The sequence below is a fragment of the Vipera berus genome (assembly GCF_964194415.1).
Source record: "Vipera berus genome assembly, chromosome: 2".
In the NCBI taxonomy this organism is placed as follows: domain Eukaryota; kingdom Metazoa; phylum Chordata; class Lepidosauria; order Squamata; family Viperidae; genus Vipera; species Vipera berus.
The window spans coordinates 252,647,858-252,936,215 of NC_138203.1; the positions used below are offsets into that span (position 1 = coordinate 252,647,858).

General features: G+C 40.6%; 1 protein-coding gene across 1 annotated transcript; it reads left to right on the forward strand.

Moving 5' to 3' along the window:
- Positions 1 to 88,856: 88,856 nt before the first annotated feature.
- Positions 88,857 to 220,575, forward strand: TAFA4 (TAFA chemokine like family member 4; the record flags this gene model as incomplete). The annotated part of the gene is made up of 5 exons (XM_081318340.1): positions 88,857 to 88,936; positions 94,272 to 94,387; positions 171,949 to 172,104; positions 206,388 to 206,512; positions 220,060 to 220,575. 5 exons carry the CDS (start codon positions 88,857 to 88,859, stop codon positions 220,069 to 220,071), a joined length of 489 nt encoding a protein of 162 aa, XP_081174466.1. The 3' UTR covers positions 220,072 to 220,575.
- Positions 220,576 to 288,358: the final 67,783 nt, after the last annotated feature.

Genomic DNA, 288,358 nt, shown 5'->3' on the forward strand with positions numbered 1-288,358 from the left:
GTAGTTTAACGAAGAGAAGGGTGAGGGGTGACATGATAGCAGTGATCCAATATCTCAGGGGCTGCCACAAAGAAGAGGGAGCCAAGCTATTCTCCAAAGCACCTGAAAGCAGGACAAGAAGCAATGGATGGAAACTAGTCAAGGAGAGAAGCAACCTAGAACTAAGGAGAAACTTCCTGACAGTTAGAACAATTAACCAGTGGAACAACCTGCCTCCAGAAGTGGTGAATGCTCCAACACTGGAAGTTTTTAAGAAGAGACTGGACAGCCATTTGTCTGAAATGGTATAGGGTTTCCTGCCTTAGCAGGGGGTTGGACTAGATGACCTCCAAGGTCCCCTCCAACTACTTCTTCTTCTTCTTCTTCTTCTTCTTCTTCTTCTTCTTCTTCTTCTTCTTCTTCTTCTTCTTCTTCTTATTATTATTATTATTATTATTATTATTATTATTATTATTATTATTATTGTTTAATCCACTTGCACTGTTTTATGTTTACATGTTTGATGACAAACAGCCTTATGTTTATAAGTGACAGTTTTCCTACTAAGCACCTCCATGTTATAAGCATTTGAATTAAAATTACCATATTAAAATCAAATCTGATGTTTTTTAATTTTTATTTGGTGTGCGTTGGAAGAGGGGTAGTCTTATACGGTGAGTATAGCCCAAACCCTATAATTTAACAGGAAATGTAGGGGGTCGTCTTATACGCCCAGTCGTCTTATACGCCGGAAAATACGGTATTATCTATCTGTCAATCTCCACCCATCATCTGTCTGTCTATCTATCATCTATCTTCATCATCATCAGCCATCCATTCATCCATCCACCCAATCAGATCACTATATCCATTTTGCCAATGCAAGATCAAATCTCATCTCATCTCATAAAGCACTGACCCTCACCCCTGCAAAAAAACACACCTTCCTTTCCCACCAAGATTTAGCACCTGGGCATTTTAAGAGTTTAGATAAAAATTAGAATTTTAAATTTATCAGTCCAAAGCATTCTTTGTATCTGCTTATGATGCATTTGTGATCCATCCTTTGACTGGGTTTTAAATATTATTCCAGAAAAACAGCCCTGCACAAAAGCCTTTGAAATCTCATTACAGTTTTGGAATCACTGTGTCTGTGCAAACTCAGTAAAAGCAGAATTATCCTCTTTGTAGTGGAGACCTGACTGCCAATACAATATTCAGTAATCCTTGAAGAATTCAGGTAGAAGAAATTGTTGTACCAGGAAATGCTTTTGTTGAATATAGAAATCTATACCTGGCATATAATGGGCATAATGGCTTGTAGAGCTTGTTCTGTAAAGGGATAAACAGATGATACTTTCTTCTGCTGAAAATAAAATGCAATTAGATTATTTAAAAATGCTGCATGATCGTCTTATTACAAAACTTTCTTGAAAATCATGATAGATTATTATATTATGTCCGGGGCATAAATAAGTGGAATGGAAGGAATTTAGATGCAATGGGATAATGATGGATTTGGGAAAGATCAAGTTTCTAGAGCCTATGAAGAATGCTTTATTTCTTTCCATCATTTGGAATTGTAGCCATTACCAAAGCTGTTTTCAAAACAGTCTAATCTAATCAATAAGAGTTTTACATCAAATGACTGTAACAATATTTTCCCCTTTTTCCCCCCTTTTTGTTTCAAAACACTTCTCTCTCTCCTGGATTCCCTGCTTCAAAGAAAATCATTAAGGTTATTAAGTGTAGTAATGATTGATTTATTACATAACATTCCAAAGTGTAGGCTTTGAACACTGAATTAAAAGGTCTCATATTCTCACTTTTTTTTTTCCTTAAGGGCGGAATACTAAAAATGCTGAGCAGATATTATCAAAGGCAGCCTTGTAACCAAGGACATTGGAAGGTGGTTTTGCAGCATCTGAACTCTCCTCCACGTTTACTTAGCTGTATTTTAATGACATGTTTAATATTCTGCCTGGGATTTGGGTGATAGTTCTTTTTTATTTTCTGAGTAGAAAAAAAAATAATTGAGGAGGTGGGGAAGGTGAGTTTAAAGATATTGCTCCATACATGCCATACGGAGTTATTTACTTAATTACTAAATAAATAAATAAATAAATAAATAAATAAATAAATAAATAAATAAATAAATAAATAAATAAATACATTTTTATGCCACACATCTCTCCTGTAAGGTGACTCTGGGTGGCTTACAAATTATAAAAAGACAAATCGAAAAATGGTCAAAATATTTAAAAGCTATGCAAATTAAAATTTTTAAAGCTGTACAAAAAAAGTAGGACTAACAGACAGGTAGCATGGGATGAAGCCTTTGTATCCTGTCAAACATCTCCAGTGGTGAGCGCCCCCCTTGGGCTCCCTCAGCCAGTTAGAATGCAACGCGCTAAGGAAAAACCAAATCCATTCCACTGAGGCCCCACATTCAAGTCCAAGATGCGTGGGAGAAGTTGGTTCTCCCTTGCATTCCATCGACAGCATAATGCAGTGACGGCGAAAATTTTGGGCTCAGCATCTGAGCCCCAAATTTTCCAGGATCTGGTAAATGCCTAATTTGACTCTGCTGATGTATCAACCCCCAGAAATGGCCCTCACTGACTTCAGACTCTCTTTAGCACAGTAGAAGATTATAATATTACAGCTCAACTGTTTACTTTTAGACAGTAATAGAGACTGCCATTTCTTTAATAACAAACCTATCTAATCAGCAACACCAAAATCAAATTTTCATTTTTTTTTCCACCACAAGCACAAAATCCAGAAGTGGTTTCCAAATAGAAACCCCACACTTTCTCCTTGTCTCTTTTTCCTCCCGTTTCTCATTATTTTCTTTGTATTTTATATTCTAATAAACTAATAAAAATATTTGTGATAAAAGAGAGAAATGGCTCTTTAGCATGATATGAAGGATGTGTGAGAAAATCCCCTGCCCTATTCTCATGCCACTTTGGCAGCCTGGGAAAAATGCACAAAAGCACACCCTGTTCTCACACAATTTTCAGAGATTCCAGTGGCCAAGCAAAAATATGGCCCTCTCATGCAGTTTCTGGAAGATCCAGATGCTGCACAAGAGCATATCCCATTCTCACGTGGCCTCCACAACCTATGAAAATCACGCAAGAATGAGGCATGCTTTCGAAAGTAGTTGGGTGAAAGCTGGCGTGCCACCCAAAATGCCATGGCCTGTCGCCTTTGACATGAGTGCCACAGGTTAGCCATCACTGCATTGCTCTCAGACTTCACAACATACGTATTTATTTGCATTCCTCACCACCACCACCACCTTTTGATGCTAACTATGTTACATCAATCAGAGTGAAACAATGATGTTCTAGCTTAGCAATGATGCTTCATGGTCTCTTTCAAGAATCTTCATGGAATTAAAAATAGGGGGAAAATAGAAGGACCATGAAGATTCGTTTCTAAAACCTGCACTGGATTCCAGTTTGCTCCTAGGCAAAAATCTCAATGTGTTGGGATATTCTGTATAGCCCTGAATAGTTTAGGAGCAGCATTTCCTGTAGAAACCTACCTGTCTTATTTAAATGAATTTTGGAGGGTATGCTGTGCATCTCCCAAACTTTTGAGATCTGTCTAGCTATGACAAAAGAGGATGTTTGGCTGCCCCTAGGCTCTACAATGTCCAAAGTGCATCCATTTCGTATTTTCAATAATAATCTTCCAGAAAATGAAGATTTTCTCTTTTTAGAAACATCATTATTGTACAAACATTTCCTGCTTTCATTGATTGCCATGCTTACCAATTTAAATCAAGCTATGTTAATAAAGGGTGTATTCCCTTTCATGGTCATCTCAGTTATGAAGGATTTTTCCTGAAAGACCGATCACCTGAACCTGCACAGCCACATAGTTACTTGGGCACTGCATTTTTCTGAAAGAAAAAAAAATAGAAGAAACTACAACACGTGTACAGTTGTGGCTGAGGGAAGAATATTATTTATTTATTTATTATATTTTTATACCGCCCTTCTCCCGAAGGACTCAGGGCGGTGTACAGGGCAATAAATATAAAAAACAGAATACAAAAGTTAAAAAACCATTAAATATAATGCCCAAATTTAAAATTTAAAACAATAATTAGAGACATATTAAAACCCCAACCCTAACCCATCAGACCAGGCCAGATTGCTCAAATAAATAGGTTTTTAGATCGCGCCAGAAGGAGCGAAGGTCGGGGGCTATCCGGAGCTCAACCGGCAAGCGGTTCCACAGGTCTGGCGCGCCCACAGAGAACGCCCTCCCCCTGGGGGCCACCAATCGGCATTCTTTGATCGGAGGCACCCTGAGGAGGCCCTCTCTGTGGGAGCGCACTGGACAGAGGGAGGTTGACGCCGGCCGCAGGTGTTATTAACAACCAGCTACCCTAAAAAGATGAAATAACTTTCTCTTCTCACTCCTTTCTCTTTGTAAAGAGAGGTGTGGAACTTCATAAATTCAAAAGGTAGGATTTTAAAATTCTTTTAAAAGAGTTGTGGTTTTGTTTTAATGCTCACACTGGGTTCTCTAATTGCATTTTAAGGTCCTATTTTAACTCTTATGAAATAGAAATCAGCTGGAATATAAAAGAGGATCAGAGTAGAACATAGAATAATAGGGTTGTAAGGGACCTTTGAGGTCTTCTAATCTAACCCCCTGCTCAAGCAGAACCTAGAGCAGGCATGTCAAACTGCTGGCCTGCGGGCCGAATGCGTCACAACGAAACCGCGCCCACCCCATTGCCAGCAATGGGGGGGAAAAAGTCACGATATGTCACGCGACATCATGTGACGTCGCAAGTTTGACTTGCCTGACCTAGAGCATTCCAGAAAAATGGCTATCCAGTCTTTTCTTGAAAACCTCCAATGCTGGAGCACCCACAATTCTGAAGGGCAAACTCTTCCTTCTTACTATCAGGAAATTCCTCCCTTATTTACAGGTTGGATGGCTCCTGGGTAAGTTTCCAACCATTACTTCTTGTCCTGCCCTCGGATGCTTTGGAGAATAGGTTGACCTCTTCTCTCTGACAGCCCTCAACAGTAATGGAGATATAATAAATATTATATATATAAAGAGTGATATAAATTCTTTCAGTAAATAAATATATAACTAAATAAGAAAGAAAAAGTTGTGCTGATTCAGGCCAAGGGCCATTTTTGTCCAGTATTTGCTTCTCTAAATGACCAATCAGATAAGTATAAGGAGATCATTGGCAGGACACCAAGAGCAATATCTGAAGACATTCCCTAGCTACTGGGATTATATACTGCTTCTGATTCTGGAGATAATGTATAGCCATCGTGATTAGTGTCCATTAAGAGCTTTCTCCTCTATAAATCTGTCTCATTCCTTTTAACCCATCCAAGTCATCACAATATCTTGTGGTAGCAACTCTTTCTGGTTAATTATGGGTTTTTGCAAAAGTGCTTCCTTTCATCTGCTCTGAATTATTTGCCGTACAGCTACATTGGATTGCTCCAAATGTGGAAAAAGGATGGGAAAGGGGAACAAAAGAGGAAAAAATAATTTTACTTGACTTTTTTTTTCCACAGCAAGTATAATTTTGTATTACTTTATCATGTCACAATTGACTATTTTCCTCCCTCCTTTCATTGCTGTTACCCTCTGTTGTTTGGCTTTTATTTTTTTTTATTTTAATTCACAGTTGCTAATTAATTTATTTTATATTTTACATTTAATTTAATTTAATTTAATTTAATTTAATTTATTGAGATTTCTATACCGCCCTTCTCCCTAGGGGACTCAGGGCGGTTCACAGGGCATATATAAATAACAATACAAAAATTAAAAAACAATTAAATCAATGCCCAAGTTAAAACAAGAATGATAAAACAAGCCTATAAAAACCCATATACCCCCATCAGGCCACACCCGCTAGTTCAAATAAATGGGTCTTCAACCCGCGACGGAAGGATCAGAGGTCTGATGCCGTCCGGAGCTCAACCGGCAGTTGGTTCCATAATGCCGGAGCACCCACAGAGAAGGCCCTCCCCCTGGGGGCCACCAGTCGACATTCCTTGACCGGAGGCACCCTGAGGAGGCCCTCTCTGTGGGCACGCACAGGGCGGAGGGGAGTCGACGCCGGCAGCAGGTGGTCCTCGAGGTATCGCGGACCCATGCCATGTAGGGACTTAAAGATAATAACCAAAACCTTGAACCTTACCCGGAAGACAACTGGTAACCAATGCAGCTCACGGAGCAAAGGTGTAACATGGGAGTACCGGGAAACTCCCAAGACAACTCTCGCGGCCGCATTCTGTACCAGTTGGAGCCTCCGAGTAGTCTTCAAGGGAAGCCCCATGTAGAGAGCATTACAGTAGTCTAGGCGAGAGGTCACGAGCGCATGAGTGACCGTACATAAGGCCTCCCGGTCCAGATAGGGCCGCAACTGGCGCACCAGGCGAACCTGGGCAAAAGCCCCCCTAGTCACGGCCACTATATGATCCTCCAAAGTGAGTCGTGAATCTAGGAGGACTCCCAAGTTGCGAGCCCTATCCACAGGGGGTAAAAGCTCACCCCCCATAGAAAGAGATGGAACATCCCAGGTGTCCCGGGAAGCCGGAATGTACAGCCACTCAGTCTTGTCAGGGTTGAGTTGAAGTCTATTCCTCCCCATCCAGACCCGAACCGCCTCCAGGCAACGGGACATCACAGCGAGGGCATCACTGGGGTGGTTTGGGGTCGAAATAAAAAGTTGGGTATCATCAGCATATTGATGATACCCAACTCCAAAACCACGAATGATCTCACCCAGCGGTTTCATATAGATGTTGAACAGGAGAGGCGAGAGGACCGACCCCTGAGGAACTCCACAAGCGAGAGTCCTAGGGGTCGACCTCTGCCCCCCTGCCAACACCGACTGCGAGCGTCCCAGGAGATAGGAGGAGAACCACTGAAAAACCGTGCCTCCCACTCCCAATCCCCTGAGACGCCGCAGCAGGATACCATGGTCGATGGTATCGAAAGCCGCCGAGAGGTCTAATAGGACTAGGACAGAGGAATATCCCCTATCCCGAGCCCTCCAGAGATCATTCACCAGAGCGACCAATGCCGTCTCTGTGCTGTGCCCGGGCCTGAAACCCGATTGGTAAGGGTCCAGATAATCCGCTTCATCCAGGACCAGAGGGAGCTGATGCGCCACCACACTCTCAACAACCTTCGCAAGAAAGCGAAGGTTGGAGACTGGACGAAAGTTGTTCAATACAGCTGGGTCCAAGGCAGGCTTCTTGAGGAGAGGTCTCAAGATGGTGGGGAAATAACCCTCGCTCAAAGAAGCAGATATAACCGCCTGGAGCCAGCCTCGTGTCCTCTCCCTAGCTGCATAAACCAGCCAAGAAGGGCACGGATCCAATAAACATGTGGTGGAACTCAGCTTCCCCATAATCCTGTCCTGTCCACTTCATCAGGGGTCACAGAATCAAACTCCTCCCAGATAACATTGACAGGACCGCCCATGTCCTGATCGCCAGACTCTGCCCAGCTGGAGTCCAAACCGGTCCGAATCCGAGCGATTTTATCCGACAGATGTTGACCAAACTCCTCGGCACGACCCTGCAAGGGATCCTCCCTCACCTCCTGAGTAAGAAGGGAGCGAGTCACCCTAAACAAGGTGCCGGGCGATTATCTGCGGACGCGATGAGGGTGGAGAAGTAATTACACCTCGCCTCCCTCATCGCAGCGAGATAAGACCTAATGTAGGTTCTTAACCGCAATCGGTCGGGTTCAGATCGGCTGGACCTCCAGCAGCTCTCTAGGCCCCGTTTCCGACGCTTCATCTCCCGGAGCTCCTCAGTGGCTGCCCTTTCCCAGGCTTCCACTAAGGCATCCGCCGAGTTGTGAGCAATGGAGGCAGGTGGGGACCCCAGCGCCGCTTGGAATCTATCAGGATCCATTAGGCGTCTGGGGCGGTACCATCTAATTGGCTCCGTACCCCCACGGCGGGGGGTGGCAAAATGGAAGACCAGCCGCAGGAGGTGATGATCGGTCCATGACAGGGGCATAATAAATGGAAAGCCCCCACCAAGATCATCCAACCACCGTCCAGATAAGAAAATCAGGTCAAGGGTGTGGCCTCCCTCATGAGTTGGTTCAGAAATTACCTGCGTCAGGTCCATGGCCGTCATGGAAGCCATGAACTCCTGAGCGAGCTCAGATGAGCCTCCCAGGGATGGTAGATTGAAGTCTCCCAAAACTATAAGTTTGGGGAACTCAACCACCAACCCCGAGAGGATATCGAGCAGCTCGGGCAGGGCTGCCGCTGCGCGACTAGGCGAAATGTACACGAGCAGCAAGCCCAACTGCGCCCCAGAACCAAATCTCACAAAGAGAGACTCACACCCGACTATCTGAGGAACGGTGGTCTCCCGCGGACATAAGGTCTCCCTAATGATCACCGCTACACCCCCACCCCTACCTTGAGCTCGAGGCTGGTGTAGCACCCGGAAGCCTGGTGGGCAAAGGTCAACCAAAGGGACCCCACCCTCTGGGCCCAACCAAGTCTCCGTGATGCAAGCCAGGTCCGCATGCTCACCCTCAACTAAATCCCTAACAAGGGGAGCTTTGTTAACCACGGACCTGGCATTCAGGTACAACAGCCGGAGCTCAGGAGGCTGCACATCCTCGCTCCCGGAACCTCGGGAAAGAAGCAGAGGGTCGGAGCGCCTCACCGCTTGCAGATAGCGGAGACGGCCCTCCCGGTAACGATATGGCCCCCTGTCTATCCGCCTGCTGCCATTCCCCGTCGTGGGAATTGGTAATCCCACGACCCGCTCATGAGCCCCGGAGACAACGACCCCCCGTTCTCCCCCCGCGCGGTCAGACCCAAGTCTGGCCTGAACTATGGTTGATTGGCCGCCCCCCATAGCCAGACAACCCCCATCTCCCACCCCTCTCCCCAACCCCGTAAAAATTTTTGATAAAAACATAATCAGGGGCCTCTTATTAAATTTATGTTGACGGCCCCTGCCCCTGCCCAGCCATCTCTCAGAGACCCAAAACTCGGGCCCTTCATCGAGGTTAGGATTTAAAGAGGTGGGTCGCACCCAGGCGAGGGGGGCACCCCTGAGGGCGAGCAAGTCCGTGCTAGTATATTGTCGCATGTTAGTCCAGCAAGTCCAGAATAGGCAGTCCCGGAGGTGATCATGTCCATAGGAGGGTCGAAGGCCGGAAAAGAAAATATCTGGATCCACACCCAACTGCACTGCCACTCAGTTGGGTGCCCCGGTAAACAGGCCACCCCCGCCCTCTCACGGCAGGTTGCAACTCTGTACCTGGGGGTGGTCAAAGATATACTCTGGGTAGGCATGCCCCATAGAGCTCCCACCTCTATGGGGCTGCAGATGTAAAAGTCAGCCACTCTCCCACCGTGGCTGGTACCCAGGACCGACCAAATCCAAAGGGGAGAGGGGGAGGTAGGCAAAGTTAATAGATGTATATATTCAGGCAGAAGGGTAGACGGGCCAAGATAGAAGAAATGGTCTGAAAGAGTCATCACCGCCGCTAAAACGGTCCAAAAGCGGTATAAGGACCACCTGTCGCCGTTGCTCCATTAAAGCGGTCCGAAGATGCCGTTGCCAACACAAGCGGTCCGAGGCAGCACAGAAAACATCATCGCCGCTGGGATAACTCTCAGTCGCCCTCTCCGCCGCCAAAACGGCCCGAGGACGACAGCGCCACCAAAAGCAGCCTGATGCGGTCTGGGGTAAGATGGAAACACCACCGCCAGCGAGAGGGGCCAAAAGCCCGAGAAACGCCGCAGCCAATCACCGGCCTCCACAAACGGCCCGAATAGGCCAGAAAACGCTGATGCCGCCGAAGTGGCCCGAAAACAGGTCAAATGTTGCCACTCGGGCCAGAAGGCCCCAGGAATGCCACCGCTTAGTGCTGGTCGCTGAGAACGGCCAAAGCCCACTGCTGCCGTCGTCGTCGTCGCCGGATGCAGGCCATCTCCGCCGTTGAATGCGGCCCAAAGGGCCGCCGCCACCAGCGCCAACGCCCACGCCGTCGCCGCCATCATCACCGCCGCCAAGCCGGACCCACAGGCATCTCTCTCGGCGACCAAAGGCAGCCCAAGGGTGTCAAAGGCGGCCTGAAACAGCCCGGGGAAGCAGGAAACGCTGCCACCGAGCGCGGCCCGAGAAACTGCCGCCGCCAGCGCCGAGGCCGCCGCCCACGCCGCCGCCGCCATCACCGCCGCCCGAACGAACCCGCAAGCGTCCTCCTCGCCGACCGGGAACAGCCTGAGAACACCGAGCAGCCCAAACCGGTCCGGAACAGCAGGGAACAATAGGGAACGCCGGAGGCGGCCACGAACAGCTGAAGGCGGTCCGGAGAAGGCAGCCACGAACAGCTGAGGGCGGTCCGGAGAAGGCAAGCGGCAAGCGGCAAGCGGCAGAAGGCAAACAAAAGGCAAGCGGCAAGCGGCAGAAGGCAAACAAAAGGCAAACAGCTGCCCCTGTGCCTGTAACTATAAACCCCCCGTCCCCCAATCCACATCCCAGACAGCCCGAAGGCTCCTGAGGGGCTCCAAAGGGACGCCTAGTAACTGGAGCTCACGGAGCTCAATCAAGCACGTCCGCCATCTTGGGCATGCGTTCAATCCTTTATTACATTTGTGCTATTACAAATACTATTTCACAAACAACAAATGAAGTCCTAAGAACCTTGGCCAATAGGTATTGTAGAAATGCAGAAAGTAAAATAAGTAAGCAAAATTACCAGTAATTTCCTTCAGTTACATTTGGGAGGAAAGGATTTTTAAAATACCTATAAATACCTATATTAATATTTTATATAACATATAAAATATCTATAAAATATTTTCCTAAGGAGATCAGAAACTAGAGAATTCTGAATTCAATATATTTAACGATTTTTAATTCACATAAACTAAATCAAAACTGCAATTTTTGCTTGCTTGATACTTTGCATCAAAATCGTTCTTAACCACACTTTTAAGTGAAACATTTTTAAATTTAATATACCAATATCATGATATTATTAACAAAATAAATTATATGTGTATCCTTTAATATACCTAAAGGTGTAATATGTCTTTAGATTTGTAAAGAAGACTGAAACTCCCCCTCACCCCCAAATTTGATATTTTTGTTTTAGCTTCGGGGTGTATATGCACGCATTAAAAAACTGGGAAGATATTGGTTGATGGGATTTTCCTTCCTTTTATATTTCTAAAAAATGGATATTATTGAATACTTGCATAAATTTGAATCCCAAACTAGAGACTCATTAACAACTGTTAAGAGGCTTTTATTTCCAGTTGGTCTTCTTCTCTGAAGCCACTACATAATCATTCTCTCTTCCCATCCATCATAATGGATTGGGCAAGCAAGAATGCTGTATAAAAATGAAAAGACCGTATGGCTACCAGCTGACCCTCTGACTTACCTATTGGTAGAAATAACTGGTGTAGCTTCAAGCTTCCATGGTCCTTTTCCCATAGTTTAGTGCAAACATCTCAAAACTTGAAACAGTCCAGAAGTAGCTATAGGTCAGATGAAAACAATAACAGGACAACCACATTTGATATGATGGCATTGTAAGTCCCTGAGTTCCTAATCATCAATATGGCCATATGGATACATAACACAAAATTGAGGCATTTAAAATTCATATAAAGGGATTTTCTCTCCATGCCAGCCATCATGTTTTTAAATTGTTTTCAAAGTTGTCTGACTGTGTTTCATTCTAAACCAGAGTGGAACAAGAGACAACTACAAAAAGAAATATCTTTTGACTAACAAATACATTATCACATAAGCTGGTGAACCTTTAAAAGATCATAATAATCTTTTGCTGAATCTAAATGGTTATCTCTATGGAAGCTATCACTAACCAGTTTGAGTTGAGAAATTGAAAAGATATTTTTTGATAAGATGATGTAAAATCTTCATGTCAGCATTAGACTACAAGGTGTGAAGCGAAGGAAGCTTTAAAAAGTCAGTAGGATCTAGGCTTCTTCAATAATGAATAATGATGCATCAAAGGAAGATGTCAGAGGGCTGAAAGGGCAGATGTGATATTTTAAAGTAATTTAGCACCATGGTAAATAAATTATAAGGAAGATTTGTACAATCCTGAAAATAAATGAAGTAAGTGGAATGGGAACTTTGGCTATGTGACAATGTAACTTCAATATCCAAAGTGTTGTTTGCAAAGTGATGTTGTCTATCTCCTTCTGTATATAAAATAACATGGGAATAGGATCAAGATTCTGGCCTTTTATCCAGACCAGGCCTTCCATCCTTTAAACTTTCATCCTCTCCTGCTTCAGAGCTATGAGCTGATTCTGGTATCAGAAACAAGGAAGCTCTGGACTCTGATAGATGATATACCATTAGCCCTTTAGCCCTTTATAATGGCAACTGTTACCTTCATTTATTGAATATCTACAATACCAGGAGGTTTCAGTGTACTGCCACTGCATACTTGTTCATTCAGATCCTGATGGCCTTGTGCCTGAACTACTTCAACCATCTCTGGATGTTCTTTTGCCTTCTTTCCAAGAACAACATGAATACCGGGAAGTTTAAAATTGATGATTTAATGTATGCTTCTTCCCTTTTCAGGACAATAGTCGCACCTAGCCATATGAACAAGCATCAGAAAGCACTTTCTCACAGCGTTTTCCAAGGCACAGTCAAAATTTTGAAATTTTCTTGATGCCATCTGAGATAGTCCAGTATCTTTATGATGCTTGCAAGTAATGGTCAACCTCAGGTTTATATGGTTGCTCTCAAAACCTTTCAGTAACCATTGAATTAGGGGACCATAAAACAGAGCAAGTGGACTATAGTATATTGGTCAAAAGTCCTTTCAATGGAATACTTGTTCTCTGTACCATGTTGTATTGCAAATTGTCATATTATAGTCTGTTACGCTGATAATTGGACTACATCTAATAGTATGTCTATAGAGTACTAGACAGTGTATGGAAATGGCATTTGCTAAATCCTGAATGATAAGTTGGGGGAAGAGCTGAGTGTCGATGATTACTACACTGTTGTCTCCAATATGACTAAATGGATTGATGGGTATACGGGGCATTATAGCATTTACGATCTATAAGCACTTGCCCTTCCTAGTCAATAGCTAAGAAAAGAAATGTCTCAGCCAATCATTGTTAATCTGTTGGTCAGCCAGGGAAGAATACCTCAATTTGCACACACACACCCCATTTCATGTGTATATTTATCTATGTATGTTATGTACTGTGTGTGTTGTGTGTATAAAATTTCAAAACCACCCACCTCACTCAGAGAGCAATTCCCTCTGTGATGGAATATAATACAGTGATAGAATCCTGCCAAGCTGTTATATGCCTAGGCCTCTTTGCTGTAAAGCCTTGTCAGAATTAACAGGAGCTGAGAGAAGTGGAACCAGACATCCATTGGAATACCTGCACAAACAGTTTAACCAGTGGTGGGATTCAGCTGATTCGCACCACTTCGGCAGAACCGGTAGCTAATTTTTTGTTGCCCAGGCCCAGAATGGACTTCCAGAAGCAGCATCCACACAGAGAACTGGTTGTTCACATATTTGAATCCCACCACTGAGTTTAACCCAACCAAATGAAACACTACCCTTTCTTTAGTGCCTGTGGCTACTTGAAATGGAAATGTAATGGTGAACTTAACATGATGGTGACTATTAGCCATAATATCATCTCATTAGCTAAGGCAGGGGTGTCAAACCACCAGCCCGGGGGCAAAACCGTCCCAAAACGTTGCGCGACATCATGTAATGTAATGCGAGTTTGACATGTCTCAGCTAAGGGATCAAGCACCTACTAACTGGAAGTGGCATATTTAAAATACATTTACAACATAGTTTGTATGGGAGTTTGGCCTCAGAATAGTAGGAAACTATGCCAATGATTTTTAGCAAAGGTGGAGAATTTGGACAGCCCTGATGAGGCCTGTCCTAATCCATTAGACCAGTGTTTTTTGTTTAATCCCATTTATATCCCACCCTTCTCCGAAGACTCAGGGCGGCTTACAATCTAAAGCACAATGTGCTTACCCATAGCCTTCATTCTATGTATATACCTGCTTATTAGGGCTTTCGCCCCCCCCCCCAGTGGCATTTTTACAAATTCAGCTTATTGCCCCCAACAATCTGGATCCTCATTTTACCTACCTCAGAAGGATGGAAGCCTGAGTCAACCTTGAGCCTGGTGGGATGCGAACCTGCACTAATTGCAGGCAGCTGGTGTTACTTAAGGAGGCATTAGCCCACTGCTCCACCAAGGCTGTTTCTCAACCTTGGCAAATTTGAGATGCATGGACTTCAACTCCCAGAATTCTCAACCTAGCCATGGTTGGGTGGGGATTCTGGGAGTTGAAATCCATGCATCTTAAAGTTGTCATGCTTGAGAAACACTGCATTAGACTATAGGACTCCATCTCTTCTCCAACATTGCAAACTACTCTTTTAATTGAAGGTAATTTCAAAGCACCTTCATATACTTCATGGAGGCGGGCTGTTCAAAAAATAAAAAAATAAAAAAATTCTTGGGTGTACCCAAGACCATTTTTTTTAGATTGCCAGCACCTCTATAAGCATTCTGTAGTTTTAAAAGCTTGTTTGAATGGTATATACATCTAAAATAACCACTTACTGAAAAAAAAATCTGTAGATAGTTCGTAATACTATAAGCATTAATTTCCCCGGGTTAATTAAAAGATAATGTTATTGAACTTGAAGATTGGAACTTGGTTAAAGGCTGTAGCATGAAGATTAATGCAGTAGGAATAAGCAACGGATTTGCAGAAAATTAAAGCAGGGGAAAAACAGCTTGTTCCACAAAGCACTAGGTTTCCACACAGTAGTGAGATAAGAAAGATCAGTACACATACCTGCTCACCTAAAGAGAACAGCCTCCTCCAATCTGTGCATTGTGAATGGATTGGACTTCAACTCCTCTATATCTCAGCTGGTACAGTTAATATTAAGATATCTAGCAATTAGGAGGATGCTGGAGTAGAAGTTTGCTTTAGAGTATAATTAACAGATCAGTTTCCAATCAGTCATACAATCATTTTGATTGCTCTATGGATGAAAGCTACCAAAGGGAGAAGATTGCTTATGGTTCAGGCCCCCTTCACCCCAATTGGTTATCTGCAGAGGGACTTGGTCTTACGGTTTCATCTCTCTCCTTCCCTGTTCCATTACAGGTAGTCCTCAATTTACAACAACAATTGGAGCCAGAATTTCTGTTGCTAAGCAAGGCAGTTTTTAAATGAGTCGCGATCAATTTTACAATTTTTTTTGCCACATTTGTGAAGTTAATCACTGCAGTAAATCACACGGTTAAACGAAATGTTGTTAAACGAAACTGGTTTTCCTCACTGACCTCGCTGGAAAGGAAGGTGGCTGAGAAGATCTCAAATCTCGATAACACGGCCTGGGATACTGCAATGATCAAAGATGCCATTTGTCAAGTGCCTGAATTTTGACACACGTGTCTGTGGGAATGATATAGTGGTCATTATTATGGTCATACATACGAGGACCCGTCATAAGTCACTTTTTCAGTCCCACTGAAACTTCGAATGATCACTAAACAAATGGCTGTAAGTTGAGAACTACTTGTACTACGGTAATACTAAATGAATGCAATCCAGAGCTCCTCTGGGTTTTTTAGATGACTTGATCAGGTTGCTAATCCCAGCTAATCCCTTGCCAGCTTTCTCTTTAAAGGCTGAGCTTTTGATCAGCTCAAGTAAAATTGCCAAATTCAGGTGGTGTCATGAATGGAGAGTGCAGGGATGGGCATTATTGAAGTTTAGGCTTTGGTGGAGAGGGGCATAGGGGTTTTCTCCAGGCAGCAAAGTATCCTGGCATACTATCATAAGCGGTCGTTTTTGTGTCTGTAGTCTCGCAGAGCTCTTGTCCTCATCATTAGCTCATCAGTGGGATCCTCACATTCACCTGGGAACTGGAACTCCACAGTCCATGACCACGCACATACCGTTTCCCTGAAAGTAAGGCCTACCCTGAAAATAAGCCCTAGCTTGATTTGGGGGGGTTGGGCCTAATATCGGCCTTACCCCCAAAATAAGCCCTAGTTTTGGATTGAGGCACACACTTAAAAATCAAGCTAGGGCGGGGGTGGGGTGTGTGGATCTGCCCTATGCGCCCCGCACCCACTTACCTTGCAGCCAGGCCTCTCCTCGCCCGGCCTGCATTTCTCAGTCACAGGCCTTTCCTGAAGGCCTGTGCAGCTGAGAACCGAGTTATGGATTCAATCCATAGCTCAGTTCTGTAAGACATCTGCAGCCGAGGACCGAGCTATGGATTGAATCAGTACTCGGCTGCATAGGCCTTCCGGAAAGGCCTGATTGCAAAATGCAGGCCTGAATGCAGCTGCAGAACGAAGCTGCTCCTTTGGCCCGAGAAGAAGTGGACCTGCTGGGTGGGGCTGTCAGTGCCGGAGGTAAGACATCCCCCAAAAGTAAGACCTGGTGCCTCTTTTGGAGGCAAAAAAAAAGACCCGGTCTTATTTTGGGGGAAATAGGGTAGCAATCTCTTCCCATTATGTATCTCCACAATGTCTTGGAGCACAAGTAGTCCTCAACTTACAACAGTTCATTTAATGTCCATTTGAAGTTACAATGACACTGGAAAAAGTGACTTACCACTGTTTCTCACATTTGCGACCGTTGCAGCATCCCCATAGTCACATGATCAAAATTCAGAAGCTTGGCAACTGACTCATATTTATGACGGTTGCAGGGCCTGGGGTCATGTGATTAGCAAAAAATCACATGAGGAAGCCAGATTCACTTAGCAGTTTCAGTGACTTACCTAAAAATTATGGCAAGGATGGTTGTAAGATGTAAAAGATGGTTGCAAAACACACTTAACCGTCTTGCTTAGCAATAGAAATTTTGGGCTCAACTGCGGTTGTGAGTCGAGGACTACCTGTACAATTTCCAAAATGCTTTTTAGATACACTCGATTTGGAATTTTGAGATTGGGATTTAACACATCTAGAGGACATGCAGATGGGCAGGGCTAATTATATTTTACTGCCATCTCTGAGCTGTCTTTTAAAAAATATCATCAGACATCACCAGCAGCAGTGGCCACCTAGCTGCAGTAGCTCCAATCCTTTGGGCAATCTGTTGCTAAAAAAAGCAATGCTAAGAAACACTGGTAACACCCCCAACAGCTTCTGTCAGAAGAGCAATACCATCTTCTAATTTAATTATTTCATATCAACCATTATGGCCAGAAAATAACAAGGCAATATTTTCAAATTAAACGTGCACATGGAAGATCTAAAAATTAATTCCTCCGCCAGATGGAACTAACAATTCTAGAGAAGAGAAAGTATCTTATAAGAACAGATCTTGGTTGTTTTCATGCCTGAACTGGGACTTCTTAAAAGCTCTGCTCAATGTAATAACAACCATATCCATGCTTACTAATAAATCCATTGCACATTTACTAGCTGCTCTGAAACCAGATAAAGTGAGTCAAGTACAGTATCTCTAAGGAAACTTGCACAGAGGAGGACAATAGTCAATAATCAGAAAAGCTGAAATGTAGAACTAAGAGGTGACCAAGAAGTGACCATTAGAAGGCCAGGTGACCATGATTTGGGAGTCTCCAAGTCCAGTGCCGATGGGTGCCAATGTATCTGCATATACATTCTTGTTCTTCGCCAAATCTTTAATCCCACCTACCACTGAAAAAAAATGAAATGAGGTTGGCTTACTACAGCATTAACTTTGTTCCCAAGGCTATCTCTGGAACAAAATTCTCTTATAGGTATTTTTAGAAAATAACTGCAGATTAGTAGTTTGAATGGAGGAAAGTTTACCCATTCATAAAATGTAAATTGGGTATGTTATATAGAACATTTGAAAGACAGAGTCTTTGATGGCTTAGTGAGCAGCATCCTCACTGGTTATTCTTTGGTAAATGAGTATGTTGTGATTCATGTTGCAGCTGTTTTGTGAATGAGCAATAAGGTTTTACAATGACTGATATTTTTGACAGCATGCATTCTTAAAGTTTCAGATATACTGAGCAAAAGAGACTGGGGGTGGGTGTTCTCAGTCACTGTATTCAGTGATGGCCCATTGTTTTCAATACCAGCAATTATAAGTTCTCATGCATGGAAATTATGTCCAGGTAGTCCTCGACTCATGTAGACAATTGAGCCCCAAATTTCTGTTGTTAAGTGAGACGGTTGCTAAATGAGTTTTGCCCCAATTTACAACTTTTCTTGCCACACGTGTATAAGTGAATCACTGCAGTTGTTAGTAACAAGGTTGTTAAATGAATCTGGCTTCCTCATTGACTTTACCCATCATAAATATGAACCAGTTGTCAAGTGTCCAAATTTTGATCATGTACCATGGGGCTGCTGCAATGATGGTAAGTGTGAAAAAGGGTCATGTCACTTTTTTCAGTGCCATTGTAACTTTGAATGGTCACTAAATGATTGGCTGTAAGTCGTGGACTACCTGTACTAACTTAAGAACCATAAACATGGACAGTAATGGATTTTGTCAGTTGCATATGGGGGTCAAAGTAAGTCTCTGGAATAAGTACTGAAATTGTTTCTTCTAATTATATGAGCTAAAAACTTCGTCTGATTAAGCAAAAACAGAAGAAAATGTGATTCTGTTTGCTAGTAACAGTAATGCTTAATAAAGCATTAAAACTAACAAAATTCCCACAAGAATTAGCATCAGATTGTTTTATTTTTAGTTCTTAACCTAAGAACTCTAGAATTCCCTCATTTTGTAGCTCAGAGAAAATAAATGTCTGCCTTGAGTGACTTCACAAGTGCTCATTCTCAAAATATGATTCATGTTATCTTTACTTCCTTTTCTGTTTTCCCATACGCAAAATAATGTTTATATATAAAGGCATTTTTGTAGACATTAATCCCTTAAAGGCTATATTAGAAAAAAATCAGTTGGCATTAAGGTTTGGACTGTGTGATGAATATTTTAATAGTTAAACATCTTGTGTGAGAGAAGAGATGGGGTTAATGTAGAAAATAAATCTCAGTGTGGCTTTTAATGTGCAAAAATGGACAGTGGTGGTTTTAAAGTTTCTACAAGGGCTTAGAACTGTACTTAGTCCCTCTACATCCGTAGCCAGTAATGTTTTATTGTAACTTTCAAGTAATGTGCAAACTCTTTTCTAGTTTCAATGAACTCTAAACTAAGATAAATAGTTTGGGCATTTTCAGAAAATGACACCAGCCAGTTGAATTAAGTTGATTCTAGTCCTGTCAACTGAAAATTCAAAATCACACTGAAATAAAATTAGCGTAAAACTCAGCAGCTCATATTGAATTGTGAGGTCCTTGGTCCTTTCTGAGCTTGGTTGTTTGCTTGCAGACATTTCATTAACAGACTAGGTAGCACTGATGATGTTACCTAGTTGGGTAATGAAACATTTGCAAGAAAACAACCAAGCTCAGAGAGCACCAAGAACCCCAAATATTTATATGGAAATGTGATGCCATAAGTCTTCTATAGGGTGTTGAAGCATAGGGCTTCATGGGACAGCTTTATTTGTCTCTTCAGCTGTTCCCTCTGGACAAACAGATATTGATATTGCCTTGATTTTTATTATCTGACCTATAAGTTTTAAAAATGCTTTCATTTCTAAAATGAAAAAAGGTAGGCAAAGCATGCAGAACATGGCTCCTAGAATTCTTTCCAATATATTACCAGTGGTGCAAACATTTCTGTAGACATGGGCACTGAATACGTACAGAAGGCTGCAGAGGTACTTACTATGGGTTGCTCAACTGGGAAGAGGCAGCCAATCTGAATGTGCTGGGGGTTTTTTTCCTGGATCACCCCCCACCCCACCCTATGGTTCCCAGCTGGATTGGGACTATTTTCAAAGTTGATCTTTCTTTTCTGCAGGTTCACCTCCATATCAATGTTGGTCTCATTCTGATTAGATTTTGGAGTGTTGTTGTATTTTCTATACATTATTGGGTTGCAAAGAGTAAGTGATTCTTTAGAAAATAAAAAAAGGAAGCAATAACCCTCCCATGAACACCCCTGCTGATCCAGCAAGACCCTGCGTATGTTCTTATCTTCTTAATCCATTTTTGCAAGAATTCTTGCAATTTGTTTGGTTAATTACAGTGAAATTACCAGCTGCAGTTGGTAAATTTAAATGCTGGCTTTCTAACCTATGATCTGACAGAGAGAACTGAGGACTTTTTCATTCCCAAACTTACCATTCTTCAAGTTGAAAAAAAAGAGAGATAAGAATTAAAAACATCATTGCTTTGATTATGACACCCAAATTCATTCTTCCACATAAAATTCATTTTAAAAATGAAAAACATTTGCACTTTGCTCTTTATGTGGAGAATCTAAAATTTACCCAGATAATGCACATTTTAAAATAACTCTTTCCTTAGTGATGGTTCACACAGACTGAATATCATGTACTCAGATAACTCTTTCCTAGATGTGGGTTTTCATCATACATTTGAAGAAAATTAAGTATTATGGAGGATACTCAGATTTAAAAATCATTCGCCAATTTCTTATCTCATCTATCCTACAAGGAGCTCTGTTGGACACACAGATCATTCTATTTTATCTTTAATGAAACCTGTAAAACAGACTAAACTAAAGGTCAAATCCTCTTAATCAGCTTCACGGCTGAATAGGGGTTTGATTTTCATGATCTCCCTGGCCCTTTTATCATTACATCCGGATGTCTGACCTACTTAGTTCCCAATATTTACTGTTACTGGTCATATTGTTTTAAGCATATTGGAGATGAAGTCGAAAACACTTCCACTTGTCTGTTTTGTGTGTGTATATCCATCTCCCGTAACACTGTTTGTATTAATGTCTTGGGCAGCACCGATACAGGAAGCTCTGTCTTCATTCTGATGTCTTCATTCTTCATTCAAGATACGAAAAAAGATGGTGGCCAACCCACTGGGCTTGATACTTATTGGGGTTATGAATCCTGATCACCCAGTTTCTGTTTTGCTTTCAGGGAAAAAGGATCAGTGTTATGCTTTTTGCAGCCAGATCACTTGGCATTCACTGGCTTTTATAAATTAATGATAGGCTGTTCCTTTCCATTAGCTTTAGAAAAGAAAACACTGAGCAGTATTTTTGGCTAATTGTTCACCTAGGTCTAATGATGACGCAGAAGGACTCCAGGTTTTTGTTACACTCTCAATAATTTGAAGGTGCGAATTTAGACCAGCCCTCCCCAGCTGTTAGGAACTTCCACATGGGTTGGATAAGTTCTCACAATTCCCTAACTGACAAGGGGAAGTGATTAGAGTTACCCTGAGGTAAAAGAGACGGCCAATAAATTGTCTAAATAAATAAAGTCCAATCCATCTAATAGGCCTCAATTGGCAATCCCCTAACTGACAAGAGGAAGGGGATTATTAGAATTAATCTGAGGTAAAATAGGCCAATAAATTTAATAAGCAAGCAAGCAAACAAACAAACAAATGTTGTGGAAGTCCAATCCATCTAATAGGCCTCAAGTTAGCAAAATTGCCCTAGAGAATTGGATGGCCTGCAAACAGATGTTTAAGAATGAATACAGGATTAATAGCAAGATAGTGGTCTGGGTCAGGGAGGTGGTTGGAAAAGGATGGTAACAAGTTTGATGTATGACTGATGTCATAGAAAAGAACAATTTGATGCTCATGAAACTTCAAAATCAATAACGGTCAATAAGGGAGGAAAGAGAGAAATATTAAATTATGACAAACTATCTTCTGGAGACATTTGCCAGTATCCAACTGCAGGCTCCAACATATTTTTCTTCTTTTTTTTAAAGCCAAGCAAATCATAATTTCAAAAGAGACCATTTGGTTACTTTAAATGGAGTTGCAGTATTTTAGTACACCGGGTAACTGAGAATGGCTTTTGTTTCCTAGCTGCTCTCATTATGCTTCTCCCTTCAGAAAGGAAGATTGGAAATAATCTTACTTAAACCGAGCGGCAAGTGACTTTAATCGCCCAGCACGGAGAGCACCAGAACTACACAGAGGGGAGTAAAAAAAATAATCTAAAAAAGGTACTAGAATCCTCTAATCTTTGGTTTAGTTGTAATGAAATTGTACAGGATAAAGAAGAAACAGATGGATCCTGATTAATTTTTCACTGAGAATGGGGGGGGGGGAGAAGTGGGAGGGGAAAGTGTGTGTGTGGGGGGGGGGAGAGAGAGAGAAGAAAAAAACAAAACAAAGCTGATCTTGATACCCGGCATCAACAAACAAACATTGATTGAGAACACCTCATACATGTAAAGCAAAAACAACAGTGCTACAATCTGACCACATGATTCATATCTACATTGGCTACATAGCTCATGGAGAACAACAGTATTTATCCTTCCTATTCAGCCAATCATTAAACAATGCAGATATGACTAACTTCGTTTTTGTGGTCTTTCCTCAATACTTTTGAACTGTAATAAATGGAAAGCAAGCATCTGCATGCTGCTGCTTTTTCTTCTTGTTAGGGCTCACTATTTATTGCAGTTCAAGGTTAACTAAAAAGAGTAGTTGCCGTTGCTTCCCCATCAGAATAAGAGACTTTGATTGACTAATTTGTTCTTGCATAAATGATGGCAAGGTATTGGATACAGGGAGAGAGAATGTGGGACCCAACACAACCCAGATATTAAAGGTATAGATCAGTTTCTTCTAGTGTGATTCTTCCCAGATCTCTTAGACTACAACTCCCATTAATGTCGGACAGCATGGCCAATGAAAAAGCCAATGATAAAGCTTGATTGGACCAAAGGGCACCAGACTGCAAAATCCTAACAGGTTATTCTCTATACGGTGCCTCTATCATATGTGGGAAAATATGCCATTCCCCCAAATGATATTGCATTTTACAGTCTTATTCTTGGACTTGTCTCATTGAATGATTAAACCAATATTAGAGTCTCAGTATGCAACAGCATCACTGGGCCTTTCCTGCAATTTTGGCTATTTCAGTCATTGGCAATTTGTTGTTTTTTCGACAATGCTTTTATCCCTAGGGTTCTCAATGAGGACATCAGACAAAAAGCAGAGGGAAAAAAGAAACAGCAAAAAACAACAACAACCCTCTCTACACATAGAGAATAATATCAAACAGTAAAATTCACAAAGAGCAGCTAGAATCATTATTAGCTCCACTGGAAATGCTTGGCTGAAGAGGAAGGACTTCATTCCTTTCCCAAAGAGGAGGAATTAGGTGTTGCTACAGAAGAAATATATTCCTTGATGTGGGGGTGGGATGCAGGCCAGCATATCCAAGAAATTGTGGCCTTTTAAAAACATCTGGTTTGTTTCACAACTTATGACATCTTCATACAGTACCAGAAAGTTCCTCATACTGTTGTATTTTTCAGCTAGAGTTGTCATTTTAGGCACAAAGGACCAGTCTCAAATTATCCTACTTTGGGTACATTATGCAAAGACTCAGTTCTCTAGAGAAATCTCTAATACTAGGAAAGATGGAAGAGAAGAAGAGGATGGCCAGCTGCAAGGTGGATAGATGGCTAGCTGCAAGGTGGATAGTTACAATAGCCACGAATGAAAGAGCTTGAAAAATCAGCTGTTACAAAAACTACACACAACTGTATCTGGTTAGGACTTTGACTGGAGGATCAAGAGGAAATTCCAGACATGAAAAATGGATTGCCACTCAAAACAGAGACATCCCAGACATTTCTGCATTGGGCCGAATAAACAAAATGGAAACACCCATATAGTGATCAGGAGTGGTGCTTTCTTGTTTGCCGAATGAATATAAATGACATTGAAAAGTTTCTGTCCTGAATATAATGGCAGAAAACTATTTCTCTTCTATCAAATTGATGGAGAAAGGCAGGAGCGTTTTCAGCACAGCAGTGGTGTAAAGCGCTCTGAGCTACTCATTTTGAATTAAGTCACTTTTTTCAGTGCTAGTGTAACTTTGAACAGTCACTAAATAAATGGTTGTAAGTTGAAGACTATGTGTATCCTGAAGAGCTAATCTGCAATACTGTAGAAATAGTATATTGAAGAGTCAGGGTACAATCTAAACAGGCAACATATCTGTTTCTGAGCACTGCAATGGGACACAGTTGTTCTGCTGTGCTACAGAATGCTGTAGTTAAAGAGTGCTAGTAGCAAAAGAGGGCATGATATACAGAAGAGTATGTCTTTTGATTATACTCAGTTTACAATGTGTAATTGAATTAGATTTTTTTTGAAGTATGTTTTAAGCCTTTTGCATTCAGCCTCTCTGTTCTTAATTAATCAGACCCTGCTAGCTCTTGTAGATTATAAGGCTTTCCATTAGCATTCAATTAGGTTACAGGATTTAGGCTTCTAAATAATATGCCACACAAAGAGAAGAGGATGCTTTTTATTTCCTCTCTTGAACCATGGATTAATGAGCAATTGTTTAATATTTTCCATTTGCTGACAATTTGTACCATTTCATGTAGCAAATATAGGAAAGGAAGAAAATTGAAGGACTGCTCTGTAACTTTTCAGATACATTCTTGTAACAGCAACAATAACAATATAAATGTCAGGTTTATTAAGCATACAGTGTACTCCTTTTGAGTGGGAGCAACCTCAGTAGAAAACAAACAAGGGAGCAAAAATAATTTGTGTAGCTAACACTGAAGTCCCATCAGTGACCCTCCACTTTCTAATTTGAAACAAGAAATAAATGAGGTTTATTATAGATGAGATTTTCTGAGATCTCAGGATCGTTCTATAGATCATTTGATGGCATTCACACATCATAGAATGCTGGAAAAGATCATATGGCAATGGGGCAGCCATTTCTTACAGCCCTAATACTAGCATAGTGAAGGATGAGTTCCTTCTGCTCCAAATGGCAGCATAACGGGGAGAGATGGCATCGGCTGAATGTGAACTGGCAAGGTAAAAATGCACTATGCCACTGAAACTTGATGGCAATTCACCACTCCCCCATAGGAACAACTTTAATCTGTGAGCTATATGTGATTGCAGCTCCTGGTTGTTGAAATCTGCTAGCGAACCCCTTGGGATGGAAGTGCAGTTTCCTATCACTTTTGGAAAGGGAGAAAAATGCCATGTATTTCCTGACTCCCGTGTCTCTACTCAGCAAATACTGCAATTGCACCACAAGGCCAGAGGGTAGGGTGAGAAGGAGCGAAACTGCATTTTAATCAGAACTAAGAGCTAGAAAGGATGTGACAGATCCAAAGAATCAGGATCACAGGTTAAGTTGCAGTTAAAAAGATGTACTGCTCAAGCCTATTCACAAGAATCTAGTCAATTAACCTTCAGTACTAAATTGGCGCTAGATGTCAATGGAATTCAAGAGAGGTTGTATTTAGACCTTTTGTAGGAATGTAATGACTCTAGGCTGATGACTTGCTTAACTCCAACCCCCAGCTCTGCATGCTCTTCTCATACAGGATGTCTGGTTCTAAAATGAGTGAATAATACGATATTTTCTTGATGGCATTAAAATAATCCAATTTACTAAAAAAAACAAACAAAAACAAAATTCAGTGGTGATACTTAAAGAAAACCGAGTAGAAGCCTCACCTTTAGACAGTCTTTATAAGCTGAACTTTATTTATAAAAAAAATCAGTCTACTGTTTTCTGCTTTTGAGAGACATTTTTTTTCTATCAGTGTTTAGGTTCCCTAAATAATGTTTATGGAAAAGTCAACAACAAAACATCTTCATTCACTGCTGGGCTCAGACCAGCCCTCTTGGGAATTTGGAATGTCTTTGTTCTGTTACCCAGGTACCATCAAGTAGGAAGCAATACACAGGGGAGTTCTTATAACAAAGATATTTAAAAACAGTGCATCTCAGGATTGGTGATCACACCAATAGCAGTCACTGGGAAAACAGTATTTAAGCAGTACTGAGACAACAGCAAGAGACTGCTAGTAATCAAACAGCAGTTTTGGAGGTGAAAGCAAGCCATGCTCAGTTCAAGCCAATTCCTCTGCTTTTGAGAGTTTTGGATAACCTGGGATAGAGGAGACTGGCACATGTACCTTAGTTCTGGGAGTCAAGAGTTCAGCAGAACAAGGAGGGAAAGGGAAAGGAGATCTGAAGAGCCAGGGTGACCTGGACTAGCTAACCAGGGGAAAGTGGCTGATTCCTCCAAGGTGCAATCACCAACTCAGGGCAGCTTGTGCTTCTGAGGTTTAAGGGGGTAACATACCAGGAGGGCTGATTCAGCACCTTCTTGGGGACATGACTAGAAATTCAACTAGGTCGAGGATCTTGACAGGCCCCTTCCATCTTGTGGTCACATTGATTAGGCCAAGATCCTGTTCATTAAGAAGACTTGGAAAAAATAACCACTTGCAAAGACCCAGAGTGACTTCAACTCTCAATTAGAGAAGCAGAGAAGAGCTCATCCCTTCACCCAGATGAAAGTTCTGACTATCTTACAAATATCCTGTCTTTTTACATCTACTTTCAAAGTGTTCAGCTTTGATGTGATTTGTAATTCAATCAACTTTTCAGCAGGTTGTCTTTTTTTGTTCTCTCTCTCTCTCTACAATGGCATTTTTATTCTTACTGACGCCATTAAATCTGAGCAACAGCTCCACTTCACTGATGAGAGTGGAAGAGGGGATTCCAAATACATTCCATGTTATGAAGGCATTTCTTTCTGTAAAACCATTATTGGGCTTTCAGAAGGGAGACTTCCAATCAGATGGGGGATCCATTACAACTCTCTTTGAAAAAGGCCACACTTCTATTCTCTTTTGCAGAGATCCAACTTTTACAGGAAACGCAACAAAGATTACCTTACCTTGGAGGTGGTGGTGGCAGTGTTGGGGGACCTTCTTTTTTATATTAAAAAGACTCTTGTACATTCCTTTGTAATATCAGTATGGGAGCTCTCTTCTATTATGCAGCTACTTCTGAAAATCATCATCTCTGCACAACTATATGTGGCCCCTTAATCAATGTTGCAAGGTCAGGTGAACATTTTCAGAAGGAGTTGCAAAACTGAGGATTACCTGGACCACAATAAGAATGTATTTATGAGGGCTTTTTAAAGTTGATGGACAAAAAGACCTTCTACCATAATCACCTCCTACAAAGAAAAGCCATCTGCTCCTCCTCTAAATTCCATTAAGTATTTTGAACAGAATTCTCACCTCTTTATTTTTGTTTGTTCCTGTTAAAATTCATTTGACTTCACAGTGGAGCATATTACAAGACAGCAAACAGATTGGCACGGTGCTATTTTTGAAATTTTAAATTAGGTTTGGAACTTTTGGACAAAAGCATGTTGAGCAGGTTCAGGGTGCCCTGTCTTCAGTACAGAATAATCATGGCCCACTCTCATATGACTAAAATTAGTAGTAAAGTTAGAGTGGAGGTTTCTCAGAGAGGTCTAAGCTCTTTCGCTTTTACTACAAGTGTTGAATAATAATAATAATAATAATAATAATAATAATAATAATAATAATAATAATAATAATAATAATAATAATAATAATAATAATAATAATAATAAACAAATGTTCAAAGGGGTGTCATAGTCAAGGTTTCCATGACTGCAGCAAACAGGGTAAATCAAATAATTTGTTAAGACTTCATTATCTGTCATCCTAATTGCAGAGTGCAAAGACAGAGCACTTGTTATAAGCGTATAAAAAGGTTTGCTCTAAAACATCATTCTCCAACCTGATGTTTCTGAAGCTGTTACATATTGACTAGAAACTATAGGAATTGTAGTTATCAGATATTTAAAGAACAGTGTGGCTTGTTATGGATGAAATTAATTTGCCCATTATGGGGGGGTTGTTTGTATTTTAATATTATAGACAAATGGATCTAGGCTTAAAGATAGGAGTAAAGATTGATTGACAGTAGCAACTGGATATCTTTCAGTCTGGAGAAAACAGGAGCCAGAAGACAAATGATTGTTTTCCAAATATTTGAAGGGCTGCAACATGGGTTATTTGTGTTTTACTCTTAATCCATTCCAGTGTCAGTCCTGATTCCAGTTCCACTCCTGTGAATTTTGATTTGTGACTTTAATGTTTTACTTTTACTATCTACGCCAGCATTACAGACACATCCACATGTGCAAGGGTCCTGATAACAATTCAACATTCCTGGAACTAAATGATGTAGTGAATGCAAGTAACATTGGAAAAGATGCACTTAAAAATCATTGGGCAGCTGAGTAGATAATATTGACATAGCGTCTGGACCATGGTATTAAGAATGCTGAATTATCTAATCCTGGGCCATTACTCCACATCTCAAGTACCCTGTGGTTCGAATTGTCTGTGACCCCTATTTTAATTTAAAGTACACATGACTACAAGTGACAGAAGATCAAATATGGACGGAGGTCTGCTGAGTTTTAAAGTTTCAGCAGCCAAAGTACACATTTACAGGCAGCTCCAATGGTGCTGTACGAGCCAGCAGAACTGGGTAGATCTTTGAGGTGTTAGCTGAGTAAAACAATTCTGCAAATGAAACATTGCCCTTTTGTTACTGAGCAGCCACTGCGTGTGAGGTGGATTGCCTGAGCCAGAATGGTCCCTTCTGAATATTTCAAGGTGCAGACACCTCTAGGAAGTGAAATGTCTCATCCAGGTGGATGATTTGCAATCTGAATTTTCTTCCCAGCCAGAACAGTCACAATGGCATCTCAAGTTAGGTGTTATTGTTATGGCATGTAAAAGTCATGTTCCCACAAGGTACTGAAAATTATTTTAGCGTTTGGAATTAACAGAACATTTTTTCCTAGCTGACCAGCTTAAGAATTGCCACATTCTGTGTCTGGTGATATGTCTGTTGACACCTCTTTGTAGCCTAGCAGAACTGACCCACATGCAGCATTCTAGTAGGTCACTTATAACCTTGGTTCCTTCTCTGTTCAGTGACTAAAAGATTAGCTTCATCTCACCTTTATGATCATCTCTGTGTATATGGCAATTTTCATGTGGCCAACTTTAGGGCATTTTGGAAACATGATGGTAATATCCACAATGTTTCCTGTTTCTAGTGGAGAATGTTGCTGCTAATTGTGTGTGAAAACTCCACCCAGAGTTACCATACTTTAAGGTGGGTGGCCAATAAATTTTAGAAATAAATAAACAGCACTTAGCAATAGCACTTAATATACTGCTTAATAGTGCTTTACAGCCCTCTCTAAGTGGTTTACAAAGTCAGTGTATTGCCACCAACAATCTGGTCCTCATTTTATTGACTTTGAAAGGATGGAAGGCTGACTCAATCTTGAGCTGGTCAGGATTGAACTCTTGGCAGTGGGTGGAGTTAGCCTGCAATACTGCATTCTAACCACTGTGCCATCTTGGCTCTTACAATAAATACATAAATAAATAAAACCGCTCTTCCAAAATAAATCACTAATGACAAACATGCTTGGAACTGAAATACATGCTGTTTATTACAACAGAATCTTATTTTCAGATTTATAAAATGTAGTTCTTACTATTCATTTCTGTTTAATTAATAAAATCAAGCCTGGCATTTTTGCAGATCTACCAAAAGTTCTTTTTTAAGTTTTCTTTTTTTGCTCATGCAGATTAACCTGCCTGATAACCAATTAGTGTTAGTTCAGAATTATTTTTGTTAGGAATAATAGGAGGTAATTATAAGAAAGATTGCAGATATTTAATACTGCATGTACTAACTAACAGCAGCAAGAATTGTATTTGCCCAACATTGGAAAAATGAAAATTTACTAGCTGAAGTACTAATTAAGAAAATTCTAAAGTGTGTAGAAATGGATAGATTGACTTTAAAGATAAAAGAGAAAGAAGACTCAGTGTATTTTAGAACATGGAATAATTTCTATTAATGGCTAGAAAAACGAGTTAGAAAGGAATGTGATATGTAATTTTGAATATATATTAACAAGAATGCTATTGAGTGATTAACGTTTTATGATAATTAACAATTATCTATTATTGTTTGTTAAACACATGAACCCAGACGTCATGCTGTTTGCTAAATATTGAGAATGTTATTTGGAAAACCCCCAAACCCAAACCTAATCCTAACCTTAACCCAAATCCCAACCCACATCCTGACCCCACCTTATTCCTAACCCTATAAAAACTAATAAAATCTATAAAAAAAAAATTTGGATAGTAATCCCTGAACAAGACCGGTGACTTCACTTCATTCTTTCCTGAGCAAAGGAATCAGGCCTCTCACTGAGATTCAGCCTCAGTGATCTTCATTTACCAAATATGTTGATTAATGTGTAAAATGTTTTTAATAAGCAAAGGGATGGAGAAAGGTCTGCTGTATACAGTGGTGGGATTCAAATATGTGAACAACCGGTTCTCTGTGTGTGGATGCCGTTTCCGGAAGTCCATTCTGGGCCTGGGCAACAAGAAATTCGCTACTGGTTCTGCTGAACTAGTGCGAACTGGCTGAATCCCACCACTTGCTGTATACACAGTAAAAGGAAGTGCTACAGGTAATCTTCTCATTTAGTGATTCTTTGTAGTTACAATGACACTGAAAAAACTGACTTATGACCCACCTTCTCACATAATCAAAATTCAGCTGCTTGGCTACCAGCATGTATTTGCCATGGCTGGAGTGTTCTGGGATCCAGTGATTGCCATTTGTGACCTTCCTAGTCAGTTTCCATCAGGCAAAGTCAAAGGAGCAAACCAGACACACTTAACAACCAGATGATTCCTTTAACAATTGCAGCAGCTCACTTAAGCATGGCAAAAAAAGATAGTAAAACTGGGTGCAATTCACTTAACAACTGATTTGCATAGCAATGTAAATTCTGGTTCCTAATTGTGGTTTGTAAGTCAAGGCCTATCTATATACATTTTTGTATACTAGGAAAACTTGAGTGCTTGTCAGATAGTAATGTGAGGATGAAATGTGCCAATTTGAGAAGAAAATAAATATAGCAAAAGTAGTTATAATCATTCCAGAAAAAAAAACAGGCTGATCCTAGATAATTAGGAAAATAAGTGGAAGTAGGCTATTCCCTATATTGATTATGAATTCAACATTGGAAATAGACATAATCAGCCATGTTAATGCCTTTGAGGATTATCCTGGCCAAAAATATCATTCCAAAGACACTTCTGGCACAATAGGTTGAATGGAAAAATTAAGAGTGCAAAATAGATGCAGCTAACACAAATCTTTAGGCTTTCCAAAAGTTCTCAATGGCTGAGTTAATCATCTCAAGTGGAAATGGAGAGGATGATGAGAGGGGAACCTGTGGAATTAATCTGGAAGGCTGAGCAAACTCAGGCTAGTGCTGCCCTAAAGAAACATACAAGGAAGGATGGAAGACTAAATTGTTTCATCTTTAACAATGAATAGAAACTACAGGAAAGTTTTTGGCTACTCTTTTGAGTTGGATATACTTGACAAGAACTGATTAGCCATTGCTTCTCAACCTTGGCAACTTTTATCATATATGGACTTTTAACTCCCGGAATTTCCTAGTCAGCATGCTGGTTGAGGAATTCTGGGAATTGAAGTTCATACATCTTAAAGTTGCCAGGGTTGAGAAACACTGGCTTAGCAAACAAAGTATTATGAAGGATTTTTAGATGAGTGCCTTTTTCCCCCAGACATGTTTTCAATTGTCTTGACTTCTGAACTGTGATATACTATATTGTTATTGCTTACAGTGGTATTTCTCCAAGAGCAGTTTTAATCTATGCAACAAAGGAAATATGTAAGCAGGCTCTCAGTATTTATTTAATGACTCGGAGCAATGACTCCCTACTCTTATTCATAAGTTTTCTAAACTTCTAGTTTTCCAGCTTGTTGAGCCAAAGAGACGGGAGATAAATAAAAAAAATGCAAGATTTAATTAAATCTGAATAGAGGTATAGTATATCTCTGGTTCTCCACAACATGCGTAAACTTATATAAAATATTATTTTCTCTTCCTTTCCAGCACAGGGTTTAAAAGCTTGCTGCCAAGACTTCCAATTACAATTGTAGGCAATTGTTGCATCCAATTACTCTGAGAAAAACTTTGCTCAGGAATCAGGGCAATTAGGTTGAACCAAGTGAAGAACGGCTCTGAGAGTGATGGCTTCTCTAAGGTGGAGAAATTTCTGGCAGCAGCCAACAACTATCTTCTATCTAGAACTCCCGTGCTGAAATTTCATAGGCAGCTGAAAGCAAGGATTCCCTGGTCCATAGCCCTTCCTTCTAAACTGATTACAATCAAAGATATTAGGGTAAGTCCTGCAGGAATAAAGCATCACCTGCTATTTAATTAGGTTCTTCCTTGAAATGTGTTCTTTTTCTCAGGAAGTGACATGGATGTGGTCTTATTCCTTTGGGGCATCAGCATTAAGCAGAGAGGTAAGAAATAATGGGGCTACAATCCTACAATACAGCCTTAAGTAAATAGTAATAATAATAATAAAAGTTGGAAGGGACCTTAGAGATCATATAGTCCAACTCTCTGCTCAGGCAGGAAACCCTATAACAGGGATAGGCAACCTTGGCTCTTTTATGACTCATGTACTTCAACTCCCAGAATTCCTGAGTCAGCTGACCCAGGAATTCTGGGAGTTGAAGTCCATGAGTCATAAAAGAGCCAAGGTTGCCTACCCGTGCCCTATAACCATTCCAGACAAATGGCTCTTCAGTCTTTTCTTAAAAAACTTCCAGTGTTGGAGCATTCACAACTTCTGGAGGCAGGTTTTCCATTGATTGCCTAATTAATTAATTAGCTAATTAATAGTCTCGGAAGCCCATGCAACTTCCCGTGCTTAAGTAACAACTCCCAAGCTAACAACTCCATTGAAATCAAGCTTAGCTTTGCTTTCGTTCAACCCCACACTTGGGGGTGGGTGGGGAATCAACTCCAGTGATTCACTTAACTGTGGCAAGAAAGCTCGTACAATGGGGCAAAAATCACTTCAACGGCTCCATTGTGGACGCAAGTCGAGGACCACCAAGCGTTTTGCACTTGGAAGAGTGGCAAAAAGTGGAAGAGAGACACGCCCGCTTCACAATCTGCCGGCCTTAGGAGATGCTCAACTCCGGGGGTCTCCAATTAGATAACTTGCGAGGCTACTTCGACTGGACATTCAGCCTCTCTTGACACGGCTCTCCAGCAGGCGGAAGGCGAGATCAGGACGGAAAGCGCTCCTTGGCTTCTCGGAGACAAATCAGAATTCCCTCCTTGGGCCTTACCTTGTACTGGGCAAAGGGATAGTGATGCGCATCGAAGGAGGAGGAGGAGGGAGCAAACGAAGCCTTTACTTTGAGGCGGAGAAGGAACGCCAGAGCCTGGGAAAGGAGGCGGGCAGCTCGTCCTGTCGCCCAATCAGGGCCGCCCGACCCGGGGAGGTTTGAAAGCAGCTCAAGGAGCGCTCGTGGTCATCTGGCCGGCTTTCCAAGCGAAGCCGGCGGCCGCTCGGCTTCTGCTAGCGTGGGGTTGTGGCGGTCGCAGATTCCCGTCGTTGGGGAACTTTTCCTCCAGTTCTTTCTACCGTTAGACCTATTGCTGTTTCTCTCCTCCTCCTCCTCCTCCTCCTCCTGGCTTCACTTCTTCTTCTTCCGACGACGACAAACGGATCTCTTTAACCCCGGGCTCTTGCAAGCGACCCATCCACCGGACGAGTTTTGGATCCTGCTCTTTTCCCATCCGCAAGCGCGCGCATGTAGCCCATTCGGTTCCACGGCGCCACCGAAGCTTACCCGCGTGGGGAGTAAAGGCAGGGCGGCTTTGAATGGGATCTTGCTGCTTTGCGCCGGGCTCCTGCGAGGCGGCTGCATCCCTGAGCATCCCCCCGAAGGCGCTCCAGGTAAGGATGGCGGGCGGGAAAGCACGCGCTGCTTTCTCTTCTCCCTGCAAGCGGGCAAGTCGGCCGGGGGGGGTGTCTTTGCAAACGGGGTTATATCGGTGGCGCCGTTGCAGTCATTTTAAGTTACGTGCTGGGGTTTCACCCTCGTACGTACAGTACTCGCGAGTCGAGAAGGGCGCTCTGCCTGATTGAGGGGCTGACTCTGAGCCCTTTCCATCGGTTCTTTCCAGGCGTCGATCCGAGGATTGGAATCCACTGCGGCCAGCGACCGAGCGCTGCTTCCCATTCCGTTCTGGAGGAAGCCGGACCAGTCAAAGGGCGGGCGGTTGCTCGGTTCGCGGGGAAGAGAAGCTGCGGCGAGAGCCGGGAGCTCTAGCGGGCGGCAGAGTAGGAGTTTGCAAACGAGCCATGGGAGCAGAGGCGTTCCCCTTTCCCCTTTAAGGGACCCGGAGAACTTGAGCCGAGCAACTTGCAAGAGCTCGCTGCCCCGGGAGTGATGGAGCCCGGTGGCGGGTGTCATTTCGCACGCGCCGAGTTTGGAAATAAGCCTTAAGTCCCGCCGGGTGTACAGGTAGTCCTCGACTTACGACCCCAACCGAGCCCAAATTTTCTATTAAGTCAGGTATTGGTTAAGTGAGTTTAGCCTCATTTTGACGCCCTCTCTTGCCGCACTTGTTAAATGAATCGCTGCAGTTGATAAAGGAACCCACCCGCTTGCCAAAAGAGAATCCAGCTTCCCCCGTGGAATTTGGCTTGGCTTGGCGAAGGTCGCAAAAAGGCGATCACGTGACCTTGGGCCAGAGCAGCGGTCATAAATATGAACCGGTTGCCAAGCCTCTGAATTTGGATCACAGGATCGCGGAGATGCTGCAGAGGCGGTAACTCTGAAAAAAACGGTCCCGTTGTAACTTTGAATGGTCACTAAACGAACGGTTGTAAGTCGAGGACTACCTGTCGTGGCGACGACCACCCCTCTCGAGGTTGCTCGTGTTTTCCTTCCACCTCAGGCTTTCCTTTAGCGTAGGGCTGTCTAAATCCCCCCTTCCCCGTAACTTGACTGGGGGAGGTATCTGAGGTGACTCGTTGTGGCGAGTAATGGGAGAAAGAGAACGGCGTCAGGCGGACAGCCCGTGGTCGGCGCTTCCACTCGGGAGTTCCGGCAAACTTCCCTCCAAGATGGGAGGGAAGATAGCGGCCTGCAGGACGTTGGGTGTCTGGCACCGGAAGAAACCAAGGCTCCGGCTTGGAAAGCTGAGGGCCTGAAACGCTGCTTGGCTTGCGGAGACAAGGAGCCAACACCAAAGCCCGGCCGCCAGTTGCTCCTGAGCCCAGGAGAGCCTTTTGTTTCTCGGCGCTTGGCGCCATGTGATCGGGGCTCGCGGTGCCCTCCTCCTCCTCCTCCTCCTCCCCCCCCCGCTCTCTTTGGGTGGCTGCAGCGGGGCTTATCCCGAGACGGGCTTGCTCAGCTGAGGATCTTGATTGGAAAGCAACACCGGAGTAGGGGAGGAGGACGGGGAGCAACTGCGCCCTATCCTAAAGCAAAGTGCACCTGAGTGCAGAAGGCTAATCCTCTCTCTCTCCCTTTCCCCCCCCCAAACACCCCCCCACCACCGCTGGAGAGTTAGGAGCTTCCTGTCCACCTGTGTCTCCCATACGCACTTTGACCCTTTACCCGTTTTTGGAGAGATGCTTTGGCGTGCAGAGGTGACGACTGATCGGGGACCGTTTGTATAAAACGGCTGGTGGACAAAGGACCTCCTGCCCCCCTCTTCCATCTCTTGTTTCAGCAAGGCTCGCTTTTGTTTACTTCCCTACGTGCACCCTGAATCTGGTTGGAAGGAATTATGCAGAAGCAGCTGCTCCCCCAGGCCATGATATAAGCTAGGCTGGTAAATGAGATTTCTGGCGTGGGGTGGGTTGTCCACAGCAAAACAAAGCTTTAGCTTTTGCTTCGTCTATAGATGCTTCTAATAGATACAGAGGATCCTTCCTTTTGTTGGAAGACAAAGAAGCTGCTTGGGGAAGTTGGTTCATTTATTCCTCACTGCAAAGGAATAATTGGTTTTCCAAGTTATACTGCACAGCTTCTGAAGTTTTATATTCCTGTCACAACTGGGGAAGGAGTGACTTTGCTGATGAAATACAGCCATAGTATTTTGTGTTCTTGCGATAATATATTTGCGGACTTTCCTCACAAGCTGCATCTACGGACTTAGGGCAACAGTCTCATCCTACAGAAGGGCATTGCTTGTTCGGGTGCAGTTTGCACACTGTACGACATGCATTCATTGAATTCTGTTGGTGTTTCTTCCAAGTAATATGATAGATTAGGGAACGGAATGTTAGGAACGTAATCTTGAAAAATGCAGACCTCTATAAGTGCAATTTAATACAAAAAAATACTTATGAATATAAAGCCTTCTGTTGATCACATCTTGGGTTATGTACTGTGGTATCACCACTTCAGCAGTGCAGCATCAAATTCAGTATAGTTAACATTTGTTGACTTTTTCAGAATGGGTTCAGGATGCACCAAGGCTTGAACCAGGATAACTAGTGAATGATTCCATGCAGTTTTCTAGGCAACATTTTCAGAAGTGGTTTATCATTGCCTCCTTCCTAGGGCACAGAGAGGGAGAAGGGGAGGGGGAGACAGAGGGGGGAGAACTGGTCCAAGATTACCCAGCTGGTTTTGTCCCTAAAGCAGGACTGAACCGCTTAAGTCCTCTCCGTTTTTACCTTGGTGCCTTAACTAATGGACCAAAGTGACTCTCTAAAAGGGAACAGAAACAGGTTTGGTTGAAAAAGCATTTCTATCCTTTAAAACTTCAGTTAGTAATTCCTGGAGTTTTTTTTTTAGGTAGTCACTTGAAGTCAGCATCACAGCCATTCCATTTTAATTCCATGTGCTACAAATACTGGTATTTGCAGTATACCAGACCTTATATTCTAAGATAGGTGCTTAATAAGTGCATGCATACTTTTGCACAGACATGTTTCCAAATTGCTTTGGCACATTTTTCCCCTTAAACAAGTTGCATTTACACAGCTGGCATTCATTTTCTGCATGTTTTGAAACGGTTATTTGAAGGAGAGCACCCTAAATTCATTTTCTTTAAATTGTAGTGTTCTACTGAGTAATTGTGGTTTGTGTGTTCACAGAAACTAATCTAAATATCACATTATTTGAGAGAAGTCAACAGCTCTATCACCTTGCCCACTAAACAATAGCAATATGTCTATTGTGATAACTTAAAGCAAAAATGATAATGAACTGTGAAGATAGTCTGTTCCAAAGAGACCATCTGGCAGTTTGCAGCCAGTCTGCTATTTCTATGGAAAAAATACAGTATTAACAAATCATCTCTTGAAAATGTTGAATTGTGTATATTTTGATTACATGTAGCATCTGTCTATAAGTATCTGCTCAGATGCCTCACAAGTGTGAACATACTGTGTTAAGACATGATTTCTTCAAGTATAACGTGCTTAACTTTATCACGATTTATTAAATAAAACATGCTGAACAAGATGAAACAAATTATATGATGATTTAATGTGATACATAAACCCAGCCACTGAGCTGAATAAGGTTTACTCACGTTAAATGTTCATAATATTCACAACCGTATTTATCAGAATCTTATGGAAAATTTTAAATTCTCTTGCAAGGAAATTCTGGAAAGAGGAGGAAAGAAAGCTTTTTGTAACTGTGGACTTTCCTGATGGCAACATCCTGTTTTATGCCAAACTCCCTTAACGTTTCAACAGATTATTGAAGTATCTTAGTAATACTCTCTCCACATTAACCCTTAGGAGAATACTTTTGCTTATAAACTGCTGAGAGGATGTCTAAGAGATGCTGAAACTTAATAGAAATCAAGTCAGTGCTTAACATTAGCAATAAGAGGAAGTGGACCCTATTCTATTAGAATTTTTTTAATTTTTATTTTATTTTAATCCCATTTATATCCCGCCCTTCTCCGAAGACTCAGGGCAGCTTACAATTTAAAGCACAAATCAATGTGCTTAGCAATAGCCTTCATTCTATGTATATGCCTGCTTATTAGAGCTTTCGGCCCCATCTCAAGCGGCATTATTACAAAGTCAGCTTATTGCCCCCAACAATCTGGGTCCTCATTTTACCTACCTCGGAAGAATGGAAGGCTGAGTCAACCTTGAGCCTGGTGGGATGCGAACCTGCACTAATTGCAGGCAGCTGGTGTTACTTAAGGAGGCATTAGCCCACTGCTCCACCAAGGCTCAATGTTCAGTGTCATAATCAAAGCTAACTCAAACATGAGGTTTTTTTTTAATCCAGTCATTTTTGGTGTTACTAGATCTGGGCTGCAGAAATCTTGATCCCATTAGGGATGGCAGCAAGCAGGGCTTTTTTGTCATAGAACGCTCAGAACGGAGTTCCGGCACCTTTTTTGGATGGAACCTTGTAGGGTAGGCAAGGCGGGTTGTATGACATGTGTGAGTTCCGGCACCTTTTTCTTTTACAAAAAAAAGCACTGACAGCAAGAACAAGGATTTTGCTGCCAATTGCCCATCCAGATTTTTGTATCCTACAAGTAGTCCCTTGCCATTTCAGCTTTGCTCTAAAAACCTAAAGAATTTGTACAGTGCATGTGTATGCATACATGTGTATGTGTATAACATATAGCTAGATGGAAACGATGCCTGTAGATTTCCGTAGCAGTTTTTAAGAACCTTGTTTAAAGTTGAAAATTGGGATTGCTTCCTGAAGAAAGACATGTTCAATTGCACTGAGTTTGTTAGGTTTTCTCTTATTATTAAAACGCTAAATATCTCATTTCTCAGTGTGTATGCCTGAATGTTACAATTAATTTTGGAATCCTTGTTCCTTGGAGTTAAGCATGCAGGAAAGAGAAAGAGAGTGGTGCTGTTTTTGTTATGCTACCCTGAATGTTAAGTGCCAGCCCTAGGAAGATTTAGTTCATTGAGTGTGATGCTTCTCAGTGAAGGCCATGTTTAAGTAGCAAAATCTTACTGCCTCTACTGCTCTGACCTGGATCTGTCTTTTTGCCTCATTGATTATCATTATTTTACATTTGTTCATTAACTCATTTGAGATATGAATACCTCTAAAGAGAGCAAGTTGATGTGATTAAATTCCTGGCTAGGAAATATGCTGTAAATGTTAATGGTATTTTTTGTTATTGTGATTTGTACGTTGGCCGTCTGTAATAATTTTTGGTTTCGTTTATCTGCACAACCTTCTTTTTCAGATAATTAAATTGCATCTGTGCTGATTGATTCTTCTACCTGATGTAAAACTTCATGTGATCCAGCAAGGGCAATGACGAGTAGCACCACTGACGATACTTTAGAGCAGCCTGCCCTAAGCCAGTGTCCTTCAGGAGTGCTTTTTCCTTGAGAGTGGTGGTGCACGTTCTTGTCCATAGGGACTATCAGAAAAAATTGGAGAGCAGGTACCGAGGAAAGACCAGAGCAACTTGGATAGTGGTGCTGCACTAGAAACTAGGAGACTGTGAGTTCTGGTTTTCCCTTCAATACAAACACTGGCCAGGTAAATTTGGGGAACCCTGTCTGTGTCAGCCCCCCCCTCTATGGTTGTGGGCAGAATAGGAAGTGGGAGCATTATATCCTCTGTTTGAAGTTTACGGTAATAAAGATGGAATATACATCTAATATATCACATTTAGAGTTGCCCTAACGGTGAGATGGGCAGCATATAAATTTAATAAAACAAATATTTTTAGACTAAGCCAGGCCACTTGTACATTATGCAGTAAAAGCTGGATCTGAAAGCCTAATCATTTTACCAAGCCACCAGGGCAGAATATATGGAAAAAAAAATCAATCATGGGGCAGAACCTCCAAATGTCATCTCCCATTACCTAGCTATGGCCAGTGGTCTGGGATTGTAGAAGCTGTAGTTCTAAATATTTGCAGAAATGAATAAAACCTGCCAGAGATTTAGGTTACCTACTCCAGTCTTTGCATACAAAATATGTGAGACCATTAGACTTGTTTAATCCAATTGTCTTGGCAGCTTGCATGGCTAGGTGAACATTGCGACAGACTCTGAAGAATAGGGTGGCTGGTTAATTCCTTGATGAAATTTATTTGCACTTGTGTATAATTTACTTTCAGTTGGCCAAGAAGTGTTTATGAGTTGAATTAATTTAAATTAGAAAATAGTAAATAACTTTTTAGTTATCATGGGAATATTCAAATAAGCAGAATATTAACTTTGCATGATATATTATTCCACTTTTAAAAAGCAAGTTAGAAAATGACATTGGCACCTGTTGATTAGGGAATAAAGGAAACTGTTATAAACATTATAAGTTAGTTTGTTTAAATTGTGTTTAAGGTTCTGCCCTATTTAAATTTGATAATAAGATTTACATGAAAACAATTACTTTGATTACAGAAAATAACAACTGTAGTTTAACACATCAGCAATTAGGCAAGGTTAAATACTGGAGCAAGGAATCACTGCTTTGGAAGAGGCCATTAAAGCTACTACATGCGTGCCTATAGAGATCCTGATTTAAAATATTAAAAGATGGAGAGCATGCCCATTTCCCTTTGTGACTGATACTTCTGTCAAGCTCTTACTGTCAAGCTCTCTACATTTAAGCAGAATCTACCTTCCTGTAGTTTAAATCCATGATTCTGCATCCTGAAATTTCAGCCTTCCTCTGTGTAGCACCTCTTCTGCAGTTTTATCATATGCAACTCCCTTGATCTTTCTTGTCCCTTTCAATCATTATTGGATCAACCTTCCGGAACCTTTGGCAGGTATCAAGGGAGCCAAAGTCCAGTTAATCTAGAGATTACTTGTGAATCCCATCAATTGTCTTAACAGAAAGTACTAGATAAAAGTAAAGACATTTTTGTCATCCACCTGTAAATGCACGAATGGCCTCACTATTTGGATCTTTTTTGTTAACTTTTTAAAATTAACTTTTGTTAACTTCAACTGACAGAAGATCCAGTATTATGATTTCAGAATTGACATTGTCTTTTCATACTGCATCTAATTGTTAACTTCTGTGCTGATCAGTTAAGAATAAAAAGTGCAGTTTAGAGGCTTGGATGCGGGAGACTAAATATAAGAACTAATAATTTTATTAGTCTACTTCTATGACAAATAGTTACGATAAAGCAATTGGAATTTTGTAAACAGGATGGTAATGAATGTGATGAATACTTTCCTGGTTATTTCAGTTCTTTCGAAGAACAAGGTTACAATGAGTAGGCTGGATTGTATTTATTGGTAATTTTATGAGCAAATTGCCTTAGTTATTTTGTATTCCTAATTTCTTCTAGCAGGAAGCAATTTGGTCATTAATCTAAGATTACAGGTTTTTTTCTTAATAAACCATGTAGTCTCTGTGAAGTCAGCCTCAATCTGTGTCTTTTCCTCTCCTCTCCCCCTTTCAAAATGTAGGAAGAGACCCAGTATTGCTAGCCAAAATGGGATGGAGCGCATACAGCTAGTCCCCGAGTCTAAGGATAAAGAAAGGTTCATTTAAAACTATGGAGAAATCACAAGAATTAGCATTAGAAAGAAAAATGGGTCCTATTGGAAATTTATTATCTTGACTTATCTTTACATTTTTTACTCCTAATGTCATGCCCATATCATAACAGCTTAAAGCCATATCTGCCTTCCATTTATTTTTTGAGAGAAGCATGACATGTCATATTTCTTACAAAATCTAGATAGCACGATACTCCAGTCAAGCACAGAATGACATGCTGATCTTTTAGGTCTCCAGAATGATTTACCATATATAATTATAAAGCGGCAAGTAATAATGAAATACAAGTAGTCTTCTACTTATGACCGCAACTGAGCTCAACTTTTCCATTGCTAAGCAAGACAATTGTTAACTGGGTTTTGCTCTATTTTATGACCTTTATTGCCATAGTACTGTACTTAAGTGAATCACTGTAGTTGTTAAGTTAGTATCACAGTTGTTAAGTGAATCTGACTTTCCCCACTGACTTTGTCAAAAGGTGATCACATGACCCTGGGACACTGTAACCATCATAAATACATGCCAGTTGCCGAAGGGTTCGAATTTTGATCATGTGATCTTTGGGATGCTTCAACAGACCCCTACAGGGGTCAAAATCAGCCACGTTGTTATTACTGGCATTATGGTTCCTCCTTTCCCCCCCCCCTGCTATCTTATCCTATTAATCTTTGAACACTACCCTACAAGTTATCCCTGTATCACCTCTCTTCCTTCCCAGCAACAGTGACTTCGTAGTTCATTTATGCTCTATCTTTATTATTTTTATTAATAACTCAAGGTGGCGAATAGTTTGTGTTTCTTTTTTGTTTGTGTTGGGTTCCTCTTTTTTAAAAAAAAAATACTGTCTTGGGAGAAAGAAAAGCAATAGGACAGCTGGACAACGGTTACTTTTCAATTGCTCAGTGTAGTAAATTTTATGTTACTTTAACATAAAATGATTAGAAAAATAATTTAAAAATTGGCCATGAATGGGTCTTAAAAACTGTGGATTGTAAGAGATGTCGAAGTTTTTTAGGCTGAGTTCTTTGAATGATACATAAAAGCTTCAAAGTGCCAGATCAGCAAGTACAAAGAATTGGGCAGACAGCAAAATACTGAATGTATTTTGAATTGAATTTAAATGTAATTAAACTAAGAATTAGTTTGCCATTGACTTTCTAAACACACAATGATTTCTCTGTTTTGTCACTTAGAAAGTGACGATCTCATTATATATTTTCCAGGATTTCTCGGGGCGTCATTGAAGACTTTCATGAGCCTACTGGCCTGGGGTTTCAAGTTATTTATTCCATTTTACCAAAAAAAAAATAAGCTTACGGTTTATTTTATCTATCTGACTCTTTAACAGTAAGAGTCAGATGGATATGTGCCCAAGAGAACACTGAGAATGGAAAATTGAAATTAATATTTTGAAAAAATAATTAGATCATGTAGGAAAGATATTTGCAAATTAGAAGAACCTTTGCAAAATGAAATCTATTTTTCCCTTCCTTTATTTTGGGCAGAGGGAGCTAACACGCTATAACAATACAGACAGAAGCACAGTAGGAGGTCCCATTTCAGTTGGCCCCTCACTGCTGCTACAATGAACATAATATATTAATAAAGTGATTGATTTAGATTTACCTGTTTTAAAAGGATATGCAATGGCTGCGAGGGATCCTACCGCTCACCGTAGCGTAACAATGAGAATATCCCAGCAGGGTAAGTTGCTAATACCACACACTGAAATTAATTCTGCTTGCTTCAAGTATTCAATAATTAGAGGCACTCATCAAACTAACTTCATCAGTGCATCTAAAAAGGAGAAAAATGACAATCGGGTTTTTGTTCCCTTATCTCATCTAACATTCATAGTGATAAAATTCAAAAACACTGTGATTGCTCCAATGAATTTCCACAGGTCTGCTAGGAAATGTTAGCTTGCCAAACTTCCGATTTGGCCCGTATCTCCAAGGGTTGACAAATGCTTGCTTGCTTTCTTAGAACTTGTATTTTAAAGCTTAATATTTCTCCAGAACCTCAACTGAGCATGTGTGCACACACACACACGTATAAACATATTTTTTTAAATGGAAGAAGTATTTGTGTTCGTGTGCACCACCTCATCTACAACCTAGGTGCTTTCTAGGTGCTCCTGATCCTTGGAAGTTATCAGTAGATGGAGTCATGGAAAGGAAGGATTTGTGATTCTTGCTCCCCAACCTCCGTAATCTCAAGAATAACATACAGTGCACAGTACTCATCCATATGTACCTCATCTATATAAATGTATCCTTTTTTGTGTAGTGACAAACCCTTAAGGTGCGCTATAAGTTTGGTTGAACTGAGATACAATATAAATTTCCATGGCTGAGGTTAGACTTGAACCTGAGATCTCATCCCTAATTCAGCATCTTAACCATTGTACTGTTCTTGCTACCCTGAGCTTGGATGGAATTTATAGTATAAAAATTGATTTGTGTTTGTGTTTGGTTTAGCTCTTGAGTTGAACAGCACAATGCTTTGCCAACAGCAGGAGCTGTGTACTTGTGAATAGCGATTTGAAAGAATTGTCTTACAGATTTCCCCCCCCCCCCTAAATAAAAAAATCACATGGTGTTCCAAAATGGAATTTTTCATTGCACAAACAGGCGCACAGTTTACAGATCTGTTGGTATATCTTCACCTATTTCTGGGCTCGAACCTATATGGGTTTGGAGAATTCTGTACAAAGAAGTAAATGTTTAGGAAAACTGAGCACAGATAAAAAATATTTAGGAAAGACATCTTAGCTGCAGTCTTTCAACAGCTTCTTAAAGACAATTCTTACAAAATTTGACAAAACTGATTAATTACTAAGTGCAGGCAATATTGATATATGGACCAGATTTTTATTGATCTGCACATCAATGAATTATCAAAAAGAATATACGTCCTTGCTTAAGGAGGTATTTTGCTCCTTATAAAGAACCTTTTCAATACATTGCTTGCTGCTGGTTCTCTGAAATGTTGCACAAAGCCCTTATATGAATCAAACAAAATTTCAGGAAGGAAGCATGATGCAATAGTGAAAAGTCTCCTTCCATACAGAGAACCTTAGGTTTTTCAGTTATAGAGGCAAATGCATAGATAAAGAAGTAGCAGAAGAGCAGACTTTGCATAGCGCACAATATTGGAGGGAAAAAAATATATATGCAAGAAAGGAATTATTCGAGAATAGAACTCTGGAGCAAATATAAAGAGGTATTAACTTTAGTAGGTCAGTATATCTAATTGCTTGGACTCATTTTGTTTGAGTTTGGTTATACTACAGTACCTGAAAGAACATTTAATTGCACTACATTTTACAGCTTTGTCCTCTCCCACATCTTATTCAGTTGTATATCTATACCCTAAACTCAGGGTAAGATTGTGGGGTAATCCTAATTCAGTGTTGTAGGACAGTTAGAGAGAAAGGCAAGTCCAGATTCAACCAAGCAACGTAGAGATGTTGAAGGACTGTTCCATTTAAAAGCAGTTGTGGAATATCTCTCTCTCTCTCTCTCTCTCTCTCTCTCTCTCTCTCTCTCTCTCTCTCTCTCTGTGTGTGTGTGTGTGTGTGAGAGAGAGAGAGAGAGAGAGAGAGATGTGTGGGTACATGTGTGTGTCTTTCTAGAGTTGAGGCTTCTGCTAAAAGAGCAGGTAAAACGTGATCAGGAGGGTCTTTGCCTACCTTTCATAGGTGTGCTAGTTGCCACCTTTCCTGGAATTAAGAGTGCTTCATACCTTTCCCCAGGTCTTGATTGTGCTGTTATAGTTTGCTTTACAGGGAGCTGACCTTGAAAATGATCAATACACAATTCAGTTTCTGAGGTGATCATGGTACAGACTCAGAATAATATTATACAAACCGCACTGGTTATCAGTAGGTTTCTGGGTGCCGTTTACAGTAGTGGTTGTCACCACTGTCTGGCTTTTGGGGGCTGGGTATCTTGAGAATTCTTGTTACAGATAGACACTGCCCCTACATTTCATGCAAGCAGAAAGTGCCGACTGACAGCCCCTGGAATTGAGATGTTTGGTGAAAGCAAGCATTCTTTCTTGGAGTTGTTGGGGGAAGATAGTACTTTTCCTTTTTGGTGTACCTGAACGCCTTTCAGGTGCAGCTCAACAGTATGTTGTTTATTAAGTTTTGGGACCATCTCTATATATTATTTTAATCTAATGTATTGCATCTGTTTTATTATTACATTATTGTAGTTTATTGGGCTACTGTAAGGTTATATCACTGTATATTTTGAATACGACTGATAGTCATTACTGGTGGATGTAATTTTCATTCATATATATGTCTGAACTGTATATGCGTGTGTAGGTGTATATGTACGTGTACGTGTATGTATATGTGTATGGCATGTATATATGAATGAAATCCATATATGTGTGTGTACATGTATACATACACATACATGTATACATTCACAGATATATGAATACATGCATATACATATGCACATAAAATTCATATGTATACATGAGTACATACATATGTATATGTACAAAATATACATATACATATAAAGTTACATACATGTATATGAATATATATATAAATGATTTGCCAGTGCAGGTGCCAGAGTGACTGGCAGAAGGTTACCCAGTGGGCATTGTGACTAAGGCAGGACTAGAACTCATGATCTAGGCTCCCTGTTTCTAACCTGATGCGTTAACCATTGCACAAAAGTGACTCTACAGTTTGGTATACAAACAAAATTTGTTGTTTACTTATGCACAATTCGTGGGAAACTATTAAGAGGAATGATCTAATGTGTCCATTTTATTTAGAGTTACACTAGTGCAAGTGCCATCCTTTTAATAGAAGAAACAATTACTATGTAGATTTCTGGGATTGCAACCTGCCCTAATTTTGGGGAGAATGCCTCAGGCGAAAAAAGTTAAGTGGGTCCATCTTGTGCCTCCAAATAGGTCATTTCATTTCTATGCCAGTGATCAAGCCGTGGCAGCCATGTTTCCTTTCCATTCTGTAGAGAAGATCGCAATGGCAAGGAGAGAAAATCTTAGTAAATCAGCAGCGGATCCTATATGAGGGAGATACATTGGAAGCTAGATATTCCTTGGGTAGGAAGGATGAAATTGTCAATAACCAGCTGTGATTTAGCACAGAGGGGGAATTGTGTAAACCAAGGACAGTGGAGGGAAGAGGCATTGCCTTAAAATTCAGGTGGATAGAAGTTGTCAATAACCTTAATTATCAAAAATCAGTCTAATTTTTTGAAGTGGCATTGTTCCTAGGGTGCATTAAAGATGCTTTACTAGTCTTGCTTTGTCGAGTGAATGACAAATCTTCAGCCAGGCTAGAACCAGTCAAATGGGGAATCTTAATGCTGGCTGATGTGCACTGCTGTCAACATCTGGAGGATGTAAGCAGGCATTATCTGTATCAGCGGTCCCCAACCTTTATGGCTTGGCAGCTTAGCGGGGGGGGAAAGGGGAACTGTTGTGGGCAAATGGTAGGCCATATGTGTGGCGTTCCCTGACCTGCTGCTCATGTGAGTAGAGCTGCGCGCACGCCAGCCAGCTGCTCACGGAGCCCACTTCCAAACTAGCTGCAGCCCGGGGGTTGGGGACCCCTGATTTATATAATTTATCACAAAGCAATTATACAACTGATGTTTAGGGTGGCCACCTGTTCATTACAAAAAGAAATAATGATTTTACATCAAATGTCCATGTATTAATTGATACGTGCAGACGCAAATGTGGGAATAATTGTTAGAATTTAAAGAGATGCAGCAAAGGGGAAGATTCCGAGTAAGTGCCTGATGTGTTTGCTTAATCTGCTGCTTGCCCAGGTGCTGCCTGTTGGTGAGAATTTCAAGGTCCATATTCTCTAAATCTTATGGATAAATCTTCCAACTGGAGATCCCTTCAAAGTCAGATGTCCCTCTGTAAGATAAGATGCCCAGTCACTCTGCTAATTTGGTCTGTATTCATTCAAACTCTGGCACATTTCCAAGAGTCTGTTATTGTACCCTATCACACCAAAGTAGTATTCCTGTAATCTTGTGTCATCTGTATCCTGACCTGGCATCCTTGAAAGGGCTGACATTTGACCACAGATAAATGGCCTCTAACTTGCCCTGTTCTTTGTGATGGTTTGTAGCTATTCCAGGGAGATGTTGTTAACAGTCCTAAACTTGTCATCATTTTTTGCTACTTATCTCAATTTTCATATTCTATCTAGTCTATTTTCTAATCATGTATTTGCATGATCTATCCATACGTACTTCTTACTAATGTGTATTTTGCTTCGGCTGTAATGATGTTCTTCTGAGTTTTCCAGTCAGCCTAATTTATTACAGGTAGTCCTCAATTAAACAACCCATTCATTCAGTTACTGTTCAAAGTTATGCTAATGTTGAGAAAGGCGACTTGCAACCAGTCCTCAAGATTCTATCAGAGCATCCTTGTGGTCATGTGATTGCAATCTGGGTGCTTGGCGAACAGCTGATACTTAACGATGGTTGCAGCAGCCCATGGTCACATGATCACCACTTGTGATTTTCCCTACTGGCTTCATGCAAGCAAAGTCAGAATAGAATAGAGCTGGAAGGGACCTTGGAGGTCTTCTAGTCCAGTCCCCCCATTTAAGCAGGAGAACTTACACCATCTCAGACAAGTGACTGTCTAGCCCAGGGGTAGGCAACCTCGGCTCTTTTATGACTCATGGACTTCAACTCCCAGAATTCCTGAGTCAGCTGACTCAGGAATTCTGGGAGTTGAAGTCCATGAGTCATAAAAGAGCCGAGGTTGCCTACCCCTGGGCTAGCCTCTTCTTAAAAGTCTCCAGTGATGGAGCGCCCATGATTTCTGGAGGCAGGTTGTTCCACTGGTTAATTGTCCTCACTGTCAGGAAGTTTCTCCTTAATTCCAGGTTGCTTCTCTCTTTGATCAGTTTCCAATCATTGTTTCCTGTCCTGCCCTCTGGTACTTTGGTGAATAACGTGACCACCACTTCTTTGTGGCCGCCCCTCAAATACTGGAATACTGCTATCATGTCTCTCCTATTTCTTCTTTTCTTTAGACTAGCCAAACCCAAATCCTGCAGCTGTTCTTCGTATGTTTTAGTCTCCAGGCCTTTGATCATCTTAGTTGCTGTTTTCTGAATTTTTTCCAAACTCTCAACATCTTTTTTGTGATATGGTGACCAAAATTAGCTTAAGTATTCCAGGTGTGGTCTTACTAGGGTTTTATAAAGCGATACTAATACCTTGCGTGATCTTGATTCTATGCCTCTGTTTTTACAACCCAGGATTGTATTAGATTTTTTGGCTGCTGCTGCACAGTGCTGGCTCATATTTAAGTGATCATCGACTAGGACCGCAAGGTCCCTCTCACAGTCACTGTTTTTAAACCAGGTCTCGCCCAATCTGTACTTATACCTTTGGTTTTTTTTCCTGCCTAAATGTAAGATTTTGCTTTTCTCCACATTAAAACTCGTTTTGTTGGACTAGGGCCCATTGTTCACGTTTGTCAAGATCTTTTTGGATCCTGAGTTTTGTCTTCTGGGGTGTTGGCTACTCCTGACAGTTTGGTGTCATCTGCAAATTTGATGAGTTCCCCTTCAATTCCCTCATCTAAGTCATTTATGAAGATATAGTCATTGGGACTAGCAGGAAAGATTGTAAGTCACTCTGTTAAGTCACTTGCACTCTCTCCCACCTAGCAACAGTCAATCTTTGTCCCACTACACTCTCATCGCTCCTGGTGGGCCACTCTCACTTCTTCCCTTGCGTGGCAGTAGCCACTTCTGGCTTCACTGTGCAGCTAGCAGGCAAGTAAAGCCGTGTACAACGCCTTACTTGCCTGCTAGCTGCTAGACAGCCACAATCCTTGCTTAAAAACAACAGTGGGTAGTGCTGGGATTGCCACCGCTAAATGATACAGTCATGTGACATCATGCTTTACAACCGCTTTGCTTAACGATGGATATTCTGGTTTGAATTACTGTATTGTGATTAACTGAGGATTACCTGTATTTAGTTTTTATTGTCAGAGGGACACTATCAAAAAGCTTTTTCCCTAGCTTGGTGACTGTCCCTACATTGGAATGCATTTTTGTGGCAGATGCTGAGAGCTTTAAAATATCTGTTTAGGTCCACATTTGGCAAAACCTGTCAGCAGCAGTTTATGGATATAAAATTGTTCTGGTTGTAAGTCAACATTGCAGCAGTAGTTACACTTGTTTTTGCATTCTGAGATCATTTTTGCCAAATAATCCTTTTGCCCAACTTTCTCTGATTAATTTTATTTTTAGAATTACTATTTGCTAGCTGCGAAAACTAATAAAACCATATTTTGCTTTCACTATGCCCACAAATTTGACTATGTAGCTGCTTACTTTTGAATGTGACTTCAGTAATAAATAAATTATCTAAGATAATTTGAAACTTTATAGTAGATAGTAACAATGCTTAATTATTCTCTTGCCATATATTTCTTCCTACAAGACACAGTTTTGTTTCTTTGCTTTTTTATTCCTTGATAGATTTAGTTAAATTGCTTTACTGAAGATACATCTATTGAAAAAAATGCCTTTATGGATTTGCTGAGAGTAATGCTTTGCGGTTTGCAGGCTTCAAGCAAAATATTTCACAGAGAAAAAAGCATATTTTGAATCTATTCTTGGGATGACTATTGTCAATAAGGTTAACAAAGCTTACATGAGAAAAATGGATATCTAGATGACTTTGCTTTCAATACGTTTACCTTTAATTGCACATTCTGTAGCCAATATATACAGTTGCTTTAAAAGTTTTAGAACAACTTGTTTTTGTTGATAATTGCATAAAAGAACAAGAGATGGTTCTGAAGACATTGAAATGGTGTCTGATGTCTTAATCTCACAAACAGGAGTTGGTTCACGTACTGACAGAAAGACATTTTACCATCTGCTTAAAGAATAGAATTAGCGATTGATCTGTTTGTTAGATCAAAGACTTACATAAACATTATATGTTTATTCATTAAGGTTATTACTTTGTAGAAAGTAGTTGTGCTGATAGTTAGTAATACAAAATGTCAAAATATTGAACTGTGCTTGAATTTTTTTTGCCCTGATTGACCGCTGTGTGTGAACTGTATCAATGTACTCTTTGTCAGAATACACATAAATATTGCCAAATACTATCAGAATACACATAAATATTGCCAAATATTATCATTTAAAGGGGAACACACTATAGCATCTTTTTTCAAACATAAGTAAGTGTTACGAGATGTACATATGGAAAAGTTTCCTTCGGAATTGTATTAAACCGTGTTTTAGAATAAAAATATGCAGAAGTGTGAAATTACAGAAGACTTACAAAACCACTGGGATTTTCTCCAACAAAAGTTAATTGATTATTCATTTGGAATAAATGAAAATCAGTTTAAATAAGTAATAGTCAATAGCTTGGTCTTTTTTTTAAAAAAAATAAATGTACATTTTTGAACAGATTTCTGTCAGCATATTTTCTAATATGTAAAGGAGATAAACAGTCATCACACCAAAAGAAACTGATTGTTTGCACATTTGCACCCACCCACAAAAATAGACACCACGCATTTTAAAAACATGAAAGTTAAAGTCACCCTGAAAATATGCTTTGCAATTGTTAGGAGGAAAAATGGGGGGGGGGGGGGAGAAACAGCATCCTGAAGAAACTAGGATTTAAAGTTTACTTTTTTATATAGTTACAAATCTGAAGGATCCCATGTGTAAACAAACGGTATGTTTTGATGTGCAAATATTGTTAAATTCTGTATGGCATATTTAATGAACATGAGCGTTCCATCAGATTAGCTTTAAAAATAGAGAAGAGTTGTTTTGTCATTTTGTTTGGTTTTGTTTCTGTACCTTTGGATCAATGTTGATTCCTGTAGACTTCATGGACAGGTCCCTGCATTTTTCTTGGCCAGATTTTAGAAGTGGCTAGGGCTGAGAGAAAGTGACTGGCCCAAGGTCACCCAGATGGCTTCATGTTTAAGGTGGGATTAGAACCCCCAATTTATAGCTTGATACCTTAATCCAGGGGTAGGCAACCTCGGCTCTTTTATGACTCATGGACTTCAACTCCCAGAATTCCTGAGTCAGCATAGCTATGCTGACTCAGGAATTCTGGGAGTTGAAGTCCATGAGTCATAAAAGAGCCGAGGTTGCCTACCCCTGCCTTAATCACTGCACTAAACTGACTCTTAAGTCTATGATCGCAAGGATCTGTAGCACATTATAAGGTGCAAGCTTTCCTGAGCTGCTTCATTTCATTAGACACACAGAATGATTAGACCAGCGATGGCGAAACTTTTAGAGACCGAGTGCCCAAACTGCAACCCCAAACCCACTTACGTATGCTGGGTGGGCGTGGCCAACTGGGTGGGTGTGGCCCATTGGGTGGGCGTGACTGCAGTGGTAACGGCAGACTGGGTGGGATTAAAAATGTCAATCAATTCCAACTTTGCGAGATTTTTTTTTTCCAGCAAGAAGTTGAAATTGATTATAAAACCCATCTGAAGGGCTAGGCCTGGGGCGACAGCTTGTGTGCCCACAGAGAGAGCTCTGCGTGCCACCTGTGCCATAGGTTCGCCACTATGGGATTAGACTGATGTTTGATTGAAACTGGGTGGACAGTTGTGGGGGGAGGAGGGGATGATAAGTTTGTTATACAGATGCAGGTTACATAATTCTCACCTAACTGATGGGAGGGAGTGCCTTTCAATCAGTCTTGACTCCTGGCAATTACATGAACAAGTCCTTGTAGTGTTCTTGGCAAGATTTCAGAAGTGGATTGCCATTGCCTCTTCCCTAGAGCTGAGAGAGTGACTGGCTCAAGATCATCCAGCTGATTTTGTGCTTAAGGTAAGAGTAGAACTCTTGCATAATGTAAGTCATCAATGGGGGGAGAGAGCTGAGTGGGGGAGTTGCAGCACCTCTGTGGTTGTAAGTGCAGGCAGGCACCTGAATTTTGATCATGAGACCATGGGAACACTACAATGGCCATAACTTCAGGGATCGGGTGCAAGTCTCTTCATTCAGTACTGTGGCGCTTGTGAATGGTTGCTGAATGAATAAATAAATAAATTGAGGACAACTTGTAGTTTCCTGTACTGTCTATATGTAGAGTAGAACAATGTAATAGCGTTTTAACTGTAACTGTCAGTTGGGAAGAGAGTTTCATACCGGTATATATTTTTTTAAGTGCTGCTATTCTTACGCCTATGTTAATGTAATGAGGCTGTTACTTGATCTGTTTTCCTTCTCCCAAGAGTAAATGATGCTACTTCAAACCAGGATGGCTGATCCAGTCACTTTAATTTTCATTTCCTCCACTAAAAGAAGATAGAGGTGTAAATATGCTTAATCTGTGATCAAAGGAAAGGCGCCCTAGAGGAGTAACTTCTTGGTAGGCCTTACGCTACTAGGGATTTTCTTGCCCCCAGGGTGCTGGGAGATTCCACCTTTTTTTGCTTTTCACAACAGAGTTAAAAATGGGGGTGAAGCTGGGTAGCTTCATTTTTTTTCCTTTCAAAGACCCTGTAATCCTATGCATCACGGTGGAGTCGGGGTGAATAAATGGAGCTGAGCATTTACTGGCCGGATGCCCTTCCTGACGTCTACACAGAGCTCATAGCAGATATTTTCTCTTTGCACCCAGATAGAGAAATATCTGCTACTACCTAAGATCAAACTCACAGCCTCCTGATTGTGAGGCAAGAGCTCCACCTCTAGGCCAGCACGACACTCAGCTGGGCAGCCTCAATACTTTAATTGGTTTGAGTTATGTGGATGATCTTCCTTGTGTCTGGGTGTGTTTTTAATTTTGTTATAAACTGTCTTGTGGCTTCCGACGTACGGCAGTATAAAGATCTGTATAAATAAATTCACAATTTGACAGAATTGTTTCTCCAATGGAATTTATTCTCCTTTGCACCCCTTTATAACCAGCCATCTGCTTGGCTGGGATTTTTATCTTAAAAAAAATAGCCATTCAGCAGATGGGAAAGCATTATTAGATGAAATGTGACCAGAAAACGTGGCACATGCTAGCAAGTATGTCATTGGTATCCACGATGAATGTAAATCTATCTTCTTTTCTGACAGTATATATGATTATTAGCATGGGCTTCTGGTATTTAAAGAGTCTCTGGTCTGTAGTATTTTGTATACATATGTTAGTGTGTAGGCTTCATTTTTCTCCTGCTAGGTTGTGAAACAGGTTTGGTAGTGTTAAGATGTCAGAAGATACAATTATACTCTTAAACATCAGCACAGAAATGGACTCTTAATTGTGAATTTAGGGGTTTGTATTACAGCAATAAAAGCTGCTTCAAAGTGTTTAAGGCTGCTAAAATAAGCGAACATTCTTTAAATTACTTGGGAAATGGGTTAAAGTAAGCAAATGCAGAGTGATGCACACGGGCAAATAATCTGAACAATGAGTTTAAGGTCCGTATTTTTATGGAGATTCAAGCTACAAGATAATGACTCCAAAATGGAACATTTTCTGCATGACTTTGCTGCCATCTGGTGGTCACCTGGATTTTACAAGCCCTGATAAAAAATCTTGCTTTGAACAAGGAAACTATTTTATGCTTCTTTTCAACTCTGCTGACAAATAAAATGCTCAATTTCAGAGTGCCGAATGCTATAAGAACACTAGCATTTCCACTTTATTAAAAGTACGCAAGAGGATTAGATGCCTTTCAGGCAAATTCTCACTTTGAATGGTGTGTTTTTCTGACTTGGGAGTTTGCAACGAGGCTACAGGTTCCGAAGTTATAAATATTGGAGAGAGAGCACTGTTTTTTGCCATAGTTTAAAAGGATTGGTTGACTGATGCACTTGGGGAAAATATCATGAAAGATCTATGAAATACTGTAGTGTAAGCCAGTGGTGAAGCATGCTGGGAGTTGTAGTTAAATTTACCCAGTTAATCCATCATCTGCATTATTGTCAAACCATCTGGTTATCAATGAGATCACTATGCAGGTAAGAAAAAGGATAAATATTTCTGCTTTTTAATTCAGTCATTGTTTGTCCTTTGCTACTGCTTTTTTGTTTTTCTTCTTTTTATTTCTGGCACATCTCCCAGTTCTAATTTTGATTAAACATATTTGGTTTCACTGCAAATAAGTTATAAACACCTGCTACTTTAATAAAGCTTTAGCTACAGCTGAAGCAACAGAATGGGAGGTGGTGTTTTTAGTTTAAGAAATGGAAAACTATCAGAATCAAAGATGTAAATAAGATCTGCTGAACATTTGGTAAACCTGCCAGATCTAGTTTGTCAGTTCCCTCTCCTCCAGTTGTTGAAAACATGGTTTCAGGGATAATATTGGCAAAGTCATATAATGAGAAAGTCTTCTTTTTCAATAAATCTGGGACTTTATGGGAGAAATAATTATGTCATATTAAACTAAAGAAAAAGTAAAATAAATTAGAACCTGTTTAAAGTCTAAGTTGATTAAAATGACAGGTGATGAATTTAAAGTCTCTGTAGCTGATAAGAATAGTAAATTAGCTTTAACAAATGGCAAAAACTTACAACAGCTTACCTGAAAATCCTGTATATATTTGTTTGGAAGAAAGTCTTGCTATATTTAGAGGAGTAATATTATTCTCTCCCTACTAAATGCCTTTAGGAAATAATCTAGTCTGCTCTTATTTTGTGCATTATTTTTGTTCATTTGCTGTGCTACCATAGTTCAGCTTCCTTTTCATTCATTAAGGCATAAAGTCTCTATAGCCATTTAATAATATGGAAAGAAGGAATGTGGAAAGAAGGAAACGTCCAGTGGTGGGATTCAAATATATGAACAACCAGTTCTCTGTGTGGATGCCGTTTCCAGAAGTCCATTCTGGGCCTGAGCAACAAAAAATTAGCTATCGGTTCTGCTGAACTAGTGCGAACTGGTTGAATCCCTCAACTGGAAACATCTTTCAATATGGAAAGAAGGAAACGTATTTTCATAGAAGCAAAGAATTGGAAGGTATCTAAGAGGTCATGAGACCCAACCCTCTGTAGACTGTAGGATTCATTACAATAACATTTTTTCTCTCTTTCTGTCTCTTGAACATACATCCTGGTACAATTTTTGAGTCCTGGGTTGCTCAAGTAGAATAACTGGATATGATGCTTCCTGCAGTGTGTTTCCAAAGCTAGCAGCTTTATCTCCTTTCCCACCATCTGATAACTTTCTTATTCATTTATTTTAAATAAAAAGAAAAATACGTGTAAATCCAGCATGGCTGCCCCTTTGAACTTTGACCACAAAACCCAAATAGAATAACTTAAAATATAATAAATTAGAATTCTTTTTCAATCTTATTTGTTCTTGGAACTGTAAAAGTAAAAAAGAACTGTCAGTACATGGGGTATAATTTATACAACACCACAAAAATACTTATAAGACTGAGACAGGTGACTCTCAGCCTTTCTCAATCTACGCATTGGCTTTCTTTTTCTTTAGGTTCTTTTAATTAACAATGTAATTGGTTTAGTAAAAAGCCTGTTCCTGCTGCAAGAATTTGAGGAAGCTTCTATTAAGCAGCTAATATTTATGGCTGATTTTGAAAAGAGCTAAACACACTCAGATATGGCTAGGAATCTGATGGAAGATCACCAGAAAAATTCCTAGCTATAGTCTGGAGGAAGGCGATGATAAACCAAGAAGACGAGGTGGGTGAATCCATGTTTCCTATTTAACTTTGGCAATTCTAATATTCTGCTTAACAGGTTTTCCTGAGCAAGGATATCTTCTGCTGTATTGCACCCATCTCGGACCAGAGTGTGAAATTATGCATCCCTCTTGTGTTGCATTGGCATCCTCAACAAAGCAACCTGTTCATTTCTCTAAACGGATGAACCAGTAAACATCCCTAGTCTGATACATAGAGAAAGAACTTTCCCTTAGATCACAATTCAGTGTAGATTTATTAAGTGAAGCAAGGAACCCACTTGTTGGCAGAATGAGCAAGGTTGAATGAATGAATGAATGAATTAAAGTAATTAAAATTATGAAACCTAGATTTCATTGAATCTTGTTGGAAAAATCATGAGCCTTAATAGGATGAGCATCCAAGCCATGTGATTAAAGCAAGGATGGGCTGCAAGCAACCCTTGGGCATTCTTTTCATAGTTCCCCAGACTATTTCCTCCTCTGGCTGAGAGAAAGCTGCTTCAAGTTGCTCTTCCCTGCCATCAAAGCTCTGGGCTGGATTACTAGGAAGAAGGAAGCTGGCACTTCTAGTTGCCTTGTACAAGATTAAGGCTTCCTCCTAATTGTTAGCATCAAGCAAGCAGCAGTCTTTGGTTAAATAAAAGATTGTAAAGAACACATACTGTGAGTAATTGGTTATTCGTCTCCTTGTTCACATTCAAAGGAATAAAAAAAACACGCTGGGAGCGGGGGGGGGGGCGGGTAGGGAGAAGGAACCTAGTAATGTACAGGTAGTCCTTGATTTACAATCATATTTTTTTAGTGACCGTTCAAAGTTACAACGGCATTAGAAAAACTGACTTATGAGCTTTTTTCATATGACCATTGCACATCTTCACGGTCACATGATCAAAATTTGGACGCTTGGCAGCTGGCATGTATTTATGACGATTACAGTGTCCCGGGGTCATGTGATCACCTTTTGTGACTTTCTGATGAGAAAAGTCAATGGGGGAAGTCAGATTCACTTAAAAATTGTGTTACTAACTCAACGACTGTTGTAAAACAGAGCAAAACTCACTTAACAACGGTCTTGCTTAGGAACAGAAATTTTGGGCTTAATTGTGGTCGTAAGTCAAAGACTACCTTGTAATCTTATGGTCTGATAGGCGCTGCTTTGGTTATTGGAGCAAAATTATTAAGTCTCCAGTGCCTTTCATCCCAAAGTAACATCCTGCCAGGCTGGCACTAATGCAATGAACAAAACCCATACCAGCTTCCACATTTTGCCATGGACATACATACATAGGATGTTTTGTGCGACATTTTTAAATAAGCAAACAGTTTAGAAGCATAATGTTTAAAACAAACATCATTCATAGTGGCTGAAATCTAGTGGAAAATTAGGCCCATTGATTTGATAGGTCAGCATACACCAGTCAGTTTTGGACTGTGCCCAATAAATGTATTCGTCAATCTTTGTTTTAAATGGATCTGCTCAAGTCTACGAATTTTTTAATTAAACTTCATTATTTCTTTTATTAACATTAGCCAAAGCCAGTGTGAAAGGGATTTTTATCACTGATTTTTATCAGTGTTAACAACAACAACATAACAACAACAACAACAACAATAATAATAATAGTTTGAAGGGACCTTGGAAATAATCTAGTCCCACCCGCTGCTTGGGCAGGAAACCCTATGCCATTTCACACAAATAGCTGTCCAGTCTCTTCTTAAAAACTTCCAGTGTTTTATCAAGAGATCTGTCAAATGTAAGAGGTCTTAAAAAAAATGAAAAGCCCTTCATTCAGGATGGAAAATCTCAAATTTCTTTCGGCATTTATGTTGCTACTTCATGTTTTAATGGCAACTGCTAAGGTAGCAAACAAGGGACGTGGTGGCTCAGTGGGTTAGGACGCTGAGCTTGTCGATCAGAAGGTCGGCAGTTTGGCAGGTCGAATCCCGAGTGCCGCGTAACAGAGTGAGCGCCTGTTACTCGTCCCAGCTTCTGCCAACCTAGCAGTTCGAAAGCACGTAAAAATGCAAGTAGAAAAATAGGGACCACTACAGTGGGAAGGTAACAGCGCTCCGTGCGCCTTTGGCGTCTAGTCATGCTGGCCACATGACCACGGAGACGTCCTCGGACAAGCGCTGGCTGTTCGGCTTTGAAACGGAGATGAGCACCGGCCCCTAGAGTCGGAAACGACTAGCACGCATGTTCGGGGGAACCTTTACCTTACCTTAAGGTAGCAAACGGTTTAACTTAGGCCTCTTTGAATCAGTGAGGGGTTTTCCAATGTTAATAGGAGCAACATTTTTGTTGATTTGGTTTTCGTTGCCTCTGAAAGTAACTTGGTTATAAACTTTGTGTCTGAATCAGGAACATCTGCTTCTGGATTTTTTTTTAAAGCCTCTTCTTGCAAAATTTGCACAGTGAAGGGAGTTCAGAAGGGAATCGCTGGAACGTGTAAAGGTTTCACTTTTACGTCCCACCACATCAATCATTAAAGGAGACTGGCAGGTTAAGCAGGCCTAATTGGCTGATTTACAAGAAGAATCGCTTTCAAAAGAAGGTTGCAGTTCATTTGCAGCATGAAATTAAAAGCAAAACCCGCCCCCACACTAAAGTTCTCATTGGATGGTAAATTAATGTTCATGTTTGCCCCTCTTAATGAGAGAGCATCAGGGCCTTAAAAACAGTCTCATGCTTGAACTGTAAAGCTCCCTAAACTTTCAAAATCTCTGATAAAATAATGTCCTAGAGGATTTTGGAAAGATAGTGCATTATGAGTGATTTTTGTCTTGTGAAATTTCTCCTTTTAGAGATGCTATATATCAGGAGCTGTCAAGTTATTTTCATAACTTTCTTCAGAGCTAATGAAATTTAATAGCAAATCGGAATAACATGAGCCCATAATATTAACCAGCAACTATGAATTGTGCCTTAAGACTCTTCAGATTGTCCTTTTCTGCTCCCTGCCTGCACATTCAGGGTGGCCAAAATTATTTCTGGAGGTCTATAAAGTAACAAAAAGTGGAGAAAGTAAGTGGAGAGAAGTTTTCTTTCTCACAAAATAGACAGGCTGGTAATCAATTCATGAAGGATTAAAAGCTATGTAAGCTTTAGCAAGTGATGTTCTTTCAAGGTATACATATAAATGCAAATGTGGCACCTGTCTGGCACTCCTTTTCCTAGGATTGTGAAGCAGCCACACAGATGTGGGAAAAGATAAGGCTGCTGTAAAGGAGTTCTGGAGAGAGAGTTCATTTATAGTTTTGTACATTCCCCTTCAGATCAAAAGCTCTGCACAGCCCTAATAGATAACCAGTAAAAATGTACTTCTTTACAGATAGTCCTTCGCTTACGACTACAATTGGGACCAGAATTTCTGTTGTTAAGAAGGAGATTGATCAGTGAATTGGGCCCAATTTTATGGCCTTTTTGCCACAGTCGCTAAAAAAAATCATTTCAGTTGTTAAGTGATTCATACGGTCATGAAGCGAATCCGGCTTTCTCCCATTGACTTTGTCAGAAACTAGCGCTCATGTGACACACACAGACACACACACCCGGACACTGCAACCATTGTAAATACATGCTGGTTGCCGAGCACCCAAATTTTGATCACGTGACTATGGGGAATGCTGCACTGTTTCTAAGTGCAAGTGTTGGTTATCAGCTCTTTTTTCAGTGCTGTTATAAGTTTGTCCAGTCACTAAACAAACGGTTGAAAATCGAGGACTATCTGTATTCATTTCATGTGAACTGCAGCTGTCATTAATAACAATTTCCCTTTGTGTGGAATGAGAGTCAGCAACATGAAAACGGGGTGAGTTTTTAGTCTAATGGCTAAGGTACCAGGGTAGGAAGCAAGAGGCTATGAATTCTAGTCCCACTTTAGGTATGAAAACTGGCTGGGTGATTTTGGACTAGTGGTCAAACTCTCTCAGCTCATGATGTCAGGCTCGGAGAACAGGCTGGTCAGTCAGTTTCTGTCGCAATCAACAAATAAACCCTTCGTTGATCTGAAAAAAGTCAACCCTGTACTTGTGGAAAAATGCTAGGGAGAAAAAAAAAAGGTCAGTTGTAAATAGAAGGGAATGAATTTTACCATCACCTCAAATCTTTCCAATTGGGCATCCATCTATATCTAATACATAATTTAATTTGCAACATAAAAATTCGCATACATATTTCATCCTGCTTAGTAGGGATTGAAATAAAATTCTGAAATAGATATTGTAAATTATTGCCTTTGAAAACCACAGGTCAAGATTTCTGTCATTCATCTATAACATTACAACTGTTCAAAATGTGGCAAAATTTGTGTGAGAGTTTCCTGCCTGTTGAAAAGCAGATTCTCAGGACATAGTATCTGGGAATGAATTATCAATCAATCAATCTGAATAGAGCTGGAAGGGACCTTGGAGGTCTTCTAGTCCAATCGCTGCTGAAGCAGGGGCAACCTCGGCTCTTTTATGACTCATGGACAAGCAGTAAACTATAGCCTGCTTTGCTTCCCTGCTATACAGGGGACCTCAGGCCAAAGATAAAAGAAGCATGTAAGACATTTTAGAATTTATATTCATTTGGGTGACCTTCCAAAATGTATGCTAAAAGCAAGAAGGTGCAGTATTATAAGACCAGATAACAGATTTGTTCTGCCTTCTTTATACACTCTAATCTTACTTAATGTGCACCTTATCTCATGTAAAGCTAATCTTGTGTGGAGATTTTTGAAAGATATGATTTGATATAGTACTCAAGTTCTTGGATTCTCAAGGTGACCTGTAAAAATGACATCTTCCAGAGACGAACGATTTCTCAGTCACTGCTAGCCATGAAGAGTTATATCAAGTCTGCGTGATTAGAGGCAATGAATGCTTGTTTGCAATGAGCTAACGGTGCCAGCAGCTGATGTATCCCATCCAGTTTTCATTGTTGGGAGACCAAATGGATAATAGATCAAGACTAGAGTTTATTTTATTTTCCCCAGCCAGAGGGATGAATTCATGTTGGACTACATACTAACAGTAGAAAAGTCTATGCTAAACTAGGGAGGGAAAGCTCTGCTGAAAATGGGTGGTACCCATTATTTGTGGCCTATGCCACTTACTTGCTTTTTTCCCCTCATGGATGTAAACACGTTAAAAGGAACCCAAGAGGTGGATTGATATAAGGAATGAAATAGCTGGGACAGAAGTCAGGTCCCATGCTAGAAAAAGGACTATCTATCTATCTATCTATCTATCTATCTATCTATCTATCTATCTATCTATCTATCTATCTATCTATCTATCTATCTATGTATGTATATATATAGGCTGAAACAGGAAATAAAGATTTGTCCCATGTTTGGGGCAATTCCAGTTCTTGTAGGATTGGATCCTGCAACATTATCCTGGGACATATATTGAAGGTTGACTCAGCCTTCCATCCTTCCGAGGTAGGTAAAATGAGGACCCAGATTGTTGGGGGCAATTAAGCTGACTTTGTAATAATGCCGCTTGGGGGTGTGTGAAAGCCCTAATAAGCAGGCATATACATAGAATGAAGGCTACTGCTAAGCTTGTAAGCCGCCCTGAGTCTTCGGAGAAGGGCGGGATATAAATGGAATTAAAAAAAAAATAAAAAAAAAATATATTCTCCTTCATTCTTGTAAGAGGTATATAGAAAGCTATATCAATAGCTTGTTCCCAGAAATCTTGAGTGCTCCATCACTGGAGATTTTTAAAAAGACGCTAGATCAGACATGTCAAACACAAGGCCCGGGGGCCGGATCCGGCCTGCGAAGTGGTTTCATGTGGCCCGCGAAGCCATCTTGGAAACAGTGAGGGAACAGCCCCCACTGCCTTGGCCCTGGCCCAGAGACCCTCCTCCTGCCAGAGACCCTTAGATCTGTCCCACTCCTGCCCAGGCCCCCATAGGCACCCTTGATGCGAACAATGTAGAGCTGGCCACGCCCACCCAGTAGGCTATATGCACTCTAGCCACGCCCACCCAGCAGGCCACGCCCACCCAGGCCATACCCAGTAGGCCCCCTGAGGGCAACCGCAATGCTGATGCAGCCCTCAATGAAATTGAGTTTGACACCCCTGCGCTAGATGGTCAGTTGTCTGAGATGGTATAGCTTCTCCTGCTTGAGCAGGGGGCTGGACTAGAAGACTTCCAAGGTCCTGTCCTATCCCTATCCCTATCCCTATCCCTATCCCTATCCCTATCCCTATCCCTATCCCTATCCCTATCCCTATCCCTATCCCCATCCCCATCCCCATCCCCATCCCCATCCCCATCCCATCCCATCCCATCCTATCCTATCCTATCCTATCCCTTATGGCCATAACTGAGCCCAGTTGTAGTACTGTATGTGCTGGTCGTAAAGCAATTCATTATGTGACTGACCCAATTTTATGACATTTATTCTGCAGTGATCATTACACGGACATGACAGGTGTTAAGAAAAGCCATTGTCTTGCAATGGTTGGGGGTTTTTTTCTTGCCAGAAATCAAAAGTGTAGGTTTCTGGCAAAAAAGGCAAGTGTTCTGGTCCTGAGACAACAGGTTGCTGCAAACAGTATTAAATGCAAGCTGGTGACCAAGTACCTTATATGCAACTGGGGGGGGGGGGCGGAAACTGAATCCAGATTTAAGTTACCTTTTGGGGGGTCCTTCATAACTTTGAATAAATGCCAGTTGTTGGGCAAGGATTACTTATAGACTGTTTTGTGTTTGTAAGTTTTTATTTTTCTTATTTACCAAAGGTGCTTTTTCAAAAGGTAATTGGACTTTTTCTTCAGTTCTTTTTCAGATCTGAAGAAGCTTCTTGGATGTGAAGTGAAACGTCTTCAAGGAAAAACAAAGAAAGTCCAGTTGCATTGCAGATGTTTCACTTCTCATCCAAGAAGCTTCTTCAGAAAGTCCAGTTGCCTTTTGAAAAAGCACCTTTGGGACATGACCTGATTGACTGAGAATCTCCAGAGACATTTTTTTTTCTTGTGGTTTTTTAAGTGGTGAAGTTGAATATGTACCTGATGTGACGGTGTTCTGGCTGTGACATCTGTTACCCCAGGATGATTCAGCTGATTTGGCTGGATAGCCCTGTGTTTTCCTCTCCATGGGTGTCTTCCCAAAGCTTTGATCTCAGTGGAAGAAGACAGCCATCCTAAATAGTGTTCTTCAGCCAAGAATATATGATAACTAGGTTCCCCTGGTAAAACCTCATGGTCCACTTGTAGAAAAACATATGGTGGTCAACCCAAATGCATATGATGCCATTGTGAACATTTGTGAAAACCTTTAAAAACAAGCACTTTTTTCAGGATCCCATGACATTAATTTGTAAAAGGCTTTGCTGATAAACTGCTTTTAGGTATCATGAAGTATCCTACTTGGATGGAACAACATACCATCATTATAATTTCAGGATATTCATTAAGATATTACCTCAGTATTATACCTATTAGGATCATTTGACACCATTCCATGGTACTTCAGTGGGTCCTGAAGTTCAACCCCTGGATTTTTCCTAATGCTGAGGTTTAAAAAAAATGTCAAAAGAGATAGAGGTATCTAGGCTATCAATATTCAGTGTCTGGCCTCATGCAGCAGAGGTCTGGAGGGGAAAAAAAATCAATGCTCCAGTGAGCCATAATTTTTGAAAGCACTTGTGTAACATCATCTATAGTTGCCCTGTCTGGTGTTGGTAAACCAGAAGCAGATAAAGATATGTGGGAACACTTTTCTGAATGTATTTTAGCCACTTAACTAGGAAAAAGATTGGATGAGATTGGGTTAATCTTTTAAGTGCAATTATTTATTGATCAGGCTTTGAATCATCGCACTAGTACAAATACCTCTGTAGCCTCTTACCTGTGTTTTGCTTTCAGTCTGTGAATTATAGAAAATGAAGAGTGACATTAAACATGCCGTCTTCGGGACTGCAGCAGATGAAGAAGCCATGGAAATCAGTGTCCGTGTTCTCCCATTTTAGAAGAAGACGCAGGGAAGGAAAAATGGCTTTTTATACTTTCAAGATCATTTTAGAAATGCATTCTCTGAAATAGGTGTAGTCCTTAACTCTAGAAAGAAACACTTTGCCAGTGAGATCAGTGCTTCCCCTAAAGAAATAATTTAGAACAATTCAGGTTGGAAGAACAAAACAAACATTCTTCCATCGTTTGACTAGTTATTTAGCCCTTTCCTCCCAACTGAAAGTAAATACATGTTGTGACTGCTTGAGGCTTCTTCATATCGTTGAAAAGCCCATACCTCCTTTGAAGAAAAGAATGTGTTGCTCTAGCTATATTCAGCTGATTTGATATATTTCACAGGTATATTGCTTGCCATCTCCCTTAAATCCAAGAAAGCAAAATGTTTCTGCTTCTTCTTCTTCTTCATCATCATCATCATCAGTTCAGTGTGATGTCCAATGTATTAGTTATCCTGTGGTAGATGACAGGAGTCATCACTGAAAAAGTACAGTATTTTGAGTGAAGGTAAATTTAACTCTAATTTTACGTAGATTTTTCATTAAGTTGGATTGTCTTAATTACATGGCTATTTTTTATTTATTCTTGCAAGAGCCCAGAGTTTTCTATTCCATCTGTTTCCCAGGGCCAAGATAGTAATTCATATAGTGAATTAAATCACTTCCTTTTCCAACCTGTGGTCCCATGTTCTTAAATCATTCTGCCATTTGGTTGCCCAAACTGAGAAGCTACGTTTCCCTTTGGAAAATTGCACTCTTAATTTGGCAAACCTTGGTGGAGCAGTGGGCTAATGCCTCCTTAAGTAACACCAGCTGCCTGCAATTAGTGCAGGTTCGAGTCCCACCAGGCTCAAGGTTGACTCAGCCTTCCATCCTTCCGAGGTAGGTAAAATGAGGACCCAGATTGTTGGGGGCAATTAAGCTGACTTTGTAATAATGCCGCTTGGGGGGGGGGCGAAAGCCCTAATAAGCAGGCATATACATAGAATGAAGGCTATTGCTAAGCACATTGATTTGTGCTTTAGATTGTAAGCTGCCCTGAGTCTTCGGAGAAGGGCGGGATATAAATGGGATTATTGGGTATGTGTAGTTTAATGAAGAGAAGGACAAGGGGTGACATGATAGCAGTGTTCCAATATCTCAGGGGCCGCCACAAAGAAGAGGGAGTCAAGCTATTCTCCAAAGCACCTGAAAGCAGGACAAGAAGCAATGGATGGAAACTAGTCAAGGAGAGAAGCAACCTAGAACTAAGGAGAAACTTCCTGACAGTTAGAACAACTAACCAGTGGAACAACCTGCCTCCAGAAGTGGTGAATGCTCCAACACTGGAAGTTTTTAAGAAGAGACTGGACAGCCATTTGTCTGAAATGGTATAGGGTTTCCTGTCTTAGCAGGGGGTTGGACTAGATGACCTCCAAGGTCCCTTCCAACTATTATTATTATTATTATTATTATTATTATTATTATTATTATTATTATTATTATTATTATTATTATTATTATTATTATTATTATTATTACAAAACAAAACAAAACAATTATTCGAATATAAACCTGTACCCTGCTTCTAGGTCAGGTCTGGAGAATAGGCAGCCACTTCTATTTGTGGTTCTTGAAGTTTGTGATGGACCTAAAGCACAAAAATCTTTCTCCATAATGAAGATTTGGTTGATGAATGTAGAAGTGAAATCTTGTGGTTTGTATGCAGCTCTAAGGACGATAAAGATTGTTATCAAGATGTGTTTCCCATAGCTGTGGGATAAGGAATGACTGAGGAACTTGTAGGGATTAACATTTGACTTTCTTCTTCTTTAGAGGTTAGGAGGTTAAAGGTCAGGAGCCTAGATTCCATTGGTTACCCGCAGGGCCAGATTTTAGCTCAGAGTGGGATAAAATTCCAAGAAAGGTAGTTAGTGAAAACAACATTAGAGAAATGTAGTATAGATAGTCCTCGACTTAACAACAGTTCATTTAGTGACCGTTCAAAGTTACAATGGCGCTGAAATAAAGTGATTTACAACCGTTTTTCATACTTAACGCCTGTTGCAGCATCCCCATGGTCATACGATCAAAATTCAGATGGGAAAGCCAGATTCACTTAACAACCATGTTACTAACTTAACTTCAGAGATTCACTTAACAACCGTGGCAAGAAAGGTCATAAAATGGGGCAAAACTCACTTAACAAATGTTTCACTTAGCAACATCAATTTTGGGCTCAATTGTGGTCGTCACTTGAGGGCTGCCTGTAAAGCGAATGGAAAAACAGGGTTTTCAATATTGCAGTGGAACTATTTGGAAGTGTCAGCTGGCTCTTTGGTTTCGTGCACTGAAGTTTAGAACTTGTGTTCCGTTTAATGTGCTACTGCAAGTGATTTGTTTTATCGTCGTTTGGCGCTTTTTTTTTTTACACACAATATTGAGCCACAAATCTAGGCGGCAAAGGAGCCTCTGCCAAGGCAAAGCTAGGAAATTGCACGATGGTTTAATGTGTTACAAACCAGCTGCTATTCCTAGTTGATTTTTACTACAGCGTGATTTTCATTTTTGTAATGTTGTTTGATACCAGTGTGTTCAATTCTGCTTGTGGCTGGCAAGGGAAGAGGGATATGATACAGTCCTGGGCTGGCCAAGTGGTCCATTCATTGAAAACTGTTGTGTGGCAGTTTCATAAGGATACTGACCACACATCCTCCCATAGTTTGCTGCTGACTGGACAGCCACTTGTCTGAAGTGGTCCAGGGTCTCCAGCTTGAGAAGGGGGTTGGACTAGATGACCTACAAGGTCCCTTCCAGCTCTGTTAATCTGCTGCTGCTTAGTAGCTCAAGACTGAAAGCCAGAATGTGGTTGGTGGGTCTGTTTGACATGCTTATCTTCAGTCTCCTTTCGCACGCTTGGAAGATCATACCTAGTAAAGAGTTGGTACGATATATCTTTGGATGGATTATACCCATATATTTCACGCTGTTTTAGTACTTACATCCAGTATATTCATGAGTATTCTCATTAGGAATGCTTACTTCTGGGCAGGCATATATAGTGGAAGTGCTCCTAGATAATGCCGCAAGAGTGGATAGTCAACTTTTGCTTACCTTGATATTGCTGAACCAGGACTCCATCTAGCAGCAACCAGCGTGGCCATTATTGATGAACTTTGCAAGTTACAGTTCAACATCTCAAGAGCAACATGCTGCTGCTTTATGCACTGAGATAAGCTTGGATTCAGAAGCAGATAGGCAACCCAGGCCACATCCCATCTTGCTGCAGTTGCATACTGTAAGTGGAAGTCAGTCTCGCGTGGGGTATTGCAGTAGTAAATAGTTTTAAAGTGGGACTAGTTAATGGTATGCACTAGGTAACTGGGCAGTTATTATAAGCTACATACAGATAGTAAAAGGGACGCAATGGCTCAGCGGTTAAAGACACTGAGCTTGTCAGCTGCAAAACTGACAGCCCAGGTTTGAGACCTGAGTGCGGCGCCACAGGGTGAGTTTCTGTTCTTGCTCCAGCTCCTGTCTACCTAGCGCTTTGAAAGCATGCAAATGCGAGTAGATAAATAGGTAGCACTTTGGGAAGGCGACGGTGTTCTGGGTACCATTGGCATATAGTCATACTGGCCACATGACCACGGAAAATGTCTGGTTCCCTTGACCAAGAAACAGAGATGAGCACTATGCTCTACAGGCAGACATGGCTGGACAGGGAAACCTTTACCTTTTATATATAAGTTATCCTTGACATTCAACCTTTTGTTTAATGATCATTTGAAGTTACAATAGCAGTGGGAAAAGTGATTTACAAGCTGGTTCTTGCACTTAGGACCATTGCCGAATTCCCCAGGGTCAGGTGATCAAAATTTGAGCACTTGGCAATTGGCATGTATTTAAGATGGTTGCATTGTCGTAGGGTCATGTGATTGGGAGATCAATAGGGGAAGCCACTGGGAGATCAATAGGGGAAGCCACTGGGAGATCAATAGGGGAAGCCACTTGATGACTGCCTGATTCACTTAACTGCAGTGATTCACTTAACAACTGTGGCAAAAAGTTCATAAAATCAGGCACGAGTCACTTAACAACCGCCCTGCTTAGCAACAGAAATTCTGGTCCTGATTAGGTTCATAAGTTGAAAACTACCTGTAGTCAGATTTCTTGAAGCAAAGTAATCTTTCTCTTGCTTTTCAAGTGGCTTTGTTTTAGTAAGTAAGTCCATCCACCGAGATAAATACAAATTCCTCAGATGCAAAGCTACTGTTAAGTACAGAGATAACAGCTCAAAGCTTATATCCAGGTCAGATCGCAGTCTTAAGTACATAACTTTTCCTTGAAGATTAAATCATCTTTCACCTATGTGTAGAACTGACAGTGGCACAGGAAATGCAAAAGGCAAGTTATTTTTTAATGCAAAATCTCTGCCTAGCTGACTCCTTAAAACAAGAAATGGGCAGAGGAATATTTATCACCCTTTCTGGCTCCTAATCAATACAGCAACTAAATAGCTGCTGCTTTCTGTTTATCAGGATTGGGGAATATGTATGTAATTATTATATAAGCATCCCTGTTGTCTGGCTCCTATGATATATATATATATATATATATATATGAAGTTACTTCCTGTGAGTCAGGAGTATCGGCCCAAAGTAGTTTTCAACTGCAGTGTCAAAATGCTTACAACCATCTCACAACCCTCAAGGGTATGTCACTTCACACAATGTGCTCCCTACACAGAATAAAATTTCTGAAGTATTTGACATCCTGATACAGTGTATATCCCTTGAAAAAATATCTTAAGCTTCAAAACTGGCTCAGGACATTTTGGTGACTGAACTGATGACATCCTGTGCATAGGATGGCAAATGAATCATATTTGACAGCCTTCTGAGGTGAGGCACGCATGCTAAGTTAGTGAATACAAGAAGGCTTTGTGACAACAGACAGCATCCAACATCTCACCGCTATTTTGTACCTTGTTCATTTACTCTGTGTAGGAAGCTCTTAGAACAGAGTCCCCCAACCTTTCTGGCTTTACGGACTGACCGGGGGGGTGGTGGTGTAGAGAGGGGATGGTTCTGCGTAAGCACGTGTGCACAGCTCCATTTGCACGAGTGGCATGCATGTGTGCCCGCCACTTATGCAAATGGAGCACCCGTACACATGCTCGCCTGTTGCTTGTGCAAGCAAGGATGCGTGTGCTTGCCCGCCATTTCTGGGGCCCGGTTGTAAATAGGTGTTAAATGGTCCAGAGATCTGGGTTATATTCTGTCTTAGAATATAAAACCTAGGATAATAAGGTTGGAAGGAACCCTGGAGGTCTTCTAGCCCAACCCCCTGCTCAAGCACTCTGCTTCACTCTGCTTAAAGGAGGACTGGCTCTGCTTCTTAGGAGTTAGGAGTCTGAGGATTTGGGCTCTTTGTGTCAGTGACCCATGGATACACCAAGGAGAGCTGTAGAATCACCATATTGGCCTCATCTCTGAAGTGACTTCTCTGGTGATATATTGACATTGGGAGGGATTGGTGCTCTTGGCTCCCCTTCCACCTCTGGTGAATACAGGTAGTCCGCAACTTAACGACCACAACTGGGCCCGAAATTTTTGTTGCAAAGCGAGACGATTGTTAAGTGAGTTTTGCCCCCATTTTACAACCTTCCTTGCCACACTTGTTAAATGAATCATTGTAGTTGTTAAGTTAGTAACTCCGTGGTTAAATGAATCTGGTTTCTTCAGGGACGTTGCTTGTCAGAAGGTCACAAAAGCTGATCCCTTGACCTCCCCCAGGACATTGCAACTGTCGTACGTATGAACCAGTTGCCAAGCATCCAGATACTGATCACATGACCCATGAGGGTGCTGCAAGGGTCCTAAGTGTGAAAAATGGTTCACAAGTCACTTTTTTCAGGTCCGTTGTAAGTTCAAAGGGTCACTAAACGAGTGGTTGTAAGTCAAGGACTACCTGTACATGTAAGTTTACTTCTCAATGACACCAAGGGCAGGGCTAGTATTGTTTCTCTTTCTGCCCAGTTAGAACCTGCTCTTCTCAGTAAAAGAAGGGTGATTTAGCGGAAGGAAAGCAGTGTAATCGGGTGGTCTAGAGCAGAGGTCTCCAAACTTTCTGGGCTCATGGCCCGGAGGGAAGGAGAGCAGTTTCCAAATTGGTGCACGCGCGCACCTGCAAGCAGGACCACGCACACTGGTGTGGCACTAGCAGCCCTGTTCGCACATGCAGCATGCGCTGGCACCACACGCATGCCTGAATGGCCGTGCACCCCCATGGCAGTTAGCAGCCAGTGCATGCGTGAATGGGCTGTACACACCCACCCAGTGCTAGTGGCCGCATTCGCAACCACGCACATGCGCAAACGGCCACGGGGCTAGCATGAGCGGGTGGGAATGCATACTCACATGTGCACACACCGGCCAGCCATTTCTACCTCCCATTGGCCAAGAGCCCGCGGCCCTTAGGTTGGAGACCCCTGGGCTAGAGGAAATTGGTTTCTGAAAATGGAAGCATGCCAAAATAACCAACCGCTTGATACTTCTGAGTCCTTGTCAGGGGGAAGGAGCAGGACGTTACATTACATCTGTTCATTTTCTGTCCGTGCACAATCTTGAGCAGACAGTCAGTGCATTGACTGTCTTGAGGTCAGGAGGTCGTGGACCTTATTTACCAGTTATGCAGTTAGCTATCGTCGCACAGCAGTTGTGTGGGGTCTCCCTCTCTGGGATCACAGGTTCCTTTCCAGCATTGTGTGTAGTCTTGGTTTTTGATTGAGGCTAAAAGGTGAACTGCTGGAGGGAAGGCGGCTGCCTGGCTGCGTGGCTTAGCTGTTATTGCTGAGGCTAGTTTGCCTCCACGAAAGGAAAGCAACTCGGTAACTCTGAAAAGGAGCAAGAACTCGCTTACAGGAAATAGTCTCGTGCGTTATCAGCCCCTGTAGGTCCAGCCAGAATGGAGAACCAAGTAGTGGTTCTCCACAGTGATAGGGAAGCTTCTGTGTCAGTGGCTTGGTGTCTGGCAAGGAAAAGATGAACGGGCTGCTGTGATGGCACTGGCACATGAATATGAGGAACGACACAATTTAATTTTCATAGGTGATTCATACCCGCACAAAGGAGAATTCTCAGATTAGTAGCTTTGCAGCAAGGCTGGTTGGCTTTGAAAGGATTTGTCAGAGGGTGAGAAATGCTGGAGAGAATAGGAGACTCTTGCACACAGTTCTATGAAATGAGTTATAATGAGATTATGACCCAAATTAGAAATATTAAATATCATTTTATTACTGTAAATGATAAGTATATAGTTTAATGATCTTCCTTCATTTCCCAGAAGGCAGGGATAATTTAATTGGACTCTTACACAGGGATAGATTTCATTTAGACCTTTTCTGATTATTTTTTAAAAACACCCCTGAAATGATAATGAAGTGTGCAAGCCACAAATGGCAGTAGCTGATATTGCTGGAGCCAATCTGAGAATTCTGCTTTAGAAAGCCACAAGAGGGCAACCTTGTAAAGCTCAACTCAGAAATTCACACCGTAGACTTGCAGAGTTCATGCTAAAATGCTTTGTATAATGACGCAGTTAGGCTGCCTCAACATTTTAAGCTGACGCTTTGCCATGGGATAGCTTGAATCACTGATGTTCATAAACTTTATGGATTGCTTGTAGAAAATTTTATCATCCCCCCCCCCCTCTCTCTCTCTCTCTCTCTCTCTCTCTCTCTCTCTCTATATATATATATATATATATATATATATATATATATATATATATATGTATATGTATATGTATATGTATATGTATATGTATATGTATATGTATATGTATATGTATATGTATATGTATATGTATATGTATATGTATATGTATATGTATATATGTTAAGTATTTGTTAAGTATTTTAGAATACCTTGCCAGGCCCAAATACGGACCAAACCTTATTGCCTGTATCAGCCTAACCTAAGGCCATCCACAAGCTGTAGTCGCAACTGTGACAACTCATTATTTGTGTAATTTTTTTTTGATTGCTAACATATGTATATATGTATATATAATCTCTCTACCTACCTACCATCATCTATGTCTGCCTGCCTGCCTGCCTACCTACCTACCATCACCCTCTCCTCTCTCTCTGCTTGCCTGCCTGCCTGCCTGCCTGCCTGCCTGCCTGCCTGCCTGCCTACCTACCTACCTACCTACCTACCTACCTACCTACCTACCTACCTACCTACCTACCTACCTATCTATCTATCTATCTATCTATCTATCTATCTATCTATCTATCTATCTATCTATCTATCTCTATCTATCTATCTATCTATCTATCTATCTATCTATCTATCTATCTATCTATCTATCTATCTATCTATCTATCTATCTATCATCTATCTATCATCTATCTATTGTCTGTCTTTCTATCTCTCTCTCTCTCTCTCTCTCTCTCTCTCTCTCTCTCTCTCTCTCTATCTATCTATCTATCATCTATCTATTGTCTGTCTTTCTATCATTTCAAGGGTGTTGGCATAAAGCAGAGATCTGATAATCTGTAATGTATGATTAGTGACAGGAAAATCCCAGTATGCTTTGTGGGAATTAACTCAAAAGCAGAATAAGAATTCAGGCAATAACAACATGCCACGGGATGGGATGAGAGCCAGTGAGAAAAGGTAGCCCATGGCTTCTTTTCACACTGTGAAATATTGGATGGATGGGTTATACATTTGTAATATATTCCTCTTGCTCAGTTGCTGTCAAGGGTCTGTTAGGGCTGTTGTACCTGGTCTAAATGTTTCCTAGCCAAAAAGGCCTTGTCTCTGGAGAGAGCACGATTCAGTCTATATACCTATTATATGCAGTACATAGTGTGACACTGAACCTTGAACACATTGGTGTTCTTTACAAAAGTACAGCAGGAGACCAAAATGGTAGCTCCCTAGTCTTTGCTGAATGTTAATTTTCAATATCCCTGAGGATTTATTGTGTTTTATAGAGGGTGCAGGTTCCCCATTTTATTTTTTGGTAGAAGGTAATTTGTCATTAGGGACACAGTGGCTGAGTGGGTTAAGACGCCGAGCTTGTCCATGAGATGGTCGGCAGTTTGGCGGGTTGAATCCCGAGTGCCGCATAACAGAGTGAGCGCCTGTTACTCGTCCCAGCTTCTGCCAACCTAGCAGCTCGAAAGCACGTAAAAATGCAAGTAGAAAAATAGGGACCACTACGGTGGGAAGGTAACAACGTTCCGTGCGCCTTTGGCGTCTAGTCATGCCGGCCACATGACCACGGAGACGTCCTTGGACAAGCGCTGGCTCTTCGGCTTTGAAACAGATGAGCACCGGCCCCTAGAGTCGGAAACGACTAGCACGCATGTGCGGGGGAACTTTTACCTTTACCTTTAATTTGTCATTGACCAGCTCAGTGTTGAGCTACCGGTATGTTACCGCCAATGAGCCTAAATCACTGTTCTGACTTGGAAATTTCAGCTGGTCGTAACTGAATAGTAGAAAATATGTTTTGTTCACAGATGATTTATTTATTTGCAATATTTGTATAGCATCTGACAAGATGAAAACAATAAGGCCTGTAGCTGCCAAGTTGGATACTCGAGCTGGAGGTTGACACCGTCATATTTCAAAACAACTTTCAGTGGTTCACATGGAAAACTTTAAAACAGAATAACCAACAAAAAAAGGCAGTTAAAGCAATTACATCTAAATCATCACCATCATCATCTGCAGGCACATAATCCTACTGGTAACAAATCAAATCTCCAATTAAAAGGATTTAAGGCAGTTACAGAGAATTATGGCTCAGGGTGTCAACCTTCTGAGATAGTTCAGATAGGAAAACTGATCAGATGAAACTAATTCTACTTTATTGCAAGGCTACGTTAAAAGAATCTCATAAGTCTGAAAGCACTAATGTCCCACCTTCTCTTTTTACAGCCTGATCACTTAGGGAGGATCCAGAGTTTCTTTCTGTGCCTGATTGTTGATAGACAGCAGCTCTTCCCTTCTTGTAAGTCCATTCCCACATACCATATTGCACAAGGGTTCAATGAGCTCCAGCAGGAAGGTTGCATATACAGTAGCTGCCTGTGGATCCCATGGTACTAACCTTTATCCAAATGCTCTGTGTGAAAAAGAAAAAAAAGGACTTTGTTTTGTTGTTGTTTACATCATCATTCCTTTTAAATCTCAGAATTTCCTGACAATGGTAATCGCTATAAAAGTGTGTAAAAATGAAGTAAAGAGTCGAATCAATTAACATAATATTAACGCTTAATTACAGGTTGTCCTCGATTTACGGCCACAATTGAGCTCAAAATTTCAGTTGCTAAGTAAGTTGTTAAATGAGTTTTACAAGCTTTCTTGCCACAGTTGTTAAGTAAATCACTGCAGTTATTAGTAACATGGTTGTTAAGTGACTCTTGTTTCCCCATTGACTTTGCTTGTCAAAAGGTCACAAAAGGTGATCACATGACCTTGAGACACAGCGATTGCCATAAATAAAGTCCCACTTGCCAAACATCCAAATTTTGATCATGTGATCCTGGGTATGCTGCAACGGTCATAAGTGTGAAAAATGGCCATAAGCCACTTTCTTCAGGGTCGTTGTAACTTAATGAGTGGTCACTAAATGAGTGGTTGCAAGTCAAAGACTACCTGTATGGTAATATTTGTTTCTTATCTACATTTTTCAGTGTGCATCTGTGTCTTAATGATTTCCCTTTTTTGTATCATACTACAAATTACCTGGGCAACTTTTAGAGGAATTTAGGAGCGTTTATTTAGAGGGAGCAATCTGACTATGAGGCCTCCAATTGTGCAAATCTGTCTCAGTGTTATCAAATGAGCAGATTTATGAAAAATGGCAACAGCACTTTTAGACTGAACATGTTGGAGAAAAAAAATTGATCTGAGGCTGGAACGTTTTATACCACAAATGTAACTGTTAAAAAAACACACCTGTTAATACCTACTGTTCAGAGAATTGGTAGGACTGTAGATTCAAAAACTGCCAATTCCACTTTGGTGTCAGGTACTCAGAATTTCATTGAAGCACCATATACTGGTTTGTTTGTTTGTTTTATTTTCCTCTAAAAGTAGGAACCAGAATTATGAAGAAAGTGCTGTGCAAAAAGGTGATGCCTGTATACCAGGGGTAGGCAACCTTGGCCCTTTTATTTATTTTTATTTATTTTTTTTATTACATTTATATCCCGCCCTTCTCCGAAGACTCAGGGCGGCTTACAAGCTTAGCAGTAGCCTTCATTCTATGTATATGCCTGCTTGTTAGGGCTTTCACACACACCCCCCCAAGCGGCATTATTACAAAGTCAGCTTATTGCCCCCAACAATCTGGATCCTCATTTTACCTACCTCGGAAGGATGGAAGGCTGAGTCAACCTTGAGCCTGGTGGGATGCGAACCTGCAATAATTGCAGGCAGCTGGTGTTACTTAAGGAGGCATTAGCCCACTGCTCCACCAAGGCTTCCTATGACTCGTGGACTTCAACTCCCAGAATTTCTGAGCCAAGATTGCCTACCCCTGCTGTATACAGTGGCAATGTACTATTAGCAAGCTAATGAAACATGGTGTGGATCACAATTGGAACTAGAATTTATGTTGCTAAGCAAGACAGTTGTTGAATGATTCATTGCATTTGTTAAGCAAACTATGCACAAAATATGGCTTATCCCATTGACTTTGCTTTGTCAGAAGCCAGCTGGGAAGTCATAAATGACAATCATATGGCTCCAGGTTGCAGCAACCAGTATAAACACATGCTGGTTTCCGAGTACTTGAATTTTGATCACATGACCACAGGGATGCTGCAGCAGTCATAAGTGAAAGGATCAGTCACAAGTCCCTCATTTCAGTGCTGTTGTAACTTTGAAAAATTGCTAAACAAGTGGTCGTAACTTGAGGACTTCCTGTACTTGAATAATCTTGTGGCTTCTTTAATTATTAAAAAAGGGATGCTTCATATGTACTCAATTTTTCTTTCTTCTCTTACTTCTCTTTCTAAAGATTTGCATAGCAAATACCCTCTTGTCTATTCAGCCAGATAAGAAGTTTCTACAGACATAACATTATCCAGCTCAAAAATCTTGATTTATGAAGAAACAGAAACAGGGAATGACAACATTCTGGAGTTGGTGGGCAAATATAGACTGGATTATGGATATTCCCCCAAAATGGCAACCATTGGAAGAGATGGCTTGCCTTGGTAACTCTGACCAGGCAAAATACAATTTTGTTAAAAGCTCAATTGATGAAGATATTTCCTACTCCTCAATATATGTTCTTACTTTCTTAGTTTAGACTTGTCCTTTTCTTGTCTGAGGGAGAGTAATCTAAATAAGGCACCGGCTATTATTTGTATCTTCTAAGAAGGTATATGAAACCAGGCTGGGGCCACAAGCTCTTTTAAGAATCAAGAGACTTGAAAGGCTGTGACTTCCCTTTGTGGCAGCACAGCTTCCTGTTCAATTATTGTTGTTTTTAATTAAGGCAATCTTTTAAAAATGAAAATTAAGGAAGGAAAACCTGCCATGTGCTGAGAGGATGTGTCCATGGGTACATTGGGGTTCAGACACCTGCTGATATTTTGGAGCTCCTTTTTAATCCTGTCTTGGCGATTCCTGGAAATCCCTTGGAAGCCTGTAATTGTGACAAAGAGATGTTAATGTAAGCAGCAGGACAAATGAAGATCATCCTAATTGATTTGGTCATGCCCTCTGGTCATTCTAACTTGATTGAATATCCTTAATACGGTGAATCAGGTCCAAGGATGAGATTTAAAGATTTAATTATTTGTCGAATTATATTCCCCAAATTTGGAATTATCTGTTTATGAAGAACTTTGGATCTGTTGAATATTGCAAAAAGACTGTTATGGTACACGTACATGGAAAGACATTTGTGTACCAGATACAAATTTGCTTGATGAAATGTATTGTCAGCCCTTGAATAGTTTCTTCATTGACATAATTAAAGACCGAACAGAAGGATTTTGGGGTAGTCAAAGTTTAACCTGTTATTTAAAAATAGAACTGTGTTTACTTTGAGGGGCCCTTGGTGCTCTCCGAGCTTGCTTGTTTTCTTGCAGACATTTCATTACTCTAACTAGGTAACATCATCAGTGCTAGTAAGGAGTGCTGTTTGTTGTCGGTTTATATAGTGGTGCCTTGCTCTCTGGGTGGGTGCGGGCGGTCTTAGGAATTCTTTGGTTGGGCTGTTTACTAATGGCTCTGTGGCACCTTCTTGATTGCAGTATTGCTTCCTTGATTGTTGGTCTACTTCACTATATTTACTTTGTATGTATTTTAAATTATTGTATTTTATTATTTTTGTGGGATTTTTTTTCCATGTTTTATTTGTGTTCATCTGTTTGTATACATTTGTGTTCTGTTTTGTCCTTTAACCTTCCAGTTATATCAAAGCAGTTCTTTTTAATATATATTTATGTTAATACAAGGAAGTACTATTTTGTACTGTAAGATTACATTAACAGAAAGTACAACACTTCCTCCCTCACCTTTACAGTCCAAGACATTAGGGATGGTTCCTTCTGAGATGTTTTCTGTGCCCACTTTCCTTCTGTGGACCCAGATGCTGCTTATCTGACCATTGTCTAAACTGTGGCTCTTCCTTCTGTCTCCTAAGGCAGAGGTCCTCAACTTTTTGGGCACCAGGGACCGGTTCCATGGAGAGAGATTTTTCTGCGGACCGGAGAGTGTGTGGTTTTGTGTGCTGCCTGCATCCCACGGATGGGGCTTTGCTTGTTTGTGCAGACCGGTTGCTGGTATGCCACGGCCCGGTACTGGTCCACGGACCAGGGGTGGGGGACATTCATGGAAGCATTTTTTTTAAAAAACCAGAATAGGAAAAGCTAAAGAAACAAATCATGATAACTCAAGAGTAGGTGCTGGTTTTTTATTTTTATTTTTTTCACATTCAGGGAAATTTGTTCACTGTACATGAAGTTAGGGCTAAAGCCCAATTTTTTAAAAAGTGGAACAAAAACAGAGCTAATTAGCCTATAGGGATTCCATGTTAACTATCCATTACAGTTCACATTTGTTTAGGCTATTAAAGGACATTCTGACTTGGACAGCAGATTATGTTGAGGATTTGGTAAGTGCATTTTTGTTTTACTTAGTTATTTTTTGCTTTGATGATTTGTAAAGCTACCTGAAATAATAGCATGAGTTTGTTTTTGCCCTGTGCTTGTGCTTCTAACATTTCTTGGAAAATGTAGTTCATTTACATAACATTTGGTGATAATAGATTCTTTCTCAACTGCTTTTTAATAGCCTTCATTTTGTAAATGTTGCAAACGTGGTATACTTGTTTATTTCATAGTTATAAATGTTACACAAGCACTTCTTAAAATGGTGATACAGTAGAGAGGGTGAGAACAAGCAATGGATCACTTATTTTAAAACTTGAAGACAAACTGGGGAATAATTCAGAATTAAATCCACATTCATAATTTAATTCATATTAAAATCCACATTCATATTTAATTGCTTGGTGTGTGTGTATAAAATATCTCACCATTGCAATTAAATAAGATGATTACGGATAGTATATGTGTGTATGCATGTGTTTGTGTGTGTGTGTGTGTGTGTGTGTGTGTGTGTGTATACACACACACATACACACACGTGCATGTATATGCAATGTCTAATTGCATTGAGAATAAATGATATTATAGAGGGCTAGAAAAGGCATTTCATAATATATCTTAATGAGAAAAACAGCAATTAGCTTAAAAGAATGTTGTGATTAGAAAGTTACTCTAATCAAAGATAAAATGCCCTTCCTGAATTCTAAGCCCAAATGATTTTGTTGGAATACTAGCACTTCCTGGGTAAAATTGCTCATTTTAAACTTGCCAGTTTATGTATTGCCTGAATCTGTGCAGCTTCCTTTTAGTGTGTCGTGTAAATAAAAAATTGATTATGAATGATGCTGCCAGGACCATAATGTACTGAATGCAGAGGCCTAACAGGTAAATTATAAGAACCATTCCGAATGCTCTATCAATCATATCAAAATAGTGGTTATTCAAGTTACACCAATCAAGGGGTGAGGCTCACTGTTGTGTCATATCACCCTCTGTAAAAGTTACAGTACAAGGACAACTTGGGTTCAGCCAAAGATCTGGAACGTTGCCTTTTTCTGCAGAGAACACATTTGGGGACAGGGTCTGTGCAAATCATCGAAAGCGTAAACATGACTGCTAATTAATACCTTTCTTTTACCATGACACCAATGCTCAAGGGAGTGGCTGTAGTCAAAAACCTCAGTGCTCCAGAAGGTCAGGAGAGATTGTGTTGTTTATGCTATGTGTGAGTCATTACAGGCTTTCCCAGAATAGCCACGTCAAGTGTAAGCAGTACTTCATCCAAAGAAAGAAAGAAAGAAAGAAAGAAAGAAAGAAAGAAAGAAAGAAAGAAAGAAAGAAAGAAAGAAAAAACCTTCATCCAACAGGGTTTTCCTCTTACAGACATGCTTCTGTTTTTATTCTCAATGCTATTCTTATTTACTTTAGGTTTCCTTCTCTTTGGGGATTGTTTAAAAAAAAAATGAAAATGTGGGTGTGGTACAGATTTTATCAATACATGAAGAAACATCAACAAGGGCAAGCAATCATGTTGTATTACTCAGATTTTTCAAGCTTATTTGGGGTTGCAGAATTTTTTTACCCTGTTAGACAACACTGATGTCTTGAAGTGAGGTTTTTAGTCCCCCCCCTTGTAGGAGCATTCACACTTTCACTTATCAGCTCCAAACAATAGGACTGGGAACTCAAGGTTGAAAATCTCTCTCTCTCTCTCTCTCTCTCTCTCTCTCTCTCTCTCTCTCTCTCTCTCTCTCTCTCTCTCTCTCTCTCTCTCCCTCCCTCCCTCCCTCCCTCCCTCCCTCCCTCCCTCTCTCTCTCTCTCTCTCTCTCTCTCTCTCTCCCCATCTTCATGGATTACTGCCTTGTCTTGGCGAAGGGGCTTGTGTAATTCAATGAAGCTATGAACTATGCCTGCTGGGCCACCTAAGACGGACAGGTCATAGCAGAGAGCTCTGACAAAACGTGATCCACTGGAGAAGGAAATGGCAACCCACTCCAGTATCTTTGCCATGAAAACCCCATGGACAGTACCAAAAGGCAAAACAATATAATGCTGGAAGATGAGCCCCTCAGGTCGGAAGGCGTCCAATATGCTACTGGGGAAGAGCAAAGGACTAGTACTAGTAGCGCCAGAAAGAATGAAGCGACTGGGCCAAAGCTGAAAGGACGCTCAACTGTGGATGTATCTGGTGGTGAAAGGAAAGTCCGATGCTGTAAAGATTTTTTTCTCCATAGGAACCTGGAATGTAAGATCCATGAATCAAGGCAATCTGGACGTGGTCAAACAAGAGATGACAAGACTGAACATTGACATCTTAGGAATCAGCGAACTAAAATGGACAGGAATGGGTGAATTTAATTCAGATGAGCAACAGGTATACTACTGTGGGCAAGAATCCCTCAGAAGAAATGGAGTAGCCTTCATAGTCAATAAAAGAATAGGCAAAGCAATACTGGGATACAATCCCCAAAATGACAGAATGATCTCAGTTTGAATCCAAGGAAAACCATTCAATATCACAGTAGTCCAAGTCTATGCCCCAACCACCAGTGCTGATGAGGATGAAATTGACCAGTTCTATGAAGCCCTACAGCACCTTATAGAATTAACACCAAAAAATGATGTCCTTATCATCATGGATTAGAATGCTAAAGTAGGAAGCCAAAAGATAACCGAAATAACAGGCAAGTTTGGCCTTGGAGTACAAAATGAAGAGGGCACAGGCTGATAAAATTTTGTCAAGAGAATACGATGGTCATAGCAAACACTCTTTTCCAACAACCCAAGAGACGGCTCTACACATGGACATCACCAGACGGTCAACACAGAAATCAGATTGACTATGTGCTCTGCAACCAAAGATGGGAGAAGCTCTATGCAGTCAGTAAAAACAAGACCACGAGCTGACTGTGGCTCCGACCATGAGCTTCTCATTGCAAAGTTTAGGCTTAAACTGAAGAAAGCAGGGAAAAGCACTAGGCCACTCAGGTATGAATTAAATCATATCCCTGTTGAATATATAGTAGAGGTGATAGAGTGCCTGAAGAACTATGGACAGAGGTTCGCAACATTGTACAAGAGGTAGCAACTAAAAGCATACCAAAGAAAAAGAAAAATGCAAGAAAGCAAAATGGCTGTCTGAGGAAGCTTTGCAAATAGCTGAGGAAAGGAGGGAAGCGAAAGGCAAGGGAGAAAAAGAAAGATACACCCAATTGAATGCAGAATTCCAGAGAATAGCTAGAAGAGATAAGAATGCCTTCTTAAATGAACAGTGCAAAGAAATAGAAGAAAACAATAGAATAGGGAGGACCAGAGATCTCTTCAAGAAAATTGGAGAGATGAAGGGAACGTTTCATGCAAAAATGGGCATGATAAAGGACCAAAATGGCAGGGACCTAAAAGAGGCAGAAGAGGTGGCAAAATTACACAGAAGAACTATACAAGAACGAGCTTAACGTCCCGGATAACCACGATGAGGTGGTCACTGACCTCGAGCCAGACATCCTAGAATGTGAAGTGAAGTGGGCCTTAGAAAAACTGAGCAACAACAAAGCTAGTGGAGGTGACGGTATTCCAGCTGAGCTATTCAAAATCTTAAAAGACGATGCAGTAAAAGTGCTACACTCAATTTGCCAGCAAATTTGGAAAACAACAGTGGCCACAGGATTGGAAAAGATCAGTTTACATTCCAGTTCCAAAGAAAGGCAGTGCCAAAGAATGTTCAAACTATCGCACCATTGCACTCATTTCACATGCTAGTAAAGTTATGCTTAAAATCCTACAAGCTAGATTCTAGCAGTATGTGGATTGAGAACTACCAGAAGTACAGGCAGGATTTCGAAGAGGCAGAGGAACTAGGGATCAAATTGCCAACATACACTGGATTGTGGAGAAAGCTAGGGAGTTCCAGAAAAACATCTACTTCTGCTTCATTGACTGTGCTAAAGCCTTTGTGTGGATCACAACAAACTGGCAAGTTCTTAAAGAGATGGGAGTACCAGACTATCTTATTTGTCTCTTGAGAAACCTATATGCGGGTTAAGAAGCAACAGTGAGAACTGGACACGGAACCACTGATTGGTCCGGCAAGGCTGTATACTGTTGCCTTGCCTATTTAACTTACATGCATCAAAAGTTGGAATTAAGATTGCCGGGAGAAATATTAACAACCTAAGATATGCAGATGATACCACTCTAATGGCAGAAAGTGAAGAAGAACTAAAGAGCCTCTTGTTGCAGGTGAAGAAGGAGAGTGCAAAATTTGGGTTGAAACTTAACATTAGGAAAACCAAGATCATGGCATCCGGCCCTCTCAATTCCTGGCAAATAGATGGGGAAGAAATGGAGGTAGTGACAGATTTTATTTTCCTGGGCTCCAAGATCACTGCAGATGGGGACTGTAGCCAAGAAATTAAAAGACGCTTGCTCCTGGGGAGGAAAGCCATGGCAAATCTAGACAGCACACTAAAAAGCAGAGACATCACCCTGCCAACAAAAGTCCGTATAGTCAAGGCTATGGTCTTCCCAGTTGCAATGTATGGCTGTGAAATTTGGACCATAAGAAAGGCTGAGCACCAAAGAATTGAGGTCTTTGAACTATGGTGCTGGAGAAGACTCCTGCGAGTCCCTTGGACTGCAAGGTGATCAAACCGGTCAGTCCTAGAGGAGATCAACCCTGACTGCTCTTTAGAAGGCCAGATCCTGAAGCTAAAACTCAAATACTTTGGCCACCTAATGAGAAGGAAGGACTCACTGGAGAAGAGCCTAATGCTGGGAAAGATTGAGGGCAATAGAAGAAGGGGACGACAGAGAATGAGGTGGCTGGATGGAGTCACTGAAGCAGTAGGCATGAGCTTAAATGGACTCTAGAAGATGGTAGAGGACAGGAAGGCCTGGAGGAACATTGTCCATGGGGTCGCGATGGGTCGGACACGACTTCGCAGCTAACAACAACAACTCTCTCTCTCTGTCTTCTATCATCTACCTGTCTACTTGTCTACCTGTCTCCTTCCCTCCCTCCCTCCCTCCCTCCCACCATCCATCCATCCATCCCACAACAGTTCTCAGTGGGGTATAAATTAAAATCATAAGCTAGTACCATAAAACAAAAGAAGTTGATAACTGCAGAACCATCATTTTCCAGTGAAATAATTACTCCACTCAGGGAGCACATATCCTACCCCAGGGGTCGGCAACCTAAAAAAGAAAAAGAGCCACTGGGAACCGGTTCCATCACAAATTAAAAAAAGAGGGAGCCGCGTGCGTGTGTCCATGCACGCGCATGCGCAAAAAGGTTTTTTGCGCATGCGCGGACGCACGCGGCTGCCATTTTTTTAAAAATGAGATGGAACCGGTTCCCGGTTGCCCGACGGCGACGGCCCGTCTGCAAAGCTGCCGCTTTCAGCAGCTTTGCAGATGGGCCGTGGCAGCTTCCTCAAAGAGCGGCGCCCCTGCCCATTCCGAGAGGTGCGCGCGCACCTCTCCGAACGACCGGAGGTGCGCGCGTACCTCCACGCGAATGGGCAGCGGTGCCGCTCTTTGAGGAAGCTGCCGCGGCCCGTCTGTGAAGCTGCCGAAAGCGGCAGCTTAGCAGACGGGCCGTGGCAGCTTCCTCAAAGAGCGGCGCCCCTGCCCATTCCGAGAGGTGCGCGCGCACCTCTCCGAACGACCGGAGTTGCGCGCGCACCTCCCCAAACCTTTGGGGAGGTGCGCGCGTACCTCCGTGCGAAGGGGCAGCGGCGCCGCTCTTTGAGGAAGCTGCCGAAAGCGGCAGCTTCCTCAAAGAGCGGCACCGCTGCCCGTTCGCGCGGAGGTACGCACGCACCTCCCCAAAGGTTTGGGGAGGTGCGCGCGCAACTCCGGTCGTTCGGAGAGGTGCGCGCGCACCTCTCGGAATGGGCAGGGGCGCCGCTCTTTGAGGAAGCTGCCGCGGCCCGTCTGCTAAGCTGCAGCTTCCTCAAAGAGCGGCACCGCTGCCCGTTCGCGCGGAGGTACGCGCGCACCTCCCCAAAGGTTTGGGGAGGTGCGCGCGCAACTCCGGTCGTTCGGAGAGGTGCGCGCGCACCTCTCGGAATGGGCAGGGGCGCCGCTCTTTGAGGAAGCTGCCGCGGCCCGTCTGCTAAGCTGCCGCTTTCGGCAGTTTCACAGACGGGCCGCGGCAGCTTCCTCAAAGAGCGGCACCGCTGCCCATTCGCGCGGAGGTACGCGCACACCTCTCCAAAGGTTTGGGGAGGTGCGCGTGCACCTCTCCAAACGGGCGGTGCCACTCTCCATTTGGAGAGGTGCGCGCGCACCACTGCCCGTTGGAAGAGGTGCGCGCGCACCGGGCGGCTGGGAGCCGCAAGAGACGGCTCAAAGAGCCGCATGCGGCTCCGGAGCCGCAGGTTGCCGACCTGTGTCCTACCCATTTGGCCACGTATCTCTTATCCTCACAGTTCTCTGTTTGAGACCCACCTCAAGCTGTAGCTCTAACCGAAAGAGCCAATTATCTTGGGTTGTCTCATGAAAAAAGAACCAAGTTTGTTGGTGCTGAAGAAAGATAAATGATCACTACCCTCAAACTAACATGAGTACAAATATTTTGTGGTATGAAAGAAAAGGAATTCGGAAAAGAAGCTGTATGCAGTTCCAGTGCATCTGTTGTTTGTTTGGCATGGTTTGAGCCAAGATGTTTGTGTGAGAGAGAGAGGGAGAGGGAGAGGGAGAGAGAGAGATGAGAAAGGAAAAGAGAGGCCCTTTTGTGCAACCTGGAATGCAGGAGCGGTCCCTGATCAACCTGACCTACCAGTGTTCATGCTTCTGCTGTGCATCTTCCAGATATAATTGATCAGGTCAAATAAGTCAAAGCCGCTATTCCATTGTCAGGAGCTGAGGTAGCAGTTTGGGATGTTATATTTCTTGCCTTGGCAGTCCTTCGCGTATTCCCTAAGTGAACCCTCTTGTCTTCTCACTTCATCTCACACTGCCAATCCAATTTAATAAGCGGTAATAAAATTGGATGCAGAGTAGAGGCCTTAGTGCTTTCTATTTATGTGGGAAAAGTTCAGGTAGCGGATGCACATCTGGTCCTGCAGCTGGTTCAAGATAATTGCGAGAGAGTCTTCTGAGTTACATTGGATCAGTGTTTCCTTGAATCCATCACTCGACGTCCGTGCAAGCAGGTCTTTGGTTTGAGAAATGCTGGGCAAAGAAGTCCCAGTGGTCCTTACTGACATATGTCCCACAAAATAATGAGCCAGCAAAGCTCCTTCCATCTCACAGAAATGCAGAAGCTTTTGTTGCAACTGTTTATTGTTCCTCCCTCTCCAGTCCCTGGGCTCAACTTGACCTTCAGCTACCAGGAGCTCAATTCAAGCCAGGCTTATAATAATGAATTATACAGTCCATTCTTTTTCCCCCCCTCCCACAATAGTTACACACATTTGCTCAGGAAATAAACAGGAAAGAACTGTCTCTTTTAATGAAATGTGGCAACCAACCTGTTACATTTCTCCAGGGATCGTAAGTATAGGTTGGGAATGACAGGTTTTAATTGCTACTTTCCCCATGCTTCTTTAGCCTATTTAAGGAAATAAATATGAGATGGGGAAGAGTGGGGGGATTGAAGATTTTAGCAGTATTATATGCTTGGGGAGGAATGTCTGCATGACACTTTGGTCTGGGATCAATTTATTGTTTGTTTTATTTATTTAGCATATATGACATACAAAGTCAGAGAACTCTAGATGCTAGATACAGTGCAGTCTGGACAGCCTAAATTTAAGGTGCTGGTTCTTACCTATAAAGCCCTACATGGCTTAGGTCCGGGATATTTGCAGGACCGTCTGCTGCCATGAACAACTGCCCATCGCCCTGTGCGCTCACACAGGGAGGGCCTCCTCAGGGTGCCGTCGGCCAGACAATGTCGACTGGCGACCCCCAGGGGGAGGGCCTTCTCTGTGGGGGCACCTGCCCTTTGGAATCAACTCCCTTTGGAACTCCGGATGGCCCCGAATCTCCGTTCCTTTCGTCGCGACCTTAAAACATGGCTTTTTCAACAGGCCAACCTGGACTGATGGAAGGGAGGTTTTCTTAATTTTGTTTTATTGTGTTTTTAATTGGACTATTTATGGGATAATTTGATTTAATACCTTTTAATGTTTGTATTTTGTGTTTTTATCGTTGTTAGCCACCCTGAGTCCTTTGGGAGATAGGGCGGCATATAAATCCCATAAAATAAATAAATAAATAAATTGATAGCTCATTCTGTTTGGCGCTTGCATGCCTGTACTTGGTGCAGTGCAGGGGTTGGACTAGGTTACACCAGCTGATTAGTGGCATTCAGGTTACTGGCTGTTCTGGGCTCCTCCACCAGTTTCGTCTTGCCTTGCCTCATATTGCGTTGTCTTGCGTCTGGCCATGTCCAACGCTGGCTTCCGCTCTCTCCAGACACATGAACGCAGCTAGGGATCAGTTTAGAGAAGATGAATTAGGAATGTAGAAGAAGGTCCATTATTGATTCTCATGGAACACATTTAGGTGTTGCGGAACAAAGAGAGTAGAATAGGTATAAACCTACTCTAGTAGCATCCAGACTTCTCTAAAAGATATCTGAGAATTCTGTGGAACATTGCATAGGTGTACATCTTATTTGTTAACTGGCCTATGCAAAAAAACCCTGCTGTTAATTGACTTCAGCGCTTGAAGCGCTGGAGGGGGTGCACTGAAGGTTGAGTCAGAGCCAGTCCGCCTCACACAACCACTTTGCTTAGAAGCAACTGGTTTCTGTGTCTAAATGGCACATGTGCAAAGAAACATTCAGATTGAAGTGAAATGGCTGCTGTGGTCTACTAAGTGGAGTATTACGTCAAGTTGCATCTTAAATGGCTCCAACACAGCTTAATATGTCTTTATGACAAGCATAATGGATGACTGAAAACCTAATTCTTGTCTTTCTGGAAATGCCCCTCTGATTATGGAAGATCACATGATCAGTTGGGCATTCAAAGAAGTTTAACTTGAAAAAGACACATGGATTGAGGAATCCTGCAGGAACAATAATCTCTGTAAGTCTTTACTGTAACCAGGCAGCAGAATAGCAAAACTAATAATTCTGAAAAGATTTGAGAGCCTAGAAATTCATCTGGCTGAATGACTGAGGCAAAGGAAAGTTCCAATAGTGTTAGGTGCCTTGAGTGCAATCCCAAAACATCACTTGAACAGCATCAGCATTGAGAAAATCACCATCAATCAATTGCAAAAGACAGCTTTACTCAGAACAACTTACATCCTGTAACAATACCTTTAATCCTACTAAACCAGGGGTGTCAAACTCAATTTCATTGAGGGCCGCATCAGCATTGCGGTTGCCCTCAGGGGGCTGGGTGGGTGTGGCCTGGGTGGGTGTGGCCTAATGGGTGGGCGTGGCTAGAGTGCACATGGCCTACTGGGTGGGCGTGGCCAGCTCTACATCGTTTGCATCAAGGCTGCCTATGGGGGCCTGGCCAGGAGTGGGACAGATCTGAGGGTCTCTGGCAGGAGGAGGGTCTCTGGGCCAGGGCCAAGGCAGTGGGGGCCGTTCCCTCACTGTTTCCAGGATGGCTTCGCGGGCCACATGAAACCACTTTGCGGGCTGGATCTGGCCCCCGGGCCTTGTGTTTGACATGTCTGTACTAAACAATACCTGCTTATCCCAGGTCCTTGAGAAGGATTGATAAGTTTATAAAAATGCCAGATCCAGTCTAATCATCTTGTTGACTGTGTGACAAACCTAATCATCGTCATCATCATATGCACATTGACAAAATTTCGGTCTCTCAATTACAAAAGACCACTCTGCTCAGACCTGCACATATACTACACTGCTACATTACAATATCCTAGGTTCTTGAGAAGAATTTGATGCATATGAAGGCTAACATCACCTAAAGAACTGGCAGCTGTGATTTTTGTGTATGTAATAATAACACAACCTTTTATATTCTTGTGCAATATATTGTACTTCTATTTTATTACAGTTAAAATATAAATAACAGTAGAGTTAACATCTCTAAATGTTCATTTGTATAGACAGATAGAGTTTTGCTAGTTTTTAAACAGTATTTAAGACTTGGTTAACAGAACAAGGAGATTGCATGGATGAATTCTAGTGTGCATGGACATCTAAACTCTTCCTGTTTTGTATATGTATGTAACATGTATATAAAGGTGTGGTTTGGATTATAATACTTGCCTTATCTACAGATGTTGACCTCCTGCAGATCCCACTGTTGATATAAAACTCAAGTATAGAGATGTCAGTATTCTCATCTAAGATCTGAAAAGTTCCTGAAATTTGGCAACACATTGAAATATTGCAAATTTAGAGTAATTTCATTTTTAATTGCTAGGAGGCTAGATATATTTCTGGCTCCGGAAGATGTATCACCACCATGTTGTGATTACTATTCCTAAACACCTTAGTAGTTCATACCTAGATCTGGAAGAATCATGTGAATAATGTTGAAGAGATTATTATACCTTTCTTTGATAGGCTGCTGTGTATCAGTGGCTTTAATTAAAACAATTCTAACTTAAACCAATCCGTATCCTGAATAATAATACAGTATTTTTCCAATCCTGTTTCTTCTCTAGGCTTTGGATGTGTAGGAAAATTTGGGTGCAGAAATGCTCGGATATATTTACAAATGGGAGTCTGCATTTCTGGCAGAAGGCACTTGCTGCTAAGTTTGCTTACCTGCAATAAAAACCTGGAAAAACTATCAAGGTAAGTAGAACCTCCTATCCTTTAAACAGATCCTGAGATTTCTGAAATATTTGATAATAATGTAAGCATAATACAGTTCTTTGAAGTATTTGCCTCCTTCAAAAGCAGATGTCTCCAAACTCTTCAGCTCATTGTCCCCCTCTTAACATTTCATTAACCTTCAAACATTTATTATATGACAATAATTTAATAAATACTATTTAACTAACAGTACTATGAATAACAACAGCAACAACAAAAACAACAACAAAAACAACTGAAGCCCACTCTCACTGCTGACTGACCCTCTAATGCTGGGTAAGACTGTTTTATCAATGGCTACCTGTGTTGTTTCTCTGTGTCATATAATATATGTGGGGATATGCATAATTCTATATTTATTTATTTTTATCATATTTATGTATATTGGTGGTGGTGATCCCTTGACAGCTGAATGCAATGAAATTTCATTTTAATGTATGCCAGTTAGTGGTCATTCAAAGTGACAATAAAGTTATGATTCTATTCTATTCTATTCTATTCTATTCTATTCTATTCTATTCTATTCTATTCTATTCTATTCTATTCTATTCTATTCTATTCTATTCTATTCTATTCTATTCTATTCTATTCTATTCTATTCTATTCTATTCTATTCTATTCTATTCTATTCTATTCTATTCTATTCTATTCTATCCTAGACTATTCTCTCTCTCTGTGTCTCTCTCTCTGTCTCTCTCTCTGTCTCTCTCTGTCTCTGTCTCTCTCTCCCTATCCCTATCCCTATCCCTATCCCTATCCCTATCCCTATCCCTATCCCTATCCCTATCCCTATCCCTATCCTATCCCTATCCTATACTATTCTACCTTCAAGAATAGGGACTGGGATGGAATTCTACAGAGGCCCAAAAGATTAATTGACCCCAGTCACCTTTCCATCCTTATAAAAATGTGAAAATGTGAAAGATTTATATCTCCCATCATTAGGAGGAGTTCAACCCTGTGACTCCGGAAGAGGTGGACAGGATTATGAGGAGGCTGAGCTCCACCACCTGTTTATTGGACCCGTGCCCCTCCTGGCTGGTTTATTCGGCTCGGGAGGGGACACGAGGCTGGCTCCAGGCAGTGATAACTGCTTCTCTGAATGAGGGTAGTTTTCCCACCGCCTTGAAGGAGGCGGTGGTGAGACCCCTCCTCAAGAAGCCTGCCCTGGACCCAGCTGTTTTAAACAACTTTCGACCAGTCTCCAACCTTCGCTTTCTTGCGAAGGTTGTTGAGAGTGTGGTGGCGCAGCAGCTCCCTCTGTTCCTGGAGGAAGCTGATTATCTAGACCCGTACCAATCGGGCTTCAGGCCCGGGTACAGCACGGAGACGGCATTGGTCGCACTGATGAATGATCTCTGGCGGGCTCGGGACAGGGGTTGTTCCTCTGTCCTAGTCCTATTAGACCTCTCAGTGGCTTTTGATACCATCGACCATGGTATCTTACTGCGGCGTCTACGGGGGTTGGGAGTGGGAGGCACCGTTTTACGGTGGTTCTCCTCCTACCTCCTGGGACGTTCGCAGTCGGTGTTGGCAGGAGGGCAAAGGTCGGCCTCGAGGCCTCTTGTTTGTGGAGTGCCTCAGGGGTCGGTCCTCTCGCCTCTCCTGTTCAACATCTATATGAAGCCGCTGGGTGAGATCATTCGTGGTTTTGGGGTTGGGTATCATCAATATGCTGATGATACCCAGCTTTTTATCTCCACCCCAAACCACCCCAGTGATGCCCTCTCCGTGATGTCCCATTGCCTGGAGGCGGTCCGGGTCTGGATGGGGAGGAACAGGCTTCGACTCAACCCTGACAAGACTGAGTGGCTGTGTGTGCCGGCATCTCGGGAAATTCAGAATATTCCATCGCTAATTATGGGGGGTGAGATATTACCCCCTGTAGATAGGGCTCGTAACTTGGGTGTCCTCCTAGATTCACAGCTCTCCTTGGATGATCATATAGGAGCTGTGACTAGGGGGGCCTTCGCTCAGGTTCACCTGGTGCGTCAGTTGCGGCCCTATCTAGACCGGGATGCCTTGCGCACATGCACTCGTGACCTCCCGTTTGGACTACTGCAATGCTCTCTACATGGGGCTGCCCTTGAGGACTACTCGGAGGCTCCAGCTGGTGCAGAATGCAGCCGCGCGAGTGGTGGTGGGGGCTTCCCGATACTCCCATGTAACACCTCTACTCCGTGAGCTGCACTGGCTTCCGGTTGTCCTCCGGGTAAGATTCAAGGTGCTGGTTACGACCTATAAAGCCCTAAATGGTATGGGTCTGGGTTACTTACAGGAGCATCTGCTGCCGGCATCAACTTCCCTTCGTCCAGTGCGCTCCCACAGAGAGGGCCTCCTTAAGGTGCCGTCGGTCAAAGAGTGTCAACTGGCGGCCCCCAGGGAGAGGGCGTTCTCTGTGGGCGCGCCAGACCTTTGGAACCGTTTACCGGTGGAGCTCCGGACGGCTCCCGACCTTCGCTCCTTCTGACGTGACCTAAAAACATATTTATTTGAACAAGCCGGCCTGGTCTGATGGGTTTAGGGGTATTTTAACATTTTGTATTAATTTATTTAATTGGGCTACTGTATTTAATATTTCTTTTAATTTTTATATATTGTATTTTATTGTATTGCCCTGTACACCGCCCTGAGTCCTTCGGGAGAAGGGCGGTATAAAAATTAAATAATAATAATTATTATTATTATTATTATTATTATTATTATTATTATTATTATTATTATTATTATTATTATTACCAACCAATTATTGACAGTCAGACTTACTAGCCCCCTTGGCCCCCAGCCATTCCTTGACCACTTTGGGGAACCTTGTTCTAAAGCAGGGGTAGGCACCTATAGCCCCTTTATGGCCTGTGTACTTCAACTCTCAGAATTCCCGAGCCTGCAACCTTTAGTGGGGCCACAATTTGTGTGGATGGAAATATAGAAGGCCAGGTGAGGCTGGGTATTTTGGGAGGGGGTGGGATTTTGCAGCTTTTTAAAAAAAAACATTACGCTAATGTTATTTTAGGGCTAATACTTTTATGGTTAATACTTTTTTCTCTCTACCAACCTCAGATTTTGGCTATCATGGTCAAAGAAGACCTGAGAAATTGGGAGGTTGCATGTGTTGCCTGGTGCTCACTTCTGTCCACAACCTTGTTTGTTTGGGTATTCTTCCCAGAAGAGTTTGCCTGGGTTGGCTCTGCAAGAGAATGGAGAGGCAGGAAGTGAGCGGGGTTGGTTTGGGGGAAAGAGACAGAGAGGCAGGTTGCAGCATCTAGTGAAATCCTTCCTTAGAATATCTTTTCTAAAAATGCCATCCAAATTGTTCAATTACTACTACTACTACTACTACTACTACTACTACTACTACAACTACTACTACTGTTATTATTAAATTTTTATGCTTCCCATTTTTCCTACAAAGTGACTCTGGGTGACCTAAAAGTCTAAATCTCATCTTTATCAATTTTTCTGAATATCGTATTTAAATTGGAGACTTCTGTGTGTTGTTGCATATACATTTCCCTTGTACACTTTTTGTGCCTGATTATGATGGGAAGAGGCTTTCAAATCGGTTTCTACTTGATTTTTGCTCAGTGTGCCTTTAAATCATAAAATTTATGCACAGGAAGGAGTTTGTGGATCATTTAGCCCAGTATTTTTCAAACTTGGTAACTTTAAGACATGTGGGCGTCAACTCCCAAAATTCCCCAGCCAGCTTTGGGAATTCTCAGAGTTGAAGTCTGCACATCTTTAAGTTGCCAAGTTTGAAAAACACCGATATAGTCAAAATCTTAAATACTGTTGCGTATGAATGCTATATATTAATAAATTATATTTTATGACAATAGAATCTATACTGCCTGATTATACTGCTTCACTATATAAGCACTTTTTAATTACCAACAACAAGGAAAAACCTTTAATCCAGACATAGGACAATTTTTAATTAATTGTTGCTCATTAATTTTTGATTTTGGCCGCAATAGTCTAAGCAATCAATGGGTAGAAATGAAGAGATTCAAAACATTCTAAACTTTGCTGCTCTTTTTTCTATGAACCTCCCTCCCTCCCTCCCTCCCATTTTTGCTTGAGAATGTACCACAAGCTAGTAAAGGTTTTGGATTGGTCCCTTTAGAATTTTGAAAATACACTGCAGGTGTTCTCTCAAAAATTTCCACCTGTTGTTGAGTTTTGCCAATTCCCAAAACAGCTGTGGATGGGTACAAAACACCAGTTTATCAGAATTCAGACAATTGTTCATTGTCATGTCTTCCAGCTGAGGGGTCCCCAACCCCCGGTCCGTGGACCGGTACCGGGCTGTGGCATTCCAGCAACCGGTCCGCACAAACAAAGCCCCATCTGTGGGATGCAGACAGCACACAAAACTATGCCTCCTCCAGTCCGTGGAAAAGCCTCTGTCCATGTAACTGGTCCCTGGTACCCAAAGGTTTGGGGGCCTCTGTTCTAGCTGATCAGAATTATTTCTAGTGCCCAAATTTGATTTATTTTCCTGCATCAGTGGGCCTCATCCCCACCATTTTCTAAAACTGCTTAATCAATGGAAAAAAGAAAAAGGCCATTTCCCCCATCCCCAAAATGCTGGTACACGTAGTCCTCAACTTACAACAGTTCATTTAGTGACTGTTAGAAGTTACAATGTCAATGAAAACAAATGACTTAATGACCATTTTTCACACTAATGACCATTGCAGCATCCTCATGGCCACATGATTTGGATGCTTGGCAAACGTTTATGACGTTTGCAGTGTCCCCAGATCATGTGGACACCTTTTGCCGACCTTCTGGCAAGCAAAGTCAGTGGGGAAGCCAAATTCACATAACAGCCGGGTTATTAACTTAACAACTGCAATGGTTCACTTAACAACTGTGGCAAGAAAAATTGTAAAATGGGGCAAAGCTAAATCCAACAAATAATTTTTTGACTCAGTTATGATCATAAGTCAAGGACTACCTGTCTTTTGAGGTCTTCTTGGAATAGGGTCCTTCCCAAAATTGCCTCCTTTGGAGGTTATTTGGTGATGGGCTGAATGTCTTGAAAAGTCTGGTGATGAATCAGACAAAGCTCAGAGTCTCAGCCTCGTAATGGAATCAGACAAAGAGCATCTCCAGGGGGAGAAATTGGAAAGAAAGAATGTGCTGTTCTGCATCCTTTCTTGTAAGGCACGGCTGATTAAGAATTGACCTCAGCTGAGGTCAATTTTGTAGCTTTTGCCTTGTATTTTGCACTGTTCCCAAATAATTATTGTTCTCTCATTCTCAGTGGGTTCCTTTTTTTTTCCTTTTCTGCCTCCCTTTTCTGCAGGATGAGCTCCTGTGCCAAATCAATGCTTCCGTCTCAGTGGCTGTTCCTGGCATATGTGTTAATGGTGTGCTGTAAATTGTTGTCCGCAACTAGCCATCCCCCTCGGGGACTCACAGGTAGGCGCTTTCAAACTCATTAGGCACTACCGAGGCCAATTAACAACACTCTCCAAATGTTAGAGTCCACTTTTTAGCCATAGATAATTGATGAAGCTGTTTGGCAATGCGGTTGTGATCAGAGCGAAAAGAGACAAAAAGGTTACCAAGTCACACATAAAGAAAGATGGATTATTGTTAAGCCTTTGAAGCAGTTTGTGGTAATGTCTGGGTCGGATAATCTCCTGAACGAATTTGTGAGACTGTGGATATCAAATGTTCATGATTTTCTCGTGACTCAACCTCCCCCCCCAAATAATAATAATAATAATAATAATAATAATAATAATAATAATAATAATAATAATAATAATAATAATAATAATCACAAAACAGAACCAAAAAGAAATATTCTCCAGAATTGTGGGGAGAGGAGATATTGTTCTCTTGTAACAGTTTACACTGATTACCTGAATAGAAAAAAAAATTCCTTTCCTGAACAGCTGTTGCAATCTCAAGCAGTTGGCATGTTCTCTGTCCATCTATAAAGAGATAAAAACAAGTTGCCTTATGCTGTTGCCTCCTAGGGAAATAAATCAGCTTTGAAATGATGGAAAAGATGGGGCATCTTTAGTTAAATTTGGGTCCAGTCACAAGGCTTTGGCAGTAGCACTGATAGGTAAAGGTAAAGGTTCCCCCGCACATGCGTGCTAGTCGTTTCCGACTCTAGGGGCTGGTGCTCATCTCTGTTTCAAAGCCGAAGAGCCAGCGCTTGTTCGAGGATGTCTCCATGGTCATGTGGCCGGCATGACTAGACGCCAAAGGCGCACGGAATGCTGTTACCTTCCCACCGTAGTGGTCCCTATTTTTCTACTTGCATTTTTACGTGCTTTCGAATTGCTAGGTTGGCAGAAGCTGGGACGAGTAACAGGCGCTCACTCTGTTACGCGGCACTCGGGATTTGACCCGCCAAACTGCCGACCTTCTGATCGACAAGCTCAGCGTCCTAACCCACTGAGCCACCGCACTGATAGGAAACCATAATAATGTTGAAGTAATGTTGAAGCACAATGGCTCAACAGTTAAAGATACTGACCCTGTTGGCTGGAGAGCTGACAGCCCAGGTTGGAGATCCCAGTCAAAAAGAGAGTCAGACACGACTGACAGGGAAACCTTTACCCTTTAATAAAATGCACTGGAAGGGGTCATTGTCAAATGTTGCAATTACATACAGCACCTGTAGATCATGACTTCAGATGCAACTTGCGGAATGCAATGACATCATAAAATATGCAGACCCATTACCCCTCGCCTCTCCAAAGAAGCCAATTGGCTTTGAAGAATGCTGAGGACATCACAGCAGATTTACAGCATGGACACACTTTAAGGGCTGGGTCCTGAATCAGATGTATAATATTGAACATAGGAGACGATATTATCCCCACAAGACCTTTGCCATGGGAGAAATGCATTGCTTTGAGAAATTTGTCTCTGTGCTATAAATCTAAGATTATTTGGGTGATAATGAGGAGTCTACCTAGGCAACTTTGGACTTTTGAACCACAGCTCATGTTCTTTTCTGCCAGCAAGGAAAACTTTGATTTCGGTTAATCAGTGAAAGCAATGCCCATTCGTTCCGTAAACTGGCATTTCTGATCTTTGCCACAATGGTAGGATTTTTCTGGGGGGAAAAAAATGAAATCACTTTCCACAATACTGTACAGGAAGAAAGGAAGCAGACCCTGTTCTGAACCAGCCTGCTACCGGCCTTGCAATAAGGCAAACCCCTGTTTAAACAGTAGAGACTGGAGAGCGTCTAAGGCTGGAAAGCGTCTGCCAAGATTTATTACTCAAACAACAGAACAAGAAACAAAAACACTGGAACTTGAATCCTCAAACGGAAGGGTTGCTTTCAGCAACCAGCCCTTCCCCAAACACTCCTTTTATTTAGAGATCAGGGCATGGCCTCCCTGTGCCTCCTCCCGAGGAGTCCCACAGCCTTTCTCTGTTTGTTCCTGCTCGACTGCCTCCTGCGTCGGGCGTCCTTGAACAGGGCCAGCTGTGGGTCATCATCCTCCGCACTATCGGGCTCACGCAGCTGAGAAGAGGGCCCCGGCTGGGGGCTCTGCGAAGCCTCCAAACCATCATCAGCCGGTTCGTCTTCCACACACTCCTCCTCCCCCTCATCTGAGTCATCCGAGACATCTGAGCCTGCTGCCGGACCCACAGGCTGGCCCTGAGTCACAACAGACCCCTGACGGGCCGGTATGTCCGCGAAGGCTTGAAGAAATGTTATGATTTTAATCTTGAGTTAACTCTTGGTGGTCCATGACAACAAAATATATTTAAAGGGAGGTCCATGGTGAAGAAAAGGTTGAGAACCACCGAGTTACTCTGATTCCTTTTCTTGGAAGGGTGAGAATTCATACACATGGAGTGTGAACAGCTACGTCTAGCCAACTTTGGCCATTCTTAAAATGCTAAGCAGGATTGGATGTGGTCACCACTTGAATGGGAGACAACCAGACAATCTGTGGATTACCTGGGAAAATTTAAAAATAAAAACCCTTAAAAAAGAATAGTTTCATTGTCCATATATTTATTTATTTAATTGTTTAGTCAAATAAAGCTACATACTCATCCAACTAATTCTGAAAATCTCATAACAAGGTTTAAAACGTCAATATAGAAAATCACAGAAATAAAAACAATAGAAAGATTAATGTTTAATCGTTATGTTAATGTTAAACAATGATGTTTGATCTTGAAGATGAGCGATTAATTTAATAATCCCTATAGTTACCTATAGATGTTATCCCTATAGATGTTATCCATGGCTGTTTAATACTGTATATTGCCTCTATCGATGCCTTCTGTTTTGCACTAAATGTAAGGTACCATGGCTTGTATGGATTGATTTAAAAAATAACTGTATGTCCCCTTAAATCTCCTACCCAATGAGCAAAATTGGTCTAATTTGGGAGGGGGCAATTCAAGATATTCATACTTTCGAATATAGGTAGTCCTCTACTTACAACAGTTCATTTAATGACCATTCAAAGTTACAATGGCACTGAAAAAAGCAACTTATGAGCATCTTTCACACTTACGAACTTTGTAGCAGCCCCATGATTTTGTGATTTCCATTTGGATGCTTGACAGCTGACTCACATTTATGACGGTTGTGGTGTCCCAGAGCCATGTGATTCCCTTTTGTGACCTTTGAGCAAGCAAAGTCAGAATGGGGAAGCCAGATTCACTTAACAGCTGAGTTACTAATTTATCTTCTGCAGTGATTCACTTAACAGCTGTGGCAAGAAAGGTCGTAAATTGGGGCAAAACTCACTTAATAAATGTCTGACTTAAGAGCAGAAATTTTGTGGTCAATTGTGGTCATAATTCGAGGACTACCTGTATGCTAAAGGGCTTTAAGGGACCGAGATATCATTTTGCTCCTTTACTCTTCTGAAATAGTTTGAAATATTTACCTCTGCTCATTCTGGAATACTCTCTGAAGCAGGGGTAGCCAACCTTGGCTCTTTTATGACCCGTGGACTTTAGCTCCCAGAATTCCTGAGCCAGCCATGCTGAGCCATGCTGGCTCAGGAATTCTGAGAGTTGAAGTCCACGGGTCATAAAAGAGCCAAGGTTGCCTACCCCTGCTTTAGATCACAAATAGGCAGTTGGGATTATCCATATGGATCATGCCCATCGAATTTAACGATGTGGTTTTGAGTGCCATGGTAGCTATGGCAATTGTGCGACAGTACCACTTTGAAACTTTCTAAGCACATCTCTTAAGTGGAAAACAAAGCTCAGAGCAGAGAGGGCCAATGTAGAAGCATTACTCAGCACTCTGTTTGAAGATAGCATTCCGCTTAAGGGTATGAGCCATGGAAATATAACTGTGCACAAGCCTTAACCAGCCATTACTCTCTAAAAAGCCATCACATAAATAAGAGAGTTGTACATTTAGCAATTCCCTGTTGTGTGGTTTCTCCTAACCCCATATTAGTTGGGGTTGCAGTGAGGGTCAGTTTCTATCCATAGATAAGTCAAAATTACAGAGTACTTCTGCAAATGGATAACAATTAAACAGAGCTGCGATTTTCATAAAAATGAAAGAACAGTACTTGGTATTCTGATTGTTTTGAAAAACCAGGGGAGGAGACCTGTCTGGTGTTGAATGCTATGTGTCTGGGATGAAGGGAATCTTGTAGCTTCTGCGGGGATAAAATCTGTGAATTTGTGAAGCAAATTAAGCTAAGTAAATTTGGCTTATTTAAATATTTTCAAGGTGCAGAAATGATGTGCGTCTACAGGAAGGACGGGATAATTTAGAATTAATCCAGCTTTAGAATTAGAATTATCTAGCTTTCTTGGATAGTATACTATTCTTATTTCATGTCATCATTGACAGATGCAGTTGTAACATTAAGACAAAATGTTTGGTAATTATAAATTTAGAAATATCTACTCTGCTACTATTACATATTACCCCCTATTAAAAGCATCCGCGTCCATGTCATTATTGGGACGCGGTGGCTGAGTGGGTTAGGACGCTGAGCTTGTCGATCAGAAGGTCGGCAGTTTGGCGGGTCGAATCCCGAGTGCCGCGTAACAGAGTGAGCGCCTGTTACTCGTCCCAGCTTCTGCCAACCTAGCAGTTCGAAAGCACTTAAAAATGCAAGTAGAAAAATAGGGACCACTACGGTGGGAAGGTAACAGCGTTCAGTGCGCCTTTGGCGTCTAGTCATGCCGGCCACATGACCACGGAGACGTCCTCGGAGAAGCGCTGGCTCTTCGGCTTTGAAACAGAGATGAGCACCGGCCCCTAGAGTTGGAAACGACTAGCACGCATGTGCGGGGGAACCTTTACCTTTACCTTTTTATGTCATTATTATGGTTTTGTGTTAAACTTCTAATTAACACCATCTGCTTTTTAAGAAATGTGTTATTGCTGGCAATCCCTGACTTCATTTAGCCAGTCCCTTAGCTAAGAGTTCAGTGTGCAGAGTTCTGTGTGCTCTTATCATAAGATGTGTTCAACGTATGAATATCTGAAAGTACAGTGCAGGTAGTCCTCAACTTGTAACCATTTGTTTAGTGACTGAAGTTAGAACGGCCCTGGTTCATGACTGTTTTTCACACTTAGAACTGTTGTAGCATCCCCATGGTCATGGGATCAAAATTCAGATGCTTGCCAACTAGCCTGGGTTTATGATGGTTGCCATTTTCCTGGGGGTGTCACGTGATCATCTTTTGTGACCTTCTGAGAAGCAAAGTCAGTGAGGAAGCCAGATTCACTTAACAACGGTATTGCTGATTTAACAACTGCAGTGATTCACCTAACGTCTGTGGCAGGAAAAATCGTAAAATGGGGCAAAACTCACTTGTTGCCTCGCTGAGCCACAGAAATTTTGAGCTCAGTTGAGGTCGTAAGTCAAGGACTACCTGTAAGAAGTGTACCAAAGTTGCCCTTGCAGAATGAACTTCAAGGTTCCTTTTGAAAACACCATCTACAGTTAATGACCAAAATAAATGTCTAAGTTTTGAATTCATAGGCATCTTTCCTTATTTGGCTTATTAGCCATTATGTCCAGACGGTGTTCCGACTATGTTGTTGTTAGGTGCAAAGTCATGTCCGACCCATCGCGACCCCATGGACAATGTTCCTCCAGGCCTTCCTGTCCTCTACCATCTTCTGGAGTCCATTTAAGCTCACGCCTACTGCTTCAGTGACTCCATCCAGCCACCTCATTCTCTGTCGTCTTCTTCTTCTATTACCCTCAATCTTTCCCAGCATTAGGCTCTTCTCCAGTGAGTCCTTCCTTCTCATTAGGTGGCCAAAGTATTTGAGTTTGAACTTAGGGATCTGGCCTTCTAAAGAGCAGTCAGGGTTGATCTCCTCTAGGACTGACCGGTTTGATTGCCTTGAAGTCCAAGGGACTCGCAGGAGTCTTCTCCAGCACCATAGTTCAAAGACCTCAATTCTTTGGCGCTCAGCCTTTCTTATGGTCCAACTGCCATACATTGCAACTGGGAAGACCATAACCTTGACTATACGCACTTTTGTTGACAGGGTGATGTCTCTGCTTTTTAGTGTGCTGTCTAGATTTGCCATGGCTTTCCTCCCCAGGAGCAAGCGTCTTTTAATTTCTTGGCTACAGTCCCCATCTGCAGTGATCTTGGAGCCCAGGAAAATAAAATCTGTCACTACCTCCATTTCTTCCCCATCTATTTGCCAGGAATTGAGAGGGCCGGATGCCATGATCTTGGTTTTCTTAATGTTAAGTTTAAACCCAAATTTTGCACTCTCCTTCTTCTGGAGGAATATTTAAACTAAGCAACGGGGACAGTGAGTTAATTGATACAGAACATCACTGTCCCCGGCAATCTAAGAAAATAGGGGAACTCAGGCACCACATAAGTTATGTAGCAAGTAAACACAGGGTCAGTCATAAAGGACAAATATCTATACACCAATGCACAGAGTATGAACAGTAAGCAGGGTGAACTAGAAATTCAGGTAAATGAGGGTGGATCTGATATTGTTGCCATTACAGAAACATGGTGGGACGAAACCCACAAATGGAACACACAGCTAGAAGGATTTAAATTATTTAAAAGAAACAGACTAAACAAAAGAGGAGGTGGAGTTGCTCTCTATATAAGAAATAACTTTATCTCTACAGAAATAGAGCACAACAATGAAGAAAACTGTAAACCTGAATGCATTTGGGTCAATATAAAAGGAGAAAAAAATGAAATTGCCATAGGTGTATACTATAGGCCGCCCAACCAAGCAGAGGAAACAGATGAACTTTTTGCTAGTCAGTTAACTAAGGTATGTAGGAAGCGCATCACAATAGTAATGGAGGACTTTAATTACCCTGATATCAACTGGGAGACTCCTTTCCCAACTTTGAACCAATCAGTGGTTCCGTGTCCAGTTCTCACTGTTGCTTCTTGACCCGCATATAGGTTTCTTAAGAGACAAATAAGATGGTCTGGTACTCCCATCTCTTTAAGAACTTGCCAGTTTGTTGTGATCCACATAATCAAAGGCTTTAGCATAGTCAATAAAGCAGAAGTAGATGTTTTTCTGGAACTCCCTAGCTTTCTCCACGATCCGGCGTATGTTGGCAATTTGATCTCTAGTTCCTCTGCCTCTTCGAAATCCTGCCTGTACTTCTGGTAGTTCTCGATCCACATACTGCTGGAGTCTAGCTTGTAGGAATTTAAGCATAACTTTACTAGCATGTGAAATCAGTGCAATGGTGCGATAGTTTGAACATTCTTTGGCACTGCCTTTCTTTGGAATTGGAATGTAAACTGATCTTTTCCAATCCTGTGGCCACTGTTGAGTTTTCCAAATTTGCTGGCAAGTTTGAGTGTAGCACTTTCACTTCATCGTCTTTTAAGATTCTAAATAGCTCAGCTGGAATACTGTCATCTCCAGTAGCTTTGTTGTTGCTCAGCTTTTCTAAGGCCCATTTCACTTCACATTCTAGGATGTCTGGCTCGAGGTCAGTGACCACCTCATCGTGGTTATCCGGGACGTTAAGCTCATTTTTGTATAGTTCTTCTGTGTAATTTTGCCACCTCTTCTTAATCTCTTCTGCCTCTGTTAGGTCCCTGCCATTTTGGTCCTTTATCATGCCCATTTTTGCATGAAACATTCCGTTCATCTCTCCAATTTTCTTGAAGAGATCTCTGGTCCTCCCTATTCTATTGTTTTCTTCTATTTCTTTGCACTGTTCATTTAAGGCATTCTTATCTCTTCTAGCTATTCTCTGGAATTCTGCATTCAATTGGGTGTATCTTTCTTTTTCTCCCTTGCCTTTCGCTTCCCTCCTTTCCTCAGCTATTTGCAAAGCTTCCTCAGACAGCCATTTTGCTTTCTTGCATTTCTTTTTCTTTGGGATGCTTTTAGTTGCTACCTCTTGTACAATGTTCTTCTACCTCTGTCCATAGTTCTTAAGGCACTCTGTCTATCAGATCTAATTCCTTAAATCTATTTGTCACCTCTACTGTATATTCAACAGGGATATGATTTAATTCATACCTGAGTAGCCTAGTGCTTTTCACTGCTGTCTTCAGTTTAAGCGTAAACTTTGCAATGTGAAGCTCATGGTCTGAGCCACAGTCAGCTCGTGGTCTTGTTTTTACTGACTGTATAGAGCTTCTCCATCTTTGGCTGCAAAGCACATAGTCAATCTGATTTCTGTGTTGAACGTTTGGTGATGTCCATGTGTAGAGCCGTCTCTTGGGTTGTTGGAAAAGAGTGTTTGCTATGACCATCGTATTCTCTTGACAAAATTCTATCAGCCTGTGCCCTCTTCATTTTGTACTCCAAGGCCAAACTTGCCTATTATTCCGGTTATCTTTTGGCTTCCTACTTTAGCATTCCAATCCCCCATGATGATAAGGACATCATTTTTTAGTGTTAGTTCTATAAGGTGCTGTAGGGCTTCATAGAACCAGTCAATTTCATCCTCTTCAGCACCGGTGGTTGGGGCATAGACTTGGACTACTGTGATATTGAATGGTTTGGCTTGGATTCGAACTGAGATCATTCTGTCATTTTGAGAATTGTATCCCAGTATTGCTTTTCCTACTCTTTTATTGACTATGAAAGCTATTCCATTTCTCCTGAGGGATTCTTGCCCGCAGTAGTATACCTGATGGTCATCTGAATTAAATTTACCCATTCCTGTCCATTTTAGTTTGCTGATTCCTAAGATGTCGATATTCAGTCTTGTCATCTCTTGTTTGACCATGTCCAGCTTGTTTTGATTCATGGATGTTACATTCCAGGTTCCTATGGAGAAAAAATGTTTACAGCATTGGACTTTCCTTTCACCACCAGATACATCCACAGCTGAGCGTCCTTTCGGCTTTGGCTCAGTCGCTTCATTCTTCCTGGCGCTACTAGTACTAGCCCTCTGCTCTTCCCCAGTAGCATATTGGACGCCTTCCGACCTGAGGGGCTCATCTTCCAGCGTCATATCGTTTTGCCTTTTGGTACTGTCCATAGGGTTTTCATGGCAAAGATACTGGAGTGGGTTGCCATTTCCTTCTCCAGTGGATCACGTTTTGTCAGAACTCTCTGCTATGACCTGTCCGTCTTGGGTGGCCCTGCACGGCATAGCTCATAGCTTCATTGAATTATGCAAGCCCCTTCGCCACGACAAGGCAGTAATCCGTGATTGGGGGTTCCAGCTATACTTTAGTTTTTATTTTTCTAGAATGCAAGAGAAGATGCAGTGGCAAAAACATGTTGACATTGGAATTTGTTTCCAACCTAGGATTCAATCACACCTCTTTAAAATTCATTCACTATCCAGTCCCAAGGGAAATACCTGTGATGGGAATTTGATACTGTGTATTGTGTGCATGAAAGATAAGTTCTCATTATAGGTGTTGCAAATTCTTTAACTTTACAACTCAAGATTATGATTATACATTTTGATAGGATTAAGATTGACTTTTATACTTTTCAGAATGCACCTTTTTATATTAAAGTCTTTGGAAACCGTAAACTATTTGATGTGAAAGAAAAATAGATGACCTTATGGGTAATTGCTTCTGGAAACCTCAAAGAACATACAAGCAATATACTGTTGTCATTGCTAAGTTTGCTGCTTCTTGGGAATTGAAGCAAGCAGTTTAAATTTGAATGGAATGGAAGATTATAGTCTTATCACATAGGCTAAAATGTAGACTGCCACATTTTTGGCTGACATTCTTTCCCCCCCCTCCCCAAAATAACCTTGCTAAACTGCTTTGAGGTCACAGAATATTCCATCACATTGTAACTGCTCAAGTTGAGATCAGTCATTAGGATGTTGATAAACCATGAGGGATATGAAAGGACTGAGAGAGAGATTTACAGAAAAGGGGGAGGGTTCCTAGGAAAACAGAGGCTGGTGGATAAGAAGTAAGAATAGAGAATAAGGTACAAGTGGAAGAGACGATAAGGAGAGAAATCAGAATGGCTGTAGGAAGGGTCACTAGGCAGATAACTAAAAAAGACTGAGGGGAGGAAGCAGACAATTGAGTTAAGATCAAGGATGTAATTGAGAAAAAAAGAGGAAGGGGCTAAATAAGTGAGGACCTGAGAGAGCGATGCACCCAAATATTAAGTCTCTCCAAACCTGCAAAAGGCAAGAAGGACTAAGTGATTTGATAATGCAATAATACGGAATGAGCCAGGAAGCTTAAAAGCAGAAGTTTGAGATGCTCAGTCTAGGCAAATTGAAGTGGCAGCCCATAGGAATGAAACTTGCATCTCAGTGCTAGGCTTCTGGACTCTCATTACAGGAATCTGCTGCATTTAATTATATTGAAGCAGTAAAAGATTTGCTTGGTACACAGGTTGTACCTTGCGGGTTTCAGTTAACACTTACCCAAGGGATGCCTTTGATTTGTGATCATATTATAATAATAATAAAAGTGCTCAGCTGATTTCTTTGAACCTTCTCCTGCTCAGTTCACTACAACCAGTACGTTTTAGTAACCCCGGTCACTGGCAGAGCGATTTCTTCAAGCGGGCCAGAGTAGGCATTGAGATAACTATGGGAGCCCTTGGAAAACTCGGCTTCATGTTACGCTCCCTGCTTCTCCTTCTTCTATTGTTTTATGTTTTTAAAACTCCATCTTCTAATAATAACTTTGAATCTTTATATACAGGAAAGTAACTGAGGCATTTCTAAAATTTGAATTAAAACTATTGGTGGCTACAATTCATCTCTTTGTTCAGAAAAAGACCTGTCCATTCACCCAAATGAAGAGAAAAGTTAGCCTGGTAGAAAGTGTCTTAGGATGTTGGAAGGAATGGTGGAGGACAGTCTCTCGTGTTTGCCTTCTGGTGAACAAATGTTTTACAATCACCTTTGTATAATTACACATTCATTGTGGCATCCATTTTGTGAGAGTGATTTTGTGAGAGTCAGTTTGGTCTAGTGGTTAATGCACCAAGCTTGAAAGTGGAAGAACCATGATTTTAAGTCCCGCCTTAGCCATGAAAGTCAGCTGGGTGATTTTGGCCCAGTTCCTTTATCTCAGCCCAACGCACCTCACAGAATTGTTGTTGTGGGGGAAATGTGTCGGAGGAAGGAGGGAAAGAGGAGGAAGATGTTCTGGTTATGTTCTTGGCCTTGGGTTGTTTGTAACAATAATAAAAGGTGGGATACAAAGAAATAAATAATATTTTCAACATTCCCAATGGGCTCAACAGCCCCAAGTGGTTTCCTAGCCTTGCAGGAAAGATGAGACTAGAAATCCTCACTCGTCAGCAAAAACTGATGACACAACAGGGTTTTGAGCCCAAAGATGCAAAAGTTCTATAGAAGATTTTACTTGGTTTTATATTACTGACTTCTGCGACCCAGACCGGTTTTACAGCTTCTGAGCACTGCTGCATCCTCTCCATAGCATTTCAGGTGCTTAAATCACCGAGGCATTTTCCCCACACTTTTTCCTAATGAATACAGAATTCATGCCCAGGGTAAAGTTACAGTTGTGAACATGCCAGCTTCCAAGAGTAACTAGGAAGAGGAGAGTTTGTCATGAGACACAAAGAATATGTGAATCCTACAGCATGGTTCTCTACCTAAACAAAGAGCTACATCACGTGGAGAGAGAAAATATGTGTCGTTGACAAGGCAGTAGGAGAAAAGCTGAAGTTAATAAGTTCACCCTTCCTCCTGTTATCCATTCCATTTTATATCCTGTTTTCATTTCCTCACTATGAATCTGAAGTTAATTTAAGGCAAGAACTCTTCAGGATGACTATATTTCTATCTTATCTAAATCTAAGCAAATAAGTTTCCCCTGGGTTTCAAAGTGATTGTGCCATAGACAAATACTTTGACAGCAATTAATGTGCCATTCCCCTAGCTTGTGTGCATATGTAATGGAAGAATTCAGTATGAACGAACCTTTATTATCAAAGTACAACTTGTATACAGTGAGATTGGCTGAGCCTCCCTTCGTGGGCCCCCCACCCCCCAACTCACAGTGACAGTATGTATCTCAAATCAAAATTTTCGAGTAATTCTGGAGTAGAAAGATTGGAATGGAAGAAAAGGAAAGGAAGTGAAAAACTTTTGTCATTGGGGAGTGTCATGCCAGCAGGATGGAAGCTCTACCCCTTTCATACATGTTGTGATGCCTCTCGCCATTTTGGCAAAAATAGCGGATCTCACGGATAGCTCTGGGAAGAAAGTATCAGTTGGAATTTGATGGGCCACAGTAGTGAGGATATTATTTGACCTGTAGTACATTGATGATAGTAGTAGTAGTAGTAGTGGTAGTAGTAGTAGAGTTAGAAAGGATCAGTCCAGCCCCCCCTGCTCAGGCAGGAAACCCTATACCATTCCAGACAAATAGCTGTCCGGTCTCTTCTTAAAAACTTCCAGTGTTGGAGGCAGGTTGTTCCACTGATTAATTGTTTTAACTGTCAGGAAATTTCTCCTTAGTTCTAGGTTGCTTCTCTCCTTGGTTAGTTTCCATCCATTGCTTCTTGTCCTGCCTTCAGGTGCTTTGGCGAATAGCTTGACTCCCTGTTCTTTGTGGCAGCCCCTGAGATATTGGAATACTGTTATCATGTCGCTCCCCGTCTTTCTCTTCATTAAACTAGACATACCCAATTCCAGCAACCGTTCTTTATATGTTTTAGCCTCCAGTCCCCTAATCATCTTTGTTGCTCTTTTCTGTACTCTTAGAACAACAGCCCCCAACCTTTTGAGCACAGTGACCTTGGTTGGACATTTCATTTATTCATGCATACCAATATCTCATCTTGTATGTCTTCTTAAAACTATAAATAGGATACTATAAATGGGGAAGAAATACATTGGAGAAGACCAAATGACAGGGCTTTTCTACAGCATCCCTTGTTCTTTGAAGCTTTTGTTCCCCTTCCCCTAGAGCAGAGGTCCCCAACCTTTTGGGCACCAGGACCCGATTCCGTGGAGAGAGATTTTTCCGGGTGTGTGTGTGTGGTTTTGTGTACTGCCTGCATCCCACAGATGGGGCTTTGCTTGTTTGTGTGGCCTGGTTGCTGGAATGCTGCGGCCCAGTACTGGTCCACGGACCAGGGGTTGGGGACCCCTGCCCTAGAGGTACACGTCATATCTAGTAAACAAGTAAAATCTATAGAATTTCAATGAACCCTTTTTTTCCGCTGATTTGATTGAGGGTATCTATCATAGGCCTTTAGACTAAAGTGTTTTTATTGTCTGGTTGGCTTTATATTTTGTTTCTGTGTTGCTCCACACCATTCAGACTCCTTCTGGGTAGATAAATGCAGTTAATGAATAATAAATAAAATAAATATTCTATAGAGGCATGGTGAGATCTCATAATAACTAAGCAGCCTAAGATGGATTTCCATTTTGGTATTCACCTCATCCTGGACATAAACTCTTTTCCAATCCAAAATGAGGCATTTTACCAACTGTACTCTCAAGCCAGCTCTTAACTCACTTGAGACTGTACCTGCTTACATATTAACCTCTTTATGATTTCTGTGACCACTGTTTGCATTCATCATCTTGTTTGGAGCCGTGCGAGACATTTCCCCTTAAACACTGGAATAGACTAGACATTTACAAGAACATGAAATATTGGATCGTGAAAGGACTTTCAAGGAAACACAATAAAGATACTACCCTTAAATAATTTGGTGGACTTGATGTTTCCTGTAGTTGGAGACTCACGACTCACAAACCTCCTCAGAAATAAGGCAGCAGGAGAGAAGAGTAGAGAAAGAATATTTGGCATGTTATTGATTCCTCTTTTACATTTGCTCTACATTTACCATCAGAAGTTGCCTACACAGTGTTTAGATGCTACTCTCCATCATTTTAACTTAGTTGATTTCTACTTTTCCATCTCTGTCTGTCATTCTCATGCTGTTTACATACAAGTAAGGTGAGGGACGCGGTGACTCAGTGGGTTAGGACGCTGAGCTTGTCGATCAGAAGGTCGGCAGTTTGGCGGGTCGAATCCCGAGTGCCGCGTAGCAGAGTGAGCGCCTGTTACTCGTCCCAGCTTCTGCCAACCTAGCAGTTCGAAAGCACATAAAAATGCAAGTAGAAAAATAGGGACCACTACGGTGGGAAGGTAACAGCGTTCTGTGCGCCTTTGGCGTCTAGTCATGCTGGCCACATGACCACGGAGACGTCCTTGGACAAGCGCTGGCTCTTCGGCTTTGAAACGGAGATGAGCACCGGCCCCTAGAGTCGGAAACGACTAGCACGCATGTGCGGGGGAACCTTTACCTTTACCTTTTAAGGTGAGGTAGCTCATTCATTTGTCTAGTCTGACAGGTGTTTTTGAGTAAAATGATCTACTTCAGTTCAGAATTATATTTGGATCTCTGTTCTGAATATTTAAGAATTGTGGGGAATTTTACACGTGTGCATTGTTGAAGTTTGGTAAAGGTTGCATGCATTTTGAGAACCCATACCCTCTGAAAAGCTATTATGGTGAATAGTGCAATTTGCCGTTTCACACACAAACAACATTGCAAGCCTAATGAAACTTTAAAGAAAAGTATAGTGTTAACCCACTTGAAGAGTCACCATGGTATAATGGTTGCAGCCGATGAATTTCATTGGGGCCAAGTTTATCATTGTGAAGAAAAGAGAGGGAATATTTCATATTAGGGTTGACGTGTTCAAAAGTGATTTGGTGGAAATGTTTCAAACTTCATGGAGATATGAGCACAGAACTTCTCTGCTGTTTATTAAAGCAGCCATGGCTGTCCAAGGAATTTGAAGGATCGCAAGGGAGATTTTTCTAACAATTTCACAGATAGCCTTATCACACACTTGCTTGGTCCCTGAAACAAGGGGGTGTCTAAAGCCTTAGGTCTAAAGATGAGATTTTTTTTCTGCATGGCCTCTTATCACTCAGCAATCCCAAACAGCTGCTTGGTCCCCAGAAGAGCTGTAGAAGAAGAAGCAGTGGTAAAGATGCTTAGATGAATAACGACTGAAGAGCAGGCTGAACACAAGTGAGCGAACACACACTGCAGCATGCTGGCTGGGGAATTCTGGGAACTGAAGTCCTGACACATTAAAGTTACTAAGGTTCAGAAACATTGATGTAGAGGAACGATTGGTGATGGTAGCTGAGTCCTTAGTTGAAATATGTCTCCATAAGCCCAGGGAAAAAAAGCTGCTGCTGAAATGATAAAGCTGAAATAGAGGTATGGAAGGGGGCTGCATATTGATTTTGTTTGCTTTCTGGATTGTTGATTGCACCTACCAGGGCAAGTGATTTTGTGAAAAGCTGCATGCATGACATGTCCAAACAATCAAACAGATCCAGGCATACTTTGCATGAAGAAGTCTGGGTGCTACTTTGAAGAACTACTTTGAATATAGTAGATCCACCGACCCTTTCTTAGCAACGAAAAGGAGGCCACACAGAACAATTCTTTGGCATGATTCCTTCCTTTCTTTTGTTTTCTAATTTGTCATGCCCCACTGTTGGTCATAGATAGTGGAAAAAATGGAAATTTAAAATGTTGCAATATGGTCAAACCCACTAGAGGGCTCTGCAAGATTAAAAACTAGACAACTGACTTCCTATCAAAGAATCAAAGTCACAATGTTGCAATTTGCTAATAAGCATAATAATAGGATGTTTGCCTTTTGATAGGTAAGGTTTGGAAAATTCCAGCCTTTTTCTTGTGCTTGTCTCCTTTTATGTCTTAATGTTTTATTCCCAAGGTACATTTATGTATATTCTTTCTCCTTTAAAAATATAAAATGAAAAGGCTAGTTGTGGTGGAAGGCTGTATTGAATTGCTGTAGGTAATAAAATGAAAAAAAAATATCTAAGAAAAAATACTTCGTTTAAACAATGAATACTTGATTTGGGAACATGTCTGTTGCTGAAAAATAAAGAAGGGAGGGAAAAAAGGAATCTATAATGTATCTGTTTTAAATACTATAGGGGACATAGTACACCCATGATAGGTTTTGACAAAGTCTTCCATTTAAATGCATAGGTAAACTTTCTACTGGGAGCAATTCAGTGTTAATTTAGTCTTTTATAATGTAAAATATAGCCTCTGGTATAGTTTCTCAGAACACACACTTTACAATGTGTTACTGTAGGAATAGATTTATATATTCAAGGGAGATGGAAAAAAAATTACAGATTAGATGATTAATATGTAGGTTTCAAGGGTCAGGCTTCATAATAATTAGGAACGAATATTCCTTTTAGATATGTGGAGTGAACTTAAATTCTCATAGCTCAAGCAGTGAATGTCAATTTAACTCTAGCCTTTCTTTATCTGTGATCCATATCTGAATCTTATTTTTTCCACCCTACCCAGTAGGTTAGTCCTACTTACTCCAAAATTATTTCAGGGTTGCTGCAGAACATGCAACTTTTATTTAACTGACATTTTACTCAAATTTCAAAATATAATGTGAAATATAACGTAACATGAAATATAATATTGAGAACAAGTTTGTGGTAGTGGTTAAGCTGCTGGCCTAGAAACCAGGAGACTGTGAGTTCTAGTCCTGCCTCAGGCATGAAACCTGACTGGGTGACTTTGGGCTACTCATTGTCTCTCAGCTAAATCTTCACACAGGATTGTTGTTGTGGGAAAAACAGGAAGAAAAAGGAGTATAGATATTTTCATTGTCTTGCATTACTTAAAATAAAGGTGGGATAAAAATCTAATAAATAATTTCAAGATTTTATTACCTAATTACCAAGAACCTTGGTCGTGCAGTGGTTAAAGGGCAGTATTGTAGGCAAATTCTACCCACAGCCTGGAGTTCGATCCTGATAGGGTTCAATATTGACTCAGTCTTCCATCCTTCTGAGGCTAGTAAAATGAGGCAGATTGTTGGGGGCAATATACAAATAATGCTTCTACATTATAAATACCTAGACAATGCTTTAAAGCACTATGGGGTGGTATATAAGCCTAAATACTATTGTATATTGCTAATTGGAGATACTGTATATGAAAGAGAATTACCTGCTAAACTGGGAAATTACCATGTTTGAGTTGTAGCCTATTTTAAGAGAGAGAGATAGGCTCACATTGATGATTTTATTTAGTAGAAGTATGGTGGCTGGTATTTTCTCAAGTAATCCACAGGTACCTTAGCCCTTATAATATACCGGAAAGTGATAGACTCATGCTAGTTATTGTTCTTCAAGCTGACTGTTGAGGTACCAAGTGAACATATACAGAACTCTCTCTTTTTTGGGAGTTGCTTGATGAAGAGGTTCCTCTCTGAATGGTTTGGAAATCAAATAGGCTGTTACAAACTAAATTGATATTTGTGTGCATAACTTTTGCATTTGTAGAATTTTCTTTAACATCTTCCCCCATTGGTTACCATAATTGCTGTTATTCAATGGCAGAGTAATACGTAGATGGTCCCAGGTTCAATGTCTCCATGACCCAAGGTAGGATTTATGTTTTGGTGCCTTCACGTCAGTGGTGTATTCTGGTGACTGCCTGGACATATCCCTACAGTTTTATTGGCAAGATTTCAGAAGTGGTTTGCCATTGCCTCCTTTCTAGGGTGGTGTTCTGAACCAGCCTGCTACCGGCCTTGCAATAAGGCAAACCCCTGTTCAAACAGTAGAGACTGGAGAGCGTCTAAGGCTGGAAAGCGTCTGCCAAGATTTATTACTCAAATAACAGAACAAGAAACAAAAACACTGGAACTTGAATCCTCAAACGGAAGGGTTGCTTTCAGCAACCAGCCCTTCCCCAAACACTCCTTTTATTTAGAGATCAGGGCGTGGCCTCCCTGTGCCTCCTCCCGAGGAGTCCCACAGCCTTTCTCTGTTTGGTCCTGCTCGACTGCCTCCTGCGTCGGGCGTCCTTGAACAGGGCCAGCTGTGGGTCATCATCCTCCGCACTATCGGGCTCACGCAGCTGAGAAGAGGGCCCCGGCTGGGGGCTCTGCGAAGCCTCCAAACCATCGTCAGCCGGTTCGTCTTCCACACACTCCTCCTCCCCCTCATCTGAGTCATCCGAGACATCTGAGCCGGCTGCCGGACCCACAGGCTGGCCCTGAGTCACAACAGGTGGGGAGCAAGTGATCAGCCCAAGGTCACCTAGCTGACTTTGTGTCTTAATTGTCTAACTCAATGTAGGGCAGGTTCTGTGTAGCCCTGCTTAAAGTATCATGGTTCTGAAGCAGTTCAAAAGCAATTTCTTGTTATTTGTGAGCTGTAGGATGAAATGTAAGAACGGCATGTCACAGAACAGTTTAGCCATTATTTACAGAACTCAAATTGCAGGTTGGCGAACCTCTGAAAATCACCTCCATTTCTGTGTTGTCCCATTCATCTAATACTTTTCTCTCTCTACATTGCCTAACAGGCTAGGTGGGCAATATGGACAACTCTTTCAGAACAAGGAGTAATTTTATAGGATTTTGAGTTTGATTTCAGTTAAATACATTCTCATGTAACCTCTCTTCAAAGAAATGTAATGCAGCTATCTTTATCTGACTGCAGTTGAACTGCTTTGTTTCACTCACACACGCAAAAGACAGTTGGAGGGCAATGCCTGTTGAAAAGTAGGAGATTAGATATATCAGAGTGTGTTCTGCTAGGTAATCTGTTCTCATCAGACTGGAAATGATGTCTGTCAGAACAGAATGGAACAAACATTGGGTATCCATTAACTTTCTAGGATAGCAATTTTTAACGTTATACTCTAAAATAAATAAAAATAAATGTCCAAGGAGCTCAAAACATTGATATTTGCATTACATGGTATTGGAGTTTCTCCTCTTATTTCTACATAAGATTCAAAAGCCTGTTTAGTTCTTCAAAAATACCAGGAAAAATGCTGTCTCCTTCTCTGTGAGAAACTCTTAGACCAGGGGTCTTCAGACTTGGCCCTTTTATGATTTGTGGACTTCAACTCCCAGAATTCCTCAGCCAGGCACGCCGGCTGAGGAATTCTGGGAGTTGAAGTCCACAAGTCATAAAAGGGCCAATTTTGAAGACCCCTGACTTAGACACACACAGAAATGTTGTTAGTACCACAGAAGAACACCTGGTCTATGGAAAGGGGAAAGGTGCTTGCCCCAAAGACATTGCACTGTAATGTTATAGTCAATTCCCAGTTAGATATACAGGCATTAGGTTAAGCAAAGAGGGATGTTTATTTTTTTATTGTGCTGTTTGGAGACTTTTACAGAGATGTTACAGATAAGGACACTTTCCTATTTTTTCAGACTTCTTGCTTTGGCGTTAAAAGTGCACAATCTTCCTTAGCAAGTATTTCTTCTAGCCTAGTCACAATCAATAATCAAGGCTATGACAGTATAGGTCATGCTATCATAATAAAGATAAAATGCAATATGTGTTATAAAAAAATGGAGTCACTTCCTTTAGCCAAAGAAGGAATGGGATAAATGCTTTCTGCCTGCCAAGGATACAGTGTAAAGAATATTTTGCTCTTAATAAAATGCCAGTTGAATGTTAAATTTCCTCCTTACAAAGTTTAGCCACAAGGATGCTTCCTAGATTGAACTCTCACTTCCTGGAAATTTGGCAAACTTTTCCTGCTGACATCACTTTTTTCTTTGCGTGGGCCTCTTCAGAATCAAAACAGGAAACCCAAGCGGTAGTGGAGATTGCTTTTACCTTTCTTGCCAGAGTTGTTGTTGACTTCTTTTTTTCTTTGAACCATAGATGGGAGGACACTTCTGTTAAAAGAGGTTATGACTGGTGGATACTGGGTAGAGGGCAAAAATGCTTTTTTTTTACATCTTTGGAGCTGAAAGAGAAGGAAAAAAATGTTGCCAGGAGGGTCCTTCGGGAGAGACTTGCTGCAGCAAAGGGTCTTGAGGCGCAGCAAGGCTTTGATCCTCACAAAACGAACAGCCTAATAATAGATTGAAGCTTAAGAATAATTCTATTTTGCTAATGGCAAGAAACGTTTCTTCTACTGGAATGTATGATTATTTGTTTGCACCAAACAAGAAGAACAAAGTCTATGTTGAAAATATGCCCCTTAGCTGTTTCACATTATTGACCAAAATAATGTTTCTATAATGGTTCAGGGGACAACAAACTTATTCAGGTCACTCCTTTAAAAAAATCTTTTGAAGCACTTATTTAAGGTTTTCATTTTGTTTTGCTGTTTTCCTTTTAAGGGAACTGGAGATGGCCAGTATTAATACTTCTAGAGCAATGGTTCCTAACCTGTGGGTGCTTGTGGCCCACAAAAATGGGGTGGCGTGGGCATCAAAATAGAACCAAACAGAAACATGCAAATAATGGAATGAAGTTTGCCAAATCTCTCATTTGTTCACATGAGATTCAAAGTTCTGGTAATGGTCTTTAAGTCCCTACATGGCATGGGTCTGGAGTACCTCGGGGACCACCTGCTGCCGGCGTCAACTTCCCTCCGCCCTGTGCGTTCCCACAGAGAGGGCCTCCTCAGGGTGCCCCCGGTCAGAGAATGTCGGCTGGTGGCCCCCAGGGGGAGGGCCTTCTCTGTGGGCGCTCCGGCTTTATGGAACCAACTGCCGATTGAGCTCCGGATGGCACCGGACCTTCGCTCTTTCCAACGCGGTCTGAAGACCCATTTATTTGAACAAGCTGGCCTGGCCTGATGGGGGAAGTTAGGGTTTTTTAATTGGGTTTTATATTGTTACTGTTTTATCTGGGCAGTTATTTAATTCGTTTTTAATTTTTGTATCCTCTATTTATATGTGCCCTGTTCACCGCCCTGAGTCCCTCGGGAGAAGGGTGGTATACAAATTTAATAAATACAAATACAAATACAAGTTACCCATTTAAACTAAAGTCGCCATTGGTGCACTAACTTGTATGGTGGAGCAGGGATGTCAGTTAAACATCTGCATTGGCAATGACATCGTCATACTGGTGGCACAGTGATTAAAATGCAGTATTGCAGGCTAACTCTGCCCTCTGTCAGGAGTTCGATCTAGACCAGCTCAAGGTTGACTCAGTCTTCCATCCTTCTGAGGTTGGTAAAATGAGAACCCAGATTGTTGGGAGCAATATGCTGATTCTGTAAACCGCTTAGAGAGGGCTGTAAAAGCACTATGAAGTGGTATATAAATCTAACTGCTATTGTTATACATAATGGGCAATGCATCATGAATTCCACACCATTCAGAATATCTGCTTTAGTAGCTTCTTCCACCCATGACACAACTAAAGTTGAATAATGAAACCTAATATTTATGTTGACTCCGTTAATATAAAATGCAGGGTTATTTTTTCCTTGATTATATTACGGAAACTATTATCCGATTAAGTATTCTGAGTAACCCTCAGCTCCTTTGATGTCATTGATTAATTTCCAATTGATCTCATTGGAATGTATTTTTGAAGAATTATTTATAGGTATGTCAACCTTCTGATTGGATGTTCAAATACATTCCAAATAATAAAAGCAGTTTGACCTTGGAATCAATTATCCATTTGCTGGATGTGCTCAGACAGAGGCTTGATGCTCATCCATCAAGGATTCTTTAACTTGAATTTGTTTATTGGACTTAGTGACTCTTTCCAAGTCTAGAATTCTATATTATCTACTTATTCTTGACTAAATATTACAAACCTTTGTGTGTATTTTGGCCATGACTGTGACTACTGATTTTTTTGATGTGAATAAGCAGTACCCTGCAGTGGTGCATTGCTTGCTATATAGCTGGTATGCTGCACCTACATCCCAAAGTGATGAGAAAGTAAAAACATGGAAAGTTGGGGGAAAAATGATAAAAAGATAATTTTGTAAATTGTAAGGCTGTATCCAATTTTAAAGAAGCTGCTTTTATTGATACCGTTTTTGGCAAGGACAGGACATTTTTGGCAAGGACAGGAATTCAGGTTGTTGCTCAATAAGTAGACTGAGAATGAGAAAACAGATTCAAATTACTAGGAGATGAAATCAGATGTAGATAAATAAGTTTCCTCTAGTGATTATATCTCTTCTTGACTGAAATATTTAAGACAATTGATGCTCTTAAATATGCTTGGAAGTGCTTGTTACATCTGGGGAATATTCTGAACATAGGTTGCGATGCCTCTTGGCTCAGTGGAGTGAGTCAAAGTATAGTTAGCTGTATTCCCCAATAGACAACAATATTAATGGATGTTCCACCAGAGCAACTGATACTTCAAGATGAGATGTCATTTACTGTAGCAAGGTTAGGATTTGAGAGAGATAGGACTAATAAATGGAAGATGAAGAAGCTGCACATTTACAGGTACAGCTAAGGGTGACCAGTGTCAGAAGGGTTTGGCAGTGTTGACATTTCCTGTATCCCTAAATGTCATCCACAGAATTCCCAAATTATTATTATTTTTTAAAAAATGTTAAAATATTGCAAAAGTTCCAAAATCTCATGAGAGGGTTGAAACTCGCAAGCTGTCAGTGTTCTTGCACGAGTTCTCACGGGGGAAGCAAAATCTGGTAAACTTGCATAACTTTGCAAAAATTGAGACAATTTTATCTGGGGGTGATTGATAACTTTTGCAATCCTCGATGAGGGCTCATCTTTAGAAACAGCTTTGCCTCAGCTAGTGAGAACTTGGCTCAAGTTGCCTGGCAGAAGGTGCAAATTTGGCTGAAGGTAGTATTTCAGATGGCATGGCTAAGTGAGAAACTATTGTATTTCATTGTTTTGAATTGTACACGTATTGTTCATGTTGCTTTAAGTAATTGATTGTTTTCTGTAAACATGAATTGGAGACCAGCAGGGTTTTTTTTAATTTTACTTCTTCCTCCTAGCTATTTTCCATGGCTTAGTAGATATTTTTGCCATGTTCTTCTCAGCCTTGGGAATAAGGAATTGTTTGGTTGTTGACCTAACTGATATTTCCAACCTAGCCCTATGTAACCACTGCAGTTTAGGGACTCCATAGTTAAAGTGTTTATTTTCTGAATTAATACAAAACACAATTCTAATTATGGTAACTTTAATGATTTTGTAACCGTCTCTCTTATTTTTCATGTTCTTTTATAACAGCCGTGGGAAGGAATATGTGTGTATGTGTGCTTTTCTTGCATTTTTATGAGGGAAAGTTAAGTGATGTATCAGGTACCTTTTGTTCAGAAGGTACCAAATTAAAACTTACCATTTCCAGATGAGGGTAGAAAATGTCCTTCAAAAGCCTTGGGGAACTGCTGCCATCCAGGACAGACTATGCTGAACTTGAAGGACTAATAGTTTCACTAGGGAAGATCATATGGTTTGAAAGCAAAAAGAAAAAAAACAGCAAAACATTAAGTCTCAATCAGCCAGGTCATAGTTATGCCAAGGGTGTTTTTTCGAAAGGCAACTAGACTTTGTATTTTTCCTTGAAGATGTTTCGCGTCTCATCCAAGAAACTTCTTCAGAACTGAAGAAACTTCTTGGATAAGAAGTGAAATGTCTTCAAGGAAAAAACCCAAAGAAAGTCCATTGGCTTTTTGAAAAAGCACCTTTGGGACAGGAAAACATTACATGTATGTGATGTAAGATAAGACATGTCAGAATAATAATAATAATAATAATATAATAATAATAATAATAATAATAATAATAATAATAATAATAATAATAATAATAATAAGAAGAAGAAGAAGAAGAAGAAGAAGAAGTTGGAAGGGACCTTGGAGGTCATCTAGTCCAACCCCCTGCTCAGGCAGGAAACCCTATACCATTTCAGACAAATGGCTGTCCAGTCTCTTCTTAAAAACTTCCAGTGTTGGAGCATTGGTTCACATGGTGTGGTAGGATGGAGGGTTTGTTGTCACTGTGTGTTGGGGGGAGAGAGCACGGGGGGAGGCTCAGCTATTCTCAATGTACACATGTTGTACTTTGACAATAAAGGTTTATTATTATTCACCAATTCTGGAGGCAGGTTGTTCCACTGGTTAGTTGTTCTAACTGTCAGGAAGTTTCTCCTTAGTTCTATGTTGCTTCTCTCCTTGACTAGTTTCCATCCGTTGCTTCTTGTCCTGCTTTCAGGTGCTTTGGAGAATAGCTTGGCTCCCTCTTCTTTGTGGCGGCCCCTGAGATATTGGAACACTGCTATCATGTCACCCCTCACCCTTCTCTTCATTAAACTACACATACCCAATTCCAGCAACCGTCCCCTATATGTTTTAGCCTCCAGTCCCCCAATCATCTTTGTTGCTCTTCTCTGTACTCTTTCTAGAGTCTCAACACCTTTTTTACATTGTGGTGACCAAAACTGGATGTAGTATTCCAGGTGTGGCCTTACCAAGGCATTGTAAAGTGGTATTAGTACTTCACGTGATCTTGATTCTATCCCTCTGTTAATGCAGCCTAGCACTGTGTTGGCTTTTTTGGCAGCTGCAGCACACTGCTGGCTCATATTTAAGTGATTGTCCACTAGGACTCAGAGATCTCTCTCACAGTTACTACTATCAAGCAAGGTACCACCTATACTATATCTGTGCATTTGATTTTTCCTGCCTAAATGTAGAACCTTACTTACTTACTTACTTACTTACTTACTTACTCCTTGGTGGAGCAGTGGGCTAATGCCTCCTTAAGTAACACCAGCTGCCTGCAATTAGTGCAGGTTCGCATCCCACCAGGCTCAAGGTTGACTCAGCCTTCCATCCTTCCGAGGTAGGTAAAATGAGGACCTAGATTGTTGGGGGCAATTAAGCTGACTTTGTAATAATTGCCACTTGGGGTGTGTGTGAAAGCCGTAATAAGCAGGCATATACATAGAATGAAGGCTACTGCTAAGCTTGTAAGCCGCCCTGAGTCTTCGGAGAAGGGCGGGATATAAATGGAATTAAAATAAATAAATAAACTGAATTTCATTTTGTTAGATAGTACCCAGTGTTCGAGTCTGTCCAGATCCTCCTGTATCTTAAGCCTGTATCTGGAGTATTGGCTATTCCTGCCAGCTTGATGTCATCTGCAAATTTGATGAGTTCCCCATCTATCCCCTCATCCAAATCGTTGATGAAGATGTTGAAGAGCACTGGGCCCAGAACAGAGCCCTGGGGCACCCCACTACACACTTCCTTCCATGTAGATGCAGTTCCATTGAGGACCACACGCTGAGTACGGCCTGTCAGCCAGCTACGAATCCATCTGGTGGTGATGCTATCTAACCCACATTTTTCTATCTTATCAAGTAGTAGGTTGTGATCTACTTTATCAAATGCCTTACTGAAGTCCAAGTAAATTATATCTACAGCATTCCTCTGGTCCACTAGTTTTCTCACTTGGTCAAAGAATGCAATAAGGTTTGTCTGGCATGATCTGTTTTTGACAAAGCCATGTTGGCTTTTAGTGATAACTTTGTTCGTATCAAGGTGTTCGCTGATTTGTTGTTTGATTATCTTTTCCAGAATCTTCCCAGGTATTGAGGTCAGGCTGATAGGTCTGTAGTTTCCTGGATCTATTTTTTTCCCTTTTTTGAAGATGGGAACTACATCAGCTCTCTTCCAGTCCTCTGGTAGTTCCCCAGTGCTCCAGGATCTTTGAAAAATATAGTTCAATGGTTCTGAGATCACGTCTGCCACTTCCTTGAGAACTTTGGGGTGTAATCCATCTGGTCCTGGTGATTTGAACTCGTCTAGGCTGGACAGGTGCTCACTTACCATTTTCTTGCCTATCTTAACTTGCATTTCTATTCTGTTTTTTATGGCACTGGTTTTGGTAGGTTGGACTGTTTTTCCCCTTTGTGTAAAGACAGATGCAACTATACGTACAATGTAATTTAATAATGTCTGCTAATAGTGTTTGGTGACAAGCATAACTGGCCTACAAATATGCGTAAGCACAAAGAAAACAGCATTCAATACAGTATAACAACACAGGGTCAAAATACTTTTACAACCTATAATGCACACAGTAAAATATACTTCGTTTCCCTCATAGCATGCTTTGAACACACAGACACCCTTCTCTAATGCACTGCTGCTGTTGCTAAAACTCTTATGATACAAAAATATCATTTTTCCATGTTGCTGACTAAGATTTGGTTAATAGCAGGACCAGATAAATGATACAGAATTCCTAAAGTAAAAATGTACAACTTGGAAAAAAAAATCAAGTGCCAATTTCCACTCAAAGGGACATAAATATAAATTACCATTAAATAAAAATCTTTGGTCACATGTTGCATCTGAACTGGCAACTAGCAATGATCTCTCAGATTCTTCGAATAAAATATCAGAAAAACCTGGATAGTTTCTCTAATATTTTCCAAATTTTCTTCCAAAGTATCTCTTCAGAGTTAGCCAAGGAAGAAAAAAGACCTGAAGAGAACTAGAGGATCCAAATGCTTTCTATATCCTGACAGGTGCAACTAGATAGACTTTAAGGTGTACCAGAAACCATTAAGGTCGCTGGGGATGGAATTAATGTTGCTTTTCCTCTTCCTATTTTTAAAAAATCAAATCTGAACATTATCTATCTATCTATCTATCTATCTATCTATCTATCTATCTATCTATCTATCTATATCATGTTCATCATCAATCTGTCTACACACATAAACCCACATATGCACATAAAGACACACACACACGTATATATAAATAAGATGTATTCCGACAACACAATATTTTGCATTTCGAAATTCTGTACTGCATGGTAAAATGATATGTATGACTAAAATAAATGTACATCGCTAAGCCTCTTATCTAAAGATTTTTAGCTGAACTACTGTCCCTCATAGTTCTGCTGTCATATCAAATTATATCGTGCAGGGTGCTGAAACAACCAATTTGATATTCTCTGCGTTGTCATAATAATCAGCTAGGTATAAGATAAGAATCCTTTTTAAAAAAATACCAGTATATACAGTTGTAACTTTTCTTAACATCCTTTGATATTTGTCCTGAGCAGCAGATGGCAGTAGAACAACGCACAGAAAGAAAATATATCAGGATTTAATTTATAAGTAGCATGCAACATTTAGATCTTTACCACCTCCTGATTTTGTAGCACCAGAGCTTCTCTCTACCCAAAATTTAGTTGTGTGCAGTCAGGAGTTAAGACTAGTTCCTTAATTCAGTAATTATTACAAGGATGAGAAAAACAGATATTTCCGTCCTGGTAGCTAAAGACGCAGGTGGCTGAGTCATACCTTGTCTATTACAAATATGCCAGGATGAATTTCATGGGTCATATTCATGGAATGAACAGAGAGTCAAGTCTAGTAAAAATCTTATTGGGGAAAAAATCCATCTAGATGCAAATCAAGCTCCTGTAATTAAAAGGTATAGAAATTTTGTTTCCAGAAAAATCAACAAGCAGATCTCTTTCTGAAAAAAGGGGAAAAAATTTAAACATTACAACTGCATTGTTCAGTTTTTAAAAAAGATTTGCCCTTGAGGCATTTTCTGTTTCCAATATTACTTGCAGATAGTCCTTCCATTGGCAAGAAAATATGATGATGCACAGCACATTTGTAATAGGGGAGATTTTTTTCACAATCTAACATCAATGTCTTGTACTGATTTTTTTCCCCTGGCATCAGTGCCCCTATCTCTCTGCTACAGAGTGCTGGCTCTGGAATGGTGACTAGCAGAAGTTAGTCATCCATCACAATGAAAAGAAGAAGTTCACACTTTTCAAAGTGCCTGCAAATGCCATACAACAATAAAAGTGAAATTTGTCTAGTATTTAGTAAAGTTCTACAATCCAGATTATTTTTTCTCCCACATTTGGGAGATAGCATAAAGATGTTGATTGAATGTATTTTGTGTGGAAAAAGCAGGATATTAATTTAAAGAATAGCTGCAATAGCATAATTCAGTTCTCTGCAAGACAAAGCATTTATATGAAAAAGAGATTTCCCAGCCCTGCTTCATAAGTTTGCTTTCAAATGGAAGTAGCAAGCACTACCAGCATGATAGCCATCATAGCACCACCAGATAGATTCCCACGGGCTCTTCTGATTAAGAAAAACAAATTGAAAGTGGCAGAATGAACTAATCGTATAGCTGAATCTTCCTACTATGATATTTTATCACTTAGGATATTGATTGATTGGGATGTTGTGCTTCCACATTCTGATTATGTTAGGTAGTTTTTATCATCTGCATGAGTTGTGTTTTCTTAAGTTTGAATCTTGTTCTTTCATTACTTGTAAAACTTATTATTTTCATCTGTCACTACAAAAGCCCCTTAGGGCTTTTTTCCAATGATGCGTTTAAGAAGTGGTTCCATATGTTAAATCAGGATGCCTACGTATATTTCTTTCTTTAGGAATTGGAAATACTATATAATCACTGTTGCAGTTACTGGAGTAGTATATGGAACAAATGTAAAAAAATACTTCCTTAAAGTTATGTGTTATATAAAAATCAGTCCAATCCTGAATCTGTATCCATTTAACTTTAATTAGCAACATTCTAAGAGAGAATGAAAATAACTTTTCTGTAGACAGTTTTTGCATCATATGCAAGATTTAAAATACCGCTTGTGTAGCCTTCTTACTTTAAATTACTTGACGCACTCTAATTTTCCCTAAATGAGGAACTGCTCTATCCTTTAATTATTAAATATTGCCTTTTTCTGCATTTTTATAGTTCCATGCTATCCTTTCTCAGGTGATGTAACTAGGTTTATGTACACAGTATTCAGAAATTATATCATAGATTAAGAGTAGTTTTATTTTCAATCTTGTCCTGAGCAATTCCTACTGGAAATTGTTCTTTCTTTTAGCAGCCTTGACATTTTCACTGAATTATCTGCCATGACTCCAGAATCCTGCTCAGTTACTGTCAGCTTTAACCTCTTTAATGTATATATGAACTTTTTTTTATGCCAATGTGCGTCATTTTGTGTCTGCTTGCATTAACGTGTATTTGCAATCTGAAATCTCACTATTCTACTTTGGAAACACAGAGTTCTGCATAATCCTTTTTTGAATGTGCCACAATTTGGTGTCATTAGTAGACTTGGTCATCTAATGCCTGCAGCCCTGTTTTAATATAATTCCACCTATAACATGCAAAGGAGCTATATTTATGTTGGTTTCAGGGACTGGAAAGATAGCCTATTTACCTCAGCCAAGGACCAATTCTATGCAATATTAAGGAGAAATTAATTATGAGTCTTGATTGAACTGAGGATACAATATAGATTTCTGTTTCCTTCTGTTGTCATTATGCTAATGCATCTGGCCTTTAATTAGAAAGTTTTGGAACAATGACACATTCAGCATAGTTAAATATTTTGAGAGCTTTATTACCTGAAGTTTCAATAGCTAATAATTCAGTTCCATTCTGAGTCTTTTTTTTAGATATTGTTAAACTCAGTTGTGGACTATAAAATCTTTGCTTCAATAATAGCAGAAAGACTAAAGAGATTCTTGACTGAATTTATACATTCAGACCAAAATAGATTTTTACCAAAGAGACAAATAAAGAACAATTTAAGAATAATTTTAGACACATTGGAATATTAAGAAATGCACCCAGGGAAACAAATTGCTTTGATTTTTTTAGATGCACAGATAGCCTTTGACAACATCAATTGGCAATTTATGGTTCAACAACTAAACCATATGGATTTTGGAGAAAATTTTATGAATATAATCCAAACAATTTTTCATAGACAAACGTCTAAAATAATTGTGAATGGAGATTTCACGGAGAGCTTCAATATTAAAAAAGGCACAAGACAAGGATGTCCATTATCCCCACTATTATTTATCTTAACTTTGGAAGTGTTGAACAGGAATGTTAGACAGGATCCAGAAATCAAAGGAATGGAGATAAAAGGTGAAAAGTACAAACTACAAGCATTTTCAGATGACCTGGTATTTATATTGGAGGATCCGTTAAAGACAAGTCCTAAATTATTAGCAAAGATTGAAGAATTTGGAGAAGTAGCAGGACTGAAAATTAATAGAGAAAAGACTAAAGTTATAGTTAAAAATCTCACAGATAAACAAAAAAACAACAACTATCAGTAAAAACAGATCTGCAAGTAGTTAAGAAAGTTAAATACTTGGGGATATATCTAACAGAGAGATGTGCAACAATAAAAGAAAACAATTATGTAAAAATAATTAAAACAAATAAAACTAGATTTGGAAAAATGGAAAAAATCTACAACTATCAATCCTGGGAAGAATAGCGATGGTGAAAATGAACTTTTTTGTTTCAAACAATACCGATAAAAATTGACAATTTTTTTTGATGAATTAAATACATCAATATTGAAATTTACCTGGCAAGGGAAAAAAAGCTAGAATCAGACTGAAAATGTTACAAGAAGCAAAAGAAAATGGAGGCTTTGGCCTACCAGACTGAGTCTTGTACTATCAAGCAGCCGCACTAACATGGTTAAAAGAATGGATAACTCTTAGAAATAAAAAACAATTATACCTAGAAGAGCATAACCTACAGCTTGGATGGCATGCTTTCGTATGGTATGGGAAGAACAAAATTCACAAATACTTTCAAAACCACTATATAAGAAATGCACTGCTTTTGACATGGGGAAAGGTAAAATCAAGAACTGACATGAAAATACCAGGGTGGATCTCGACAATGGAGGCGTTTGTATACCCAAACTTAAATCAATTATGAGAAATGTATGACTTATAAAGATATTTTGAATACTGATGGAAAACTACAAACTAAACAAGAATAGGAAGAACGGGGCATTGAACTATCCTGGTGGCCACACCTGCAAATACAAATGAGGTATGAGAAAGATGCAAAAATATATAGTTTTTAGAAAGATCAGACATTAGGCCAGATACTATTGTCATCAGATAAAACCTATGGGAAAGAATTTACAAAGTAACGAGGGCAGCTACTTACAAAGGAAATTTATATAAAATTTATAGATGGCACTTACCACCTGCAAGATTAGCAAAAATGATTAAAAATGTGTCTAGCAATTGTTGGAAATGCAGACAAAATCCAGGCACATATTATCATCTTTGGTGGACATGGCCTAAAGCAGACATGTCAAACACAAGGCCCGGGGGCCAGATCCGGCCCGCGAAGTGGTTTCATGTGGCCCGCAAAGCCATCCTGGAAACAGTGAGGGAACGGCCCCCACTGCCTTGGCCCTGGCCCAGAGACCCTCCTTCTGCCAGAGACCCTCAGATCTGTCCCACTCCTCCCCAGGCCCCCATTGATGCGAATGATGTAGAGCTGGCCACGCCTACCCAGTAGGCCATATGCACTCTAGCCACGCCCACCCAGTAGGCCACGCCCACCCTGGCCATACGCTCCCGGCCCCCTGAGGGCAACCATAATGCTGATGCGGCCCTCAATGAAATTGAGTTTGACACCCCTGGCCTAAAGCAAAGAACTATTGGTCAAAAACACATAGGTGGCTAGAAAAGATGATAGGAACACACGTAGACTATAAACTGGAATTATTTCTTTTAGGCATAATATCAGAAAATTATGATAAGAAATGTGTATACTTAATATTAAATATATTAACAGTAGCGAGAATTATATTTTCTCAATCCTGGAAAAACAAAGAAATACCATCTGAAGAAGACATAATTAAGAAAATTTTGGACTCTGCAGAAATGGGATAGTCTCACATTGAAAATGAAGAGGAAGCAAGACTCAGAATACTTTCAAACATGGGAAATTTTTTTATAAATGGTTAGAAAAACGGAATAAAGGGTAGGAATGGAAATTGTATTACTATTAATCTTAAACACATAAATCCAGAAAAAGTGTTGCTTATTAAATACTAAGATTATTACTATAAAAAATTAATAAAATGTACATTTAAAAAGATCAGTTCTTACAGAAACCCAGTCTTTTTTATATTCATTGTCTTCATAATAGCCATGGGAAAAGTAATGTTTAAATGTTATTGAATTCCAGTGATTACTGAACTCTCAATCAGCCTAGTCACTGGTGAGGGATGATGGGAGTTGAAGTCCGACAAACTTGGGAGAGCCACAGTAACTAATCCTATGTAACACAGATATACTAGGGTGGAGTGTTTTGCTTTCTTCTGAAAAGAAGTCCAATCCTAAATCACTACCTTTAATAGCTGTAACTGCATGGGCCTTGCCATAAAAATGATGATTATTGGTTCTGACGGCTTGTTTGACTTGTGTTTGATTACTTTTTAAATGGCTATTCCTTGTTGGCGTGACAGAGACAAATACATGCTCTTTAAATGCTGACTAATACCTATTCAATTATTCAGTACACATGATCATCAGGCTCAGGCTTTTTCTGATTACTTCTGACATGTGCATCTTACTTCAATCTTACATCATGTATCGTATTTAAATTTTACGTATATATGCCTGTTATACTGTATGTGTAGAATACCATTGTCCTTAGAGCTTTTTCTGCAGAAGATTCTGTCCATGACAATCTCAAGTTGCTCGGGCTTGGATCAGAACAGCCCATTTGAGATAGGAACCTCCTCTCCAAGGACGCTACCTGGTCATCCTCTTCCTCCTACAGAAAGCATTGCTGCCTGGCAACGATCCTTTGTCCTTCCTTGCCAAAGGTCAGGTTGCAGATTCAGCACAGAGGACCATTTGATAACTAAGCTTTTACCTTGCTGACTACATTTCACATTATGTTACTCAGGGGAGGCGTTCAGCTGACCTTCAAGAAGGATAGGTGTCCTTGGAACTTTGCTTCCACAAACCTTTATAATTGGCTGGGTTGATGAAGGCATTCAAGATACCCGCAGAGCAGTAGGTTGCCCATTCCTGCTGGGAAATGTTGTTCCATGGCTGCACAAACTCTTCCAAAGAATTACTGTGAAACATGGGAGCATTTACACTGTACCCCCTTGGGATCAATGAAGCAGGCATTTGTCACAGGTTGTCTATGAAGATTCTAAATCATCCAGGTCACTGTTGTCCCGAAGGTGTTTTTTTTAAAAAACAACAACAAAAAAACTGAACTTTCATTTGTTTTTCCTTGAAGACATTTCGCTTGTCATCCAAGAAGCTTCTTCAGTTCTGGTGAAGAATGGAAGGATTTAAGGACTGCAAGGAATAGAAATCCTTCCATTCTCCTCCCTTCAGAAATGAAGGAAGCCTTTTGGATGAGAAGCGAAACATCTTCAAGGAGAAACCAAGTCCTGTTGCCTTTTTGGTCTATTTCACAGGTTCTTTCCTACCTGTCATTATGTTCCCACAAGAGACCTAAGTTCAGCCCCCTCTGAATTCCATTGACTTTTATCTAGCACCAATTTGCCTTGACTGTTAGTAGATCAGATTCTTGTATATGGGTAGCGATAAGCTCGTGCTGGTTTCTTGCACTTGACACCCAAGTAATATAAGGACAACCAGATCATTAGGAAATAATATGGAAGCCCATACATTATTATTAGCATTTCTGTAATGCTTGAAAAATTTACATCGCTTTACAAATTCTGCCTTATATATCTGTACTGTGTGTGGTAAAACATAAGATACAAAACAGGAGGGATCTCCTCATCAAGTAATTGGGATTTCTGTGGCTGAGCATTTGTGGTCAAGGCCTATAGATCTGATAACGCTTTTTTTTGCAGGCCCTGAGGACTTTCTGGGTTGCTGAGGCAGTTCTCCAGAATTTTGGGGGGAGAAAGTTCAAAGTATTTTTAAAAGCCATAAAGTGGCTGAAAAAACCCAAACTCATTTCTACACAAAAATGGGAGAGAATCCCAAAAGATCTCTTTTGTATGATGGACGTCCATCTACTTTATTCAATCACATTATCCGCTAAGACCTCTGGACTTCCAAAATACTTCCCTGCCATCAAATGTTAGCCTGCTCTTGTTCTCAGCATGAAGAAGAATGTAATTTTGTCAGGGAAAGAAAAGGAAATAAATACAAAACTGCTCCTCAGAGGTCCTGTGAGCTTTCAGGGCTCAAGCTGGAGACAAGAAATTGAAAATGGGAGTGAGAGGGGTAAAGGGATAAACCCACTCAAGCCCATTATAAATTGCAGAAAGGATTTCATAATCCACAGGCAGTAGATCAGTGGTTGTGCGTTTGTGAGGTTTTTGGGGATTTATACTCAGCACTGCAGGATATCTCAGTGCAAATTTTATTTTTTATTTTTTTATGATGTACACTGCCCAGAGTCACTTGTTGAGATGGAGGCTATAGAAATCAAACATATAAAACATAAATAAAATGCAAAAAATGCTACCTACTGCTGGCATAGAGCCCGAGTCTCTTGCGTATAGCACTTGTACCAAGATCTACGTTTTCATGTTGAAGATCCTTAAAGTGAAATCTTTACATTTGCTCTCTTATAGTAGATGGAATGTCACATAGTCAGGATGTACCAATTTTTTAAATTCTTCTCATCAGTAAGATATTTCACTTCAGTCAGGAGATTCACACAATGTCTCCGTTTGACAAAAAATGTACTGTATCATTGGCAAATCACAGTCTCTTTAGTGCAGACATGTCAAACACAAGGCCAGATCCAGCTTGCGAAGTGGTTTCATGTGGCCCGCGAAGCCATCCTGGAAACAGTGAGGGAACGGCCCCCACTGCCTTGGCCCTGGCCCAGAGACCCTCCTTCTGCCAGAGACCCTCAGATCTGTCCCACTCCTGCCCAGGCCCCCATAGGTAACCCTTGATGCGAACGATGTAGAGCTGGCCATGCCCACCCAGTAGGCCATACGCACTCTAGCCACGCCCACCCAGTTGGTCACGCCCACCCAGGCCATACCCACCCGGCCCCCTGAGGGCAACTGCAAAGCTGATGCGGCCCTCAATGAAATTGAGTTTGACACCCCTGCTTTAGTTCAACCAGTGTCACATAGTTATGAAAATAAATCTAGGGAAGACCCTTCAAGCTGGGAGAGAGGAATGGAAGGAAGGAAGGAATGAAAGAAGGGAGGATTTTAGCAGACAGAATTAAAATTCAGAAGTTTCTTACACATCTCATCCCTCTGCTATGATTCATTCTTTTGGGCCATGAAAAAATATATTTTTTCATTCCCTATGGTAAAATGAGAATGAAAGTGGCCTACTTTATAACATCATATTGGGGAGTATGATAGGATTAAAAGCACATTGTTTTACTTCATCATTCCGTATTAAAACATATGAAAACAGAGCGGCACTTAAAAGTTTGTGAACATTTTTGAACGTTAAATATTTCTACAGAAATGTGACTTAACATGTTACCTGTTCTCCATGCAAATAGTAAAACAAGATAAAGACTCCCCAATTAAACAAATGAATTGAAAACTTTATATTTCTTCATTTATTCATTGAAAAAAAAGGATCCAGTGCTACATGTTTGTGTATAGGGAATGAAGTCTTTCTTACTTTGCTTACCTGTTGTTATGGAGATCAAACTATTGGAATTACAAAGTTCTCTAAATAATGCATTAGTGAGTCTCATTTTATGGAAGTTCTTCAGCTGAAGAAATTATTCTTCAGCTTTTTTTCTCTTGACTAATTTGACAGTCATGTGATGAGGGAGCCAGACTATTGGAACTTCAAATATGAACCATAAGTTCTCCTTTTTGGGTTGGTCTGAACTTTGAAAAGTCATTAAGTAACTGGTCTTAAGTCAAGGACTATCTGTATTTAATATCAGTGGATGAACTGAAGATTTACTACTGTGAGAAATGAATGAAAGCACTATCTATATAGTAGGGACCCCTCGTAGTTTTATAATATATACCTTTCTTTAAGCTAAATAATGCTATCATTTTTCTTTGTGGGTGACTTGCTGTAGGCCATTCATTGTTTTGTTCTCTTGTTCTATTCCATTCCTGTCTTGACCGAGGGTTCACTTGGATTTGGATTACGAAACACTGTCAGTTTTCTCCACCTGCAGTCATGTACATTGTTTCATTAAGAGCAAAAATTGTACTTACTACCCATTAACATATTTCAGAGTAACTTAAACATGACCCGTTGCTAACCAGTTGGCTTGCAAGGAATTGCCATTTTTCTGCATCTGATCAAATTATCCATATCCATCCATGAGGATGTTAGTGAAGCCATCGATTCTGATGTACATCAGAGAAGGTGGGAGAAAGAACCAGTGAAGAACAAGAGGTCTTTGGGGCAGATACGCATCTTTTTTTTCCAAACCATGTGGCATCAATCATTTTGAGCCTCCGATTCAGCCTTGTTGGAGAAGGAGATGGGGAACGCTTTAATTGTGGCAGATTACTCTGCCTGTTGCCACTGGAGTAGGAGGAGGTTGTGTATTCACTCTGCAGAGCTTTGAAAAACCCAGCAGAGAGGACAGCCTAACCTCAGAACCTGGAGCAGCCTAATCTGACAATTCTTGCTGATTCCTTGCGGCTGAGGTTCTAACCATTCTTGCCCCTAGTGACCTAATTATGGTACCTGCCTGCTGCACAAAAACTTTGTTCTCAAGTAAGATTGCCACAAGGCATGGGAGCTTTGTAGTGAAATTCCCCATAAATTTGATTTTATCTGTCTGCTCCTGCTGCAAGCTGCTGACTTCAACAGTTTATCTGAGGTTAGAAAGCTTAACTTGTGTTTTTGTTTATTTGTGCGTGTGTTCCTCCCCTCCTCCTTTTCTGAAAGAATAAGCCAATAATGATTAAAAAAAGTTGTCATTTTAATCTTTGTCTACTAATTAGGGCCAGTACGATTGGGAACGAATATGCTGAGTGAGCTGATTCTCTCTTCCTCTTTGAAATATTGACTCCCGGGAGAAGGCCATAAAGAGAAGGGAAAGGATCAAGGGAAAATAATCACCGAGCAAGGGGAGTTCAAAACACATTTTTATCTAGGCTGGAGAAGAACTACCACTTTCGTCAAATCCCTGATACACTTGTTAAAATAAGAACGGAGTTACTAACGGGTTTAAAAAGAAATGTCTAATGTACGTGTCTTCCATTGAGTGGATATAGGCCTACAAAGAATTTTATGTGGGCTTTGAAAAGACTCTTCCATTTAATACTGTTTGATGATAAACATATTTGTGATAGTCCTGAGTATTTTAAGATACAATAAAAATGCTTTTTGAGGCAAAATCTCTTAAAGGTGGCAAGAAACAGAAAAATCTCCCTTTACCGCCAACATGGGCCTTCATTGCCATTGACTGAATGCAATCTGTATACCAGAAGCTAAACAGTGATTTTACAGCTTTAATTAAAATCGGCCTGCATCAACCAACTTGGATAATTGCACTTTCTGTACATTACATTATGGAAAACAATTTCACATAGGTCTGCGTTGAGGCAAGGAATGTGTTGAAACAGCGGTCACAGAGAACCAGTCATAATGTCATATATGAGGGTATGGGAAGGGATTAAATAGATTTCTCAAAGAACAAGTTTATATTATGAGATTCTGTCAATATAGCTTTATAATAAAGTAGAGTTAGTTCATATGGTTATGATTCCTATTTGGTGTATATCGCAAGGCCAACGTCAACCTTACAAGTCTGAAAGTACAATCTTTCCCTTTTCTCTCCTTTAGAGACCAAGAAACTAAGGAATGTCTCTTAGCTTCTTGCCCCACCCACTGTCCATTTATTGGTTGTGCTGTCTCTTATCTGATTGTTCCCTTAGCAGTGTCTCCTAGGTCTTTCCCACATAACTTCATAGAAAAATCATTTTTCTGCTGTTTTAAAATTCTTTATCAGTTATCTGAGTAAGATATCTTGAATAGAGAGCTTTTAAACAAAAAGTAACAATCCTCCCAAAGAAATCTGCATAGTAAATTAGGTAGAAACTAGAAAAAGATACAGCATGTACAGTATTTCCACGAAAATCCAATTTTAATTAGTTGGGTAAACTCCAAAGATGAATCACAAGTTCTAAAACTATTTGCTAATCTTTTGTAAATGAGAAAGATGCTTCATTGTTTAATAAGCTATTCTCAGTTATTACTTCATTCATGATAACATTAGTTTTAACTTTCTTGGTTATTTTGCTCAGCAGAGTCAGCATTGCTGTTGTGAACTTAAGAACACAACCATCCGTTTCATGGATATCATTGTTTCCTCTTGGAACTTACAAGGCACCAACAAACTTTAAAAGCTTTGAAGCCAATAATATAGTTATGAGTTGGTTTACTTGACTTCAGAACAGTTTGGTGTAATCCTAAAATTCCTGTATTATATTGTACTTTCCTAACACTGTTTTCAATAGGCATCATAGTTAACTGGGAAAGATTACCCAATTATAAATTTATTCTGAATCATTTATTTTTGTGTTACCTATTGAAATCAGGTTTTAAGTGGGCATTCCTCAGAAGTGACTTCTAATTGTGTTGAGACACCTTCCCCTAAGACCATATTTGGAGACGTTGGTTGTAGATATTTAAATAATTTAAATTCAAAAATTACTTTAAACATGGTTTATGTAACTCACTGGTATTTTGAACAGAAAGGTCTCTTGCCATATTTGAAGTTTTAAAAATAATTTGATCTAGGAAAAAGGTTTTCCCCCTGTCTGGCACCTTCTAAATGTTTGTTTCCAAAATGCTAGGCTGGAACTTTTCCAATTTGAATTGGAGAGCCGCCAATTCAATCCAAGTCAAATTGGACTAATTTCCAAAGCACCAAATTAGGCTGAATCAAATGTTGTGATCAATGTTTACTCCTAATACATAGTTTTCTCCCCCTTGAAAAGAACAGTCTTTTGTGAGAAATGACAATGCAGCTGTATAAATTACCTCTAGTGGAAGCAACAATTACAAACTCAGTGCATTATGCTAACATGCACATAGACTCAGCACTAAATGCTGATTGCCTTTTATTAAGAAGCAGTAGCTGAAAATACAAAGGGTGCGGGTGACATTAACCTTTTTCAGTCTCCGTATTAAATAATGAAAATAAACCAGCCAGCCTTAAAATATCAACATCTAGATGATTAGTAGAAAAACCTATTATTGTATCACACTGCCCCAGATTTTTTGGATCTGCTGTATTAATTATACATGTTAAGTAATGTAGTGAATAGTGTTTTATGAAATGTTAAGGATTCCATTTCTTCTTCCAATTGGTACTATCCAGAGTCCTCTGAATTCTTTAATTTGTACATATAAAGGCCAATCCTGAACAAGCTATCATACTTCAGTCTGGCTGAAAATGTTTGTCTAGTTATAAGGATTAGGTTTGATTCTCAGTGACTATCACAAGTAGATGAAGGGGTTAACATCAGATTCTAAAACTGCTTCCTGTATAACTGAAAAGTAGGCACTCACCTAAGCAGAAAATTAAAGGCTGCCTTCCACTCTTGACAATGAATTTCTTTTCTCATAGCTTTAAAGCTATATATAATGAATGCTTGGAGGTAGAAATGAAATGTCTCCATCCCTTACTTTTGCAGACTTCTTCTTCTTCTTCTTCTTCTTCTTCTTCTTCTTCTTCTTCTTCTTCTTCTTCTTCTTCTTCTTCTTCTTCTTCTTCTTCTTCTTCTACTACTACTACTACTACTACTACTACTACTACTATCCTTGGTTGTTATTATGCCTTCCTTCTCTGTGAAGGCTTTTTTCCCCTCAACAAATGTAGGGTTCCTTCAGTCAGAAGGTCACTTACAGAAATTCATTTTCCTCTCTTAAGGGACATTCTTCTCCAAAACCACTCCTGCAAATTACCGTATATACTTGAGTATAAGCCGACTCGAATATAAGCCGAGACCCCTAATTTTACCCCCCCAAAATGGAAAAAGTTAGTGACTCAAGTATAAGCCGAGGCTGGGAAATGCAGCAGCTCACCTTATGCTCCTCTCCAGAGATCTTCCCTCAGCAGCGGCCGGCAAAGTAGCTCGCACGCGAAACAAGCCTGGCAGAGGAGCCGGAGCGGCGAGCAGAGGCGCCCGGCCCAGATCCTGCAAGGCCCGGCCGAGACGCGCCCCCAGCAGCGGAGCTGCTCCGGCTCCTCTTCCGGGCTTGTTTTGCTTGTGAGCTACTTTGCCTGACGCTGCTGGGGTCGCGTCTCGGCCGGGGCCTTGCAGGATCTGGCCCGAGCGCCTCTGCTCGCCCTCAGCAGCACCTGGCCCAGAATCACATGCGAAACAAGCCCGGCAGAGGAGCCGGAGTGGCGAGCAAAGACGCCCGCCCGGATCCTGCAAGACCCCGGCCGAGACGCACCCCCAGCAACGGAGCCGCTCAGGCTCCTCTGCCGGGATTGTTTTGCATGTGAGCTACTTTGCCTGACGCTGAGAAGACCCGCTTGGGCACTCGGGTTGGTGTCAGTCTCCGCAGGCCCTTCTCGTTTCCAGGAACGTCAAGCGCGCTTGGCTCCCCACCCCCACGGCAGGGCAGGGCAGGGCAGAGACTTGCTCGCCCTTCTGACGGCCCTGAAGAGAAACGAAGGGCTTGCAAACTCCCCGCGAGAAGCTGGGCGAAGTGCGCGGCTGGGCGAGTGTGTGCCTGCGCGCGTATTTACGAAAGAAACGCTCCGAGAGTTCTCCTTTCTCCGCCCCCTTGGGGGGAACTCTAGCGACTGCTGTAGCCGCGCTTCTCTTCTCGGCTCCGAAAATAGGGATTTCTACTCTCTCTCTCTCTCTCCCCTCCCCACCCCGCATTCTCCTGCCTCTTCGATTGCGACAATAAAACGGCGAAGGGTGCGCTGGTTTCTTCCTCCTTCCTCCCCCCCTCCCCTCCCCTCCCCGATTGTCAGGTGTGGCTTCGACTTTAGTTTTTGCCTACAGTGCTAGGGAGTTGCCAGTGGTGGGATCGTTTTCGGAGTTGCGTGCTTGGCCCAGAGGTGCAAACAAAATGTTTGGAAAAAGGGGGGTGAGGTGGGGTGGGGTGGGGTGGAGGAAGCAGTTTGCGAAGCAGCCGAAATGGGGGTATATAGAGGATGGGAGGTTCCCACCGAGAGAGCCAGCAGAGTTGTTGTCGAAGCGCGTCACACACCTTTCCAACCACCAGAGAAGGGAGGAATAAGAAAGAAACACACACACACACACACACACACACACACACCAGGAAATCGAGAGCGCCGCCTTAAGTTAAAGGTGGCGGACGGGCCCGAGAAAAAAGGCTGCAAAACTCCAATCTTTTAAAGCGTGCGGTGTTGTTGTGTTTTTTTTCCCTCCCCCCGAAAGTGAACGGCAGCTTTCCGTACTAGTGTATTTGTACTGCCGCGAGTGACAACTGACAAAGCTTGCCGGTGTGATCTTGATTTTGGAACTGATGAAGTCTGTTAACTAATTGACTGTCGACCCCGGCATCTTTTGCGGGGAGGGGTGAGGTGGGGTGGGGTGGGGTGGAGGAAGCAGTTTGCGAAGCAGCCGAAATGGGGGTATATAGAGGATGGGAGGTTCCCACCGAGAGAGCCAGCAGAGTTGTTGTCGAAGCGCGTCACACGCCTTTCCAACCACCAGAGAAGGGAGGAATAAGAAAGAAACACACACACACACACACACACACACACACACACACACACCAGGAAATCGAGGAAGCTTGCGTAAGATCTGAAGGAGACACGATCGTGGGAAAGGCACCGAGCGTGCCGTGGAAAAAAAAGAAAGGGTGGACTTGGGCTCGGCTGGTTTCGCAACGGGAAATGGGAAATCCCCGCAAAAGATGCCGGGGTCAACAGCGTTTTTTCCACCCGGAACAAGCAAACACGCAGGCAACCCTGCACTATTCAGCTCAGTGAGGTCACGCTTGGTTAAAAAACAGATTTAATAATAATAATAATAATAAGAAGTTGGGCTGATCAAATGTTTCAATAATGACTGAAGGAGAGCTGCTTGTACCTTGGTCTTTGTGCTGGTGTCTTGACATGCCAGTGTTTTTATTTATTCCATTTATTCCATTTGATCAGCCCAAAGTACAAAAAAAACAACCAAAAACAAGGTCTAGTTTCACGGCGATGAGCGACCGGAGTGCCAATCAATTAGTTAACAGACTTCATCAGTTCCAAAATCAAGATCACACCGGCAAGCTTTGTCAGTTGTCACTCGCGGCAGTACAAATACACTAGTACGGAAAGCTGCCGTTCACTTTCGGGGGGAGGAAAAAAAAACACAACAACACCGCACGCTTTAAAAGATTGGAGTTTTGCAGCCTTTTTTCTCGGGCCCGTCCGCCACCTTTAACTTAAGGCGGCGCTCTCGATTTCCTGGTGTGTGTGTGTGTGTGTGTGTTTCTTATTCCTCCCTTCTCTGGTGGTTGGAAAGGCGTGTGACGCGCTTCGACAACAACTCTGCTGGCTCTCTCGGTGGGAACCTCCCATCCTCTATATACCCCCATTTCGGCTGCTTCGCAAACTGCTTCCTCCACCCCACCCCACCCCACCTCACCCCCCTTTTTCCAAACATTTTGTTTGCACCTCTGGGCCAAGCACGCAACGCCGAAAATGATCCCACCACTGGCAACTCCCTAGCACCGTAGGCAAAAACTAAAGTCGAAGCCACACCTGACAATCGGGGAGGGGAGGGGAGGGGGGGAGGAAGGAGGAAGAAACCAGCGCACCCTTCGCCCTTTTATTGTCGCAATTGAAGAGGCAGGAGAATGCAGGGTGGGGAGGGGAGAGAGAGAGAGAGAGTAGAAATCCCTATTTTCGGAGCCGAGAAGAGAAGCGCGGCTACAGCAGTCGCTAGAGTTCCCCCCAAGGGGGCGGAGAAAGAAGAACTCTCGGAGCGTTTCTTTCGTAAATACGCGCGCAGGCACACACTCGCCCAGCCGCGCACTTCGCCCAGCTTCTCGCGGGGAGTTTGCAAGCCCTTCGTTTCTCTTCAGGGCCGTCAGAAGGGCGAGCAAGTCTCTGCCCTGCCCTGCCCTGCCGTGGGGGTGGGGAGCCAAGCGCGCTTGACGTTCCTGGAAACGAGAAGGGCCTGCGGAGACTGACACCAACCCGAGTGCCCAAGCGGGTCTTCTCAGCGTCAGGCAAAGTAGCTCACATGCAAAACAATCCCGGCAGAGGAGCCTGAGCGGCTCCGTTGCTGGGGGTGCGTCTCGGCCGGGGCCTTGCAGGATCCGGACAGGCGTCTTTGCTCGCCACTCCGGCTCCTCTGCCGGGCTTGTTTCGCATGTGATTCTGGGCCAGGTGCTGCTGAGGGCGAGCAGAGGCGCTCGGGCCGGATCCTGCAAGGCCCCGGCCGAGACGCGACCCCAGCAGCGTCAGGCAAAGTAGCTCACATGCAAAACAAGCCCGGCAGAGGAGCCGGAGCAGCTCCGCTGCTGGGGGCGCGTCTCGGCCGGGCCTTGCAGGATCTGGGCCGGGCGCCTCTGCTCGCCGCTCCGGCTCCTCTGCCAGGCTTGTTTCACATGTGATTCCGGGCCAGGTGCTGCTGAGGGCGAGCAGAGGCGCCCGGGCGACCCCAGCAGCGTCAGGCAAAGTAGCTCGGCCGCGCGCAAGTCCTCGGTAAGTTCTTTTTTTTTGTTCACTGGAGTATAAGCCGAAGTGGATTTTTTCAGCCCAAAAAGTGGGCTGAAAAATTCGGCTTATACTCAAGTATATGGTACATAAAGCTCCTTTTCTAATATAGAACCATTAGCTGAAGCACTGCCATATTCTGATCAAGTGTAGGGTCTAATCCTAATGCCCATCCACTCAGCAAAACTGATTTCTTCATCCTTTGTGGTAACACAAAATCTCTGGGTTTCTTAGCCTGTGCTTTAATTTCAACTAAAATATGTCATCAGCAAAGATTTTGGAAAATGATGATGTCATGGTTCCAATAGATGAAACCCATGAACTTTAAGGCAAGATGATCTTTAAGGCAAGAATTCTTCCTTAGAGAATATTTTATTCAGGAAACAAAGTATCGGCAGTACATAGTTGAATCGAAAACTAGATTCCCTCTCCCCAGATACAAAGTTGCAAGTTGTGCGGGCTCTCTCCCCTGCTCCTCAGCGCACCAAAACATTATCGGTTTGTGTCCTTGAGTTCCCACGGAGCTGCATTGTTATTATGACTAGCTGATCTCAAGCATTCACCCCATCCCCCCTTCAACATCTAATTTCTGAACAGAAGAAAAAGCATGTTAAAAGCTGCAATTTCCATCAGTTGTCAGAGCAGGAGCATCCAATGTTACAGTGTTGACAGATGGATCATTACTCCTGGATTAAGACCTTTCTTAGATGGGATTCCAAGGATGTGTCTTTTCACTTGTGTTCTAGAGTATTGGATGTCCACCCTTGATTATTTATTTATTTATTTATTAAATTTATATACCGCCCTATTCCCGAAGGACTCAGGGCGGTTTACAGGGAGGGTTAAAAACAAACATACAAAAATTAAAATCAGATTAAAATTAATTAAATCAAGTCCCCAAAATTTAAACTAAAACCGAATAAAATTAAAATCCCTCAGCCTGGGCCAGACAGCTCGAAGAGCCAAGTTTTCAGGTCCCGGGGAAATGAGCGAAGGTCAGGGGCAGTCCTAAGTTCCATGGGGAGTTGGTTCCATAGGGCCGGCGTGCCCACAGAGAACGGTCTTCCCCTGGGAGTAACCCGCCGGCATTCCTTAACCGGCGGTATCCTGAGAAGGCCCTCCCTGTGGGAGCGCACAGGACAAAGGGAGCTTGATGCCGGCAGCAGGTGTTCCCTCAGATAAAGTGGACCCAAGCCATTTAGGGCTTTATAGGTCATCACTAGCACCGTGAATCTCACCCGAAGGGCAACCGGAAGCCAATGCAGCTCGCGGAGTAGAGGTGTTACATGGGAGTATGGGGAAACCCCCATCACAACTCGCGCGGCCGCATTCTGCACCAGTTGAAGCCTCCGAGTGGTCCTCAAGGGCAGCCCCATGTAGAGAGCATTGCAGTAGTCTAACCGGGAGGTCACGAGCGCATGAGTGACTGTGCGTAGGGCATCTCGGTCCAGATAGGGTCGCAACTGGCACACCAGGAGAACCTGGGCAAAAGCCCCCCTGGTCACGGCTCCTATGTGATCTTCAAAATTGAGCCGTGAATCCAGGAGGACGCCAAAGTTGCGAGCCCTATCAATGGGGGGTAACACCTCACCCCCCATCGTTAAAGATGGAATAGTCTGGTTGACCCAAGATGCTGGTATGCACAGCCACTCAGTCTTGGCAGGATTGAGAAGAAGCCTGTTTCTCCCCATCCAGACCCAGAGCGCTTCCAGGCAATGGGACATCACAGCAAGGGCATCGCTGGGTTGGTTTGGGGTGGAGAAAAAAAGTTGGGTATCATCAGCATACTGATGATACCCCACCCCGAAACCACGAATGATCTCACCCAGCGGCTTCATATAGATGTTGAACAGGAGAGGAGAGAGAACTGACCCCTGAGGAACTCCACAAACGAGAGGCCTTGGGGCAGACCTCTGCCCTCCCATCAACACCGACTGCGAGTGGCCCAGGAGATAGGAGGAGAATCACTGCAAAACAGTGCTTCCCACCCCAACCCCCTGAGACGCCGCAGTAGGATACCATGGTCGATGGTATCGAAAGCCGCTGAGAGATCTAACAGAACTAGGACAGAGGAACAACCCCTGTCCCGAGCCCGCCAGAGATCATTCACCAGCGCAACCAATGCCGTCTCTGTGCTGTGCCCGGGCCTGAAACCCGATTGGTACGGGTCCAGATAATCAGTTTCATCCAGGAACAGAGGAAGCTGATTATCCTCCATGGCTTATTCTGTGAAACTCCTACATGTCTTTCTAGGAATCACAGGTCTATCTTATCTCATTATCACTCTCTATCATTCTCTCACTATATTTGCATGTAAGCATTGATAAAAAAAACCTCAGCCAAGTCCCTCACATTTTAAGCTAAGTAACAATTAAATCTAAACTCAGAATCTAAAAGAGTTAGAATTGTTTTAGTATTTACTAAAACAGCAAGAACACAATCTCTCACAAGAGGGAACTAAAATAAACTGACAAAACCTCTGAGAAACTAACAATGGCTTGCCAAGATGTAGGATCAGTTAAGTCACATCCTAACTGAATTTTCATGAGGTAAATTGCAAATACAAAGCAGAAAACAGGATACTGGGAAGAAAATGCAGTGCTGCACATTGAAGCTGCTTCAATGATGAAAACTTTCAGATTTTGTTCCAAAATATAATTCTTATCCTCTATGTGTTCAGGTTATTGGTCCCACCCATTCTGACAGCTCATTGGCTCATTACTTATCCAATTTGGCTTTTGTTTCATTTGGATTGGTTACAGTCTCAGTAACAACAGTAAAATTCATCTCGGAGTCCACCTCACATTTTTATTGCACTTCACCACCTGCTTCCTGTGCTTTTTCTGCAAGATCTTTTAAAACTTAGCCACTTGTGGTTCCCAAATCTCTGTTCAGCTGGTAATAAGAAGTGAACCATATCATACTGCATTTTTTTGTTCTATATCTATAAAGTGGCATACTTTCAGCCTAAGATGTAGCTTTAAATGCTAATGTTAAACAATATAAAATAAATAAATAAAAAGCATTGCACCTCCAAAGATTCCTAACACCAGAGTGCATAGACAAGAGAAACTAAACTCAATTGACTGTGTGCTTAAATTATATCCACTTGAGAACATAATAGAACATCTGCATGAGTAGAAGTATTCAAGAACAATCTTTGATGTGCAGCAGTTGACACATAGACTGAGTTTTGAGAATTCAGTTTTGAGATGTAAAAGACTTCTATTTCAGGAACCTATTTGCTGGAAGAAAATCTATTTATCATTCCTCCTATTTCTTGGTCTTGGCCAAAGAGATTCCTGTTGAGGTCACTCTGACCTTGTATAATACTGATCAGGAACAGCTTAGTCCTAAACAGGGTGATTATCCCACAGTCTAGGTCTCTAGTTTACGTTGGAACCCTAACTTGTTTTCTATTCCTGTATTCTGGCTTGTTTATTGACCCAACTCCCAATTAGTCCTTTGGTTTTAATTTACTCATCTGCCATGGCAAAGTACTATAAAGTAGTTCCATTCCTCATTCTCCTTCATATATTCATTACCAATTATGAAAAAAGCTATGATTCAATTCTTTATTAATAAACATCCTCCTTCAAAGTAGAATACATCCTATATTTTGTGCATATAGATGTCTGTTTTTTAATGCAAATTATTTAGTATATACTGAACCTTGCCTATTCTAATAAACATAATTTTCTCAGGCTTATAGTGTAAGAAATAGAATTTCTAGTATTTTTCATTTTGTTAACATTTGATCTAGCATTTACCAATAGTAATTAAAATCCTTCTGTTGCTTATCCTTGAGAGTCCGTTTTTCAGGATTAGTCTAAATAAGGATTGATTTTAAACATAGGCAAGATTCACATCTGTTGAGCATTGTCTCACATATCCTGTTTCTACTACCAGCAATTCAGTGGAACTAACTGACTAGACAACAATTGTTCATCATTGTGGTTGAATGACTGTTATTATATGTAATTAAAGATTTGATAATTGTGAGCTAAAGGCTAATTTCTCTTCCGGATCACCAGATTCATCTGTTCTGTTTATTGCTGGATTGTATAACCTCAGATTCCATTTCCCCAAAGCCTTCCTTTGCATTCAGCAATTAAATATGTTTTGTCTTGATATGCTATCTCCCTTTAAACAAACAGATATATGAGGTGGAACCAAAAGAAGTAAACAGGAAAATCAGACAGAAAACCTAAAGATCTTTTCTTCAAACTACAGGGTGACATGCTGGGAACATTTTGTCTTCTCATCATTCCATTTCTTCACATGATGTACAATTGGATAACTTTTATCATATCCCCTATCCCTTATTTTAATTTTTCATATATTTTGAGGTAGGATGTTTCATTCTATTATTCATTTAATTTTTTTTATTGAAAAGTTTTATAGTACATTTTTAAATACAAAACCCTTCCCCTCCCCCTCCCCTCTCCCCAAACCTCCCCAACTCTCCCCTCCCCTCCCCCCTCCCCGACTTCCCAGAGCTAAATACAGGGTATAAAAATACAAACAAGCATAATCTAAAATATGCAAACAACAATAAAATATTAAATTCTATCGCACTTTAACTCTTAATAAAATAACTACAAGCTAATTATACATCATATAAATCCACTACTTATTCAAATGCTAAGTAAAACTTTTTTAGTCCCATATTTATTCTGGATATAATCAATCCATCTTCTCCACTCCACAATGTATCTCTGTTGCGATTGGTCTTTCAAATACGCTGAGATCTTTGCCATTTCTGCGAAGTTGGAGACTTTTAAAGTCCATTCTTCTATAGTCGGCAGTTCTTCCTTCTTCCAATATTGCGCTACTAAAAGTCTCGCTGCTGTAATTAAATTCATCATCAACTTAGTGTCCACAACGGTAGTATCTGATAATACCCAATAAAAACAGTTGCGGACAAAACTTTATCCTTTTCTTGAATATTTTTTGCATATTCCACCAAATTTTAATCCAAAAAGCTTTAACCCTTTTACAAGTCCACCATATATGAAAATACGTTGCATCCTCACAACCACACCTCCAACATTTGGGCTGGCAGTTCGGATACATACTTGCTAATTTTTTAGGATCTAAGTGCCACCTATAAAACATTTTGTAAAAGTTCTCTCTTAAATTTTGGGCCTGTGTAAATTTTACATTTCTCACCCAGATCTTTTCCCAAGTATCCATTGTAATAACTTAATTTTTATATTGATTAATTTTTTATGCCTTTGCAGCTTTACTGCCCATTCACTCAATTTAGAACTACTTTTTTTGTGTTTCTCACAAATCAATTTTCTTTTTATTATTATTTTATTAGTTTATAATATAAAATACAGAAAAATACAAAAGAAAACAATGGAAAAGTAAGGGAGGGGAAAGGGAAGGGAAAAATGTAGGGTAAAGTGAAAAAAGAAAGAAAAGTCATTGACTTCCGACTCCCCAGTAGAATAAAATAATAGCATCAAACCTCAGCTTTTTACTTTTACATAGTAATATATAAACTACCCATTTCTATAACAACAAACCTATCTAACTGATAAAACCCAAAATCAAAGGTTCATTTTTTTTCCACTTAAAGCACAAAGTCCAGAATCGGTTTCCAAGTAGAAACAAAAGTAATTGTGTTTTTTTTTCTTTAACCAAGCAGTCAGTTTAGCCATCTCTGCTAACTCCCTTCAACTTTTGCAGCCATTCAGTCATTGTGGAAATCGAAGTGCCCTATTTTTGTTTTCATCATTCGAATAATCTGGTGCTGGGGTGTGTGCGCAATGATGGCTCAGTGGTTAAAGATGCTGAGCTTGTCAGCTGGAGAACTGACAGCCTGTGTTCAAGACTGGAGCTCCGCGCAATGGTGTGAGCTCCCATTACTTTCCCCAGCTCCTACCTATCTAGCAGTTCGAAAGCATGCAAATTTGAGGAAATAAATAGGTACCTCTTCTGTGGGAATGTAACAGCATTCGGAGCACCTTTGGTGTATAGTCATGCTGGCTACATTACCATGGAAATTGTCTTTGGACAACACTAGCTCCCTTGGCCAAGAAGCAAAGATGAGGACCATGGCCTAAAGTTGGACACGCCTTCAGGGAAATTTTTACCTTTTTAATTGGGTATTGTTAACAAACATGGCCATTTCACTCCATGTCCCTAACTCCAGGATTATTTATGACAGGGATGTCAAACTCAATTTCACTGAGGGCCGCATCAGCATTGTGGTTGCCCTCAGGGGGCCGGGTGGGTATGGCCAGGGTGGGCGTGGCCTACTGGGTGGGCATGGCTAGAGTGCATATGGCCTACTGGGTGGGCGTGGCCAGCTCTACATCGTTCACATCAAGGGTGTCTATGGGGGCCTGGGCAGGAGTGGGACAGATCTGAGGGTCTCTGGCAGGAGGAGGGTCTCTGGGCCAGGGCCAAGGCAGTGGGGGCCGTTCCTTCACTGTTTCCAGGATGGTTTCGCGGGCCACATGAAACCACTTCGCAGGCCGGATCCGGCCCCCGGGCCTTGTGTTTGACATGTCTGATTTATGAATATGTTTAAAAGCATGGATCCCAATAAAAAAACTGCAAGGGGTATGGCAACTTTACATATCCCTCTAGGAGAAGCTACTTCTCTCTAGTGAATTTCTTTCTGGGAAATGGAGTGAAAGAATTGATTCGCATAGCATGAGTGCTGTGGAAAAGCTTTATCGTTACTTATGCTCTTTTGACTTCTTCTTAGAACAAGGAGAATAATAGATATTTCTCATAACAGATTTGAAATTTTGATATGCTTCAAAACCAAGATGGATGTTGAGAAATAATTATTTCCCATTGTTGTACAGATTATTGAATTTGGCTGTACTTTTGTATGCCGGCAGTGTCATGTAGCTGCTAAAAAGGCAGCTATTATCTTGATGTACATTAACTGGAGCATAAAATCTAGATTTTGAAGGTAATTACTCCATCCTACTCTGGCCTGGTCATGCCATTTGGAATACTGTATCCAGAACTGAACATGACAGTCTAAAAATCACAAAGAAAAGTAAAATGAATTACAGCTAAGGTTTACTAACATGGTGAAGAGTTTGGAAACCAAGGCCTGTGAGAAGGTTTAAGGATCTGGGTATGTTTAGTCTATAGAAGAGGCAACTGAAAGAATATAGGATATACTCTAAATATCTTCGGCTTTGAAACGGAGATGAGCACCGTTGGAAACGACTAGCACGCATGTGCGGGAGAACCTTTACCTTTACCTTTTATCACATTTCTAAACCACCCATCTCCCTCAAAGAGTTGTTACATAGAACAGAAAATGAACTTATTATTAAGTTCAAAAGGCAAGATAAACCAGGAATATAACTCCAAGGCAGTAAGCTCAGACATTTTAAAAATATTTTTAAATCCTATCTTAATTGTAAATAAATAAATAAATAAATAAATAAATAAATAAATAAATAAATAAATGTATGTTTGTTTGTTTGTTTGTTAAGCATTCAGAATACATTTGCTTAGTCCCAGACACGGGATAAATCTTATTTCCTGTTTCAGCCTAGCCCAAGGCCATCTTACAGGCAGTGGCCACAGCAGTGGCAGCTCATATTTGTGTAATTTTATTTTTTTTGGCTTGCTAACAAAGAATAAAGGGAGACCGATATGATCATTTCAAACTTATTTGTTCTCATCACAATAACAGCCTTTTGAGGTGGGTTGAGGTCAGAGAGAGGGACTCGGCCAATATCACCCATCCACTTTCTCTGCCTAGAACTAGAATTTTTGTAGATGCTACAAATTAGGGAGATTTAAAGAAAGTAGAGACTTGTAGATATGGCCTGGCTATGGCTTGTAGATTCTGAACATTTCTTGACCATCACCAATCAAGCTGCTGAATTTCAGGATGCAAAAAGTTGCAAATGGATGACAACTATTTTATAAACCCTAACTAGACAAAGCATAGAGCCTCTGAGAATGGATAAGAAAAAAAAATCAAATAGGTAAATAAATAAATAAACCACATCTCCCAGAATCTGGGGAAAAAAAACCTGTAGATAAAGAGGGCCCATTCTAACAGACCTCCTATCTTCTCCTATCCATTCCAGCTCTTCCTTTTTATCACACAGGCTTCCAGCCATTCCTAACATTACCCACAGCAGTGGGAAAGATTGTAGAACTGTAGAGATATTGTGGACATTGATCATTGTTTTTCCCTGCATCCGTGAAGATTATACCTTCACTGATGATGGTGTATGTGCTCTCTTAAAAGGCTATTTAATGTTCCAAAAACTGAATCAGGGTAGATGACAAAGGAAATAAATTAACAGTGTTTTTCACTCTTATTGCCCCATTTTGTTTTGCTCTACATTTCGTATTGCCTATGTATTGATAGTATTGACTATCTTTTCAGCTGCTTTTATGTCAGATTTGGATAGTTTTGCGTAGACCTGTATTGGATTTAATCCAGACTGAGTCCGTCCCCATCAGACTAAGAGTTCAGTTGATAAAAAAGTGACGGTCACTTGAATTACTTTATCCTCAACGTGAGTACTTCTGAGCGTTTTATAGTGTATTGCTGTATTGCTTGTATTTTATTGATAACTTTTGTGAGTTACCTGGAAAAGTTTGATAAGGGATAGTTAAAAAAAGTAAATAGTGAATGAACAAATGTTTCCTGTATGAAATTTCACTTCAGGTAACCATCTTGGATTCATGGTAGTCCTGACAATGGTTGTATGTATTCAGGTTGTATGTAAGTAACAGTTTCAGCTTAGCACAATCTATTTTCTTAAGTGTTACCACGGCAGAAGAACCTGAGGCAATTACTCAGTAGACTTTTTGTTGTTTTTTTTCTTATTTGGTGACAATTCTAATTTTATCTCAGTGCCCTTGGAACATAGTAGAATAAACATCCCTGACATGAAAGGATGCAGTAGAAGAAATAGAATGAATATATAATTGCCTGTGACAAAATTATGTACTGTACAGGATGTCCATCCTCAAGGTGAAGAAGAAACAAAGATCTGAGTTATTTGTTCAACTTTACCTGTATTGGGAAGAAATACTATAATTGGATAAAGTTAATCAGGTGTTTTTTTTTAACATTGAAAGGGTCATTCTGTCTGAACACACACTATAACATTTGGATTCCTGAATATTCATGAAAGATCTCACATTTTTCTAATCTATTTTTGTTCTGTTGAGAATAATGTAAGTTTTGTGAATGACTTAAAGGTTAAGGCTTATAGAATATTGATATATGTCTTTTTCAGTTTTGACTAGATACCAGCACTGGAAATGAATGATCCCAGTATGGACCCCATAAAACACTTTGCAAGCAGTATTTTAAAACTGAACAGTTAAAGAATGTGAAAAAGAGATAAACTTGTAATCTTGTTAAGTACTGTCATTTATTACTGATATCATTAGGCTTAAAACAGTAGACAGCTTATCTGCTTGTCTGTAACAATGATATACTTACAAGTGACAGTAAAGGTAAAGGTAAAGGTAAAGGTTCCCCCGCACATGCGTGCTAGTCGTTTCCGACTCTAGGGGCCGGTGCTCATCTCCGTTTCAAAGCCGAAGAGCCAGCACTTGTCCGAGGACGTCTCCGTGGTCATGTGGCCAGCATGACTAGACGCCAAAGGCGCACGGAACACTGTTACCTTCCCACCGTAGTGGTCCCTATTTTTCTACTTGCATTTTTACGTGCTTTTGAACTGCTAGGTTGGCAGAAGCTGGGACGAGTAACAGGTGCTCACTCTGTTACGCGGCACTCGGGATTCGACCCGCCAAACTGCCGACCTTCCGATCGACAAGCTCAGCGTCCTAACCCACTGAGCCACCACGTCCCTTACAAGTGACAGTACTTGTATATAAAAGAATACACACACACAAATACACTTACATATCAAAACACAAATATGCCAAGTAACAATATAATGGAGATTTTCATAACAAGTGATTTAGCTTAAGACTGAAACCTTTATTATATATCATTGACTTATGTCTCAGCATGCCTTTTCATTTCTTGCTTTCCATTGTTATATTTAACTTTGAATGGAAAAAAATTGCCATATTCCTAATGTTGATATCCCAAATTGTAATCAATATTGATAGAATATATACTTTTTCTTTCTTTTTCTTCTTTACTTACAACACTTTAAGGTATCTAACAGAATATCAATAATTTATACTATACAAATATTCTATTGAAATAACATAATGTATCCAGTTTTATAATAGCACAACAAAAAGGAGAAAAAAAATTGTAGATAATAGGTTTAACACATTTGGGGTATATAATTTGTATAGTAAACCTATTAAACAAACAAATAAAAAGGAAAAGTACAGGTAGTCCTCTGCTTATAACTACAATTGTTGGTAAGCAAGATATTTATTAAATGAGTTTTGCCCCATTTTATGACTTTCCATGCCCTAGTTGTTAAGTGAATCACTGCAGTTGTTAAGTTAGGAACTGAGTTGTTAAGTGAATCCCAAAGCTTCCCCGTTGACTTGGCTTGTCAGAAGGTGACAAAACATGATCACGTGACCCCAGAACACTGCAATCATCATAAATATGAGTCAGTTGCCTAGCATCTGAATTTTGTTTATGTGATCATGGGGATGGTGTAACTGTTGTAAGTGTGAAAAACAGTCATAAGTCACTTTTTCCACTACCATTGTATCTTTGAACTGTCACTGAATGAACTGTTGTAAGTCAAGGACTACTTGTGCTCAGCTTCCTCATGTATGGTTTGCACCGTACCTTCATTGCAACCTTGCCACACACCGTTGGGAGAACTCAAACTTGATTTTGTTTTAATGTTTTAGTTTGAGACACGTATCGGCAAACCTTTCAGAAGAATCAAACTGAGATGGAAGCACAAAGCATAAGCTTTACGCCAATCTAACTGCTCCTGCCTAATTTCTCAAAAGTTTATTGGCTTTCTGTTCATATAAATAACTGGAGGACATACTGTATGATATTAACAACTGTTTGGTAGTGATTGTTTAGTAGTCTTTCTGCATTGTATTTTTTTAAAAAAACCTTTTCATCCTACAGATTAGCTCCAGTAGTACTAATGTGCTGCAGACTTATTAGTAGATAAAGTTTATCTTGTAGTTTCACTGTTACAACTAAATAGAGCACTTGACATGCGTTGCTTTTCTTGTTTCAGTCTAAACATGTCACAATACTGAGGTATTGCTTGGGATTCTGTTTAAACAAAGCTATTTTCTGAGCTTTTATCTTTGTCTTTGCCCCTGCTGATAGTTTCAAAAAGACAGGTTGAAAAACCTGTCAAATATCGATGTTTCTCAGTGCTGATAAGCCACAAGCCTGGCCCAAAGTTAGTATCTATTTATCTTTATTTCTTCTTTTCATGTTGACCATTCCCTCTTTCTACATTGCAGTTGGGCATTTCATTTGAATTTTTCTCGTATGACCTTGAATTTTCCATAAGCATTTCTAGCATGTTTATTTTCCAGAGTGTAAAAATAAGATAAAAGAATGCTAAGGTATGTTAACTAATTTGTATAATTCTGCTGCATTAATTGTATCCACACTAAAAAAAAGCTTGGTCATTGTGCCGTGATTTCAAAAACGTTCCTACTTCAGTTGGCTTACAAATGCATGTAGACATAAAAAAGGCAGTTCAACTGCTTTCAGTTGAATTCATCTCATGAGCACTTCTCTGCAGAGTTCCTGTGATATAAAAATATAAAATGGAATCCAGATTATTTTAAACTAACCATTGCAGAGTACCATAAGAACAGATATATAGAGACCAAATTGTCTACTAGGAAATACTAGGTACATATATTAAGCCGGTTTTGACCAATTCAACTTACTGATTTCAGTGGGATTTATTTTCAGTAGAACTGAATTTGGATTTCACCCATTAATGAGCATTGCTACATCAGATGAAAGGACCGTTAGTCCAGCACTCTTTTCCCACAGTAGCCAGCTGGAATCCATAATTAGGATATTTCTGCAGTAATACCCTTCATCTGTGTTCTGTAGCAACTGAGTGGCTGCCTTTTAGCTTCCCAGTTTCAAACAGCTAAAAAGTTACTCTAGCTCAAGGAATAAATAAATAAATAAAAGTCCATGGAGAGGTGTCTGGAAGTTGAGTGTCTGGACTTATTATATTTTGTAGGCAGAGAGTCACCAACTCCTAAAAATTGTTATAGGTCATTAAGTGTGGCCTCTATGGTGAACCTGAAGTGGTCTTAATCTTCCTGGAGACTGAAGAGAGAGCAGCATAAAAAATTGAGGATCAGTTGTGTCTGAGGCCTTCAGTTCTATGGAGGAAAGAATTTTCTACTTTGGCATAATTGGATTCCTTCACATCTCTCTCAAACCATCTATCTTCCCTGTCCAAAATGTGAATATTAAGACTACTTCACAGGTTCACTAGGGAGGTCACATTTAATCACCCCTAAGAATTTTTAGGAGTTGATATATTCCAGTGAGTGCCTACTCCAGACATGTCAAACACAAGGCCCGGGGGCCGGATCTGGCCTGCGAAGTGGTTTCATGTGGCCCGCGAAGCCATCCTGGAAACAGTGAGGGAACGGCCCCCACTGCCTTGGCCCTGGCCCAGAGACCCTCCTCCTGCCAGAGACCCTCAGTTCTGTCCCACTCTTGCCCAGGCCCCCATAGGCACCCTTGATGCGAACGATGTAGAGCTGGCCACGCCCACCCAGTAGGCCATACGCACTCCAGCCATGCCCACCCAGTAGGCCACGCCCACCCTGGCCATACCCACTTGGCCCCCTGAGGGCAACCGCAATGCTGATGCGGCCCTCAATGAAATTGAGTTTGACACCCCTGGCCTACTCAGATGCCCCCTAACCAACTAGCTCAGACTGAAGAAGCTACATGGATAAGCAGCAAAACATATCAAACCAACAAAAAAATTACAAGTCCAGTTGCCATGACTCAACTTCCAGATAACTCTACCTGGATGACTGAGAATCTTCAACAATATCCCATGGATGCATTCCATCCACTTATAAGGTTTTTTTCTCCTTCCTAGTGTTTTCCCCTGCGTGCATAATCCAGGTACCGTATATACTTGAGTATAAGCCGAATTTTTCAGCCCACTTTTTGGGCTGAAAAACTCCACTTCGGCTTATACTCCAGTGAACAAAAAAAAAGAACTGTCCCTTCGTTCGGAACAGGCTGCTGAGAGAAGGGAGCGGCAGAGCCTTGCAGAGCTGGCGGCAATCCAGCGTTGTTTCTCCCCCTCGTGCGTGCGTGTGTGTGTCAGACCCACGGGAATGGCTGGTAGGGAAGCAGCATTCCGGCATTCCCCCCCTTCCTGTGTGTCGAGCCCACGGGGCTTGACACACAGAGAAACACAACTAGTCATTCCTGCGGGTCTGACACACACACACACACACACACACACCGCCGGGCTCGGCTCCTCGGCAGGAGGGGCAGCCCCCGCCGTGCCCCCCTCCCCTCCCGGCCCGCAGCGCCGCGCCACCGCCGCTTCCCCCCATCGCTCGCTCGCCCGCTGCCTCGCCCGCTGCGCCCCAAACACACCGCCGCCGCCGCTTCCCCCCCATCGCTCGCTCGCCCGCTGCGCCCCGAACACACCGCCGCCGCCGCTTTCCCCCCCATCGCTCGCTCGCCCGCTGCCTCGCCCGCTGCGCCCCGAACACACCGCCGCCGCCGCTTTCCCCATCGCTCGCTCGCCCGCTGCCTCGCCCGCTGCGCCCTGAACACACCGCCGCCGCCGCTTCCCCCCCATCGCTCGCTCGCCCGCTGCCTCGCCCACTGCACCTCGAACACACCGCTGCCGCCTTCCCCCCCATCGCTCGCTCACCCGCTGCGCCCCGAACACACCGCCGCTGCCGCTTTCCCCCCATCGCTCGCTCGCCCGCTGCGCCCCGAACACACCGCCGCCGCCGCTTTCCCCCCCATCGCTCGCTCGCCCGCTGTGCCCCGAACACACCGCCGCCGCCGCTTCCCCCCCATCGCTCGCTCGCCCGCTGCGCCCCGAACACACCGCTACCGCCGCTTTCCCCCCATCGCTCGCTCGCCCGCTGCGCCCCGAACACACCGCCGCCGCCGCTTTCCCCCCCATAGCTCGCTCGCCCGCTGCGCCCCGAACACACCGCCGCCGCCGCTTCCCCCCCAATCACTCGCTCGCCCGCTGCGCCCCGAACACACCGCCGCCGCCGCTTTCCCCCCCATCGCTCGCTCACCCGCTGCCTCGCCCGCTGCGCCCCGAACACACCGCCGCCGCCGCTTTCCCCCCATCGCTCGCTCGCCCGCTGCCTCGCCCGCTGCGCCCCGAACACACCGCCGCCGCTGCTTTCCCCCCCATTGCTCGCTTGCCCGCTGCGCCCCGAAAACACCGCCGCCGCCGCTTTCCCCCCATCGCTCGCTCGCCAGCTGCCTCGCCCGCTGCGCCCCGAACACACCGCCGCCGCTTTCCCCCCCATCGCTCGCTCGCCCGCTGCGCCCCGAACACACCGCCGCCACCACTTTCCCCCATCGCTCGCTCGCCCGCTGCGCCCCGAACACACCGCCGCCGCTGCTTCCCCCCCCATCGCTCGCTCGCCCGCTGCCTCACCCGCTGTGCCCCGAACACACCGCCGCCGCCGCTTTCCCCCCATTGCTCGCTCGCCCGCTGCGCCCCGAACACACCGCCGCCGCCGCTTCCCCCCCATCGCTCGCTCGCCCGCTGCGCCCCGAACACACCGCCGCCGCCGCTTTCCCCCCATCGCTCGCTCTCCCGCTGCGCCCCGAACACACCGCCGCCGCCGCTTTCCCCCCCATCGCTCGCTCGCCCGCTGCGCCCCGAACACACCGCTGCCGCCGCTTCCCCCCCATCGCTCGCTCGCCCGCTGCCTCGCCCGCTGTGCCCCGAACACACCGCCGCCGCCGCTTCCCCCCATCGCTCGCTCGCCCGCTGCACCCCGAACACACCGCCGCCGCCGCTTCCCCCCCATCGCTCGCTCGCCCGCTGCGCCCCGAACACACCGCCGCCGCCGCTTTCCCCCCCCATCGCTCGCTTGCCCGCTGCGCCCCGAACACACCGCCGCCGCCGCTTTCCCCATCGCTCGCTCGCCCGCTGCGCCCCGAACACACCGCCGCCGCCGCTTTCCCCCTCATCGCTCGCTCGCCCGCTGCGCCCCGAACACACCGCCGCCGCCGCTTTCCCCCCCATCGCTCGCTCGCCCGCTGCGCCCCGAACACACCGCCGCCACCGCTTTCCCCCCCATCGCTCGCTCGCCCGCTGCGCCCCGAACACACCGCCGCCGCCGCTTTCCCCCCCATCGCTCGCTCGCCCGCTGCGCCCCGAACACACCGCTGCCGCCGCTTCCCCCCCATCGCTCGCTCGCCCGCTGCCTCGCCCGCTGTGCCCCGAACACACCGCCGCCGCCGCTTCCCCCCATCGCTCGCTCGCCCGCTGCACCCCGAACACACCGCCGCCGCCGCTTCCCCCCCATCGCTCGCTCGCCCGCTGCGCCCCGAACACACCGCCGCCGCCGCTTTCCCCCCCCATCGCTCGCTTGCCCGCTGCGCCCCGAACACACCGCCGCCGCCGCTTTCCCCATCGCTCGCTCGCCCGCTGCGCCCCGAACACACCGCCGCCGCCGCTTTCCCCCTCATCACTCGCTCGCCCGCTGCGCCCCGAACACACCGCCGCTGCCGCTTTCCCCCTCATCGCTCGCTCGCCCGCTGCGCCCCGAACACACCGCCGCCGCCGCTTTCCCCCTCATCGCTCGCTCGCCCGCTGCGCCCCGAACACACTGCCGCCGCCGCTTTCCCCCCCATCGCTCGCTCGCCCGCTGCGCCCCGAACACACCGCCGCCGCCGCTTTCCCCCCCATTGCTCGCTCGCCCGCTGCGCCCCGAACTCACCACCGCCGCCGCTTCCCCCCCCATCGCTCGCTCGCCCGCTGCCTCGCCCGGGACCAGCGGTGGCGCAGCAGCCCAGCCAGCCACGTGGAAACAACGCTTTACTGCCACACACACACACACACACACACACACACACACACACGCACAAGGAGGGAAACAAGCTTGACTGCCGCCTCCCTAGCAGACCTCCCCATTCCTGTTAGAAATGGAGCCCAGTACTTCTAATCCTGCACCAAAACAAAGACGCAGGTCATACGAAGCTGCTTTCAAACTAAAGGTTGTGTCAAGAGCAGAAAAAAGCAATAACAGTATTGCAAGTAGGGAATTTGGTGTTGATGAAAAACAAGTGAGGGAGTGGCGGAAAATGAAAGCTGAGTTGGAAAAGATTCCAAAGGCAAAAAAAGCTCAACGTGGTTTAACAACTCCATATGTGGCTCTAGAGACTGAATTGCATAAATGGGTTATGGAGTGTCGTCAAAATGGTTACTGCGTAACACGCATGGGAATTCGCTTACGTGCCCTTCAAATGGCTAAAGATGACAAATTAAAAGTACCAGGCATTGAAAATGTTGTTGCGTCAGCAGGATGGTGTACTGGCTTCATGAATAGGTATGGCCTATGTTTGCGGCAAAGAACAAAGATTTCACAGAAGTTGCCAAAAGACCTTGATGAAAAAGTGATGTCATTCCATTCATTCATCATAAAACAAAGAAAGATCCATAACTATGACCTGGGAGATATTGGGAATATGGATGAAACACCTATGACCTTTGATCTTCCAAGCAACAGAACCGTGGCAAGTTTGGGAGACAAAACTGTTTTACTCAGAACCACAGGTAATGAGAAAAACCATTTTACAGTTGTTCTGTCATGTTTGGCTAATGGAACTAAGCTGCGGCCTGTCATTATTTTTAAAAGAAAGACCTTGCCTAAAAAGGTCAAATTCCCACCACGAATTACAGTGCGCCCACATGTTAAAGGCTGGATGGATGAAGATGGAACAAAAAAGTGGCTGGAAGAAGTTTGGAATGGACGACCAGGAGCAGCCTTAAAGAAAAAAACATCATTGCTAGTTTGGGATATGTTCAGAGCCCACACATCTGATGACATAAAAACATTGGCAAAGTCTTCTCAAGTTACTTTAGCCGTTATTCCAGGTGGGCTTACATCTGTATTACAGCCCTTAGATGTGTGTTTAAATAAACCTTTCAAAGACCGTGTGCGAAAGATGTGGTGCGAATGGATGTCATCTGGTCAAGCCCGACTAACAAAAGGTGGAAATATGATGAAGCCTGACATAGAACTGATAGCAAAGTGGGTTCGTGATGCATGGGAAGAGATTCCAGAGGACATGGTGAAGCACGCCTTCAGGAAATGTGGCATAAGTAATGCTATGGATGGCAGTGAAGACACTGCTTTGTATGAGGACGACAACTGTGATAGTGATGACAGCGAACTCTGTGACAATGTATATGATGATAACCTCACACCAGCTACAGCTGAAGCTCTGTTTGCAGATACAGATGAGGAGGAGGAATCCAGTTTTGAAGGATTTTGATGCTTGTGTTTTAGCTTGGTTGCTTATTGAGTTAAGGTTTTTGTACATTTAAAGTTATTGTTAATACTTTAATGTTATATATTGTTTTTGTTGAATATACTGATAATATATTGTTTTTGTTGAATATACTGATAATATATTGTTTTTGTTGAATATACTGATAATATATTGTTTTTGTTGAATATACTGATAATATATTGTTTTTGTTGACCCTCTTTTCCACATGCCTCAATTAAAGCAATTTTATTGTTATCCACCTGTATTTTTATTTTTGAAATTTACCGTGAGCTGCTGCATTTCCCAGCCTCGGCTTATACTCGAGTCAATAACTTTTTCCAGTTTTTTGGGGTAAAATTAGGGGTCTCGGCTTATACTCGAGTCGGCTTATACTCAAGTATATATGGTATTTTTTGATCAACCGAGTGTGTGGATGCATTGGTTGTGACAGGAATTGACTGGCCAGCCTGTTGCCCAAACTTGATATTATGGGTGGAGGAGAAAGAGACAGAGAGAGATTGAGCCAGCTTTCTTGCCTAAGGTGGGACTAGAACTCACAGTCTCTGGGTTTCCAACCTGATGCTTTACCCACTGAACCAAACTGGCTCTCTTTAAGCCCCCATTTAATACTATGTCTAAATATCAGGAACTGAGGCTTATTTTAATTCTAATAAATAAATCAGAACCAGACTGTTGTTTCAATAATGGGAAGTGGAAGAAAGAATGGAATAATCAAGCTCATTCATAGAGCTGGAAACTACAGTTTCCTATTGTCACTATTATCAGCTGTAGCTCTTCCCTAATGTCTCATTGAATACTGTATATGTAGTCTTTTTAAGTCAAGTCTAAGCAGCTGCACTCCTCTACACTTTGTGACAGAAAATTCTGCAAATAAATTGCTTTGGGTATTTGCCTTTATTTCTAAACAGTCTTTCCGATTTTTTCATTATTCAGAAACTCCCAAATGTTCTCACCTAAATTATCAAGCATTCTTTGCAGGCATTCAAGTGTAATGTGCTGTGCTGCATTGGAAGCACCTGCAGGGCAGTTTTTAGGTGGCAAGTAAATAGGGCTGTTTTCTTACTATTGCTAAGAAGTTATGTGATTGTCATTAGGTTGAATTGTTCATGTTTCATTTAAAACATGTTTCCGGAGTGTCTACCTGTTTCTTTAGGACAAGCAAAAATGAAAGCTGGTTGGGTGACTTTGGGACAGTCATTCTCTCTCACCTCACAGAGTTGTTGGGGGTGGGGGGGGGAAAGGAAGGAGAATTAGGTATATTCACTGCTTTGAGTTGTTTATAAATGTAATAAAGGTGGGATATCAATAAATAAATAATCACATTTAAATTTCAACAGCACTCCAAAGGCAACTATCAAAATTTGAGTTGGCTGGTCCAGATAAAAACATAGTTGGAGAGATTTGACTCAGTTTTAATTTATGGTATATAAGAGCCCAGTTTTGAGTGATTTTCCTATTTTGTCTTATTAAAAGAAATGAGTTTAGTGGCAATTTTTAAAGTCTCTCTGGGTGGTATATAGGATTATCAGCTTGTCATTCTCTGGTAGCTGTGCATGAAACAAAACTGACAGAAAATTTGTTTTTGTTTTTTTAGATATTAACATTTGGTTAGCATGCAGTAATATATTTTGTAACCAAAGATATCAGTGTGCACAATAATATTTAATACTTGCATATTATTGCATGTTTGGTGGTATTGATTTTACAAATTACAAATCTACACCATTTTCTTTTGAAAAAAGAAAATTTTATTCTTGAACATTGAACCCAAATTTTTAGTGCAGCTTGAAATGTTCACATGAAATTTTCATTTAAATATTTTTGAATTAATACTAGAACTGATGTTGGTTTCATGCAAAAACTATAGAGTTAGAGGTTTCTCATGGGACAGCCTGTTTTCCTTTCTTTCTGAAAAGAACACTTTTAATAAATTACTTTCTGCCATCACAAGAGCTGTTTGCATCCTTTATTAATGTGTTTATTTTATTTATTTATTTATTTATTTATTTATTTATTTATTTATTTATTTATTTATTTATTTATTTATTTATTTATGTATTTATTTATTCGATTTATATACCGTCCTTCTCCCGTAGGACTCAGGGCAGTTCACAAGGTTTTTTAAAAAACAGATACAACAATTACAAAACTTAAAATCAATTAAAAAGAATTATATAAACCTTGCAATAAAACCCCAGTTAAAAAACAGTTAAAATCCCAATTAATATGCTCAGACCAGGCCAGAAAGCTCAAAGAGCCAGGTCTTCAGGTCCTGGCAGAATGAGCGAAGGTCAGGGGCAGTCCTAAGCTCTACAGGCAGCTGATTCCAGAGGGCAGGCGCACCCACAGAGAAGGCCCTCCCCCTGGGTATTCTCTGCCGGCAATCTTTTACCGGCGGCACCCTGAGAAGACCCTCCCTGTGGGAGCGCACAGGACGAAGGGAGCTTGATGCCGGCAGCAGGTGTTCCCTCAGATATCCCGGACCCAAGCCATTTAGGGCTTTATAGGTCATCACCAGCACCTTGAATCTCACCCGGAGGGCAACCGGAAGCCAATGCAGTTCGCGGAGCAGAGGTGTTACATGGGAGTATCGGGAAACCCCCATCACAACGCACGCGGCTGCATTCTGCACCAGCTGAAGCCTCCGGGTGGTCCCCAAGGGCAGCCCCATGTAGAGAGCGTTGCAGTAGTCCAATTGGGAGGTCACGAGCGCATGAGTGACTGTGCGCAGGGCATCTCGGTCCAGATAGGGCCGCAACTGGTGCACCAGGCGAACCTGGGCAAAGGCCCCCCTGGTCACGGCTCCTATATGATCTTCAAAACTGAGCCGTGAGTCCAGGAGGACGCCCAAGTTGCGAGCCCTATCGACGGGGGGTAACACCTCACCCCCCATCATTAAAGGTGGAATAGACTGGTTAGTCCGAGATGCCGGTATGCACAGCCACTCAGTCTTGGCAGGATTGAGACGAAGCCTGTTTCTCCCCATCCAGACCTGGACCGCCTCCAGGCAATGGGACATCACGGCGAAGGCATCACTGGGTTGGTTCGGGGTGGAAAGAAAAAGTTGGGTATCATCAGTGTACTGATGATACCCCACCCCGAAACCATGAATGATCTCGCCCAGCAGCTTCATATAGATGTTGAACAGGAGGGGAGAGAGCACTGACCCCTGAGGGACTCCACAAACGAGAGGCCTCGGGACAGACCTCTGCCCTCCCGTCAACACCAATTGCGAATGGCCCAGGAGATAGGAGGAGAACCACTGTAAAACAGTGCCTCCCACTCCCAACCCCCTGAGACGCCGCAATAGGATACCATGGTCGATGGTATCAAAAGCCGCTGAGAGATCTAATAGAACTAGGACAGAGGAGCAACCCCTGTCCCAAGCCCGCCAGAGATCATTCACCAGTGCGACCAATGCCGTCTCCGTGCTGTACCCGGAGTGTATTCATTAGATTTGTTTGCTGCCCTTCTCACTTATTTGTTATTTGTTATCTGATTAAGTCCTGGTCATTTGTGAATGGAGCATACAGAGAAATCCTGCACATTTTACGGGTTTTCAAGTAAACCTGAGTCAAATGATACCAGAACATGGATTCTAATGCAAGTCTCTGAGAAAATTGAACATTTTTATAATTATGGTAATATTCTTACATTATGGTGATGTTATATAGTTGTTAATTCACATTGAGATTGAGATCCAATGGAATGTAGATCACTTTTTCGGTTGATAGGCTTAAAAACCCAACTGGCAATTTAAGCAGTTCCATTCTGATTATCTCTTTAGAAATGGATTTATTCAGAATTTAAATACCAGAATGTTTAATAAATACATTGATGCTAAACTTACAAATTTCTCTTTTAATATTTTTTTTAAAATGGGCTCTGTTTATGGGTCTGGGCCTCAGGAAAGAAAGGTTAACAGCCCATTAGAAACCAGAAGACGGTGATTATGCGTCTTGCCTTAGACATAAAACCTGCTAGGTGTCTTTGGGTAAGACTCAAATAGCCTTAGGAGAATAGCTAGAAAAAGTGCATGGATTTGTTCAGGCAGTCCTCAGATCAAGATGGTTCTCTCTCTCTCTCTCTCTCTCTCTCTCTCACACACACACACACACACACACACACACACACACACGAGAGAGAGAGAGAGAGAGAGAGAGAGAGAGAGAGAGAGAGAGAGAGAGAGAGAGAGAGAGAGAGAGAGAAGAGAGAGAGAGAGAGAGAGAAAGAGAGAGAGAGGGGGGGCTAAGAAATAGATTTTTAACGCCTTCATAATTGGAATATTGCCCTTACTTGTTTCATCTGAATAAGCCTGCATTAACTAAAAAAGATATCTTAAAGGATAAGGCAAACACTGAAAGCAGTTCTATAATATTTGCAAGGTGCTGGGTCTTTCTGGAAGATTAATGATTAGCCAAGCAGCAACTAATGCCTTCAGCCCAGACTGCTAGAAATATCTCTTGAGGATCAAGTCATCTTAGATTGTAATGTATGCTTCTCATATTAAAACGTTACTTCCAGACCCAAATCCATTAGTGTCATGCAGCCACCTCAGTTGCCTTCTATTCTATAAGAGATATTGGCAAATCATCACAATGCTTGGTGATCAAAGCAAGAAAATTGTCTTTTAAACAATTCATCTTAAGAAAAGAAGAATAAGCAAGACACTCCCTGGCACTTATCTTCAATACCAATCATTTTTATTTAATGTGACTTTAAGCAGACATTTATTTATTCCCATTGTACAGATTCAAATAGGTAGTGCATTTATATTTTTAGTGGACACTTTTTGCACACCTTGATACTTGTATTTCAGGATTATTCACCAGGTATAGATTGCTTAGGCAAGATAACTTGAAATAGATAATGTAAGGGGAGAGTTATCGAGATCCTCTTATGAGCTGGTAGGTTTGCCAGAAACAGCTGATTTTTCCCTTTGCATATAAAGAAAGAGAGTGAAAAAATAGAAAAGTACATCTTAGATTAGTAGCTATCTCCCCATTTTACTGTTCAGATATTTCAAGGGAATACTGTCTGTCATTCTTGTGGGGTTTATACACAGCCATCTCTACCACACCACATTTTACTCCCTCCCTCCCTCCCTCCCTCCCCCTCCCTCCCTCCCTCCCCCTCCCTCCTTGGTAGGAGGGTATTAGAAGGGTGCCAGGGAGCAGGTTGGCACCTGTGAACACTAGATTGCTTGCATTTTTAATTGTATTATGGTGTGTGTGTGTGTGTGTGTGTGTGTGTGTGTGTGTGTGCATCTGCACCAATATTTATCTGTATTGGCAATTTTTTCTTGGAGCACATGGTTATGTCAAATCTGCTTTGATTTATCAGCCATTTTCATCCAGAGCTATGGATGAGGCTTTGACTTACATCTGATTTAAGGTCATCTGCACTCCTTATTTTCAGGGGACTTCAATCTCCATATGGATGTGACCTCTGATGTTCACCAGTAAATGCTGTTATACTATGATCTCCTCTTACATTGTCAGCACTTTCTTTCCTTGGTACGTGGTGTGAAAGGTCAGGCTTTTGATTTAGTTAACTTTTTGGGACTCTCATTATCAGGACTTGAAGGTGCCCACCTTGACTTTTTCATTTTACACCCGCCTTCCCTCAGCTTTCTGATTTTGTACTAATAATATGCTTGAAAGAAGCAGGCGGTTTTCCCAACTTTGTGTACTTGCGGGATGAAAAGTAATAAAATTAATCGGTGTTTGTTTTCCAGCCACAATGCAAGCTTGCGTGCTTATATTTTGAGTCTTTTATCATCACATTTTCCTGTCCAATTGTTAACTTTCTCTCTAAACATTTGTGTAATTCTTCAAAGTTCCTTCTGGATGGGCAGGTTTATTTCCTTCAGTGCTTCAATGTTTCTACTAGGGGAGAATGAGAGCCGTGGGACTGAAGTTGAAGCACAGAGAGATGAGACTGCTCCTATTGAAAATTTGCATGTCCAAACCAGATCAGTAACATGGAGCTGACAACAAGATAAATTGACTTGAATTGTTTGCAAGTTTGTCATACTGGTCTCTGATCTCCACTTTTGTGTGATACATGTGTGCCGGTAGGGAAGATATTGGCCTGAAAGGAAAGGATGTACAATAACTTTAAAGCAAAAATCATATAATTGCATGACCTCTTACCCTGATTTTCTTGTTACCAGCTGGCACAGATCTAAGAGCAACAGCAGCAGCATGAAAGGACAGAGCAGCAAAGGGTGGGAGAAGCATTCTCCCCTAACCACCTCTTTTTATTTCTTCCAGTCAGATCAATACAGGGGTGGTGTTGGTGAAGAGCTGGACTTCATTCAGTGGGTGGTTGGAGGCTAACCAACAAAATGCCAGGGGCAGGGAATGAAAAAGTTGTTCATTCTGTATGTGTTTTACAAATATTCATGCTGATGTTGGAAAAAAAACTGCAGAGTTCTATTTCATTTCAGAAAGCTTTCAAAGCAACCTCAGAAGTAAGAGAGATACTCAAAGTTTCATGCTTTGTGGCTCCTAGTATAATATAAGAGCTATGTTAAGAAGGCTCATTACCTAATAGAGATGGCTTGCTGCTAGAAGCCACTTCAGAAGCTGAGCTATATTTATTCATTTATTACAGTTCCAGCCCCACTCAGTAACCAAGGATGGTGCACAATTTTATTCAGAGGCAATTAGCCAATTCCGTTCAAATTTCCACAATGAATTTTCATAGATGTTTGAAGCAAGATATATTCTGAATCAGTTTGAAAGGATACAAACTCAGCTGGGAGATTTGACACGTTTCTGCCTATGCATAAATGCACTTTTCCCAGATCAGTTAAAAAATTGGAATCAAGTTAAATTTCCTGAATCGATTTAAAACTCTGATTCAGGTCACTTTCATTTTACTAGTGGATTTGAAAATAGGTAGAATGTACCTGCAATTCTCATGAATTTATGCCAGGTCATCATGTTTCTGTACTTTTACACCGATCTCCCCCATTTCAAACTTTGTATTTTGCTGATAGGGAAAGTAGAGATCATTTAGTTTTCATAGGAAAGATTGTTTTGGGAGAGAGGAAACCTTTGGTCTGGATGTAATGATGGGGGTCTTGTACACAGTGAGAATCATGGTTGAATGGGATGTAAACTTTGACTTCTTTATTGCAGCCACTGACATAATCATTTTACCATATTTCCTGCCTTTGACTGATCTGTTTTCTAGAATTCGGTATTGGTCAGTGGATCTAGGTTTAGACTAGATCACTTGCTTCACTCCTCTTGAACCATAGTGCAACCTTTGTCGACTGTACTGGGATTTCTAGAATTCCTCTGTTGGGTAGGAATTCAGAGGGTAGTAGAAGGTACAAAGTTGGAAAAAACAAAGCAAAGCATAAAGTTGGTCTACTAAAACCTACATTAAATAAAGAACGTTTTTAAAGCAGAATATGCTGCCTGAAACATTTCATTCTGTAAAGCATTGTTTTTGTTTGCTATTTGTATTTTCCTTTTTAAATATCTCCGCTTGTTTCAGATTTCAATCTTTTCCGAGTTAATGTGTCTCTTAAACTTTGCTGAAAGTTTTTTGAATTTCTTAGAACAGCTTGTACTAATAGGGTAACCATGCATTTCACCAAGTCATTTTCATGAAACCTAACTGAAGTCTTTTTAAAGTTTTTATTTTTTTATTTTAAATTAATTTGTTAAAATTTCAAACTATATTGCTGATTTTATGTTATTTCATGTAGTGAGTGGTTGCCAGGATGTTGCCTTAACTAGATAATCTCTAGTTCCTATCTTACTAGGTTCTAAATTGAGATCCTAGTAGGATCATGTTTGGGATAAAAATGGGCTTTATTCATATAAGTATTTAAAATAGCATTGAGTTCTTGAGAGCAGAATGGTACATAAGCAGTTGTGTAAATAAATACTGCCCTAAATGTGTTATAGCTGATCAGTACTGTTTCTACCATTAGAAAGGAATGCTGCATGTGGTATATCAACCACTAAACATTGGTAATCTAGTCTATACCTTTTCCATCTTAACTAAAATCATTATTTGAAACATTATTTTCCATTGATGAAGAAAAAATGGATGAGTGAACAGGTGTAGGAGATGACCCAGGTTGAGCCCAAGGGAGGAGACAAACATGTTATCAGTCATAAGTCCCCGCGCTCCCACAAGAGACCAGCTCACCTTGAATTCCATGGACTCCAATCTGTTTTGACCATTAGTAGCTCAAAATCTTGTAGAGAGCTTAAGCTTGCAACAAATCTTTGTACTCATTTGAACTACCTGAATTTCCTGATTTCCTGGGCGCATGACAAGAGGTAAGGGAAGAAGAAAATCATGCTTGGATAGAATTAATGAGATCACCCAAAAAACAAAGTGAGAATAATAGACACGAAAAAGCAATCTCTATTGATGTGGAAGCAAGAATGATTTGCAAGAATAGAAGACAGGAAAAGTATAGTAAGTGGATCATACAGTTGTAAGTTGAATTTTGCTATATTTCTTCCCCCCCCCTTTATTTCATGCATTTAACTTTTTTTTTGCTTACTGTATCTTACTCCTTTTTTATCCTCTGTAGTAAATATGCGGCTTACTTCTAAAAAGAAATCTCCTGAATGCTTGAATCATGTATGAATGCACACTGCTTTCATTTCTGCAGTCTCTTTTTGTGGCAGTAATGCTGCTATCCATGCTTCCTAAAAGTTTCTTTGAAAAAAGTAGACAGGGTTTGTTATAGATACATTAAAACCTATGAGAAACCTATACACAGGTCAGGAAGACTCAGTATGAATAGACCATGTTGAAACAGACTAGCTCCAGGTTGTCCAAAGGAGCGTAACAAACCTGTATATTTCCCCCTTATTTATTCAAACTATAAGCTAAATATATATTAAGGGAACCTGGTTTGGGAGAATACAAACAAGATTTAAAATTAGAGGAGAAACTTGTGCTATGCTGATGATACTACCCTGATAGCTGAAAATGCAAAGAATCTGCAAGCTCTAGTACTTAAAGTCAAAAAGCACGGTGAAAAGTGATATTAAAATCAAATATAAAGAAGACAAAACTTTAGGTATCAGGTAGAACAGCCAGATTTAGAGTTGACAATGAAAATATTACAGTGGTGGATAGCTTCTGTTTTTTTAAGATCAACCATCAATAATAAAAGGACAAGCAGTCAAGAAATATGCAATGGCATATGGTAAGGCAGCCATGAAAACCTTGGGAAGATAGTCAAAGGCTGTGATGTAGTTATATCTACAAAGGTCAGAATCTTGCAAGCCATGGTATTCCTTGGGATGGTCTCTGGAAGCAAAAGTTGTACTTTGAAGAAGTAGGAAAGGAAGAGTATAGACACTTTTGACCTTTGAGGTTGGAGAAGACTCTTGAGAATACCGTGGACAGCCAAGAAAACAAAGAAATGGGTCATCAAACAATTCAACCAGAGTTGTCACTCAAGGCATAAATAGGTAAAGGTAAAGGTTCCCCCGCACATGCGTGCTAGTCGTTTCCGACTCTAGGGGCCGGTGCTCATCTCCGTTTCAAAGCCGAAGAGCCAGCGTTTGTCCGAGGACGTCTCCGTGGTCATGTGGCCGGCATGACTAGATGCCAAAGGCACACGGAACGCTGTTACCTTCCCACCATAGTGGTCCCTATTTTTCTACTTGCATTTTTACGTGCTTTCGAACTGCTAGGTGGGCAGAAGCTGGGACGAGTAACAGGCACTCACTCTGTTACGCGGCACTCAGGATTCGACCCGCCAAACTGCCGACCTTCTGATCGACAAGCTCAGCGTCCTAACCCACTGAGCCACCAGACTCAAATTATCCTATTTTGAACACATTATGTGAAGGCTCTAAAGCTGGGAGAGGTGGAAGGAAAGAGAAGAAGAATTTGACCAGCAGCAAGGTGAATGGACTTAGTTAAAGTAGCAATGAGTGCACCAGTAGAAGATCTGAAAGGTCAGATTAGGGACGGATCATCATGGAGAAAATGTTGTCATAGGATCTGGTTTCATTTCATTTCATTTTATTTCATTATTTCAATCAATCAAATCAATCAGCATAGAGCTGGAAGGGACCTTGGAAGTCTTCTAGTCCAATCCTCTATTCAAGCAGGAGACCCTATATCAGAGGTCCCCAACCTTTTGGGCACCAGGGACCTGTTCCGTGGAGAGAGATTTTTCTGTAGACTGGAGGGGGCGTGGTTTTGTATGCTGCCTGCATCTCGCGGATGGGGCTTTGCTTGTTTGTGCGGACCGGTTGCTGGCATGCTGTGGCCTGGTACCAGTCCACCGACGGGGTTGGGGGCCCCTGCCCTATACCATTTCATACAGATGGCTGTCCAGTTTTTTCTTAAAAGCCTCCAGTGATGAAGCACCTACAACTTCTGAATGCAAGCTGTTCCACTGGTTAATTGTCCTCACTGTTAGGAAGTTTCTTTGTTTCATCACAGAGTTGAGGAACCAAGAATTCTTCAATAATAAGTTCTTTAATAAGCCTGTTTTGTAAATCTGATAGGAAAACTTTACCCAGGTCACTTTCTTGGTTTGTCATTTATTTTTTCTTTTTAAATTTTAAAACCTCAGCCAATTTCTTTTGAATATCCATTAAAATATCCTTTTGTAAATCATTTTCTTGGCCTATCAGTTATAAATCCACTTTTGATGTCTCTAACTTGTTACATAAAACTAGTTGTACATCTAACATTTCTTCCATAACATCTTTTTGGACATAATCTATCCCTAGAAGCAGACATCATCTCTGACATTGTTGATATAATAGCTATTATTTTTTGATTCCATTCTTCAAAAGTTTACCTCTACCTAAAATCCTTAGTCCCCACTAGTATCTAGTTTTTGAAATCACAAACTTCTTCATCTATCTTATGTCTTGTAATAAAACAAACAGGCTCTATTTCCCACAAGAAGCTGTACTTTATAATTAATTACAAATTATTATTATAAGTTAATATTTAAATCACACTGGTTAAAATTAAAATAATACAAATTAAAAATGGCCATTTATAATTTTCTGAGATCAAAATCTTATTTAGCTTTTTGTTACTTATTTTGGATTCTTGAAATTAAAGTTATGATTAAAATTTTCATTTGTCTAGAATTAAAGGCAGCTTCAAACTTGTTATTGCAAGGGTCTCTAATACCTTAGAAACAATTAATGAACATTTTCTGAAAGTAAAAATGTGTCCTTTTAAAGTCGCCATCATGTTTATGGGCAAGATGCTTAATCCCATTGTTTCCTATTGCTCAAAGCCATGGAAAACTGGTGTCCTACAGCTGTCTGGAGCACATGTGGGTGATCTCTCATCCTCTCTTAATCCAGAGAGATAAGGACGACAACGATGACAATGATAAATAACAAATAACAACAACAACAACAGAGTTGGAAGGGACCTTGGAGGTCTTCTAGTCCAACCCCTTGCTCAGGCAGGAAACCCTATACCATTTCAGACAGGTTCCAAGCAACTAGTCTATTCACCAATTCCTTGGTCTTTCCCATAGTCATCGGCTCCGCCTTTGCAGAGCTGTCTTTAGTTCACCAAAGCTCTCCCTTGGCAGTCTCCCTATTCAATGGACTTTTGGATGAATTTTACTGTGGATTTCATTCACAAACAGGAGACCAAAATATGAGGCATAGTTCAACCAGTTCACGTACTATATTCCACTTATGTCAATGTCAATTTACATCATTTGTACAATGATGTAATAGATGTTTTATGTCATATGTACCAGTTTCCCTAATTTCCCTAATTGCATTATAGACATTTGTGTCTCTTTTTGTCATTTGCGTAATTATATAATTGATGTTGCGTAAATTGATGCATGCAATGTAAAAATGTCAAGAACATAATTATGCAAATGGTATACATTGCATCAATTAGGTAAATTTGGATTTAATAGTCATTTGGCTTTAACAAGTACCCCTACTCCCCAAATAGTCCTTTAAATTGAGGTTTTACTGAACAAAATATTGCAGTGTGGAATGATCACCTGAAGGCTCTTTAAACAGTTGCAATATGACCTTGCTGTGTTTCTCCAGACAGCAATGTACAGATTAGAGATCTCTTCTTGTAATGCCACTCTGTGCTGTGAAATACCAAACATACTGTACATTCAGAAATGTTCTGGCAATTATTTTCAGTGATTTGGTGATCACGATCCTATATTGGGAGTCCCACAGCAGTTCAGACCTTTTAAGCAGTACAGATAGTCATTGACGTACGGCCTAAACGAGCCTGCCGTTTATAGACATGTCATAATGGTTGGAAAGTGGCTTATCCACATGACTGACCTGATTTTACTACTTTTTTTGTGGCATTTGTTAAGTAAACATGCCAATTGTTAAGCGGAATGCAGTGGTCATTACGCCTATCGATTTGTTCAGTATGGGCTGGTTTTGTAAAAAACTGGAAGCAAATGTCTTTTTTGACAAAAATGTTGTAAAACACAGTCATGTGATTACGAGATACGACGGTTGAGAATGTGGATCAGTTGCCAAGCGCTTCACATGTAGTAGACTGCAGAGGTGGTGGTGGCTATCAGAACTTCAGAACAACATTATAAGTACCCCTGTGGAGTTCCGTCATAACTTCAAAGAGTTGGTAATCGACCAGTTGTAAATCGAGGACTACCTATAGCCATTTGCTGCTTTCTCCTTTTTAAAGAGTGTTGTGGGAAGTAGTATTAGTGGTATAATAATAATAATAATAATAATAATAATAATAATAATAATAATAATAATAATAATAATAATAATAATAATAATATGATGATGATGATGATGATGATGATGTTGTTGTTGGAAGGGACCTTGGAGGTCATATAGTCCAACCCCCTGCTCAGCTAGGAAGCCCTGTACTATTTCAGACAAATGGCTGTCCAGTCTCTTCTTAAAAACTTCCAGTGTTGGAGCATTCACAGCTTCTGGAGGCAGGTTGTTTCACTGGTTAATTGTTCTAACTGTCAGGAAGTTTCTCCTTAGTTCTAGGTTGCTTCTCTCCTTGATTAGTTTCCATCCGTTGCTTCCTGTCCTGCCTTCAGGCACTTTGGAAAATAGCTTGACTCCCTCTTCTTTTTGGCAGCTCCTGAGTGAGCTTTAAGGTTCTGGTGACTTCCTCAGACAAATCAAGATCAAGAACCATGACTTTTCTCAAATCTACTCAGGCTCCTTTTGGGAACAATCAGGGGCATCATAGCTTCCCATGGAAAAATAAAACTCCCTGAATAAAAAGAGAAATCCACTCATAAGCACAGAAAGAACCTCCAAACTTCATATGACTTGCTTTGAAAACACAAATGTGTTTATGTATTGCACTGACGAAATGTATTGACAGCAGAGGACGTCAAATTACGTTTTCTGTACCTCGATGTGTATACACTAGTTAGATTCATGTGGTTCTCTGCTTTGCATGGACATCACAGTTTTCATGTCTTTAATAAGCAGAAACTGGGGTCCACAGATAAATATGAGAGGCTAAGAAACTGTGCTGAATTAAATCAAAAGCCTGTCTAGCGTAGTTGTCAACACTGCGACAATGGATGTCGTCTCTCTGGCAACTGAGAGGAGAGGAGATATGATAGCCTTCAAGTATTAGAAGTTTTGTCACTTGGAAAAGGGAGTGGACTTTTAGGGTCCCAGAGGGCAGGGTTAGAATCAGTGGGTTTAAACTAAAAGGAAGCAGGTCCAGGCTAGAGATGGGGAAGAGTTGTCGTGATTATATGAGCTGCCAGACACAGCCATGTGAAGTGATGGTTTCTCTGTAGGCAGAGATTGTATGGGTGGTAATCTCTCAAGGATGTCCTACAATGATCTGGAGGTTAGATAGGATGATCTCTAAGACATCTTCCAACTCTTTGGTTCTGCAGTCCATTTCTATGCAGGTTGAACAGCAAATGGTATCGAGAGGCATATTTCTTCTGATTGCAGAATAAATTTTAGCCATTAATGCTAATAGCTCTATTATCCATGAATTTATCTAATTCAAAGCCACCCAAACTGAATGTCATGACTACATCTGAGGGAATTCCAGATTTCAGTTAAGTATTGTGTGAAGAAGGGCTTCTTTTTGTTTCTTCAGAATCTCCCACCACTAAGCATTATTTGTTGACCCCAAGGACTCTACATTTTCCATACCATTTGTTCATTCATTCATTCATTCATTCATTCATTCATTCATTCATTCATTCATCATATTTCTGTACTGCTCAGGAGCTCTGGGCAGTAAGAGGAGCTCTGAACTGCCCTTCTAAACTAAGATATGTACTCAGAACTTTCTAAACCGGAAAACCCTCTGTGATGCTGTTCTGGATGTGCTCATGTATGATTGTAAGCCTAGATGTATTCATTAGGGAATTTGGGAGTCAATGAAGGGTTCTCATGAATTTGAATGCACATTGGCTTAGGTTCTTGAATTAAAAACAATTCTTGTCTTCCACTTGATGCAGTTGGCATTCCTGGGCCCAAATCTACAGAGTTTGAATAAAAGAAATGAGTAAGATATTACAATAGCCCCCCCCCCCCTGATCTCTGACTGCTAATTTTGGGAAACATGCTGGCAGCATATCATGGCTTCAGGGCACCAAGCTCTATTGCTGTTTTACCCCATGGTGCTTCAGTTTAGTGAGTTGACTGCTCATAATCCAGTGTTTAAAAAATATCAACAGATCTCTCCCACACAAATTATCAGGACAATAAGCACCTTGATTAATTCCCGTTGATGCAACATTATTAGCAAGCTATTAACCTGTTTAGGTCATTTAAGTGTACAGAACAGTACTTATTCTTTATTTGTTAGCAAAATAAAATAATCTGTTTAAAGGAGCTTGGACATGTTCACAACAGATTTTAGGAATTGATTTTTTTTGAAAGATATGGAGACACAAAGATGTTGCCTGCTTATTTATTAGTTTGCAATGTATCTATTGCCCCAAAGAGCTTTTTTTTAAAAAAATGCTATTACTTAGATGTTAGGCATGTCAATAAAATATAGAGGCTGTCAATAAATATAATATACTGGCTGTGATCAACTGTTTTTTAGTACAATGATCGACCTTTTTGCAACTTTCAGTAAAATGGATGATGCATCCCACAGTTAAGCATATTTTGTTAAAAAGGTGGTATCTAGGGGCTGGGGAGCTTGAATAAAATCTTGCATATTCTGTTATTTGGCTCATATTCCCCCTTACATAGTTTTCAGTGCAGCTATCTAGGTCTTTAGGTAAAGTAATAGTTCTTTATTATACAGAGAAACGCTGTAGAGAAAATTTATTAGAGGACTAATCTGAGTCTTCATGGGATCTGAATTCCAGTTGTAGGATTTCATTTACCTATGAAGTGACTTCAGATTGTTCTCAGCACTTATTTTAATATTTAGCATAATATTAGTGTTAAAAATGCAGATTTAAACTAAATTGAGGGTGCAAATGAGCATCAATTGCTGATTCTTTTAGAATGTAGGCTGTGTTGAATAGCATGTTAACTTTGGAGTCTTGATTTAATAAAACATAATGAGGACAAGTAGCATGTGGATACCAAAAGAAATATTGCTAATCCCTTTGCATGAGTAAGTAAATCTGGAAGCAATACCTCCGCATCAATAACTTTCAGAAATCATCTTCAAACTTTATGGTTTAGTAAGCAAGGATTCATGGTTTAATTCAAGCTTATGTTTAGCTTCCATTCTCTTCTATCAGGAAGTAAACAGGAACATTAAAAGCTATTTTAGCAACATGGATTACTCTTTGGTCTTTCAAAATTATTTTTGTTCTTATGTGGGAACTTGTATCTTTAATTCTATATCCCTTTAGCTTCAAATGTTAACTCACATTTTTGCCTGGCTTTGCTTCTGTAAGAAATATTCATGCAACCCGATGAGCATGTTTTACTATTCCCAAATCACTGTTGCCATGTACTACTAGTAAATGAATAAATGTTGCTGTTAGATATACGCATTAACTTAGTCCTTTGTAAACACTGATAAGGGCCCAAAGTCTGCAAGTATGTTGTATTACTTTTGGTAAATGTATCAGAAAGTAAAGCAAAAAAGTTCACTCTATCTGTACATCAGAATTCTGGAGTAGGGGTATGCCTCAATCAGTAGATTGCCTACGTTGAAGATAAGGTTACCTGATTGGACTGCAATGAAGTAAATAGAATCTTGTTGAATAAAGCTTCCAGTAGGTTATCATGAATTGCTCAAACAATTGTTTTTAACCTATAAAGCGCTTTATGGCTATTTTCAGGAGTGCCTCTTTCAGCTGAAATTAACCTGACCAATGTGCCTCTTAGGGAAGAAATTGCCTTAATTTCTGTAAGGTAAAGTCAAGAGAAATCTGAAACTGTTTTTTGGTAACAATCTATGCCTTATGGCAGGGGTCCCCAACCCCCGGTTTGTGGACTGGTACGGCATGCCAGCAACCAGTCCACATAAACAAGCAAAGCCCCATCCATGGGATGCAGGCAGAACACAAAACCATACCCCCTCCAGTCCGCGGAAAAATCTCTCTCCACGTAACCGGTCCCTGGTGCCCAAAAGGTTGGGGACCTCTGCCTTATGGAATAGTCCTGCTAATGTCAGACAAGTGCTCAGTTATTGGAAGCCAGTTAATACCAAATTGCTTTTAGGTTTTATTACATGATTACAATAGTATACAAATAAAGAATTATTCCATTGTAATGGATTGCATGACATGGATGACTCACAGTGTAATGGGTGAAATGATGGGTTAAGGAGGCTGTAATAAGATTTCTCATAATTCATCCATGAACTGCATTTTCTGGGAAAAACGTGGAAACGATGAAAGTCCTATGTCCTTCGTAATCAGCGCTGAGACAATAACCTATGTCTTGTTATTCGTAGGCCTCAACCAAGTTAAGCAAGGGACCTGTGAGGTGGTTGCAGTGCATCGGTGTTGCAACAAGAACAGGATTGAAGAGCGGTCACAGACGGTCAAGTGCTCTTGTCTCCCAGGTCAAGTTGCAGGCACAACACACGCGCAGCCATCTTGTGTCGAAGGTAAGGATCTTTACCTTAGTGGCTTCAGAATTGAAAGACTCTCTCCGTCTCCTTGATGTTGTGAATTCATAATTGATAAAAACAAGAATAAATCCTTCTCTTTATTAAAGTTAGACATATGTTTCTTTACATGTAATTAGTAATTGATTTATATAATTGATACAGTTAATTAGTTATAGTAGTGAGATATTAGTAGAGATCATTAGTAAAATCTTAACCCAAAGGTCAATCTCCTAAAATTAAGTGTTTGTTCATACTGGCTTCTGCCAGAATGATTACTAGTTATGGTAATAGGTATTTTTCACTTCTTTGCATGAAAAAGTCTACTTTGAACATGACTTAAATTGAACAAAGGCCTTTTGGATAATTAATCCAGGAATAGTGAACTTGACCCTATTTGATATGTTGAGTCTTTTTAGCCCCCCCCCAAAAAAAACCAGGATAAAGGAATTAGTTAACTAAGCAAGAGCAGCTAGCCTCCACCAAACATGGCCGTTACTGCTCCCTCTTCCCATTCCAGAAAACCAGAACAGATCTACCACTTTTGTCCACTAAATCTCTTGAAACAATGTAAAATCTGGACTTTGAAGCATGAAAAAACACAGTAGGATTTCACAGTTGATAAGAGGGATGGAATTACTTGTTTCATTGAGCCCTGGTGGCGCAGTGGTTAGAATGCAGCATTGCAGGCAAACTCTGCCGATAGCCTGGAGTTCAATCCTAATGGGGCTCAAGGTTGACTCAGCCTTCCATCCTTCTGAGGTTGATAAAATGAAGACCAAGATTCATTCATTATTCATTATCCGTATCCTACCTTTCATGTAAGTGGCTTATATAAGGTTCTGGCTTCACTTTTATTCCCATGATAGCAACTCTTAGGAGGAAGATAAGGCTGAGACAGGGCAATTCACAGAGTCATCCATGGAATTTCCATGCCTGAAGAAATTAGTTCCATTATGTACATACAAAGCAAACTAGAATCAAAGAATCATTGGAAGTCAGCAGAAAAAGAAGATCATCTTCTGGTTACCTTCACAAGGCCATGCTAGTAATGAAGAGAGGAATGATGAGACTTAAGGCCTGTTTCTTTGAGATGAAACTACATGGGGAATGGACATTTCTGTTTTAGCAGAGCAATTTACAAAATATTTGCCATTTGAATTATAGCCTGGTTTAAAGATTAGAGGCACCCTATGTGTGAATACAGGTACGGTATTTAGCCATCAACCTTAGCCTCAACCTAGGGAGCAAACTGAATTTGTAGTAAAGCTGCTTCAGCTCAGCTAAAAGAAATGGATGTTCACTAAACTCTAATTCTCTTTGATGTTTTCCAAAGGTCATCTTGATTTTCCTCTTTCAGACTGGGCAACCCGGATAGTCTCCCGGTTACGGTTGCTTTCCATAATTTGCTTTTGTGTTTAAATGAGAATTTTTCTATATCAATATATATCTTCTGTTTCTTCCTCTGTCTCTGGCAATGCATAAGAGCAGCCACCCTCATCTGGGTAGGTGGGTGTTCTGAAATGATACCTGTTATTTGAATTTCTTCAGCAGGTATTTATATGTGAAGGGTTTCCCTTCCTTGATTGAAATGTATATTAATGGCTGAAATTTAGATTGCTTTAAAGTAAATCAAGAAATTGCTTAATGTGACACTTTCCTTCCCCCTACTCCCCAACAGCAGAGTGATTAGATTTTTCTCTTCTAGTGGGTAGTTTTTTGTTGCAGCGATAAGAACTATAAATTCTACTTAGTGTTTCTGTCAACAACAGTGAAAAATCCTAAGATATAAAATGTTAAGATATTTATTTTTAGATGAAAGCAAAACAGTACATTATTTAATAGCTTCCTGCTAATTAATATTGACATAGAAAGTGTATTTATTAAGTCATGTAGAAGACACTTAACTTCTCTCTTCATTGCTTTCCACACAAAATCATATCCTTCTAAAATGAATTAGCAATAACACAGAACTTCTAACTTTCTAATTTCTCTGATGTTTTAATCTATGAATTAACCCAAGATTTTCCAATGGTAAAACATGCTCTAGCCAATGGGTAGGCAACCATGGCTCTTTTATGACTCATGGACTTCAATTCCCAGAATTCCTGAGCTAGCCATGCTGGCTCAGGAATTCTGAGAGTAGAAGTCCACGAATCATAAAAGAGTCAAGGTTGCCTACCCGTGCTCTAGCCAAATCATAGATTATACAGTTGTGCTGCTAACTTTTGAATCTTATCTAATGTTTATGTGTTCCATGAAATTTGGAAGAGATACTAAATTTATTTTTCAGGTAGTTTAAATATTCTGTGGAAAGACAGCATCACTTTATGGGCTTTCTAAACAGTAATGTTTGTATGAGTGATAGAATTACTAAGACAAGGCATCAAGACAATGGGAAGAAATCTAAGCTGGAAAAAAACCATATTATGGAGGCAAGTGCCAAGAGTACCAGCATATTACAGTAGGTGCAGATATAGAATGCAGAATAAGAGAGTTGGAAGGGACCTTGGAGGTCTTTTAGTCCAACCCCCTGCACAGGCCAGAGACTCTATGGTCTCTGGATGAATCTCTTCTTAAAAACCTCCAGTGATCGAGAAGGACAGAAACTCAGCTATAAGGATTCAGCTTGTGTAGAATCTTCACAAGTAGTGGGTAAATCAGGACGAATGGTGCAGTTCATCCACCTGTTTGGATAAAAATGTTTGTACTAAGTCCCCATTATATTTTGGATGTTGACCTTTTGTTTCTTCCTGATTAGAAAGTTTTTCATTCGGAGATAAACATAATGTAACTGATGGTTAATATTGATCTTGTGTTTTAACTGTTTTTTTAAAAAAAACTTTGGCTCCCTTAAATGTTCATCCAAGCGCAAAACTGGTGTATAAATTTGCTGAACATTAAATACACAGGCACACACATACTTAATGTATGTTTTAATTGCCTCAGAAGATATCTGAAACACACTTCACAGGTAATCCTCCTCAGTCAGGAGAAATAGAAAGTAATTTCTATCTCCCCAAAGGCATTTGTGCATTATCTCACGCTAGGTGGAACATCGTTTATTTTTGAATTGTTCAAACCTTAGTTATAAGATCAGTTCCCTGAGACATCTTATTTATTCCCAATGTCACATGTTATCTTCTCTTATTCAGAGATTAAATGTTGTTTGTATGTTTACATTTTTGTACCTCATATATTTGGGCAAGCAATTCAAATGTAATTCTCTCTCTCTCTCTCTCTCTCTCTCTCTCTCTCTCTCTCTCTCTCTCTCTCTCTCTCTCTCTCTCTCTCTCTCTCTCTCTCCCTCTCCCTCTCCCTCTCCCTCTCCCTCTCCCTCTCCCTCTCTCCCTCCCTCCCTCCCTCCCTCCCTCTCCCTATCTCCTTAACTTCCTGTCTCTGTGTTTGTATGTGTGTACATACATACATCTCTTCCAAGGCAAAGCCTATAACTTTTTATATACTATGCACTATGAAACAATACACCTTATGATGTAGAATAAATTCAAGATATTTGCTTAAAATATGCATCTAAATGGCAAAGATAGATTCTTTGTGGGTTTTTTTTACAATATTCTAATATTTGCCCTAACAGATCTTTCTTGAAACTGTTTACTGCATATGTTTTGAGATTTAACAAAGGAAAGATTATGTGTGCATATATTGGATGTACAAAACAGGCAACTCTGCATTTCCCTTTTAGTATGATAGCTTACAGTGTTTTTCTAAAAAAAATTATACTGTAAATTCTGGGATAATTTATTCTATATTTAGGGCAAGAATCCATGGATGTCCACTTATACTTTGCAAATCTTATTTTGGGGGGGGGGGTGATGAATGCAATTCTATGAAGCTTTTGAACTGTAGAAGCCTAAAGGAGCTTTTTAATTAAGGTTGTCTGTTCTTGCCCTCACTTGTGTAAGTAATTATTTTCAACATTCATTTCTCTTTCAAAGAGCTAACCCATTGTCCCCAATTTAAGCTTAGTAACTTGAACATTGTGTGTGTTTGTGTGTGAGTGTGTGTGTGTATAATTTATTTAAGCCACTGTAAAGCTACATCAAAATGGAATGCCAGATAGCATATACCTTAATTTAATGGAAAGATTCTTTGTAGGGAGAAACACTAAAGTTAGTTCTTGAGGCTGATATTTGTGTGAAAAAAAAGTTATAACTTTACTTAGGAAATTGTATGGTGATTGGAAAATTTAAGTTACTGAAATCTAGCTACAGCTAATATGCAGTCTGCTCTCCTCCATTAGGGAGAAATAATGATTCAGCTAAAGGGTTGAACTACATAGAGTCAGAAGAGACGCAACTGAAACGAGAGGAAGGAAGTGATAAAAGTTTTCAGAATATCAGGCTTCCGGTTCTGCACAGCTAGCGCACCAGCCGAGGGATCGAAACAATCTGATCCCTACGGCTGATTTCTCTCTGTTTGGGGACCCTAAATGGGCCCAAAGCCACCCAGGGGAGGTGGCAAGGAAGGAAGGAAGCCCCGCCAATCCTGGGGAGATGGTGGTCGATCCAGACATCTGGGGAAAGCTCTCCAAAAACCAACAGAAGAAAGGCTAGCATCATTCATGAGTCTAGCCCAAGGTAGATGCAGCCGAAGCCAAAAAGTACTAAACTAAGCGTAATTGGGTAAGAATATTGATTTTCTCTCTTCTACCTGACTGATTTCCTGAGAAAAAAAGAAAAAAAATCCAGAAGGAAAAATCCTCCAAAAGTGAGGGTGTATGTGTCTTTGTTCCACCCTCCTCTAAACGGAAGTGGCAAATTAAGTTTACCGGGGGGGGGGGGGATTGAAAGATAGACTGGTGCTGACATCTAGTGGTGGATGAAAATACTGCCCTAAATATACAGCCCAGAAAGAGAAGCCTGTTGTTGTGACCTTCAGGGTGTTGATTAAACAAAGAGCAGCTGGACTGTCTACAAAGTGAGAATTACAAAACTTAGAAAAAAACTGACCTTCCTGGAATATAAATATTTTTTAAATTGCGACTTTAAAGTGATTGGCAGAGAAAGGACCTTTGGTCATTATGGAGCATCAGAGATCTGCAGAAAGAACATACCAAGAAAAAATAAATACTTACCGGGAGGAAATGTTTGTTCTGTTATAATAAATGCAAATGATATTAACTTCAAACCATGAGGAAATTAAAAATGAATTTGAAAATTTAAATGAATGTATTCTCAATTTAACGTCACAACAATTAAATGATCAGAAAAAAAAATGAGAGATCGTGTAAAGCAGGCAACTGAACATAAGCTAGTGGAGACTCAAGTGGAGAAGGACTTACAAGAATCATTGAACATTGAAAAGATAACTAAGATCACAAAGTAAATTTGAGGATAAGGAAAAAGATTTGACAAAATGGATTGCTGAGCCGTTGGGAGTACCACAAGAAATGGGGAGACAAGGGATGATGAGAGAAATCTTCAGTGAATATGAAGGGGCAAAATCTTTTTACAAAGACATGATGTTTGATTTGTCTACTCTTTCCACAACAACATTTAAAAGATTATGGAAAGACTCTTTGATGCAATGGAATATATTGATTGAGAGAGATGCTTGGCAAAAGAAGAGAAGAGGGCTAAAATGAGAATTGCGGAATTAGATCAGGGGGTGTATCAGAGGGAATATTTAAAAATTAAACACTTGTTTGAATATGACTGAAGAAATTGAAATATTTTAGTTTAAGAGGGATGAACTGTAAGTAAGACAGTATCTTTTTTTCTTTTTTTCTTTTGCTTTTCAATATGAGAATTATAAAAATGTGTAGGATGATTAGCATAAAGGAAATGTTTTAGATATTTAAATGTAATTGATTTTAAGAAAATACCAATGGATAACTAAAAATGGGAAAAAATGTTTTGAATAGAGTTAAAAGATTAGATGATTGGATTTATTAAATGGAACATTAAAAGATTAAACATAGGTTTAATTATGGGTAAAAAACAGAATTTGGAAATAAGTGTATACTAATTCAAGAGGGGTACGTATTTTAAGTAGTGTATTATTTTCTTTTTTTCTCTTTTTTTCTTTTTGTCTCTGACGTCTTTTCTTTTTCTATGTCTTTTGTGTCTTTTTCTTACTTATCTTTTAAGATATGAAAATAGATTTAAATATGAGATTCAAGGTGCTGGTAATGACCTATAAAGCTCTAAATGGCTTGGGTCCAGATTATCTAAGGGAACACCTGCTGCTGGCATCAACTTCCCATCGTCCTGTGCACTCCCTCAGGGAGGGCCTTCTTAGGGTACTGCCGTTTAAGGAATGCCGGCGGGTTATTCCCAGGGGAAGGGCGTTCTCTGTGGGCGCGCCGGCCCTTTGGAACCAGCTTCCCACGGAGCTTAGGACCGCCCCCGACCTTCGCTCATTTCGTAGGGACTTGAAAACTTGGTTTTTTGAGCTGTCTGGCCCAGACTGAGGGGTTTTAATTATTTAATTAATGGGGTTTTAGTTAAGTTCAGGGATTAATTTAATCTTAGTTTTAATCGTTTTTAATTGTATGTGATGTATTTTAACTTTTAATTTTCCCTGTAAACCGCCCTGAGTCCTACGGGAATAGGGCGGTATATAAATATAAATAAATAAATAAATAAATAAATAAATAAATAAATAAATAAATAAATAAATAATTTAAGGTAATTAATTCTGGGAAAATTTTAACCAGTAGAAATGTTTTGAACATTGTAGGGAAAATAAATTTAAATCAGAATTGTAAACAGGATTTGTGACGAGGCAACCAAGATGACCAGGTAGAAAAGAAGCATGATATTGATGAGATTATTATTGGTAGAAATGTTAGAAAAGTCTATATATTTAATTGTTACCTATCAAATTAATAAGAATTGTATTGATTTAGGTTGCAAAGAGAATATTATTGGAAGAAGAGAAAATCAAGCAAAGTTATAATGTGGATTTTGGAATATAGAAATTAACCGTTAGTGATTACTTTGTAAATATAAACCCGGACAACACGCTGTTTACCAAATATCAAGATGTTTATATTAAAAAATCAATAAAATATATTTTTTAAAAATGTTTTCAGAATATCAATCTAACCAATAGGAACATGTTCCACAGGGACCTGCAGATTACATCTTTTAAGGAAGAGATAAAATATAAGTCCCTCTGCTGCCACTCAAGGTCAGTAGATATAGAAAACAGCTGCAAACTAAGCTGAATTCCAACATTCCCTCCTCAATGGCTGTTGTACCAGTTCATAATCCCCCTTACTTCACAAAAGAGTTTACACTGATCTCTTGACAGTGTCTTGGGGAGTATTCTTCTTCTTTCTCTTCTGGGGAAAAAAACCTTGTGCTCAACAAACCCATCTCACATGCGATGGTGCTTGATACATTGTATGTGGAACAGCTCTGAATTGGAAATCAGAGTGCATTTTTATTGTCTGTATACATGATTGTAGATTTGGACTCATCTGTCCTGAAGTCCAGTAGTAGTTGGCGTAGCCTGGATTAGCCCTTGACAAGCTTGTGCCACAGATACATATCCTGGTTCTTTAATCAGATGTTTTGAAAAGGAAAAGACATTAGGTTATAGTAATCTTGGCAAGCAAACACTTTCAATTTAGCTCCCAATTTATCTCCATGTTTGTAGTTAGAAAAGTCTTGATTCTCTTGCTAACAACCATTTAATGGACAGATCATACTGCTGTCTTCCTGACATTGCAAAATAATGCAGATGATTCAAGCTAATAATGTTTTGCAAACTATTGTCTGCATTCTCTTGATCTTGGCCTTCTAGGATAAACCATATGAGCTAACTCTACTTTATTGTAAAGCTACATTGATAAAATCTTCCAAGCATGAAAGTACAGACCACACTTGGAATATTTCATTCAATTTTGGTCACCACGATATAAAAAAAATGTTGAGACTCTAGAAAGAGTGCAGAAAACAGCAACAAACATGATTAGAGAACTAGAGGCTAAAATATATGAAGAACAGTTGCAGGAATTGGGTAGGTCTCGTTTAAGGAGAAGAAAACTGGGATGACATGATAGCAGTGTTCCAATATTTGAGGGGCTGCCAGAAAGAAGAGGTGAGGGGGTCAACTTATTCTCCAAAGCACCTGAAGACAGGACAAGAAGCATTGGATGGAAACTGATCAAGGAGAGAGCCAAACCTAGAACTAAAGGGAAATTTCCTGACGGTCAGAACAATTAATCAGTGGAACGACTTGCCTCCAGAAGTTGTGAATGCTCCAACACTGGAGATTTTTAAGAAGAGATTGGACAACCATATAGGGTTTCCTGCTTGAGGAGGTTGCACTAGAAGACCTTCAAGGTTCCTTCCAATTCTGTTATTCTGTTTTTCCTGAGCCTCTTGCCCTGCCTGCTATCCAGGTGCTACAAGTAATTCTTGATTTACATCTGTTTGGTCGGTGCCCATGTGAAATTATGATGCTGAAGAAAGAGAGTTATGACCCCTGCCTGAAGTCATGAGTAACTTAGTCATGTGATCAAAATTTGGGCACTTGGCAATGTGCCTGCCCTTACAGCCACGACGGTGCTGCAACTCCCACCCACCTGCTTATCTCTAACCCCAACTCAGCCACCCACCCAGCCCACCAGGGTACACAAAGTTGCCAGGGCCCTGGCGGTCTCAGCCCACTCCCTGACTACTTGTTCCCACCCCACCGTACCCAGGATGCTCAGGCCTTCTCCCTGCCCCACCACCCAGTTTATTTGCCAGTTTATGGTAGATGAACTGGCTTTAAAATAATCAATTAAATCCAAAAATACCTCCCACAATTTGACAAAAATATTCAGCTCCAGTTTCATTTGGACAATAAATGGCTAAAGACTCAAGGAGTTCAGAGAGTGGCAATAACTCCCTTCTGAAGGGTGAAGATAAATCTGAAGGACTGTTGAACTTGTACTGAAATGTATATACAGAGATATGCGTTCCTTGCAGTTTTTAAATATAATTATTTAAATGTTTACATTTTAAATGTAGTTATTTAAAATAATTAATACCTTTAGGAGAAACTAACAATAGAGGGCATAGAGATGGGTAGGCTGTGAAACTGCTAGGTAGGATGTTTTTTTCTGGTAAACTAAAACATGTCTGAATACTCCTTAGGCTTACTTTGCTTGAGATATATTGGAAATCTGTCTGCTAGATTGGATACAGTTTTTTGAGATGAAAAGTCGAATATAGCTAATCCTTAGCTTACAGTCATTCTCTTAGTGATCATTCCAAGTTACAACAGCACTGAAAAAAGTGACATATAAACTGATCCTTGCACTTAACCCCTGTCGTAGCATCTCCACAGTAAAATGATCAAAAGTGAGTGCTTGGAATTCAGTTATGATGGTTGCAGCATCCCAGGATCACTTGAGATGTTTCCAGCCAGCTTTGGACAAGCGTAGTCAATGGGGGATTCACTTAACAACCATGTAATTCACTTAACAACTGCAGTGATTAGCTTAATAACTATGGCAGAAAAGATCGTAAAATCAGGTGCAATTCACTTAATAACCACTTTGTTCAGCAATGGAAATTCTGGTCCCAATTATGGCCATAAGTTGAGAACTGCCTGTATTTAGCTATTCTCTGTTTGTGAGGATTATAGAGAAAAGGCTAGTTCTTATGTTACTTTGGAAGCACAACAATTTCTAGGCATATTGTCCATACTCCAGCACAACAGAAGTGAAGCTGCTGTGTCAGTCAAGGCTTCAGGTCACACTGTGCCAAGCAAGGTGATGGGTGCCAATATGGCCTGGGAAACAGTTTATAACTCAGCATCAATCTGAAGCTGGTTATATTTTCTTGGGAGAGTTATTTAAAAAGGCACAAGAACCAAAGGCATACATAGCTGCCCTAACTAAGTCAGCAGAAGCGCATCACCTTCAAAGCAGAGTTGTTTAATCTCACAACATTCGCTTTGCTAAATTTTTTTTAAAACACGTTGCCAATATTAGATGCTACAAGGTGGTTTCATGTTAGAGAGTCAATTGAGTCCTCAGCCAGGATTCACCTCCAACATTCAGTTCAAATCAAATCAATCTTTCTTACAGTCAAAGATGAGCATGAGGGTGATGGGGTGTATATATTATATACAGTGCTTTTTTTCTAAAAAAAAAAAGTTGCTGGAACTCAGAGGTGCTGTCACTGGGAGTGATGCCTGTGTCTTGCTATGGCATCGCCGCCCGTCCTTTCCACCCCTGCCCCTGCGGCTCGGAGCCACATGCCGCGGGGATTCCCCTCCCCACAGCCGCTGTGGGGATTCTCCTCCCCGCAGTTGCCACGCCACGGCCCTTGCTGAGCCCTCACCCGGAGCTGCTGCGAACCCCAACCCAGAGCTGTGTTCCTTGTGGCAGTGGTTTCCGGCGCCAAACAGCTGATGGCTTCCAGCACTGGCACTCGTTCACTTACTGCCCCATCGCTTCCAAATGCAGTAAGTGAGTGAGCGAGCAAGTGGCGTTTGGAAGCGTTTGGAAGCGACGGGGCAGTAAGTGAGTGTGTGAATGAGCAAATGGCGTTTAGAAGCGACGGGGCAGTAAGTGAGTGAGTGAATGAACAAATGGCGTTTGGAAGTGACGGGGCAGTAAGTGAGCGAGCAAGCAAGAGGCCTTTGAAAGAGACGGAGTGAGTGGGGGAAAGACTGAACGAGGTGCCTTTGAAAGAGATGGAGGAGTGAGTGAGAGCGACTGGAGGCTTTTGTGAGCAAAGTGTGAGTGAGTGGGGGGCTTTTGCGAGTGAAGGATGAGAGAAAAAGGGAAAAGTGAGGGAGAAGGGAAAAAGAAAAGGCACTGACTTCTGACTTCCTCTGTTGCAGGAGTAGAAGGAAGCATTAACATTGAACCTCAACTTTTTACTTTTCCATAATATTATAAACTAGCCATTTCTATAACAATAAATGAATCTAACCAATGAAACTCAAAATACCGCCCCCCCTTTTTTTTAGTCATCAAGTTTTTGACACCTTGTTAAGCACTGGTGGTGCTTGAATATTGTCATGTCCTAAAAGTGGTACAATTTCTGAAATGGTTGAAAAGCCCTGATGTAAATGCAGCCTAAATTGTTTATTGCCAACCTATTTGGAAATAATATCTTACTTACCTAATTGACATGGTGTAGTTGGGCAGCAGGGAGGGGTGCAAAGTTCCTGCCTTCACTGCAGACAGCTTGCCTGTGCAACGTTTGCTGGCTGGGTCTTTTGGTGTGCTCAGCAGCAATTACTATTGGCTTTCGAAAGCCAATAGGCCAGGCATAGGCAACCTTGGCTCTTTTATGATTCATGGACTTCAACTCCCAGAAGATGTTACATAACATAACATCAACTGGAAGATGTTAAACTGTCCTTCTGTTTCTTTCCTTCCCAAAAATTGTGTTAATGAGTCTTCTCTAAGCTCTGCTGATCAGCTTGTCCTGGATTGTTTTGCCGTAAAACAGAATGATTTGCAAGTTGCAGTTGAGACAGCCCATTTCATTTCCAAAAACATCCAGAAAAATTTGTAACAAACATTGGAATGCTCAAGGCCATGTTTGTATTTCCCAGCAATCTGTTACTGGAAGGAAAAAGCAATCCCTGCTGCGTTACTGGTCCCAGAGAAGCATTTGCATGTATGCAGGTATCCTTAGGGTGCCATAGTTATGGATGAGAAATATTGTTTGCAAAGTTGGCATTTCTGGATATAATACAGATATTTGGGACTTATTTTTGTTTCTTTGCATGTTTGATATTTTTAAAAAGGCATATGCTACTGACTACGCTTATGCACATATGTACCATCTTTTGCTAGGATACATGACCACTGCTTGTCCAGAGTGTGAAAAGTGAAAGATTGTGACTAAACAAAATTTTAATATACAGATAATATCACCAGCCAGCCTTTTTAATAAATGTTGTTATTGACGTTAAGCTCACCATGGAAAACATCATATATTGTTATGTATATACTAGGTTAATTATTTAAAGACTGAAGTGCAACATAACTAGATTCTAAATAACCTATTTTTCAAAACACACAACAGTCCAAACAGTAAAACTAAAGTCTAAATTAAGAATATTTCATTCTTAAGAATTGTTTAATTTAAAGTGGCTTAGTTGTAATAGATGGTTATAGATTCAAAACAGTTTTCAAGAGTATGTACAAAAGATACTATTTTTTTCTAGCATCAGCTAAATTAGACATATTACATTGAGAAAAATGTTTCTCATTTCTTTCCTGTTACCTTTATTGATTTCATTGCAGAGATGTTAACATAGGAAATAGATTATTTTGTTATCTAATTTTACCTTCCAAAAGACAGAAGCAGATGAAAAATGTGAGGTTCTTTCCTGTTGGCTTTTTTGAATTAGCCTGAGCCAGCATGGCTCAGCTTGGAAACCTCTCTTTCCCCTCAGCGTGGCTGGCTCAGGATTTCTGGGAGTTGAAGTCCACGAGTCATAAAAGAGCCAAGATTGCCTAACCCTGCAATGGGCTTTCAAAAGCCAATAGAGGGAGCTTTTTTTTTTTTGCAAAAAAAAAAAAGTGCTGGAACGCCGTTCTGAGCGTTCTATGGGAAAAAAAGCCCTGATTATATATAATATTTTAAAGCTAAGTATTTTGAGTACTGTTGCACAATACTACATGTGGTAGCACGGTTGGTATCTGAAAGGACCAAGGAGGTATAAAATGGTTCCTTGCACAGGATATTTATATGTTACTGGTAATGCCTGGAATAAGTTGATTAAGTTGTCTTAGCTATTAAGTTTCACAATTTTAACTCCAACCTCTGTGGACCTCATCCCATATTTAAGAGGTTCCTTGGGGGGGTTGCATAAGTGCACTAACATGCCTTTTGCTCCTGTCATATTTAGTTTTTTTCATTTTGTTTGTTTGAATTTGTAATTTTTGCTTGATAGTTAGATGATAGATAGATAGATAGATAGATAGATAGATAGATAGATAGATAGGTGAAAAGGTGATATAGAATGTCTAGAAAATCTATAGAATGTGTGAGTCTCATGGTTTCTAGCCAGGCAACTTAACCACTAAACCCAACTGACTCTCTTCCATTGTGATATTTTTTGGATTGATATGCTAAGGAAATGGGTATGCTAAGGAAGTGTCAACAAACTTTTTCATGTTCTAAATCAGGCATGTCAAACTGCTGGCCTGCTGGCCGGACGCGTCATCCCAAAACCGTGCCCACCCCATTGCCGGCAATGGGGAAAGAGTTGCGATACGTCGCATGTCACGTGACATCGCGAGTTTGATATGCCTGTTCCAAATAAATATGTTAAACTTATTGGAGCTTCTTTAGCTTACCCCTTCTGTTTGTTTAGTTTTTATCATGGACATTGATGGGCATCCCTGCAGTTAAGCAGTGTGTGTACAGTATATGCTGAATTTCAATGATTCCAGATGTTACAAAAAAGAGTCTTAGCAACTGCATAGATCCAGTGTGGTTGACCATTATCATAAAGTCTCACCAACAATGGAGTTATTGTAATCCTTGAACAGTGACAATAGTAGCTGTCACTTCATAAAGATAATTTTTCTGTAAGTGCTTGTCTACAATGTAGCACTTTAATTTCATTCTGCCTCTCATTGTTTAAATGTTGTACTATACCCCCTTAAGAAACCTTGAAATAGTATGTGAGATAAATATATTGGCTACAAGTCTGCTGTGTAGAAACAGGGAATGGATAAGATTATTGCTTTATACCTGCACTAGAACAAGGAATAAACAAAGAAACAATTTAATTAAAAACATATTTATACTCAAGGGTTACTCTGCTTGTACTGTCTACATTTTGTTTTCTTCTGACCTTCTCATTTACAGTTTACTTTCCCAAGTCAGAATTGGCTGAGATGATTATTATAGTACAGGAAAGCTTTCCCCCTAAAAGAAATGGCATTCTTTTTAAAATATCACAAAATAGCTTTTAAACATTTCCTATTATTATAATTATTCCTGCACCGAGCAGAAGATTCTACAGTTCATTTAGTAACTGTTTGAAGTTACAATGGCACTGAAAAAAGTGACTTATGACCATTTTTCACACTTGCAACCATTGCAGCATCCCCACAATCATGTGATCAAAGTTCAGGCACTTGGCAATTGATTCATTATTTATGACCCTTTCAATGTCCCAGGGTCATGTGATCAAATTTTGTGACCTTCTGACAAGCAAAGTCAATGGGGAAGCCAGATTCACTTAACAACCGTGCTACTAACTTAACAACTGCAGTGATTTACTTAACAACTGTGGCAAGAAAGGTCGTCACGTGGGGCAAAAATTCACCTAACAAATGTCTCACTTGGCAACATAAATTTTGGATTCAATTGTGGTCCTAACTGGAGGACCACCTGTATTTGATGTCTTCAACAGCTCCTCCCCAATCATATAAATTTGTGCATATGTACGTGAGTGTATTTATTAGTATTATAATTGTATATTTAAAATATCTACAGTACTAATATCAATACACATATTGTTTATGTTAATCAAAGCCCTATTAAGTAATTTATTACCTTTTTTGTAGTGGTCATTAAGGGAATCACCATGGTCATTAAGGGAATCTGTGGTAGTTAACAAACACTGTGACAGTTAAATCAACCCATCGTTTCCAATGGTGGCGTTTACCAAAGTAAATGCTGGGTTTTGGCAAAAACATCATAAATTGCAGGATGCTATAAATGCCCACCAAGGCAGGCCAATTGCTGAGCACCTGAAATGCGGTCACATGACTGGGGGGTGGGGGTGGCTGACCATCAGAACTTCAGAACTGGGTTGTAAGTAGCTTTGGAGGTGTCTAAGCAGCTGGTCATAAGTAGTAGCAACAAAGGAAAAAAGATTTTGCTTGGTTGTCAAGGGTGTGTGCAAAGGAAAAGTAATAAAAAAGACAGGCCGGTGACTGTTCACACAAAACCAAATCCATTTTTTTTATCAAGATTGCAGCTGCCTAGGTTTATTAGTACACACACACACACACACACACACCCTGGCAGGGGCCCCTGTTGATTCAGGCAAAATAGGACTATGATTGAGGAAAAAAATCAGGTACCAGTTTTGGGGCTTTGCAAAGATCACGAATCTGAGCGTGCTATTAATGTTTTATGTTGGAGAAACTTTGCTTATAGGGAGAGAGAGAGAGAGAGATTTTCAGTGTGTTGATTAAAGCAGAAAAAGAAACACAGCCAAAGTGATCATTGGAAGCTAACAGCAATCAGTAGGAAGAAACTCAAATAGTAATTAAATGTAAAACCCATCCTGCCAGAAGCCTTGAATCTGATAAATAAGGAAAGCCCAGTCTTTTCAATTGAGGCATCACTTAAACACTATCTCATTTGTGAAATGGGCCTAATAATAGCTATCCTGTTGCAAGGTTTAATTAATGTTGGTACACTTTGCAGTTCCTCAGCACTGTTCATCTACAAATGCAGATGCTATAGCCATAGAAGTAAAGGCAGCTCATTAGAACAAAAGAATGGCAAGGAGGGGGGAGAAAGCAGGTGAAAATAGGTTGAGTTGGAAACAGCTAAGAGGCTTTATTGACCTGCTTATCCTCATCCTTTATCAAGATGGTGGAATGTACTGCACCACTGTCCCCTGCAGGTCTGAAGACTAAATGTCACAGGACTTTTATACATGTGGGCAGCATGGTTTTCTCAGGACTCAGTGGTGTGATGTAACCCTGCCCATTTTTGTATGTGCATATTGCACACTCATGCAAAAGAGGTGGAGCTTGCAGTATAATGCTATGGTACTGTTGACAAGAACAGCAAGTTCAAGGGGATACTTGTGTTAGGACATTGATTGAAGGACATCACACAAGAGTGGGGGAATTTTAAACATGAAAGATGGGGTCCTTTGTGCTCTCTGAGCTTGGTTGATTAATTGTTCTAACTGTCAGGAAATTTCTCCTTAGTTCTGGGTTGTTTCTCTCCTTGATTAGTTTCCATCTTTTGCTTCTTGTCTCGCCTTCAGGTGCTTTGGAGAATAGCTTGACTCCCTCTTCTTTGTGGCAGTCTCTTTGTGTCATCTGCAAATTTGATGAGTTCCCCATCTATCCCCTCATCCAAATCATTGATGAAGCTGTTGAAGAGCACTGGGCCCAGAACAGTTTTCTTGCAGACATTTCTATCTAGACTATCCAACTAGGTGATGTCATCAGTCCTGCACTGATGATATTACCTAGTTGGGTAATGAAACATTTGCAAGGACCAAGCTCAAAAATCACCAAGGACCCCACAGTTCATCCCTGAACTACAAATATTCTTTTCTATTGGTAACACATGCAAGATTCACTTCAATCTCCAGCATTTCCCCCCTTCATCTGTGGAGAAGAAGCTTGCTAGGTAGAAACCTTTATCTGTGATCTTCAAAATGTTGTTGGATCCGGCAAAGACTGTGGTGGCACAGTGGTTTGAATGTGGTATTGCAGGCTAAATCTTCTGATTGCCAGCAGTTTGATCCTGACTGGATAAAGGTTGACTCAGCCTTCTATCTTTCCAAGGTCTGTAAAATGAAAACCCAGATTGTTGGCGACAATATGCTGACTCTGTAAGTCGGTTAGAGAGGGCTGTAAAGCACTGTGAAGCAGTATATAAGTCTAAGCGCTCTTGCTATTATTTTATAGATATAAAAAAAACACACTTGATCATATTGCAGGGTGTGGTTTGGTTTGGTTTGTCCTTGCTTACTGCTTTGAAAAATGGTGAGTTCATTTTATTGACTTGAACAGAATATTTTTCAATTTGCAGTATTTTTTTTTATTTTTATGAAGAAGAGTAGGTAAAGCTGTTATTTGAGTACTAGGAGAAAGTACGGTCACCCATATTAATTCCTGAATGCAGTTCTCTATTTGAAGTCATCCAATATTTGAATAACTGCTTGGTTTAAGTCTAGTTCAAAGATAAAGAGCATAGAAAGGGAGAACAGTGATCTTTAAACTGTCCTTCATTTATTAAAGGTGGGACAACATCTGACATGTAAAATATTTATTAGGCAGCTTCTCTTTCATTTTGCATTTGGTTTTGGGGTATGTGCAGATACCGTGATCTGGATCTGAATTGTTGGCCAGGAGAAAGGAAACTTCATTCTCCTCACCGTAATAATTATTTAAAAATATTCATAGACATCAATATAAAGATTTATTTAAAAAAACACAATTCAATTGATACCACAAGAGCTTTAAAAGAATTAATGTGTCAGTGTTCCCAAGTTAGGTGGAAATTCATAATCTTGAAAAGTCAAGGGTTGTGAGAGTTGGTTGGGATTTGGATGTGAGGCCTACCAAGAAACTCCAAAGATATGACATGATAGCAGTGTTCCAATATCTCAGGGGCTACCACAAAGAAGAGGGAGTCAAGCTATTCTCCAAAGCACCTGAAAGCAGGACAAGAAGCAACGGATGGAAACTAGTCAAGGAGAGAAGCAACCTAGAACTAAGGAGAAACTTCCTGACAGTTAGAACAACTAACCAGTGGAACAACCTGCCTCCAGAGGTGGTGAATGCTCCAACACTGGAGGTTTTTAAGAAGAGACTGGACAGCCATTTGTCTGAAATGGTATAGGGTTTCCTGCCTGAGCAGGGGGTTGGACTAGATGACCTCCAAGGTACCTTCCAACTTTATATATATTATTATTATATTATTATTATTATATAAGCTAGACTGGAAAGCAAACTAAGAACAATAAAGAGTAATAATCCCAGAAAAAGGTAATGATATAGTACTATACTACACGCATATTTCTTTTTTTTTAAAAAATACAATTTTTATTGAATCCGTTTTAACAAGAAAAAGGCAATACAAATATAAGAAAAGAAGCAAAGGAAATAAAGAATAGTAAATAAGCAAAAATATAGAAAAGAAAGCCAAGAGATGATAAAGAAATAACTTTTTAATTTTTTGACAGCAATTATAAATGTATTTTATATTTTTCCCTCTCTTTCTATGATGATAGCATAATTTCTTTCTCTCATAAGGTATCCTTTCTAATCATCAAACTCATAAATCACAAGTTTATTTTTTCCCCTTTTTCAGGAATAGGTTCATAGTTTCCAGGGACTAATAGTTGACCTTTCTTCAACTCTGCTAGTTGTGTCCTCTTCACCATTTTTTGGCTTTTTCACAGATCCATCAGGCATGCTAAAATTATCCTTTACGTTGCCCGCATTTACAACATAAAATACCTTCATACCTTCTGGCTAATTTTTCTGGAGTCATATATCAATAGTACATCATTTTATAGAAATTCTCTTGAATTGTAATGTAAATTTCAAACCTTTCAACCACGTTTTCCCAATTTTCCAAAAATATGTTATATTAGATAAAACCTTTAGCCCATTTTATCATAAAACTCTTTCACTTGTTTATCCTCCAAATTTCAGTAAGAGTTTATACATTTTGGCAATTTGATGCTATTCATTTGTACATCTTTCAGTTTCAAACTGGGCCTTTCGTTGCTCAATTCCAAATGTCCTGTTATCTACCCTAAATCTTTTCCTTAGCTGCGGATATGAAAAACCATTGAAAACCATATCTGTCTGCAGTCAGTCTTTGAGTTCAATTTATATACTCTATGAAACCAATTTATATACTCCATAAAACCACATCTATATTCCAGAGAAGAAAAGATTCAAGAGTTTGCATCTTAAGGCGGAGTTACTGAACATGGGGACAACTTATACATCCTGTGCCTATGTCTGAAAGCCTTGATCCAGATTGGACCATCCAGGGTTAACACGTCCAAAAGCAAGAGAGCAGGCATACAGGCCCATTGGTCGTATTCAAGCCTATTATGTACGCTGTTTAAATGATAGCATTTATTCCTATTTGTGCCTCTATACCTATACATTAGCCTATGCAATTTTGTGCTATGCAATATCATTGCCTTTTATTCGTTGTATGTAGCCACTCGAGAGTTTTAATGCTGCAGCCAGAGTCACCCACTGGCAGGTCTCTTGTTTCCTAGAGATCTTGTAAGGCTCAGAAAAAAAAAAGGTCATACTCCTGCTTCCCCCGGTTCTATTGATTTGCTCAGCTCTCAAAGCAGCATAGCGAATGAAAAGAATTAAGAAATGGAACAGAAAAGAAAGAGAGGGAGCGGAACAACAGTGATTTTTAACTGCCTTTCACAGCAGTTGGAGGGCTCCAGTGGCGCCATAGCGTATTGTCTTCTCTAAAGGTCAACCTCTTGTCTCTCTTTAAACAAGCAGTAAACACTTGGAATTCAGTGTGATCAAGAGATTTAGGCTTCTTACCCTCCTCCGAGCAATAAACACTCTTGGCGTGGTCATATCCTAAAGGAGATTGACAGCCTCTTTCCAGAAGATGGATAGTTTTTGCGTTCTTGCCATTAAGTAAAATACTCCAAGCAAGACACTTACCAAACTTTAGATTGCAGTTCCAATGTTTGCCAGCTGGCTAGGAGTGATGGGGGGTTGTAGTCCACACACTTGGAGAGCCCTACATTGTGAAGATCTAACTGCAATGTGATCGAACCACCAAGTATTCTGCACACCACATGATACTGAAAGGGTTTATATGAAATGTTGCGGACAATAGGGTTTTCCCCTATCAGACAGAACAGTACATAGAATAATAGGATTGGAAGGGATCTTGGAGGTCTTCTAGTCTAATCCTCTGCTTGAGAGCTATGTAAACCCAAAGGATTTAATTCCATCATTGGAAGTATGGATTCAGTTGCTCCCTAAAGTCTCCCTCAAAAAAATATGCCCGTTCCTTTTGTTTTTAAAGAAAACATTTTTTAGGAGAACTACTCTGAAATGTTTCATTTGCAGTAAGGGTGAAAATAGTCCTTGATCCCATTGCGGTGTCTTCAGCAAATGTAGTGTTGATGGTATTGGTATTGGTGTTATTCTGTAGCCTATATGAAGCTGTGAAGTTAAAAAGAAACATGCACAGACATTTGATTCTGTGAGGAAGTTTATCTCTGGAAGAAGAACCCGGTTGTTTGAGAAGCTCCAAGTTTATCTTCTCCAGTGATGGCCATTGCTAATCTTAATCAAGCCTAGAATTCCATTATGAGGGGAGCTGGAATGAGGGAAATGGGCTTATTTATACTGACACTAGATCAGGGGTGTCAAACTCAATTTCATTGAGGGCCACATCAGCATTGTGGTTGCCCTCAAGGGGCCGGGTGGGTATGGCCAGGGTGGGCGTGGCCTACTGGGTGGGCGTGGCTAGAGTGTGTATGGCCTATTGGGTGGGCATGGCCAGCTCTACATCGTTCGCATCAAGGGTGCCTATGGGGGCCTGGGCAGGAGTGGGACAGATCTGAGGGTCTCTGGCAGAAGGAGGGTCTCTGGGCCAGGGCCAAGGCAGTGGGGGCCGTTCCCTCACTGTTTCCAGGATGGCTTCGCGGGCCACATGAAACCACTTCGCGGGCCGTATCCGTCCCCCGGGCCTTGTGTTTGACATGTCTGCACTAGATCAACCGCAATGAAGTTAAACGCCTTCTAAAAATTGTTCCAGTGGCTTTGGGAAAACAGTGATGCTCCCCTGGGTCGGGAGGCCTCCCTGGGAAGAAAGATGAAAAGGTGAATAGATATCAATAAAGGAGAAGGTTTCTAGTTCAGGGTTGAAATGAGGGGTCCTTGGTGTTCTCTGCGCTTGTTTGTTTTCTTGCAGACGTTTCATTACCCAGACTAGGTAACATCTTGCTAGACTAGCACTGATGATGTTACCTAGTTTGGGTAATGAAACATCTGCAAGAAAACAAGCAAGCGCAGAGTGTACCAAGGACCCCTCAGGTGAATTGATGTGGTGCATCATATGCATGAAATGTGGCCCGGCTGGGGGCAGGGGGCAGTAACCTGGAACCACAAGTAGCCTTTGGGACCAAATCTGTTACCTATGTGTAATGTAAGCCTGCAATAGGAATCCGGAGAGGATAGCAGGTATTCATCCAATAGTCTAATCTGTATCTTGGAGCCTTGCTGAAATTCTGAAGATTTGCTCCCAGGATTTAGAGGGATAATTTTACAATATTAAGATACTGTTACCAGGTTTAATGACTTGGAAGCATTAAATTAAATTGGGCTTCTAGTTAAGGGAAGAGAGAGTTACCTATGTTGGAGTCTTTCCACCCATCTATTTTTTTTAAAAACTTGCCCCAAGCATGTCATTTATTTTTTATTTATTTGTTCTCAATCGCTCTGGGTGGCTTACATTTCATTTACAGAGAAAGTACAGCTTTCTCCTGGAATAGCTCTTTAAACCAGAAAAAAATGTATCTGTGTACACACACACACACAAACACACACACACACACACACACAGAGAGAGAGAGAGAGAGAGAGAGAGAGAGAGAGAGAGAGAGAGAGAGAGAGAGAGAGAGAGAGAGGGTTAGGGGTTGAGACAGGCAGGCTTTGGAGAAATTATTGGTATTTGATATTAAGTAAACTTCAGACATAAAGTTATTTCTAGCTGCTGCCTGCACTGAAATGCACTGGGGAAATGAAATAATTGCATCAGCACCCAAGCTAGCAAGTCTACCATTATCAATCTGCTGTCAGTTAAGCTAATTTAGATGTCGAAGCAAAAAAAAAAAGTGGCCTATGAATTAATAATCTCATGTTTCATCTTTACGTATAAGAAGAGGGATTTTATAACTTTCTGTAGAATGTGGAATTGTAACCGGGAATGAAGATTCAGATATCGCAATCACAAGAAAACAATAATAGCTAACCAAGTTAATGTTTGTTTTCATATTTCAGTTTCTAATTGAGTTTCTTTTATGAACCAATATCTTGTCTAGTAACTTTATTTGAACTGATGAATAGCTTCCCTTCAATCAGATTATAAGAATTATAAAGATGTCACCCAGCTACCCTGCCAGCTCATTTCCCCTAAAAGAAAAACCCTTCAATATGAATAACCACAATGAAAAAAATGAAAAAGTAGACTGGTTATTAGAAGGAAGTGTCTGCTTTCCAGACTGCCCTGGAGCTGGTTAACTCCTGTCGAAATTAAAGGAATATAGATTGCAGCTGAGTACAGTGAGACTTGGTTGTACCTATACCTGGTTATGACTATGAAACTTAATCAGTCTAAATGGGTGTAAGTTGTGTAAAGGAAGGTACAGCTGACTTTGAAGGAAAGAATGAGCCACAAAAAGTAGATTTGTAAAGAAGATTAATCAGACTTGAGTAGGAGGAGGACACAAGAAGGAAACTCAAAATAATTTTGTTGATGAAATTTGGGCAAATTCGGAGACTACAACTGGTGCAGAATGCGGCCGCGCGAGTTGTGATGGGGGTTTCCCGATACTCCCATGTAACACCTCTACTCCGTGAGCTGCATTGGCTCCCGGTTGCCCTCCGGGTGAGATTCAAGGTGCTGGTGATGACCTATAAAGCCCTAAATGGCTTGGGTCCGGGATATTTGAGGGAACACCTGCTGCCGGCATCAAGCTCCCTTCGTCCAGTGCGCTCCCACAGGGAGGGTCTCCTCAGGGTACCACCGGTCAAGGATTGCTGGCGGACAATACCCAGGGGGAAGGCCTTCTCTGTGGGTGCACCTGCCCTTTGGAACCAGCTGCCCGTGGAGCTCAGGACTGCCCCTGACCTCCGTTCATTCCGCCGGGACCTGAAGACTTGGCTCTTTGAGCTCTCTGACCCAGGCTGAGAATTTTAACTGGGGTTTTATTTTCAGGGATAATTTAATCTTTTAATTCTCTTTTAACTTTGTATTTTATATTGATATGATTTTAAAATGCCCTGTAAACCGCCCTGAGTCCTTCGGGAAAGGGCGGTATATAAATCTAATAAAATCTAAAAATCTAAAATCTAAATCTAAAATTTGTTATTCTAACTTCATAAAGGGCATTCCTCAGTTCTCTGCTGTAGCTATTTCTTGGCCTACTTTAAAGGGCTGACAAGTTGGCATCCTGGCCAAATACATACAGATAGTCCTCAACTTACGATGACAGTTGAGCCCAGAATTTATGTTGCTAAGTGAGACACTTGTAGTGAGTTTTGTCCCACTTTACGACTTTTCTTGCCACATTTGTTAAATGAAGCATTGCAGTTGTTAACTTAGTAACACTGTTGTTAAGTGAATCTGGCTTCCCCATTGACTTTGCTTGTCAGAAGGATGCAAAAGAGGATCACATGGCCCTGGGACACTGCAACCGTCGTAAGTATGAACCCAGTTGTCAAGCATCCAAATGTAAATCACTTGACCATGGGGATGCTGCAATGGATGTAAGTGGGAAAAATGGTCATAAGTTACTTTTTTAATTACCGTTGTAGGTTTGAACAGTCACTAAACAAATTGACGTAAATCGAGAACTACCTGCACACAAGTTGGTTCCCATAAACAAGACGCTGAGCTGCCTTGATGGAAAGCCATACCCCCCAAATGCTGCACTGTATAGTCATTGTTTATTTTATTCATTTGATACTGAATACATCATGTATGTCAGATAGGCTTTAAGGGCTGTAGTGGGAATTCACCAACAACATTTTAGGCACAGGGGATCATGTTGAAAGAGAACTTCACTGCCAGGACAACAAGGGAGATCGTCCTTCTTTTTTGCCCTAAAGGTAGTCCTTAACTTTAAGACTATAACTGAGCTTGGAATTACAATTGTAAGATATTGTGATTGTTAAGCAGGTCATCATGTGACTACACCTGATTTTATGGCCCTCCTTAAGTGAATGTAGTAGTGATTAAATGAATCTATTTCATCCAATGGGTGTTCACCCCCCCCTCTGGAAACTGGAAGTACACACCAGAAACAGGCAAAAAAGGCAAAAATCATGTTCACGTGACCATGGAATGTGCAGTTGACAAGAGAGGTGAGCTGGTTGTCAAGTGCCCAAAATGTGATTTTGTGTGTGTGTGTGTGTGTGTGTGTGTGTGTGTGTGTGTGTGTGAGAGAGAGAGAGAGAGAGAGAGAGAGAGAAAGAGAGAGAGAGAGAGAGAGAGAGAGAGAGAGAGAGAGAGAGAGAGAGAGAGAGAGGTGGGGAATCATTGAAACTTTGAAATCAGATTTTAAGTACCTTTGGGGCTTTCCTTGAAACTGCAGTTGCTAAGTAGTGACCAGTCATAAGTCAAAAACTACCTATAGTGTGCTGGAATTGCAATTGTACAGCAAACCTGATCACCATGCTAACACAGATATACATTCCTTCAAGAAGGAATATAATAGAAAACTGGGTGGGGTAGATGGCTAGGAAAGAGGAAATACTTTAGATGCTGCTAGATCTATGAGGTTGATCTACCAACATTCCCTTTAAGACCTCTGGACTCACTTGTTATTTTTGGTTCCTTTCAGCTTCAGGGCTTCAGCCCATTTTTGCCGCATGGCTCAGCCTTAATGGTGCCCCTAAACCTTTCCCCGTTAGTGATGAAAACAGATTGGTGCTTTGTTGCGCATACTGCCAGACAAAGGTAAAGATGTGAACTAGTTTCCTCTGAGTCAAGATTGGATCCCAGTGATTGCACAGATATGGCAATACTATGGAAGTAGTTGGCCACCACCTTAATAGAATAACAGAGTTGGAAAGGACCTTGGAGTTCTTACACTCCAACCCTTTGCTCACAAAGGAAGCCCTGTAGCATTTCAGACAAATGGTTGTCCAATCTCTTCCTAAAAACTTCCAGTTTTGGAGCACCCTCAATTTCTGGAGGCAAGTTGTTCCACTCATTAATTGTTCTAACTTTCAGGAAATTCTAGGTTGCCCCTCTCCTTGATTAGTTTCCATCCATTGCTTCTTGTCCTGCCTTCAGATGCTTTGGAGAATAGGTTGACACCCTCTTCTTTGTTGCAACCCCTGAGATATTGGAACACTGCTATCGTATCACCTCTAGTCCTTGCTTTCATTTTCATCTTCTCCCGAGAAGTTTCCAGCTTCCATTCTTGTTCATCTCTGTGGTGATTCTCAGTCATGCAGGTCATGATTGTCCCAAAGCTGCTTTTTTTTTTCTCCACGAGGCAACTCGACTTTCTTGTTTTTCTTTGAAGACGTTTCACTTTGAAGATGTTTTGCTTCTTGGATGAGAAGCGAAACATCTTCGAAGAAAAACAAGAAAGTCCAGTTGCCTCATAGGAAAAAAAGCCTTTGGGACATTCTGGTCCATGTCCCAATATTCCTAATATGTCCCCATATTTTCCATCCAACTCCTAAACAGATCTAATCCTTCCTAGCCCAACCAAGGTCAACTAATTGTTGTCTCCTACTAAGGCATGAGACAAAAATAATCAGCAATGCGGTGCAGCTAAGCAGTGGAGATAAGCAATCTTGCAGCGGTGATAAATTCTGAATTAGATATTTGCTTGACATGTAACTATTGTGACTCAGATTGCAGATATGAGGGAAGAGAGAACACTTGGAGTCTAATTGCCATCTTTCCTATTGTAAGTAGAAAAGGAAGGGGGGAAATCTATATTGGCATTGGTAGGATCATTGGGATCTAGCTTTGTGGGTGGGGAATGTTTTGCTTAATTATACATGGGAAAGAACAGTCATTCAATTCTTGTATTGACTATACAAGACCTTACTTACAGCTACAGATATACAGTATATTGACTTAAGGAAAAACTTGCATTTTTGTACTATACAAAGATTCTGAGACGGAGTGAAGACTGGATGATTGCATAGCATTTGTTACTTTGCTGAGAAAAAGGAAGCAGGAGCCAGCACTGCTCATCCAGTGGAAACTAACAAAAGTCTTTCTGTCTTACCGTACTTTTGGATTTTGTTTTGGTTAGTGAGGAGCAGCTGTACAGCTAGCATTTTCTGTACAGGGTGAGGTTCAGGAAGAAGGGTGAAGTGAGAGGTGTTTCCATTGAGAAAATGCAACAAATGAATGAATAAAGCAAGGATTACAGCAGTTTCAGCAGTTCAGTTTCAGCTATATTGCACTACATTGCAACTTAAGGTAAAGGTAAAGGTTTCCCCGCACATGCGTGCTAGTCGTTTCCAACTCTAGGGGCCGGTGCTCATCTCCGTTTCAAAGCCGAAGAGCCAGCGCTTGTCCGAGGACTTCTCCGTGGTCATGTGGCCAGCATGACTAGACGCCAAAGGCGCATGGAACGCTGTTACCTTCCCACCGCAGTGGTCCCTATTTTTCTACTTGCATTTTTATGTGCTTTCGAACTGCTAGGTTGGCAGAAGCTGGGACGAATAACAGGCGCTCACTCTGTTTGTTTGTTTGTTTGTTTGTTTATTTATTTATTTATTTATTTATTTATTTATTTATTTATTTTTTATTTTTTTTGTGACTTATATTCCGCCCTATCTCCCAAAGGACTCAGGGCGGCTAACAACAATAAAAATACAATAATACAAAAGTTAAAAAAAAGAATTAAACTAGCAGCCCCAATAATAAGTTAAAAACATTTTAAAAATCCCTGTCAGGTCAGCCTGATGGAAAAGAAATGTTTTAAGGCTGCGGCGAAAGGACTGGAGATCCAGGGCCATCTGGAGCTCAAGGGGAATGTGGTTCCACGGGGCTGGCGCTCCCACAGAGAAGGCCTTCCCCCTGGGGGTCGCCAGCCGACATTGTCTAGCCGACGGCACCCTGAGGAGGCCCTCCCTGTGTGAGCGCACTGGGCGATGGGAAGTCGTTCCCGGCAGTAGATGGTCCTGCAAATATCCTGGGCCTAGGCCATGTAGGACTAGCACGCATGTGCGGGGGAACCTTTACCTTTACCTTTACCAACACCTTAAATCTCACTCGGAGGGCAACCAGTAACCAATGCAGCTCACGCAGGAGGGGTGTAATATGGGAGTATCGGGATGCTCCCATCACTACCCGCGCGGCCGCATTCTGCACCAGCTGGAGCCTCCGGGTGGTCTTCAAGGGCAGCCCCATGTAGAGAGCATTGCAGTAATCTATACGGGAGGTAACGAGTGCATGAGTGACCGTACGTAGGGCATCTCGGTCCAGATAGGGGCGCAACTGGCGCACCAGGCGAACCTGGGCAAATGCCCCCCTGGCCACAACTCCTATATGATCTTCAAAACTGAGTCGTGTATCCAGGAGGATGCCTAAGTTGTGCGCCCTATCAACGGGAGGTAACACCTCTCCTCCCACAACCAAAGATGGAACCTCTTGGACTAAATGAGATGCCGGGACGTAAAGCCACTCAGTCTTGGCCGGGTTGAGCTGGAGCCTGTTCTTCCCCATCCAGCTCCGTACCGCTTCCAGGCAATGGGACATCATGTCGCTTCCAGGCAATGGGACATCATGTCGAGGGCATCGCTGGGTTGGTTCGGGGTGGAGATGAAAAGCTGGGTATCATCAGCATATTGATGATACCTCACCCCAAAACCATGGATGATCTCACCCAGTGGCTTCATGTTACTGTTATGCAGCAGTCGGGATTTGACCCGCCAAACTGCCGACCTTCTGATCGACAAGCTCAGCGTCCTAACCCACTGAGCCACCGCGTCCCTAGGCAACTTACTGAGACATAAATTTGCTGCGCTCTTCAATATTGTTGCTCCCTGGTTATATCACCTATTAACAAAGCGCCTGCCCTTTGGAACCAGCTGCCAGTGGAGCTGAGGACTGCCCCCGACCTCCGTTCATTCCGCCGGGACCTGAAGACCTGGCTCTTCGAGCTCTCTGGCCCAGGCTGAGAATTCTAATTTTAGCTTTAATCTTAATTTTAACTGGGGTTTCACTTATGCAGGGAAGAATATAATTTTTTTTAATCTGTTTTTAACTTTTGTATCTTTGTTTTTTAATCACCCTGTAAACCGCCCTGAGTCCTTCGGGAAAGGGCAGTATATAAATGTAATAAAATAATAAATAAATAAATAAATAAATAAATAAATAAATAAATAAATAAATAATAAATAAACAAACAAACAAACAAACAAATAAATAAATAAACATATTGTAGCCTTGGTAACACAGTGGTTAGAATGCAGTAATGCAGCCTAACTCTGCATTCCCACTACCAGAGTTCAATCCTGACTGGCTCAAGGTTGACTCAGCTTTCCATCATTCCGAAGTCCGTAAAATGAGGAACCAGATTGTTGGGGGCAATACACTGACTCTGTAAACCACTTAGAGAGGGCTATAAAGCAGTATATAAGTCTTGGTGTTATCGCTATTAATGGAGGCCACCTGTTAAATAAGCAAGAGGAGGCTTACACTTATCCTATACCAGGGGTAGGCAACCTTGGCTCTTTTATGACTTGTGGACTTCAACTCCCAGAATTCCTGAGCCAGCATGGCTCAGCTTGGAAACCTCTCTCTTTCACCTCAGCATAGCTGACTCAGGAATTCTGGGAGTTGAAGTCCACAAGTCATAAAAGAGCCAAGGTTGCCTACCCCTGTCCTATACATATGCAGGCATAGAACTAAGGGAATCTGAAAAAGCTTATTCTGTGAAAATGAGTAAACCTGGTAGAGTTTGTGAGATTGTGAGAGAGCTCATAGGGCAAGTTTAGTTCTGCTTCTATAGAGATGCCAAGGCTTAGGACAGAAATGAAGTGTTGAGGCACAAGGCACATATCTTGAAACTAGGCAGCTGATAGTCCCCCCAAAAGAACATTTCCTTGGTCACTGAGTCTAAGACAAATTTTGGAAGTGTGTTGTACTATGCTTAGAATCATAATGGTAACTTGTAATTGCTTCTTACCTTGGAATTACAGTAACCACAGTAACAAATTACAGTAATTGCAATAATGACTGCCGGTATTATCCAAATTCCAGGGAAGGAAAAAAAATCCAAATGTGATTGTGAAGATCTCCAAAAGGACCTCTTTAAACCGTGTGAGTGGCCAACCAAAACAAAAACCCACTCCAGTGTTTAGAAAGCAATGTAATTGCATGAAAATTCTCTAATTTTCCATAGACTCTGAGGAAATCTGGGAAATCAGAAGCTCATCAGGAAAAAGATCTTAAAGGCACAGTCCTCAGCTGGAGATGTTACCTTGATGTGAGGCACCTGTGAAAAAGGCAATGATCCACGTTAGGAATCATTAGGAATGGAATCAAAAACAAAAGTGCCAATATGGCAATGCATTTTTACAACTCAGTGATACATTTGTATCTGGAGTGTTATGAACAGCTCTGATGTTTGCATTGTGAAAAGAAATAGAGCAGAAAAAAAAGTAGAGAAGAGGACAATCAAAACAATCAAGGGACTGGAGTGCTTTCCCTATGGAAGCAGTCAGTCTCAGAAATAAGAACAATGTCCTAGCTGTTAACATTGAGAAAGCTCTTAATGACCTGGCTGTTCAATGAGATTTGGGGATTGAGGAAACAACAAGCAATGTTTCTAGGATAAGTGCAGGTGCTGTTTATTGTGCTTGGCCACTGTGAGAAACAAAATACTAAACTCAGATGTACAGTACCCTGGCCTGATCCAGCAGGATCGTTTCTGCGTTCAGAGGAAGTACTTGTTCCTGACTTGTGTCTTCTTTGATCAAGCAAATCTGGGGTTAAAATTGCAAGAAAGCACTTCAACTAGAGTGATGTTTCTCACATTTTGCAACTTGGAGATGTGTGCCGTTCAGTTCCCAGAATTCCCTAGCCGATATGCGTGCCAAGGTTAAGAAACACTGAACTGAAGGTGCAGAAATTTTGTCCGCTCTGTTATAATTCCTGAACACATTTGCCATGAATTGCCCAGTTAGCTGGACAAATCTATTAGTTTAATAGCCACAATATTAAAAGGATTTTCCTATAATGCAGGCGACAAGGATTCAGCTCACATCAATAACTAAGGTGTGGATGAAGAAACCATGTGATTTTCTGTCATCAGGATAGCAAAGGTGAACTATCCAGAGTGAGAAATGGTCTCCAGGGTGCTTGTGGCAATTTAGGAAAAGCAGATATGTGCAGTCTCCTCCTCACTCATTTTGATGGCTTTTACAACGGTGTAAACACTTTGAAAATTTAGTAACTTCTAATGAACATCTCTCTCTCTCTCTCTCTCTCTCTCTCTCTCTCTCTCTCTCTCTCTCTCTCTCTCTCTCTCTCTCTCTCTCTCTCTCTCTCTCTCTCTCTCTCTCTCTCTCTCTCTCTCTCTCTCTCTCTCTCTCTCTCCCTCCCTCCCTCCCTCCCTCTCTCTCCCTCCCTCCCTCTCCCTCCCTCCCTCCTCAAAATTATGCAAAAAGTCACACTACTAACATTTTAAACATTCTAAACATTCTGGATTCCCAGTCTTGAAAATCATTTTGTTTCAATAGGCAGTTTGTCTCTAGGCTGACTGGGCATTCATCCATATTATGATGGTTACTGTGGCTGTTTTTAACGGGTTTGAAATATTCTGTTTCTGGTTGTTCCTTGAATGCTGTCCTGAGTCTTGCTGCGTGAGATCCATGCACAGCTGCCAATCTTCAATTGATTATTTTGAAATTGCACTCTTGGCAAACATTTCCTTATTTTTAGCTTGTTGCATTAGGATATTGCATTGAAAGCCATTCCTGCCTCCTGAGGTTGTGTCCTAATCATTCATGTGCGCAACGGCAGGTGGGAATAACCTGGGAGACAGGAGGAAGAGCCACAGAGTAAGCAACAGTCAAATAAGAGGCCTCTGAGCCCGCAGAAGGAATGTGGGCATGGCAAACTTCTCAGGAAGGACCTACCCTAGTTTCTTGGATTGTAAAGGTGAGGGGGAGAGTTGAACTTTCAGATTTACAAGATTCTACTAATGTAATCTGAAATGTTAATGTAACGTGAAAAGAAGGACTAGGGGCAAATGATTAGATTTTTTTTTAGATTAGATTAGATAACCTTTATTCTCTCCCCCCCCCCCTGTGGGCACAATGGCACACATTAAACATGAAATTTAGTTGTTTCCTCTCAAAGTGTACCCATACATAACACACATTTAAAACACGATAGCAGTGTTCCAGTATTCAAGGAGCTGCCACAAGGAGGGAATCAACCTACTTTCCAAAGTACCAGAAGGCAAGACAAGAAACAATGGTTGGAAACTAACCAAGGAGATCTAAGGAGAGGTTTCTTGACACTGAGAATAAACCAGTGGAATGGCTTGCCTTCAGAAGTTGTAGGTGGTCCATTACTGGAGGCTTTTAAAGAGACTCAGCAGCCATTTGTATGAAAATGGTATAGAGTCTCCTGCTTGAGCAGGGGGTTGGAGTAGAAGACCTCCAGGGTCCCTTCTAACTCTGTTATTCTGTTAATCTTACAATAAAGTTAGAGCTAGTACCTAGGTGTACTTCTGGTCTGGACTATCACACAAGGCTGACTTTGTTTCCTTGTTTAATTGATTTTTGTCCTGCCTTTATTACTTTATGGCAAGCATACATAATACTCTTTCCTCCTCCTATTTTCCCCATAACAACAACCCTTTGAAGTGGTTTGGGCTGAGAAAGAGTGACTGGCCCAAAATCACCCAGCCAGCCTCTATGCCTAAAGCAGAACTAGAACTTATAGTATCCAGGTTTCTAGACCAGCATCTTAACCACTACAACAGGTCAGCTGCAATAAAAATTTACTTGAGTAACATGATTAGTAGGTCCTTTCCTTGTACTACTTTCTGAAGAACCACCCAAGAATAGCTTTTTTGGGTTATGGGTTAATAATGAAGCATAGATTTCAATATAGCTATTTTAGATCAAAAGTAGGATCAACATTCATAAGTCACATTTCATATACAGTAAATTTGTTAATGTTCAGAGCTTGGACTGAAGATAATTTGCTTCAAATTATCATAGGACCACTGGATATCCTTGAGCCACACTCTCTCCCTTTTTCTCTCTCAACCTACACACCACAAGCTTGTAATAAATACAATATTTGAAAAACATCACTGTAAGCTACCTTGAATTCTCTTTAAGTAGGAACAATAATAGTAGTTATAATAGCCTGCAGAGATTTTCTGTATGGCCAGTATTCATGTCCAAGACCAATTTAAATCTTTCCTCCCTGTGCATGAATGTAATTGTACATAGTGGAGGGAGTAAGGGGTACAAAAGCTTATCTCCATTCATTTACAACTTTGATGGTGGTATTTTTTTTTACTTTATCCTTTTCTCCTTTTTCTCCCTGGATAGTAGAGTAAACTGGATAGTAAACTGGAAATCGAGTTTGGTCTAATTAAGGTACCAGGCTAGAAAGCGGGAGACTGGGAGTTCTAGTCCCATCTTAACCATGGAAGGCAGCTGGGTGTCTTTAGGCCAGTCACTCTCTCTCAGACCAACTCGCTTCAACAGGGTTGTACTGTTGAAGAAGAGAGTGCGTTGGATATGTTTTTTTTTAATCCCATTTATATCCCGCCCTTCTCCGAAGACTCAGGGCGGCTTACAATCTAAGCACAAATCAATGTGCTTAGCAATAGCCTTCATTCTATGTATATGCCTGCTTATTAGGGCTTTCGCCCCCCCCAAGCGGCATTATTACAAAGTCAGCTTATTGCCCCCAACAATCTAGGTCCTCATTTTACCTTCCTTGGAAGGATGGAAGGCTAAGTCAACCTTGAGCCTGGTGGGATGCGAACCTGCACTAATTGCAGGCAGCTGGTGTTACTTAAGGAGGCATTAGCCCACTGCTCCACCAAGGCTCTTTTTCACCATCTTGAAAGGTTCTGGGTAGGAAATGAGCAGCAGATGTTCATCCAACATCTCAGGAGATCTTTCTTTAGGTTGATATGAAAGAGTAAACACTTTTCTAATAAAATTGCTCATATGGACTCCACCTTGTTCAGATCTGGGGCAAAGGCAATAATGGGGGCAAAGTCTGATGAGGTGATGAGGGATTCTTTTGAACTTGAGGCATCCCTCCTCAGTAGGATCAAGAGCAGAAGAATCAGTCTTTTTCAATAGCTATCCCATCTATATGGAATGTACCCACCTCCAAATTCCAGAGCAGTCCAATGATCCTGTTTTTTTTAAAAAACAAACAAACACAAACCAATGTCTCGAATGTTTTAAGTCTGATTATCTGAATTTTGGCCACTTAGAATCTCCAGAGCAGAGCAGAATGCAAATGTCAGTAAATAATTAAATGCATACATTTGAGTTACTTTCAAACCATAGTTTGGAAAATTGGAAAAATGAGATGTCTGAATTCTTTTTGAAGATCCTTTTGATGTGAGGAGGATACTGTTGTTTACAGAGTGCCTCCTAAAGGAAGTCCTTAGTGATATATACATATGAGAATAATTGGGCCTAAAAAATCGTTCATGAAATTGTGGTGACTCAAACAGTATTCAACCACCTCTATGCCCTTCCCTAAAGCACTTATTCCTGACCATTGTTTCACAAACTGCCATAAGAAAAAAATGTAGAATTTCAGAAGCAATTTCCAGCATAGTGAAAACCAGGATGGGGCCACTCAACAGGAGAAAAAAATAAAATAAAATGCCAATTTCTCTAGGTGCGTAGAAACATTGTTTCTGTTTTGCTGTTTTTAACTGACATTGATTTTTTTCGTATGTGATTTTAAAATGTTCTTTTCCTAGCGTTTATTGTTTTTTTTTAACTTTCTGTCAAGAGAACCTTAATTACTAAGTGGATTAGAAGGAAGGGAGGATATTCTCATTGGAATCTGTTGCATGAACTGCAATTTAGTATCCTTGGTTACACTGATTCCATGGTATAGCAAAGAGTCTTTCCTTTTCAGATGTGTTGTCCCAAAGGTGCTTTCCTGCAAACAGCAACTGGACTTGATTTCCTGATTTTTCTTGAAAACCTTTCGCTTCTCATCCAAGAAGCTTCTTCAGTTCTAACTAACTGGTGGAGAATGGAAAAGATTCCATTCAACTGCCGATGGTCATTGAAACCACCTGGGGATGAATCTGTGCCCTCAAGAGTCACCTGAATCAGAGTGCAAAAAAGTGGAAGTGCCTTGGGACTGCTGAAAGGACTGCGCTGTAAGAGATAGGTGGTGTCACGCTCCTCCCTCTCTGTTGAGAGAGGACTGTTCAATTTCAACATAGATCGCTTCTTTGACTCCTCTTTCAAACTTCTTCGGGTCCTTTCTGTGTAGAATGTGAAACTTGTTCTCTTCAAAGGCTCCTTTCCTTTTCCCACAAGTTAATTAGAACTGAGGAAGTTCCTTGGATGAGAAGCAAAATGTCTTCAAGCGAAATCAAGAAAGTCCAGGTGGAGAAAAACATTTTTGGGACAACATGACCTGCAGGACTGAGAATCTCCATAGACTTTCTCAGATGTATTGGCAATGAAACTCCCAGAATTCCCATCTGACGTGACTTTTGGCTTGCCTCTTCAACACATTTGAAGATGCCAAGTGTGGGAAGATTCAGTAGCTATTTGCTTCCGGGCAGCATTTTCTGGGTCCCATTTTTTCCATGTTATTCTGAAATTGCTTCATTTTTTTTATTTCCAGCTGCCATTGTTATCCAGAAGTGGTGGTGTCATATGGACCCTTGTCTGGAAGGAGAGGAATGTAAAATACTTCCAGATTACTCAGGTTGGTCATGCAGCAGTGGAAACAAAATCAAAACAACCAAGGTAAGTGGATGGATGGATGGATGGATGGATGGATGGATGGATGGATGGACGGACTCACTCCCTGTTCTCAAGCTGACCAATATCAGGGGCTATGCTGATCTTACAAAAAAAAGATGCACAAGAATAACCAGATTACATTAGAATCATACTGGGTGGGAAAGGAGAGTTTAATTTATTCTGTTTTCTTGGGATATACATTTCCTCCTGAAATTGTGTTTCTCTCCCCCCCCCCCGGATGGAAATCATGTATGCTACTGGATGGAAACTATGTTTTTTCTTCATGGGTCAAATAGCAGAGGAAGAGGCTTTACATACTAAGAAACTAAGAAAACATATCCCTGCTAAACTGTGCCCTAATCCAATCGTCTCTTCCTCTTCCAAATTTTAATTCAGAGATGGGGCATCTAATCACATCTCCCTCCATTTTTATAATTTTCTGCACTAAGCATGGATATTTTTACACCAAAAATACGGATACACAGACACAAACATCATTCACCTTGGTGCCAGTTCTGTGGGAAGGGGACATGCATATTTTGCATCATTCTTTTTGGACTGCAATTCATCTCCTGTAGTAGTTCAGTTACTGAAGATGAAGGCATGCAATGTCAGGCTTTGTTAATTACCATAATGTCCCCAAAGTCAGTGGTCTGTTCCTCCTATCATAAGGAATAAATGACAATCTTTTATGGGAAGAAGTCAAAGACTGCTACTTCAGTCAAGGTTGAGCTGAGGTTGCAGCTTCTTTCTGGTTTAAGTGACACCGATCACAAGTCATTAATGCTGCCTTTCTCTTGGTATCTACACATTGACTTTGATTTCGGGTCATACTAGAGCAAGAATTTTCACAAACGCATGCAATATCTATCCCCCAGTATTTCAGTGCTGCTGAGATCACTGGTATGGAAGGGATGGGGAAGTCTACACATACACAATGAGTGTGCCATCTTTATTTCCTATCACTGAAGGTGGAATATTTCTTATGTCAATCATCAAGCCTCTTCCAGACATGATTTTTTTTAAGTATAAAGACTATTTTAAATTGCCAGTCCTGGGTATCAATCTTTATTTTCAAGAACATAGGGACCTACATAGCCTCCATAGACTTTTTTTTTTTAAAAAAGATAACGTAATAGTAGGTGGATACTGTAGGTGTAGGCAATTTGACACCCTCAAGAAGTTTGCACTTCAGCACACCTCAGGCTTAGCCAACATTACCAGTGGAATTGCAGAATTGATGGTCCTAAACCTCTTGAAGGTACAAATTGCCTCTCCCAATCCAGTGCTTTGTTTGGAAATAGGCACATTTGCTTTCTCCTCTCCTGTCAAAACAAAATAAAAGCAAAGTTAATCTGAAGACTTTATAAGAAGGACCTTGGTGAGCCAAGTCTGTCCGTGAGGATGAACTCAACAGATCTGTTTTCTGGGAAGTGCATGATTTTTAAAGCTGGTGGCAAAAAAAAAAGGCTGAAGAGCAGCAAAGATATACAAAAAAGGAAGCGTTTGCTTCCATTTGTTGGTCAACTGGATTTTGGGACTGGCCTCAAACCTTTTGGCAAGGTGCAAACCATAGTTTTCAACATTCTTGTTTTGGAATTTTTCATTCCAGATGTGAAAATCTGTGGCAAGCCATTTCTGGAAACTTGAGATGTCTAAACTTATGCTATAAAGAAGAAGAATTGCCAACTAAGCAGGCTGAATCACACTCTGTGATTTGTTTGCAAACTTATATATAGATAAACCCAAGACTAGCTTGTCAACTGGGAAAAAATGCTCTTCTCCTAAAACACCTGGTTGATTTTGCGTTGCTGTTGATATTGATATTTTTCATTCTTATAAAGAGATGAATGTAAAAGATGGGCTTTCAAACCTGCCTGACAACCTAAGCCTGTGTTAAATTTAAAGCATAAGGCACATAAAACATGGCCAAGCCAAGGAACATGCATGATCCTGAAAAAGTTTTTTCCCCCCCTCTTTTTTGTGCAACACACTTTATTTCCTATGGTGCCTTTGATCATTATACCAAAAATACTTTTAAGTTATGGTCATGAAAGGGAGATTGCCATTTCCAACCATGGAAATGTGGCGGTATGTGAATTTCATCATTTGCTGAAGGAGGAGCTTCAAGGTGCTCCTATTCCATAAGTCATTTCAGGTAAAAAAAGATGGTGCATGCATTCACATGCATGCATGCATTCTCTACTTTGAAATAAATGGGGCAATCCATGTTCACAAAAGCATTGTATGTACGTATATTGGAGAGCATGTGATTGGAGTCATTCTCACTGACCATGTTGGACTAAATGGTTAAATCTCAAACAGGAACTATATTTGCCATAATATCGACCCATTCTAGTTAGCCAGAGAACTTTAAGGCAAACAAAACACTTGGATCTAAACTTTGGATAAAGTGGCATGCTTTTTCATTGAGGTAACTAAATAAAATGATGTTGCATTCAGAACTTCATGGGATCAGCTTTGACTGTCTCAAATTTAAAAAGAGGAGATTGGGTGCGGGGGAGAAACTTAGCTAAGGTCTCTTGAGAAACTTAGCTAGTCATAAAGGGCTCAATTAGGATTGCAGTGGCTCAGCAGTTAAAGATACTGAGCTTGTCAGCTGGAAAGCTGACAACCCAGGTTCGAGACCCAAGCGCCACACAACGGGGTGAGCTCCCTTTTTTGCCCCAGCTCCTGCAAACCTAGCAGTTCAAAAGCATGTAACTGGAAGTAGGTAAAGGAATAGGTACCACTTTGATGGGAAGGTAAAGCGTTCCATGTGCCTCGGATATAGTTATGCTGGGCCACATGACCACGGAAACATCTTCAGACAGTGCTGGCTCCCTCAGCTGAGAAATGGAGATGAGCACTGCCCCCTAGAGTCAGATACAACTGGACAGGGGGAAACCTTTATCTTTCCTAAAGGGCTGAATGGAGGAATAATCTGACCTGGAATAAATTGAATTCATTTGAACTTAGCTCTGATCTGGCCTGCTTGAACCTAGGATGCTGCTCCTAGGCACACTTGCCTGAAGATAAGTCCTACTAAATATAGTATTGTTTCTTTCTAAGACAAGTGCATGGCATAACACTGCTTACAGGCTTTTATTAAAGCACTAGCTTTAATATGGTCTGTGTCATATGGTCATCTGACAGTGATTTAAAATTCAGCTTTCAGAAAACATGTTTGGGCTGGTTGACGTTTGCTTTGATGCAGACATTATTGTCACCATTCACAAGCTGAAAATTCTGCTAGCTTGAAAAAAAGGCACAGATGCAATATATTCTGCTACAAAATGAGAGGTGTGCCCACTGTTATACCAATGCCAGAAGTTCAGAGATTACTCAGTTGAAATATCTTTTTTTTTCCTGAAATGCATGAATCAGAATAAAGCTGTTGTGGAAAAATTGAGAGAAAAGAGAGACAAAGAAAAAAAAATCTCTTAAAGAAGTAACAATGCTACCAATTTCACATGTTAGTTTATTCCTACCATTTATACGCTGGTTCCATTCAAGATTCAAGGCAGTTCACCATATAATAAAGATAACACGAATAGTAAAACAACAAATGCTATAATGCGCATCATTTGGTCCCCTTATTTTAAAGTGCATACTAAAAAATATCTCTTGTTATGCCACCGAAGTAAAAACCATGCATTAGACAGCCACCATCTGTGTTGTACCCTGAATGCTGCACAAAGAGGACCATCTTTATAGACTTAAAAAACATCAGTAGGGAGACAACAGTTCTGACCTTCGAAGATAAAATAATCTTATCCCAGGAAGTTAGGTTTTGCAACAGGCCTTCTCCGCCCACATGTACTAGATAAGCAGATTCTGTTTGGATCAGATAACTGGCACTCATGCAGCATTGGTGTCACTGTACAGTAAGAGCTCTCATCTCTCTGTAGGAGGGCAGTGTTTCCTGCATCAGGGATGTCTTTCAGTTTGTCTTCAAGGGCAGCCCCATGTAGAGTGCGATAATAAGGTCATGTTCAAACATGTGGCGATAAGAGCATGAGTCAGTATTACCAGAGCCTGCTGTATGCCACCCTGGGTTATTCATTCAAGTCTTTTCTAAGTTGATTTGAGGTGTAAGACATCAAAAAGAAAGATATCAGATCAAGAGACTCAAAGCATATTTGGGAAGTGTAAGCATATGAGCTGTTCTCACACAATGAAAATAATACAATTTCAAGCCCACTTATTATTATTCAGACTGAATGGAGCAATGGTCCATCACGTGCAGTTGGACATGTAATAAAAACGCTTGAGGAAGTTACCAAAAACCAATATAATCTAAAGGCGGGAAAAAAGTCCATACAAGGTTGGGCAGAGGCCAAACACCTGGCAGACCTACATAGAATGGAAATGAGCATGAAGAGTTTCCCCTCCTTCATAAGCGTGAATGTAGAGTCCAAATCTGATTTGGCCTTTTGTAACGCATCTACAGTTTGAGATTAACTACTGTGCTGAATTAGCACCCAGGAGTGCCCTTAAAACTGTCTTTGCTTCATTAAAGTAACAAGCTATTAACTCCCCTCTTCAAAGAAGAGAGCCCCAAGTGTGCAATCTGCTTCCCAGTGAAGTCAATGGCAAAGCTCGCTTTGATCTTAATGGGTTAGCATTGCACCCAAAGGTGATGCAAGTATCTTTAATTTGCTAATTTGCCTGTGATGAGGCTTTTCCATTTTTCCTTTTGGTATCTCAGTATGCTTTTCGCTGGGAGAGAAAAACAAGAGGGAGGGATATTCGGATAAGACATTAAGCTTCCTTTCATACTGTGAATTCATGTAGGTATAATGATGAATGAACTGGCTCAGATCCCTTCTGTGCTAACTAAGAGTACAGAAGCAGCTCATTATCAAAAGGCATCTCTCCATTCAGAAAATCCTGCACACACACCTATGCACACAGATCCACACAAAAACAAACATACCTCGTTATAGATGAAAGATAAATGGATAATAGAGGAGGTAAAACTCATAAGGGTAACAGGTATTCTGCTCCCCATCTCCTCTTTTGCACTTACAATTAAATGTGAATTTCAGTAGCTCAAAAATTCAGGGCTTAAGAGTGAAAGCACACAAAAGGATTGCTACTTCCCTGGCCAATATTATGTAAGTTGGCTGACCCCCAACTCCAGTGGGACAGCCGTATCTTACCAACCAGAATAGAAAAACCACAGTATAATACACTTGCACATTGTCAGAAATATTTTTATCTTTGATGGAAGGTGCTGTGTTTTAAATTTTTAAAGAAGAAAGCCTTTCTCTTGGGCACTTTGATCTGAAATCTTGTATAGAGCAGGACTCCATGGCCTAAATGGGTCTTCCAACTGGATTGTGCATAAGAACAGGGAAGGGAGAACAGCTCTCATCTCCTTATCAGTGTACAACATCCAGATAATGGAACAATGCATTTCTATCTATTTTAAAGGTAGTTGAGAAAGAAAATGGATGAACAGATGCTTGGAATTAAATGCATGACATTCTCATCCAAGCTGTTTCAGAATGCAGTGGCACAAGTAGTAGCATGGGCCCATGTCTCCCATGTCTCTCCAAGGGTGCGCATGTCTCCCCATTGCTATGCAAGCTGCATTCATTTCCAGTTGGCTTCCAAGCGTAATTCAAAGTGCTGGTTATAAAACCCTGTATGGCATAGGGGCTGAATGTCTCCAATTGTCTCTGCCTACCCAGGATGTTCTAGCAGAATGGGTGTACTCCAGGTCGCATCTCTTGTACATGTCATTTTGTGGGAGAAAATGTGTGTCTTCTCTGTGCAGCCTGTGCCCTCTGAAATGGGTCTATGCAATTCAACTCGTCACAGCCAACTCAGCACAGCCAGCTCACCAAGGCCAATTTGCCACGGGACAACTTTCTGTGGGACAAGAGTTATACTAATATCAAAGAAACGGTGGAATAAACTAATTAAAGAAAGGATGCAAAAGGAGAGGGACAGAATGAAATGTGAATGACAAAAAAATAAAATAATTTTTCATTTTTTCTTTAAATAATTAAATTGAATTGTTAAATTGTGCCACAGAGAGTTGTCCTGTGGCGAGTTGGCCATCATGAGTTGTCCCATGGGAAGTTGACCACAGCAAGTGGGCCACAGCATGTTGTCCCATTCCACTCCAAAACAGCATGTCCACAGAGATCCGGATGGCACCCTCTTTTCTGGAGTTCCAGAAAGCATTAAAACTCTGGGTTGGGTTGATGTACTATTGTTTGTCTAGGACAGGGGTAGGCAACCTTGGCTCTTTTATGACTCGTGGACTTCAACTCCCAGAATTCCTGAGCCAGCATGCTGGCTCAGGAATTCTGGGAGTTGAAGTCCACGAGTCATAAAAGAGCCAAGGTTGCCTACCCCTGGTCTAGGATCTTGTTTGACTTTTAATGTCTGTAAGATTATTTCAGTCTGGGCTGTCTGGTTTCATGTTTTTATCTATTTTTATGGGTTTTTTTCTAGTTTTCTATGCTCTCTAGAGTTCATTGGAGTTGGACTAATACATTTGAATAAATAAATAAAAAGTAAAATATATGTCATTTAAAAGGCAAATTCCATACCTAGAATTATCAGGAAAAGGTCTGAAAATAAAACTGCCAGTATCCTGATACATCTGTATCAAAACAACAGCAACACCCAAAGGTTAAAATACTACACGCTATTGTGGTTATCACACATACGGTAAAAGTCATTATAGGAAAAGAACAGTTGCAAACACCTCCAATGAAATAACGAAAGGCCTGTAGCAAGTCCCTTAATTGGGCAGATCCCAATGCAGTTGAGAAGTAAATGATTTTAAACTTGATGAGTATTGTGTATGAGGAAATCTGTTTACTAGCATGTTGAATGTCACACCAACAGAGAGTGATGCTGTGAAAAGATGGAGTCACTGCTCCCTGCCCCTCAAGGTCTCTGACCTGGAGAAGTATCAGTTGGGGTCCTTGGTATTTAGAATTGTTTTGTAATTACAGGTATCCTGAATGTTATCAGGTGTAGATACCATTTTTGGATGTCCAAAGCACCTGCACAACTCTGACATTTATCCCTTCAGAATCACCAGGGCAGCATAGAAGGCATCTCTTATGTGCAAGTTGCAGGAGTTGGTACAACTTGGATATTTCTGAGGGTTGCTGAACACATAAAATGTAAATCTTGGTATTCCTCCCTTGGTCAGTGGGGAATCATAGTCCAGGAAGCAAGTGCCCTTGTTAGCAGATTGCAAAATGAATAACTGTTTAGATTGTGGATAATAACACCATGGTGTACAGGTTCAAATGTTACGCCATATAGGATTTCCAAAACCTGGTTCAAATAGGGTCCATTTATTAACGCATTCACTCAGGGAAAAGAATTAGGAAAATCTGTGGCAATCAGTTAATGCAAGTAACCAGTTTTATGAAATTTTTCAAACTCCAATGATAATAGAAAAGCTAATATGGATATACTTCATGCAGTATTAATTTAAAAAAAATAGTTTGAAAATGGCTGACCTGAGTGTGAAAGCCAGACTGACTGAGCATCTACTTTGTATATTGATCATACGGACTGTGTCATCAAGGGTGAAAGCTTTGGAATTACAGGGATGGGAGGGAAATGAGAACATTATTCTCAGGTTAATGCATGAAAATCTCCTTACAAACGATTAGGTATTTAAAAAGTCGCTCAAAGCTTTTAGTAGGGAAGGCTTCAGCTTCTTTAAAAGGAACTTATTCCTCTCAGCTGCACTGTGGAGCAGTGCTGGTCCTGAAAAAGTCATTTGATGAGGAAAAATAAGAAGAGCATCTACAAAACCATGGCTAATGATGTTTTTGCATGTTGTTAATAGCTACAATAATTGTTTGGACAAGATGAATTCTAGCACACAGATAAGCCAGTTTTGAAAGGATTACAAAACTAAAAAATCAATGGAATGTACTTTATTGTTTACATTCACTGAGCATAACTAACTGAGCTGTTTCAAAATGTATGTAAAATGTATTGTGAAAGCTTAAAGGCCAGGGTAATTATCTGAAACAAACTAAAAGCTTTGGGATATTCATAGAATTGAACTTGCATAAGCCATAATTGCTGGCTTGTCGGTGAGAACAAATAGATCGTTCTCCAGGTTAGCAGTAACACTAGTACCATTCCTTTCGATAATACATTTATCTCCCCTAAATGTTACTACAAACCCAGCTTTCAACAATGCCTTCACGGATAACAAGTTAAACCTTAGTTTAGGCACATATAACATTGGTAAATGCTCATTAATACACGAACAGTATGCATTACCTTCTCCAGAGGCTTTCATTCTCCATCCATTGGCTAATGACACATGCTGGTTGCTCTTAGTCATATGGACAAACCTCTCTTTAGTCTTGGTTATACACTGAGACACCCCACTATCAACCACCCACAAATCATGGTTTACAGATGTTAGTGAACCAGAAACAGCTAAGCCAACATCTTTTCTTACTCTCCTATTGCTATTTGAATTCTGTTTCTTACCCTTCTTACAGAATTTAGCAATATGCCCTTTAGCCCCACAAGAATAACATTTTTTAACAGTATAAGCAGTAGTAGACTGTTTTTCCTCTTGTGGTTGTGTCTCTCTCAGTTGGTCTCTGTCTTGCCTTCTTCTGGACTCTTCCAGCAATCTCCCAGTTATGTCTGTCAATGTTAGTTCATCTCTGGTCAGGACTTCCAGAGAAGAAACATAAGCATCATAACTTTCATCCAAAGAGGAAAGAATAATGTACACCTGATGCAGCTCTGAGAAAATCAGCTCCTTTGCATGTAGCTCTTGCAGCGTTTTCTTCATAAATGCCAAGTGAGCTAACATATCTCCACCTTTCAGAAGACGAGCCCTAAACAGTTTACGTGTAAGGTGTATATGTGCACCCACACTATCACAAACATAAATTCGTCTCAAAGTGTCCCAACACCTAGCAGCAGACTCCTCACCATGAATATGGACAAGATGCTGGTCATTCAGTGTTAGTCTAATTATGCAAAGAGCTCTTTTGTTATCTTGGTTAAATTTAGCTATCTTCTTTGCATCTTCCTCATCTGCTGGATCCCAAGCAGTCACATTCGGAGGATCATCAACTACAGCCCATAGTCCTTCCTTGCGCAGGAGCAAGCAACATTTCGTGGACCAGGAAATGTAGTTTGTTCCATCTAACCGGGTTATCCAGGAGATACTTGTTGACTGTTCTTGTGCCATTTTCAGGTGAACAGATAACACAAAGTCAGCTGTCTTAATATGGTACTGCATACACTAGCTCTCAGTATGTCTCTGGGCCCATAACCAATGATAAGGATGTGCAGAGTACCTCTTGAGCTAACAAGAGCTTGCACAGAAAAAGAGGATACTGAGAGTATCAAGATTACGCAGCAACCACACAGATACACTGAGCTGTGTAAAAGGTTTTACTTGTGGAATAATAATAGCACAGTCCAAGAATAAATCAGTCCAGGTCATACACGAGTAAAGAGATGATAGCAAATAACAATAGTCCAAGGATTATCCAATGCAGAGTCTTCTTACCAGTCCGTAAGTCAAAACACAGTTCACAGTTCTTCAGGTTTAGCAAACAGTAGCAAACCCACAAACCACAATAATCAGCAAGTAACAGCAAACGTAACAGAGAGAATAACAGAGAGAAAGAAGCTATGTCTCTAGCTCCCTCTTATGGCTGTTGGAAAAACAGCGTTGGCCAATCATCACACATTTAAAGTGATACAATACAGTTTCTATTACAACGATACAATCATAGTTTATATATATTGCCAACCCAACCAGTTAGGCCATAGTCATCTACCTAACAGAATGTACTTTATTGTTTATATTCACTGAGCATAACTAACTGAGCTGTTTCAAATTGTACATAAAATGTATTGTGAAAGCTTAAAGGCCAGGGTAGTTATCTGAAACAAACTAAAAGCTTTGGGATATTCCTTATCTTTTGTCAGCATTTATCTAAGAGTTTGCATAAAGTTCTTTTCATCTCTGGTTCCAGAGAGTCCTATCAATCCTTTAACTCTGTTGTTACCTTTCCTCCCTTTATTATTGGGATCATTTCCTTCATGTACACCCCTCCTTTCATGAAACATTTTGAAAACCAGGTTCAATATTATATATCAGGCATGCCAAACTCGTGACATCATGTGATGTCATGCGACGTATCGGGACTTTCCCCCCCTATTGCTGGCAATGGGGTGGGCACAGTTTCAGAGTGACACATCCAGCCTGTGGGCCAGCAGTTGGACATGCCTGTTATATACGATACCCCTTGATCACAGGTCCCCAAACCTTGTGCTGCAGCCCGTTTGGAACTAGATTGCACAAGTCCTGGGCAAGCACTCATGTGCGTACAGCTTTATTTGTGTGAGCAGTGGGCATACATCCCTGCCACTTGAGCAAATGGATCTGTGTGCATAAGCACCTGCCACTTACACAGAAGTATCCCATATCCCCACTGGTCCGTAAAGCCAGAAAGGTTGGGGACCCCTGCCCTACATGACATTCATAGGTTGTCAATCTTCAGGAAACTGAAGATGATGATGAAGGTGATGATTGTTGTTGTTGTTGTACCATAACTACCGTATTTTTCTGTCTATAAGATGCACCCTTGTATAAGATGCTCTGGCGTGTGAGTTTCTCCATGCCGATCAGCTGTTTGGCGGAGCACCGAACAGCTAAGCTGGCAAATCCAGAAGTTCGGCCGGCCGACAATCTTGCCGTCTCCCCTCTCCTGTTAGTGGCAAGCCCACAGGGGATTGACACCTGCACCAGGCGGCATTGCAAAACACACAGGCATGCCCTAGGCTGTGGAGGTTACCATTATTTTTCCGTGTATAAGATGCTGCACTTGTATAAGACGCACCTGATTTTTGAACAGGGTGTTTGCAGAAAAAAATAGCATCTTATACATGGAAAAATACGATACTCTTTTTTGTTCTTAGTTTTACGTAGAAATAAGGTGAAATTTCCTAAGAGTTAGAACAATTAATCAACCTGCCTTCAGAAGTTGTGAATGCTGCAACACTGGAAGTTTTAAAGAAAAGACTGGACAGCCATTTGTCTGAAATGGTATGAGTTTCCTATCTGAGCAGGGGGTTGGACTAGGTGATCTCCTAGGTCCCTTCCAAGATCATCATTATTATTATTGATCATCGCACAGTCGGCCAGATGTTCAGACTGGATTTGGCATTTTTGTCTACCTATTGAGTCCTTACCAAGGACCTGGGATAGGCAGATGTGGATGTTTGATGGTATTATAGATATCATCGCAGGATGAAAGCAGTTCCTAGTAAGGCCGCCTTTTGCAATTTATTAATGGCGAATTTGTCAGTGCCAATGGTGTTCAAGTGGTGCTCCAGTTATTTTGGGATTGCACCCAAGGCGCCTATTACTATTGGTACTACCCTTGCTTGCCTTTGCCACAGTCTTTCTATTTCTATTTGTAGGTCTTTGTATTTTGTTATCTTCAACAGTTCTTTCTTGTTTATTCTGCTGTTTCCAGGCACTGCCACGTCCATTATCCAGACTTTTTTGTCTTTCTTATCGACAATTGTTAAGTCCGGGGTGTTATGTTGTAAGTGCTTGTCTGTTTGAATTCTGAAGTCCCAGAGCAGTTTAACTTTATCATTTTCTATGACTTTCTCTATTTTATGATCCCACCAGTTCTTGCTCACAGGCAAATGATATTTCTTGCAGATCTTCCAATGCACCATTGTTGCTACTTTGTCATGCTGCTGCTTGTAGTCAGTCTGTGCAGTCTTCTTGCAGCAGCTTACCAGGTGGTCCACTGTTTCTTCAGCTTCTTTGCATAGGTGGCACTTACTATCTGTTGCTGTCTTCTCAATTTTGACTTTGTATGCATTTGTCCTTAAGGCTTGGTCTTGTGCAGCCAGAATTAGTCTCTTTCTTTAACTTTCCTGCACTTAGCCATTGCCAGGTCTTGTTATTATCTGCTTTCCTACCTATTTTTTTTAATGTACTGGCCATGTAGTGTTTTGTCTTCCCATGCCTCTATTCTGTTTTTCATTTGGTCTTTCTTGTAGGCCAGTTTGGTCTCTCCAGTATTCAGTGAGCCTTCCTGATATACTAATTTCAGTGCATCTTCATCATTGTCCTTCAGATATTCTTCCAAACCCATTTTTTCTTCTTCAACCATCTGATGAACTTGCAGCAATTCCACGTCCACCTATTTGCCTTGGTAGATAGAGTCTGTCGTTTATTATTATTATTATTATTATTATTATTATTATTATTATTATTATTATTATTATTATTATTATTGTTGTTGTTGTTGTTGTTGTTGTTGTTGTTGTTGTTGTTGTTGTTACTTTTATTCATTAAATATGAACCAGTCAACTGAACACTCAAATTGACTGGCACTAATGGTTGACACGGGTTGCTGCCAGCATCCTAGGTATCACCCAGGTATATCATCATCGTCATCATCATCATCATCATCATCATCATTATTTCTAAAGCACAAAGTAGGGCCAGATTATGTGAGGAACCACCTCTCCCTACTATTTCTACCTATCCCATTAGGTCTGGCAGAAAATGTTCAGGTTTTCTCTTCTAAGGAATGCAAACTGGTTGGGTCCAGGAAGGGAACATTTTCTGTCAGGGCCTCCTCTCTTTGGAACAAATTGGTCCTGATTTTGGTAAGGCCTTACAAACTCAGCTTTGCCACCAGGCCTGAAGGTCAGGAGGTAGGCCCAAGCCTGTGCATTGCTTATGTTTATTGCTGATTGAGGGAATTGTTTTTAATCCTGGTTGTTTTATGATTGTGATTTTTGTTTTTCTGGAAGCCCTGGGTGTGCGCACAGGAGGCAGTGAGTGCCAGCATCCTGGGTGAAGTCAGCCTCTGGGGCAAGATAGCCAGCAAGGATGCTGGACTCTGTGTGCTCGCCACCTCCTGCACGCGCACCCAGTGGGCGGGGTGGGGGCGCCTGTCGCTGGCTCCAGGGCTGCCCTGTGGATCTAAGACTGAGCACATTCTGGCTTTGATGGCTAGCACCAGGTTGTAGATCAGCGCCCAGTCAGCCTGGGCCGGGCCAAAGTGCCGCGGGCTGATCCTTCACTGTTGCAAGGGCAGCTCTGCGGGTCAGGCGCAACCATATTGTGGGCCAGATTTGGCCCATGAGACTTGTGTTTGACATGTCTGCTATATGTCAAAGATGCACTGAACTCTGTTCTGCTAGGTGGCTAGAAGCTGGGGCAAGAATGGGAGCACACTCTGTCACTTCCGTTCCTGCCCCAGCTCCTGCCCACCTAGTAGTTTGAAAGCATGCACCAAGGTCAAAACTGAACTTCTGTGACTAAACCATTTGCAGTTGGACTACTGCTATTGCTGGAACATGCCTAGCATCATCACATTACTGCAAAGATCTGTCTGTGAGGATACTGTACTGGTCTTATCTTTGTATGTGTTTTATCTTCATTCTGCATATTTAAATTTTCTGAAGAGGTTTTAAAACCAATTACCAGCAATGATATTTATACATATAATTCTCTCATTTCTCTTTTCCTTTGCTTGCAGGTGACACGGTAGCACAAAGTCAACATGTGTCAAAGTTGGAATAATGGGATTTACAACTAAATTTCCTGACTGCTGCACAGAGACATTTACTTGGCAAGGAAAGTGTCAAGTTGGTACTGTCAACTTTTCAAGTTAGCTGGCAAGAACTAGAACTGCCTTTTTAATGATGACAGCACTCTTCAAAAAACAAGTTTCTTATAAAGAACTGTAAGACAGGAACTGTAAGCCCAGCCCTTTCATGTTCAGGATGAACAATTGTAAAAAAAGAAGCCAAAACATCTAGTGAAGTGTGTTGTCTAGGTCTAGGATCTGATTTATGATGTTTAAATACTCAAACTGGGTTTGCATAACTTCTGGGAATAATTAGATGAAGAACCAGGAATAATTCAGATGAATGTGATAGGAAAGACAATTTAATTAATGTTTAAATATTCACATCAATATATTTTTATGTAGGATTTAATAAGAATTAAATGAGCTCATGAAGTAAATCATTATGCTCAGTAAATTGTAGCTTATGCCAATCTTTATATTCTGTTAACAGTCTGTACAACTTTATTTCTTTTCATTTGTACAGTGTTAAAGAGAGAGAATACTTGTTCTGCAAGTAGATAGTATTTACAGCATCAGACATGTCCAACCATTTATAAAACAGAATTATAAGTACTGTTCTGTTTCACTGGCAGCCAGAAAACTGAAAGAAAATGCAACCATTGATTAGAAATTTCACCCAACTCAAGGAATATTGAGATGTCTGTTCGCACTTTGCTAGTTCCATATACATGTGGAAATTAATAAGCTAAATCACTCATTTAAAGTCCACAGGTGATCAATAAATTTTAAGTTAATAAAAAAATAAAATGTATACATTGCTGGCATTTTCAATTGATGATGGTCATGGCAGATGCACCATGGACGTCTGGAGTATAGGAGTCAAATAAAATGTAAAAGAAATTATTTTGTTCAAATTTGGATGTGAATGAACTGTATGTACTGGAAAGGAAGATTACATTTCCTTGTCCGTCCTCTAACATCACCATAACAGGAAAGTCACTTGCGGTGCACAAATGAACTATATTGTGCAAATGTACAGTGTGCAATATGCAAAAATTCAATCTATCCAAGGGTATTTTGGCAAAAGCTCTGCATTAGTCAACATTACAAACCAAAAATGTATACGTTTGAAGACTTTATATATTGTGATGGAAACCTGAAAAAAATATCAAGTTCCAACAAACTGAACTTCGTAGATTTTATCCATCCATGCTGTATATTCCACATGCAAAATTAAAACCTTTACTCATCATAACATCTATAAACTCACATAGAATAGCAGTGTATAGCATCACATCTAACCCTCTGCCTTTCATATATATTATTATGATCTTTTAATTGGATGTCTGTATCAGTACACTAAAGGATACGAGAAAATCTTTAGAGTGGGGATTGCCCACGTATGCTTTAGTTGCCTGTATTGGTGCTTAACTACATTTAATCTGATTTCTGATCTTGTGAGCTGAATCAGGGCAATGGTGCAAATGAAGAAAATTGGAAAACAGTGATGTAAGAACTGAGAACATCTTGGGACTTTGGATTAAATTGCCAATACTTTACCTAGAGGGATGCGGTGGCTCAGTGGGTTAGAACACTGAGCTTGTCGATCAGAATGTCGGCAGTTTGGTGGATCGAATCCCGAGTGCCGTGTAACAGAGTGAGCACCTGTTACTCGTCCCAGCTTCTGCCAACCTAGCAGTTTGAAAGCACATAAAAAATGCAAGTAGAAAAATAGGGACCACTACGGTGGGAAGGTAACAGTGTTCTGTGCGCCTCTGGCATCTAGTCATGCCGGCACATGACCACGGAGACGTCCTCGGACAAGCGCTGGCTCTTTGGCTTTGAAACGGAGATGAGCACCGGCCCCTAGAGTTGGAAACGACTAGCACGCATGTGCAGGGGAACCTTTACCTTTACCTTTACTTTACCTAGAATTATACAGTAGGTGGGAGGAATCTCTCTTTTGCTTGGTTTTGCTTGCTGTATACCACTTATTTAAAAGTATATTTATGTCCTATAAACAGTGTTCTACTGTAGGTAGAAGAAATACATCCTCTTTCAGTTAGTTGCTATTTATAATAATTAAATACACAGTTCTTTAGGAGGCTATATTTTCTAGCTTGTATGATTTATAACATGTAACTGTTTCTTATTACTTTAATTGTATTTCATTCCGAGTCTCATCTTCCCCCAAGAGTTCCCTTTGTTTTGTTTCAGCTTATGCAACAGAAAGTTCACTTTTAGTCTTGTCCTGGATGTATCACTTTGCTTTAAAATACATTTAAATGCAGCCATCCTGTATCTTTCCCTACAGATTTACCATAAGTGTTATGGTAATTGCTGGGTTTTATGTATTTTTTTTCCTGTGTTAACATGCAACTAATTTCTATAGATTCAGAAATGCCAAAAACATGAAGTTGATGTTGCACTAATCGATTCACTTGGGTGTGGGGATTTTCTTCTAACAGTGCAAAATGGTTTAGAATAACAAGCATTGTTGGCTTTTATTTTGTGAGGAACATCTTGAGATACTCATACATCATTCCAAAATCTTCACAGAACTCCTTTTTTAAAAAAAATCAGGATAACAACTCTCCATTTTTGCTTCAGAGTTTTAATTTTAATAATTTGTTAGGGGAAGTTAATGTGGCAGCTGTTTTCCCCACCACCACCAAACACACACTAAATATTTGGAAAATTACTTGATTCTGTCATTGGAGAGAAATAATGGATGATCAAAAACAGCTTTTCCCATTATTGGGATTTAATAATAATGACCATGTAGTGGGAGAGCAGCTCTGCTTACTGCAAAATGGCAAACATAATTAACAGAGCCTTACCAGCAGATTGAGGTTGCCGTACCTTTTATGTGTTCATCCTTTGGACCCTCTATAATATCATAGTACCTTTATCTTTTCTCTGGGCAGATGAACATATTCCTAATAAAGAATGAAGATGCAACAGCATATCGGTTTTTTTTCCGTTTGTTAGGAATGCTTGTGGGAACTTACAGGGCATGTTTGGAAATAAAGATGGAACCAGGGTACTGCTGATGGCCTTTTCGCTTTGCTAGCTTTCAATGGATGGTTGGATGGATAGATATGTTTTGATTTGATCAGATTGGACATGTAGTCTGATAGTTACAAAGGGAATCTGCAAACACTTTGCCATTTATGGATAAACAATTTTACCTTGATACACTTTTAATTTTCAATTTTCTGTAATCCTTTTTAAATATATATTTTAGAGATTTTTACATAAAAAAGATAAACATGTCAAAAGTACAGAAAATGAGATTAAGAAAGAAAAGATGGAAAATGGCAGAAAAAGATATGTAAAGACGTGAAGTCTGATCTTCTTTACAGCAGATATGAACTTAATATCACTCCATCCCACTTAAAATTACCGTATTTTCCGGCGTATAAGACGACTTTTTAACCCATGAAAATCTTCTCAAAAGTCAGGGGTCGTCTTATACGCCGGGTGCTGAAACTTTAGGGACAGGGCTGACTGGAAAACCTGGAGCGGATCTCCCATTTAGTCTGCGCAGGGAAAGCGGGACCAATTGGAGAAGAAACTGCAGTCTGTGATTTTTTACAGGCTGGGGTCTGGGCGTCTTTCCTTCTAAAGTTGAAGAGCAGCTGTAGTCTATCCCAACTTGAAAGGCAGGTGGGGAATGCAGCAGTCAGAGCAGCTGCTTAGCTCTAAGGACACATTTGACTCAGAAACTGGGCGGGCTGGCTGGAAAACCTGGAGCGGATCTCTCATTTGGTCTTTTTTTTTTAATCCCATTTATATCCCGCCCTTCTCTGAAGACTCAGAGCGGCTTACAATTTAAAGCACAAATCAATGTGCTTAGCAATAACCTTCATTCTATGTATATGCCTGCTTATTAGGGCTTTCACCCCGCCCCCCACAAGCAGAATTATTACAAAGTCAGCTTATTGCCCCCAACAATCTGGGTCCTCATTTTACCTACCTCGGAAGGATGGAAGGCTGAGTCAACCTTGAGCCTGGTGGGATGCGAACCTGCACTAACAGCTGGTGTTACTTAAGGCTCTGCGCAGGGAAAGCTTTAGAGTGAATTTGAAAAAGTGAATTAGGAAAATAGGGAACGGTTGCTGGAATTGGGTATGTGTAGTTTAACGAAGAGAAGGGTGAGGGGTGACATGATAGCAGTGATCCAATATCTCAGGGGCTGCCACAAAGAAGAGGGAGCCAAGCTATTCTCCAAAGCACCTGAAAGCAGGACAAGAAGCAATGGATGGAAACTAGTCAAGGAGAGAAGCAACCTAGAACTAAGGAGAAACTTCCTGACAGTTAGAACAATTAACCAGTGGAACAACCTGCCTCCAGAAGTGGTGAATGCTCCAACACTGGAAGTTTTTAAGAAGAGACTGGACAGCCATTTGTCTGAAATGGTATAGAGTTTCCTGCCTTAGCAGGGGGTTGGACTAGATGACCTCCAAGGTCCCTTCCAACATTATGATGATGATGATGATGATGATGATGATGATGATGATGTTTAATCCACTTGCACTGTTTTATGTTTACATGTTTGATGACAAACAGCCTTATGTTTATAAGTGACAGTTTCCCTACTAAGTACCTGCATGTCATAAGCATTTGAATTAAAATTACCATATTAAAATCAAATCTGATGTTTTTTAATTTTTATTTGGTGTGCATTGGAAGAGGGGTAGTCTTGGCGAGTATAGCCCAAACCCTATAATTTAACAGGAAATGCAGGGGGTCGTCTTATACGCCCAGTCATCTTATACGCCGGAAAATACGGTACATTCCATAGTTGCTTCTTCACCTCTTTCAGTCATCAGATCCACAAATAATCAACTCATTTCTGTCCATTTTCAGCAAAATGTCCATAAAGGTTTTCCAATAAAAGTCCTTATTATCTTATTCCTGATCAAACAAGTCCATTTTATATTTTTTGTATAGTGGAAAAGTAATTTTGGAGTTAGAGGGAACAGGCAGCCATAAAATCTAAATTAATCTTAAATTGACTAATTAGACTTAATCCCTCCCCCCCTTTTTGTCTGGCTTCCTTCTTTGTCATCTGATTCTAATGTTTTTATTTGTTAATGGTTTTATCAGCTGAGTTTTAGGATTTATGATTTTAATGTTTTTAATGCTTTAATGGTTTTATATTGTAAGCTGCCCATTGACGTTGGATACGGGCAGCAAGTTAAATTTCATAATAAATAAATAGTTCTCCAGAATGAATGCCAAGCATCACAACATTTTTAAATACCAGTAATGGAAAGTGGAAAAGTTGGGGAAAGAGAGATTCTGCCTAGGAAGCAATACAACAAGGGAGACAGTGTCTTAATAGTCAGAAGAAGAAACTTAGGAAGGACCCACACTAATGGATCAAAGAGTTAAAAGGGTTTGTGTTGGGAAGTTTGTACTTTTAGACCTGCAAAATTCTGTTAATGCAGTCTTACAATAAAATTGAATTAGTTCGTCCAATCTTGTCTCCTGTCTGGTTTATTTGGGAGGATTGTCTATATCAGTGTAAGGACTGAACCTCTGAATGTTCTTTACACAGATTATTTGGTTAGTGATATCGTCCACTTAACCTTTGGGTAGAAGTTCACATTAGAGAATGATTTAAATTAACTGCTGGAGTTATTTTATGCACCATTAAATAGTTTTATTATTTGTATAGGAGAGAATAATACCAACATTTTAAAAAAAAATCTTACTAAGAGTCTGTGTTATCCTTCACAATGCCTTTTTATAAGTTCAACAGTAGTTATTTCCTGGTTTTACTCCCCCTCCACAAAAACCCTGCAGATAAAATATTTGTAGGAGAAATTTACATCCAAATAAGATTAAATTAAATATTGGCAATAAAACTGTCAGAGCCTAGATGAAGGTGGTAGATTTCTAGTCTTGTATATTATATAACTTCAAAAGAGGAAAACAATATAATTATTCTTCCTTGCCAAGTAGGGGCAATGAAAGAACTGTTTCATAACATACATTCCTTTTACCACTGATATATTATTATGGATTGGTAACAGATTTAAAACAAACCAAAGGCAAGCAGGCATCAGCTTGCAAGAATAAATGAACATATTCATTTTTTGCAGACCTATTGACCTGCACACTAATGCTTTGGGTGGCACTCAGATTTAATAACAGAACTGGAAAAACTGGAAAAAGTACAAAGAAGAACAACTAAGATGATTAAAGGTCTTGAGACAAAAACATATGAAGAACAGTTGCAGGAATTGGGTATAATTAGTCTAGAGAAAAGAAGGACTAGTGGGGACATCATAGCAGTATTCCAGTATTTGAGAGGCTGCCACAAAGAGGAGGGGGTGAATTTATTTTCCAAAGCACCAGAGGGCAGGACAAGAAACAATGGATGGAAATGAATCAAGGAGAGAAGCAAGGTGGAATTAAGAAGAAACTTCTTAACAGCAAGGACAATTAACCAGTGGAACGGCTTGCCTTCAGACTTTGTGGGTGCTTCATCAGTGGAGATTTTTAAGAAGAGACTGGACAGTCACTTGTCTGAGATGGCACAGGTTCTCCTGCTTTAGCAGGGAGGTGGATTAAAAGACCTCAGTGGTCCCTTCCAGCTCCATTCTGATTCGGAATGGGTGCCCTAGGAAGTCTGAGCAACAAATTGGAAGGTCTTCAGATTGGGGCTTTTAGGGGAGGGACCAAGATGTTGACAAAACAGCAGCTCCTAAAATAAGCTCTCACCATCTCACCCCTCTAATTTAGTCCCATCACTTAAAAATGCCATCCGGGGGCAAGAAAAGAACCTTGGCCAGCTCCCACAATGACACAGACCTATAAGTCCAAGAAAGCCAAGGAACAGATGAGTTATTCCTACCTCTCCACTGCAGAGACAACAAAAAGCATGAGTAACGGATCTACAGCTTCCGGATCCTCGTCACCCCCAAAGAATATGACAACACAAAAACCAGTAACAAAACAACCCTCCCCCCCCAATTCTCCAAACCTCACCTCCAGTCAATCCCCAGACCAGGAAGATAGTGGAGATAACTTTCTAGAACAAGTGCCCTCACTCTCTCTCTCTTTCTCTCTCTCTCTCTCTCTCTCTCACACACACACACACACACACACACACACGCCCAGAGAGAGAGAGACCCCCTATTACATTATTAAACTTCCCATGAGGTCTTCCTTCTCCCTTTAATTTTCACACTGTATTAGCTAAATGACATTGCAATCAACATGGACAGATTCCAACCATTCCTTGATCTGCAACTCCTCTCTGGCAATTGGAGGGTTAAAATAGCAGCAGAAGCTGCCTATGTTGATATCCCAACAGCCTGTCCTATGTCAATAGCGTATCCTGAAGGATCTAACCATCATCGGGTGCTACAGAAAAAAACAATTAGAAATCCACTGGAATGCCCATAGATGCAACAGCCTCAACATTATTGTGCCTCCTTATCTCAGCTCCTAAAGTGTCAAAATAGAGCAATTCATTTGAAAGCTTTTCACTGCTTACCCAGTTCATGAAATGCTAAGTTCACATTCCTGGATTTCAGAGTCATTTTTTCCACCTTGCTCACATGAGTGAATTTTTGTGGCAGACACATCATATCCAAACTGTCGGAATTTTTAAGGAGGAGTTAGTCTGTGACTTCATCACTAGGAAAGTGTCAAATGGTCATGACTCGGATAAGACTCATAAAAACACATGCTCCAAAAGTAGTAAAATAGCCAGACTCGCCAAGAGCAAGGAGGCAAAGCAAACTCCAAGTGAGGAAGTTAAATATATAAACACAGAATTAATTAATCTGAGGAAGAAAACTAGCAGACATCAAAACAATTCTGACATAGCCTCCCACTGCTGATAGTGATATGCAAATCCAGCACCAACTTAACACATCTGCCCCATTGAGATGCTCATCTAAATCATCTCACACCTCAGCCTCTCCTTTGACTCTGACACACAGAAAATTGTCAGCACACTACTCTGACTTCCTCACCAATAACAGTGATGCTGGCAGTGACTCAGAGCTCCAGCAAAGGTCAAGGATCCCCAAGAGAAACTGCCTCAATCAAACTGCCTCAAAGGAACAATCCTCAGCCAAAGACTATAGAAATCCAAACTAGAAATATATACCATGTTTCCCCAAAAGTAAGACCTACCCTGAAAATAACCCCTAGCTTGATTTTTGGAGGTGGGCCTAATATAAGCCCTACCCCCCAAAATAAGCCCTAGTTTTGGGACAAGGCACACACCTAAAAAAAATCAAGCTAGTGTGGGGGTGAGGGGGATGGAGCGCTCCTCACCTGCTTACCATTGCAGCCAGGTCTCCCATGAATCAACACCTGCCTCGCTTCACTGGCCCACCTCTGTGATGTCCCTGCCCTGCATTTCACTGCCAGAGGTCTTCTGGAAAGGCCTCTGCAGCTGAGAACCGAGCTACTTGGTTCTCAGCTACAAAGGCCTTTCCGGAAGGTGTCTGATGGCAAAATGCAGGCCGGGGGGACGGGGGGTGCCATGTGGGTCAATCCGGAGCTCCATTCTCAGCTGCAGACACATTTCCTTCGGTCACAGAAGAAGTGGGCCGGCTGGGCAGGGCTGTCAGTGCCACCACTGCGAGGTGAGACAGTGGAAAAGACGCCCCCCGAAAATAACACCTGGTGCCTCTTTTGGAGGCAAAAATAATATATAGTAAGACCGGGTCTTATTTTCGGGGAAACGGTAGTATCTTCATCTACTTCCAAATATTAGCAGCCTCTCCTGGCCCTGCAGGAACTTGAATCTTACATCTCTTCTCTCACTGAAAACACCAAAGGATGCTTCTCTCCTTGCTAAAGAGTTGGGAACCCTGCTTGTCAGTGAACCCGTATATTACTGCCTATGCTGCTCATGCTGTTCTGAGTTGTTTGGTCTTTTTGCTAGAACGATATGCTCTCCTGCCCCATCACGAGAAATAAGGCTTGGCAGACAAACCAATGGCAGAGAAGGGAGACCAGGAAGTTGATGATACCCCCACTCCCCCAGTAGGAGGAGCTACTGTCCTGCAAAAATTACTCACTCAGCCCCTGGCTCACAGTGTATCTGCTTAACATCTTCACTACTTCATTGAAAAATACTCTTCTGCAATATAACTTCCCTATATGTCACTTTTATACTGTAGATTTCAAAACAGCTTTTGACTGTATATCCACAGGTAAGTTGTGGAAACAAGTGGAGCCCTTCTGACTGACTGACTCCTGCTTCTTTTAATTGGTGTGCTTCATGAAGTGACCTCACTAAAAGGGGGCCACTTCACTAGTGCCATTGGAACTGAGGAAGGCTTCAAGCAAGGCTGCGTATTCCCCCCTCCCTTTTATTCAATTTCTATATGAGCTCCATGGTGGGCCATGTCCTCAACATGAACTTTCACCCGTCAAAACTTGCTGGAAGTTTTACTGTCCCAATTTACTGTGTCACTCTATTCAGATCTTACAACAATACTTTCAATAAGACCTCTTGGCCTTCAATAACACAGTGCTGCACGGAAGACCAGTTAGTATTAAATTTTCAGAAAATTAAAACTACGGTATTTTCCAAAAGGCACTCCTTGAGGATACATGACCACTAGTTTGTGTTTTAAATATCTGGGAGTGGTCCTATATTCTGCCAACAGAAAGAAACAATGGGGACCATGTTGCTGAAAATGCACAGAGGACTTCATCTGTCATCCTCAAATGCCTACAGACAAGAGGTGGCCACTATATACCTGCAGCCCCCAAATTATTGAAAGCCAGCTGGGCCTCTTCTCCAGTTTTGCACCATGAAAACTTGTTCAATCCACATTACTAATACTGCCTCTTCAAATCCCAAAATGCCTCTAATGCCACCTTGAGATTGGAGACAAGACCTCCTGACAGATGATACTAGAATATGAGTGATTGTGCTCAACAATTGGCTCAAACTGCCTTTTTCCCCTTGGCCTTGTCTCATTATCTATGAAGGATGAGTTTCATTCCACATGGAGAAATGCAGTGGCAACTAAAATCTAAATCTTGAGCTTCTCTCCAGGTCTTCTACTCAGCATGGGGTATGTTCAGACCAAAGCACTCTTTAAACAATGTGTAGCAGGCACAGTGTGCCAATTGAACCTCATTTGGTACCCAGCCTTTGTTGCCAGTAAATCCAGGAGGTACTGTCTCTTCCGTGATATATTTACTAAGCTTGAAGTACCTAACCACCAGTGGGGCCTTTACTCTGGCACAATGTCATGCTTCCTCTCAGGTGTCCTTGAAGATTGATAGAGGAAAATCCCTAACTGGAAAGAAAATGACCCTGTGACTCTGGATACACAAACACAATACAGAATGTACCTGTATGTACCCAGTGTCTGTATTACAAAGACATTTATACAAGCCTCGTCTTACTATTATTGCATAAATATCCAGGGGGCACAGGACGATTCTACACCATCCTGCTGGCTGCAGATACTAATCCTGCTACAACATATGTTTCTATGCAGCAGTGCTTAAAATCCATCAGATGATAAACCTGTGCCACAGATTAGTTTTAATGAGCATCTAATTATTTAAGAGCGATTTTGATTGTGATAGATTTAATTTGCCTTACACTAACTTTTAGATGCTTGCCTACATCTATTTCACTCCTCCCTTTAGATTTTTTTAGACTCTTGTTTTTGTATATACTTTTCATATCTTTTTGGCTTTTTTAAAAAAATAAGACGTTGATGTATTGTTTATGCTTCATAATCTTGCATACCCCAATCTCCTTATGTTGCTATATGTAGTTTTTATAACTTATAGCTTTTTTATTAATAGTTTGCATCCCAACTTCGTTATGCTACTGTATGACCACAATAAAGATTTGATCTGATCATCAGATTGGAAAAGCCTGCCTTAAAAATTATTTTGGCACATCAAATTAAAAATAATACTCATGGGAGGGAAGGACAGTTCTAGCCATATACACATGAAATATCCTGTTTCTTTCCTTTAAAAAAATACTAAAGTTTATTGTAATTTAAAAAAACAAATACAAAAATTAAGAAAATGAGAGAAAAAAAAAGGTGCAAAAAAAGATAAAAGAGAAAAAAAAGGTGCAACCGAATACAAACAAAAGTTAGAACATCAACCTTTTGTTTTGCATTTCTAAATATTTCAAGCCATCTCTATAACAACAAAATAATTCTAATCATCAAAACCTAAATTCATTTTTTCAACTTTGAGTACAAAATTCTTCTCTCAAAAACAGTCAATTTTGCTATCTTCGCCAAACTTTGGCATCCATTCTTCCATTGTGGAAATTAGTGTATCTCTCCATCACTATAGATACCCTTGCTTCAATCGGATTCAGACGAGATATTTTCTGGATGCTTTAGTACTATAAAGTGGTCCTGGGCTTTAAGCCATGTACATTTTGGAACCAATCAAAATACTCACTTCATTCTTGTTGGGATTTGGTTTGTGGTCATTCTTTTGGAAAGGACATCCTTAGGTTCATCGGGAATAATCCATTGAAGATAATTTTGTGCACTGATGGTGTGAAAAGCAAAGTCACTATAATTAGAGCAGTGACTATCCCAAAGGTGCTTTTTCAAAAGACAACTGGACTGTCTTTGTTTTCCTTGAAGACATTTCACTTCTCATCCAAGAAACTTCTTCTCATCAGTACAACTGAAGAAGCTTCTTGGAAGGAAGAAGGAAAACAAAGAAAGTCCAGTTGCCTTTTTAAAAAACAACCTTGGGACAACCAAGACCTGGATGACAGAATCTTCACAGATGTAGAACAATGAGTGTATCTCTGTATCACCATGTTTTAAGGTTTCATGATCACGTGAATACTGTCTATATTTTGGGCTACTCCAGTCACAAAGGAAAAAAAAGGTGAGGGTATCATAAATGGAAAAGAACATTTAAAAGTATGAATAGTTTGGATGGGTCACTTTCTATTTTACAGTGTAAGAATAAATATATGTTCTAATGCTTACGATACAAATATATACCTATAAAGAGAAGACATATAACTATGTTTTATAAATAATATGGAAAAATGGATCTTATGTAATAGTAGGGCTGGTGCTATTCAGTTGATTGGTTCCAACTATTTTCAGCTGAGAGAGAAAAAACTTTTTTTTATATATAACAACAGTTAACTTCCATAATTGTTGTCCTCTTTTTGTAACTTGCCATCAAAAGATTAATCAGTCTTCTGCTCTTTGGTGTAATGGTTAAGGTGCTGGCCTAGAAACTAGGAGTTGGTGAATTCTAGTCCCACCTTAGGCATGACAGCTGGCTGGATGAATTTGCACCAGTCACACACTCTCAACCCAACCCACCTCACAGGATTGTTGTTGGGGGAAAAAAGGATGAGGAAGAAGTATTAGGTATGTTCACCACCTTGAATTACATATAAAGTAATAAAGGTGTGATAAAAATCTAATTACAAAAACAACAACAACCAACAAGTGTTAGAGGGGAAATCAGCTTTCTGTTTGCAGGTTGATATCTGAAGCAGAGCAAATTCTACCATTAATGAAAATTAGGCAACTGTCCCAGCCCCTAATTTTGAAAGAGCAGTAAATAATTATGCAATCTGTGGCTATTTGTATTTTTATTGCTTGGGGGAAGTTCTTGTATCCAAGTAGCATGCTGGTTTTGAGTACTTCATGTTTTTCCATTAGCAGTGGAACACAACTGTAGCACGTATGGGCCATTAAAGCACAATGTTGGCTTCAGTGGATTGCCTGACCAAGCAAGCTTTGCTTTAAGATCCTATTGACAGGATTTGCTCTTGCAAACAATTTTGTATAGAGCCCATGAGATGTGTTGGTGGATGAAGAAGTTTGATTGAAAACAAATTGCTTTGATCAAGGTTGTACTTCTGAAGGAAGTTGTATTTACAATTCCCAGTTTCATTGTGCCTCTGTTAACTAGCAATCTCAAAAATAGCATTAAGTATTCCAGGGATGATAAAAGTGTACGTTCCAGGGACTACATTCTCAAGAAAGGGAGATATATTCCATGAATCCAGTTTGAAATGGAAATTCATAAGTTATGGATCATAGAGAGGCTTAATACATGTACCTCCGTAAACTGATCAATGGAATTCCAGTTTTGTCATCTACTCTCCAGAGTGACTCCATCCTGTAGTAACAAACTAACTTAAGTAAACAAACACTATAGATACGATTTAAGTAATCTTGTGACACCTTAAAGATTAAGATTTTTAAGTATAACAGGTCTTGGATGTTGGAGACTATATCCCCTTTTTTGGGAATCATAAGATAACATCCAGTAAGCCATCTCCATGGAATTATTTGAGTGTTTTCCCTTTAATTGTTTATTTATTTAATCCCACCCATTAGCTACAGAAGAGCCATTTTGTTGCAGTGGTTAGGAGATCAGACTGGAAACCAGGAGACTATGAGTTCTAGTCCTACCTTATGCACAAAGGCAACTGAGTGACCTTGCACCAGTCCCACTCTCTCAGATTTAGGAAGGAGGTACTGGCAAACCGCTTCTGAAAAACTTTGCCAAGAAAATGTCTAAGATTAATAAAGTTTGGTCCAGTTACTATGATTCAACTTTTTAGATACCTTTGGACTGAATGATTGAGTCTTCATTGACACATTTTGTAAAGAAAACTGCATAAATTTATCCAAGCAGTCTCCAGAATTGGACACAACTAAGCAGAAGGGAAAAAAAATTAAATACTCCCTCCCCAAAATGCAACCCCTTTGCAGTAATTAAACCAATGTAAACTACATTGAGTTATAATGTAGTAAAACTTAGAATGAAACCGATGCCTCTGTTTTTCTTACAAACATATGCAAGAAAATGAGACAACAATGAATCGATCAATAAATGAACGCTTTTGAAGTCTTTCCCTTGATTATCAGGTGTGAGTAGCAAGTGCGCTAAGAAATACTTGAATCAATTTACATAGGTATAAATCAGATACTGCAGTCAGGACAGAAGATAATCCTGCCATCATTACCAATGTGATTATTTATTACAAAACAGTAATTGATTAGTATAAATTATTAGCAACTACATAAATAAACCTTGTCCAAGATGATCTTTCCTCGTTCTGCCTCATCGAGTTTTTCAGTAATGAAGCCATCACCACTATGAGTCCAGCCATCTGGTTGCTGATTGTCTTCTTTCTTTCCACATTTCCCAGAATTACCAACTTTTCAAAGGAGCTTGAATTTTGCATACTGTGTCCAAAATACATGATTTGCATCTGTACATTTGTGCTGAGTGGGAATTCTGCATTGATTTGTTTTATAATTCATTTGCTTCCATGATACGTTCAAGCATCTTCTTCAACTTCACTTCCCCAGAGTATTGCAATGGAAAACCATTGGCTGAAGAATTCTGTTCTGTGCAGATATAGATACCACAACATCTGGATAGCTTTGCTAAGACTTTCATTGCTCTTCTACCAAATGTTACTCTATAGCATACTTCTTGACTGCAGATTCCTTTACTGTTTGGTAGTCATAAAGGCAGAAGCTATCTACAGCTTCACGGTTTTCATTGCCAATTCGAAAGCTAATTGCTATATCTGTTGTCATTAGTTTGTCTTCTTTATGTTTAAGCTTGGTCCCATTTTTTCACTGTTCTTCTTGACTTTTATTACTCAATCTTTCAGAGTCATTTTGCATTTTTGGCTGTCAGTCTAATGCCACCAGCATAGCGCAGGTTATTGATGTTTCTTCATCCAGTTTTAAAACCACACTCATCTTCTTCCAATCCAGCTTCCCTTAAAAATATATTTAGCATAAAAACGGAATAAATGAGGAGAGAGTATACAGCCTTGTCTCACTCTTTTATCAACCTGGAGCCAGTCTGTTTCATCATATTCTGTCTGTACTGTGACTTTCTGATCTGTATATAAGTTGCACATGAGAATGACATGTTCTGGGTTTCCTATCTTTCTAAGCATGTTCCACAGCTTGACATGATAGACACAACTGAAGGCTTTTCTATAATCAATGGAACACATAATGTGGAGAACAAAGAGGATGTTGGAAAGAGACAACAAGGAGCAAAACATAGCACAAAACAAGACAGCATACATATGCGTCTCAGACAGACACCCCCTAATTCACATGAGTATAAAAAAGGGAGAAGGTAAGGACTTACAAGGGACGTGGTGGCTCAGTGGGTTAGGATGCTGAGCTTGTCAATCGGAAGGTCGGCAGTTTGGCGGTTCGAATCCCGAGTGCCGCGTAACAGAGTGAGCGCCTGTTACTCGTCCCAGCTTCTGCCAACCTAGCAGTTCGAAAGCACGTAAAAATGCAAGTAGAAAAATAGGGACCACTACGGTGGGAAGGTAACAGCGTTCCGTGCGCCTTTGGCGTCTAGTCATGCCGGCCACATGACCACGGAGACGTCCTCGGACAAGCGCTGGCTCTTCGGCTTTGAAACAGAGATGAGCACCGGCCCCTAGAGTCGGAAACGACTAGCATGCATGTGCGGGGGAACCTTTACCTTTACCTTTAAGGACTTACAAGACTTTAAAACATAGTTTTAGTCTTCCATGGAGTTGTTTCTTTGGTCTGCATTGTGGGATTGGCATATCAGTCTTGCAAGTCTGACTATAGCAAAGTGATAGCAGTTAGGCTTATATGCCGCTTCACAGTGCTTTACAGCCCTCTCTAAGGGGTTTTAGAGAGTCAGCCTATTGCCCCCAACAATCTGGCTCCTTTACTGACCTCAGAAGGATGGAAGACTGAGTCAACCTTGAGCCGGTCAGGATCAAACTCCTGGCAATTGTCAGAATTAGCCTGCAATACTGGATTCTAACCAACGCACCACCACAGCTCTTAATTATGCTTCACTTCCTCTCTTACTTATCCTGAAAGGGATTAGGTTGTTGGGTATGTATGCATATACATTTATATTTCTACTCCCAAGCATAAAATAAAGCTTCCATGTCCCATGGCTAACTTCCACCATGCTTTCCTCAATTTTCCTTCCATGTAATTGTCCGTTTTGTGTCTAGCTGTTCTCTTCCCTCCCAGTGATCCAACAAAGAAAATGTTACTTACTGACAGACTCTCTTGTAGAAATAGTACTATTGTTTTGAAAGTGCTTCCCTCAGCAGGTGACACCAGCTGAACTGTGCACTTCAAAGCCAAGCTGATGCTGCTAAGGACTCTTTGACATTTTTGTAGCACGCCAGGCAGTCCAAAACTGCTCCAGAGCCATTTTATAGCTTCCAATCTGATATCCAAAGCAGCAGGATACAAAAAATGCTGGACGCCTTTGCCTTTGTTTAGAGATATAATTTGGTAACATAAATGCTGTCTGCCATTTTGTTGATCAGGTTTTTATTTTATAAATGCAGTTGATATAATAGAATTGCCAAGACCTATCTAGAAATCTTTCTGAAGTCTACATCAAGATTATACTATTATTTAGCTTTAAAATAGAATGAAGTCAACTTTAGGGGGGGGGGGAAATCCAAAACATTTTTTTAAAAGTGGAAATTAAATAAAAATGAGTGATTTTTTTGTGATTGTGATATTACAAAGGCATATTATTTTCTTCTTCTAAAACACAGTACTAAGATTAAAACAAGTACAGGCTTTATTCATTACTTTCAGCCATAGGCATATTCAGACACATATGCTAAATCATATACTGTAAATGGTTTATAACTATGTGGTTTACCACCATGCTGGCTAAGATAATTACCAGTAAACTGTTTTGGTATTCTGGGTTGTTGGGGTTTAGTAGGTGAATACTGCCGCTACGTTAATTACCAGTAACTAAGGTTTATGGTTTTAACACATTCTGTGAACCCAGCTATAGTACAGTATAGTGAGGTGTTTCGGTTTGACTGAAGGTTCTGTGATCTATTAGAGATCACAGCTACTGTGATCTATTAAAGAAACCATACTTAAATAAACTGTATCAATCAGTGGTGGGATTCAAATATGTGAACAACCGGTTCTCTGTGTGGATGCCACTTCTGGAAGTCCATTCTGGGCCAGGGCAACAAAAAATTAGCTACCGGTTCTGCTGAACTGGTGTGAACCGGCTGAATCCCACCACAGGTATCAATGCAATCTATTTATAATCTTGACAAAAAAATCACAGCAATTTCCTTCTTTCAACCTCAAGATGAGCCAGGCCTTTCCTTTTTCATAAATCAAATTGTGGACATGGATCTTACTGAAATATTGGTTCACTTCTCAGTTTTATCTCTTCTCTCAAATTTTAGCAAAGTAAAAAATGTCCCACGAGCTCATAGCAGTTTAGCAAACGCCTCCGAGACTTAGTCTTCCAGGAAGGGCCATTTGACTGCACAACATGGTCATGTCATGCTGCTCGGAGCTCTGCACAAGGGAAACAGCCTTATGTAACTGGAAAGGTAACGGAGGGGATCCAACACCTGAAACCCCGGGGCCGTCCAATGGAACAGGAATTGCTGCCTCAGCAGTACCCACCCACCCCAGAACCACAGACGGGGACCAGGATGAGGAGCGATACCGGCCCCGGCGCAGACAACGCTCCAGCCAAAGACTCCCGCCCCTGGAAGTCAAATTCAAGGGGGAGCCATCACGACTAGGATTTTTCCTAACCCAAGTCCTCAGCTACATGGAAGAGTACGGACGGGACATCCCTAGTGGCAAAGCACGCATCCGAATTGTGCAATCTGCCCTGGACGGGACGGCTGCAGACTGGGTGGTGAACTTGCATGACTCCAACGCCCCAGAACTCAACGACTTCAACCGATTCATGTCATCTTTGAGGCGGCGGTTCGAGGATCCTTTGGCTGACCGTAAGGCCCGGGAGAGAATGAAAACAGTGAGGCAGGGAAGGCGAGCAGTGGCTGATTATACCCAAGAATTCCGAGCCATTGCCAGCAAGCTGAACTGGCCAGAAGACATACTCCTTAGCCACTTCAAAGACGGTCTAAACTACGACCTGTATGACGCTTGCCTGCCTCGAGGAGACCCACCCCATCTCGACGACTGGTACATCCTGGCGGAGGAAGTGGAAATAGACCTACTGAAGAGACACCGCAGAGGAAAACCATGGGGCCGCCTGCCACCCGAGCAAACACGCGAGGGGGAAAACCCACCAGCCACAGCCAAAAAATCAACAGGTTGCTTCAACTGCGTGAGAGAGGGCCACTGTGCTGCAGAATGTCATTCAAAAGCCCCCCCACGAAAACCAGAGGCATCATCCTCCAAGAAGCCGGGGAAGCCCCAAGGCAACACAAAAGAATCTTCCATGAAGGGATCAGAGGCTGTAGAGTCCACATTTCCTGCCAGGAACTGGGATTGGACTCTGGCCTGCACCGCAGGGATGGTGGACAACTCGGAAGACAGCTCAGAGGGAGAACCATTGGTAAGTGGACCCCTTCCACCCATACTTAAGACAGTGACTATATTAGCTTCCCCTATGCCTGAAGCAGCCAAAATAAAAGCTCTGATAGACTCTGGGTGCATCCGCTGCCTTATCAGCCCAACGCTGGTGGAGAGATTGAGCATCCCAGTGAGGAAGCTAAAACAACCAATCTCTTTTAGTCAATTAGATGGGTCAATAGCAGGGGGAGGACCAGCCACCCTAGCCACTTTACCAATCCACCTATCACTGGGGCCCCATGAGGAGGACATAACGTTTATAGTGGCCCCAGGCATGGAATGCCCAATGATTCTAGGACTGGAATGGCTGAAGAAATGGAACCCCGGGATAAACTGGAGGACAGCAGAACTCAATTTCCCAAAGGGGGAGCAGAAGAACTTAGACTCCAAAAGCACCCCCCCAACCCAGAGGGAGGAGACAGCAGCGGTGGGGAAAGAGAAGGGATTACCAGAGATACCGGAAGAATACAGGGACCTGGCTGAGGTTTTCAGTGAGGAAAGAGCAGATGAGCTTCCCCCCCCACCGCCCCACAGACTGCACCATAGAATTCAAACCTGGGGCAAAACTCCCAAAACCCAGGATGTACGCCATGAGCCCAAGGGAAATGGCAGAAATGGAAAGATTCATAAAGAAAAACTTAGAAAGAGGATTTATTGAGCCTGCCAAACCCAAAGTGGTCGCCCCGGTTCTGTTCAGGGAGAAGAAGGATGGGTCTTTTCACTTGGTTGTGGACTATAGAAATTTGAACACAATTAGTGAATGTAATCTGTACCCCCTTCCCCTAATGAAGGATATGCTATCCCACCTATCGAAAGGAAAGATTTTTACCAAACTAGACCTGAGGGAACCATACTACCGTATTAGGATTAAGGAAGGAGACGAATGGAAGACTGCATTCAACTGCCCAATGGGGTGCTATCAATTCAAAGTATTGCCATTCGGACTGCAAGGGCCCCCCGCAGTCTTTATGCAATTAATTAATGACGTGCTGAGAGAGCACCTATATAAGGGGGTCCTGGTTTACCTCGATGACATCCTTATCTTCACAGAAACCAAAGAGGAACATATCAAACTAGTCAGAGCAGTCCTGAAGAAGTTGCGAGCTGCCCATTTATATGCTAAATTATCGAAGTGTGAATTCCATCAGGAAAAAATCGACTACCTGGGGTATCGCATATCTCCAGAGGGCATCGAAATGGACCCTGAGAAGGTCAGGGCAGTACTAGAGTGGGCACCCCCCCCCCGCACACGGAAGCAATTACAAAGTTTCCTGGGGTTTGCAAATTTCTACCGCCAATTCATCCCCGCATTTGGCCAAATAGCCATACCCCTCACAAATTTGTTGAAAACGAAGGGGGGGTCACCCGTGAAACCCAGCCAGCCTCTGAAATGGTCAATGGAATGTCAAACAGCATTTGAGAGGCTAAAGAGACTTTTTTCTGCTGAACCTGTCCTAAAACACCCAGATCCCGACAAACCTTTTGTAATACAGGCAGATGCGAGTGATGTAGCGGTAGGAGCCGTACTATTACAAGAAAATGATGGGGGGACGTTGCAACCATGCGCATACACATCCAGAAAACTCACAGAAACAGAACAACGCTGGCCAATATGGGAAAAAGAGGCATTCTCGTTGAGGTGGGCATTACTAACATGGCGCCAATTTTTAGAAGGAAATAAAATACCTTTCCAGGTCTGGACAGACCACAAAAATTTGGAAGCACTAAAAACGCCCAGGAAGCTCACTCCTAAGCAAGCCCGCTGGTCCCAACATTTTCACCGATTCAATTTCACTCTCAAACACTTACCAGGGGGGAAGAACTTCCTGGCAGATGCATTATCCCGCATGCCCCAATATAACAGCACAAGAGTTACTGACTTTAAACCACTTGTACCGGAACAACAACTGGCAGCACCAGTCACCACCAGGGCACAAGAAAAAATGAAGCCGAAGGTAGATAGCCAAACTGGAATAGAATTCAGGAAGTCTTTGGAAAGTGATGAATGGTTCCAGAAAAATAGACATGTGTGCACAATTAAAGATGGACTGCCATGGGTGGGGGAGAAGCTATATATACCTGCCACACAGAGAATCAATTTTATGCAACTGTGCCATGATACAAAATCAGCAGGACACTTTCGCTTTGTAAAAACCCTACACTTAACTAAAAGGCAATTTTGGTGGCCATCTATGAAAAAGGACATAGAAAGCTATGTGGGTAGCTGTCAAATTTGTGCGATGGCCAAAAGACTGCAAGGGAAACCGCCAGGTCTGTTACAACCAGTGGCAAACCCCTCAGCCCCATGGAAAGAAATAGCCATGGATTTTATCGTAGAACTGCCAGAAAGTAATGGAAACACCGTAGTCTGGACTGTCACAGATCTGTTCTCTAAGCAAGTACATTTCATACCTTGCCAAAAAATCCCGACCGCAAAAGCATTAGCAAAACTTTTTGTACAGCATATTTACAGATTGCACGGGGTACCACAACGCATGATATCTGACAGAGGGGTGCAATTTATGTCGGCATTTTGAAAAGAATTTTTATCCCTCTTAGGAACCACCCAAGGACTGTCATCTAGTCACCATCCTCAGACAGACGGAGCTTCTGAAAGACTTAATAATATACTTGAACAATATCTGAGATGCTTTATTAATTTTCAGCAGTCCGACTGGGCGGACCTACTGCCTTTTGCAGAAGTAGCATATAATAATGCAGTCCACTCAAGCACACGTTACACTCCTTTTCAAGTAGCTACAGGCCAGAGTTTCAACCCAATACCAGAACTAACCCCAAAAGAACCGGTTATCCCTGATCTGAAGGAATGGATTGCTCAATTACAAAATACATGGCCAATCGTTAGGAAAGCGTTGGAAGATGCCAGAAAAGCATACAAGACATAGGCAGACAAAAAAAGAACCGATCCCACACCATTTAGGGTAGGAGAGATGGTATATTTATCCACAAAATACCTGAAATCACTCCAACCCTGTAAAAAACTAGGACCAAAATATATTGGACCCTTTCCAATTAAAAGAATCATAAACCCAGTAACAGTTGAATTAGAACTACCCAAAAATCTTAGACGAATACACCCAACCTTCCACTGCAGTCTATTAAAGAGAGAACAACAATCACCACTACGAGCAAAAATCCCACCACCACCACCCCCCATCATGGTGGAAGGAGAACAACATTTTGAAGTGAAAGAAATCTTAGATTCCAGAAAACACCATGGAACGATACAATATTTAGTGGCATGGAAACACCTCCCCTCCTCAGAAAATGAGTGGGTTAACAAACTCCATGTTAAAGCACCTAGGTTGCTTAAGAGGTTTCATACAGAATATCCAAACAAACCGGGCTAACATTTATATGTTTTCTTTCCCCACAGATGGACTCATCTTTTTCTGAAAGGAGAGCCGAATGTCAGAATCCATTTATATCACATTTCATAAATGTATATAGGTAGAACAATGTGCTTATTCTGGGGATTCTGCCATCTCTCCGAAGGGGGGGGGAGAGGTCAGACTTTAGGCATCTTCAAACAACAGGGAACATTTGAACAAAAAAGGAAGCAATAACCATAAAACCAAGGAGAGTTCCCTTTCCCATGGAAGGGCCTGACATCTGACCAAATGGATGAGGGGAGGGGCTGAAATGGGAATGCTTTATATAGGATTGAAATGTAACTTTGTTAGATTCCGTCTTGTATTGCCACAATCGATTCCATCCTAGTAAACATTTTCCTTTTGGACTAAACTTGCATCCAAGAGTTCTTATTTCCTAAGATGTGGATTGAGGTGGGTCCTGACAGACTGGCTCAATCTTGACTCAGCCTTCCATCCTTTAGTGGTCAGTAAAATGAGAACCCAGATTGTTGGGGGCAATAGGTTGGCTTTGTAAACTGCTTAAAAGGCCTGTAAAGCATTATGAAGCAGTATGTAAGTCTAAGTGCTATTGCTATTTATTAGTGAAACCCAATACTTGAATTACACCCAGGGGCCTATGGGAATCTAGAGCAGCTCATGAAATAGTGATATTACACGAGTGTTTTGAGGTGCATTGCTGGTTTTGCTACAACAAATTTGCTGAAAAGATTTTTCAGCCTTCAACTATATCAGACATGTCAAACTTGCGATGTCACGTGACGTCACGTAATATATCGGGACGGTCTTGCCATTGCCGGCAATGGGGTGGGCGTGGCTTTCGGCCTGCAGGCCAGCAGTTTAACACCCCTGAACTATATCAACTCCTTACATGGAAGCCAGTGTGCATATCCTAAATTGACTACTCCATTCTAAAATAGATTACATTTCCAAGGGAAGATGAGCATCCTGCCACAACTTCAATCTCTGATGGCTAAAAAAATGATATATTTCAGCAAGAATATATGAAACATGGAATGATGCAAATACCTAGAAAGGATAAACAAGATTTCATTTCTAGGGCTGGAAAGTGAGATCTAGTTTAATATGTTTCTAAGAAATGTTGCCCCTAATTGTTTAAGAACTGACATGTTTACAAATAGCTAACATGGAATAATTAGATTAAAGTGAACTGAATTTTGCAAAAATAAGACTTTTCTTTCACAGCAGATCTGCAGATCCACTTGCCAATCGATAGTACATTATAATTAGGTTTTCTGAATGCATAGCATACTGTCCAAGATCTGACAGCAAACAATAGATACAGTTGTTGTGCTGTTGTTTTACATTAGGTAAACAAGCAATTTGTTTTAAGATATAGTGTGTGCCAAAAACTAAAAGGCCATTTTCATCTTTGGAAATACACAGGACTATTAGACAAAACTTGGTGAATACTGTCTGTTAATTTTATTTCAGCAGCATACATGGGAGGTTCAAAATCTACAAGATGATGGTTGGTGTCTGGATCAAAATCTGCCATTGCTGATTTTGCCCCTTGCAGCAGTCAACACTATCATTGACTAATTTCTATGTAAATATTTTTAAAACTGGGCTATTGTTCAATTGGGTAATTTTTTTTAAAAAAATATTAAAGTTTATTATAAAATGCAAATAGAAACAAAGACCAGGAAAGAAAAGAAAAAGAGAATGGAGAAAATTGCAAAGATATGGAAAGAAAAAGGGAAAAAAAGTAGGGACTTCTGACTTTTTTCAGTGAAGTGGAGTAGAAAACAACATTACAATCTATTTTTTTTTGTTTTATATTGCTATAATAATAATAAGTAAGTTGGAAGGGACCTTGGAGGTCATCTAGTCCAACCCCCTGCTCAGGCAGGAAACCCTATACCATTTCAGGCAAATGGCTGTCCAGTCTCCTCTTAAAAACCTCCATTGTTGGAGCACTCACAACTTCTGGAGGCAGGTTGTTCTACTGGTTAATTGTTCTAACTGTCAGGAAGTTTCTCCTTAGTTCTAGGTTGCTTCTCTCCTTGATTAGTTTCCATCCATTGCTTCTTGTCCTGCTTTCAGGTGCTTTGGAGAAAGCTTGGCTCCCTCTTCTTTGTGGCAGCCCCTGAGATATTGGAACACTGCTATCATGTCACCCCTCACCCTTCTCTTCGTTAAACTACACATACCCAATTCCAGCAACCATTCCCTATATGTTTTAGCCTCCAGTCCCCCAATCATCTTTGTTGCCCTTCTCTGTACCCTTTCTAGAGTCTCGACATCTTTTTTACATCGTGGTGACCAAAACTGGATGCAGTATTCCAGGTGTGGCCTTACCAAGGCATTGTAAAGTGGTATTAGTACTTCACGTGATCTTGATCTATCCCTCTGTTAATGCAGCCTAGCTTTGTTGGCAGCTGCAGCACACTGCTGGCTCATATTACAAGCCTTTGTATAGTATAATTATAAAGTTAATGTAATCATCAAAGCCTAAAATCAAAGTTTCGTATTGGTTTCCAAATGAAAACAAAACTGCATAATTTAATTAAAGCAGTCAACTTTGCCATCTCCACCAACTCCATCAGGTTTACCCTCCGTTCCCCTATTGTGGGCATTGATGTGTCTTTCCATTTTTTGCAGATATAAGATTCTTGCCATTGTCAACATACATAGTAACAAAGTTGCCCAACAGGATAAATGTAAGATATATTAAATAACACAAATGCAGTTTCTTATGATAGCCTTTTTTCTTAGTATCCATAAAAGAACAGGATTTATATAATACTGTAGTATTGGATTCAGCAGGAAGGGGAACAAAGGAAACCACAAGGCTAATAACAATTTTTAGGGGGATAACTGGCTATTTAAAATGATATAAAAATTTCAAAAATGTGCACAAATGATAGACCGTTCTTCTAAATGATAACCATCCCCTGACCAGCAACAAACATAACAGATGTACTGTCAAAATGCAACACCATGTATTTCATCATGCAAATTTATCCACAGATGCTTTCCTACAGAGATTAGAAGGGAAATAAAGGCATTAATGCATGGAATAGCCTTGTAAACAGGATCTTTTAACAAAAGGCCAAGGTTAATAATTTATGATTGGCAAGGGTAAGCTACTGTCTGGATCTATTTTTAATGTGAGTGATTGTAAAAAATGTTCTTGTCATAGAGTCTCCTATTATAGTGGATGGTGTTACTGACCTAGATAAAATCATAGGTAACAAAATCAAGTGATTTTTTTAACATCATCTGGATCAGGTTACTCTTTAGTCCCATCCTTCCTCTGTTCTATGGGAAAGGTTTTAGGCAAAAGTAAGTTTTAAAATGGCAGAAAGTGAAGAAGAACTAAAGAGCCTCTTGTTGCGGGTGAAGAAGGAGAGTGCAAAACTTGGATTGAAATTAAACATTAAGAAAACCAAAATCATGGCATCTGGCCCTCTCAATTCCTGGCAAATAGATGGGGAAGAAATGGAGGTAGTGACAGATTTTATTTTCCTGGGCTCCAAGATCACTGCAGATGGGGACTGTAGCCAAGAAATTAAAAGACGCTTGCTCCTCGGGAGGAAAGCCATGGCAAATCTAGACAGCACACTAAAAAGCAGAGACATCACCCTGTCAACAAAAGTGCGTATAGTCAAGGCTATGGTCTTCCCAGTTGCAATGTATGGCAGTGAAAGCTGGACCATAAGAAAGGCTGAGCGCCAAAGAATTGAAGCCTTTGAACTATGGTGCTGGAGAAGACTCCTGCGAGTTCCTTGGACTGCAAGGCGATCAAACCGGTCAGTCCTAGAGGAGATCAACCCTGACTGCTCTTTAGAAGGCCAGATCCTGAAGCTAAAACTCAAATACTTTGGCCACCTAATGAGAAGGAAGGACTCACTGGAGAAGAGCCTAATGCTGGGAAAGATTGAGGGCACTAGAAGAAGGGGACGACAGAGAATGAGGTGGCTGGATGGAGTCACTGAAGCAGTAGGCGTGAGCTTAAATGGACTCCAGAAGATAGTAGAGGACAGGAAGGCCTGGAGGAACATTGTCCATAGGGTCGCGATGGGTCGGACACGACTTCGCAACTAACAACAACAACAACAAAGTTTTAAAAACAGGGACACGGTGGCTCAGTGGGTTAGGACGCTGAGCTTGTCGATCAGAAGGTCGGCAGTTTGGCGGGTCGAATCCCGAGTGCCGCGTAGCAGAGTGAGTGCCTGTTACTCGTCCCAGCTTCTGCCAACCTAGCAGTTCTAAAGCACGTAAAAATGCAAGTAGAAAAATAGGGACCATTGCGGTGGGAAGGTAACAGCGTTCCGTATGCCTTTGGCGTCTAGTCATGCCAGCCACATGACCACGGAGACGTCCTCGGACAAGCGCTGGCTCTTCAGCTTTGAAACGGAGATGAGCACCGGCCCCTAGAGTTGGAAACGACTAGCACGCATGTGCGGGGGAACCTTTACCTTTACCTTAAGTTTTAAAAACAATCAAGGATGGAAGATTTTAGCTCAGAATGGATGGTACAGAAGAAAGACCCAACAGCATTCTTTTCTTTTCCAAGAAAGCTGATTAAGCTTGTTTTCTTGCAGACATTTCATTATCAAACTAGCAACATCATCAGAAGTGTACAAGTGAGGAAGGGAGGACCATCTCCTTGGGGGTGGCTCCTAGGCTCTCACAGAGATCATTCTGCCTTGCTAGTTCTCAATGCTGATGCAAATAATGAAACGAGAAAACAATTAATTAATTCTAGTTGCAAAAGGAACAATCATGGAAGGGAAGCAAGTAGCTAAATTTCTTAACCATGTAGCTGTTGCCCTTAATTGGTGCCAGAGGTTTCAGCCCTCCAGCAACAAAACAACCAGAATTCTTCACTGATAAAAACTGGCACCATGAGCCAAACTGACTCTGGAAAGGAAGTTATAAAACTAGTTTTATTGATTTCTGCTATTTGAGTCCAGGATTTTTCAGGGACAGTTTGAAAAACATCATAATATCGTGTGATTTTTTTAAAAACTTTTGGTAGGTAGGCAGGAGCACCTACATTTTATCTTTCAAGAGGGCTAGACTGGATTCCTGTCCCCCACCATTTAATTTGGCTATTGTGTATTGATTTTCTAGCTTGGAATGGGAATGAAATACAACGTGCACCTCCTGTTCTATTGGGGTAGTTAGGTACACCATAGTCCAGCTGGTTCTTCCCTGGCACTCTACAGATGTTTCAAGATTGTTTCTTAAAGAATTCATGGCCCACAAGGTTAAAAATCTAGAATTTCTGGAAATTGCAATCCTAACACTCTGAAGATCTCCAGATTGGCACAGTCAATGCTATTGATTTGGGAAATATATCCTTGCTTACAAATAAGCCAGTACAGGAATAAAAGAGAAGGTTTATTTTTCTGGTTGACACAGAAACATGCTGAAAGGCTAAATGGCTTGATCTGACTTTAAGCCTTTGTCTTTTGTCATCCAATTCTCCACTTTCCTGCCCTTCAAAATTATAAGATGGGCTTGGATAACTCTTTCATGGATGGTTCAATAGAGTGGAATCCCCTTAATTTAATGTATCAAAAGGAAAGTGTTTGGAAATAACTCTGGAGAACTGCTGATCAATTGCTAAAAGTATATCAACATTTGTTTTTGAAAATCATTCAAAAAATTCAAAAGAAAATTGCACACCAAAGATAGCTAGCTATTCAAGACTAAGTGGTACACATCCCTCCTTTGACATCATACAAAGTACAAAATCCTCCACTTTTTGACAGATGAGTCCCACTTATCATGTCATATCTCATTAGACCAAAATTAATGGAGACAATGCCAACAATGGACAAGAAAGTCTCACCATTGGTATTTTGGTGGTATTGTTTCTTCTTCTGAATAGCACAACACAGATGGTTCTCATGGGAGAAGCCAAAAGAGTAGTATGCTTTGAACTCAGCCAAATTACTGGGTTGTTGGATATGAAGGGAGATCATCCTACATGCTGCTTTTTATTCCTGGAAAAAGGTGGGATATACATCTAAATAATAACAACTAAAGTTATCTCGATCATGATTTTATATCCCATGCCTGCAACAATTTCAGAATGAGGTACATGTCAAGAATTATGGCTTAAACTGTATGAATTGAATGTGCTTGTCCCTATGAATACATGAAGGGCAGATGTATTTCTTAAATAAAGGTTTTAAAAACATATCACAGATGGACAAGCTATACTTTTCTCTCATGGGTAAAATGGCATTTTTGCATTACTGAAAAAATGCATCATCAAAAAGAGAGAAGAGGCTATGCATTAAAATGTATGTGTATAGATACAAACACAGAACTTATGACTTCACTTTAAAGGGGAGCACAATTCATCATCCCACATCTGGAAAATAGATGGAGTGACCTGTGTAACAAGTGTTGATTGGCAAATTATTAGGGTTCCTTAGCAGATCCTCTTTCTGTTTTAAAGCTATTTTCTCCCCAATGGCAAAAAATAGTGAGAGAATAAATAATGTCTACGTGTATTTAGCTATAATGGGCCCCTCCAAGTTGGTGCATAAACATCTGGAGTTCATCCCCATACTAGAGAAACATCTGTGACCTTGATCCTTATTTACTTCAAGGTAATCATGACTGATGATCAATCTAGTGCTTAGAACCACATAAGACTATCCTTGGACTAAATTTAAGAGTTTATTCTGGTAATTCAGCTCTCCTAGTGTTTCTATTGCAATGGTTAACCATTGGGTTACATTTTGACCATACTACTTTTGGATTTATAATCTCTGCAAGATACTTTTCAGATACTTTTCTTCTCATGCTCCCCTCCTCTCCCAGGGTAACTCAAGGACAAGACTGAAATGCCGGGGCAGCTCCCCCTGAAAGTCCATCTGGATTTAAGGTTATTAGATTAATAGATCATGTCATGGTCCCAGGAAATGTCTATTGATGATTAATGAAATGTGTTCTGCTCTGCCCTACAAAGCCAGAATTTGAAAGTAAAATCATCCAGTAAAAGTCCAAACAATTAAAATATTCATATAATAGGCAATAGTTGCTAGAATACATAATGATAAAAATATGTTTAGGTAATTCAAAAGTTTCCAAGCAGCAGAATGTTTAAAATTAGTACATTAATTGATTAGACTGAGTTACAATAGAAATAGAATGCTCAAAATTGCTTTGACCAGAATTGCTTTAAGCAACTTCATTCATTCATTCATTCATTCATTCATTCATTCATTCATTCATTCATTCATTCATTTCATTTGGTTTTGATGAACACTTGCCACTGCTGTGTGTACAGATAGCAGCAATTTCCAAAGTAGTTCAGAACCATGAATTCAGGGATCCATCTCAGGCCCAATGAGGGATTCTGAGAGTGGAAAATGCAATAGGTTTGGAGAGCGCTGAGTTGGGGAATGTTATGTTGGAATTCAGAAACTCTTCTCTCTCTGTCCAAAGACATCTTAATCTTACAGGCTAAACCCACAGCTATTTAGAATTATGTTTGGGTGAAAGATGTACAACTGGGGGCTAATTCACATGTTTTGTTTTGCTTTTAAAAAATGGGTTTGTTTATTTATTCGATTTATGTGGTTGCCTATCTCATGTACATGACTCTAGATGGTTTACAATAAATATAAAGAAAATACACAGAGCTGAAGAAATGTTTAAATGATCAAGGGGTGGTTGATAATAAGAAAAAAAAGGACTGCCTTGGTAAATTCTGACACATGAGAGGGTGAAAGAAATAGTCCCATAAATTTTCCCATCTACTGAAAAAGAGTGTTCTTGGGACTTATATGATCTGTCTCTGCCTCATAAATTCTGTTGTTCTCGGTGAGAATCATAAAATCATTCATAAAGAATTCAGTCATATTATCAGGACTGAATTATTGTTAATCCAGTAAATTCTTTCTATAAGTTAGGAAGGGAGCCCATTTTGTCTTTTATCTAAACAGGAAAAGAAAATGTCTTGGTCCGCATTAGCTATAATCATATCAGTATAGCTTAGAGAATTAACCACAGTTAATACTGTAAATATGAACAAAATTGCACCATAAGGCTGGTACATAATAAAATAAAAATTGTAGCATTATAAATTTATGGCACACCAATTCTGGCAGGAGTTAAAAGTAAGCTGATGATTATAAGCCCCACTTGAGATAAAAGTTACTAGTGATGAGATGGAATGAAGGCTACCGCAGGTAACCCAACTTCTATTGTTTTTTATTTATTTATTGGGATTTTTACGGTCACCAATTTCACCAGTGTGACTATGGGAAGCTAACAAGTATTATAAGACAATATGAAAACAATGTATATTAAAAAATACCACTCCCAGCTGACTAACACTGAGTATAATTCTTCTGTATACTTATAACTAGCAGATTATGGGGAGAAAGGGATTCTAGGCAAGCTTTCCGAATTGATGCATCTCCCAGAATCAAATACAGGTAGTTTTCGAGTTATAACCATTCATTTACTGACCTTTCCAAGTTACAACAGCACTGAAAAAAGGGACTTATGACTGTTTTTCACACTTACGACTGTTGCTGCATCCCCATGGTCATTTATTAGCATTAGCATCCTCCCATGCTATTTAGCATATTTGGCAGTAAGGGATTTCTAGCATTTTTGGTCTTGGGCGAGTACTTCCATGTCTTTGCATTTTATGTTTTTCTGTGTCGCATGAGAAAAGTGCATCTTCCTTCCCCTGTCCTTACCCCTTTCTACAGAGGGACAATCAAGAGCATCCTGTCATATGGCATCACAGTCTGGTTTAGAAGCATCACTGCTTCCGACAGAGAGTGGTGAGGATGGTTGAAAAGATCATTGGCAGTTCCCTCTCTTCCATCCAGGATATAGCACATAAGAGTTGCTTGAGCAGGGTCCGCAAGATTGTCTGGGACACTATACATCCTCTTCATGACCTGTTTTTCTTGTTACCTTCTGGGAGGAGGCTCCATGCTATCTGAAGCAGAACAACCAGATTCAGTCACAGCTTTGTTCCACACAGCATTAACCTTGTGACCTCTAAAGCTTCCTCCTTTCGCTATGTATTCAAGATGGACAGTGATTAATATTTATATGTTACTTATATGTAAGGGTGTAGGTCTATACATATATTGTATATAAAAAGGTAAAGGTTCCCCCGCACATGCGTGCTAGTCGTTTCCAACTCTAGGGGCCGGTGCTCATCTCCGTTTCAAAGCCGAAGAGCCAGCGCTTGTCCGTGGTCATGTGGCCGGCATGACTAGATGCCAAAGGCGCACGGAACGCTGTTACCTTCCCACCGTAGTGGTCCCTATTTTTCTACTTGCATTTTTACGTGCTTTCGAACTGCTAGGTGGGCAGAAGCTGGGACGAGTAACAGGCGCTCACTCTGTTATGCGGCACTCGGGATTTGATCCACCAAACTGCCGACCTTCTGATCGACAAGCTCAGTGTCCTAACCCACTGAGCCACCGCGTCCCTCATATTGTATATAGTATGTTTTAAATGTGTGTTATGTATGTGTACACTTTGAGAAGAAGCAACTAAATTTCATTTTTAATGTGTGCCGTTGTGCCCACAGGAAAAAATGGCAATAAAAGTTATCTTCATCATCTTCATCTTTAAGTCTTCCATGAACATTCTTCGCCATGTATTTAAAGGTTGTTTGGCATCAGGAGAGCTTCATCTCATTGCCAACTTGGGAATTTGATTGTTCTCTATGTGGAGAATATGACCTGCAAGTTGGAGTCTTCTGTGTGCAACTGTTGTGATTCAGGGTCAGCCTGTGGGTTCGGCAGTTGGGTCGGATGACTCAGAGGAGGAGGAGGGGGGTGTTGAAGAGCTTGCTGAGGGGATTGGACAGCTTGATGAGAGCCCCCAGCAAGGCCCCTCTCATCTGGTCACGATGCAGACCCAGCTGTGTGAGCCTGACAGCGTGGATGAAGATGACCCACAGCTGGCCCTGTTCAAGGACGCCCGACGCAGGAGGCAGTCAGTCAGGAGTAAACAGAGGAAGGCAATGGGGCACCTCGGAAGGAGGCACAGAGAGGCCACGCCCTGAACTGTATTTAAGGGGAATGTGTGGGAGGGCTGGTTTGCTGAAGGCAACCTCTTGGATTGTTCCTGCTTCTTAGCTCGTGTTTTATGGTTGGTGTCTTGTCTTACTCTGTTTTATGTGAATAAATTTGGCAGGCGTAATTCCAGCCTCTTGCCGTTTCTAAAGGGGTTGTCCCTGCCTTTTCTGCAGGGCCGGTAGCAGGCTGGTACAGAACAGCAACAATATTATGTAGCGTGCAGGAGAAACTCTTTTGGAACACTTTTTTGTTAGTAATATAAGCTCAGACTATTCAAGAGGTTTCTGATACAGTTCTACAAGGGAATTATAGAGTCTGTCATTTGTACTTCTATAACTGTCTGGTTTGGCACAGCAACCAAACAGGATAGGTACAGAGTTCAATAGATAGCTAGGACTGCAGAAAAACAAAACAAAACATTAGAACCAGCTTGCCTTCCACTGAGCACCTGAATAGAATAGAATAACTTTATTGTCACTTTAAATGTACACTAAATTAAATTAAAATGAAATTTCATTGCATACAGCTCTCAGAGGGTCACCACCTCCTTTATACGTCACAAAAATATGACAAAAAGAAAAAAAAAGAAAAAAATGAATATACCCACATATATTCTATGACACAGAGAAACAAACAATCTAGTTCGGATGTATACGTGTACATGGCAAGAAAAATGAATCTTGTGAGTTTACCAGACAGATGGCATAGGGAACAAAGCTGTTACAGAATCTGGTAGTCTTGCTGGAAATACTTCGTAACCTCCTCCCAGAGGGGAGCAACAGACCATGAAGTGGGTGTGTGCGGTCTGTAACAATGCTTTCAGCTTTAAGTACATAGCACTTATAAGCAGTGTCCTGAATAACAGGAAATGAGTGTCCTATAATCTTCTCAGCTGTCTTTACGACTGTCTGTATGGACCTTCTATCTGAGGCTCTGCTACCACCAAACCAAACGGTGATGCAGTTTGTTAAAACACTCTCAATTGTGCCTCTTTAAAAAGTGGCCAGGACAGAAGGAGAAAGACATGCTCTCCTCATCCAACATAGGAAATGCAGCTGCTGATTAGCACACTTCACTAAGGATGATGTGTGGAGAGATCAATTCAGATTGTTAGTTATCTGCACCCACAGATACTTAATACTGTTGACCACCTCTGCATCTGCATCCTTGATACAGAGTGGAGTATGACTATGCCGGCTCTTTTTAAAATCCATAATGATCTCCTTTATTTTATTCACATTTAGGACCAGTTACTTTTATTACACCACCAGAGCCTTCACTTCTTCCCTACAAGCATCTTCACTGTCATCCCGGATAAGACCCACCACTGCCATGTCATCCGCATCCTTCACAATATGATTCATAGCAGATTTGGCACAGCAGTTGTGGGTTATCAAGGTGAACAGTAACTGACTCAAGACACAGCCCTGTACTCAAGGAGATGGAGTTGGAAAATTTTCTTCCATCTCACACAAACTGGGGCCTATCAATAAGGAAATCAAGCATCCAGTTACATAAAGGAGTATTCAAATGCTGAGGAATGATTGTGTTGAATGCTGAACTAAAATCAACAAACAGCGTTCGCACATGAGTATTCTTCTCCTTCAGGTGTGCCAAGCTAAGATGAAGCACACAGGAAAGTGAATCATCTATAGAGCAGTTTTCTATATACTTCACAAACCAGAAAGAGGGCTGAGAAAATATCTACAGACCCCTCACATTCTGGACATAAACTGTTCTAACCTCTCCCCTCAGGATGCTGCTATAGGGCATTGCATGACAAAACAATGAGACACAAAGGCAGTTTTTACCCCTCATGCCATCACTCTGCTAAACACATAATTCCCACAGAACTATCTTAGGCCTACCTAAGAATATCTAATCATGTAGTAGAATTGTATTACTATTATCCTTCTCACTTTTTCTTTTACTTCCTCCTGTCTTATGACTATCACTTGTTGGTTGTATCTTATGATTTATGATTTATCACTTTGTTGTTGTACACATACTGCTTATGAACCAGAGACAAATTCCTTGTGTGTCCATGTATTTAAAGGTTGTTTGGCATCAGGAGAGCTTCATCTCATTGCCAACTTGGGAATTTGATTGTTCTCTATGTGGAGAATATGACCTGCAAGTTGGAGTCTTCTGTGTGCAACTGTTGTGATTCAGGGTCAGCCTGTGGGTTCGGCAGTTGGGTCGGATGACTCAGAGGAGGAGGAGGGGGGTGTTGAATAGCTTGCTGAGGGGATTGGACAGCTTGATGAGAGCCCCCAGCAAGGCCCCTCTCATCTGGTCACGATGCAGACCCAGCTGTGTGAGCCTGACAGCGTGGATGAAGATGACCCACAGCTGGCCCTGTTCAAGGACGCCCGACGCAGGAGGCAGTCAGTCAGGAGTAAACAGAGGAAGGCAATGGGGCACCTCGGAAGGAGGCACAGAGAGGCCACGCCCTGAACTGTATTTAAGGGGAATGTGTGGGAGGGCTGGTTTGCTGAAGGCAACCTCTTGGATTGTTCCTGCTTCTTAGCTCGTGTTTTATGGTTGGTGTCTTGTCTTACTCTGTTTTATGTGAATAAATTTGGCAGGCGTAATTCCAGCCTCTTGCCGTTTCTAAAGGGGTTGTCCCTGCCTTTTCTGCAGGGCCGGTAGCAGGCTGGTACAGAACAGCAACAATATTATGTAGCGTGCAGGAGAAACTCTTTTGGAACACTTTTTTGTTAGTAATATAAGCTCAGACTATTCAAGAGGTTTCTGATACAGTTCTACAAGGGAATTATAGAGTCTGTCATTTGTACTTCTATAACTGTCTGGTTTGGCACAGCAACCAAACAGGATAGGTACAGAGTTCAATAGATAGCTAGGACTGCAGAAAAACAAAACAAAACATTAGAACCAGCTTGCCTTCCACTGAGCACCTGAATAGAATAGAATAACTTTATTGTCACTTTAAATGTACACTAAATTAAATTAAAATGAAATTTCATTGCATACAGCTCTCAGAGGGTCACCACCTCCTTTATACGTCACAAAAATATGACAAAAAGAAAAAAAAAGAAAAAAATGAATATACCCACATATATTCTATGACACAGAGAAACAAACAATCTAGTTCGGATGTATACGTGTACATGGCAAGAAAAATGAATCTTGTGAGTTTACCAGACAGATGGCATAGGGAACAAAGCTGTTACAGAATCTGGTAGTCTTGCTGGAAATACTTCGTAACCTCCTCCCAGAGGGGAGCAACAGACCATGAAGTGGGTGTGTGCGGTCTGTAACAATGCTTTCAGCTTTAAGTACATAGCACTTATAAGCAGTGTCCTGAATAACAGGAAATGAGTGTCCTATAATCTTCTCAGCTGTCTTTACGACTGTCTGTATGGACCTTCTATCTGAGGCTCTGCTACCACCAAACCAAACGGTGATGCAGTTTGTTAAAACACTCTCAATTGTGCCTCTTTAAAAAGTGGCCAGGACAGAAGGAGAAAGACATGCTCTCCTCATCCAACATAGGAAATGCAGCTGCTGATTAGCACACTTCACTAAGGATGATGTGTGGAGAGATCAATTCAGATTGTTAGTTATCTGCACCCACAGATACTTAATACTGTTGACCACCTCTGCATCTGCATCCTTGATACAGAGTGGAGTATGACTATGCCGGCTCTTTTTAAAATCCATAATGATCTCCTTTATTTTATTCACATTTAGGACCAGTTACTTTTATTACACCACCAGAGCCTTCACTTCTTCCCTACAAGCATCTTCACTGTCATCCCGGATAAGACCCACCACTGCCATGTCATCCGCATCCTTCACAATATGATTCATAGCAGATTTGGCACAGCAGTTGTGGGTTATCAAGGTGAACAGTAACTGACTCAAGACACAGCCCTGTACTCAAGGAGATGGAGTTGGAAAATTTTCTTCCATCTCACACAAACTGGGGCCTATCAATAAGGAAATCAAGCATCCAGTTACATAAAGGAGTATTCAAATGCTGAGGAATGATTGTGTTGAATGCTGAACTAAAATCAACAAACAGCGTTCGCACATGAGTATTCTTCTCCTTCAGGTGTGCCAAGCTAAGATGAAGCACACAGGAAAGTGAATCATCTATAGAGCAGTTTTCTATATACTTCACAAACCAGAAAGAGGGCTGAGAAAATATCTACAGACCCCTCACATTCTGGACATAAACTGTTCTAACCTCTCCCCTCAGGATGCTGCTATAGGGCATTGCATGACAAAACAATGAGACACAAAGGCAGTTTTTACCCCTCATGCCATCACTCTGCTAAACACATAATTCCCACAGAACTATCTTAGGCCTACCTAAGAATATCTAATCATGTAGTAGAATTGTATTACTATTATCCTTCTCACTTTTTCTTTTACTTCCTCCTGTCTTATGACTATCACTTGTTGGTTGTATCTTATGATTTATGATTTATCACTTTGTTGTTGTACACATACTGCTTATGAACCAGAGACAAATTCCTTGTGTGTCCAATCACATTTGGCCAATAAAGAATATTCTGATTTTGATTCTGATTCTGAAATCTTTAGGATTTGGTGAATGATTCCCCATGGTCACATGATCAAGACTTGGATACTTGGCAACTGGCCTGTATTTATGATGGTTGAAATGTCTTGAATGTGTGATCACCTTTTGTTGAGCTTCTGACAAGCAAGGTCAATGGGAAAGCTCCAGATTCACTTTACACCTGTGTTACTAATTTAACACCTGCAGTGATTCACTTAACAATTGTGGCAAGAAAAGTTGTAAAATGTAGCAAAACTCACTTAACAACTGTCTTGCTTAGCAACATAAATTTGGGGCTCAGATGTGGACATAAGGATCACCTCTATGTTGCATGATATTTCTGACCATTTTCAAAAGAGTCCAGACTGTTGCAATCAGCAATGTTGGTAGGATTCTCCAGTGATACAATTATGTAATTTTATTCTCTGAATGTAACTGATTTATAAACCCCTCAGATAGTGAGGGACATAATTTTACATATTCAAAATGTGGAGAGCCAGATAAGCTGTGCATGAGAGACCCTTTTACATTTGAGGATTGATAATGGCCACAACCAATGGGCAATTGTCACTGTCTGCATTTTCTTATTTCAACTTCTGTCTCATTTTCCAACTAACTACCATTTCCCAGTCTCAAGAAAATACTCTATACAACCGACATAGTGGTTTGTGGTTCATAAAAGATACCTTTTATAAAAAATAACTATCCACAATACACTTTTTCAGTTTCTGTCACTTTAAAATATCCCTTCTTATTCCCTGTTGTTTTTCACTCCAAAATGTGGCACTATAGATGCAGATAATATTTGTGTACATATTATTCAGAAAAATATGTGTTTGAGTTAAACAAGTGATGACATAATTCTCACTTCATTAATGTCACCTTACTTCAAGTAGATCTACTTCAAGTACATCTTCCTCAAGGTAGACAAGGTAGAGAGAAGATGTAGTTTCTTTAAGGAAGTACCAATAAATTCAGTGGATATGTCGTCTTACAGTATTCTGCTTCAAGTATGAGAACCCATTTATTTCTCTCTTCCCCTCTCTCTATTGTCTGTTCTTTCTTTCTGTCTGTCTGTCTGTCTGTCTGTCTGTCTGTCTATCTATCTATCTATCTATCTATCTATCTATCTATCTATCTATCTATCTATCTATCTATCTATCTATCTATCTATCCATCTATGGGGGAAAAATGGTCTGCTATATTCCACACTGTTTTCGATATTTTAGAAGCTAGACAAGTAATACAACAGCATTGCAGTTTTTTTTACATAGCAAACAATGTTCTGGATTATATTATTATTATTATTATTGTCTTCATCAGGCAAATAAATAGTTTTTTATAGACAAATAAGTTCTATAAGTTGTTTATATCATTTTCTTTTCCAGAGCACTTGACAAAGGATCTTGTCCAACATGCATCAGGCTGTTGACAATAAAATATTTACTTACACTCAGGATTTTTCAATTCACTTTTTTTCCTTTTTGTTTGCCATTGAAAACCATTTCCAGGCAGTTGAGTTTCCGTGTAACTTGTCAAAATATAGGCTTAAATAGATGGACCCAATTACATGAAAAGACTCTATGCTGGCACAGTACCTCCAGAGGACTGTTTCCATTGACCCTGAGATTTTCTTTTCTACAAGGCCAATGGGTTAAGTCATTTTTCTGTGAGCAATATAAATTCTGGTGTGGCCACATGGATCCCTCATGGAGCAGAAACATCTACAGATGGTAAATATCAGGCCCGTGGACCAGCATGAAATACTCCTAGTGCTATTCTTATTTTTTTCTGCAAACTACTTTAGAAGTCTTTTACTCAAGACTTATCCTCTTTCCAAAAAAGCACACTTCTTTTTTAATTAAATATGAAGCAATTACATAATGCATTATAGCTGTAATTTGAAATTCCCACAGTACTTTGGTTTTATAATTAGCCTGTTGGCATCAAAATTCTTAGCAGATAGTGGCTTGCACTGAAAATGTCTCTCTGCATGTGTTTGCCAGTGTTGACTAGCCAGAGACATGACTGTCATTGCTTTCCATTACCTTAAATAACTTACTTAGTTCTCTCAGCAGTATAAATGAGGAAACTCCACAAGCAATTGAGATTACTCCATTCCTACCTTATGGCTTTCATTCTGGAGGTTTTTCTGAAAGGTTATCAGTTTTGGAAGCAAGTCTGTGAAAAAACAGGTCTCTAATCCCTACTTTGATATCACCAACAAATTTGTTAATCCTTTGCTCAAATGTTTGGGGCACCAGCTCAGTATGTGATGGATCGGGATCAAGTGAAAGCTGACATATTTTAAAGTTTGGAACTACGTTTTCTTTAACCCAGAGTGAGCCATGGGAAGGGAGGCACAAGACTCATCCAAGCTGAAAGGAGCAAACCCAACCAAACCTAATTGTGGAGTGAAGCAACAACAGTTCTGTTCCGTTTCATGATCATCAAAGCTGAAATTTCTGCAATTGGGTAAGCCGTATGACCCCTGTGCTCTTGCCGTGAGAATGCTTAAATTAAATTGTAGTCTCTCTGTGAAAAGGAACTGTCACTGCTTAATTAAAAGCCTGCTCTCTTCTCATCGGCCTTGACTTCTGATTCCACTAATTCCACTGTGATGTGGAGACACACAGCACTTTGTCCTCCTGGCTTGTAATTAGACTTGGTAATGCAGCTCTCCTATTTACAGCACAAATCCCACTAATGATGAATGGAGCAGGCTTATGAAGTGTCTGACTGATACTTCAGGGGAGCAGGGTGGAGGGGCTTCCTACATAGCTACTGGGTGGGCAAGTAAATCATTACCTATTTAAGGGGCTGATGATTGCCGGGGAAGGTCAAAACATGGACTCTCAACAGGAAGCAGGAACAAAGCTTTCAAGATACCGCTGCTTTTAAAGATATGTTTGCTGCTACTGCTGCTTATAAATGATGGTTGTTTGTTGCCAGTTGTGATTTCTGTTATTTATTGCTGGGTCAATCCATGTAAGTTACATTTTAGAAGGACAGAGCAGAATTGGTTAAGAGAGTGGGATGGTTTCATTCTGGTTTTGCTGTTTCAATAAATTGTTCTTTCTACATCATTCTAGAACCTCTGGAATGAGGGACAGCCAAAAACACTTTAAACAAATAATGGAAGCCCTAAAGATCTAAGGGTAGCTTGATAACTATCTAAAAAAACTATATAAAATTTTCTTTGAAATGTGGTAAAGAATTAAGCCATACAGACAGGAAATACAAAAACCTGGGCTATGAAATCAACACCAAAGTAACAAAAAAAGGTAGCTTCTTGATGTGGATTAAAGCAAATTTAAATTTTTCTATACGAGAAAGAGTCATGGATTTACTTTGAGGAAAGAGAAGAAGTTTCCCTTCCGTTCTAATCATTCATCAAAGTACTATCAACAATTCTCTTTTCTTCCTCTGAACTTCCCAACAGGAATATTAGTATTTGTGGGAACTGGGATTCCTCTTTTGGTTATATTAGTTGCATATTGCCAACTAATGCTGGATATTTTCAAAATGCAAAAATGTAATTACTGAACGGAAAAATCATATCTGTGTGATGGAATCTCCAAGAAAATGCCTACATACAAGAATTCTATCTGAATTAGATTTATTACAATTGCTTTATAAGGAATTTAAAACAGAGGTCCCTAACCTTTTGGGCACCAGGGACCGATTCTGTGGAGAGAGGTTTTTACACAGACCAGAAGGTGTGTGGTTTTGTGTGCTGCCTGCATCCCATGGATAGGGCTTTGCTTGTTTGTGCGGACCAGTTGCTGGCATGCTGCGGCCCGGTACTAGTCCATGGACTGGGGGTTGGGGACCCCTAATTTAAAGTGTATATAAGGCAGCCCTTTCCCAAGTGGAATTCCTGATAAAGAACTGTATTATTTAATAGAGTTCTTTTTATTTAAATTTGCCTATCTAACTTTCTGAAACAATGGCTGCAAACTGATCAAGGAGAGAAGCAACCTGGAATTAAGGAGAAACTTCCTGACAGTGAGGACAATTAACCTGTGGAACAGCTTGCCTCCAGAAATTGTGGGTGCTCCATCACTGGAGATTTTAAAGAAGAGACTGGACAGTCACTTGTCTGAGATGGTGCAGGTTCTCCTGCTTGAGCAGGGGGATGGACTAGAACACATCCAAGGCTACCTTCCAGCTCTATTCTATTCTATTCTATTCTATTCTATTCTATTCTATTCTATTCTATTCTATTCTATTCTATTCTATTCTATTCTATTCTATTCTATTCTATTCTATTCTATTCTATTCTATTCTATTCTATTCTATTCTATTCTATTCTATTCTATTCTATTCTATTCTATATCCACAGTGTACAATAATCTCAAGGAATCTAAGCATCACTGTTTCCTTTGTTAAAAATCTTACAACTGATTTACACAGATATGGACATCATCTGTCACCATAATGATTCTAGACTTCACTGTTTAAGGGAAAGAACAAAAATATATCTTTCCCCCTTTTTTATAAAGGTTTTACACACACACACACACACACACACACACACACAAATATACTCTATATACAGTATTTGTGAGGGTTCAAACCATTAATAATTGTCCAAGACAGGGTGATAGGATTCTACTTGATCTGTAATGCAACTCAGCCTTACATAGAGCTAAACAGCTGGGCAATTCTTGCAACCATTCTAATTTTGTAAACAGGGACTTGTCATAGTACCTTAAAGTACTGGCTGTGATGATGAGGAACTCCTCTTATTTTTTGGCCAATTGCTCAAGTAATACACCAAATATAAGTCAGATTAACTGTGTTAAAATGTTCTAACACAAAATAGATTTATGTTCACATTCAGTTAACTCCTGATCTCATCATTATTCTCAATTTACCAACATTAGCCTTTGAATCAGCAGCAGGCCAGGAGCCAAGTAAGGGAGGCCATGCATAGGTAGTTCCACAGAAGGTTAGGATTCTTTTGTGTGTGTGTGTGTGTGTGTGTGTGTGTGTGTGTGTGTTTTTTAAAGAGAACAAAACTTGAACATGAGATGCATTGTAGGTTCTCATAGATCCTATGCTTTTCATGCACTCTCTTTCAGGGTCAGACTCCACCATTACAAATTTTGAAAAAGAATCAGAGAATAGATAAGTGGTAATATGCCTGTGATTATGGTAATGATCTTAGCCATTCGGTTGTGTCTGACTCTTGGTGATTATATGGGCCAGGTCTATCCACGTCTTCTGGTCTTGCACTATTTCTTTGAGTTGTTATATGCTGTGGCTGGTGTCAGCTTTGATATGTCCAGCCACTGTTTCCTTTGGTGGCCTGGTTTCCTTTTACCACTAACTCTTCCAAACATATTTGTTTTCTCCAGTGAATTCCCCCACATGACATGGCCAAAACAAGTTAGACAGTTTTGTGATTTTGCCTTCCAGTGAGTGACATGTCTAGTATAAGATGCCCATCTGCGGTCTAAATCTAAATGGTTCAAGAATCTGACCTCATATTAAGTGAGCTTGTAATGTTCCTGATGTTTGCTCCAGGGTAGACATCTCTGCATTTTAGTCCATTTAACTCAATATTGTTTGTCTAACTCCGCAACACTGATTTGCAGGCTTCAGAGGAAAGGGTTCATTTGCCTTCACTGATATCCTGTGGAGTCTGCTAACAAAAATGGTTCCTTTTTCACTTTATAAGACATTCCTGCACAATTAGTCTCACAGCAAAAGGGGTCCAAATGAACATCTAGGCCTCTTTTCAGCCACGCCCTGGTATTTTCAGGGATGTGCTGATCTCCAGAGTAATCTTACTTAACCCAAGCCCTTAGCTTACAAAAGTGAATGCTAAGACTGTGTGTGTGTGTGTGTGTGAGTCTGTGTCTGTGTCTGTGTCTCTGTGTGTATGTGTTTATGTGGGGAGATAAAAAGCAAGCAGCAGGGAAAGAGGGGGTGATGTCTGGAGATTTACAATCATAACAAGCAGGCAAGAGGACTTATAGTCAACTGCCAGGACCACAAGGTATGGTAAGCTGCATATTGTAGTTGGATTTCTCTCTGAAGTATGGCTCAGGAGCTCAGTTGGAATGCCCCAAAGCAACACTGCTTAAAACCAGACCTGGGAGCTTGCCTTTGAGCTTAGCAGCAACCAGAAAGGGGAACCTCACTAAAGCAGCATCTCATCCCAACCAGTTCAAGAACTTTTGGTAGGAGGCAAAGGTTGTATGTTACTTGAGACTGAGTATTAAAGATATGGTGACCAACAAGCAAAGCAAAGGTGACTAATAAGCAAGTATTAGAGCACATAAGTAGGGACGCGGTGGCTCAGTGGGTTAGGACGCTGAGCTTGTCGATCAGAAGATCGGCAGTTTGGCGGGTCGAATCCCAAGTGCCGTGTAACAGAGTGAGCGCCTGTTACTCGTCCCAGCTTCTGCCAACCTAGCAGTTCGAAAGCACGTAAAAATGCAAGTAGAAAAATAGGGACCACTCCGGTGGGAAGGTAACAGTGTTCCGTGCGCCTTTGGCGTCTAGTCATGCCGGCCACATGACCATGGAGATGTTCTCGGACAAAGCTCTTCGGCTTTGAAATGGAGATGAGAACCGGCCTCTAGAGTCAGAAACAACTAGCACGCATGTGCGGGGGAACCTTTACCTTTACCTTTAGAGCACATAACATCAAGTCACTAGAAGGTAAAATATACAAAATTGCGGCTCACTTGATTTGGCCAGGTCATTTGAGGGAATTCACTGGAGAAAGCAATTATGTTTGGAAGAGTTGGCAGTAAAAGGAAACAAGGCCGCCAAAGAACATGGTGGCTGAACACCATCAAAGCTGACACCAGCCAGAGCACAGAACCACTCAAAGAAGTAGTTCAAGATTGGAAGATGTGGAGAAACCTGGCCCATAGAATCGCCAAGAGTTGGGCACAACTGAATGGATAACATCATCATCATCATTAAAGTTATGAGTAGAAAGGACTGAGTAATAGACACAAATTTATGTGGCAACATCAACTTGTATCTCGTTTTTTAATATGTATTGCCCTGTTCACCGCCCTGAGTCCTTCGGGAGAAGGGCGGTATACAAATTAAATTAATAAATAAAATAAATAAATAAACTTGCAAAGCCTACTGCAGAGCAATAGCCTTTTGTTGGTGTGCCACAATAAAGCATTGTATACAGATTTGTTATGCTGCGGTGTATCCAGTTCTTGAAAACAAAGAAGCCTCACAGGGTTATGCTGGTATGTTTATTAATGATTATTGTATTATTTTATTGTGACTGTTATATTTATTGCTGACTCGTAAGCACACTTAGAGTCAGTCAATTTGAAGCTGCATAAAAGTTGTAATAAACAAGTGGGCCATACATTTTGTAGGTTACTATCCTTTTCATCCAAAAGCTACCTGAAATGGCCCAGGAAAAACCTTCAGCATTTTTATGGGTCAAAAAACAAACAAACAAACCTGGATTCCTCCAGTTTGGGGGAGATGATCATGTTATATTTTCTTTTTTCTTAGCTTTGGATATACATTAGTTACAGGTAGTCCTCAACTTACAAGCACAGTTGAGCTCAAAATTAGTTATGCAAAACAGTTAAGTGAGTTTTGCCCCATTTTATGACTTTTTTGTCACAGTTGTTAAGTGAATCACTACAATTGTTAAGTTAATAATATGGTTGTTAAGAGAATCTGGCTTCCCCCAATTGACTTTGCTTGTCAGATGGTCACAAAAGGTGATCACATGACCCCGGTGATACTGCAACTGTTTATAAATGTGAGCCAGTTGGCAAGCGTCTGAATTTTGTTCATTTTTTATTTTTTAAATTTTTTTATTTTATTTTAATTCCATTTATATCCCGCCCTTCTCCGAAGACTCAGGGCGGCTTACAAGCTTAGCAGTAGCCTTCATTCTATGTATATGCCTGCTTATTAGGGCTTTCACACACACCCCAGCGGCATTATTACAAAGTCAGCTTAATTGCCCCCAACAATCTGGGTCCTCATTTTACCTACCTCGGAAGGATGGAAGGCTGAGTCAACCTTGAGCCTGGTGGGATGCGAACCTGCACTAATTGCAGGCAGCTGGTGTTACTTAAGGAGGCATTAGCCCACTGCTCCACCAAGGCTCTAATCATTTGAACATTGGAATGCTACATTGGCCGTAAGTGTGAAAAAAAGGTCATAAGTCACTTTTTTTTCAGTGCCATTACAACTGAATGGTTGCAAGCTGAGGGCTACCTGTATTTTCCATTGGAAGGACTGCCAACACAATTCTAAAAATGCAAATACCATCACTTACAAATCATTCTCAACCAATAACATTATATAGACCAGATATCATTGGATGATAGAAAACGAACAATAGAAGGAATGCTTAATCTGACTTCTTGTATCAATTGGCAATTAAGAGTTGAAAGACAAAAAACATCTCAGTGGTGAACCATCTCTGTATTTTTACTGAGCAAAACAGCCCCTTGTGTCCATGTTAATCATCCACAGTCGAACTTAATCCAAAGGAAACTTTACCTTTATAACTTGACAAAAGGTAATAGAGGAATTAAGGCACGAATATGAATTTATGGATTTGGTTATATAGCAAAGGATTTTCCCCTCAAGGTCAGCTTGCATAAAATGTTGACTTACGATGACTTTACAGAGGAGTAGTTATAAAAACAAGGAAACGAACAGCAGACAGAGAAGTTGTCAGGTAGATTATTAGTTTGACAGACTCAGGAGACTTAAATGCAGGTGCAGCCTAGCAGGAGCAGATAAAATAAATGCTGACAGTCAGGCAGGATGCCCAAAGTGTAAACGGGAGAATATTCCTAAGAGACCATTTTTTGAGCCTACACATTTGGTGCAGAAATGCCAAAGGTAACCTGGAGGTAAGAAAATGTTTAATAAGTTTCACCTATGATAAGATGGATCACTGCTGATTTTTCATGGCCTCATGTCCAATATCTTCTTCTGATGTCTTTTCAAGAAATTGTTCCCTGGTTGTACTTATTAGCTTGTCCCGTGTAACCTGGCTAAACCTGTCTCTTCCAGAAATTTTCAATATAGAGGTTTTTTTTAAAAAAAACCCCTCATTTGAAATAGGAGGCACGTAGGTTTTCTGGAATATTTTATTTGAAGGTACAATCGCCAAAACTCTTTATCTGGTCTCCAGACCATCATTTCTCATTTCTTTTTTTCAAGGATTTTATGGAACTTTTGGATGGCAATTGTGTGTAGCACTGATTTAATATTTGTGCTAAAGTGAAATGTTTACTTCCTTTGCATTAGTTCTGAGGCAGCATACAATTTAACAGATGATGACAGATAGATAGATAGATAGATAGATAGATAGATAGATAGATAGATAGATAGATAGACAGACAGACAGACAGACAGAGACAGACAGACAGACAGACAGACAGACAGACAGACAGACAAGACAGGACGGACAGATAGATAGATGACAGATAGATGATAGATAAATGATAAGTGAGAAATTGATTCATTATTATATTATATTATATTATATTATATTATATTATATTATATTATATTATATTATATTATATTATATTATATTATATTATATTATATTATATTATATTATATTATATTATATTATATTATATTATATTATATTATATTATATTAATTATATTATATTATATTATATTATATTATATTATATTAATTATATTATAAGGGACGTGGTGGCTCAGTGGGTTAGGACGCTGAGCTTGTCAATCAGAAGGTCAGAAGTTTGGCAGGTCGAATCCCGAGTGCCGCATAACATAGTGAGTGCCTGTTACTCGTCCCAGCTTCTGCTAACCTAGCAGTTCGAAAGCACGTAAAAATGCAAGTAGAAAAATAGGGACCACTACGGTGGGAAGGTAACAGCGTACCGTGCACCTTTGGTGTCTAGTCATGCTGGCCACATGACCACAGAGACGTCCTCGGACAAGCGCTGGCTCTTCGGCTTTGAAACGGAGATGAGCACCGGCCCCTAGAGTCAGAAATGACTAGCATGCATGTGTGGGGGAACCTTTACCTTTACATTATATTATTATATTATATTATTATATTATATTATATTATATTATATTATATTATATTATATTATATTATATTATATTATATTATATTATATTATATTATATTATATTATATTATATTATATTATATTATATTATATTTATATTATATTATATTATATTTATATTATATTATTATATTATATTATATTATATTATATTATATTATATTATATTATATTATATTATATTATATTATATTATATTATATTATATTATATTATATTATATTATATTATATTATATTATATTATATTATATTATATTATTATATTATTATATTATATTATATTATATTATATTATATTATATTATATTATATTATATTATATTATATTATATTATATTATATTATATTATATTATATTATATTATATTATATTATATTATATTATATTATATTATATTATATTATATTATATTATATTTAGAATCTATATTCTCAAAAGGAGAATATGGATTCTACACTTGCACTGTAGAATCTTCTCATAGTCCAGTGTAAGCTTTATTATTTTAGATATTTCTTTCTCAGTGCTTGCTCAATTATTTGCATATGGAGTATTAGAAGATTAGAATATTTAAATGATTGGTGTAGGACTTGAGTTTCTGTTGTAGAAAGGTAACTGCCCATTATTTAATATTTGCCTCTATCCATTGTTCAAATAGTAACTTTCAGTACTAGGAGGATGTGTAAAAGGGTGATTTTTTTAAAGCACTCAGTATAATTTACTTCTTTTCTTTTTACCATAAATTGGTAAAATTGGTATAGCTGAAAAATAATTTGGAACCTTTCCTGCAATTTTAGAAGTATATCTATAGGTAAAAGAATATATTATACAATCAGAGTAAATTTATTACAATATATTTAAAGCAATGCTATAGTCTTTTAGTATTTTACTTATACTATAGATGTGATTAGCCATCTAAAAAAATAACTATATTAGATTAATGTTGCTTTCTTCTGGGAGACTGATTTGAAAGAGAAATATGTTTCTAATAAACTTTAAAATCATTAGTAAATTTGGGCTTATATTCTCAAAGGAGACAATTTTAATTTTTCCCCAAGAAGTTTTTCATTGTACCATTATGGCTACTGACATAGATCTCAAGAGCAAATTATTTTTTTTATTAAGGGCTCTGGTTCTCTGCTAATATTTACTCATTATATACTTCAGCTTCTCATTAAGGAATAATCAATTAGACTATATTGCAAAAAACCCTGAAGCTTCTGAAGGTGAAGATTTTTGCTAATTGATGAACAGTTTGTAATAAACCAGTTTTTGAAAAACATACATACATATCTATCTTGCCATTATTTTCAGGAATACTAATGTGCAAAAAAAGAATAAGAACAAGTAAATCAAAGAAATTAAGGACATGAGATATAAAAAGAAACAGGTAAAAGTAGATTATACTATTTTATTTATCAAATTTATTTACTGCCCATCTTGCATTTCAGGCAATTCTGAATAGCAGCACCATTTATTATACTTCTTTATATTCTTTTTACCTTTGAAAAACTGGCTTCTACCATTACCATACAGCACTTTTGCTCTTTACATTTATCATTTCTCTCTTTTTGAGGATCTCATCACAAATTCAAGTATTTGGGGGGTTATTCTTCAAACACAGCCATGTTAATTTGTTTTGATAGTCATTCATTCCTTTTAAGAGATTCCGCACTACCCTCTGTCTATCAGCATTTTCAAATCTTAAAAATTGTCCATCAGTTTCTCCACTTTTATAAACATTCTACAGAGTGACACAACATCGTGTACTTGCTCTTTTCTGCCATTTGTGTAGAACTTGCAATTGTTTATTCCATTCCCCAACCAAAATATACTTTTATTATAGGGTTGCAGTAAGAGACTCTTGCAAATATGAAAGTTTTCTTCCTCCCTACTCGTATCCTAAAAAGAACTAGAGAGGGTCAACCCCAAAGGTGTTTTTTCAAGAGGCAGCTCGACTTTCTGTGTTTCCCTTTGAAGATGTTTTGCTTCTCATCCAAGAAGCTTCTTCAGTTGTGACTGAAAGGTGGGGAATGGAAGGATTTACATTTCTTGCATTGCCTCTTGAAAAAGCCTCTTGAAAAAGCCCCTTTGCGACAACCATGACCTGGATGACTGAGAATCTCCATAGACATATAATAGGGATTTTTCTCAAGTTATGTTGCTACTTTTGGTACAGATTTCTCTTGTCAGACCATAGTCTTGTCTGTTGCTCATTCTCCTGTCCCTCAAGGTTACCCTCACAGTCTATTATGATACACTATCTTTAGCTCACCCTTATTTTTTGCAGCAGTCATTATTTTATATGCATTTTCCCCCTCATTCATAGCTCTTTACACTTCATCATTCCATCAAACATCCTTTTTCATACTTTCTGTTATAACAATTCCATAATGCTTCTGTTATGCTGTTGTTGTTATATATACTTTCTATTCATTCTGTTCTGTTGGGAAATTATCTTCTAATACAGTGTTTCTCAATCTCAGCCATTTTAAAATGAGTGGACTTCGCTGGGGAATTCTGGGAGTTGAAGTCCACCCATCTTAAAATGGCCAAGGTTGAGAAACAGCCTTTCATCCTTCCCAGGTCTGTAAAATGAGGACCCAATATGAAAATAATGCTTACATTGTAAACTACCCAGAGAGTACTGTAAAGCACTATGGAGTGGTTATAAGTCTAAATGCTATTGCAGTTGCTATATTGGAGCTCTTAGGAGAACAATGAATGAGCAATGCAAATAGCAATCAGTATAGGAATATTTCCCATAATGAAGTGTTCAAAAGGTATTTACCTGACCAAATCCATATAGATTGGAGTAGATGCTAATTATTCTGCAGTCTCAGGGGACCCTTAACTGCTGACAGAACAGAGTTTTTGCAAACTAATTTGCCTACTCCTATCAGAGCATTTTGTTTTTCACAAACCAGACATTGCGCCAGGAGAGGTACAAGTCAAGATCAAGGGGCTAAATTATAATGAAGAGCCCAGTAGGGATGAGTTTCCTGCTGAGTTTATTAATTTTTTAAAATGTAGACTGTTGGTCCAACCGTGTTCTGTATTTCTGCAGGTGTGCGATGAGAAAGAATGCAGAGATCAAAGGGTTTCGAAATGATAACATCACAAGGCCAGATTCCTTGCACAAATACAGATCTGCATACATCTGAGCTTGAAACTGTCCCATGGCTGAATAGTACCAAAATAATAATAGTAATAATCTCTATGAAGACCCAATAACATTAAGAACACGTGTATTTACATTTTGATGAATTATGCCTGCTTTCATACATACTTGGGGTATTTGATAAAAGATAATTTTTCTGGGGTTTGTTATTGTGAGAATAAAAATGAAATCTGCTCCTATGTACAGGTAGTTCTCGATTTACAACCACGATTGACCCCCAAATTTCTGTTGTTAAGTGAGACATTTGTTAAGTGAGTTTTTGCCTCATTTTATGATCTTTCTTGCCACAGTGGTAAACTGAATCACTGCGGTTGTTAAGTTAGTAACAAGATTGTTAAGTGAATCTAGCTTACCCATTGACTTTGTGTCATGTTCCAGCTGAAAATCCCAATGAAGCAAAACAGCAGAGACATTGTGATCTCTAATGTAAACTTTATTAGGCGTAGGACACTGGTAAGTTAGGAAAAAAGCTAGCTCCGGCAATAAGGTGGGAAACGGATAATTAAAAGAGTAAAACTTTCCCTCCCCTCTCTGACAGTTCAAGTCAAGTTAGTAACAAGGTTGTGTTAAGTGAATCTGGCTTCCCCATTGACTTTGCTTGTCAGAAGGTCACAAATGACCCCAGGACATTACAATCATCATAAATATTACCGGTAGTCAGATGCCAAGCATCTGAATTTTGTTCATGTGACCATGAGGATGCTGCAACGGTTCTAACTGTGAAAAATGGTCATAAGTCATTTTTTTTCAGTCCCATTGTAACTTTGAACGGTCACTAAATGACCTGTAAATCAAACACTACCTGTATTCTGCTTATAGAAAAAGAAGGCTATAAAAGGGAATAAATAAACAGTTAAAAAAACATGGGCAATACCCATAGTGGCTAGAAATTATAATATTATAATACATCTGGAAGGCACCAAAATAGGGAAGATTAACATACATCTTAAGAGATAGCATACAAGGAGTAAATCTACATGTCAGGAATCTTGTTTAGTATCTCTGTCTCTCTGCGTATGTGTGTGTATACATGTTTTTACCACATGTTAAAAATAGGGTGGACACACACACACACACACACACACACACACACACACACACAGATACACACATATATACATATACAAAATGATGTGTACTTATGTGTATAAAACCACATGTTAAAAATAGCATGGGTCATGCTGATATATTCCACACTACTGTACAGCCCAGTCATAGCACATAAATTCCACCTTCTCTTTTTCATGTACCTTAATAGTACTTTTTATCCTTAATATAAGCTTCCTCCAATACAGCTTTACAGAAGAAGAAAAAACTTTCCTGTGTATCATATAAAACCATAGAAATAACAGATCAGAAGGTTTGTCCAATTACATTCATTGGCTTGCCTGGTCTTTAATTACAGTACTTTCACATCACCTTTAATTCTTTAAGCTGAAGACTGCAGGAAGTAAACCTATATCATCCTGCAGGCAATGTCATGCTATGTATTGAATGATGGCAGCTTCCTTTTAATGCATGGTTGGTTTCACTTTGTGAAGGTCTCAGTATGGTTTTTTTGCGTCTCATTGTCTATCCGTCCATCCATCCATCCATCCATCCATCCATCCATCCATCCATCCATCTATCCATCCATTATATCATCTAGCTATCCCTATGCAGCTATTGTCCACATCATTTGGAAGATTCGAGCAGAATAGTTTATTATGAGCTCCTCACATATGACATTTTTGGATCTGTAATATTTAACCCACAGATTCTTCTAAAGATTTTGATATCATTAAATAGATAAACTATAGCTGTTAAAAAAAATCCCTCCTCTTCAACATTTCCATCTGTTTCCAAACCTAATCCTGATATTGCAGTAACCTTCGGGAAAATTACATTTCCCTAGTCTACTGTAGTGGATTAATTTCTCTCTTTGTTTCTTACTCACTACAGCAGTCAGTATTAGTTGCACCAGTTATGTGAGTCAGAATTTAGAGGATTACCAATTAAAAAATAATCTACATAGTTCATCAGACTCAGAAACACTAAACTGACACTAAACTGGCAGGAATAGCCAAAACCCCAGAAGACAAGCTCAGGATCCAAAAAGATCTTGGCAAATTTGAACAATGCCCCCTATCCAACAAAATGAACGTTAATGTGGAGAAAAACAAAATTGTACATTTAGGCAGGAAAAATCAAAGGTATGAGTACAAATTAGGCAAGATCTGGCTCAAAAACAGTAACTGTGAGAGGGACCTTGGAGTCCTACTGGATGGTCACTTGAATATGAACCAGCAGTGTGCAAAAGCAACCAAAAAAGCTAATACAATACAAGCTAAATACATTTAATACATCCTTTCATGTCTCTACATCCAAGTATATTAATTACATTGTATCATTCTTAACATATATATATCTTCATCCATTTCATTTAAAGAGCTCAATATTTCAATGTTAGTATTCATACATCTGTATTTTGTTTTGTTTTTTAATTAGTCAGTTTTTTTATCTACTCATCAAAACAATCTCTCATAATCCAAGTACAATCCTGTCTATTTTGGTGTTATCTATTTCAGGCCTCTTACGTATGTCCATATTTCTTCAGTCTTATTCTTGCTTTCTTCCTTTGCCATGTCATTTTTCACTTCTTTGCCTCAGGGTCATCAAAGCTTTCTTGTGTTGTTATAACATATTGAAGTAGCCCTCCAGTCTCCATTTTTGAAGGATTGAGGGGTCTGTTAACAGCGCCAAATCTTCTCATTAATTTCACCTCTTGATATAATTGTCCTGTTCTCATTTTGGTTTTCAAAAGTCTGTGTTTGTTGAATAGTTAATTCTTCTGCCAATGTATTTGATTGTTCAATTTCTTCTGTTAAGTTCTGTCCTGATAAAATATTAGTTGTTGTTGTTAGCTGCGAAGTCGTGTCTGACCCATCGCGACCCTATGGACAACATTCCTCCAGGCCTTCCTGTCCTCTACCATCTTCTGGAGTCCATTTAAGCTCACGCCTACTGCTTCAGTGACTCCATCCAGCCACCTCATTCTCTGTCGTCCCCTTCTTCTATTGCCCTCGATCTTTCCCAGCATTAGGCTCTTCTCCAGTGAGTCCTTCCTTCTCATTAGGTGGCCAAAGTATTTGAGTTTTAGCTTCAGGATCTGGCCTTCTAAAGAGCAGTCAGGATTGATCTCCTCTAGGACTGACCGGTTTGATCGCCTTGCAGTCCAAGGGACTCGCAGGAGTCTTCTCCAGCACCATAGTTCAAAGGCCTCAATTTTTTGGCGCTCAGCCTTTCTTATGGTCCAACGTTCACTGCCATACATTGCAACTGGGAAGACCATAGCCTTGACTATACGCACTTTTGTTGACAGGGTGATGTCTCTGCTTTTTAGTGTGCTGTCTAGATTTGCCATGGCTTTCCTCCCCAGGAGCAAGCGTCTTTTAATTTCTTGGCTACAGTCCCCATCTGCAGTGATCAAAATATTAGTAGTCACAGTTTGAGTTTGTTTCTTCGAGATGCTTTCTAATTCTTTTCCAAAAGCTCTTATTTCATCGCCAGCTGCAGAGAGGAACTGATAAATTTGGTAAGGTATTTCCCACATAGCATAGATTTGTTTTTGTAACTCTATGGTGGAGTTTCACATCTGGTGTTCAAGGTTAATCTTATCTTGTTTTTCTTAAATATTTTCTTATTTTTTTTTTTAAAAAGAGAAAGTCAGATTGTAATTTCAGGTTTAGCCACTGGGTGTCCCCCAAGTGCTTTGAAAGTTCTTTTCTTTTAGTACCTATGTGGAGGGAACAGGTGGTTTATGGATTAGCAGCATTATCCATCCTTCATTGTCACTGCATACTACATTAACAACTCAAGTAGGTGATGGAAAGAACCAGCAGCTTTGATTAGGATGTTTACTAGCGACAATTTAACTTGTGATCTCTCTGTGGGCACAGAAGACTTGTGTTTTTCTTATAACCATCCATATTTTGAGGATCCCCCAAAATAGCAATAAATCACTAAAGGAAGATGATATAGCAGATGGATGAATGATGGACAAGCTGCACTCTCACCTTGAAAGAGATTGATGGACAAAGAAGATACATTAGAGACTTCCATGTCAGCTGGCCTAGACCAGCAGCTGGCTTCATGTGTCAAGTGGAAAGAAAACTCACAGTCTCCTGATTTTTAACCTGGTGTCACATTCTCACATTCTCCTCCCCACTTTACAATTTCCCTTGGTAACACAACTGGGGCAACAATACATTCCACCCAATGGTAGGATTTTTTTTCTTTCCTCATTTATCAGTTTCGACTATAACAATAATATGACCAGTGCCTAATCATTCCTGCCTTTTCTGTTTTGAAGTCCTCAAGATTACTATAAAAACACTTGCAGTGCCATTTGGCTACCATTTGCCTTGTTAATTCCTTTCTCTCTCTTCCCTCCCCTCCCCTTCAGCTTCACCTAAAAAGGAGATTTTATTCTGCTTTGGTAAGAGAAGGAGTGGCAGAACCTGGGGGTTGAATTAAAGCCCTAATAAGCAGGCATATACATCGAATGAAGGCTACTGCTAAGCTTGTAAGCCGCCCTGAGTCTTCGGAGAAGGGCGGGATATAAATGGAATTAAAAAAAAAGAAGAATCAGCCTAGAGTCTTTATGTGAGCTATGTTCAACTTCCCTTCAATTCCCTTGATCCTTGGAGTTAGATAGTCCAAGCAAGAGCTAACCATTAGTTGTGAAGATGTTTAGCAATAAATCAGTTTAATTGGATCTTCATGTTCTTTTGCATCTGATAGCGTCATAACTTAGCTTTATAATCTGCATTACGTGCTAGCATCTGATCAAATGGATTGTCATCTATGGGAGTTCTTACTCTTAGTATAAAACAAGTTTCATCTACCAGTAAAGACCAGTTGGATTAATTTGTCAACTGCTGAAAAGATGGACTTTTGTTTGCTAAAATCAGTAATTACAGACTATCACAACTCTGACTTTGTTTGGCATATGGAATTTTCTATATATTTCTGTTAATGGTAGTTTTACATAGAGCAAAATATATTAAAAAATATGAGGTAAAGGAAAGCAATGGCAGCATTTTTTTTCCTATTCCTTTTGGCTCTTTATGGTGATGAAGATGGTGTTGCTATTTGAGTAGCTGCTAAATCTTGTGAATTATAGCTGAAAATAGTGCTCAAAATGGAAATAGAACCTGAATGGAGCTCCTAACTTATATGATGTGCCATTCTACCAGCATTCATTTCCATTTCATTTATATGTTTTTGTGGGTTAGATTTGACATGTCTAATATGTTGTAAAAGCTAAAGGGTAAGTATTTCCCTCACTGTTTTATTAATGACCAATTGGGTTTTCACCCCCAAGGCCTACGTTTTAGCACAATACTTTCACATATGCATACTCCATATCTAAATGGAATAAATTTATGAAAATGGTTTAATTAATTCTCATCATGAGCTAAACAAAATAAAATAGGCAAAGGTTTGTGGTGCACATTAATATCTTTAATCAGAATGTAAGCTGCCCACAGTTGCATGACTGCGAGATGGGTGGCATATAAATTTATTAAATCAATATGTCCTAGATTTTCTTGATGTTTGTTTTTTCATGTAAAAATGTTCATGTAAAGTGGGTCACCATCTGTATGGATCTGATTTTATGCCATTTCCCACAGAGGTTGTTGAGCAAATGTGATGACTGTTAAGTGAACCCGGTTGTTAAGCAAACCCATTGTTCGCTTTGAAGCAGTTTTTGCTGGAACTCAGAAGTAAATGCTGGGTTTTGGCAAAACTGTCGTAAATTGCAGTCACATGACCACAGGACATAGATTTTGCCTGCAAGGGCTGCAGAAGTTGTGTGCTAGAAAGGAAGGGCTGTATCTTGATGGTGGCAAAGAGTGAAATTAGTCGTCCCTGTTTTATATATAGCTAAATCTCAGGGGAACCTTTTTTCATACAGCTCTCCATCTCATATTATTTACTGGGAGGACCAGGGACGGTTTCATCATTAATGCAAGAAAACAAAAATTACCTGCTATTGATTTGTGTCCATGCATTTCACACATGCAGATGGGAAGGTTTTTTTTGTTTTTGTTTTGTGATGACAATTCTGGCACCAAGAGTGTATTTCTAGCCATTCCTTAACAATCCCCAGATGTCACCAGGAACATTTTTCTTCTTTTTCGGTCCACACTGAAAAGTATTGCTCTTTTTTTTTTTATTCCGTGGCTGACAAAGAGCTGGTGTAATTCTCTTTCTGAGCCTCCCATAACAACAGCCATTTAGCAAGACTTCAGCAAAAAAAAAGCAAAAGCAAACATCCATATTTATTTATTTGTGACTCAAATTTATAGGGCCACCTATTTTATACGAAGTGACTCTGGGTGGCATACAATAATCAATAATTTAGCTCTGGGACAATGCCTCAGTCTCTCTTCCTTTTTGGATTTTGGTAATAATATAATATAATATAATATAATATAATATAATATAATATAATATAATATAATATAATATAATATAATATAATATAATATAATATAATATAATATAATATAATATAATATAATATAATATAATATAATATAATATAATATAATAATATAATATAATAATATAATATAATATAATATAATAATATAATATAATATAATATAATATAATATAATATAATATAATATAATATAATATAATATAATATAATATAATATAATATAATATAATATAATATTATAATATAATATAATATAATATAATATAATATAATATAATATAATATAATATAATATAATATAATATAATATAATATAATATAATATAATATAATATAATATAATATAATATAAATATAATATAATATAATATAATATAATATAATATAATATAATATAATATAATATAATATAATATAATATAATATAATATAATATAATATAATATAATATAATATAATATTACAACACAACACAACACAACACATCTGCTTAGCAAATGCATGTAGCACTTCAAGTGAATCATCCTGTAAGATGCTAAAGAGTTTTGCTGGTATTTCATAAATTCTTGCAGCCTTGTCAGCAATATTTCAGGGCTCATTTAACTTCGGTTATTAGGATATTTGGCTCCAGTTCAGTTATCATTATAATATAATATATATTATAATCAAATATAATGTATATTTCATTAATTTTGGTGGGGTTTTTTGGACAGTTTTTACAGATGTTCATGCCACCTCCAGTTTAAAGCTTCCTTTTCCAATAGAAAAAGAAGGGGGAGGGGGAACAACTTTGGTTTTTTTTATGCTTGGTTCAAAGGTTTTATTGATTTATGTAATTTCCTTAAATAAATCTTTTGTCCTTTGACTATTTTTGTAATTATCCTGATTTGTTTGCATTGTCAGTTACATATAATTAATCTTTTATTGCTTTTGCTCAAAATTAAGTACAGTAGCTGAGGAACTTTTCTTCTGTCTCTTTGCCTATTGCTTTCTGCCCTTCTTCAGCTGTGTTCCATTTTAGTTTCTTTGTTTTTTAAATTTTTGGATATTGTTTGCTTCATCTTTAAAGATGTCATAAATTTCAGACTAGAGTTCTTCAGAAATTCTGCTATTAAGTCTGTTAAATCTATTATTTACCTTCCCATATTAACAGAAGGAAAATTGCTGAGATTGTAACTTGTTGATTAGATGGTTTTATTTCAGTTGTAATTTGTAATTTGTAACTTGTTGTTCATGATCTGAGGTACAGCCAGCACAAAGTCTTATTTTTTGCTATCTGAATAATGCTGCTTGTTAATCTTTGTTTGCAATGTATACAATCAATTTAATTTCAGTATTGTCCTTCCATTGATGATCATATACAATCTTTTAAGCTTTTAGAAGAAGCTAATTGCTATAAATATTGCAATTTGATGGCAGAACTCTATTAATTTTGGTTCTGGTTCATTTTGTAAACACAGAGACAAATTTCCTCATTATTTCAGATACATTCTATTCATCTGAAACTTTGGCATTCTAGTCTGTTATAATAAATATGATGAGGTGTTTTTTTGGCATTGTGCTGGCAAAATACACCTGTTTAATTTCAACTATTTTAGCCTCTGTGGTTGGAGTATAGATTTGGATCATCATAATATTTATTGGTTTACTTTACAGTTGAATTTATTATTTTCTGTGTTGTATCCAAACATTAATTTGACACACTCAACTTAATGTTGATGGCTGTTTCAATTCCTGTAGGGTGTTTTTATCTCTAATGGAAGACTGATATAAAATGATTCATTCCAATCCATTTCAATTTGCCAGTTCCAAGACTTTCCGTATTTAGCTTTCACATTTTTATTCTTAATAACAACTTTGTCTTGTTTCATGATTCTGACATTCACAACACTTACATCACAGGTGCCAGCATTATACATGCCTGTGCAGACCTTTTATTTGGCCTCTAGCCAACTGAATGTCCTGAATGACTTTGATCCATTCATATCATACACATGGAGAGCAGTTTACTGGACACTGGGGAACTCAGAATAAGCCAAATATTAGTAGCTGTTGATCACTGGGTTGAAATCTATCAGCCTTGCATTGGACCATTGTGGTAAATGACATTCCAGCCCTCAGAGACTTACAACTTCAAAGTATGGCCCTCATTTCCTAGAAACTAAATAACCACTTCCTATGGTTAACCACTTCCTATGGGGACGACAGAGAATGAGGTGGCTGGATGGAGTAACTGAAGCAGTAGGTGTGAGCTTAAATGGACTCCAGAAGATGGTAGAGGTCAGAAAGGCCTGGAGGAACATTGTCCATGGGGTCGTGATGGGTCGGACATGACTTCGCAACTAACAATAACAACAACATGGTTTGAAAGTAGAGGATTCTGACTCCCTGTCAGTCCTAAGGGGCAAACCTGACCAAGAAATAAAATCCATGGAATCCATGGCTATAGTAACATAATAATGTGGATTTCATTATGCTTCCTCTCTTCCATCCAGTCTAACTTTAGCTCCTAGAGCTTGGTCTAACTGGGAAATATTTTTAAGGTATTTTGGATTTTGTCCACTCTTGTAGAAACTTTCAGAATGTCTATTGAAATTCTCAAGTCATCCAGGTCATGGTTGTTCCAAGGGTGCTTTTTCAAAAGGCAACTGGACTTTTTTTCTTTGATTTGGATGAGGGGATAGATGAGGAACCCATTAAATTCGCAGACAACACCAAGCTGGCAGGAATAGCCAACACTCCAGAAGACAGGTTTAAGATACAGAAGGATCTGGGCAGACTTGAACACTGGGCGCTATCTAACAAAATGAAATTCAACAGTGAAAAAAAGTAAGGTTCTAGATTTAGGCAAGAAAAACCAAATGCACAGGTGTAGTATAGGAGGTACCTTGCTCAACAGTAGTAACTGTGAGAGAGATTTCGGAGTTATAGTGGACAATCAGTTAAATATGAGCCAGCAGTGTGCTGCAGCTGCCAAAAAATACAACACAGTGCTAGGCTGCTTTAATAGAGGGATAGAATCAAGATCACGTGAAGTGTTAATACCACTTTACAATGCCTTGGTAAGGCCTAACTTGGAATACTGCATCCAGTTTTGGTCACCATGATGTAAAAAAGATGTTGAGACTCTAGAAAGACTACAGAGAAGAGCAACAAAGATGATTAGGGGACTGGAGGCTAAAAACGTACAAGGAATGGTTGCTGGAAATGGGTATATCTAGTTCAGGGGTTGGCAACCGGAAAAAGGAAAAGAGCCACTCAAAACCGGTTCCATCACACAAACAAAAAAGTGGGAGCCGCAAAACGTGCGCGTGTGTGCGTCCACTCACGCGCATGCGCAAAAAACATTTTGCGCATGCGCAAAATGGGAGGCACCTGCGCGGCGACGGGTCTCCCCTTTGGAGAGGTGTGCGCCGTCCCATTCGTAGACCTGCCGCGTTCGTCAAACATGGACGAATGTGGCAGCTGTGCAAACGGGACGGCGGTGGTTTGGAGAGTGCACGCGCACCTCTCCCAAGCCGCCGCCGTCCCGTTCGGAGACCTGCCGCGTTCGTCAAACATGGACGAATGCGGCAGCTGTGCAAACGGGACGGCGGCGGTTTGGAGAGTGTGCGCGCACCTCTCCCAAGCCACCGCTGTCCCGTTGGGAGACCTGCCACGTTCGTCAAACATGGATGAAGGCGGCAGCTGTGCAAACGGGACGGCAGCGGCTTGGGAGAGGTGCGCGCGCACTCTGCAAACCGCCGCCATCCCGTTTGCACAGCTGCCGCGTTCGTCCATGTTTGACGAACGTGGCAGGTCTCCGAACCACCATAAAAAAGCGATGCAATTTCTCCTCAAGATAGAATGGTGCAGACAGACACCTAAAGCCTGAAAAGTCAGTCTCACTGCGTCACCACAGTTGGAAAATACCCAGAGGGAGGTGATTTTGCTTGCCTGTTTGCCCCACACAGGCGGCCAGTTCTGCAGCCATCGAATCAATCAATCGAAGTCTATATGTAGGGTGGAAAGAAACAACCCCTTCGGCCACACACTCCCCTCTCCTTCCTCATCAGGGGACAGTGTTGTAGTCCAAACTCATTTCAGCCCAGATTCTTGTCAGAGCAAGACACACCTGCTCGTTGCGGGATGCAGCCCAGGCCAAGTGCAATGCCAGGAGGAATGGGATAATAACATTAGCAGCACTATTACTTAACAACAACGCTGCGACAATCGGAAGAAAGAAGGGGACAAGCACTTATGAAGCACAACAAGTTCCCCACTAGTGCCACCTACAGGACCCCCGACTGTCTCTCAGACGCGCCTTTATTCCTTTCACGACGTCCAGACTGTGGCTCCCTCCTTTCCAGCCTCGATCCACCGGGAGCGGGGGACGGTTGGGGGGGGAGGAATGAGAGGGAAGATGCTGAAGGTCCGCCCCAGGCACGTCCTTGCTGCATTTCTTTTTTTTTTACCAGGGAGGGAGGAGGGCTTACCTGCGTGTCTCTGCCCGGTTGGTCCTTAGAGTGGGAGGCACAGCGAGATCGTCCCCCCCTCGAGAGAGAGAGAGCCCGAGAAGCCGGACTAGAGGCAGTGTCGGGTTTCTTCACCCCACCTCCCCGCACTCAAAGCTCGCCAAGCGCTTTAGCGGGCCCATCGGTTTCTTCCGGCGAAGCTGCAGCTAAAGCTGCTACTTTGCAAAGACTGCAGGCAAATCGCTTCCCTCTCCCACCCCTCCTCCTTCTCCGACTGGCCGGGCCGCCAACCTCTTTTTTGCTGGTTTCTAGGGCAACTGGGTAATGCTCAGCGCAGCCAGCCTGCGGGGACTGTCACCCCCGCACGGGCGCGCACGGACATCCAAGCCCCATCTAGGCCCGGGGAGGGGGGGAGCGCGCCAGGTGAATGCGGCAGGTCTCCGAACGGGACGCCGGCAGTTTGGAGAGGTGTGCACGCACCTCTGCCCTTCGGAAAGGTGCACACGCACCTCTCGGAATGGGCGGTGCCACTCTCCATTTGGAGAGGTGCGCGCGCACCACTGCCCGTTCGAAGAGGTGCGCATGCACTGGGCGACTGGGAGCCGCAGGAGACGGCTCAAAGAGCCGCATGTGGCTCCGGAGCCGCGGGTTGCCGACCCGTGATCTAGTTTAATGAAGAGAAGGACAAGGGGTGACATGATTGCAGTGTTCCAATATCTCAGGGTTTGCCACAAAGAAGAGGGAGTCAAGCTATTCTCCAAAGCACCTGAAGGTAAGACAAGAAGCAATGGATGGAAACTAACCAAAGAGAGAAGCAACCTAGAACTAAGGAGGAACTTCCTGACAATTAGAACAATTAATCAGTGGAACAATCTGCCTTCAGAAACTGTGAATTCTCCAACACTGGAAGTCTTTAAGAAGAGACTGGACAGCCAATTGTCTGAAATGGTATAGAGTTTCCTGCCTGAGCAGGGGGTTGGACTAGATGACCTCCAAGGTCCCTTCCAACTTTATGATGATGATGATGATATTTCGCTTCTCATCCAGGAAGCTTCTTCTTCTTCTTCTTCTTCTTCTTCTTCTTCTTCTTCTTCTTCTTCTTCTTCTTCTTCTTCTTCTTCTTCTTCTTCTTCTTCTTCTTCTTCTTCTTCTTCTTCTCCTCCTCCTCCTCCTCCTCCTACTACTACTACTACTACTACTACTACTACTACTACTACTACTATGTCTTCAAGGAAACAGTCCAGTTGCCTTTTGAAAAATGCCTTTGGGATAGCAAATTTAACTTCTTTTAACTTCTATGTACTTCATCTGGTGATGTCTATATATATAAATGTAATCCAGCTATGTTTTCCTTCCCACTATTTCGTCTTTTGGCATTTTAGTCTCCAACCACATGCAGCCTATCGTGGCTGCATGTTCTGTTGATTTCAGATTGAACTTGACTGTTGAACTCATCAACCTGTTCTTCTGCAGCAGTGGTTGGATCATAAACTTGGATAACTGTCATAGTAAAGGGTTCTCCACAAAGTTTAATTGATATTATTCATTGACTGCATTGTACTCGAGTGCAGTCTTTGAGATATCCTTCCTGTCTCGGAAGGCAATGCCACTCCTAATTTGTTTTTCGTGTTCTGAGTACTAACTAAACAATATAATCTTCTGACTGAAAAATGTTCAATCCCAGTCCATTTCAATTTGCTGATGCCCAAGCTATTAATGTGTAGTCAGTTCATTTCATCTTCTACCTTGTTGAGCTTTTTCATGTTCACACTTCTTATGTTCCATTTTTTCTTTTTAATTCCATTTTTGCAGCTTCAGATTTTTTTTGTATGGTATCAGCAACTAGATGTCCCAGAGGCTTTAATCTAGCCACATCATCAACACCATTAGTAGTCCAAATATAAATCATCCTCAGTAGCATTTTGAGTGCCCTCTGACCTGAGAGACCCATTATCAGGCACCATATTGCCAATGCTTTAATAGTGCCAATTTCTACCTGTCTTTTATCCATGATTATGTTTCTTGGAAAAACACATGAATGGTTTATCAACTACCTCTTTCCACACAGAATAAAATGATGCTTTTGGCATCGTCACTAAAATGAGCATGTGCTCCCAGCATCTTTTTATATTACTGCTACCCAATATAGTATAGGCCCCTGTATACTTTAGCTGGTCAGTGGAATTTCCCACCTCTGGTAGTCCTGCTGTGCTCCTAGTAATCTACTACTAGTGCTCCTCACTCATCCTTCATGGGAATACCCTCTTCACCATGATGACGCAGTATAGCAAGACATACGGCAGACTTCACAACTTTCGGTACCTCATGCTTAAAAATATTTCTAGCCCTGCTCTGCTGGGTGGCCTTTTTAGATTTGGAGTTTTGATTGTACAACCTGATCTGGAGGATAATAAATGTTGTTCTTCAAAGGAGCAAGACTGTCAAGACTGCATATGTTCGCCCATGAAGACTATCACTGGGAGAAGAAATCACAAAGGTCAGTTAAGTAATTCATCAAAAAAGAAAAGAAGAAAGCTATGAATCCTCATTGCTGTTTTAGTTGTAACTGATGCAAAAACAGGACATGATTTTTATTAAGTCTTGTCTTGCTAACATCACATAGACAGTGTATACATTTTTACAAAATATTAAGAGACAATCCTGACCCACAGCCATTAACAAAAAATAGTAAGGGCTCACACTACTGAGAATTGTTCTTGAAACACATATAGATTTGCTATCTGATCTAATTTAAGCAATGTAACGCAATGGAATAGATTCCTATCAACCCTGTCATGCTTGTCATAACATGGCATTGAAGAGAAGGCAGCCCTTTCCCAAGTGGAATTCCTGGTAAAGAACTGTATTATTTAATAGAGTTCTTTTTATTTAAATTTGCCTATCTAACTTTCTGAAACAATGGCTGCAAACTGATCAAGGAGAGAAGCAACCTGGAATTAAGGAGAAACTTCCTGACAGTGAGGACAATTAACCTGTGGAACAGCTTGCCTCCAGAAATTGTGGGTGCTCCATCACTGGAGATTTTAAAGAAGAGACTGGACAGTCACTTGTCTGAGATGGTGCAGGTTCTCCTGCTTGAGCAGGGGGCTGGACTAGAAGACATCCAAGGTGACCTTCCAGCTCTATTCTATTCTATTCTATTCTATTCTATTCTATTCTATTCTATTCTATTCTATTCTATTCTATTCTATTCTATTCTATTCTATTCTATTCTATTCTATTCTATTCTATTCTATTCTATTCTATTCTATATATATATATATATATGTGTGTGTGTGTGTGTTTTCTGAGGTTTTCGCGGGTGTTTGTATGTAGATCTTTGGTCATTCGGGTTTTTTCCCACGTAGAATTGAAGGTATAAGAGCAACGTTTCGACGAAATCTCATCCGTCATCCTCAGGCTGGTGGCTTCAGCTTCGTTCTTCTGGGAGAAGTGTGTGGTAGTGGCTGTTTGTACCTCTTTTTTAAACTGCCAGAGGGTGTGTGTTCTAATATATATATTAGAACACAGATAATGAAAAAGAAACACAGAAATAACAAAAAAAAACTACAAGTGTAATAAGAAAGTAAAATAGAAGAAAGCAGAAAAATCGTAAGAATGGATATAAAGGTATTTAATAATAGTAGCATCTGATATTCCTCACAGCAGTTCTAAGCATAATTATATTTTAAGCCCTCTCTCTAAAGTTATACCATGAATGTATTTCTATAATGTATTCTAAGCATTAGAACCTAAATGACAAGTTCATTTTCCCCGTTTTTTTTACACAAAAACTCCATAAGGGGTTTCCAGTCACCAAGAAATGTAGATATTGCCTTTTTTCTATTCTCATAAGTCTGTTTATTCATCTCCGCATGTTATCTCAGTTTCACCAATCATTCCTTTACATTGGATAGTGTCAAATCTTTCCATTTTTGTGCATATAATAATCTTGCCACAATAATGATATATTGAAATACTTTTTATCCATGAAACCTAAAAGGAAAAGTTCTGGCTTCAAATGAATATTAATCTTTAATATCTTTTCTATTAATGTATGAATTTGAGTCCTTTTTAAAAGCTTTTTACACGTCCACCAAACATGATAAAATGTCCCTTCAGATTGTTCAGATTTCCAACATACATTTGAAATAACTTCATACATTCTGGATAAATTCACTGGTGTCGTGTACCAATGATACATCTTTTTATAAAAATTCTCTTGAGGATCATAACATAATGTACATTTTCAAGCCTTTTAACCATATATTTTCTCATAGATCTATCCAGTGTCTGAGATGGTACAGTGCTTTTTTTTAAAAAAAGAAAAAGGTGCTGGAACTCACACATGTCATACAACCCACCTTGCCTACCCTACAAGGTTCCATCCAAAAAAGGTGCCGGAACTCCGTTCTATATATTTCACAGATAGTTCTCAATTTACAACCACAGTTGGGCTTAGAATTGAAGTTGTAATTTTTTGCAGTTAAGCAAGGCACCCATGTGACTGCCTTTCTCAACAACTGCAATCTTGGCTCTCCTTTTTGTGGTTGTTAAATGACCATACTTGTCATTAAGTAGAACATGGAGAGCTTTAGGGCAAGATGGAGCCCCTTTGTAATGGCTGTCCCAAATGCCAGCTCTGAAGATGAGGAAGAGAAAGATCTGGGGACATCAAAGAGACACAATGGGGAGTGTGAAATCGACCTGGAAGGCTCCATCACAGGAGCAGATGGTCAAGGCAAGGTAATGCTGGGAATATTGGGGGAATCCATGAGAGAGCGACCAGACAAATTTGTACCAGCTCTAAAGTATCTACAAATCCATTGTCCTATCAAAGCAAAGCAGCTTGATCTATCTACCATATCTATCTGTCAAAATAGATGGTTAAACAGGGTTTTGTGTCATTACAGTATGTGCCTACACGTGATCAAATTGTTGATATGTTAAACAAACCACTACCTGCAGCCCAACACGAGTATCTGCGTGAGAAGATGTGCCTTACCTGAGTCTTCACTTTGCTGACGAAAGAAGGTGATGTCACTGCACGTTTTTTTCAGTTCGTCCGGAAAGTTCATTTCTAATTGTACATCTCTTTCTGCTCTGCACCTGTGTTGATAACTTATCTGGTAACCATAGTGAATCTCACATGTCCAGCTATGCTATGGTTTCAGACTGTTTTGTGCGCATGCTTAGAAAAAGTTTCCCACGGTTACTTCTTATCTTTTTTCTTTTACTGCCTGATGAGAGAATGTAGTCAGTTTAGGTCTTTTGTTTTCTCATTAAAAGTTTTACAATAGAATATGCCTCAGATTTTCTTTCTTTGATATCCATCATGCAAATGAACCACGGTCCATCCTCCTCTGGTCGGAATGTTAATTATTCCGCGACACTATCTACAGCCTTATAAGAGAGAAACAGAGAGAGGAAGAGAGGGAGGAAGTTGATGTGGAAGCAGAAACCATTCTGAAAACAGCCACAATTCCCACTATCTCTCAAAAGAGAGCGAAAGATGAAAGCCAGGACTGCAGTTGTACAGAAAGCCAGTTTACTTGTGTTAAAACAATCAGTTTTGATTTTTGGCAAAATGTCAATGAGCTCTTGGATTAAATTGTTCTTGGACCAGCATCTTTGGTTAGGGTTTAATTAAATTTAAATAATTACCAGTAATACAGAACCAAGAAGCAATAACAGTTCCAGCCTCATTCTTAAATCAAATCCTCACAACATTTTTCCATCTTGTAAATGATGCTCTATGCATCAATTATGTCTCAAGCAATATTAGGTAAGGTAAAAAAAATTCTCCAATTAGGAGGACTTTTTCTTTTTTTTTGATGGCAAGACCTGTCAATCAGTGGAATGGGCACCTTCATGAAGTAGTACATTTTCCTGCAATCTGAATAGCTATCTTTCTGAAATCCAAAGTACTTGAATTAAAGTCCTTCCAATACTATGCTTCTATGAACAATATAGGTTTCTATCATATTGTAAAATTGTAGAAGACACTCTTCTTAAGATTGAGTCATAGTTCTGCTTCCGCTCCTTGTTGATTTCATGCAAATTGAGGCACTGGAGAAATTGAGGCATTGGCTTCTACACAAGATAGGATTCTGTTAATGCAGGGCTTAAAGTTGCATCAATGCCTAAATTGTGTATAATTGTGAGAGAAATGATTTTTTCTTCTGGAAACATTTGTATTGAATTGAATTATGTTGAATCTGTAGGAATGATAACAATGGAAGGGCTTGTTTCAGAAATCAAGTGCCTCATTTATATAATCCCTGAATACTTGAAACTAATCTATGTAATAGTTAACTGTAAATTTAGAGAGTATCTAGTGGAAAAAGTTACACCAGAAATAGTTCTTTGGATGCTATTTGTTGAAATAGCATATATTTGTATGGCATAATCTGTAACTGGAAGAAAAGAATAAGAAAGGATTGGCTGCAAATTATGCAGAAGTCTAGTCATATAAATGCTAATTAAAACATTTGGCAGTACAATTTCTCATATTTTTCTAAACAAAATAGGAAGCAAAATAGCTACATTAAGGATAATGGAGCTTGTTTTATTATTATTAAGATTTCTAAAGAAATAGCAAATGACAGCCTCACCTTTCTAATGATGTCATGCATCACCGTCATACCCCATAATCGCTAGAAGCTATTTCTTTTCTTTATGTCATTTTTTTTAAAAAAAAACCTGGTCCCTAATCTAAAAAGCTTGCTCATCCTTTTTCTAGGTATACCATTTTAGACAGCAAAAAGATATTGAATATTCTGCCACATCAAATAAGCTGCCTACATGGAAAACCTCAGAGACTAAGATTTCCAGTTTAGATCTCTGAGATATGCTAGTTTTTGATGTGTAGATTTGTTGAGCCTCAACTGTAAAAACTAATTCATAAATAAGTTTGCTCTGTGTCTGCCTAGACCTATTAAAAACAGTCTGCTTCTTTCTGCCCCAATTCAGCAGTCAATTTTAGTGCAAAAATATCAGTTTACAGGAAAGGTGGTATAATCTATTTTTTTTCTATTTAGTAATCAGTCTGGATTTACTTGCAGATTAAAACTCTTGATAACATAATACATAATATTAATACATTCAGGCTGAATCATTCTAAGATCCACGTCTGTATAGCAGGTGGGGTTTTTTTGTTGGGTTTTGTCCAAGTTAATTTTGAAATTGTGGTCTACACACAGGCACTGATTTAACCACTAATATTAGTAGATTAGATTTAATTCAGCTGTAAAATGGGGACCCAGATTGTTGGGGGCAATATGCTGACTCTGTAAATTCCTTAGAGAAGACCGTAAAGCACTATGAAGCAGTATATAAGTTCTATTGCTATTGCTGTTGCTATTCAATCATTATGTGCTGAATGTGTGAAGTGGTCTAAGTTTTTCCCATGGAGTTTTTTTATGGGAAGTACATTTTTCAACTAACAGAGTAAAGATAGGTGGATAGATCCCTATTTTTTTTTATTGAAAAGTTTTAACATACAGTTTATCTTTAACAGTCCCCCCTCCCCTCCCTTCTCCCTCCCCCCTACCTCTCCCCCCTCCCCCCCTCCCCCCCCGACTTCCCAGAGCTAAATACAAGGTATATATATAAAAAAGAATCATAAACAACCATATACTAACAACCATAACCTCTAAAATCCATC